Genomic DNA, 212,295 nt, shown 5'->3' on the forward strand with positions numbered 1-212,295 from the left:
GCTGAGCTCCAGGGAGCCTGGCAGCGTGGCGTGAGAGGTTGGCCAGAGGCTGGAGGCATTCAGCTGTGAGTGGGAGCAGGGCAAGGAGTCCAGGCCGTCTGTGCACGGACGTCCGTTGGGAGGGTTTGGTCCACTGGACGGTGGAGGGTGAAAACTGCTGTGGCGTTCTCTTCCCGGGATTCAAATCACAACAGTACCTGGCACCTCTGTGGCCTTCAGAAGCATCGTATCCAGAACACTTGGTGAACCTAGAGGACAGCCTGGAGGCGCCTGGGGGACACGAGGAGAGGCCTCCCTAGCTGCAGGTCTGCCAGACCGGACTCTTCTTCCGGGGCACTTCGTCCCTCCCCTGTCCTCTCCGTCTCTTCTTCCATGTTTGTGGGGAAGAGGGACGGTTCTTGTAAAGAACTTGGTTTCCCAAGTCTTGTAATAAACTTGAGTCTCCAGAAAGATGTATCACAGAGACACTGTTTGCATCCTCCCTGCACAGGATGGGGCTGTGCGTGCTCCAGTGTGAGAAGCGTGCAGTGATGTAGTGCCTGGAGTTAGTCAGAACAACTGAATGGGAAAGTGACTTAGAATTATGATGCTAACTCTCAACAGCAACGAACGTGGTTCTGAAGGGAAAAGGCTGTGAGCCACATTGCAGGGCAGAAAGGCAGAAACTGGGTCCTGACATTACCTAACGTTTTCAGAAGGACCAAGGGAGACTTCTGATCCTGTGGCCTTGATTAACTACAACCAAGAGGTCCGTGGTAGCATAACCAAGTCCCGTGAGCCAGCCTGTGTGGGGCGTCAGAGAAGTGTCACGGGTGGGGGCCCCCAGAGAGGCTTCAGGGTCACTTACAAGTGCAGCTGAGTTTTCTGACTACAGTGCAGGCGTTGGGCCTTTCCACTGTGAGGATTTCTCCTGTTTATGACAGAGGCACAGAGCAGTCCCTCTAAGAGTCCCGCCCGAGGTCTGGGCTGTTCAGCCAGCTCAAGGTTCCAGGGGAGCTCCAGGGGCAGCCAGACATCCTGGGGGTTCCAGAGTGAGGGTTCCTCTATCAGGGCGCTTCTGCATGGGCTCCTAAGAAGCGTGAGGAATGCCCAGGAGGCCCCTGGCTGCTTCTCGCGAGGCTGGGTTGCAGTGTGTGCAGAGTCTTTCAACGTGCTCACGAGACTGCCCAGGGTCGGTCCCAGCATCTGGCCAGTCAGAGAAGATTTTCCTTCTCCCTCTGAGAGCAGGGCCAGGGGAAGTAAGAAGAGGGCTGGGGACGGGCTGGGAGTCTTGTCACTCCCCCTTCATGTCCCCCGTTTTGGTTTTCTTGACACTAAACAGCCCGATGTGTGGTCAACCAGTGTCGCTCTCCTTGAAATCTGTGCATGGCTCTCATTCCCTTCAGGGCAAGTCCCAGTTCCTTAGTGGGCTTTCGGCACACTCTGTGACCTGTCCCCCTGCGGACCTTCTCACTACCACTCCTTCCTTGCACTTTACTCACACTGAATTGTTCAGTCTCCCACAGACACTCTGCCCATGAGGTTACTCTCTGGGAAGCCCTCATGCCGGGCACTTGGCCAAACTCCATCGGGCTCCCCGAGATGAATCAGACATAGATCCCGGCCGAAGAGCACGGTCCAGCTGGAAGACAAGACAGGGACCTAACCGTAGTGCAGTCACCTGTTCACAGGTAGAAAGGAAGGACATTCACAGCACAGCACACGCTCCCCTGCTGCTGGTGGTATCAGGACAGCGTCTTTGAGGGAGGTGGCGTCTAGCGGGCCCGATGCGTGGCTCTGACCGCAAGAAATGGAGAGGAGGCATTCCAGACTGGAGGAAGCTGGGGCGTTAGGCACATACAAGAGAAAGGTGGGGGGCAAGGCTGGGGAGTGGGGTCTTGGACCAGCACCCCTTGTTCTAGGACCACTTCCCACTGGTGCATTTAACATTTTAAATATCCTCCACCTCACGGCCTGGAAAGCAGTCAGCTCCGGTAATAGAACCCTCTGCTAACGAGACTTTCTCCTCCTCTTGTGTGAGCTTTGGCCCTTGGCTGGCTGGACCAGCGGCTGCCTCTGATCTCCCTCGTTAGCCCACACTCAGTTCCACGGGAAGGGCTGTGGGTTTGGTTCTAAGGAGCAGGGGATCCAGGGGCAGGGGAGTGACATGATCGACTTCCATTGGGGAAGACGCTTCTGGCTGCTCGTGCACAGTGGGCTCTGGGAGGGAGAGACCCTCAGAGTTGGTAATGGAGTCCCACCAGCGATCTGCTAGCAAACATGATGAGAAGCAACCACCGGCCCATGATTTTCAGCTGGTTCCTGAAGTATGAATTACTTAATGCAGTTTGTCTGATGGACCATTTTTCATAAAACTTGAACTCAGGGGAGTGGTCGGGTGGAGGGAGGGAACATTAAAAGGGGTGTGGCAGAGAGGTCCAGGCGGCTCGCAGTAGCAGTGTCCACTTCTCAGAGCAGCCGAACAGCTGACTTTTAGCTGGACATGTGGCCACTCAAGACTACAGAGCTCCCAGCCTCCTCTGCAGTCCGGCTGGGAGTGTAATGGAGCTCTCCCTCCAGGCCGGGAAGGGAAGCAATTTGTGCGGCTTCTAGATATTTCCTAGGAGAGAGCAGCAGGCCCCTCCTTCTGCTTCTCCCTCTGTCCTGCTGCTGGGAACACGAGCTCTGAGGCTGGAGCTCCATTCTGACCCACGTGGACGAGGGCAACTCCCCTGGGGTGACAGGGCAGCAGGGAGAGGAGCCTCCTGGAGCAGCCCTGCCGGACCGGCCCCAGACCGTCTGCCTCCAGACTGAGCGTGGAGGCGAGGCCACCTTCTCTTGGCCACCCTCCTGTGCGGGCCCTCTGTTACAGCGGCTGAACCTGATCCTGACCAGGACAGCAGGCTTGGGGGGGACTGTCTGTGGGGTTCCCTTGGGTCAGGCTGCTCCCAGGGCCACAGCTATCTGAAACTTTCAGCCCTTCTTCCCATGGGGTGACAGCCAAGCTCAGCTCCATCCCGCACCCCTCTCCGGGCGCTTCTCTGGAAATGTCATGAGTGAAGGTCGATGCCCCCGAGTAGACAGTCAGGAGCTGGTATCTCCCAGGGCGTCCTCTCATTCTGTCCTCCCACACCGTGCACCCCCCACGCTCTCCCAGAGATGCACCTTCTTCTGAAATAGGCTGGGCTGACTCTTTCCTGGTTAATATCTCTGGAGTCTCCTTAAATAACTCAGGGAACAGGCCATCTCACGCATGGTGTAACTTGATTATTGCTAGAAAGAAGAGTTTGGAACTGACAAGCTCCTTGCTACGCTGACAAGTTTAAAAGCTGAATTTGAAAAAGCAATTTCCAGTCACCGTGTGAGGGCAGAGACAGATATTTAGGACTTCGAAGGGGTCTGGTCTTGTCCGTGTAATTTCTGATATGCCATCCGGTGGAGCCTGCTAAGTTTCCGGGGACCTTGACCAAAACCCAGCTGCAGACTAGTGCAGCAGGGACACTGCTGCTGTGGTGGTGCCTGCAAGTGTGTGACGCGGGAGGCGGGACTCAGCACGAGGAGCTCTGAAGACAAACTTCTACTGCAGAGATAAAGGGGCAACCCAGAAATCACAAGGGGAGAAAGAAAGACGGGGCAGTGGGAGGGACCTGTAGATTAAAAGCTCATTTTACCCAATTGCAATGTGTGAATATTACTTGGATCCTGATTCTTAAAACACTAACGGTGAAAAAAATCACGACCTCTGTGAGACAGTTGGAAATTTGAACTCTGACTGGATGTTTTATGACTGAGGAATTGCTGTTAATGTTTTAGATGTGATAATAGTATTGTGGGTACAGCGTTTATACAGATGGGTTCTTATGTTTTAGAGAGACACACTGAAATGCAGATGAAATGATAGGATGTCTGGGATTGTGTCAGAATTATAGGGGCGGGTGAGGTTGGCTGAAGAAGGAGCAGGACTGGCCGTGGATTGTGGTCACGGGACTGGATGGTCATGGGGCTTCATTATACCCTTCTGCCTGCCATTGGGAATGTTTGAGATTCTCCACTGGAAAATTTTAAAAAACATTTGTTACAAAAGATGGTGGATAGGCTCTAATATGACAACATCCCTCTAGGAAAAAGTTATTTGCTTTTGAAATTCTGTCTCAACCCTTATCGGCTCCAAGAGAAAGGCTTAGGTTGGGTCAGTGGTGTCTTTGAATATTGTCTGGGGCTCGGTCATCTCCCAGTTGAACGTGAGAGCAGGCCCTGTGGGCTCTGAGCCTCTGGTGGGAAACAGTGTCTACTTGTAACTTGATGGCATCCCTTTGTTTCATTGTAGTTATTTTTTGGCTACTTACTTCTATTTTGGCAACTGATGCTGGTTTTTTATTTACAGAAGGGACAAAGCTTTCTTCTTAAGTAAATATATGTAAACATCTTGATTTAAGGACAAATAGGAAATAGTACGTGTGGTATTTAGATATTGTAAGATTTTTTTAGGGTGGTAGGAAATGACAGAAGTTTGGGAGGCACTGATACAAGTCACAGGCAACATTTTCTTATCTCATTTTATCCATCAGATAGACAACCGTCTCACACACATCTGGGGTCCCTTCCATCCCTGAGGTTCTGTGTCCAGGGCAAGACGGTCTGCTCAGGCCATCACCACCATCTCCCTGAATTTCAGATAAAGCACTTGACACCCAGAGAGGGGGGCACAATGGGAGGTAGTGGAGACAGACCACACAGGGAAGGTGGGGAGGCCCACGTGGCCCCCGGGCTGGGTCCCAGACACCATCCATTACCAGGTTCATAGGCCACTGAAATGGGGGAGGGGGACAAGTTTAAGGATAACATAAAGCAGAAAATCTTAAATGGGAAACTGTTTTCTCCATCACTTTGTTTCCCATTGGTTCTCTTCTGCTAGCGAAATTTCCTGACTGCTTTAAATTACAGGTGTCAGCAAGCTGTGTCCACCCAGATTATTTTGTTAGGCCTCTTTGTATGTTTGCTTTTTTGTTTGTATAATTAAACTTTTCTTTTTTTTTTTTAGATAATTATAGATTCACGTGCAGTTGTAAGAGGTAATACACAGGGATCCCATGCACACTTTTCTCAGTTTCCCCCAGTGGTACATCTTGCAAAACCAGAGGACAGTATCACAGCCAGGACACTGACATTGATAGAGACAAGATACAGAACACTCCCTTCCCCACAAGGATTCTCATGTTGTCTTTTTATAGCCACATCACCCCCCACCCCACCCGGCCCAGCCCTCACCCCTGGCAATCACTCACCGGCTCTCCATTTCTATAATTTTGCCATTTCAAGAACGTTAGATGAATGGAATCATGTAGTATGTAAGCTTTGGGGACTGGCTTTTTCCACTCAGCATACTTCCCTGGAGAGTCATCTGAGTGGTTGCGTGTATCAGTTTGTTCCTTTGTTGCCAAGTCGTATTCCATGGTTTAACCATCACCCATGGAAGGACCTCTATGCTATTTCCCCTTTTGGGTTATTGTGAATAAAGCTGCTGTGAACATTTTATGTACAGGTTTCTGAACATAAGCTTTCATTTATCTGGGATAAATGTCCAAGAGTGTGTATGTGTGTTTTTAATGAACAACTTGCATTCAACTACAATCAAGATGTTTCACCTACAAATCCATGTTACTGATTTTTCCTCAGTCATCAGAAGATCTGGAAAGATGGGGCCATAGGACTCATGATCCTAATGGGCCAGAGTGCTTCAGTCCCTAATACCCTGCCCAGTCCCTTTGACTTATTTACCTGCCGGGCAAGGCTCCTGGTTTGCCAATTTAAGTGGGCAGAATTGGAGCATGATGAGGTATCATTTAAAAAAATACACAGACATTTTTGTTTGTGTATGCATACAGTTTCTCTGGAAGTATACTCAAGCAGAAAACACAGTCGTCTGTGGGGAAGGGCACTGGGTGACGGGGCAGTAAGAGGGAATCACTTTTAGTACGAGCCCTTTTGAGCTTCCTTAAACTATCTGGATTAACTACTCAAAATTTCCTCACAGATACCCCCTCTGGGGCTGCTTTTTCCATGTAACGCTTCTCTTTCTTCAGAGAAGAGAACCCGTGGGAATGTCCCCTCCCAGAGCTCCTGGTTCCACACAGGGAAGACCCCCATCCCAGTTCTGAGATGTCTAGAGATTTCCCCTAATGCACACATTCCCTGATCTGGGGCCTTCCGGGTTTGAGGGTGACCCCAAAACACTGCCCATCACCATCCAAAACCAGATGACTCCTGAGGGGCAGGCTCAGACCCATCTGGGTCTCTCTGAAGCCCAGTCAGGTGTCTCTGCCCAGCCCAGGGACCACCTCCTCCAAGAAGCCTTCCTCAGCCTGATTGAAATTCAGCTTCTCCCTCCTTGTCAGGCAGTGGCATCAATGTGTGCCTTCCTGATTACAAGTCAGTGCACACTTCCTGGACCCCTTCCACAAGCAGGCCTGTGCGCCCTCACCCCGCCCTTTCCGGACCTCCCGCTAGGCTGGGCCCTCCCTTCCACAGATGAACATTCTAACAGCACTGTGCACATGGTGCTCACTGAACCCACCCTCATGCCATTCATGACAAAGACAACTACACACCGTAGAGCACAACGTGTCCTTGAGTTCAAGCACCACAGGTAGCTTTCTGCGTGCAAATGAATTCAGTGATGCTGACTGTTCTCTCTATCTTGGGGCGGCAGGGGTAGTAGAGCGTGCTCTGGCAGTGTTGGGGCCCTGAATGTGCACTTGTGGTAACCTCCCTGCGGCTTCCGGCAGACAGTGGGTGCAGCACAGAGAACACGGGCTTTGGGATCAGAGATCTTGGCTGAGTGATCATCGGCCGACTCAACCTCTGTTTCCTCTGGGAGAAATGGGGGTCAAAGCACCTCCCCGGAAGATGTGAGGAGGTTGAGGGGGAGGAAGCAGCCACAGGCCCCTCGGGGCTTCAGCAGGTCGCTTCCCCTTGCTGAACCCGGGTTCCCTCTTCCGGAAAGCATGGGCCAGCACTCCGCATCCCAGATTTCCCGGGTGCCTGTCCCTCTGCGTGGTGACGGTCGGCCTCTCAGATGGAGTTCATGGTCCCAGGAGCCTGGTGGCCTCCTCTGCGCTGGGCCCTGGCCGGGCTCAACCGCCAGAGGCGCCGAGCACGGCCGAATGAATGACCTGGGGGGTGCTGGGAGGTTCCACATTACCGCTGGAGAGTTTGAAACCACGGGGTAGAGCGTGGAGGCCAGAAAACCGCGTAGGGCTTCCCGCCAGGTCAAGGGGTGCCCCGCAGGCTCACGCGTGTTCAAGCTTTCCCTACGCGGGCGCGCGCCCCATGCCTCGTCCCCACCTACGGCGGCTGGGGCACACGCCCATCCCCCCCATGCCCCCCGTGTCCTAGGGCGCGCGTCTGAGCTCACGGTCCCGCACTGCGTGGTCCGGCGCGCGCGCCGCAGTCCCTCCCTCCGCCCCACTTGGCCGGGGGTGGGGTTCCCGCGCTCGGGCCCCGCCGGGGCCCAGGAAGTGGCCCGAGGCCGCGGCCCTCGCCCCGCCCCCTCCCTCCCGCGCTGATCACCTGCTGGCCCGGCGCGCAGGCGGGGACAGAGGGCGCGAGGGGGAGCGCGCGGGCGGCCAGGCGCCGGGGCACCAGAGGTGAAGCACGGCGAGGATGGCGGCGCGGGGCCGGGGGGTGACGCCGCTACTGCTCGCGCTCTCGGCGCTGCTGGCGCTGGGCCCCAGCGCTGCGGCGGCCAAGCTCAACATCCCCAAAGTGCTGCTGCCCTTCACGCGGGCCACGCGCGTGAACTTCACGCTGGAGGCCTCCGAGGGCTGCTACCGCTGGTGAGGCGTGCGGCCGGGCCAGGCCGACGAGGGAGGGCCCTGGGGCGCTGGGAGGCCGGGCGGGCGCGCAGCAGGTGCACGGCGTGGGGGGGACGGCCGCGGCCCCGGGGGCGGCCCCGGCAGGGCCTGCGGGCGCGCGGCCCCGGCCCGGGCTGCGCCGGGATGCCGGCTGGGCGGCCGGGCGCTCCGCCCGCAGGTCCGCGCGCAGCGGGAGCGCCGGCGGCCACGGCCGGAGCGGCTGGGCGCGCGTGACCTGGCGGCGTGCGCGCCGGTCGCCGTCACCGCGCATGGTGCCGCCGGGGGCCGCCGCGCTGCTCACGCAGAAGCAGAGCCCGCCTGGGCCCGCGCGGCCGTGACCTATGTGTTTGTGGCCTTGCGGGAGGAGGGGGGCCCCCCCGGAGTCGGCCCGACTCGATGGGGGGCGTGCAGTGCTGCGGAGGGCCCCGCGAAGGTCTGCCCTGGGAATGGGATCTTCAGGTTGTAGGGAGAGGAGTGCACCCGAGCTGGTGGGCGAGGGATGGGGAGTCCATGCGGTGTTAAGTTCCCCTTCTTGTCCAGGACTCCGGGATAGGTGGTCAGGGCCCTACAAAGCCCTAGTCTGGAGACGCAGGTCTCTTGAGTTTATCTAGTGACGGGGGACTCGTCCCTAGCGCCTGAGCGGCGTGGGAATTGCGTTTGTAGGGAAATGTGGAAGGCGTGTGTGGGAATGGAATCATATCCGTTCAGCGTGTTTTGCAGGAACATAAACCTTTGATGAAAGGTCTTGAGGAGGAAACCTTAGGGATCCGTTTTACAGATGAGACGTGAGACGCAAAGGACTGGTTAGTAATCCACCCCCCCCCCCCCCCCCCCCGGGTTGGCCTTGATGCTCAAACTCAGCCGTTTTTGACATCTCCCCTCCTGGCTTCCTGGGGGAACTCAAGAATTCTACCCTCATCGTGGGGGTGTGATCTGGGAAACCCCAGGAACTAGTGAAACTAGAGGCCCTTGTCTGCCCCCATTGCTCCTCGCACACACGTGGTCGGGGAGACTTGGCTGGGCCCCTGGCTGGGCGAGGTGATGTGGTCTAGACCTGCCATCCTGCAGACGAGAAGAACGTGGCTTCTGCTTGCAGAGTGGAGACAGCGCCGGTGTGATGGAGGCCTGGCCCAGCCTCCCAGTGCAGACCTTGGTAGAGGTGAAAAGAGGGAGGTGGTTCCTGCCTCCCCACCCCCCCAGGATGTACCTTTGCTCTTCTGTTTTTTCCGTTTCAAGACTGGCTCAGTGTTGAAGCTTAACAAGGTGTGAGCACGTTCAGAGAACCCGCTGTGCGTGTGTGTAAGTTTTAAGTCTGTCTGAATGTCAGTCTGTGTGTATGTGCAAGTATGGGGCACGGAGCTCAGACCAGCATCTTCCTCCTTTGCCTCTTTGCAGCTATTCATTTCCCGGAAGTCTGCCTCCTGAGAACACGGCTTGCTCTGTCAGCCGATCGCATTTTGGGTTTAGTGCCTTCTGTGCCTGGAGGGTCTCATTTCTGGCTAGACATCAGAGGTTGATCTTTACCTTTCAGTTTTCCATATTCCTGTCTCGGGCCTTGTCTTGTGTGGGAAGATCAGTTGTTAGTCGGTACTCTGCAGGAGATACACGCTCATTCTCTGGTTGAAGTTGTCTATTTCTTGATATATGGGCAAAAAAGAGGAAACTGGTTATTAAAAACAGGTGGCTTCAAATGAATCCCTTTGGATGTTTTCTGTGCCACTTCCTCTGGGATTCTGTAGCTGTACTTGTTTTTCTGAAGTAACAACCATTTTTTTCCCCTAACTGCGTGTTCTTTTCTGAGAGGAGCTGACGGACTCCGGGGATATTAATTTACTTGTTTAGCTTCTTAGGAGGAAGGGAAAAACCTCTCCTCGTCTCGGATGCCTCAGGGAAGTGCTAAGTGCCTTATAACTCAGGTTGCATCTGATCCATAGTTTTTACTGAATGTGGGACTGCTTATCTTCAGTCTGCTCCGTGGTGTTTGCTGGTTGTGACTTCCTCTTCACTTGACAGGAAAGTCTGCTGTCACTCAAGTACTGAAAACATTTTCTTTGTTTTTAGTAGCGCCGTTGCCAGTTAAGTCAGCTGTTGCTTTAGTTTCTGAAGACCCTCCTCTGGAGACTTTAAGAGTTGGCTTGCAGACAGGCTATATATCCACAGTCCCCTAAACCTGGGAGGAAATTATCCTCTTCATCCAAGTTCGTTGTTAAGTCTCTGAGATGAAAAACAAAGAAAGTAAAAACGCTCCTGAAGCTTGGGGGAATTTTTGCTCGTCCTTTGAATTTGTGGCCAAACTCCAAGTTTACTGAAATCACCGTATGCCTGCGCCAGTGGCCTTAAGTTTATTTTTCCTGTTTCTTGATTTTATGGCACCAAATAATTGGACAATTTTAGAGCCAGAGGACCCGTAGAGATCCTCTGGTCTAAACTGCCCGCGTGTCAGTCTGAGCCTCAGGGAGGGGAGATTTCCCTGCGATGTCCTGTGGGCAGTGGAAGTCTCAAGTTGAGCAAGAGCCCGCGGGTCACCTCCTGTCCCTCCCCGTCAGGGCCCTTCAGCCTCTGGTTCATTTGCCAGACTCTCATTGAATCCCTCCCGTTGCACCCAGCATTGCTGGTTGTGTGACAAGCTCCTGATTCTTTTCTGATATTTTGTGTTATTGAAAGTGCTCCATAAAGTCTATTTCATTAGGTCCTTTTTAAGGTATTCTTTACATAGAAAATGACGTTATCTAGAAAATTGGTAAAGTAGAGAAAAAGAAATAGACCATAATCCTTCAGCTGTAACACAACCAGTCACCATTTGGGTTTCCTTTGAGTCACTTGTTTTCCCCTGGAAGCTCAGACCTGGTATTGGGGCCACCGGGTAACCTCCTTCTCCTCCAGCTACCAGCTAACATTAAAGCCCAAGGATTTTTCTGTGCTGCTTCAGAGTCTTCCTAAGTTCTCAGTGTCTGAGCAGCACTCTGGGGAGAGATGTTGCACCGTCTGTGTATTTTCCCTGCTGTTGAAGCCCCAGGCTGTTCGATTCTCCAGTGGGCTGCCTGATCTTGGAGAAAGTGAGTGTCTTGGGTTGCTTTCCTGGAAGTGGAGCCTGAGACAAGGATTTGGTTGCAGTGGTTTATTGAGAGGGTGCTCTGCTGGGAAGGGGGATAGGGCAGGGGAGATGAGCCAGGGCTGATCCACGTGACCCTCTGGAGTTGTATCACTGTGCAGGTTGTCCTCTGTTGAGACAAGGGGGAGACCAAGCTTTTGAGCTTTTTGACCCACTCTCAGTCAGCCGTTGGCTGCCCCGGGGAAGGGGGTGTTGTGCAACCTCCCAGGCCTCTGGGCGAAGCACCCCTGCTGGCCCAGGGTGTTTGCCTGGGAAGGTTGTAGGTGGAGGCTGTGTAAACTGTGAGCTACAGTGCTCCCCCCAGCTGCGTGGGGGCCGGGGTGGGCCTGCCTCGTAAACAGCATCTGGCGGAGCGTCCGCTGCGCACACTCAGTGGAGCTGCCCAGACTTCTCCTCCTCCCTGTGCCTGGAAGTCTCCCCAGGGCACCTCGGAGCTGCCTGATGTGTTTGCCAGGTGTGGTCCTGAGCCAGGTGCACCCTCCCACCATGGCCCAGGCACTTCTCAGCCACAGGGGTGAGGATTCCTCAGAGGCAGGTGAGACCCCTTTCTCCTTCATGGGCCCCCTGCACAGGGGGGCTTGTCCTTGGAGCGGGCTGTGACCCAGGCAGCTCACATGAGTCTGTGGGCAGAAAGACCCCACAGTCCCTCTGTCCCTGCTGACCAGTGACTGTGGGAGGTCAGAGGCCGGCACCTTCCTGGGATATGTCGCAGGGTCCCTCTGCCTGCCCCCAGCAGGGGTAAGCAGCAGCCAGTCACCCTGTAGCCCTTGGCAGGTGCAGTTGGGGGGAGACGTGGGGTGCAGGGTTTCCTCTGGCTCCTCCAGGAAGCCCTCCAATACTGAGCCGAGTTGGAAGATCATCCAGCCCTGCTGCCTTCTGCTGGCTCACGGACTCAGCCTGTAGGACAGAGGCAGTTCTCGGGCTGGAAGCTGGACAGGGGGGGCGACAGGACCTGAGGGAAACTGGAGAATTGGGCTCTGAAGTCAAAAGAAACATTTACCCTGTGGAAGCTTAACCACAGGGGTGGGTTTACTTCAACCAGAGGCCCCCCCCGTTTGCAACTCTGCCCCCCATTCGTTGGGCCTTCTCTGACCCTGTCGCTGCAGTTCTGTCCCCCAGTCAAGAGTGTTTTTCCAGTGACACCCCACTCGTGGGCCCTGTTCATCCACACACACCGAGGCCACCTCTCTTGCCTCCTTCCTTCTGCCAGGAGTCTTAGACCCGTAGGCCTGGGTCGTGTGTTCTCACCTGGAGGCTGTATGTGGTGTTCTTTCTGGCAGTTACAGGGTGCTGGGAAGGACCATCCTGCGCGAGTGCCCCAGGGGACGAGCACGGGTTGACAACCGTGTGTCCCAGACGAGGCCTGGGGGTTCACCTCACAGACAGGTGATGACTACTGGTGACTCTTCTGTGAGCCAGGCGCCGTTCCAGGCCCTGGGGCCCGTGACCGTGAACAAGCAGGTGAGGCCCTGCTGTCGGGGAGCTTGGTTGTGGGAGTGAAGGTGAAATGAGTGGCTGCATTTTGCGTGGTGCTAAGTCTGTGAGGACGTAAACAGCAGGCTGGGATAACGGCTGTAGGAGATGGGCTGCGTTTCTGGATAGGGTGGGCGGGAGAAGCTTCCTTGGAGCTGAACTGGGGCCTGAGCAGGGAGCGGCGACAGGGAACAGCAAGTGCAGAGGCCCAGAGGAGGACTGAGCTCCTTGGAAGAGCACAAATAAGACGTGATTGGTGAGGGGAGGGGTCAGGAGGTGAGGTTAGAGAGGGGCAGGGGCGGGGCCCCGGCTGGGGCTGTGGTCAGGAGACAGGAAGGGGTTGCCGGGGTCAGGAGTGGGTGGCGTTAGCTGGGACGGGTTCTCTGGGCCCTGCTCTTCCCTCCGCACCTTTGGTTCCCACGGGCCTGGGGGGCCTTGCTCAGCTCCCCTCACCAGGCCACGGGGAGCTGGGGGAAGTGTGTGTTGACTCGAGTTGGCCTGGTTCCCCGGGCTGTTTTCTCCCTGCTCCCCTTGTGGGTCCCCTCTCTGCCTGGGCCCCTGCAGCCCCTGCCTCTGCCCAGGGGGGCTGGACCCTGCAGGTGGGTGGAGGGTGGACTGCGTCTCCACTGCCACCATCCTCCCCGCTCTTTGCACAGCTCTCACTCCTCCTTCCTTTACTGCGGCTTTTGGGCCTGGCCCTCCCGACTCCTTGGGTTCCCCCCTCTCCTGCCCAGCTCCCGCTACTGGGCTGTGAAGAGTGGGGACCGGCTCCCTCCGAAGCGGTGCCTCCCGGGCCGCCGGACACCTCTGTGTGTCAGCGGGCCTTGTGTGGGACATGGGGAGTGGGAAGGGTTGACCCTTTCAGAATTCACCGTCAGTCCCTTAGAGTTCCTCAAAATGAAAGTTTATTTCTGGTGCCAATATGTTGTTTACATTTTTTCTGTTAAAAAAAATGTGGTAAAATATACATATGAAATTGACCACCTTAACCTTTTTAAGCGTATAGGTCAGTGGCATCAAGTACATTCCTGTTGTTGTAGCCGTCACCACCATCCGTCTCCAGAGCTTTTCCATCTTTCCCAACTGAAGCTCTGTCCCCAGGAGACACCAGCTCCCCCGGCCCCGCCCCGCCCCTGCCCTGACAGCTTTTCCTGTCTGCCTGTCTCCCCAGAGAGCAGGCAGGTGGGCTGGAACCTCTGCAGGCCACAGCATCCCCACGGACTCGAGTAACGCTGGTTTGATTCGTCTTGGTTCTTACGGTTACCTCACGTGTACAGCAAATGATCTGGGCGTTCTGTTGACATTAGTGATGTCAGGTTTCCTTTTAAACTACTTTTTTCATAAGAATCAATTTAAAAGAAAAACTATGTGAAAGGATACAAGGGTTACCTGGATGTGACTGGACCCGGGAGGGCAGCATAGGGAGGGGGCCGGGAGGTGAGGAAGGGCTGGCGGAGGTGCGGGTGTCCAGCAGCTGCCCTGGCGGCCAAAGATGCCCGTCCAGAAGCAGGGGCTTCGAGTGTTGCAGGGGAGTGTGTGGCAGAGAGAACCAAAATATCAGAACTAGTTTTCCCGCTAATCCCTTTGCATATTATTTCCCACTTAATCCTGAAAACAAATCCTAACCCTAATCCTTTCTGGTAGGAATGACTACGCCCTGCACAGAGGGGGAGCCGGAGACAGGAGCCTCACGGCAGTGAGTGGCAGAGCCACGTTCAGACCGGGTCACTGGCTAGAGCCAGCTCAGTCCTGGGGTGCGCCGGGAAGTGTGCCAGCAGCTCTCAGCCAGGGGTTGGTTTACCCAGGCCCTTCACTGGGGTTTTAGAAAAGTCAGTGACACTTTAAAAAGCAGTGTTAGGGGTACATGTGGGGTAGTGGGGTGATTGCAGAGGAGGTCCGGGCCACCTTCTGCTGGTGGGAGGCCTTGGGTCTTGTCTTGAACAGCCCATGTGCAGTGTCCAGACCAGGAGTCTGGAGCCAGGCTGGACGGAGGTGTTTTTCTAGAAGTATGACCTCGGACAGGTCATTTCACGTTCGTGCAGAGGTTTCCTCTTGTATCAAATGGAGATTTTAATAGGATTGTTGGGAGGCAAATGAAATATTTGTGTTGTATTTTGCTCTGTGCCTGACATATAATATATGAAAGCCTTTTTTCTTTTTCTTTTTTCTTTTTAAAAAAATATAGTACCGGTAGAGTGAATGAAATAGGGCAGCAAGCCTTAAAGAATTCAGTCAGGGGATTTCATTTGTCTAGACTCTTCTGACTGTCTGTGACAGGAAACTCAAACCGAAATAGTTTAAATAAAACAAAGGAATATTTTAGCTCTTGAAACCGAGAGCCCTGGCAGGATTTGTGTCGTGCTCCTGTGTTACAGGGGCGCATACAGTGTCAGCAGGACCTGGTTTCTCAGTGGCAGTCTGGGCTTTGGCTCGGTGCTCCCCTGGGGTGGCAAGATGACAGTTCCAGCCCTGCAGCCCCCAGGGTCAAGTCTGTGGGGCACGTGCTCGGGTCTGAACGCCCCTCCAGCAGGGGGATCACACGGCTGATTGGCCAGGCCCCAGTCATCTGCCTCCCAGTGTCCCAAGAGCCTGAGTGCTCCGGAGCCTCATGGGCTGAGAGTGGAGAGCAGGCGGCACCTGCAGAAAAGCGGGGTGCTGTTGCTGAAAGAGGTGGATGGAGCCTAGGCAGCCAGACCCCGCACAGGTCCTGCAGGAGTGACAGTCACGTGTGTGTGTGCCTTCCTGGCCTGTCCACTGAGCTGTTTCGAGGTGTGTGTCGGAGGATACAACCCGGGCTTGCCTGGGGTCCTTGAGGGCAGCTGCTGTGATCTGGAAGGAGGTCACACTGGGATGTGAGTGAGGACGTCGAGAGGAAACGAGGCTACACGGCTGTGTGGCCCGCACTGAGCCTCAGTGTCCCCAGCTGTCAGGTGGGCGCCCTGGACCCGCCTCCTGTGCAGGACTTGGGGATGATTCTGAAAACACCTGGAAAGGCGCAGAGGTCTCGCCACCTTCAGTTCCGTTTAGGACGTTTGGTAAAATTAAGTTTATGATTACAAACCTTCTCATAAAGAAAACTCCAAGCCCAGATGGCCTCGCCTGTAAATTCTGTGCAACATTTAAGGAAGAACTAGTACAAGTTCTCTATAAACTCTTTCAGGAAAGAGAGACGGAACAATCATTTCCTAGCTCATTTTTGAGGCCAACGTTACACTGATTGCAACCCAGAAAAAATCATTACAAGAAAAAGAAATCCACAGACCCAAAGCACAAAATGCCTTAATAAAATACTAGCAAATCCAGTCCAGAAAAATATCCAGAAAAAAAGGGTAATGTACCCCGACTGGGGTGGATCCTGGGAATGCAAGGTTGGTTTAACATTAGCAAAAGAATCAGTGTAAGTCACCACATCAACGGAATGAAGAAGAAAAGCCGTATAGTCATCTCTATAGGTGCAGAGCATTCAATGCCCGTTCATGATAGAAATTTGAAGCAAATTGGGAGTAGAAGAGACTCCATACCTGATACGGGACATGTACAGAAACTCGTGTCAGAGTCTTATGCTAGAGCAAGGGAGGGAAGAAGTGAACAAGCCATAGGCTCTGCCCTCATGCTCAGGCTCTGGGGAAAGTTGGACGGGAAAGGGATCACTGCCAAGCCCTTGTCTTGGGGCCTTTGCCCTTTTGCCCTGAAGTCTCCTCCCGGACTCCAAAGACCCAGGCCTCCTCTCCTCAGAGATGTGTGGGTCTCTGCCCACACGGCCCCCTCAGTGAGGCTTCCTCTCACCGTCCTGCTGAAAGCTGCAGCCTCCCCGTCCCTGCTTTGTGTTTGTCCGTCGCCCTGTTGTCTGAGATCCCACATTCACTCGCTCATTTTGTTTATTCTTGCTCTCCTCCCACTGAGATGTGAGCTCTGTGAAGGGAGGACTGATGTACGTCGTGTACCTTGTTGTATCCCTGGCCCTTAGAACGGTACGTGGCACGTTGCACCCAGTGTACCTAACCCAATCAATATGGATTCAGTGAACGGATGAGTGACTGCACATGCGTTAGGGACCCTAGGAGGCCCAGTGGTGCTGTGGCAGCTGAGAGGAGGCTCAGGGATGGGTCCATGGAAGAGGTACCATTTGCTCTGAGCCACGAAGGCTGGGCCGCGTGAGAGCTGGTGAGAAGGGCACGTGAAGTGGAGGGAACAGCATAAGCAAAGGAACGGAGGCAGGGAAGAGGGGAGATGCTTCTGAGAGCAGAAGTTAGGCTTGAAGTCAGGTGGCTCGGGATCTTGCCAGCCATGCGACCTTGGGCCAGTAACCCGGTCCTGGACCTGCGTCTTTGCTCATGGCCCTGAGGATATCTGCTGTAGAGGCCCTCACCACAGGGACCCGGGCAGGCTTCATGCAGGGAAGAGGATGGACAGGGGGAAGCATAAGTGATCACAATATGGAAGGACCTGCATTTTCTTCCTTTCTTTAAAAAGCAAAGTTCTTGTGGTCAGAATCTCAGCAAACACTGCAGCTTCCTGTGCGCGAGGCCCTGTGATAAGAGCTTTATGTGTATTTATTGTGCACCCCAGCTCTTTGCAGCAGGAACTATGTTTATTCCCATTGTGTAGATGAGGAGACGGAGGCCCAGAGAGGTTAAATCGTTTGCTCAAGGTCACACAGCTGGTGAGTGGCAGCCCCTGGTGTCTCACCACATCCCCTTGCAGCAGACACCAACAGGAGAGGACTGAGTGCGGCCATGTTGCCGTTAGCACGTGCTACGTATCACACGGCGCCAGGGCCCCAGGGGCACCTTGGAGTCTGTGCTGTGGACCTTGCGGAGTGCTGGTGAGTGGGGAGGGTGGGGCAGGCATACTGACCAGCTGCTAGATGTGTGGAAGAACTGGTCTGTGCGTGGAGCAAAACTCACCATTTCTGAGGAGTAGCAGTTAATTTAAACTGCGGGCAGAGGCCAGCTCTTCAGAAAAGCCACATAAGCCGAATGTGATCTGTATCCAAGTGGACTGGGCTTTTGGAGCAGGGGCCCTGGCTGCGGTGGGTGGCAGGTGACAGTGTGGGTGTGTGAGCTGTCAGCCCGGTGTGCAGACACTGCTGCTCTGCTTGGTTAGTGCCCGCCTGTCTCTTGGCCCTGCTCCGCCACCGTCCTGCCCGAGGGTCTGAGGAGCTGCTGCGTGGAGGTGTGCGGCCCTGAGCCTGGATGGCTCGGCGCCGTGTCCGCTCTTGTGGCACACGGTGCATTTTTCATCATTTCCTCCGTTCCTCACGGTGGGTCCTCTCAACCAGCCAGGGGACTGTCCGGTTTTTAGGGCTCCCGATATCAGTGCAACAGGCTGCTTTGTCCTTGCTTTTCCGGAAACATTGGAAAATGGCAGCTGCTAGACAGACTCAGCCCAGAGCAGGCGTGGCCCATGTGGTGGGGCTCAGTCTGTCTCCCTTGACCCCACACTCCCCACACTGTCACGTGAATGCTGTTTCCTTCCCAAACTGCGGTCAGCTCATGACACTGTCAGAGCTTTGCCTTTTTAAATGTACTGTCTATACTAGGATTTACTTACTGTTTTCTTCAAAACAACTCACATTTGTGAACATTGATATTATCTTAACATTTTTGAGCTTGTGACTTTGATGTATTTGTTTTTCCTAAAACACTTTAAAATAAATGTATAATAATTAAAAGACAGAGTCAATTAAAAAATAGTTCATCTGTGCATCACTCCCCTCTGGTGTGGTGTGTATCACACTTTGGGGAAAACACTCATGTGGTGGGAGAAGTATCTGACCTGGAGTCACACAGACCTTGCTGTGATCCCTGCTCTGCCACTTAGAGCTGTGTGGCTTTGGGGAAATTACTCAACCTCTCTGAGCCTCAGTTTGATGTTCGCAGATAGGCTTGCTGGAAGATTCAGTAATCTGATGGATATAAGTATTTAGCTCTGGGCTTAACACATGGTGGACACTCTTCTCAGTTCCCTTCTTCATTTTCTACACCCTCACTATGTGGGGGATCTCCAGAGAAACAGAACCAATAGGAGATTAGGTAGGTAGGTAGACAGACAGACAGACAGACAGACAGATAGATAGAGACGAGATTTGTTATAAGGAATTGCCACATGCGATTATGGAGGCTGACAAGTCCCAAGATCTGCAGGGTGGGTTGAAAGGCTGGAGACCCAGGGGAGCCAGTGGATATAGTTCCTATCTGAAGGCTGGCTGACTCAAGACCCGGGAAGTGCTGATGTTTCAGTTCAAATTTGAAGGCAGGCGGGCAGGAGGAATTCTCTCTTACTTGGAGAAAATTAAGTCTTTTTGTTCTATTCAGGCCTTCAACTAATTGGTTGGGGCCCGCCCACATTGGAGAGGGCAATCTGCTTTACTCAGTCTACTAGTTGAAATGTTAATCTCATCCAAAAACACCCTCACAGAAACACCCGGAATAATGTTTGAACAAAACAGCTGGGTGCCCCATGACCCAGCCAAGTTGACATAAACTCTCCTCCAGCACACTCTTATTTTTTAATAAAACATAGTCCCTGGATATCTCCATGCTTGCCAGACATGAGGTGCCTCTGCCTGTCATTGCCTCTCATCTCCTCCTGCACCCGTCGTCTCTGTCTGCCCAACTCGGTAGAATTAACCACCGTGTCTGTGAAGAATTACCCATCCCCCCTTGCATAGAAGGCGATTCTTCTCGTGCCAGATCCTGGAAGCAGGAACATTCCAGAATTGCAGCGTGTGGCCAGCTCTTCTATTCCCAGCCCAGGGAAAGGCCAGGCTGAAGCTCCAGGGGCATCTGTAGGGTTTTTTTGAGGCCCACGCTGGAGGGCTGTGAGATGTGGAGACAGCACGTCTGTGTAGCCAAGAGGTGACTTGAATAGCAGAAGACGTCAAGCTTGGGCTTGGAACTCCTGTGTCCTGGCCCTTCAACCAGTCCCCTCTTCCTTCTGAGCCTCAGTTTACTTCCCTGTAAAATGAGGCACAGCAGTAGCTCTCTAAGTTGCATCCAGTGTTAGGGGGAAAATACTTTTATTTCGATGTTAGAATGATACAGACGAGAACAGAGAATAATATAGGAATACCCATATTGCTACCATCAGAATTAGCCGTTAACAATTTACTTTTGTTCCCAGTCTGCTGTTTTGGTAAGAAATCAAACCTCACAGGTAAAGCGGAAGTCCCCTGTGCTGCCCCCTCCCAGTGCCGTGTCCCCCGCCTCCAGCGTCTCCGTTCTGAGTCCTGTGTATCCTTCCCTGTGGAATTCCCGACAAACTATTTCAAATGTGCTTTTTCACCCCAAATTCCACTCGAACCTCACCATGATGGGGACACTGTCAAAGATTGCTAGATTCTGTGATTCTTCTGTGCCTCTGAAAGGTCCCACTAAGGCAGAAGGGCCTCAGCATGTCCTGGAAGGCGTCAGGTGACTGGAGAGAACGCTCTGCTCGTAGCGGAAACACCGCCTAGACTGTCAAACCCTCCTGAGGTGGTCGGAAGGAGCCCTTCCAGCTGCAGATGCAGCGTCCTGGAGCATCCTAGAGCCGGGAGAAGACGCCCACATGAAACGGGGCGGGGGATGTGGCCCGGCCTATTCACGCCTGGCTGTCTGCAGCCTCTGCTGCTGGGGTTTCTCAGCACTTGCGCGTTTGTCCTGAAGTGCTTTCCAGGGCTCCTGCGACCCTGTGAGGAGGAGTCTCCCTCCCATTGCACAGAGCTTATCGGGGTGGTGGGTGCAGGGATTCAAGCCCGCTCCAGGCCGGTGATGGGGGCTGATGCCCCTCCGTAGGATCCTGCTGTCTCCGGGCTGCAGGCCTGAGGGTGGTGAGGGCGCCTCCTTGCCGGGCAGCTGCAAGGTCAGGCTTTGTCGCATCTCCAGGCTGCACTTACTGCTGCTGTGTCAGCCCTCAGTGCGACGACGAGGGACTGACGGTGCTCGGCATCTGCCAGCTCCCGAGCCAGCCCCGGGCAGGGATTAGATGTCCACAGCGCGAGTGGTGAATTCAGAGGACTGCTTGCCCACCTGGCTCTCCACCTGAAGGCCAGCCCCGCCCCCACGCCCCCCCGCGGCTATGGGCGCTTGAAATGCAGCCGGGGCTACGTGCTGGCGTGATGACACGTGGGCGCTGTTGGGTTAAGTAGTCTGTAGTGTTAAATTAATTTCACCTGTTACTTTAAATATGGGTTTTTATTAGAGACTTTAAAAAATAGGGAAGAATTGGCAAAGCACAGAGGACTTTTAGGGCAGTGAAACCACTCTGTGATACTACAGTGTCACTATAAATTTGTCCAAATCCACAGAATGTACAGCCCCAAGGTGAACCGTCGTGTAAACCATGAACTCTGGGTGATGACCTGGTGTCAGTGTAGCTTCTTCACTTGTAACGTGCACCACCCTCTGGGGATGTTCGTGTGTGGCGGCAGAGGGGATATGAGAAATCTCTCTACTTTCCCCCCTCAACTTTGCTGTGAACCTAAAACTGCTCTAAAAAACAAAGTATTAAATTAATTTCACCTGTTACTTTTCAAAAATAAGGCAGGTAGAAAATTTTGTGATTCGAGTTATGTTTCAGTTGGAGACGGCTGCTTTAGGGCCTGTATCGGTGTTTAACGTAACCCTGCACCTCAGTGGGCACAGAATACGAGGTGCCGTGTTTCCAGCCGGCTCGGAAAGCTGCCAGGCCATCGCAGCGGCCGTCCGCAGAAGGACTGGGGGACGCGGGAGGGTCCATTGTGCATTCTCTGGGTTTGGACAGATGTCCTGTATGATGTGTGTTATCGTTACAGTGTCACACAGTCTCACTGCCCTAAAAATCCTCTGTGCTCTGCCTGCTCGTTCCTCCAATCCCCCCTTTTTTTCTTTAGTTTTTAATTTTGGAAAAATTTGAGATTTACAGGGAAGTTGCACAGATAACACAGAGAGTTCCTGTATGCCCTTCACCCAGCTTCCTCTGAAGTTAACATCTTACATAACTAGTACATTTGTCCAGATGAAGAAGTTGACCTTGGTACCTGACTGTTCCCTACTCTCTAGGCTGCCTGGATCTCACCAGTTTTCCCACCAAGTTTCCTTTTCTGTTCCTGGATCCAAGCCAGGACCCCACACTGCAATTCTTTGTCCTGCCTCCTTGGTCGGTGTGATCTGAGTTTTCTCATTTGTTCTTGTGTCCACAGTGAGTGTGTGTGTGCATGCATGTGGGTGTGTGGGAGGGGAGGGTTAATGCCCTTTGAAAACCATCCTGGAGTCTCAGAGCTGCTGCCTTAAAAGGAGTCTGTGTCTCGCTTGGTGTGGGGCGTGTTGCCATGGGCCCCTTCTCTCACCCTCTTGTCTGGGTGTGTGCTCCTGTCCGCTTGGTTGTCTTCCCGTAGTCTCTGAAAAGCTCTTTTCTCAGAAGAGCTCTCTCCATGAGGAGACCACAGAGGTCTCTCCTCTGTCCTTAGCAGAGGGTGAGGCTGGTTTCCGTGCACTTGCAGTGGAGGCACTGGCCCATCGCCGGGTGCCTGCCAGGGCACCTCCATCTCCTTGACCTCAGAACCTGCTGTCTCCTTGACCTCAGCACCTCCATGTCCGTGAGCTCAGCACCTCCATGTCCGTGACCTCAGCACCTCCATGTCCGTGACCTCAGCACCTCCATCTCCTTGAGCTCAGCACCTTCGTCTCCTTGAGTCCCAGGGCTCAGATCGCACTGGCCTTTCTGTTCTTGGAGCACACCCAGCTGCTTCCTACCTGGGGGCTCTGCCTGAAACACCAGATCTTCTCATGCTGTTCATGGAGAGGCCGCCCTGAGCGCCATCTGCAGATCCCACTGGCGGCACACACTCTCCTCCTGCTTTCCATGCAGAACCCGCTCTGCTCGTGCCCGCTCGCTCCACTCTCTCCTCGACCCAGGAACCCGGCCCTCCGTCCTGTTTTAAGGCCTGTCTCGCCGTGGGAAGTCATGTCATAGATTTTACTGATCATTTGTCTGTGTGTTCATCTGCCTTTCTCCCCACTTCAGCGTAATGTCAGCTCCGTGCACACGGGGACCGTGACTGTGGTCGTCGTTCCAGTTGGTCATCCCCAGCTTTTGTAGACCTATTCGGGGAGGGAAGCTAGCGTCTGGGAGCCTGCTGTGTGCCAGCCTGGCTCGGGGGCAGCAGGGAGACACGGCGTCTCCTCACCAGACTCCATAGCGGTGTCCCCGCTGATAGGGAATTATTTCCAGATCCACAGGATAGTCTTGTAAGGCGACTGTCCACTGAGCGCTGAGGTTGTTTCCCAGTGTTCAGACTCTGTTTGGTTTGCTCAGTGGGGGGTGTGTGGCGGTCCCCACCCTCAGGTCGTCGTGCTCCTGTTAGAGGGGCCTCGCTGGGCCCCATCTCTCCTCCGGGTCTGAAGGTGGTGGAGACTGCCCGCCTCGACTCTGTGCGTCTGGGACAGAGCCTGGGTGAGGAGCCGCAGCTTTGGCTTCTGGTCCCAGCTCTGCCTCTTGGGGTGGCTCCAGAGAGTAAGTTCTCGTCTTCTCCCTGCAGGTCCTCGACCCGGCCGGAGGTGGCCAGCGTTGAGCCGCTGGGCCCGGACGAGCAGCAGTGCTCCCAGAAGGCGGTGGTGCAGGCCCGCCCGTCCCAGCCCGCCCGCCTGACGAGCATCGTCTTCGCAGAGGACATCAGTAAGGGCTTCAAGTGCCGTGTGACCCCTGGCGGGGACGAGAGATGGGAAATACCCCCTTGAGACCTCCGCCCACAGGCCTGCCCAAGCCCGTGGCAGTGCTTTCTCTGTCTCTTGTTGGGTTGGAGGCCGCCCAGGCGGGGGGTGGGGGCGCCGAGCAAGCAGCACCCTCCCTGGTCCCTCCTGCCAGCACTTTGTGCTGGTTTCCCTCCCACGGAGGCTGGCTTTCACGTCTAAATTACTGTTTATCACCCAAAACACTCTTTAGTGGGTAGCCAATCAAAATGAAGGTGGTTGTTGCAATCCTTTCACTTCCCCACATTAATTTGCCATATTGTGGTTGTAAAATGCTTAAGAAACAGTGAAGAAAATTTCTCATCATGCTTTTCCCCACTAACATATTTGAAAAATTTTCCATTTCATCATGGAATTATTATTATTATTATTATTATTGTTTTTGTGTGTGAGGACGATTAGCCCTGAGTTAACATCCGTTGCCAATCCTCCTCTTTTTGCTGAGGAAGATTGGCCCTGGGCTAATATCTGTGCCCATCTTCCTCTACTTTATATGTGGGATGCTGCCACAGCATGGCTTGATAAGTGTGGTTGGTCTCCGCCCAGAATGCGAACCCACAAACCCCGGGCCGCCAAAGCAGAATGCGTGAACTTAACCACTGTGTCACCACGCCAGCCCCATCATCGTGGAATTATTTTTAGTGGCTGAATACTCGTCTTCACAGCAGGTTGTCCTTGAAGCATTCTCTTATATGGGCATTTAGAGTGTTTTCAGATGTTTGTTTCAGTGTTCTATGAAAAATAAATATTTTTATAGAGAAGAATTTGGGTTTTTTTAGGTTATGTCCTGCCAAAGAAGGATCCCAGTTTTACTGGGTCACAGCATATGAATATTTTTCAGGCTTTTGACAAATGGGGCTGCATTGCTCTCTAACAAAATCCCATTAACAGTGCACAGGTAGTTTTATGTGGGGCCTGGAGAGTGGTCAGAATGATTTTGTGTCACATGCTGTTACTTTTACACTAGAGAATCCTCCAGATGATGTATCCATTTATGTATCTTCTTTATGGAGCGAGTGAAGGCTCTGGGCGCATGCCCTTCTGTTCTGTAGTATGGTTGACAGTCTTGTGTGGAAACTCCAGTGAGAACAAGCTCCAGCTGTAGTTCCTGATCTCGGTGTCGGGACAGGCTTCAGAACAGTGTTACCTGTTTGGATGCTAACTCGTCACACTGGAGCCCTCGTCATTTAACTCAGTGGTTACCCCCTGAACAAAATTAGATTTTCCGGGAGGAGTGTTTTGCACACAGCTGTAAATGCTGCTGCTCACGTCGGAAAAGTACAAGATGGGCAGCGACCTTGCCTCCGAAGCCCCTGCTTTCCAGAAGTCCGGCTCACCTGCAGAAGGGCCGTGCGTGACCAGCGGCTTGGCTCCTGGGTTAATTGGGCTCTTCCCGCCCCGTTTTGGGGGTTCTGTTGATCACTCTAGTCTTTGCCAGAGTGTAAGACAGCCTGGCCTGTGAGGCCCTGGAGGTGGGGTGGCAGTCGGGGGCCGCCCTCCATGCTGACCCCTCCATTCCCGTCCCTCCAGCCACCGGCCAGGTCCTGCGCTGTGACGCCATCGTCGACGTCATCCATGGCATTCAGATCGTCTCCACCACCCGCGAACTCTACCTGGAGGACTCTCCGCTGGAGCTGAAGGTCCGGGCTCTGGACGCTGAAGGTGGGATGTCCACCTGGCAGTCTCTGTTTCTCTCTCCCCTCGTGTCTGGCCCTGCTGTTCTCCACGGAGGGCTGCGTCAGCCAGGATGGTGCAGTTGGTGCCAGGGGCGGGAGACGTAGATGAGGTCGAGACCACCTCTGAGGTGGACCCGCGGCCCTCCATGGCAGCAAGGCCGTGGCCACTTCTCGGGTGCACTGGCCTCTGCGGCAGGGCCTGCGTGTTGCGAGCGTTAACAGCCCCTGGAGGCCAGCTCCGTGCCTGTGCACAGGGCTCTGCGTGGTCAAACACGTCTTTGAGAAGCCAACATCTGGGTGTCTGGGCAGTGACAGGACGCTGGGAGGGGCTCACTGGGTCACACGCTGTAACAGTGAGAGGCATTCTCCTTGCTCGGCGTTGAGGGCTGGTGTTGGCTTCCGGATCCAGACTGCAGAGTGTGTGGGGGTGGGGTGGGGCAGGGGGACGACATGTCTGGGTCCCTTGCACCATCCCTCACTTCTCCACCAGAGTCGAATGTCAGCTTCTTCAGGCTGGGATTCTTAGAAACCTGTTCTGATGGTAGGCAGTATCTTGGCTGTAGCCTGACCTGTTGGTAATGGAACAAAGGGAAAGTGTGTAGGTTAAGATTCTTGTTGAAGAAAGTAAGTCAGGCAAAAGACGTCTTTCAGACAAGGGATCTTCCAAAACTTTGAGTCCACTCCTTGTCTTTGAAATCTTCCCTGACCTTTCCAGGCCCAACCCACTTTTAAAAGAAGATTTTTTGAATCAGGGTTTCTTAGCCTAGGTAGTATGTGAATTTGGGGCCAGATAATTCTCTGTGGTAGGCTGCCACAGGTAAGGCTGCCACTATGGTACGGGATGTTTCGCAGCATCCCTGGCCTCTACCCACTAGATGCCAGTGGAACTCCCCAAGTCGTGACAACCAAAAATATCTGCAGCCACTGCCAATGTCCCTCGGGGGCAAAATCACTGTTGTGGAGCGTTTGTCGGATCCTTTCTTCCTCTGTGTATTCGTTCATCAGAGAAGCTGCCTGACTCTCGGAACCATTTTCTGATCTGTGAAATTCAGACAGTGATGCTTACCTGAGAGTTGTGAGGATTTGGTGATAAGTGTGTAGAGGCTTTTATACTGTGTGGCCCATGGTGGGTGCACAGAAAGCCGGGTCACGTTTGAGCACTTTCTACCTCCTGGGCGTCTGCCCGGTCCGGGGGGTGCTGCAGGGGAAGGAAGGGCCTGGCCTCTGCCCCCAGAATCTCAGGCAGTGGAGGAGGTCCACTGCATGTGACTCAGTAGATGCCGTTCGTAATCAAATGGGATGCAAAGTGTGAAGGGACCGCAGAGTTGGGGGGAGACAGCCCCCGGGAAGGTTGGCAGTGGGGTGTGGAGGACAGAGGTCAGGACAGTTTCTCGGGAGACGTGATGTTTGACTGAGGCTTGAGTCGTGGGGTTTGCCAGGCAGGGAAGGCGTTTTATTCTGCAGGAGACTGAAGCTTGGAGACGGGGTGAGATGCGGGCTGTCAAGGGCCTTGTGTGTCCCATGTGGGATCTGCACTTGGTCTGAAAGCAGAGGGAGCTGAGGAAGGGGTTTGTGCACTGGGGTGATGGGGGCTCCCCTGCAGGACTCTGGGGAGATCGCTTGCTGTTCTTGGGAGCAAGAGACCAAAGTCTGAGGCCACACTGGTGCCAGGCACTCCTTACGTGTTCTGACTCATTTCATGCCAGACGATGAGACTGAGGCACAGGGAGTGTGCACCCACACAGACGCGCGCGTGTGGGAAAAGACATGTAGTTAGTATACAGCAGGGCTGGAACCCGAGCTCCAGCTGGTCCCAGAGTTCCCCCTCTTGGCCAGGGGTCGGCAAACTTTTTCTGTGAAGGGTCAGATAGTAAATATCCTGGGCTTTGCTGGCTCCACAGTCTCTGCTGCACCTACCCAGCTCTGCCCTTGTCGCTCTAAAGCAGAGGAAATGAATGCGAGTGGCTGTGTCCTAATGAAACTTTATTTACAAAAACAGGTGGTGGGTCAGACATGGCCGGGGGCTGTAGTCTGCCAGCCCCTGCTCTCGATCTCTCTGTTCTACAGTTTCCACCTTAAGTCACATTTTAAAACAGATTACTTTATCAAGATTTACAGACCATGAAATTTACCCGTTTAAAGTGTACATTTCAGTGGTTTTTAGTATATTCACAAAGTTGTGCCACCATTACAGAAATCTTCGTCATTACTAAAAGAAACCCAATACCCCTTAGCAGTCACTTTCCATTCCCTGCTGCCTCTAGCTCCTGGCAGTCACTCATCTACTTTCTGTGTCTCGATATGCCTAGTGTGGACGTTTCGTATAAATGGAATCACACGATAACGTCTTCTGTGACTGGCTGTTACTGGGCACCGTGTTCTCAAGGTTCGTCCACGTGGCAGCATGTATCAGTACTTCGTTCCTTGTCCTGATCAGATAACATTCCATTGTGCGAGTACATCCCGTTTTGTTATCCGTTCATCCATCGGTAGACACCTGAGTTGTTCCCCCTTTTGGCTGTTGTGAATAATGCTGCTGTGAACACTCTCGTACAAGTGTTTGTGTGGATGTAGGTGCTCGTTTCTCTTGGGTACACCCCTAGGAATGGAATTTCTGGGTCACAGGTAACTCTACATTTAGTTTTTTTGAGGAACTTGCAGACTGTTTTCCACAGCGGCTGTGTTATTTTACTTCTCACCAGCAGTGCATGAAGGTTCCAGTTTCTCCACATCCTTACCAGGGTTGTCCATCTTTTCTGTTACAGTTAAGTCATTTTTAAGTCACTTGTTTTTCACCTGGGTGCGTGTCCTTTTCCTAAGGCGGTTGGTGGAGATGTCAGGAGTGGGAACATGGCTGCTCCGGGCTTCCTGTGCAGGAGAGATGCTCAGTGGCCCTTGACATGCCCCTGGGCATCCACTTTTCACCCTGCTCCCACTCCTCGGTTTCGATGGCACATGCGGCCCATTCCAGAGCAGGAGGTCGAGGTTGACCGGCTGGCCTGCACCCCCTGGGTCATCACGAACAGCCCCATCGAGACCCCACCTTTGCAGCAAGCAGGTGGTGGCTCCCTTCCTCCTTGTTCGCTGTGAGGGTAGCGTACTTTCTGCTTGGTCTTCCCTGCCAGACATACTTGGGCTAGTACCTTAGTTATCCCTTCTTCTTTCTGAGCCTGTGTCTTCTTTAGTGGTCAGACTCTCCTTTGCGGAGACGAACTTGACCCTTGTAACCTCTGAGGACCTTGCCATCTCAGAAGGGACATACCTTATCTAGATGGGTGGGTGGTTGTCCAAAAAGAGTCTGCTTGTGGCTCAGCAGACATTGATCGGTGCCCTGTGTGGGCCAGGCCTTTTCCAAGTGCAGTCTTTACCCCTCATTGTGTAGGCAAGCAAGCTAAGGCCCAGAGAGCTTAGGTAACTTGCCCAAGGTCACACAGCTCGTGGGTGGGAGAGCAGGGCCGGATCTCAGGGTGTGGGACTCTGCTGCCTGAGCTCTTGTCCGCTAGGCCACACTGCCTGTCCCGTGCTGCTGCGTTTTTCCTGGGCGTTGGGGGCCCTCTGCGTGGGGGCTGGGGTTGACCTTTTTGGCCTGAGGCCGTCTGCAGAGTGCCTCCCTGCAGTTACTGTGTTCACAGTTATCTCCCAGCCCGCACAGGTGCTTTGTGCATTCGTAGAACTGGGCTGGCTCGGGGTCACCAAAGATGCTCCCTCCTCCCCTTTCCTTGTGCCCCGTGTCCTGCTCAGAGCACCTTCCACCTTCCCTTCCCGTCTCTGCTTTCAGAAGCCCTGGTCCTCTGGGCACTCCCTCTCAGATGTCTCTCCTCCAGGGACGTCACCTGACTACCCAGGGTGAAGTTCGTTCCTCTCTTCTGAAATCAGCAGCAATTCACTGGGTACGGGGCATTTTCACGCTGTGTTGTCAAGTTCAGCACTTGGAGGGCAGAATTGGGGTCACTTCATTCGTGAGGATTCTTCCCTGTTTGACACTGGACCTTGGGCCCAGTTGAATTGCTTCCTGTTCTTCTGCTGCCCTCCTGGGCCTAGGACAGGGGAGATGCACCCTCCAGAGACTAGACCCCTGGCTTTTCCTTTTTTTTTGTGAGGAAGATCAGCCCTGAGCTAACATCCATGCCAATCCTCCTCTTTTTGCTGAGGAAGACCAGCCCTGAGGTAACGTCTATTGCCAATCCTCCTCCTCCCCGCCATCACCCAAGCCCCAGTAGGTCGTTGTATGTCGTAGTTGCACATCCTGCTAGTTGCTGTATGTGGGACGCCACCTCAGCGTGGACGGAGAAGCAGTGCGTCGGTGCGCGCCCAGGATCCGAACCCGGGCCGCCAGTAGGGGAGCGTGTGCACCCAACCGCTAAGCCACAGGGCCGGCCCCCCCCCCCCCCGGCTTTTCCTCGTTAATGTTAGCACTTGGCTGTGAGGCTTCAAGGTGAGGGCTCTGTCTGACGCACATAGTAGGTCCTAATAGCTACTTTTTGAATGGAAAAAGCAAAGTTTTAGATAGAAGTTTCTTGAAAACATTCCCCTCCAGCCCTGCAGATTGCTGCTGAAGTGTCCGTCTTGGAGCCTGGTGTTGCCTGGGAGGTACCTTCCTCACTCACCCTCCGCCCTGGCTGGTGCTGGGGTCACAGTGACAGTCTCCTGTGGTTTTATTTTGTCACCTTGTAGTCGGTCCCTTCTTCCTGCGCACAGAGCCAGCTTCACACAGGGCCTCCTGCTCAGAAGGGCCCAGGCTTGGTTTAGTGCTCTGCAGGCAGCTCCTGCTGGAAATTAATAATTTCATTTGTGTTTTGTGAATGGCGTCCAGTGGGACAGAGGAGCATGCACTGGGGACTTGGAGCCTTGGTAATTTGAGGTCCTGTTCCTTGTCACCTCCCTGCTTCCTGGGATGGGTTCTCAGCCACCTGCTGCTCCCTGTACCCTGATGTCCTAGGTCCTGCCCAGCCTCTCCCTCCCCATCCTTGCTCTGTGACTACTGCCACCTGGCATCCCCGGTGGGGTCTGGGTGGGGACGGCTGGGTGCGTGTGCCCCAGGGACGTTGGGGTGGAGTGTGGTGGTGGCTGTCCCTGCCCCGGGCTGGCGGCGCCAGGGCACGTCTGGTCTGGAGGCTGCGTATTGGCCAGAGTGAGCCTCTCACCCACCCTCATCCAGGTACCCAGCCCATCCTGGTGCACAGGCTTAAAGGGACTGAGTAAGGGATCAGCAGGCCGTGGGAAGGAGAGATGCCTCACTCAGTTTCCCCAGAGCCTGCGTCAGCTGGGACGTGGCGTGTTGGTCCAGTAGCTGGCAGGAGGGGATCCCAGTGGCTGGCAGCCCCAAATTTGGTCCAAATTGCAGGACAGGGCCTCTGGGTGCCTTTAAGGATCTGCACTCACCCTGGCATGTCCCTGCACCCCAAGGGAGCACTCCCTCAGGCCAGCTCCGTACCTGGGGCCCTCCTCTGTCTCCTTCCAAGCTTCTGAGTCTGACTTGCCTTCCTCGGGCACTTTCTCCTGCCTTTTAACGAGAGGCCCCGCGTTTTCATTGTGCGGAGCCCTGCAAATGATGCAGCTAGTCTTGCAAGTTGGTGCAACTTATGGAAGCCCAAGGACGCTTCCTGCTCTTGGAATTACACACATTCGTCTGTTCTTCCGCACTTGAACGTGGTGGGCTTCCAGGGGAGACGGGGCAGGGGGCAGCAAAGATGCTGGGCAGCAGAGCTCCACGCGTGGCCCCTGAGATGGAGGAGGACGGGGCTCCCATCGCGCTTTCCACGTGGAGAGACCCGAGCAGGCTCCCCCGCCTCAGAGTCCGTGTCCTCAGAAGGCCGCAGGGGACAGTACTTGCTCCCTGGGGCTGGCCAGCACGTTCCAGGCGCCTCCCTGGGGGTGCTTTCTTGTTCGATCTCCCCGACGACCATGTGGGTGGTTGTTTTCATTCCCATTTTACAGAAGAGAAGAGTGGTGCGTGGAGATGACCGAGGCGGAAACACCCGGGCTAGGTGTTCAGCACGCGTTCGTGGTGTTTGAATGGACGTGTGGTAGAGAGCGGACTGTCTGATGGGCTTTCGTGTTGAATTTCTCTCCATCCTTTCCCAGTCCTCCTTGACAGCAGGGAGATCCATCGTTGTCCTAACTGAGCACACTGTGGAGTCAGCGCGTGTGGCTCTGCCGCCGGGAGGTGGGGGTTTGGGCCGGCTTTGCTTGTGCGCCCATTTCAGCTGGATGGGCAGAAGAAGGTCCTCAGGGTCAGAGGTGTTAAAACAGAGGAACGGGCTGTGTTTGGAGGTGGTGAGCTGCTCGTCACTGGACTGGGTGAGAAAGGTGTGGGCCCTCATGCAGTGGACGCAGGAGGGAGTGGTTCCCTGGGGTTGGACTAGAGGATTCTCGCGTCTCTTGCGGCCGACCTGCTTCGCTGGCGTGGGTTTTACTATCTGCCTTCTTACCTAATGCCCCGGTGTTGGGAAGACAGGTTACTTCAGTTAGAACGCTTTGAGGTTTAAGAAACCGCAGGCCTTTTGTTTGCTCAGAATCATTTATTGAGCACCTACTGTGTGTGTCAAGCACTGCTGAGCACCACAGAGGACTTGGAGATAAATGGGGTAGTCCGTGTCCTCTGGCGTCCCCAGCGAGTGACAGCTGAGCATGCTGTATGCAGTGGGAGCACTGTGCCTGGGCCCTGTGAGCGTGGCCCACCTGCCCGCTGGGCCGGGGTGCTTGCGGGCTCGGATTTGTAGAGGAGAGGCCACGGGGTCCCTGCGGCTGCCTCCCCCAGTTTCTGCCTTGTCCTGTCCCCCTTTGCACCCTCTGTGTTGCTCACTGTCCACCGAGGAGGGACCTGGGTGAGTTCTGTCAGCAGATGGGTGTCCTGGGTGCTCCCTCGGACCTCTGAGAAAAAAATCTCTCAGCCTCTGTCCATAGTAGGCAGGGTTTGTCTTCCCTTCTCCTGATCAGTTGCCCAAGTGGATGGAAAGACATCTAGGGAACTGTAAGGAGTGGCCTCTCTTCATAATAGATACCCTAAAAAGTAATGGCCAAGACAGCCCAATTTTCTGGAGCATTTGCTAAGCACTGTTTCATTCGGCCTCTGAGATCTCACAGATGGGGTGGGGCAGGATCCCAGGCCCATCTGACTCTAAATGCCTTGCCCTTTGCACTGTAGAAGAGCTTTTCTAGGCCCCCGATGCTCTGTTTTGGGAGCTGGCCAGGCAGGGAATGTAGATGACGGAGGTGGTGTGGGTGTGGAACAATAGGGTGTGGTGGAGAGTGCGCCAAAACGGAGACCATGATCCTTCCTAGAGAGGCTGAGCCAGCCGTTGGTCAGCAGAGGGAATAGGACCCACGTGGCTAGATCTTCAGACTTTTCAAGAGAAATTGGAAGTTGGATTTATATGTTGCATTTCTTAATTTGACACGATGGGAACGAATTCAGAAATGTAAAAGCAGCGCTGCCTAGGTAGTGTGCAAACCAAGAAAGCCATAGCGTCCAGCAGAACAGGCCTTTGAGCCACCAGTTTTCATCTCCCGCCCTGTTCCAGGGCGTCCACGTGGAAGCAGGCCTTGGACTTACACTAAGAAGGTCTTGACCGAGCCTTTAAGACCCGCTCTGAGTCCTGCTCCTCCAAGAATCGTTGCCCAGTCGCCGCTAGGCTCCCTGGTTCTGACGTCCCGGTGAAAGGCATGGACAGCAAGCCAGCACTTCAGAGCCCAGCTCCTGTGCGTGGCTTCCCGTCTCCTGCCCCTGGGACCCCGGGAGTCTCAGCGTCAGGGCGAAGAGGCGGGAATGGTCACATGGAACCAGGTGGTGGGGGTCTGCCCCCCCGGGTGTCCTCGCCTGCACGGGGAGGTGGTGAGGAGGAGCGAACGACTCAGGTGTTGGGAGTCCCGGCTTGAACGATCAGGTCTTGTGACGGGAGAGTGATGGTGAGGCAGCACGCTGGGCCCGGCGTGAGCAGCCAGGGCAGGAGGTACCGAGGGACGGACGCCAGCTTCACCCGAGGCGGGCCTGGTTCACCTCCCGGCTCAGCCCCTCACGGTCACATGACCCTGATCCTTGAAGCCTTGGTTTCCCTTCCCGAGTGGAGGCTCGCTGCCCGCTTTGCAGGGGCGGCAGTGAGCGCATTCCCCTTCCCAGGCGCGCTGGGGAGTTAACGCCAGGGCATTCCTGCCCGCATCTGCTCTTTCAGGGAACACCTTCAGCACTCTGGCCGGGCTGGTCTTCGACTGGACGATCGTGAAGGACTCGGAGGCCGGCGGGTTCTCAGACTCCCACAACGCGCTGCGGTGAGAGGCGCCTCGCCTTGAAGGGAAGCGGGAAGGGGTCGTCGTTTGGCTCTGTGGGCCGGGGGCTGTCATTGTCGCCTCCGTCGTCATCGCCGTCAGCGAGGAGCCAGGTCGATTCCCAGGGTGGGGCCGGCGTTCCCCTGGACTGCTGAGGGAGAGGGTTTCGGCTCGCACAGTTGTATGGGAACCGTGCTGCTTCTGCAGCCCACCGGGGTGTGTGCAGTGGGAGATGGTCGAGGAGGCTGGGATGTCCAGCTGCAGAAGAGAAAACATCCCAGATGATGGAGGGGGTCATGGGGTGCAGGGGAAGGGTTGTGTGTGGCCCCAGGGGGCAGCCCTCCCGTTGGGGTACATTGAAGGGGAGACAGGTTTCAGCTGAGAGCTGTTCTAGCGGTGACAGCCCTTCACAGACGCAGGAGGCTGTGCTCCCCAGCACGGGGGACGCGGATGGCCTCCTCCTGAGGTGGAACCGTTACCTGTCTTGATGCGTTTCAATTCTCCCCACGGCCGTGCTGGCTTGCATACCCCTGTTTTCTCTGCTTTTCTGATGTAGAAGCAGGTTTAAGCCACCTGTCTCAGGTTGGTAAGTGGAGGAGCTGGGATTTGAACTCAGATTTATAGAAATCTTCACTATCCAATGTGGTAGCCACCAACCCCATCCTGGCTACTTAAATTTAAATTAGGTAACATGAAACGTTCAGTTCCTCAGATGCACGAGCTGCATTTCAAGGTGTCGTCGGCTCTGTGGTTGGTGGTTACTACGTATTGGACAGAGCAGAGGTGGAGCAGCTCCATCGTTGCAGCAAGTTCTGTTGGCCGGTGCTGGTGCACATGCCAGTCTGGGCTTCTATCTGTGCTGTACTGCATTGCCTCCTGCTTTATTAAATAAAATTTTAAGAGTATAGTCCCTTTTGGGAGAGGAAGACTTAATTTTTAAAAAAATTTTGTAGCAGTTTTCAGCCTACAGAAAAGTTGAAAGTACAATGCAAAAAGTGGTTTCCCTGAACCATTTGAGAGCAAGTTGTCAACCTGACACTCTGTCACCCCCACTTATTTTGATATGCATTTACGACCACTAAGGACATCTTCCTGCATGTCCACAAGACAGTCATCAGGATTAGGAAATTAACACTGATGCCTACGGTCATCAGACCTCGTTCGAGTTTTGCCAATTTTTCCCATTTTATCTTTTGTAGCAGAAAACCCAGCCCAGAGTCACCTGCTGCGTGTTGTCCTCTCGCTTTTAGTCTCCATCAGCCTGGGACAGGTTCTTGGTCTTTCTTTGACTTTCAGGACCTTGACCCTTGTGAAGAGTATAGTCCAGTTGTTTCGTAGGATGTCCCTCATTTCAGGTTTATCTGATGTTCCCAGCTGTGAGACTCAGAGCTTTGTATCTTTGGCGGGAACATCACAGAGGTGCAATTCTTATGGTTCTGATTGCACTTACCGCGCCTTCGCCTGTCACTGATGACGTCACTGTCACCACTTGGGTGAGGTGGCGTCCGCCAGGGTGCCCCACTGTGAAGTCACCCTCTTACCTCCTTTGCGATCAGTAAGTATTTCGTGTGGAGTTGAGAGTCTGGTCTTTTATTTACGCCTTCGAAAGTCCCGCCCGGGGCTCTGGGAAACATCCAGGCTTAGCTCACGGCCGTCTGCACGGCAGACGTCCTCAGGCCCTGACTGCGAGCCGGTTGCCCTCCTGGGTCAGAGCTCTTTTGGGGCTGGGACCGTCAGCCTCTGCCTTCTGGACAGGCTCTGGAATTGCTGGTATCTCACGCAGCCGGGAATAGGGCCTTTCCAGTCAGAGACCTGGATTCCGGTCCTGGCCTCAGTCACGGCAGGTAACCCTTCTGAGCATCAGCTTCCTCCTCTTTCAGACGGAGGAGACCATTGATAGTGCTGGCCTCGGAAGGCGGCCGTGTGGGTTCACACACCGACGGGGGCCTGGCGCACGTGAGATGTTCAGGGAACGCTGCTTCCCTGCCCCTTTCTGCACCACCAAGCCCATCTCCTGCCGTGCCAGCCCCCTAAGCTTCCAAGCACTTGGTGTGTGAGCTGAACGTTAACCAAAATCCAAGGCGCTGGGCGTGTAGGAACCAGAGTGTCCTGGATTTTTGTTAAATTCAGCATGTGACACCTAGTAAAACGGGCAAGGGACTAAATCATGGCATAGTGCCGTGCCCCACAGATCTCAGGGAGAGTGAAAACATGTCCAGTGGATTGCCCTTGTTTGGGCGGAACCATGGGTTTATTTGTACATCGCAAGCTGCAGGTGAGAGACTGTACCAAGGGGGTCCCTTGAGCCAGCCCTGCTTACCAGCCCACGCTCTGGGGAGGGTCCACCGCATCCCGACTTCGCTCCCCACCTGGGCTTCTCCCCGCATCCTGACCCCAGGGAGATAAGATGGGACGTGATCCACTCTTCCTGATGTCTGAGGGGGGTCATTGAGAATCATTTCCCAGAGGCAGGAGCTAGCCCAGAGGGGTAGGCTGGGGAGCTAATGGGCATTGCTCATGCCACCCTGGCTGGGTCTGTGGTCTCGGGCTGCTTCTTAGGTTCCATGGGCCTCACCATCCGCATCTGTGAGACTGAAGCATTTCAGCTGAGCAGGCGGTCTTCAAATTTCAGTACCTGTATTTTACCATAATCACTTCTGGGTTTTGATAAAATGCGGATTCCTAGGTTTCGTGCAGACAGGCCTGGGCCAGGGGCCAGGAATCTGCATTTTTCACAAGGACGTTGGTGATTCTGATGTGGGGAGTTTCAGGGACACATTTCTAGGGCAACACCACTTATTTGCGCATCTGGCGCCTAGTAGGAGGTGCTGGTAGACGGTGACCGTGTTAGGTTCTTTGGTTCCACTTGTCAGGTGTGACGATATGTTCCTTTTCCAGAATCCTCCCGTTCTTGGAGTCTACGTACATACCTCCTTCCTACATCTCAGAGATGGAGAAAGCGGCCAAGCAGGGGGACACCGTCTTGGTGTCCGGGATGAGGACCGGGAGCTCCAAGCTCAAGGCTCGCCTCCAGGAGGCCGTCTACAAGGTGGGCCCTGGGGCTCGGGAGATGCTGGGCTTCCGGGGGTGGAATGAGGTTGACTGTCTTGCTCATACCCGTGTATACATTTCGTAGTGGAAATGGGGTGCCCTGTCTTGAGGGTTTCCCTGTTGGTGGAGTGGAAACTTCTGCGGGTGACTCCAGATTTTTGTTGGTTTGGTTTGTTGTTTGGGGCCATGACTTGAGAGAGACGGTTGGGGCACTGGAGTGCACCATCTCTAAAGTCACAAAGCATTTGCTCCGTTCTCAGTTTCAGGAGAGGTCCAGGAGCAGGGGGGTTTTCATTAACTAGCCCGTTTTCAGCAAGCTGCCCCTGTCCTGCTATAGGGACCCGCCCGGGCATCTGGGGCTCTGTGCAGACACCTGGGGGCTCCTCAGCATCCTCCATGCCGCCTCTCCCTGCGCCCCCACTTGAGCCCCGAGGCAGGTGGTCCCATTTGAGGAGGCTGGGGCTCCTCACCCGCCCCCCGCCACAGCACCCCGGCCTCGCTAGCGCCTGCTTCTCCATTGACGACCCGTTATGAAGTGGGCACAGAGGGAAGCAGGGTGAGAAGCGGGTTTAGCCACGGTCCTGGCTCCTTCTCAGTTCTTGTGGGTGACGGTCCCTCCTGCCCGTGCCTCCTTTTGAACTGCAGACCTGAGAGCTTCCTTTTCTTTGCCTCTTTCCTGGGTCCGGGCGGGAAGGTCGTGGACCTCCAGCTGTCATTTCGCTTCTAAAGTGACGGTTGAGAGAAATCCTCCTCTGGTCCGCACTCTGTAGTGGTTTACCAGTAGTGTGGGAGTCCTGTAGGGTTTTGGAAACGTGGGACATCCGTGTCACAGGCGCAAGCCCACAGCACTCTGCAGTTAGTACTGGAGACAGTTTGCTCTCTTTATCCTGGGCCCCCGGGTGGTGCACAGACTGGGCGGGGCCAGGCCCACCATGAACTTGTCCTGCTCGCGGTTGGTCGGTGGGTTCCCTGCCGGCTGCGCTGGAAGCACCTGCCCACCCAGAGCCTGGGCTCTGAATGGTTTTCTTTCTTTTTTAATGTGTCAGAGATGTTATTTAACTTCCTGTTAAGTGAGGAAACCTGTAGCAAGGGGTTCAAAGGAGAATCCAAAGAATTCACGAGTAGATGCAGAACTAGTCGATACCCACAGGACGGTGATTGACTGTACCTCCACCAGAGAAAATTCTGTGGACAAGAACCATCTGCTTTGCCAAGAGCTTTCTTCGACTTGCAGAGTTGCCGGACCACTCAAAGTCCGCGGAAGGTGCGGGTCCCTCGGGAGTCTCCTGACCCGAGGGTGCACTGGACGGGACACGTGTGGTCTTCCTCCCATTTCAGCCTCTCACGGGTTTCCTGCTGGGAGGTGGGGTGCGAGGTGGGCGGGGAGGGGCCGAGGAGCAGGGCTGAGCACTCGTCAGAGACGCACGCCTCTCCCCCTTCCAGGCTGGTCTGCGGCTTCCCAACCTCCCTGGAGTTTAGGGCTTTTGTGGGGAGAGACCCCGAGCCCCTGCTGGCCACAGTGTGCAGGGATAGCACTCCTGGCTCCTCACCTTTCTTCCTCTTTAATTACTCTTGTAAATTGAGCTGCAACATGCATAACGTGAATGACGTGCTCAGGACATTTTGGCGACGACCTCTGAACGTGTGCCTGCCACACACACGGGATCCCCTGGGGTTTGGGGGATCCCCTGGGGTTTGAGGGATCCCCTGGGGTTTGGGGGATCCCCTGGGGTTTGGGGGATCCCCTGGGGTTTGGGGGATCCCCTGGGGTTTGGGGGATCTCCAGGTGTTGCCTTGTTTATCACCCCAAGCTTCCCTGTCCCGGCATGAACATCCTGAGAAGTTCTCAAGATTCTCTTTCTTCTGCCCACATCCCTTCCTTCCCCGACCCACCTCGCCTTTTCTACCCTCTTCCTCATGTCAAGAACGTACGCCCTGCCGAGGTCACGCTGCTGATTTTGGAGAACATCCTTCTGAACCCAGCTCATGACGTCTACGTGATGGTGGGGACCTCCCTTCGCTACAAGGTGCAGAAGATCAGGCGAGGGAAGATCACAGGTGGGCCGCTGCCTCAGTTTGGTCACCATGGCCGAGGCTCCCCCTCTTTTTCTGGTGAAATACACTTACTAACATAAAATTTACCGTCTTAACTATTTTTAAGTGTGCAATTTTAGTGATATTGGGTACATTTACATTGTTTTGCAACCATCACCACCATCCATCTCCATAGCTCTTTTCATCTTGCAAAACTGAAACTCTGTACCCATTAAACAGTAACTCCCCATTTCCCCTCCTCCCAGCCCCTGACAGCCCCCGTTCTACCCTCTGTCTCTATGGATTTGACCACTCTAGGGACCTCATGTAAATAGAATCATCTGGTATTTGTCCTTTTGGCCCTTTTCATGTAGTATGTCCTCAGGGTTCATCCATGTTGTAGCAGGTGTCAGAATTTCCTTCCTTGTTAAGGCGGAATCATATTCCACTGACTGTATAGACCACATTTTGTCTATCCATTCACCTGTCGATGGACACTTGGGTTGCCTCCACCTCTCGACTGCTGTGAGTAATGCTGCTATGAGCATGGGTGTGCAAATATGTCTTCGACACCCTGCTTTCAATCCTTGTGGGTGTAGATCCCTTTGTTTTAAGAATGTCAGAGGCTGTGAGCTTCACATTGGACTGGGCTTTGCCCCTGGTCTGCCACTGACTGCTGGGAGACCTTGGTGAGACAGCACCCTGCTGTGGGGCTCCGTTTCTCCGCTGGAGCCCTGAGGTCTTTCTCCCTGCGCTGTGAGGGCAAAGTGAATTAGCAGACATGGATTCGCTCTGGGAATTCTCAAGTGCTGTGTACTTGTGATGCATTTGACGTGGTGAGTGTTCATGCAGCATCAGTCCTCCCAAGAATTAGTATTGTGATCATTTTGTTTAAAGTTGGCACGTTTCATGGTCAGATCACAGGGCGTCGAGGGTCTCGGGTACCAGAGTGTAGCACTCGAGGCCCGTCCATCGAGGGTTGGGCACATGTCCGAGCAGGAGCCTACCCCAGCGTGGAGGGCCACCCCGCCTGTGACGCAGGGTATTGTTTAAGAAGCGTGTAGATGCTGCATCATCCAGGCGACTTAGGTTTTGTTCCTAGATGGGGTCCTGAAAGACACTGCCTCTACTGAGAGCCGTGGGTCTAGTCAGTCATTACTGTGTGGCAGAGCGCTGTGTCCCTCGGAAGGCCACAGAGGCCGAGACAGGCCCTCCTGCCTCTGGGCCCTGTTCTTGTCCACATGGGGTGTGCTGGTTGGAGGGCAGCACACTGGTGGGTCCTGCGTGTCCCCGTGTGCTGGGCAGGCAGCGTCTGGCTCTTCTGCACGTGTCAACACAGAGGTGGGGAGGATGTTTCAGAGCAGGATGGGTAGGGAGCCGGGCTGGGGGTCCCGGCCAGTGCCTGGTGTTTACGCCAGACTTAAGGGAAATGGGTTCTGGAAGCACAGGGACGGTCCTGGGTGTGGCTTTCTGAGACTCTAAATGTGAAGTAGCTCAGAGGTGCAGTTCTCAGGACGCTGATCCCGGGTCCTAACAAGGAACACAGTGGGGTCCGTGTTGAAAGACCAGAGGTTTCTCGGAAATGAAAACTTACACCCTAACGCTGACAAGAAGTAGTGTTGCGACCTGAAAGAAGGCGGTATGGAAAGGCCAGTCGTTGCTGACAACATCTGACCATGACTGAGAATCTTCTAAGTGTTGATATTGTCATATTATAACCTGATGACTCTATGAGGTGGATTCATTAACGCCCCATTTTACAGGTGAGGAAACTGAGGCAAAGAATGTCTGAAGGTCACAGAGCTGTTGGGCTCCTTGGCCTGAATCACCCCTGCAGGATCAAGTGGTCCTGTCCCCCCGAGGGAAAATAAGAACAGCTGCTGAGGATGACAAATAGGGCTTTACCTTCTCCCGGGCAAGGTGGGGATGGTCCCTTGCTTAGGGCAGATGAGGGCTGAGAGCTGCTCCCCACCCAGGGAGGACAGAGCCAGTGTGGTTACGGGGGGTGATTTAGTGAAGAGTCTTAGGAGCTCACCCTAAATTAGTTCAGGTGTCATGGCCCACAGGAATATGTCCCAGGGTACCCAGAAAACCTGTGGGTTTCGTCGCTGACCTACCATAGAAGTCGAAGAATGAGAGCCCAGCAGAGATACCCCCAGACAGCAGATAGGCAAGTTGCCTCCCTTTGATCCATGAGATGGAAAATTCTTCCAAAAATAAGCACATCTGTGCGATTGGTGGTACTGGGTGCCACGGCCCTGGAGTGGCTTCCAGATGGATGCTCTGGGAGAACTGAGGGGGGTGAGCCGGCCAAGGTCCTCCACGAACAAGACACACAAATGGAAACTCACTGTCCACTAGTTTCAGATGGACTGGGGTTTTTTCCTAAATTGAGATATAATTCACATCACTGTCATTTTTAACAGGTTTACTAGACAGGACAGTCAGAGGAAGGATGTCATTTCAGGGGACATGAGTGTCAGTCAGCAAATCCCTGCCTTGCGCAGCGTCCTGCAAAGGCTCAGAGCATAAGAGGCAGAGGGACACTTAGAGGGACTTGTTAACATGCAGATCCTTATGACCCAAATTAATTCTTTACATTTTCTTTTCTTTCAGCTTTTCTTTCCTAAAAGTGTAATTTTTCTTCTTTCCTTCCATATGTTTATTTCCCTTTGTCTGCCTGCCTTCCTTTATGTGGCAGCTTGCTTTCTTTCAGGCGCCTTTATTGAGCACCTGCTCTGCACTGGCACTCTGCTGGTGTGCGTGTGCAGTGGTCAGCAGGGCCACCCAGGCCCCTGCCCTCCTGGAGCACGTGGCCAGGGCAGGAGGAGAGCAGGCAATCCAATGATGACCCTGCCACATCTCTGCAAGTGGGGGCAGCCAGAGGGGGGCAGCAGCTCTTGGAGCCTAGAGCAGGGGTGTCTGTGTCGCCTAGGGCGGGGTTTCTAGTGGGGGCCCTGGGTCTCTCTCCTTCATCCTCAGTCCTGTTCGTGTTTAAATTGCTTACAGATGTGATGGGCACAGTAACCAAATTATTAGACAGAACGAAATGTGGGAAGGACATGCTGGCTGAGGGAATCAGTATCTGGAAAGAACTGGAGTGATTGGAATGGTGGACCTCAGTGAGATGAAAGGCGCTGAGGTTTGGAAAACCAACTGTGTGGACAGACGTTGGGCTGAGTTCGTGTATCAAAGCCTCAGGCGTTGAAGGGGCTTGGAGCCCAGCACGCCCTTGAGCCATGGCTGCCCAGAACTATGCACACTGGGCTGCGTGAGCAGGGGCTGGAGTCAGAGGCAGGGGAGTGAGCTCCCTGTCATTCTGGGCTCAGATCCACCTCCCCAGGAGCTCCATGGTCATCCTGGAGCCTACATGAGGTGAGGGGTCGGGGGACTCTGACAATTAGAAGCACATCTGGAGGGTCAGTCAGGGTTGAAAGGGGTCAGAGACCGTGTCTCCTAGAAGAATGTGGGTCTGCTGGCCTACAGAAGGGCAGCCTCGGGGATGGCCGTTTGCCCTCTGCAGATGGTAGCAAGGCTGGTCTGGGGCCCTAGGAGCAGTCTTCCTCTGTTTGTGGACAGACGGTGACCTGAACACCTGCAAAGCCGACCATATTCAGTGCCTGTTAGAAGCAGTGAGTTCTGCGTTCCAAGAGACGTTTAAGGAGTCCATCAAACCACCTCCTCATTTTCATTGTCTTACGGTTTTGTAAATATGCTTGCACCTGCGTTGTGCAAGATTCTTCAAGAGTCAGTGTATTCATTTCCCAGAGGGCCTTACTCATTGGAGAATTTTAAACAAGGGAGGAAGATAGTGGTTCATAAAGCAGTGTGAAGTGATACTGCTTGGTTGAGCATTGGCGTTTTATTATTTTATTATGATGTGTGTCCTCGATGCACTGCTGCCGTACTCTGAGTGCTGGGCGTGTCATCTGCAGGAACCACAGCCCAACTTGGCTGGGCTTCCCCAAGTGAGAGACAAGGAAATGGGCTGTGTATGCCCTAAGGGATTCTTGCTGCTGGCGTCCATCAGAATCACCTGACGGCCTGTTCAAACACAGGGTGTGGGGCCCACCCCAGATTTTGATTCAGCAGGTCTGGGGTGGGGCCAGTTGTTTGCAGTTCCTAGGTGATGCTTGTGGTCCAGGGACCACACTTCGAGAACCCTCTGCTCCAGGGCAAATTCTTGAGAACTTACTGGAACACACAAAAGATACCCCAGGACAGGAAATAGGCAAGTCACCCCCCTTTCAGAATTCTCATCAGAATTCCTGGGAATTCTGAAGATGCTCCAGCTGAAACTCCTCTGGGACTGTTGCCCTCGCAGGCCCTGAGCTGGGCCAGTGGTGAGCGGGGAACCATCTGCGGTTCCCGCATCCTTCTCCCTCTCCCGTGCTGGGGGGTGGAACACAGCCACACTTACAGGCTAGGTGAGTGGGTCACCTGATAGGAAATTCTAGACTCCGGAGAGGGCATGTAAAATTGATCATGCTCTCTTTGGTTTGAATCCCAGCTCGGCCAGCTCTACTAACCACCAAGGGACCACTAGCAAGCTTCTTATCTTGATTTCCACGGTTACCCCATCTCCAAGATGTGGGCATCAGTAGTGCCTGTTTCAAGGGTTGTTGTGGGATAAAATGGGGGAATGTGCACATAAAACAGCAGCACAGTCCTGGCCCATCTTGATTTCTCAATCAGCTGTGGTTATTTATATCAAAGTGCTTGTGGTCTCTACCTACGGGGTGCGGAAGGACTGACATAGAGGTGGCGGGGTTTATAGAGTCTGTTCTTTCTGGGGAAATTGTTTTTCATCCTGGCCCAGGGTGGGCGCGTTCTCTTCTAGAGCTTGCCACAGCAGGGAGACACTGATGGATGGTCAGGATAGCAGCAGAGAAAATTCTTTGCAAATTATTGACTCAGCGTCCAAAACCCAGTGGGAGACCACGGACCAGCGGCTTTTTGGAAGGCCCAGAGGATGCACAGGTCCAGTGAGGCCACCCTGGACCCGTCGACGCGGAGGCAGAGAGCTCACTTCTGCGATGAACAGAAAAGGGTCTCATGTTGGTATTCTGCAAGCAGTCAGCAATTTGAGTCAGAGGCTGTGGTTAATTTAAAAAAACAAAAAACGGCTTACGGCAGTCAGGAGAAAACTGATTGCCTCTGAAAATTCATGGAGAGTGTCAGCGTCGTCCACAGGCATGGAGAACAGTGCTAAAATTTAAAGTGTTGAAAAAATTTAAGCACAAAACCCCCAAAATCAAGCAGCTGTACTGACAACAGGCCCCAGGGATTTGGGGTGGGGTTGACACATTGGCTCCTAACATTTCCTGTCTTTGCTGTCTCTCTCTCCTGCTTTGTTCTTGTTTGTTTCTGGGTGGCCAGAACTGTCAATGCCTTCCGACCAGTACGAGCTGCAGCTTCGGAACGACATCTGGGGCCCCGAGGGAGACCCGGGCCGGCCCGTGGCTGTCTTGGCCCAGGACACGTCGACCGTCACTGCAATGCAGCTGGGACAGAGCAACCTGGTCCTCGGCCACAGGAGTATCCTCTTCCCGGGCTAGCGTGCACACGCGCACATGTCCTGCACGCAGGAGATCTGCTGTTTGGAAGTCAATTCATTTTTCTCCCTGACAGTTGAGCTAGGCTAAAAATAGCCCTGTTTTCCCCAGAGGTCTGAAAATCAGAAAGAACGGAAGTAGCGACAGGGCTGCGTGGAGTCGCTCACTTCTGTGGGTGACTCACTGAGAGGCTCCCCGGGGTGGGAGGTGGCGGGAGCGGAGCTGTACCCTTCTCTTCCAGAATCTTCTGTGATGCTTGCAGCCTCGTCCAAGGGACCTGGCCGAGGCTGTTTCCACACTGGCATGTGGTTGTCCCTGTCCCAGACTCGTTCACGTGCCCTGTGTGGTGTCCAGTGTCCCTTGCAGAGATCCCCTGTGCTGTTGTGGGAAGCGCAGCGTGGCCCCTGATCCTGGAAGAGGGTTCTGCTCTGCTTGGCCTCAGGCGGGGACATTTTCACCCCTCTTCTGTCCGTGTGACGTCGTGACGATGATCCAGCCTTCCTAGCTGAGCTGGAACCACCAGCTGCCTTACTTGCTGTCTTCTGTTTTGTTCCTTAATTAAGAATCCAGGTATCCGCATGCAGGGTGCGTCGAGGTTACCCAACAGCACCATCTACGTGGTCGAACCCGGGTACCTGGGTGAGTGCGGGCATCCTGGGTCCTCCTGGGTGCTGCTCGGTGGTGATTACAGGAGCTAAAAAAATAAAATAAAAGCAACAGCTTCTCAGAAAGTGCTTTACTCTGGCCAGCACTGCCAGCTGGGAGGCCTGCACACATCGGCACCTGTGCCCCTCGCCAGGTGCTCCCCCGTCCTTCCCTGTGGGTGCACAGAACAAGCGGAGGGTGGAACGAGGGCATGTGGGTGGCCGGCTCTGAGCGAGAGGAATGGGAGGGGGCAGAGTCAGGGAGGGCTTTGTCTCCTGGTTTTTATACCAGGGCTCTGTCCAGACCTGACCGTGGCTGTGGCTGTCTGGAGGTTGGGGACCCAGAGGTCAGCTCAGTTATGGAGGGGTCCCCAGTGGTCAGCTCAGTTACAGAGGGGCCCTGAGGTGAGGTGACAGTTGGTAGATGTCTCGGTCGGGAGGAAGGGGAGGCATTTGCCCCAGAGGTGGGGGAGGAATCCGCAGCCTTGGAGGACCCCGAGGAGCACAGCCAGGGCCCGGGAGCTGCTGTAATAGATGACCCGGAGAGATGTCCGGAACACAGTGTCCCCGCAGGTTACCGAGGCATCACTTCCTTTGATCTGAGCTAAATCACGTGTTGAGTGCACTGAAGTGGTTCAGGCAAGAGAGTATCTGACTGATGTGCAGCAAACCCCAGGGTCCCCTTGTTCGCTGCTACGTGGGACGGCAGCTTGCAGACACCAGGCAGGGAAACCCTGTGTGTCTCAGGAGCTGCATTCACTCAGAAATGTTTTCCTGGTACCTTCTGTCTGTCTGGCCTGTGCTGGGCACCGGAGTTCCAGGGGAAGGAAGATGAGGTCCTTGTGCTTGGTTTTGTGGGGAGGGACCAGTGAAAACAGGCGGTGATGGGACAGTGGGGAAGAGCTAGTAAATGTGATGCAGGAGAAAGGCTTGTGGGAGATGATATTTGAGGCAGATGTTTCTCAGAAGCTGGTCTTGTGGGAAGATCGTCCTGGCGGAGGGAACGGCTTGGGCAGTGTGTGGGGGTGAGAAGTCACACGGCATCACGGGGGTCAGGGAGCAGCTGGCGTGGCATCATGTGGGGACCGAGGGAGAGGCCTGGGAGGGCAGGGCCAATCGCACCGGGGGGCGCTCAGTGCCAGGCTTCAGAGCGCAGACTCACTGGATTCAGAGTGTAAACCTGCTGTGGATTCGGGGATAGGCTCACTGGACCCAGAGGGTAGACCTGCTGTGGGTTCAGGTGTAGACTTAGCGTGGATTCACTGTAAACCTGCTGTGGGTTTAGGGCGTAGACATGTTGTGGATTCAGAGTGTAGACTGGAGTCAGAGTAGACCTACTGTGGACAGGTCAGGTTAGAGTGAGCCCTGGAGCAGTCAGTGCAGTGCATGTTCAGGTTTGGTCCTGAGGAGTCGGAGAGATCAGCTCAGGTTCTGCAGGCATCAGGTCTCATTGTCCTTATCAGCCGGTCACTTTCCATGAGGAGTGCAGGAGAGCAGTTGTGGGCCCTCCAGGAGAGCAGTTATGGGCCCTCCAGGTGAGCAGTTGTGGGGCCCTCCAGGAGAGCAGTTATGGGCCCTCCAGGAGAGCAGTTGTGGGGCCCTCCAGGTGAGCAGTTGTGGGGTCCTCCAGGTGAGCAGTTGGGGTCCTCCAGGTGAGCAGTTGTGGGGGCTGCCAGGTGAGCAGTTGTAGGCCCTCCAGGTGAGCAGTTGTGGGGTCCTCCAGGTGAGCAGTTGGGGTCCTCCAGGTGAGCAGTTGTGGGGGCTGCCAGGTGAGCAGTTGTAGGCCCTCCAGGTGAGCAGTTGTGGGCCCTCCAGGAGAGCAGTTGTGGGCCCTCCAGGAGAGCAGTTGTGGGGCCCTCCAGGTGAGCAGTTGTGGGGTCCTCCAGGTGAGCAGTTGGGGTCCTCCAGGTGAGCAGTTGTGGGGGCTGCCAGGTGAGCAGTTGTAGGCCCTCCAGGTGAGCAGTTGTGGGGCCCTCCAGGAGAGCAGTTGTGGGCCCTCCAGGAGAGCAGTTGTGGGGCCCTCCAGGTGAGCAGTTGTGGGGTCCTCCAGGTGAGCAGTTGGGGTCCTCCAGGTGAGCAGTTGTGGGGGCTGCCAGGTGAGCAGTTGTAGGCCCTCCAGGTGAGCAGTTGTGGGGTCCTCCAGGTGAGCAGTTGGGGTCCTCCAGGTGAGCAGTTGTGGGGGCTGCCAGGTGAGCAGTTGTAGGCCCTCCAGGTGAGCAGTTGTAGGTCCTCCAGGAGAGCAGTTGTGGGCCCTCCAGGTGAGCAGTTGTGGGGGCTGCCAGGTGAGCAGTTGTAGGCCCTCCAGGTGAGCAGTTGTAGGCCCTCCAGGAGAGCAGTTGTGGGGCCCTCCAGGTGAGCAGTTGTGGGGTCCTCCAGGTGAGCAGTTGGGGTCCTCCAGGTGAGCAGTTGTGGGGGCTGCCAGGTAAGCAGTTGTAGGCCCTCCAGGTGAGCGGTTGTGGGTCCTCCAGGTGAGCAGTTGTGGGGCCCTCCAGGTGAGCACTGGTGGGTCGTCCAGGTGAGCGGTTGTGGGTCCTCCAGGTGAGCAGTTGCGGGTCGCAGTGCTGATGGTGCTTGGTCCCATTCTCTTCCTCAGCTGCGTGCCCCTGTGTCCTGAGTGGTCAGGCTCTGCCATTTGCTTGTTTTCTAGGGTTCACAGTCCATCCTGGTGGCAGGTGGGTACTCGAGACTGGCCGCCTGTACGAAATTACCATTGAAGTGCTTGACAAGTCTGGCAACAAGGTCTACCTGTCAGACGTGAGTGCTCGCCCCTGGCCCTGGTCGGGTGGTGAGGTGGGGGGTGTCTGCTGGAGCAGCTGCCTGGTGAGCAGCCCCAAAGCACCAGGGGCCCCCCACAGGCAGGCCGAGTTCGGGTGCTCCCCAGTAGTGCTGCTGTGTCCACGGGAGTCACTGTTGTGGGATCCCTGGGGACGTCGTAAGCCTGTGAGTCTACACACCATGGCCCTGATTCCTGTAGGGCAGGGGCAGGGAGAGGAGGCTTTGGGCAGCAGGGTTCAAGGGGGCGGTGATGGCGAGGTGGCATCTGCCAGCTGTCCTCCTGCTCTCCTCTCACTGGCCTGGGGATCTCACAGCTCTGCGAATCCATCTTTTCCTGCTCTGCAGAGGATCAGGGAGCACTTCCCGAACTCCCTGGGGCCAGTTATAGGGCCAGGAATACCTGTAACTGTCGAGAAGTCCTGCGTGGCGAGGCCAACCTCAGTTAGCTCTCTGGCTCTGGAGAGGAGCGTCAGACGGGCAGATGGAGAGGAGTCTCAGCGGTGGTTGGCTCCTTTGTGAGAAATTCTCAGGGTCATCAGTTAGGACATCCAGGACCTTCCTCAGGTGTCTGAGGGTTCAGAAGGAGGAGGCACCGTTCCCCCTTCAGCTTCTTCTCAGAAGTCATCACTTGCTCATGCCATTAAACAAAGACTCAGTCGGTCACCTCTCTTTTTGGAAGACGGCTCTAAGGGATTTTGATGTTCTTTTTGTGTATTTGGTGGTGTCCTTGTTGGGACCTCAGGGCCTGAGAAAGCTGACAGTAGGCTTCAAACCCCCCTGAGCACCACACAGGTGACTCAGACAGGAGCACGGGGTCATCGGGTCATGCAGGGACGGTGGCTTGGGAGGGGTCAAAGGCCAGAGTGGTCAGAGCCCAGTTCCAGGCCGTCCAGCCTGTCAGCCGGCTTCGAGGCCTCTGAGCCTCAGAGGGCCCCTTGGCCTTGCCTGGCTGCTGTTTTGGGGTCATGTTGCTTCTTTCCTGCATTCTGACTTCTCTGAGTTGTCGAGAAGCACCTCCCTCACCCATCCTGCCTTGCCTTCCAGAACATCCGAATTGAAACCGTGCTTCCTCCTGAGTTCTTTGAGGTGCTCTCTTCTTCCCAGAATGGGTCATACCATCACGTCAGGACAATAAAGAGGGGCCAAACAGCCATCGAGGCGGCCCTCACCTCCGTGGTGGACCAGGCAAGTGGGCGCCTCCGTCATCTTCCCCGTCCCTCCGTGGGCAGAAATGTTGACCCAGGCTGGACGCAAGCCCTTGGGGAGTCGGAGGCCCCGGGCTCAGCCTCTGTGCTGCTCTCATGGTGCCGTGGGGGTCCCTCCCTCTGTGGGCTCACGGGGTGTCTGGGGACAGGGACTTGGGGTTTTCCCTGTCCACACACTGGGACCCCCCTCTTCCTCTGCCCTTTGCTGGCTCCTGTAAAAGTGAGCCTGCCTCTCTGGGACCAGGGCTAGGAACCCTCACTGAGGAACAGAGTTGGGCCCCTGTGTGCAGCTGGGCACCAGCCAGGAGCCATGAGCATCCTTGGGCTCTTTTGGCTGCTCGGGTTGTCAGAGTCTTTTCATGTTCCCCCCGTATTTAAAAGGCTGATCAGTTTGTGGGAGCACTTTTTCACCAATTGGAAGATTGACACATGTTCCCATCTTTCTACCCTGCACAAAACCTCTCCCATACCTGTGAGAGGCAGTAGGATGTGGCAGAAGGAAAGGGCCTGTGCACCAGGCAGCGATTCCTGCCGCTATCCACCACTTCAGCTCTGGGGTCTTTGGGCAAGTTGCTTTAGTGCTCTCTGCCTCAGTTTCCCCATCTGAAAGTGGGTTTGACCACGTCCACCCTGTTGGGTGCCGTGAGGATGAAGTCAAGCAGCGTTTACTTGAGTGGCTGTTACAGAGCCGTGGAAAGCCGTCTCCATGGAGACAGGAAGGCTGCGGGGTATCTGGTGTCTTCCTTCCTCCTCCTTGACAATCACAAAGTCTACCTTTGTGACCCAATCCCCAGGAAGGGGCGGGGGTCTGCCTGACTGGGAAAACGGCTGAAGACCTGGTAGTCATGGTGACATGCGGGGACCTCACCCCCTTGTAGGATGGAGGGGTCCACATGTTACAGGTGCCTGTGTGGAACCAGCAGGAGGTGGAAATTCACGTCCCCATCACCCTCTATCCCAGCATCTTGACGTTTCCGTGGCAACCAAAGATGGGTGCCTATCAGTACACAATAAAGGTAACTGGGAGACCCCTTGTCTGGGTGCGTTCCTTTGGGTGTTGCCATGGGATTGGGGCTTTTGATCCATTCTCTTCCTTTTAATATTACCTTCTAGTAGTCAGAGAGAATTTAAAGTGACAGTCTGTGCTTTCTGTATTTTCTCAGCTTTCTATCACAGCAGTGTATTTTGGTAATCAGAAAACAAAACTGGAAAACAAAAAAGAAAGCACAATAAAAATTTAAAAATTTGGAACACAGATTTAACTTCCACATGCATTTTTTTGTGAATGAATATTGTTTTCAGAAAGCAGTGTAAATATCCTTAGAGAAAAGTGTGAAGTTGAGCGGAAGATGTCCCAGCCCTGTCACATACCAGGTGCTCTTGGTCTTTGATGCTCACGTGCCCACCTGGCGTCAGTCGGCGGGGACTGAGTCCCCTCGGGGCTCGAGCACTGTGGCCACACAGGCCCCGTTGGTCCCTGCTGTCTCGGTGGCAGTGATGGCAGGCGTCCTGTGTGTGCACTGGGACCCGCTGCCCAGTTTCTCAGGTGTGTCACCTTCCTGGTCCCTCTCGGGTCCTGGGGTGGTGGCCTCTGCCCTGAGAAGCCGCTGGACGGTCATTTACTTCGTGGCAGAGGACTCGGAGCAGGCACTCTTGTGTCCCGGGAGGGAACATGGTGTCTGCGCAGGGAAGCAGCGTCCTGCACCTGGCTCCGTGGCAAGGACATTCCACTCCAGCCTGAGCTCTGGGAGATGCCCCTGGGTGGTGGGGCCGCTGTCCTGGGCGTGTGCGTACATGTGTGTGTCGGCCACAAGGTCCCCAGAACACGAGGACCATAAACAAGCCAAGGCAGAGGGAACGAGGGGCAGAGGCAGCCTCCAGCCAGATGTTGGCTGATGCCCCGTTTTTCTGTGCGGTGAGGGGATGCTGACCGTGAGTGTGAGGGGGTGTGTGTGAGTGTGTGAAACAGAGAGAGAGAGGCAGGGCGGTGGGCTGATCCGATGATGCTTTTCCTCCCCAGGCCCACGGCGGGAGTGGGAACTTCAGCTGGTCTTCCTCAAGCTACATGGTTGCCACGGTCACTGTCAAGGGCGTGATGACCACAGGCAGTGACACTGGACTCAGTGTGATCCAGGCTCGTGACGTGCAGAACCCGCTACATTTTGGGGAGATGAAGGTGAGACCTGGGGCCAGGACAGCCCGGGGGGGGAGGCTCGCATGGTGGTCTCTATCCGCCCCTCTTAACCAGCCCTCAGGCTTCATTCAGAAACACCCTGTAGCCCTTGGTGTTGGTGCTGGCGTTTGCGGGCGAGGGGGTGGGGGTCTGGCCCCAGCCTGGCCCCTGAGGAGCTCACGGCCACATCAGGAGATGGACGTGACATCCCACACCAGGCCGGGGCTGGGGCCACCGAGTGCTGGGTTGTCAATTCACGGTGAAAGGGAAGCCCCCAGACTCCAGGAGCCCCGGCCCCGACTCCCTTCCTCTAACTCCTGTTCAGATGGCACGTCCGGAGTTCCCTGCCCGGGCCCCACACCTGGCTTTTGACCCTCAGTGATGTGGGACCAACTTCCTTAGCAGAGGCGTGGGTGGGAGTGGTCACCTGCCGCTGAGCCTCTGCAGCCCCGCTTGGGGGCCTCCTGGCCCTGACCTCACCCGTCTGTTACTTCGTTCAGGGCAGAGACGGAAGCTCCGTACGTAGTGTGTCCAGTCCCGACCTTCTCTCACAGCTTTTGGGCGTCCATGGACAGGTTGTTCTAGTCTTTCATTGCAGTCCGCATAGACACACACTGCCCTAGCTAAAGATGAATCTGATTCTCATATAAGGAGGGTCGTAGCCGAGACCCTTTAGCTACAGCATAATTGTCAAATATTCGGATAAACTGTGACCACCTGGCCCCTCCCCCTCCCAAGCTTCTTCGTGCCGCCTTTCACGGCTGCTCAGCCCAAAGCCTGAGGACAGTCCCTCGAGGGGCAGTGTGTGTGGCGGTAAGAACCTGGTTTCTGGGGCCGGACTGCCTGGTCCAGACTCCACCGTCTCCAGCTCAGGCGAGTTCCTTACCCCCTCGGGTCGGGGTCTCCGTCAGGTAACGAGGTTGGTAGTAGAGCCTTCTGAACAAGGAGGCTGAGAGGGTTGAGTGAGTTAGCGATGTTCTTAGAACAAGACGTGGAGTGTGGCGTTTTGTTTTATGTAAGTGTTAGCTGTTGTTGACAGTGCCTGTCTCTCACCCCGAACGCTGGCCTTCTTTGTAGTGCCCCAACATTGCCGGTACGTGCCTCAGGACCTTGGCATGGACCATCTCTTCTTCCCAGAGTGTTTTTCTCTCAGACCTTTGTGTGGCTGCCTTCGACATGGCTCTCAGGTCTGAGCTGCTGTGTCACTTTCTCAGAGAGGCTTTCCCTGACAGTGCTGTCCCTGATGGTCACCCCAGTCCGCAGCACACACTGTCATACCCCCAAGCTCAGTCTTCCCGTGACACGTCCTTAGCGCCCCGCAAGCAGCAGCTCTTAGTAACTCCGAGCAGCGGACCCTTCTTCTCCCCTGGAGGCCGATGACCCCGCCCTCCCCTGTTTTCCAGGTGTACGTGATCGAGCCCCGCAGCATGGAGTTTGCCCCGTGCCGGGTGGAGGCACGAGTGGGCCAGGCCTTGGAGCTGCCCCTGAGGATCGACGGCCTCATGCCCGGCGGGGCGGGCGAGGCGGTCACCCTGAGCGACTGCTCCCACTTCGACTTGGTGGTTGAGGTGGAGACCCAGGGTGTGTTCCAGCCGCTCCCAGGTAAACCAGCCCTGATGAGCGCGCGCCAGTCAGCAGGACCAGGGCTGGGCTGCCTGGTTCTCAGCCCGGGCGCCCCAGATTCCTGAATGGAGGGCTGGAGGCAGCAGGGGTCACAGCAGAGGAACGGCGTTTGTCCCCTTGTCCACCATCAGCCGCGGTCTGGTCTGGATCTTACCTTCCGTGTGACCTTTGGCAAATCACTTGGGTCCGTGAGCCTCAGTCTTCATGTCTCTAAAATGGGTGTCATCCATAGACTACATGTCACAGTGCCCATTGCGATGCAGGAGTGCAGTGGGTGCTCCAAATACGTCGTCAGTGTGGGTTGTGGCTAGTGACAGGATTGTGCCACCTCTGTGACGTGCAAGGCCCACCCATCCTGAGGCACTGGAGACGTGCCCATTATCTTTTCTCGTCAGCACCCTTGCAGGTTTTGGTGGTGATGTCGGTGGTGATGGTGGTAGTTGGTTTATCGAGTGTCACCCCTGCCAGGTGTAGGCGAAGCTCTTTGTGTGTGTGACCTCACTGCATGTCACCACCGGGGGAGGAGGAGCTGTGGTTGGCCACGCGTCAGGCGAAGAGACCGAGGCTGCGTAGCTGCCCAAAGCCACGCAAGGGCACAGGGCGGGCTGGGATGCAGATCTGGGTGTGTCTGACCCTGACCCTGGGGCCTCAGTCCCGTGAGAAGTGGGGCCAGCCAGGGGAGTCGGCCCAGGGCCAGCGGGGGAATTCATCTCCAATTTGCAGATGAAGAAACCTGAGGACTGAGGAGTCACTGAGGGAGGAGTAAGGTTCGGGCGGGGGTTGGAAGCACAGGGACCGGCACTCAGTGGGCGGGGGCTCCTGGACCGGGGCCTGGAGGGGCACGTCCGGGGGTGTGGGCACACACGGTGGGCCCGGAACGGCGGAACCTGTTGAACCGTGAGTTGTGGATGCTTCGGGGGGCTTGGACGTCCAGTGTCCAGGCAGTGGGGAGCGCTGACGGTTTTGGAGCAGAGGAGTGGCGACATGAACCTGGCGGGGTTTGGGAAGCCTGGTTGGCGGAGGTGTTCGTAGGATCGCCCGTAGTGCCAGCGTTTCCACACCACCACTGGCGTCGTGTTACTCGTGGAGCTGTTTGAGCGTGAACTGCACAGGGGAGGGAAGGGACATCTCTGAAACGTCACCAAGCAAACTGCATCCACGTCCCTTCTTTGAGGGCACTGCTGTGTCCTCTGACCGTCCAGGAGAAACTGAGCTTTTGAGATCTTAAGTGTAGCAGCAAGGCAACCATTACGGATGGAGGAAGACGAACGCAAGGGAGAGAGAGGCCTGCTGGTGGCAGGAGAGGAGCCCGCTCCCCATGCACCGCCCCCACATGTGTCCTGGGGAGTCTGCAGCCTAGGCACCGGTCAGCGTCCAGGAGGTCCCGGGAATAGAGGACAGGGTTTGGAATTCCACCGTCGTGGGTCTGAGCACTGCTTCCTCCATGTATTGGCTGTGTGATGTCGGGCAGGTTGCCCAACCTCTCTGAGCCTGGGCTTGTCCATGTATAAAATGAGGATACCAGCTGCTCGCCAGCTGTGTGGGCTACAAACGAATGTCCCTTGGCCCAGTGCATGGTCATTTTTCAAGGCGTTTGGTTCTGAAAAAGCAGCCAAGACAGATGTCTCGTGGCACCAAAATTTCCCTTGGAAAGCTCCTTAAATGACCCCCAGTGCGGAGTGTATGTGGCTTTGTGAAGGCTGTGTGCAGGGCCCAGGCTGTATGAACAATCTGTATCTTCCGGCCTGCAGCCTGGTCAGGGTAGAGAGACACTGGCTCATGGAAATCCCTGGAGTGAGACCAGGCGGGGTCAGCAGACTGCGTGCCACCTGCCCTGGTGGGGCACAGGAGGCGCGCGAGCAGACACATGGGGCAGGTGCGCTCCCCACCTTAGGCTGACAGTCCCGTCTCCCCCGAGCGCGTGCCTGAGCTTGCCCGAGGTGGGAGCACACGGGATGGGACTCGGGGCCCGGTCCCTGGGCGGGAGCTGCGCCGGGGCCCTCCCCCAGCACCCTCTGGGCAGTGGGGGCTCCACCCTCTTCCTGCTGGACGTGGCTGCTGGGCTCACGTTCCTGCCTCCTCCTCACCACGGAAACCCCCTTGAAAGCCCCTCGGCATGTAAGCGTGAGCGGGAACCCCTCCATGGAGCCCGCAGCGTTCAGACTTGGCCAGACTGCCCGCCCGGAGGGCGGCCACACCTCAGCTCTTGCTTCGCCCTGGCCCTTTCTCCGCGTGCCGCCCCGACTGGTTTTCCGCAGCCTGTTCACTGAGCGCCTGCTAAGTGCCGTGCTCCGCGGGTTCCCTGGTAGACACGAGACGTGGTCTCACCATCACGCCCCTTACAGCCTGGCAAGACAGGCGGTTCAACAGGAGTTACGGGGTCTGGGCCGGAACGCACCAGCGGGTAAGCGCAGGGACCCTGGTACAGTTCCTCTCCTGGGTGTGTGCCCAGCAGACATGCCCAACCGTGTTCCCCAGAAGAAATGTACAGAAGTCAGGTGTCCAAGCCAGCTTGGGGGTATCTGGGAAGGCTGCTCAGAGGAGGTGATAGCTGAGACATGAAGGATGAGATGGGGAGAACATGGGGGAAGAGTGTTCCGAGGAGCGGGAGGAGTGTGTCAGAGCCTGGCGACGAGAAAGGGTGTGGCTTGCTTGAAGTTCTGGCCCGGGTCAGTGCCGGTGAGCCTGCCCTCCCCAGGAAGGGCCTGGTGGTGGGAGAGCCTGGTAGGCGGGGAGCTCTGAGTCTTCACGCCAGGCAGGCGTGTGGCAGGGGATGGCTTCGTGCTTCAGGAAGCTTCTCTGTGGTGCCCTCAGAGCCAGAGTGAGCACCACGGGCGCCAGCTCTCCAGCACCTCTTCCCGGCTGCGCAGAGGGCCCGGCTCCCTGTCTCGTGGTTCAGGGCCGTGTCCAGGAAAGCGTTTGCACTGGCTCTGTTCCCGGCTGGAAGCCAGCAGGGTCCATAGTCAGGCCTCACGTGTCCCTCTTCTTGTTTCTGTCACTGTGGACACAAACAGGCCTGTTTGGCAGAGTGGCAGTTCTCAGGAGCTCCTGGGCTCTGCCCTGGACGCTGTGGCCACCCTTCCTGGAGGCCGTTGGCAGAAGAGCGTGCGCCAAGGTGTGTCCTGAGTCAGAGTGGAACGCGGGCTGTGCGTGGGGGGGTTGTCCACGAACGTCCACAGCGGCCGTCACTGGCCGCCCCGACCTGGAGCCGACCCAGGTGCCGTCCGCTGGAGAGTGGATGAACCAGCGGTGCGCCCGCGTGTGGCATCCTTCTCAGTAACAAGGCGCTGGCTACTGATCTTGCAACAGCAGAGACGAATTTCCAAACCTGCCGCGTGGAACAGGCCAGACACAGTGCGCTTTGTGATGTGAAGTGGGAGCCAAACAGATCGGCGCTGAGAGAGGGCGTGGAGTGGTGGCGGTCGGGGCCTGGGAGTAGGGGGATAGTGAGCCATCCTGGACGCAGGGCTTCTTTCTGGGGGGTGAAATGTTCTAAAATCAGCTGCCGGGGCCTGGGGGCGGGGTGAGGGTGCGGAGTGAGGGGTCCTGGACACAGGGCTTCTTTCTGGAGGATGAAATGTTCTAAAATCAGCGGTCATAGTTGTGGTTGCACAACTCTGTGAATATGTTAAAAACCACGGAATTCTGTGTGTACTTTAAATGGGTGATGCTGTGGTATGTGAGTTATGTTTCAATAGAAGTATTATTTTAAAAAAAAACTGAACACTGGTGGAAAAAGTCAGAATGCCATAGTGATGCCTCCCGGGCAGGGTGGGTGGGGCCTGGCTGGGAAGGAGCTGGCGGCTAACTGTGAGGGGCGGGTTGGTTCTGCCTCTTGGTAGGCGCTTGGGTTTCACAGGTGGATGCCTTTGTTGTACCTCGTGGTGGGGTCCGCTTAAGATCTGTGCATTTCACTGTGTGTAAATTTGACCTTCAGAAAAAAAGAGCCATAAAGAAACATTGAACTATGGATAATTATGCGTATGCTAAAACATTTCAAATGAAGTGTACTGATGCTTGCAACTTACTTTTAGTTGCATTAAAAAACATTGATGGCACCGCTATGTTCATTGCAGCATTATTCACCATAGCCAAGAAGTGGAAGCAACCTAAGTGTCCCTCGACTGATGATTGGATTAAGAAAATTTGGTATATATATACAATGGAATACTACTCAGCCATAAAAAAAAGACAAAATCGTCCCATTTGCAACAACAGGGATAGACCTGGGGGGTATTATGTTAAGTGAAATAAGCCAGAAAGAGAAAGACAAACACTGTATGCTCTCACTCATATGTGGAATATAAACCAACACATGGACAGAGAAAACTGTAGTGTGGTTACCAGGGGCAGTGGGGGTGGGAGGTGGGAAAGGGGTGAAGGGAGTCATATATATGGTGATGGACAAACAAAAATGCACAACCGAAATTTCACAATGTTGAAAACCATTAAAACATCAATTAAAAAAAACAAAAACATTGATGGATGGATGGGTGGGGGGATGGACAGATAATGCAGTGAGAGAAACAGAGCAAAATGTTAATTATCAAATCTTGGGGATGGGAATGTGGGATTTCGCAGTATATTTTTTCTAAATGTTTGGAAAGAAAACAATAAAATTCCGCCACACTGCCACTAGAATGGCTTTTTTAAAAAAGGCGGAAAATACCAAGTATTGGCAGGCTGCAGCACGGCCGCTGCCGGCTGTGTAACCGGATGCACCCATTTTGGGAAGAATATCCGACAGTAATGACGAGAGCTGAGCGTGCGCACGCTGCTCCCAGTACGGACTGGAGGTGAGCATGCTCTCCTGGGGTACAGCCGACAGGAGGCCCCAAGATGTGTCCCCCAGAGGAAGCGCACAAGGGTTCATAGCAGTGTGTGCGTCAGAGCTCCGTGCTGGAAACTGCCCCGTGTTCGCAGTCGCCTGAAGAATTCAACTGCTGTCTGTGCACACGGCGAAGTAGATACGCAAGTGTCGATAAAAGATGTACAATGTGCGAAAACTAAGGAGGGATCTCACCACCAGTGTTGAGCTGAAGGGGGCATGACACACAGGGTTTATGCTGAACGATGGCCTTCGTGTGAAATACGGCAGCAGCAGAATGGAGCTGTGCTGTTAGAAGGAAGCTGACAGTGGTTTTCCCTCGCAGGGCGGGGGACTGATGTCGGAAAGGGTCCAAGGGAGGTTCGAGGGTGCACATCATACTGTTTTTTGATCCCAGTCCTGGATACAGGGTGTGTTCAGTTTGTGGAAAAAAACATCATTGTGAATTGTGTACTGTTTATGGGAATTAAAATTTTTAAGTCAAAAAAAATTAGGTTGCATGTCAAGCCCAGGATGAAAGGGGCTGTCAGCCTGTCCCGTCGTCCCCGGCAGAGTCAAGTTCTGGTGACTGTCTGGTTCTCCTCTTCCTGCAGGGCGGCTGCAGCCGGGCCCTGAGCACTGCAGTGGGGTCAGAGTGCGAGCTGAGGCCCAGGGGTACACGGCGCTCCTTGTGAGCTACACGCACGGCCACGTCCACCTGAGCGCCCGCATCACCATCGCTGCCTACCTGCCCCTCAAGGTGAGCCGGGGGCCCCCGCCCTCCCGCCCCTTTCCTGATGCGAATTACTCCTTTGCTCCCGCAAATTTATTTGCTCCAGCAAACTTAAAACCCTGGTTGTTCAAAATAGCTTTTGGAACAGCTCCGTCTCCCTGTGCTTTCAGAGCTGAAATCAGGAGATCTGTAGAAGGAGCAGAGCTTCCCTGATGGCGCACATCCGTGTGGAGGGAGTGCTCTCCACAGGGAACAGGACATTAGCTGAGCTAATGAATGAAAGGGGCTGAGAACAGAGCCTGGAGGTAGTGCGTGCTCAGTAAGGGTTAGTTATGAAAATACGAATAAAGCAGAGCTGGGTGGTTGCGAAGGCTCCCCACACGGGCTGCCTCGCAGCAGGAGGGTGAATCCAATTATTATTTGCTCTCTTGAGCCCTGCCCCTCACACAGGAGGCCTGGAGACGGTAAGTCAGCTCCTCCTTCAGGGGAGGTGGGAGGGCTGTCCTGGGGGAGGCAGGGCCCGTCCACACCTGCAGTTCCTGGACGCCAGCATCAATCTCCAGGACGGCTCTGCTCCCCTGGTGCGTCACAGCGTGCTTCCTTCTCCCTCCCACCATCAGAGGCGAGCCCGGTGACTGTAGGATATTTCCTCTCTGAACCCCTAGCCCTGGGCGTAGGGCCTGATGCAGAGCAGACAACAACTAAGGGTGGTTTTGCTTTTTCTATTGAGGTATAATTGACATACAACATTATATTAGTTTCTGGTGTGCAACATAATGATTTGATATTTGTATATAGTGCAAAATGATCACCACAGTAAGTCTGATGAACACCTATCACCATACACAGTTACAATTTTTTTCTCTTGCGATGAGAACTTTTAAGATCTACTCTCTTAGCAACTTTCAAATATACAATACAGTATTATTAACTATAGCCACCGTGCTGTACATTACATCCCCAGGGCTTGTTTATTCTATAACTGGAAGTTTGCGCCTTTTGACTCTCTTCACCAATTTTCCCTACTCCCCACCCCCCGCCTCTGACAACCACCAATCTGTGCTCTGTATCTATGAGTTTATGTTTTTTTAGATTCTCCGTATGAGTGAGATCGTGCAGTATTTGTCTTTCTCTGTCCAACTTATTTCACTTGGCATAATGTCTTCAAGATTCATCCATGTTGTAAATGGCAGGATTCCTTCTTTTTTGTGGCTAAATAGTATTCCATTGTGTGTGTGTGTGTCTAGCACATTTTCTTTATCCATTCATCTGTTGATGCACACTTAGGATGTTTCTATGTCTCGGCTGTTGTAAATAACGCTGTCATGAGCATGGGGGTGCAGATATCTTTTTGAGTTAGTGCTTTCATTTCCTTTGGATAAATACCCAGAAGTGGAATTGCTGGATCATATGGTAATTCTGTTTTTAATTTTTGAGAAGGGTGGTTTTATTTAGAATGAATGAGTGGGGAAATGCACCCAGGGTTACCAAGCCAGGACTGAAACCTGGCCCCCCAGACCAAAATATATATGAATACATACTCGGTGCCAGTCCCTACTCTAAATCTTAGGGACACAGTAGTGCAAAAACACCTAGAAACCCTTGTCCTCATGAGCTGATGTTGTGGCAGAGACAGAGGTAGAGACAGACAGTCAATAAACCAGTCAGTAGTGTGTTTTGTATTTGCATGCCACGTCCAGAGTGAGGTGTGAAAGGGGGATGTGGGGGGAGGGTAGCAGTTTAAAACTAGGAGGAGAGAGGGCTCAGGGAGCAGAGTTAGGGAGAACTGAAATCCCTAAGCTGGCAGCAGTTGTTCTTGAGGAAGCCCTGCCACAGCCTTCCACGAGGTGGAGCGTTTCACCAGGACCCTGGGAGGAGGTTCTCCAGGGCCCTTCCTGGCTGCTTGCTCTGGATGACCAGACGGCCTGATTATCTGGGTGTCTGGCTGGAGCATCAGCCAGCTCACTGTCCCACGGTGGGGTTAAGGGTGAAGATAAAGTGGGCGTGTCCCCCATCAAGGTAGCTTCCTGACTGGACAAATTATAGAAAAAGGATATGGATCTCTTCTCCTTTTATCTTTCTTCTGCGTCGAGATCAGTTAACATCAGGTTTCTTTGCAAGAAATAAAACCCAAAATTACAGTGGTTTAACCAGTAGAGAGTTTATTTCTCTTTCACACGAGAGGTCTCACACACGGCCAATCTGGCAGCTCCATAGTCATCAGAGATCCAGGTTTCTGTCTTTCCACTTCATCATGCTAGAAGACGGCTTTCATCTTTGAGGTTGCCTCGTGGTCTAAAATGCCTGCTGAAGCTCCAGCCATTACATCTGCATTCTGCATAGCCAGGAGGGGCAAGAGCTCACCTCTCAGCTGAGTTAGTTTCCTGTAGTAGCCTTGTCAGCAATTTCCACTTGCATCTCGTTGGCCAGAACTTAATCCGTTGGTCATAGCTAGCTGCAAGAGAGGCTGGGAAGTATTTTAGCTGGACAATTTACCACCCTAATAAAATGAGGGTTCTTTCTCTAAGGAAGAGGGGAGTGTGGAAACTGGAAAGGCAGCTAACGGGCGTTGCTATGACCTGTGTTTGCTGGTCTGTCCGTCAGTTCACTCTGCAGACAGTCCCTGGGCACTTGGTTGGTACCGGGCCCCAGCTGGGGAGACAGAGATTTGGGGAGAAATCCCGCACTGCCCTGGGAGGCGGCTGGTCCAGGGATGGCAGACACTCCAAGGCAGTGAGCATGGTGGAGGGAATGAAGACCCCAAGGGCGACAGTCACCCATGAGCACAGAAATTGGAGGAGGGCATGGAGGCAGGAAGGCAGGCTGGAAGTAGAGTGGTGTATCTCGGGTGGGATCCGAGGCCGTGGTCAGATCACAGAGGGTTGTGAGTGCCGGGTGGGGAGCTGGCTGTGCCCGTCTAGCAGTGGGCAGCTGGTGAAGGTCAGCGGAACCACAAAGTCAGCTCCACACATGAGACCACGGCTGCTGGTGGGGGCAGGGGGAGCAGGCGTGTCCTGGAAGCACGAGAGCAGGACGCCCCCCATTCTGTGGAAAAAGACCTCTCCAGATCTTGCAGGCGCTGCTCGACCTGCCCCCGACTTACATGTGACCTCTGTCTGCCGGGACTGTGAGGGCTCTGCTTGCTGGTTACCCAGCTCCCTCCGCAGTCAACACCCCAGTTACCCGTCGGCCTTTTCCTGCTGCGGGAACTTGGAGTGCCTTGTCCCACCTCCTCTCTGGGAGCCCTCAGCACCTGAGTCTGAGGACCCCACCTGGTTCCTTCACTCCGGCCATGTCAGCACAGGCTGCGCTCTTTGACTGTGGAGCCTCCGGGCCAGCCAGGCGCGTTGGGGCCTTAGCCTCCCACCACCCGCCCCCACCTTCTCTCTTGACCCCGACCAAGTGCGAGCCTCCCTGTGCAGAGGGGCGTGGATTCCGTCTCCTAGAAAGTAGGCTGCCAGCGCCAAGGCCTCTTGATGAGCAGAGCCACCCTCCTGTTTTGCGGACTGGGAAACTGAGGCCCAGAGAGGAGAAGGTCTCGTCGGAGGTGCGTGGGCCCTCTCCTCTCTGGGCTTTGTCTGTTCGAGTGTCTGCGCTTCGACACCCAGTGAGGAGCCTGTGCGATTTATGAGCGTCCTTTGTTAGCTGTGTTGATTATTAACCTACGTCCCTGGCACAGGATTCTGTGACACTTTTATGCCCGAATGGGAAGAGAACCACACGTGAAGATGGTAATTCACAGTTCTCCAGCTGTTAATCATAGGACGTGCAGTGCCTTCCAACAATCTCTCCCTTGGGCGGGTCGTGAAAAAGTCCTCTGGCAAGGTTTACAGGGACCTGCTTTGCCTGTACCGGAGTTTTGGGGTTGTGGCATTGAGACGTGGGTAGGAACAGGGTGTCGGGAGTCAGAACAGACATGGGCCCAGCAGCTGGGTAAACTTGGACCAATTGCTTCGCTCTGCTGGGCTTCATGCTTCCCATCTATAAAATGGGGCTCACAGTTAATAATAATGACAGTTGATAACAGCAAGGGCCATTGAGTGAGCCTGTGCTAGATGCGTGCTCAGGCCTCGTTCACGCTCCTTTGAATCCCTACAGTAACCTCATGAGGCAGGGGTTCTCGTTACACCCATTTCACAGGATGGGGAGACTGAGCCTTGTAGAGGTTAACCTGCTTCAGGTCACACAGCTAGCGAGTGACGGCTTCGTTCTAGTTGCGGGACAGAGAAGCACATGCACAGACGAGCACACAGAGAGTGACGGCAGGCAGTGAGAAGGGTGGTCAAGCCGGGAAAGGAGGCAACAAGTGGTGGGGGTCCTGCCTCAGAGCGGGTCAGAGAAGGCCTCTGAGGAGGTGGCGTTTGAGCAGAGGCCTGGGTGGAGCACAGGAGCAGGCGCACGACTGTCTTGAGGAGGGGCCGTCCGGGGAGGAGAAACCAAAGCCTGTGCAGCAGTCCCTGTGCGGGACAGGGCCCTTTTGATGGTTTGAAAACCTGGGCGTGTAGCAGGGGAGAGTGGGGTGGGCTGCAGTGGGGGACCCAGGCCCCTTGGAGGGGTGTGTGTGTGTGTGTGTGTGTGTGTGTGTGTACACACCTGTGTACATCGTGGGGGCGGGATGCCTGGAGAGTTGATAACCAAGAGCAAGTTCAGAAAAGTGTTCATGTTGCAAAAACGAAGTCAAAAAGACAGAATCCTTGTTTGAAAAGTGATGCCCTTTCTTTGCTAAGGGTTTAGTGTGAGTACTCAGCCAGGAGGACCTGAGCCCCATAGGCCTCAGCGGCTCGTGACCTTGCCCCCCATCCTTGAGGGTGAGTGCACCCTGAGGCTGCCCCTCAGGTGAGAGTCCGTCTCCGGATTGGGGTGGCAGCCAGCTCCGGGGCCAGGACTGCGGGTGACAGCTCAGTGGTTATCAGTCTGTACCTGCGAGGACTTGAGGCTGTTGGCAGTTGGGGGCTTAGCATCCAGCCCCCGTGGTCGAGGGTGTGGAGGGAGCCCAGGGAAGGCCCGAGGCCCTGATGAGTGGGTCAGGGTAGACCTCAGTGCCAGTGACAGGCTGGGTGACAGGCTGGCGTCCCACAGTGGAAGTCACACCCCTTGGGCCAAAATGGAGGGAGCAGGAGGAGGCCGGCACTCGCTGGGTGTGGGGAAGCTTTGGCTCAGCCCAGGCTCACGACATCCTGGCGACACGTTCCAGTCTCTCCCCGCAGAGGGCCTGAGACTGGACGCTTTGCCCAGAGCAGCGTGAACGCTCAGGGCTCTCAGGATTCCCAGTGACTAAGGCTTGGGAACGCGGGGCCTGGAAGTAACTGTCAAGTGCTCTGGGTGTTCTGGGGCTAAACTCCAAGGGCTCGCCTGATGTGTGGGTTTTTTTTTTTTTTTTGTGAGGAAGATCAGCCCTGAGCTAACATCCATGCTAATCCTCCTCTTTTTGCTGAGGAAGACTGGCCCTGAGCTAACATCTATTGCCAATCCTCCTCCTTTTTTTTCCCCCCAGAGCCCCAGTAGGTAGTTGTATGTCACAGCTGCACATCCTTCTAGTTGCTGTATGTGGGACGCGGCCTCAGCATGGCCGGACAAGCGGTGTGTCGGTGCGCGCCCGGGATCTGAACCCGGGCTGCCAGTAGCAGAGCGTGCGCACTTAACCGCTAAGCCGTGGGGCCGGCCCACCAAGCTTTTGCTCTTAAAAGTAATGCTGCGGTGCGTAGCTTTGTCCTGTGTTTTATATATTCGTGGAGGGGTGTCTTCAGAGTCCGTTCCTTGAAGAAATATTGCTTGGACAATGGGTAGATATGTAATTTTAGTAGATAGTACCAACTTCCCTCCACTGAGGTTACACCATTTTTCAGTCTCACAGCGCATAGAAGAGAACGCATTTCTCAATAATACGGTGTTGTATATTTGGAAGTTGCTAAGAGAGAACAACTTACAAGTTCTCGTCACAAGAAAAACACATCTGTAGCTGTGTGAGGTGGTGGATGTTGACTAGACTTATTGTGGTGATCTTTAGCAATACGCACAAACATTGACTCACTATGTTGCACACCTGAAACTAGTACAATGTTATATGTCAATTGTATCTCAAGAAATAAACTAATTTAATTAATTGATTAACTTAAGAAAGAGTACACATTTCTCTACAGACTCACTAGGAGTGTGTGTGCTCAGACCTTTGGATTTTTGCTCATCAGATGGCTGAGAAATAATATCAGTGTAGTTGTAATTTCCTCTGTCTTCCTTTTTGAGCTTTTTTATTTTTTCTGTATGGTGGTCGTTTCTCATTTGGTGAGATCGTGCTGCCGATACAGAGGGAAACGACACCCACCCCCCCGCCCCTTAACGAGCCCGTAGGCCCATCAGGGAGACAGGCGTCAAGACAAGTCCAAGTCGTGTCCTTGCTGTACGAGTATGTACTGCGAAGTGGAGACCAGAGAAGGAGTCACCCGTCCTGCAGGACGGGGGGCAGATTGGGTGTCACCGGTGAGGGAGGACTCGAGGGCTTCTTGGGGGAAGGGGGGTGGGGACAGGGCAGCAGAGCAGCCTCGGTGAGGGCCTGGACAGGAGAGAGTGGCGCTGGAGGAGGGGCCGCTGTCTGCACGTGGGACTGGGCAGAGATCAGCTGGCGGGGGCCAGGTTGGGGGAGCGCAACCCCAGGGTAGAATGCAGCTGAGCCTTTCCTCCGAGGGCGGCAGCACCACGGGGTAGTTGAATGCGGGGCCACAGTCACATCTGGGTTTTAGGAAGGGCATCTGGCAGCTCGTGGAGGGTGAAGTGGAGAGCCTGATGGGGAGGTAGGTTGACAAGTCAGGACTTGGTGGTAAGCTCAGAGGACCTTCGGAGGGGGAGGTCAGCCAAGCCTGGGAGGGAGCCGGGGAGCCGGGCTGCAGGACCCCTCAGAGGGGCCCCCTTCTTTGCCCTCCACTGTGTCTGTGGAGGGAGGTGTCCTCTTATGGAGCAAATCACATCTCCCTGGAGGTGCCGCTGCCCCCCCCGCCCCCGCTGGGTGGGAATGACGCCCTTTCCACAGACCCTAAGCACTGCTGTTGTGCACCAGGGGAGGCCCTGGGACCCTCAGCGCAGTGGTCACCCTGGGCCAAGAGAGCTCCCTGTAAAAAGTGATTTCAATTCATTCTTTGTTTATTGGGTACGTTCAGGACTGAATATTCACTCGTTCGTTCGACAAGTGATGATCGAGCCCCTGCTCTGAGCCAGGCCCTGTTCTAGGGCCTGGGACACACGGGCAGAAAGGCTCGCCCTGGAGTTTGTGCCACCGCAGAGGGTGCGGGAGATGCGGGGCGTAAACGGTGAGGGAGAGGGCCCGGCAGTTACGGCCGCCAGGACACCTGTCTGTGCAGCCGTGGGTCATCTGGTGTAGTTCTTTTTAGGATCGTTTTATGCTTTTTAAAACAACATGGCTGTGGGGGCCAGCCCCGTGGCCGAGTGGTTAAAGTGCTGCGGGCTCCGCTTTGGCAGCCCAGGTTTGCGGGTTTGGATCCCAGGTGTGGACCTTCACCGCTCGTCAGCCATGCAGTGGAAGCGTCCCACATACACAGTGGAGAAGGACTGGCACGGATGTTAGCTCAGGGACGGTCTTCCTCAGCAAACAAACGTGGTTGTGATCAAACTCTACAGTCAGTTTTGTACCCAGCTCTTTGTAAATCCTGCTTTAGGGACCCGCGTCAGGTCCCACGTACGGATGCACCGTGTTTCCCTGACCAGCCTGTGGGGTGGATGTCAGGTTGTTGCCGGTGATTTGCTGTGATAAATAGTAGTGTGATGAACAGCCTCCTGTGCACAGACGCGTTTCTCTCCTTTCTAATCGGATCCTCAGGCCCGATTCCAGGTGGGGAGTCCCGAGTTCAGGGGCTGCGGGTCTTCTCAGGGCTTTCTCCAGACTGTCCTACAAGAGGCAGCTCAGCTTACACACCCCAGCAGTGTGTCAGAGAGCAGGGGCACGATTCTCCCCAGAGCGCTCGCACGCTGTGGATCTTGACGACAGCTTGGGGGGTTGCAGGTGGGCAGCCGGAGTTCCCAAGGGGCACGGGGCTTGCCTGTCCTCCGAGGGGCTGCTCCCCAGTGGGCGAGGCCCTGGCACGCGTCTCCCAGAGGAACGCTGACTCTTTTTTCCCCCACAGCCTGTGGACCCCTCCTCTGTCGCCTTGGTTACCCTGGGCTCCTCAAAGGAGATGCTGTTCGAAGGAGGTCCTGGACCCTGGGTCCTCGAGCCTTCCAAGTTCTTCCGGAACGTCACCTCCGAGGACATGGACAGCATCAGTCTGGCTCTCTTGGGGCCCCCTGCCTCCCGGAATTACCAGCGACACGGGATCCTTGTGACCTGCCGGGCCTTGGGCGAGCAGGTAAGAGGGTGGCCACCCTTAGCTCCACCTTGCCCGGAGGGCCGGGTGGAAAGTCTCGTTCCCCGAGTACCCTGCTGTGCCCGCAGCACCATTTTATGTAATCTTCAGAGTAACCCTGAGAGGTGGCTGCTGCTGTTGTGCCCGCCTCACAGACAGGCAGACAGGCTCGGCGAGGTGGGATGGCTGAGTGAGTATAGCAGGCTGACAGCGCAGCGGTTGGGACCCCTGTACGCGCTGCTTCGGTAGAGCTCGCCAGTCCTGGCTCCCTTCCACTCCGGTGCCCTCTTCTCTCTCCAGGCTTCGGCATTCCCCACTACCAGGTCGGGGGTGGGACGGGGTCCGGGTCACAGAGTCAGGTGCCTCCAGGGTCAGGCGAGTGTCCTAAGTGAGGGAGACCCCAGGCCCAGGTTTGGCAGATCTTTTTGGTGTTTCAGGATAAGCTGGGAATCCCAATATTGTTTTCTGTGAAGTCTCTTGATTTTTGTTTTTTTCAATGCTGAAAACCAAAAAAATTAGGAGACAGTGGACCAAACAAAACGTGTGTGTGACCTGGAGGCCCGCAGGGCTGGAGTCTGCTGCAGAGCAGCGACTTGCCTTCAGGTCCCCGTGCCCGGCTCTCCTGAGGCTCGGGGTTGAGCGCTCCTGTCACCTGTGGCAGGGATATGGCCCTCCGCCCCCAGGGTGCCCCGGGGCGGGGAAACAAAACGCAAGGTGGGAGGACAGCAGGCGTCAAGAGAGAGGAGAGCACTGTTCCTTTGGGGAAGTGGAGAGTATCGTCGTGTGTGCAGAGAATGGCCACTGATCTTGAGACGTGCACGCCCGCCACCCGGGCGCCCTTTGGAAGCTGGCCACACCAAGATTGTCTCGACCTGAGCAGAAAAGATGCACAGTGACAGGCCCGCTGCCCACTGGCTTTGTGTTTTTTAAAACAATTAAAGAATAAGAACAATAAATATATACTAGTAAACAATACCACAGTGAGAATAAACGTAGGAATGCAGTTAGAGACGTTTCTTCCCCCTGGCTTGTCTCGGTCGTCTGTGTCCCTCCATGGGCTGGAGGAGCCGGACCCCCAGCAGGGTCCCCTCCAGGGTGCCTCGCTTCCCCAGGGCGTCGGGTGGAGGCAGAGAGCCTGCAGGTCAGTGAGGCAACTGCCCCTTCTCCTGCCTCGTGGTCAGGAGGGGTGGGGGTCTCCTGGACTGGACCCTTCTGTCCTACAGAAGGTGGGTGTCATTGAGGGGCCTGGGGGCACTCCCTCAGGACGGGCCATGAGCCGCGGTGCTCATAAAATGAGGGGCCGGACTTGCTTTCTGAGGTCCCAGCTCTACAAACCAATGTCAATTTCCCTCTTGCTTCTCGCACCTTTAATTTCCGTCTCTGCAGCAGAGAGCCAGGTGAGTGGGGGCCGGCGCCCAGGCCATGGCTCCAGCACGTCACCTCAGGCCTCGCCCTCCGTGGTCCCTTCCCTGGCCCATCCCCACCGGTCTCAGGCCATTAGCGCACACTCTCCCACACCTGCGCCTCATCGTGAGGCATGTTTCCAAGTCAGTGTAATTCCTCATTTAAAAACCCACAGGCTTGGGGCCGGCCGGTGGCGCAGCAGTTAAGTGCGCGCGCTCCGCTTTGGCAGCTCAGGTTTCGCAGGTTCGGATCCCAGGTGCCCACCGACGCACTGCTTGTTAAGCCATGCTGCGGCAGCATCCCATATAGAGGAAGATGGATACGGATGTTAGCCCAGGGCCAGTCTTCCTCAGGATAAAAACGGCAGGATTGGCATCGAATGTTAGCTCAGGGCTAGTCCTCCTCACACACACAAAAAAAAAAACAACCCACAGAATTGTGAATTTGCCGATGCAACCGTGGGGTTTCCGTAGGTCCCAGGAGGCCACAGGGCATCACCTGATCCGCCTCTTCCCTGGGCCAAGGAGCAGGTGGTGGTTCTGGCTGATGTTTTTAGAGGGTACCAGGGGCTCCCCTTGGATGGTCTCTTGTATGTTGAGAGAGCCCTGTACCACGTATATGTCACAGGACCTCTGTAACCCCCTTGTGATGTGGAGATCATCATCATTCCCGTTCTACAGAAGAGCAAACTGAGTCCCAGGGAGCCAGGTGGCGAGGCTCAGCTCACGGTAGAGCAGGGCCTCAAACTCGGGGTGTCTGACTGCCCCTTCTGCTCCGCCAGGTCATCACCCTCTTGGTGGGGAACAAGCCCAGCATCACCAACCCCTTCCCCGCGCTGGAGCCCTCCGTGGTGAAGTTCGCCTGTGCCCCGCCCTCCAGGCTCACCCTCACGCCCGTCTTCGCCAGCCCCCAGCCGGACCTGTCGTGCCCACTGCTGCAGCAGAACAAGCAGGTGGGGAGCAGGGGGCTCTCGGGGAGGGTGGCGGGAGTGTGGTGATGGCGACCTCTCTCTGCTGTGCCACCTTGATCTGCACCCTCAGCCAGCCCTGCACATGGGTGCTTTTGTCCAAGTTTTACATACAGGGGCCCAAGACCCCCCATGGAGAGGTGAGGAGACTCGCCAGAGTCACAGCTGCTGGTGGCAGCACCCAGGGAAAGCAGAGCCTCCCCGACCCCGGACTCGGCTGCCTGTCTCTGTGTGGCACTTGGCAGTTTGTAAACATCTCGTCGTTTTCTTCTGTGGTTCGGGGATGATGAGATGGGGGCTTGTTGTCTGTGGACTGTGTGTGGTCAGAGCAGGCACTGCTGAGGAGAGGCGAGCGCTGCAGCATCCTCCACGGCTGTTTCAAACATAAATGTGGGGAGAGGAGGAAGGTCACTTGGGGGTTACTCTGCCGGCAGAATGCAGGTGGAACCCACAGGTCTGGTGCCCTGGGCTGGTGGCCAGTCCAGCCCTCCGCCCCTAAGACACTCGGAGACCACACGACTGAACGTGGAGGATTTGGAAGCCCTCCTGTGCAGGGTCGGGGTTATGAACACGCTTCCAGCCGGCCCAGCCCCTTCTCAGAGCGGGACACAAGAATTTTTCAGTCCTTCTCCAGCATGTGTTGCTGAGCACCGCCTCTGTGCCGGGCACAGCTCTAGTTTCAGGAACACAGCACTCAGGACAGGTGATGAGGTGACGGGAGACCAGGAGGCCCACAGATAGACAAGGTGTGTCAGAGTGTTGCCAGAAATACCGGGACCTTGTCACCGTAGCCAAATCAGTGAACACGACGACAAGGGATTGAGAAAAAGAAAGTAATTTTTTAAATTTTGCTAGCAAGGTGAGGACGTGAGAGGCCAGCGCCTCAAAACCCAGTGTCCTGCTGAAGTGCTGGTCCTAGGGTTCTTAAAAGGGGAATCCGTGGGAAAGAATGTGTTGTCAGGCATCTGGTGGGCAATTACCTGAGGGTCCCAGACATTCTGGCGCTGGGCCGGCTGTGTCTCTTTCTGTAGAGAAGGTCCAGCGTTCTGTTGATCAGTTTTCCGGCACCACCCGAAGTTGGCCCTGGGGAGAGGAAGGAAGCTGCTGCCAATTAACCATTCCCAACGTCACAGGGCTCTGATGGGGAGGGAGCTGTGGCTTTGCAGGGCGGTGCCCTCCCGCAGCCTGCGTGTGGCTGAGGTGAGGGAAGCTGCGGGTGGGTGTCCCTGGTTGTCTGCCTCCGTGAGGAATGGGGAGCTGTGGCTTTGCAGGGCGGTGCCCTCCCGCAGCCTGCGTGTGGCTGAGGTGAGGGAAGCTGCGGGTGGGTGTCCCTGGTTGTCTGCCTCCGTGAGGAATGGGGAGCTGTGGCTTTGCAGGGCGGTGCCCTCCCGCAGCCTGCGTGTGGCTGAGGTGAGGGAAGCTGCGGGTGGGTGTCCCTGGTTGTCTGCCTCCGTGAGGAATGGGGAGTTCAGCAGCAGGAAGCCAAGGAGCCGGGGAAGCTGCAGCTTCTTGATAGTTTCTGGACATCGTTTCCTGTAGCAAAGCTTCAGAGGACTGTAACTAGGCCGACTTCACTGTGAGCCCAGCGTGAGGCCGCCGGGGCTTTAACAATTCATAACCTCCCTTTGCCTTGTGAAATTCAGGGGTACAAAGGTCAAAAAAACTGAGATTTACATGTGAATGTAACTTGGAGAAGCAGGGAAAGGAGATGAGCGCTTTTGGCTTTAACCCCATATGTGCTGGGTTTAACACAGGGGAACTGATGCTAGGGCCAGCGGCATCCAGAGGGTGGGCAGTGCCCTGGAGGAAGAGAAACAGGGTGGAGACACTACCGGTGGAGGCCACTTCAGGTGGAGCCCGGAAGGGCCTCTGTGAGGAGGGCACATTCCACTTCAGGCCCCGTGGTCAGGAGATGCCCGCTGAGAGGAGCTGAGGTGAGAGTGCCCCAGGCAGGAAGAACAGCAAGTGCAAAGGCCCCGAGGCCAGACCGGGTCCCTGCGTCCCTGCTGCCCACCCAGTAGTCAGAAGAGTTGTGTGTGCCAGGAACTTCACCTGTGTGCCTCGTTCCCGTGTCACCGCGACCGTCTGCAAGGCCAGGGTCGTTTCACCCATTCGCAGGCTTGCCCATGAGGCTCAGAGGTGGGCAGGCTCCCAAAGGCATAACCTGGATCTGCCCAGCTCCAAGTGCATGCCTTCTCGGTTCTCCCAGCCCTGTAGTCAGCCCCCAGGCATGTCCAGCTGCTCTCCATCTTGGTGGCCAGCAGGGGTCCCTCACATCTCTGAGCCATCTCTAGGGTGAGCCTTCTTACCTTTCCATGGTTCACCCCACAATGGCTCAGTGATGGAACCTTTCTGAAGATGTTTCTGCGGCAGCCTCCCCAACCTGGGGCAAGGAGATGTGGGTGTTGGCGCCCCACTGGGTGAAGGAGGAGAGCTTTGTGGTTAGTGAAATGCATCTCTTTGAGGCTCTAGGGGAGACGCCAGACTCTACTGTCTGGGTTTCGGAACAATTGCGCATCCAGTGTGTGACTCTCGGCCTCCTGGTATGTCCCCTGCAAGTTTAGTTTGCCTTTTCCTCCCGCCGCCTTGGCGATCGATGGGGACCCTGTCTTCTCACTGGCTTTGCTGGTCTCTCAGCTCTGAGACGGACGGGCCTGTGAGCCCCTCCACTGCCCCGACGCTGGTCGCATAGGGTTGGGGCCTCTAGGGCGTCGTCAGCCTCGGAGCACTCTCCCACTTACCCGGCAGGGACGGGTAAGGAGTCGCCACCTTTGCTCCCTCCTGACAGGGGAGGAGACCCAAAGCTCAGAGCCTGAGCCCCTCGGGGGGCTCGTCACTGGGGAGCCGCATTCCCCCGAGCTCAGGCCTGGGGTCTGTGGCGGGGAGCAGATGACCGCCTTTGCCAAGCCAAATCTATGTGTGTTCAAGAAAAGCCTTTTTTCCCCTGACTTTGGAGGCTGTTGCGATGAATGTCCTGAAAGTTTTACATTTTAAATCACTTTTATGTATTTAGCAAATTATCCCTTGTAGAAGGAGTTAAATTGTGCTAGTCTGGAGTCTTCTGATAAACCTGGCCTGCTGGGTCCACCCTGTGTGAGTCTGGGAGCCGGAGAGCCGTTCCCGTGCCCTCGCGTCCGTAGGCCGCGTGTTGGGGACTGACGGCCGGGCTTGAATCTCGCCTGCTGTGCTGGCTGGCCTCCTTCGAGGGACAATGGCTTCCTAGAATTGTTGCCGAGGATAAATGTGATTGGACGTAGGGTGTTCAGGCTGGTAACTGTTAGGCTTTTTACATTATTCTCTGCTTAAACCCTGCCAGCAGTTCCCGTTCACCCAGAGTAAAAGCCTCGGCCCCTTCTGACCTGCAGGGCCTGGGTCCCTCCCGCCTGCTCCCTCCGTGCTGCGAAGCCCTTCCTCCAGGAGCACGCCCCACCGCGCCTGCGTGGATCTCTGACTTGCTGCTGCCTCTGGCTGGAATTCTCCCCTCCCGCAGCCCTCGACCTCTGTCTTTTGCCTCTTTCATTTCTTTATTCAGATGTTCCTTTCTTGGTGGGGCCTCTCCCAGCCCTTAGACCTCATCTGAGGTTTCACCCCCTCGATATTCCATGTTCCAGGTCCCTTCTCCCCCCTGACCCTGCCCCCAAGCACTTAACATCATCTCAGGACAGAATTTACATATTTATTCTCTTCCCTGTGAGTCTCTAGGACACAACCCCGCTCATGGTAGGAGCTCAGTCAATGTGATGGATGAATGAGCATGCGAACGAGCTTACTGGGCCTGTGTCCCTGTCTTCTGCCCTTGACTCTGGCAGGCTCAAATGCCTGGAGAAGCTGAGGGGGGCACTGCTGAAGAAAGGTGGGGTGCAGACCTGGAGAGCAGGTGCCCCTCCAGACTCAGCTCCGGCCCATTTGACCCCAGGCTAGCCAAACCGTCTCATTTTCAGAGAAGAAAAACAATGGGATCTGTGTGCATCTCCCCTGTCCTTAAATGCTGGCTGCTCCTGAGCGAGCCGCGGCCAGCCGTCTGTCGGCTGTGGCCTCTAGATCTGCCCAGGGTGTCTCTGGACTGAGAGAAGATGGTCAGGCAGCGGAGCGCGGCTGTGAGTTGGCTTGTGTGTGTTGTAGGTCTCGCTCACCAGGAAATGATGGACCTGGAACACAGAACTGCCCTGTGATCCATCAGTCCTGGGGTTCTGGAGCCGTCAGCTGACCAGGCATGGCCCCTGCGATTTATGGTCTCACTGGGGGCCCTTGAGAGAGAGATATCCCTGCCATGCACCCTGCAGCAGAATCAATTTAATTTTACACCTCTCCAAAGCCTGAGGCCACCCAAGACATATTTGCAGAGTAAATTATTGGTGAGGCCAGACGCCAGAGTGGAGCTGACCGGTCGGAGTGACAAAGTGGACCCACACTCCAGCCTGAGCCCGCTCCTCCGAGCAGGCCATCTGACGTCCAGCTCGTTGTGGTTGGGCACCAGTTGCGCCAGGAGATTGATCAGCCCGAGCTTGGAGCTCCACCCGACCCGTGCACTGGGGAGAGGCTGCACAGTGTCCGGGAGGCCTGCGGGCTCTAAAATCAGACCAGCAGAGTTCCACCCCTAAACCTGTGTGACTGTGGGCAAGTTACTTAACGTCTCTGAGCCTAGCCTCCCCATTTGTAAATTGGGGGTAATGTTATTGCCTCAGATGGCCGTGGGGAGGATCCAGTAAGCTTGTGAGCATGCTTGATGCACAGTGTTAATGTCCTTCCCTGGGAGAGCAGAAGGAAGGGAAGAGCGTTGGTTTTCCACCCAGGGTTGCATCTGGGGGAAACAGTGGGGCGTCCAGAATACACCCTTTGCTGACCCTGCCCAAAGTTACAGCTCCCCAACTTGTGTCCAGAATAATTATAAAATCCTTTGCATCTCTAGGTGATTGTGCTGACCTGCATTTAGAGTTTGCAACATGCTTTGGTCCAGTGTTCTCGGAGGCCAGCGAGCTAGAAGGACTTGGGGAGGAGCCCTCGTGGTGGAGGCGGGAGTTGGGTGACTGCATCAGTCAGGGCAGCCGAAGCGAGGCTGCAGTAGCAAACAGTCCCGAGGCCCGGTGGCTTCACAGAGCACAGCTTCACTTCTTGCTAACGCCGCATGTGCATCGAGCGTGGGCTGGGGACCCTGCTTCGTGTCATTCTCATCTTCCTCCAAGACCAGATGATGGAGCAGCTGCCAAGTTGAGCGTGGCCAGGTGCCACAGTGGAGAGAAGGCAAGCACGGCGGGTCGTGTTCTGACGGTTAAAGCTTCCCTTGGGATTCTCTCAAGTCACCTGTCACATTTCACTGGCCAGTGCAAGTGACATGGTCACTCCTAACCTCAAGGGCCAGAGAAGTACGGTCGTTCCTTCTGGACCCAGGCCTGATAGAGAACTGGACACGTCTGTGGACGTTGCTGACGACTGCCCGTTTCCCTGCTTGTGTATTAATTACAATGACCCAGGCTCTTTCCCTGATATGAAACAGAGTCCTGGGAGGTGGGTTCTGTTGTGATTCCCCCTTCACAGAGGGAGAAACTGAGGCTCCAGGAAGTCAGAGGCTTGCCTGGCTGGTAAGAGGCGGTGCTGGAGTCGAGCCCAGGCTGCGGGACACGGATGTCTTTGCACTTAGGGTTCCTGCTTCGCTGCCCACCCCACCTGCCCCGTGCCGTGCGGGCAGGGAGGGAAGGGGATGAGCCAGCGCCTGGAGGAGTGAGGCTGAGGTGGCACGGGCTCTAAGGGGGCGTTGCTCAGGGAGCGGGAGGTGAGGGAAGAGAAGCGGGAATTCAGGGTTTGGAGCTGAGTCCTGGTGGTGCGCCGCTGGGCCACTGCCCAGTTGGCTTAGGTTCATTCCTTCCCTTCCCTGGGACTCTGCTTCCTCACCCCAATATGTGGTGACAGCTCGCATGTCACCACGGTGTTTGAGGATTAGGTGAGAACTCGGCTCTGAAAGGAGCTTTGCAAACCGAGTGGCTCTGGGACATGTTAGGGGTTGTAACTGACATTCCTGGTAAACCACTTGAGGGAATGTCCTGGAGGGGCTGCAGTGGGTGGGGGGCAGGGAGGAGGTGGTAAGGATCTGGAAAGGTGGGTGCAGAGAGGAGGGAGAGCGCCTGGCTGGGGGGCAGCTCTAGGACAGAGTCTCGTGACCTCGGCCCTGTTGACATTTGGGGCCGGATCCTACCTCCTTCTGGGGCCATCCTGTGCATTGTAGGGTGTCCAGCGTACCCCTGACCTCTACCCACTGGATGTCAGTTGTACCCCCTGCAGTTGTGACAACCAAAAATGCTTCCAGACGTCACCAAAGCAAACCACACGTTGGGCCACCTGCTGATAGACCCACACAGGGGAATGCACGGAAAGCGTGTTCTTGTTCTTTCTTTCTGTCCTTCAGAAGGACCGTTTTGCACATTGTAGACGTGTCCCCGGCTGAGGACCGCAGGCTGGAGTAAGAGGCCGTGTTAGACAGGGCTGTGGGGCGCCTTGACGGCTGGGCAGTAGTGGGATCCGTTAGTGACTCACCCCCGCTCCCTCAACAGGACCCCGTGAGCCCACAAGGCAGCCGGCCGGGTTCGGGATGCACCGTGTGGTCAGGGTGTCCATGCCCAGTCCTGAGCGTGGCCACAGCGTCTCACTTTGGCTTCTTGCAGGTTCCAGTCTCCAGCCACCGCAACCCTCGGCTGGACCTGGCCGCCTATGACCAGGAGGGCCGCAGATTCGACAACTTTAGCTCTCTGAGCGTCCAGTGGGAATCCACCCGGCCGTTGCTGGCCAGCATCACGCTTGACCTGCCCATGCAGCTGGTGTCCCAGGATGACGGGAGTGGCCAGAAGAAGCTACACGGTGAGCTGGGGTGGCGAGCCCCCGGCCCAGGGCAGGGGGCCGGAGAGTAGTGACACCCAGACAGGCGGGAGGCGTGCTGAGGGGGCGGCGGCTGTTGGGGGCTGCTGTCCGGGACTCCCCTCTACCCAGGACTGAAACAGGGAGCATCGTGAGCTCGCCACACTCCTTTATGCTGCAGACACAGCCCGGGAGGGGGGAACTGGGATCTCTGTTTGCAGATGGGGAAGAGGCTCAGGCCCATCGCAGGTGCGTCTCAGTTCCCAGGTTGCACAGAGATCCACCTGGCTCTGAGACCTGGGCCCCTCTGAGCCATGCTGCCATCACACGCCCCTCGACAGCCAAGGGCGTCTCCTCCAGCTCATCTAAGCCACTCCGTGGAACCTTGCTCACGGCCGTGTAACTTATGGTGCATGCAGTTCAAACAGACTCAGTTATCTATTTGTAGGACAGAGAGATTTAAAACCGCAAATCAGACAGAGGGAGGGACTGCTTCACAGGGGCCAGTGGGGCAAAAATCCAACATGGGTGTCTCTTCTTGGACTCAGGTTTGCAGGCCATTTCGGTTCATGAGGCATCGGGAGCCGCGGCTGTCTCTGCCACGGCGACTGGCTACCAGCAGTCCCACCTCAGCGCTGCCAGAGTGAAGCAGCCGGTATCTCCCAGGGCCCACCGATGGCGGGGCCTCCTGCTTCTGCCCGCATTCTGCCCAGGTCCCCGTGTCCTGACCCTCGCTCAGCCGCACCCCTCAGTTCACCCCACTCCCTGAGTTGGGTGTGGTGGGCTCACCTGAATTGGCGTGCCTCCTCACGGGCCTCCCTGCCTCCAGTCTCCCCTACCCCACACACCCTGCACTCGGCTGATGGGAGGGATGCAGCTAAGAGGCCACGGGTCCTGCCGCCTCTCGGTGCCGGCACACACCTTCGGGAGCCCTCAGACCTTCACGCTGAAGTGTCCTCGTTGTCAGCCAGGGCTCGCCCATCTGGATCTTCTCCCCCACGGCCCTGACTTACAGACCCCCCGGGCATGCCCTGGTGCAGGCTGCCCCTTTGAACCCGCAGTTCCCACTGCCCAGAATGCCGTCCCTTCGCTCTGTCCCACCCTGTGGCCTCCTGTCTTTTTAGCCCCAGCTGCAGTGTCGGCCCCTCTGTGGAGCATGCCCTGAACCTGGGCACAGAGCAGCGGCTTCTCCCCAGGGCTCAGAGCCCCTTGTGCTCCCTGCTCTCATGGCGCAGACCCCACGTACACGCTTGTCCGTATACACGTAGACCACTGCCTGCTGGACCGTGCCTCCCCACCCAGCATCTCCCAGGGGCCCCAGGCAGAGGCACTATAGTGGGGGGCAGACGGATGCATCTAAGCTGGGCATGGGGAGGGTTCCCCAAGAATGGTCCTGCCCGGATGACACCCACCCCGTCGTCGGGGGGGGGCATTCAGCGTATGTTTTGGGTGGGGTGGAGGCAGCAGATAACGGCTGGAAAGGGAAGGTGGGGCCGCATTCCCAGGGACCCTACGTGGCAGGAGCAGGAACTTGAATTGTCTCCGGGTAGTGGGGAGCGGGGGAAGCTTTTGAAGAGGGTGTGACCTCCCCCTGGGAGCAGCACCGGGGGGGCTGGCTTGCAGTGGGTGCCGCTGAAGGAGGCATCATCCCTGTCCCTGATGACCGAGGCCCTCAGTAGTCCCGCTGGCACCAGGGATCCCCTGGCTGTGGGGGCCTCTCGGGCCGCCTCGCTGGGACGCGAACACCCCAGCAGCTCCCCGTCAGGGCCTCTGCACCATGCTCTCTGCCCGGTGGGCTTTTGTCTGCCTGTTGACGCTGCGCCTTCCCCTCCTTGAGTCCCTGCTCGCCTGAGAGGCCTCCTGAGAGCCACTGTCCCTCGCACACCTTTGTCCCCTTCCTAACCCACACTCGCGCTCTGCCTTCTTTCGTCGTTCTGTCCTTTTCCTTTCTAACCCTGCATTAGATTAAGTTTGTATCACCTCCCTGAGGGCACTTGCTGTCCCCAGGGCCTCGCAGGGTGCAGGGCACAGAGTCAGTGCTCGGACATATCAATGTCTGGGGGTCAGAGCCCAGGCGGGTCAAGTGGTCTCCCTCCTCCCACGTTGGCAGGAAACAGGTACTCAAAATCCTGTGCAAGGAGTGAGGGCCGCGCTCACTCTGCTGTGAGCCCCCGTGACATGGCTCCTGCAGCCCCTACACCAGGCTGGTCAGGGCCTCCGTCCCTGCAGCTGGCACTACAGCTCGTTTGCCTTGTGCCCCCACATTCCCGGGGTGTGTGTGCATCGTGCAGCATGTGGGGCCTGGCAGGTGAGGTGGTGGCACCCACTTGGGGGGGATTACAGGACGCTGCAAAGGGCCGTGTCCTCTCAGCTGGGCTTGAAGCCCGACAGTTTCGTTGGGCTGTGTCCCCGATATGAGGGTGCCCTGCAGCAGTGCCAAGAGCTGGGGCCTCCGTCCTGCTCTTCCCCAGGGAGGCCCACGGGCTGGCCTGGGGTCGGCCCCACGCCTCCTGGGTCTGATGGCGCTCGCCTTGCCCTGCAGCACGACCCTCTCATGCCTGTGTCGGCCTCCATAGAGCTCATCCTGGTGCAGGACGTGCGGGTGAGTCCGGAAGAGGTGACCATCTACAACCACCCTGCTGTGCAGGTATAGCTCTTTCTCTGCCACCACGCCGCCCGGGCATGACCCATGGGGTTTGGGGCCCTCGCCTCTGACACCCAGCTGGCCCCTTCTCGCAGGTGGAGCTGCACATCAGAGAAGGCTCCGGCTACTTCTTCCTCAACACCAGCACTGCAGACATCGTCCAGGTGGCCTACCAGGAGGCCAGGAGCATCGCCACGGTGAGTGTGGGCCCCGCCCCACCGTCCTCCTAGTTTCTGATCAGGGCGGCTGTGGGGTTCACGGACTGATTATTTCAAAAGCTGGCACTTAATCACATCAGGTGCAATTAGCAAGGTCTTGAGATTGTCTAATTCATTGTTTGTGACCCTTTTGTCGTTTGCATGCTACCTTTGTGATTTTTATTCCATCTCCAGAAACTACCCACACTATTAGTTAGCTAATGGTTGCCTTTCAATGGATCTTTTAATTAAGATTAAAATATTACTACAGGGCCGGCCCCGTGGCTTAGCGGTTAAGTGCACGCGCTTCGCTGCTGGCACCCTGGGTTCGGATCCCGGGCGCGCACCGATGCACCGCTTCTCCTGCGATGGTGAGGCCGCGTCCCACATACAGCAACTAGAAGGATGTGCAGCTATGACATACAACTATCTACTGGGGCTGGGGGAGGGGGAAATAAATAAAATCTTTAAAAAAAATATTACTACATAAGCACCACTATAACAACCATGAAGAAGATGGCTTTTATAAGATACATCAGCTCTGTTTTTCCCTGTTCCTTTCTTGACACTCTCCCTATTCTTGCAAATAGGAGCTTAGCTGTGCCCATGTGGGGAAGACTTTAGCATTCTACTTTTTTCAATGATTTTATCCTAAGTTTTTTTTCCCTGTGTTGCTGTGTAGGCTGGCTGGTTATTTTTATTCAGTCATTTGTACCTCGCCATTCTCTCCTTGCAGAGTGTTTGGGTGTAAATCTTTTTGTTTTTTAAAAATAGCGCTATAGTGATAGTGAAGAGTACAAACACCAGTGTCCTAAGTGTCAGCTTATCTGCACGGTGAGTAATTAGGCGATCAAGAAAACAGAACGTGCTTTAGAAGGAAACTCTTACTGCTGACTGTGCCACACCCCTGCCCTGAGTCATGAGTGCAGGCAGCTGAAGACAGAGATCGGTGCACGAGCAGTGTCCAGGAGTTGCAGCCGCGCTGTTGCCTCTGGACTGCTCTGAGCCCAGGACCTGCTCTCCTTTTGTTAAAAGGGTGGTTGCCAAGTGTTCAAGGAGCGTTACAGTCGTCCCGGCCCAAATGAGACTTTCTCCCGGACTCCGAAGAGCCCGGCTCCATTCAGTGCTTGGCGTGTGGTGGGCACTCAGAGGGTGCAGCGAGGGGGGCAGGGTAGGGCCTCACCCTGCCGGTGCACTGTCCTGCATTCCTGATGGCCGCCTTCGCTCTCAGCACTGCCTGGTTTGTGCAGGGGAGCCCTTGTGGGCTAGAACGGCAGGAAGCAGACTTCCCCATTCCAGGGAAGGCTAAGATCAGACTTAACCTTCACAGAAACCTAGTCCTCAAGTCTCCTTTCGGAAGTACCGCCAGGTGCCTTGCTCAGGGTTGTGCAGTGAGTTTGTGGCGTAGCCGGAAATCAAGAGCATGTCACCTCACTCTCAAGAGCATGTTAGGGCTTTCACATCCGTAACGCCCTAAGGTCCGTTTCTCTGACTTTGTGTGTCCACTGACTGTCTTGACACAAGGGTCACAAATCAGTTGCCTCTGGGATGGGACAGGTGTAAAGTAAGTGGGGGAAAAAGCAGACCATGGGGGCATACCTGGAAGTGCTGTGCTAAACAGCACCTGACGCTTAGCTTCAGCATCGGGGAGTAATAGGGAGTGGTGGGAACTGTGGCAAAGTGGAGAGCAGAGACTTGTAGGGGCAGCTGCTGTGCACCTCTAGCTCTAGCTGACTTCTGTTATTTATGTTTTTGTGAGGAAGATCAGCCCTGAGCTAACCTCTGATGCCAATCCTCTTTTTGCTGAGGAAGATTGGCCCTGGGCTAACATCCGTGCCCAACTTCCTCTACTTTATAGGGGACGCCGCCACAGCATGGCTTGACAAGCAGTGCGTCAGTCCACGCCCGGGATCCAAACCTGCGAACCCCTGGCCACCAAAGTGGAGCGGGAAAACTTAACCACTAGGCCACCGGGCTGGCCCCTGACTTATGTTATTTTTAATAACAGCTTTATTGGGGTATAATTCACATACTACAGAATTCACTCATTTAAAGTGTACAATTCAGTGGTTTTTAGTATGTTCATAGATATGTGCAACCATCACCACAGTCAGTCTTAGAGTATTTTCATCACCACCAAAAGAAACCCCATACACTTTAGCTATCCTAATAAGGATAAGCTAATAGAGGTCTAGCCTCCTCCCTAATCTTACAGACACACACACACACACACACACACACGCACACGCACACGCACACGCAAGGGTATTGGATTTTGTCAAATGCTTTTTCTGTGTTTCTTGAAGTAATCATGATTTTTTTGTTTTTTATTCTATTGATATGATGTATTACATTAATTGACTTTCAGATGTTAAACCAACCCTGCATTCCTGGGATAAGTGTTACTTGGTCCTGATATGTAATTCTTTTTGCGTGTAACCAGATTCAGTTTGCTAGGATTCTGTTGAGTTGATGTTTATATTCACAGTAGATATTGTTCTCTGGTTTTCTTTTCTGTGATGCCTTTGTCTGGTTTGAGTATCAGGGTAATATCAGCCTCATGGAATCACTGAGAAGTATTCCCTCTTCTAATTTTTGGAAGAGTTTGTGTAGAATTGATGATAATTACTCCTAAATGTTTGGTATAATTAACCAGTGGAGCCATCTGGACATGGGCTTTTCTTCATGGGTAGTTTTTGATTACTAATTCACTCTCTTCACCTGTTGCAGGTCCATTCAGATTGTTTCTTTTTGAGTCAATTTTGGTAGCATACGTCTTTCTAGGGCAACTCGGTTTTTTTATTTTGTGTTTTTTAACATTTTTTTACATTCCTCCGTGATTGACCTTGCTCTGTGGCTGTCTTGTGAAGAGGATGCTTTCTCACAGTGCAGTCCCTCGGTGAAGGATGAAGAAGCATGTCGTAATATCCCTGTTTTTCTCAGAGGCAGAATCACAGGTGGCAGGACCTCTTAGGTGTATTGCCATAAATCAGAGCAAAAAACCCCATCTCTCAGCACCTGGGAGCAAATGTGCGTTGTTAGAGGAAGCTTGAGGGTTGCTAGAAGCCTGAGGTTGTAGGAAGCTGTACCGTAAGCATTTTTATTTCCTTTGTAAAACAAAGAATACCTCCCGGGCCATTCTTCCTGCCATGTAACTGAGTGTTCACTGTCAAATCTTTCACATTAAAAGGAAAACCTCAAATCATAAACAATTCCAACTGTTTAAAGTATGCCTTGCTTTGCTTTACTTCTAGAGATTAAAAATAACTCCCCTGTTATCAATAAGAGGAAAATTTCAAGTTAGAAAAAATGTGTACAGTGCCAACAAAACTTGGGAACCCTTTCCCTCACATTTGTCTCGCACCACACATTTTGAATGAGCCCTGTGGGTGGACCTCTGGACAGAGAGAGACCTTTCCTCCAAGAACAAGAGCTTCTGAGAGACCGTGATGGACTAGGCTGCCTCTACAGGTAGCGAGCACCCCATCCCTGGAGGCATTCAAGCAGAAGCTAGGACACTTGTCTGAAAGACTCAAGATGAAATTCTAGCATCAGAGCCCAATTTCCCCAGAAGACCTGTGAGCCCCTGTTCAGTCCTCCAGTGCTGCAGTTCTAGGATTACCCCTTGCAGTCCCTGTCAGCAGCAGGTTCTGGGATTCTCCTAGTCAAGACTAGTATTGATGCCCCTATTTTACAGACGGTCCCAGCAGAGCTGTAGCAGTCCTGTCTCCGGGTTCTGGTCTGGCCTTTGCTCATGGGTCTCATCCCTTTCATGGCTCTTCTGGAGTGGGACTGAGTGCCCCGTTGCAGGCACAGCCCCCAGGACACGTCCAGCACTGTGGGACGTGCCAGTCACACCCCACGTGGCAGGCCCCACAAGGACTGCTTTTGCCCCGGAAGGTATCCTGGTGGCACCTTGACTCTGTGGTCTCCACTTGCCCTCATCTTGGGCCTGGGCAGAGACCCTCGCAGCTCCAGGGGGGAGTCGTGTGCTGCTTCTGCCTCTTCTGTAACTTGCAGGAGGAGTTTTTCGTGGAGTGTTGACAGTCGGTGACAGGTGCTAGCAGCTTCTCTGATGGTGGTTTCTGAAGGACGTTTACCCGTTTCTTTGCTGTCTTCCAGCTGCTAATTAGCAGCGTTCTCATTTCCCTTAATCACAGAGACAAGAAAGCCCACAGCAGTTCTTCAGGTAGCTCATAGAAAATGTTTCTTTCTGTCCTATTGATATACATTCGGGATGCAGGAAGGCTCGTGGGTGTGTTTTGGCTTCCGAGTGTCTCCGGGAGGGAGCATGGAGCTCATGCATCAGGGCCATTGTGAAGGTTGTTATGCGCACACAATACACCAAGGGCTGTGCAGGGCTGTGCTTCATTCTGCTCACACAGCCCCAAAAACTCGCTGCAAGGGGCCTTTATTACATTTTTGGCTGGCTTGCATGTAGGAGTGTTTACCTGATTTAAACTTAGGGTTTCTTTCTTCTCAACAATTATTTACGTTTCAAAATAAGTCCTCCAAGCAGAACTCGTGTGGTTATGAGAGTAAGAGGAAGGAGCCTACTGTGCGCCGAGCACTTCACACCTTTCGTTAATGCATTCCTTCAGCGAAGATGGGTGCCTGTCGTGTGCCAGGCGCTGGTCCAGGCACTGGGGATTTGGTGGTGAACAGGTCAGCTGCAGGCTCTGTTCTCAGCAGCCCAGGTCTTGCTCTCCATCTCCTTGGTCCTGTGGCGCATAGCCAGTCATGGTGATATCGTGCATCTGAGGAGGCACGTTAGGAAGGGCGTCCGCCTCCTTGAGATGAGGCAGGAAGTGGGTGGCAGCCACAGAGCTTGAACTCATGTGTGTCCTGCTTTTCCCCTGAGAACGACCTCTGGGCAGAGGTACCTGTCCCCAGCCCTGGCCCTGGGGGAGGTCTCGGGGCTGCTGGGGTCCCTGGATGAAGTTTTGTCCAGTGTTCAAGTCAGGACCCTGCCCAGTGCCTGTGCCTGTGATCGTCGCGTGATCTTGGTCATTCCCCACAGCCTTGAGGGTCTAGTTGGGGGCACGGATCCTGACACTCTTGCGTGGCGTGGCCCAGCCCACTGTGCAACATTGGCAGGCACGCTTTAGGAAACAGAAGCTGATGGCTCCAGTGATGTTTGGAAACATTTGTAGGGTCCTTACTCTTCTGCAAATGCCACCCATCAAGGGACAAGTCTGAAGTGTTATGGGGCCAAGGGAAGGGAGAAGCCAAGATGATGCAGGCAGAACCTCGGGGCCTGGAGGATGCACGTGGACGTCACAATGTCAGCCCGCTTGTGAGCAGAGCTGCCTCTGGCTCCACGTACAGCGTCGTAATGAGTAATAATGCATTCATCGCCTCTGAATTGATGACAGGGCTTTCCCCCAGCTCAGCGTGCGCTGGCGTTCTCAGGAGGCAGCACGAAGAAGTGAGAATTCACCCTGGACGTAGATTCCCCACCCGCCCTCCCGCGCACACATTCTCTTGTATGTCGGTCAGGAAGCAAGGGGTTGGAAGTCTGGAGAAGCAGGCCGCTGTGACAGACGCGCACAGTCTAGAGTTAGGAGTGGGGCAGTCCCCACTTGGCCACCCGCTGTCCCCTCACTTCCCCGAGTGCACTGTCTTTGTCTCCAAAGCAGCCGAGTGAGCTCTGGCGTAGAGCGTTGTTCAGGTGGGCGTGAAGTGAGCTGGTGACCGGGCGGGCCAGGCCTGCAGCCTCTGCTCTCCGTGGATGGCAGCGTGACGCCATCCTCCGCTTCTGTCATCTGACGGGGGCTGGACGGCCAGCCTCTGGGAAATCAAGCAGAAGAGGAGTTGATTTCCCCACCGCCATTTTATGTCTTTGCTTAAAATGTGCAAAGTGGTCTTCTCAAAGGAGAGAAAAACAGAAAAAGAAAAAGCCCTCCGTACCTTCGCCTCGTGAGTCTATCAGCAGTCGGTACATGTGGCTTCTTCGTGCTGTGAAGGGCGCCTCAGCTCCTGGCGGCGGTAACTTTTGCAGGAGGAGCAGATCGGAGCCTCGAATTGTGTTCTCAAAGAAAGCTCTCATTGTTCTCTGTAATTTTTATGTGAGTACTCTCTGGGGAAAATGTAACAAGCCAGGGTGAACTCTGCTCAACGAGAGACCTGGTGGCTCCCAAACCCCACTCCTCAGCCCACATTTAATACCAGGCTGGCATGGCGATGGCTCAAATTACATAGCCATCGTTTCGGAGCATAAATGTGATCTCCACTCTGGGATCTTGATCAATTGACTTAAAGTCATTGTGGGAAATAGCCCAGGCGCACGTCGTCTGTGTGGATGGCCTGAGCTCAGGAGTATGGCAGAGTTCTCAGCCCGGCCAGCTTGCTAATTCTCACTGCCCCCAGCTCACGGGGGGCCTGGGGCCCGTCTGGGCTCTGGCCTTTCCCTGCGGTCCTCTTTCTGTCCTGGTCACTGGAGGCGTCTGGCTCTGGGAGTGGCCAAGGACGGTAGAAGGAGCCCTAAACTGGAGCGTGAGTGCCTGGGGCCCCCCATGCTGCCCTTTGAGGGCTACATTCCCAGCCTGCGTGGGCCTCAGTTTCCCCATATGTACATTGAGGAGTTGGACCAGAATCAGCACTCCCAAATAGATGTGGGGACAAGGGGTTTGCAGGCTTTTTTTTTTTTTTTTTTTTGGAATGTCCAAGTATCAACAATTGGGCTGAAGCACCAGATTCCTTTACTGGGACCAGAGTGACCCAGCCGTGACCCGAATCTTGATTTAATCAAGATGTGTTTATTGGGGGCGAGTCTGTGCCAGATGCTGGGCTCAGTCCTGAGGCTGCAGTAGGGGAGAAGACGGCCTGGAGAAGAAGGAGGGACACTGAACGATGGTCTACGTCAGGACCAAAGGACAAGCGGCGTAGCTGTCCTGGGAGAACTGAGCAGAGGGGCGAGGGAGCCTGCCCTGTCTGGGGTCAAGGGAAGGCTTTCCCCAGGGAGGCCGCTCAAACAGGGGCCTGAAGGGGGAGTGGGAGCCAGCAGGTGAGACGGGAGGAAGGGAGCCCCAGATCTTGAAGATGGGTTGTGCGGCCCTGGGGCAGGCAGGCAGGCAGGCGCTGGCAGCTTTGAGGAGTGGAGAGGAGTGTGGCTGGAGCGTGACAGCGGTGGGGCGTGTGTTTGCAGAGAAGTTAGAGCTGTGGGCGGGCCGGACGATGCCACGTTCTCACAGGACACATTGGGGTTTGGCCTCCATCCCTGGGCAGCCTTTGAAGGGTTTTAACCTGGGTGCCATGTCATCGTATTTGGTTGTCTCCTTAAGGTCAGAAACCTGATGTGTTTTCACAGTTTCCTTTTTTGTTCCAGTATTATTGAGTTATACACATACAGCACTGTATAAGTTTAAGGTGTATGGCACGATGACCTGACTTACATGTACGGTGAAATAACTACCACAACAAGTTAACATCCATCATCTCCAATAGACTAAAAAAAGAAAAGAAAAATGTTTTTTTTCCTTGTGATGAGAACTCTTAGGATCTACTCTCTTAACTTTCAAATATACCAAAAACATGTTAACTACAGTTACCGTGCTGTACATTATGTTCCCAGTACTTATTCATCTCATAACCAGAAGTCTGTATGTTTTGTGCCTTTGGACAACTTTCACCCAAATTGCCCCACCACCAAATTTATGGGTAACCATAAATCTGATCTCTTTTTCTATGAGTTTGTTTTTTGTCTGGCTTTTTTTTAGATTCCACATGTAAGAGACATCATACGGTATTTGTCTTTCTCTGTCTGGCTTGGTCACTGAGCATAATGCCCTCGAGGTACATCCATGTTGTTGCAAATGGCTGGATTTTCTTATTTTTTTTATGGCTGAATAATATTCCATTGTGTACATATACCACAACTTCTTTATCCGTCGATGGGCACTTAGGTTGCTCCTGTGTCTCGGCTGTTGTGAATAATGCTGTGATGAACATAGGGGTGCAGACATCTCTTCAGCATAGTGTTTTCATTTCCTTCGAAGATAGTCCCAGAAGTGGAATTGCTCGATCATATAGTAGTTTTTAAAAAATTTTTTGAGGAACCTCCGTGCTGTTTTCCGTAGTGGCTGCACCAATTTACATTCCCACCAACAGTGCACAAGGGTTCCCTTATCTCCACATCTTTGCACACTTGTTATCTCTTATCGTTTTGATGACAGCCATTCTAACAGGTGTGAGGTGATATCTCATTGTGGTTTTGATTTGCATTTCCCTGATGATTAGTGATAACTGAGCATCTTTTCATGTACCTGTTGCCCATTTTTATGTCTTCTTTGGAAAAATGTATTCAGGTCCTTGGTCCATTTTTTAATTGGATTGTTTTTTTGCTATTGAGTTGTATGTGTTCTTTATGTATTTTGGATATTAACTGCTTATCAGATATATGGTTTGCAAATATTTTTTGTTTCCATAGGTTGTCTTTCGTTTAATTGACAGTTTCCACAGGTTCTTGATATTGAAATTCTAGCTTTGCAAACACTGAACTGCTCACTGTACACATCTCCTCCGCAAAATGAATGTAAGACCACACACCACAGGCAACAAAGCCAAGGTCAGCTAGAGGTGGGAGGCAGCCCGCCGGGCTCACCCGCTAGCTCCGTGACTTGCCCCCACCTGTCCGGCCCCTCAGACACCCCCTTTAAATACACACCGAGCAGTATAAATTGCTTCAAGCCCACCTTCAGCAGAGGCATGTTAAAAGACAGCTGCCAAGTGTGTGAATGCCCACCCCCTGCAGCAGGTGGGAGTGGTCCTGATGCAGTTTGTCAAGGGAGAGAGTCTCCGGAAGGCGAGATCCCTGGAAGTGGGTGGAGAGAAGAGAAGCCTTGGAAGGCGCTCGTTGGCACTACAAGACTGGGAAACGGTAGCTCAGATGTGTCCCTTCACTCAGAACACTTTATGAGTCTCGACTTCCAACAGCTGGGGTTGCAGAGGTGAACGAGACTCAGAGAGTTCACACTGAAGAGCCTAGCGGCCCCTACGGTCTGCTCCCAGGTCCTATGATTCTGTGAGCAGACTGGAACTTCTGCGTGAGGGCTCCCTTTGGAAAGCAGCTGTCTCCTGCTCTGCCCGCCCCTGACTTGTGGGGTGCTCTTCTGTTCCGGGAGCTGCAGGGGCAAGTGGCCTGGATGGGAGATGCGGAATGCGGGTTTGAATCCTCCCTCTGCCTCCAAGTGGCTGTGTGCCCCAGGCTCTTTGAGCAGCTTCCATTTCCTTCTCTTTGTAAGTTGTACAAAGTTGAAATAAACTCTCTCTGAGATTATCCCAGCACCAGCATTTTGCAACCCGAGCCTGTCCCCTGGCGGTGGGGGCTCATGATGAGGGGTGGGCAGGGTGATATTTGGGTTAGGATTTTCCTTGTCCACTCCTCGAGCCCTGGCCCGGAGGTCTGTGGAGGTGGCGTCCTGTGGGTGATAGGCTGATGCCGTGAGCAGCTACGTAACCGAGTCCACCTCTGCCCTCGCAGGTGCACCCTCTGCGCCCGGGCACGTCGACCATCATGATCCATGACCTGTGCCTAGCCTTCCCGGCCCCGGCCAAGGCTGCCGTTCACGTCTCAGACATTCGGGAGCTGTATGTCCGCGTAGTGGACAAGGTCGGTGCCAGCTTGCTGACGTGGCTCCCGCTCTGCTGATTTGTAGAAACCGGGAACCCGGTGCGGCTGTGCGAAGTGTCTGCCCCCTGTCCTCTGCTTTTTCCCCTGGTTTCTGCGTCACTCCACCCCCCTTCCAGGTTGCCGCGAGCTTGCGCCGCTGTCTCTCGCCTCTGTTGTTGTGTGTGCACAGTGCAGAGTAACCCCTGAGGCTGTGCTTCTTCATTCCAGTTGACATCAGTAAAGCTCGGCTGCAAATCCCCCTTGAAGCTGGCTCCACGTTAGCCCTGACTTGGGAATTCCTGTCCTCCTGCTGGCGCGGGTTACTAACCAGCCAGGCGCATACCTTGCTGAACAGGAATTTTTCTCCCCAGTATGTATGTTTTGGATTCTCCGGAATTTCAGTGGCAAATCAGTAAAACTCACTAGTGCCAAATGCTTTTGCAAAACGAATATGTGATAGATCTAGACATTTCTTTAATGTAAATAGGCAATTTTTATTACTCCAAGTACCTGAAGTAACTGCAGCGAGGCCTGCAGAGTGCTGCTGTCAGGTTCCTGTGTTCCTGAGTGGAGAGAATGGGCACGACTTAAAAAGCCAGCATTCTCTCACACAGCCTCGAATATTCCCCCTATGACCTTATTTCCACTGATTACGTGCGGACCAGACTTCTGTGTCTTCACTAAGCGTTTCTGACTCTCGTTTCCTACAAGAGTCTTACTGTGTGTATTGTATGCTGCCAGGTGTGAGCTCGTGCGTCACTGTGCGCTTATTGAACTCCTGCTGTATGCCTGCTGCCGTTCTAAGCTGTGGCTTATCTCTTTTACTAGATTCTTCTTTAAGAGTGGGGAGTGTGATGTATGCATCTGAGTATCCCCAAGGCCCTTGTGTACAGTAAGCACTTAACTGTCATTTGTTGATGGGCTGATAGTCTGGAGGTCGACTCGGGTGGCCTATGCCCGATTCCCAGGGCGTGGGTTTGAGGTTGGTAACACTTTTTCAGAACGTCACAGGGTGCCAACACTGGTGGAATTGGCCATTCAGTGGCGACCCCTGAGTCTCTGTCCCCCACGATGTAGGTGGAGATTGGGAAGACGGTCAAGGCATACGTCCGCGTGCTGGACTTTCACAAGAAGCCTTTCCTGGCCAAATACTTTGCCTTCATGGACCTGAAGCTCCGAGCAGCCTCCCAGATCGTCACGTTGGTGTGAGTCCTCCCAGGGGGCAGAGGAGGGCATCTCGGGGACAGCACCGACCAGTCTGTCCGGGTGGAGAAGTCCCAGCCCTTCCTTCTCTTCCAGGGCCCTTGACGAGGCCCTCGACCACTACACTGCCACGTTCCGCGTCCATGGCGTGGCCATTGGCCAGACCAGTCTCACTGCAACCGTGACTGATAAAGCCGGACAGAGAATCAGCGCGGCCCCACAACAGATCGAGGTAGAGCTGCTCGTCTTCAGGCTGCACGGGGTCAGCGCAGCCCCTGCCGCATGCACGGGAGGAGCGGGGAGTATGTCTTTTTTGTGATAGGCGGGGAGTTTTAGAGCCAGTCCGGGAAGCCACCGTGGAGAGGCCAAATGAAAAGCCTACAGTGCCGTACAGCGTCCTCTGATTGAAAGGGAGCCTTTACTAGTCCCATCTGGGGGGATCTGGGGGGCAGCGCCGGAGGGAGGGGCTGAGTTCATCCCCCTCTGAGACATAGGGGACATGATGCAGCTCAGAGAAGGGGTACGACTTGTCACACGGCAAGGGAATGGCAGGACGTTCTTTAAACCCTTGCAGTGCCGGCAAGTGATGGCTGGGTAGAAGCTGCAGGCAAATTTGGGCTCGTGTGTGGACACACAGTCTGAACTTTAGAACGGGCCCTTGGAAGTGATGGGCTTCCGTCACAGGAGCTCCTGGAGCAAGCAGTTCCTGCATGAGGGAGCTCTCTCGTCCCCCGGCATCGTCTCAGTGTGTAACGTGGGGCTGTCTCGTGGTGTTAGGTTTTGACAGGAGCCCCACAGTCGCCAGGGCCCAAGGCAGCCGTGGCCAGGAGATCGTGTCCAAGCGTATCCTTCCGCAGCAGCACTAAACTGTGGGGCTCCTGCCGTGGGTCTCGGCCACACAGGGGCCGGTGGTCTTTATGTTAATCTGTGTTGTAAAGCCGGTGAATGCCATCGTGCCTGCAGATGGAAGCGCCCCTTTCTTCTCCCGGCACACAGGAGTTCACTCTGCCCATAAGCAGCGCGGCCCTGCAGAGACTAGTCCTCAGGCACAAAGCAGCCCCTTGGCCGAGCAGCGCGTTTGCTCACCCTACAAGCTCTTCCACCGCTCCTGCCAGGCGAGGGCCTGGGGCTGCGGAAGGAGGGTGTTGGCACTCTGCCCTGCTGCAGAGACGGGGCATCCTCGACCCTGCCCCCCGAGCCCTGCTCTCCTCATCTGAAAAGTTTCTAGGGCATTGAAGTAGAGAACTATTCTAAGGTAATTTGTCAGTAGAAGTTTGGAGAAATTTGGTGAAAGAGGCAACCTTCCAAAGAGGTGTTGGGGAAATGTGGAAGACAGTGGATTGGAAACTTGGACATATATCGGAGTCCCCCGGAGGACTTGGTAGAGCGCAGGACCCCACCTGGTTCCGCAGGTCTGGGTGGGCTGGAGAGTGCACATTTCTCGAGGTTCCCACGTGGCATTCACACAGTGGAACATGCCCCCCACCACCGCCACCGAGAACGTGGATCATTGGGCCGGGGGTGGGATGAGATCCTGTGGGAACCGCTCAGGCTCCACCAGAGTTGGCCCGAACCCAGACCCTCGCCAGTCAGTCTCCACAGAGGAGTGATGTCCACACAGCATGTTTCTCGCTCCCTGAAGACATGAGGTGTGGATTTCGCCCCACTGCGTGAGCTTGGAACACAACAATCCCCTTTCTGTCTTGTGTCTCCACACCCAGGTCTTTCCCCCGTTTAGGTTGATGCCCAGGAAGGTGACGCTGATCACTGGGGCCATGATGCAGGTAGGAGCCAAACACCACATCCTTGCCCCAGCCCCACCTGCGGCCAACCATCAGCAATGCCATCAGCAATGCGGGCTGCCGCCTAACCCCGCCCTGGCTCTAGGCATGCCTGCCCACCCTGGGCATCAGAAACGGCTAAGGTGGAATGCTCCAGGGCGTTGGCGCCCTCGCCCTCTGAGGACAAGGTGTGGGCTGGCCGGGAGAACGGGGGCTGACGGGCACTGCTGTGTCTCCCCGTTCCAGATCACCTCCGAGGGCGGCCCTCAGCCTCAGTCCAACATCCTCTTCTCCATCAGCAATGAGAGCGTTGCGGTGGTGAACGGCGCCGGGCTGGTGCGGGGGCTTGCCATCGGCAACGGCACCGTGTCAGGGGTCGTGCAGGCCGTGGACGCTGAGACCGGCAAGCTCGTCACCGTGTCTCAGGTAACGGGCGTGGGCTCCATCGCGGACACGGGGCCCTCTAGTGATGGGGCACACTGGCGAGTTGGCCAGCTGTGACGGGGAGGACGCCCTGTTTACGGGGTTTGGGCTCTGCTCCTGAGGCCCACCCCTCTCTGAGGGTCCTGTTTCTGCCCTCTAAGTCCACAGCCCCTGTCTGTCACCCCTGCCTGGGATGGCCCTGCCAGCTGGGGGCACCTGGACCGCCAAGGCTGCTTTTCTCCAGACTGAGTCTCCCCAGCTGCTCCTTAAGGGACAGGTCTCCAAGCGCCTGCCCTGGGGACATCCAGTGCATGAAGGTGGCAGCGGTTGTGATAGTGGACTGTGCACTCGCCTCCTCTAGTCCTCAGCATCCTCGTGCATTTTGCTGCTGTCTCTGTTTGCAGATGAGGGGCCTAAGGAGCCAGCTAGTGGCCCACGGCCGCTGCATAGGGGTTCCAGGACTTCATCCGGGACGGCTGACGTCAGAGCTCTCAGCCTTTTGTCCGTTCATTTCAGGCAGAGCCTGGGGATGTTCTGATGGAAGAGGAGGGATGCTGTTGGCTCTGACACACTTGGTGGATTGCAGTGTGGGTTTTCAGATGCATGTGCTGGCTTAGCTGCTGTAAGCGTGGATAGTTGAACACCAATAGTGTTTCAGACCTGGATTTGTATTTCCAGGAGAAAAAGCAAACCTGGGTCATCCAGTAATATCTTTTGCTCCACTGGAGGTGCAGTTCTCTCCCCAGTCCCTTCAGCCCACGGAGGGATACTCACTAATTGCTTTCGTGGGTCAGCAGAGATGCTAGAAGGCTGAGTTAGGGGAGTCCTCTCCCCAGGAGGGCCTTCCTGCCCCGCGTTGGTGGCACTGACTCTGAGCAGGTGAGAGTTAGTGTCTCCAAGTCTGATGGTTTCCCTTCCTTCCCAGGGGTGGGTCCGTCTTTGGGCCTCTAGAATGGAGATGGAGATGGTTTCCACCTCCTGAGAAGGGCGCAGGGTGCTTGGATTCTCCTGACATCCTTTGCCTGTGGTGACTTGCATCAGGGGGGCTGCTTTGTGGGGCCGGCACCTGGGCTCTAGGAACAGCGTTTGTTTTGTGTGACATGATTGTGGACAAGAACCTTTTCAGAAGCCAGTCATCCCTTTCCTTGTCGGGAATTGGGCCCCCTGAAAGCAGTCCGCGAGCCCCCCGAGTTTGACTCATCTAAACACGGCACCCAGGGGGCTGGTGTGGGTGCCGCCCCGGAGCAGGGGAGGCTGACGTGCCCTCGTTCCCCGAGGCTGCCTGTGATCCGACGTTGAGCTCCTTGACTTACTCCCTTTCCCACAGTTTCAGTGTCTCTCCTCATACCCCAGTTAAACCACAGAGTCCCTCTGCATCACGGGGTGGATGCCCTGGTGCTGCCTACCGATTTTCTAAAGACAAGGCATTGGAATGAAAATCTGTCCTGTGGCAAACAGCAGGGTTCAGGCAGACGTCTTGGAGAGTAAGACGAAGGAGCAGGGAGGCCCTGCATTTTCTCTCTTTAAAGAAAGGATTGGCTTTAGGAACTGGCTCCTTTTTCTTCTCCTGGGGGCCCAGGTGGCTGAAACAGCAGCTGGCTGGAGATTCAGCTTGAGGGGCCCCCAGCTGTGTGTTTCCCCCTGGCCAGCACTCCTCTCTGAGGTCTGCCCTTGCGGGCCACCTCCCTCTCTGCAGCCCCGTCTGGCAGGTCGGGAGGGGAGCTGGGGGAAGGTCCTGGTGCCCCTTGGCAGATGGAGAGGCTGTGCCACCAGCTCCATCTGAAAGGCGTCTCCTTGAGCCCAGGTAGGCAGCGGCTCAGCCTGAAGCCCGCGTGTCCACGGAGGATGTGTGATTCTGGTCAGAAGCTTCTAGTTCCGTCTGTCCAAGAATCAGCACCCAAGGCTGAGGGAGGGGCCAGGACTGGCAGGAGGAGACTGAGCAGTGGGAAGGACCAAGGGAAGGAAAGGAATGAGTGTTTATTGAGCCTACTGGTTGCTAGGTGTTAGCCCAGATCACAAAGCACAAGAATTGGGCTCAGCATGAGCACGTGTAAAAAGGGTCTAGTAGCCTGGATTCAGCATGATTCAAGAGTACTATGAATAAGCCAATCAAGTTAGCCTTTGGCCAGATTAATAGGAATACAGAGTTCAGAATGAAGGAGGGTATAAGGTCTGCTTTATTCATACTCTGCCTGCCTCCTGCATTCATCCCTGTACTCTGCTCAGAGAGCTCGACAAGCTGGATTTGGGGTTGGCAGGGTCTGGAGACCTGTCCTGTGAGGGCTGCCCAGCCTAGAGAAGAACAGTCCCCAGTCACTGCCCCCAAGTCTCTGCAGCGCTCACCTGGAGCATCTGGATCAGACAGGTCTATCGGCTCAGAAGACCAGGCGGGGACCCCCCAAGGGGATGGGAGGGCAGTGGCCAGATCCATGTGGGGTGAGCCACCCACAAAGCCAGGTAGCCTGAGGCAGAGAAGCCTCGTGCTGGACACCCTGTGGGTGCCTTCTAGCTACGTGACCCTGAGCTGGCCGTGACAGGAGCCCCCTTCATTGGCGAGTCCCCTCCCGAAACACCGCCCCTCGCACACCGCCCCTACCCCGGCCAGCCTGAGCCCCAGGGCCCTTTTCCTAGGATCTCGTGGAGGTGGAGGTGCTGCTTCTCCAGGCGGTGAGGATCCGCGCCCCCATCACTCGGATGAGGACGGGGACCCAGGTGAGGCGGGGACCCTCCTGTCTGTGCTGTCTGAGCAGCCTCTTGCCGGGTCTGAGGCTCTGGGTTCTGGGTCCGGAAGAGCTTGGGGGAGCCCCTGCTGGGACACTGTGCCTTCTCCATGCCCTTCACCTGCTCACCCTGGGGACCTGCGGGCTCCGCTTCACTGTCCAAAGGGACCTGCCCCGCGGTCTCCTGCTCCAGGACGCGGCGCCTCTCACAGCACGAAGCCCCTGTTCGCTTCGTGCCTGTGTCCTCGCCTGCTCTGGGGGGCGGTCCTGAGCGATGCCCCCGTCTCCCCGCGCCTGGGGCGGCACCGGCACGTGACAGGAGCCGGCGGTTGTGTGGCGTGCCCCTGCCGAGAGCTTTCTGTGCATTGGGTCACTGGCTGTTCCTGCCCACCCCGTGAGGTAGCTGCCGGTGCCGTTTCCGTGTCACGGGCGGGGAAGGGAGCACGAGAAAGCTTGAGGCGGCTGTCCCGGCCATGCCGCTGTCAGCGACGGAACCGGGAGGCCACGCGGGCGGCCGGGCTCCGAGTCTGTCTGCCCTTGGGCTGCGTCGCCTCCCCGTGCCGTCTGGTAGGCGCTGGGTCAGCGTGGGGAGGAAGACCGTGAGTCCCACCCGCGCCCATCCCCCGTGAGCGGGGAGCCCCTGCTATGCTAGCTGGAGGGAGAGGCGCGGAGCAGGGGCTGCGGGGCGGGGCGAGCCGTGCTGCCAGGGCTGCAGGCGTCTGAGAGCTCCCGGGGTCGCTTCAGGAGCGGGGCTCTGGGCCCCGGGACGACAGGGTGGGGAGGGGCTCGTTCCGTCTCGCGTTTCACGCTTTGTTCTTTCATCGGACCCTGCCGAGTCCGTCTCTGGTTAGGGAAGAGCCGGGCGCGGCTCCCCTTGCACGAAGGAGACGGGGAGGTGCCCGGGCAGTGGAGAGGCCGTGCGGGCGGTGCCCCCGGGCTTCGGGGCCCTCCCGGCGGTGGGACCCTGGTGGTCACGGGGCCTGGCCTCTTCCCTATAGATGCCGGTTTACATCACCGGGATCACCAACGACCAGAACCCTTTCTCCTTCGGCGATGCCATGCCAGGCCTGACCTTCCACTGGTCGGCCACCAAGCGGGACATCGTGGACATCCGGGGGCGGCACCACGAGGTAACCACCCACCCCGAGCACCACCCTCCATCCCAGGCCAGTGTCTCTGCACACGAGGTCTGCACCTTCACGCCCAGGCGGGCCCTGGTCCCTCGCTGCCCCTCTCGAGGCTCATCAGGACTCTTTCTCCCAAATGCTGCCGCCACGTTTTTCATACCCCTGCATCCTTCCTTGACTCTCACGCCTGCTGGGGTCCAGAAATATGGGCTCCCAGCGATCCCTCTCGCAGTACCCAGGCCTGTCCACAGCGCTTTTCATTTCCAGCACGTTCTTGCTGACCATTACAGAGGCCCTCAGTGGGTAAGCCTCCTGACAGAAGGCAGCAAAATGACGGCCTTGCAGGGAAGTCACGAAAGTGCCAGAATGTCACAGGGTCTTGGTCAGGGTCCCTGGTCTCCAGCCTCTGACCCCTTTTTGAGACAACGCTTGGCAGCTGGGGGTTTTCTCCAGGTTTATCCCAGAGGCTGCCCTCCCCTCCGCTTAGCCCTCTGTTGGTGGGACTTAGCCCTTTCTCAGATCTCAGAGGTGGAATGTGCTGGAGAGAACCGACTAACCCTCCAGTGGTAACCAAGCCCAGCCATGGGAAGGGGATCCCCGGGTCGCCCAGCGAGCCAGTGGGGAAACGGCACTGGTGCCAGCCCTGGGGACTCTAGGCTGCAGCCCCAGGTCACGCGGGACCCGAGTGGGGGTGGTTCTGGGAGGTTTCTTCTTGCCTTATCTGTGGACAGTGGGGGGGTGCTGGGGAGGGCGCCAGGCACGGGCATGGGGTTGCCTAGAGGCTGCCCGAAGCTCCTCTAGTGTAGGACGAGTGCCTGCCAGCCTACCTGGTGGGGCCAGGGTCCTGTCTCCACTGCCGGGGGCATCCCCAGACTGCTCGCGTGGTACCTGGGCAGTGTGACCTATTCACAGACACCCCAAACCAGGGGGCCCTCCGGGGGAGCACCGCCAAGCCTCGCGTCCCTCTTAGTGATTCATAACCCACTCCTACACGCTAAAGGCTCTAAGAGGTCCTGCCGTAGAATGCTGGCTTGTGTGGGGTGGCCCAGCCTCTTCCACGAGCACCTGTGAACGTGGTGAAACTGAGCTGGGGCGTGCTGCGCTGGTGCTGGGCCGACTGTGGGCTGCCGCCCCGGGGTTAGCAGGCCCTGAGCAGTGCAGGAAGGCAGCAGCCTCTGAGATCAGGAAGGCAGCTGTCAGGGAATCTGGGAATCCTGCACGGCTCTGCCCTTGGGAGGGTGCTGGGGCCCTGGGGCTCTCCCTGAAGACGTGTTTGTCTGTCCCAGGCATCGCTCCGGCTCCCGTCACAGTACAACTTTGCCATGAACGTGCACAGCCGGGTGAAAGGCCGGACCGGGCTGAGAGTGGTGGTCAAGGCCCTGGACCCCACAGCTGGGCAGCTGCATGGCCTCGCCAGAGAACTCTCTGATGAGATCCAAATCCAGGTAAAGGACAGGTGTGCAGAAGCCACCCTTAGAGGGAGGGTAAGTGCCGACCCCGCAGCCCGTCTCCTCCTCTCAGGGGCCGTGTGGGCACACTGCGGGTGGGTGCAGGGCTGGGGGCCCTGCCCCCGAGGAGTGCTCTTTCTGCAGGGGTCTGGGGTCGGGGGTGGATGAGGTGCTCTGGGGGCTCACAGGCGGGCTGACGGGCTCCACAGAGGAGTGACGTTGCAGGATGGGCGGGGTCGGCCAGCAGGCCCAGAGGAGGGAATGGCCCCTGCAGAGTCCTGGAGGTCCGAAATAGCTTGACAGAATAGCTTGACATGTTCCAAAAATAGCAAACGGTTCTGAGCTTGGCATCTGGGGTGCCTTCTCGAGAGGAAGAGGCTGGAAAATCGTGTGAGCTGGGCATGCATTTAACTGTATTTATTTCACAAACACTCACAGAGCACTTGCCAGAGGCAGCCGTGCTTTCCCACTGCTCAGCGCCGCTCACCCGGGGCTCCCGTGAAGCCTGCGGGGCAGGAGCTGCGGGTGCCGCTGCTTGACGATGAGCCTGTGGCCCCAGGGGGCGGAGCAGCCCTCGCCAGGTTCCAGCAAGTGGGCAGGGGCCCCCGAAAGGCCTTGAGGGCTGTGCCGTGTGGGCAGCCCGTTGGTTGACAGATGGAAACCGAGCCTCAGAGAGGGAGCTGGCCTGTGCAGAGCCCCAGAGGGTGCAGGGAGGCTGAGTCAGGTCCCAGAGCCCAGCGTCCTTCTCCGGCTCAGGGCTTGGCCCCCAGTCTCTCTCCAGCCTCCCTCCTACTTCCCCCGCCCCCTGGGCCCCTCTGTAAAACCGGGAGGGGACAAGTTGCCTCTGAAGAACATTTCTAGCTTCAAGGGCCCCAATCTGCTAGTCTGGGACTCAGGAACCCCCGGGACCCCTAAATTGCAAAGAAAAACTGAGAGTGAGAAATATGAGAAAAGAAACAGGTTCCAGCGCCCTCTTCAAGAAAAAATAAACCATTTCTAATGCAGGCACATGCCCAATCAGGGAAAGAAGCAGATTTTCAAAGAAAGAAATGCCTGTTTACCCATCTCCTCACCCCTGCCTGCACGTGCACACACATACACACACAAACACACACAGACATGTAAACACATACAGACATCCTCTTCCTGGCTAAAAGTAAAATTAAGTTCTGGCACCTCTCATGGAATTAAAGACAGGGGTTTGCACTTCCAAATTCTGTGGCCCCAGTTGGGTCACTTAACAGCTCTGTGCCTCAGTTTCCCTAGCTGACAGCAGAAGGAGTTTGAGTACCTCAGAAACTTAGAGAAGCTGGATCTGGCCCAGAGACGTATTTGGTCTCAGTGCTTCGAAACAGCTTTTATTTGTTGCCAACGTTTAAAAACAGGATGACTTTGTATAAAAATCGAATATGCTACTTGTCCTGAAGACATGGCGTTTTGCCACATGGCAAAATCAGCAGGAGATGGGAAGCAGCCTCCCCTTGACAGAGCTGTTCTCTCCCGTTGGCCACAGGCCCCACCGCTCCCTGCTGTCTCTCTGACAGGCTGAAGATCAGTTGCCATTTACCATGATGCTTGTGCTGTTGCTTTTCTGACAGTTAACGGAGAGGGAGATATCTCTTGTACCTTCACCTGCATCTAAAGAGGGATGACAGAGAATACCTGTTTCCTTAGGAAAAATAGGAGGGAACGTATTTGTACATGCATTTCCTGCACAGTCTGTGTGTCCAAGGTGAAGTTAACGAGGCTGCGTCACTCCGGACGCTGCCTGCCTGGCAGAAGGACTCGCCTGACACAGAACCCCGTCCAGCTCCCAGGGCCGTTTGTCAGTCACCGTTTAGGAAGTGCTGCCGCTCAGTGTGTCACACACGTCCCACAGCTCTTCGAGACAGGCATGGCAAGGATTATTCGTTTTAGACCCATTTTACAGACAAGGAAATCTAGGCTTAAATGTATGCTCAGAACACAGCGGTGCTGGGAGGTGGGGAGTCAGGCCAGTTTCCTCTTGGAAGATCACCCGTCAGTTCAGACGATCTCAGGCACTGGCCCTTAGGAGAATGCAGCTGGTCTGATCAGATCAGAAGCCGGGGGTGGAGGGGCTCAAAGCAGTACTCGGCATCCAGGCTCGAGGGTCCTCAGAGAAGGGGCCTTAGAAGGGTGTCGGGCGCATGAGGATGCGTGCAGAGAGGGGTCTGGAGTTCTGGGGTAGGTGCTGCCGCCGGGGGCTCTGGAGCCATCCAGGGCCTCGGGGCCCCTGGGGAGCGACAGGATCAGATTCCATCCGACATTATCAGGTTTATCATCTGCTGGCCTGAGTTCACCGAGGCCCCACACGCGCTCTCTGCAGATCCTGCGAGAGCGTGGCAGGACAGGGGAGCGAGATAAGGGCCAAGCGGTGGAATGGGGCATGTTCTGAGCTGGTCACCACGAGGAGCAGGCTGTCTTGCTGAGAGAAAGGAGCCTTTAGATGGAACTTTCTCCAGGCTCAGACCTGGCAGAGTTACAGCCGAGCAGACCCTGGGCCCTATAATTCCACATGCTGCCTCGCGTGTACACATCCCGGCAAACCAAGTCTCCTCCCCGGGAACTGGGGGAGAGGCCCCTGCTTCCGGCTCCGGGAGGCAGCTGCCATCAGGGCACACGCTTGCCTGCCTGCTTCTCGTCATGCCCTTGGCCTCTCCTAAAGGTCAGCCCTCACTGGCACGTCACCAGCCACCTGGCAGGTGCTTGCAAGAGCATGTCTCATCCCTGGGCCCCCTGGGCTCTCCCTGCGGGGGGAGACACAGAATCCTGGACAGGATTCCAGTCTATCGCAGGAACTACGACGTGCCCTCTGTCGCAGGTGTATGAAGAGCTGCTGCTGCTGAACCCTGAAGTAGAAGCAGAGCAAATCCTGATGTCGCCCAACTCCTGTATAAAGCTTCAGACAAACAGGTGCGTGACTCAGCGCTTGCTGTCAGCAAGACGGCCGTGCTGCGCTCACGCCCGCCGACTCCTTTGGGTTGTCAGCAGCCGAGGATGCTTCCAGCCAACTGTGCACCTTCTCGGTGTTGTGTTTGAAACGGGCAGCTTCTGCCTTCCTCGTCCTCTTCGCCGTGGACTTGCCCTCCCCTTCTACTCTTCTCTTCCCTGGAGCCTAGGAGCCTTTTAATGCCTGCTGCTGAAATCTGGTCCTTCAAAGGGGTAAAAGGACCGACTTGAGAGTGTTCAATTTTCAGACCCCCTGTGTCTTCAAGACTTGCCGCTCAGAGCGCAGTCCGTGGAGCAGCAGCGTGGGCGTCACCCGGGAGCATGTTGAAATGCACATCCCGGGCACCCCCCGGACCTGCAGAGTGAGGATCTGCACGGTCACAAGGTCCCCGGGCGACGGGGCTGCACGCTCACGTCTGGGAAGCGCAGTTTTAAAGCGTGCCTGCAAACATCACCCTACCTCGGTTTCAGAGGGGACGCCTTTGATGCCAGTGACTTGCGTGTGAACTGCAGCTGCCAAGTGGGGGACTGTAAGGACCATAAGCACTGACGTGTTCATGACATACACACGTGGTGTTAGTTCAGCCAAAAGCGTCTAAACGCCAGGCTCTGTGTTAGGCTCCGGAACAGAGATGGATGCCAGCTGGTGCCCTTGAGGGGTCTGGTGGGGAAGAGAGGAGTTCAGTGTGAGAAGAGCTACAAGGAAATGAGGTGTAATGTTCAAGCTGTAGCCCAAGGAAGGGCCTTCCATACGACGATTTAGGGGAGGCATGTCACGGATGCAGATGCTTCAGCTGGGTCTTGAAGGATGCATAGAAGTTCTGCAGGTTAAGAGAAGGGAGTTGACGAGGGGATGAAAGTTATGGCAGAGGCAATGATATTTGCTTAAAGTCACCTGAGGAGGGTCTCTGGGGCTGGGGTATAAAGAGAGAGTCAAGAGGGGGCCAGCCCTGGGAGCTAGAGGCCTTTGCTTCCCATATAGTATATTAATGAATATGTAAAAGAGCCTAAAATACGGCATAATTTGTCTTCTACCCAGTGCACATTATCAGCAGTTTTGCAAACCACTTTCTGAGCAACTTGCCCATTTTTACCTCGTTACCAGCCCTTGGAAATAGATTGCTCTATTTTCACAGTTGAGGAAGCCAAGGCCGAGAGGGGACGCCATGTGCCTGCAGGCACACGGCTGTTCGTGGGGGCCCTGGGACTGCCTTCGGGTTCTGTCTCCCTCAAAGCTCTGCCTCTTTCCACCACGCCAGGCTGCCTTATCTAGTAAGCTGAAAACAATTGGCCTCAGAAACAATCTCTCCGGCAAATGTCCCATGAAACTCCACCCTCCCCCTGACCACCTGTGGTGCGCGCTGCTCCCAAGAGCGGGAAGCGATGCTCTCCTGGGAACCATGGGTTTTCCAAATTAGGTTCCTGTTGGTGACGGACGAGTCTGCAGACGGGGTGCCAGCACGTGGTCCTGATGCACAGCGGGGCCACGATTGGGCCTTTTCTTCTCCTAGGAGCAGTTGGGAACCCCGGGCCCCGTGCTGTGAGCCACTCCTGCTGCCACTGTCTGTCAGAACGGGTCTGTTTTGTTTTCCAAAGGGACGGCGCAGCATCTCTGAGCTACCGTGTCCTGGATGGGCCCGAGAAGGTTCCCCTGGTGCACATTGACGAGAAAGGCTTCCTTGCGTCGGGGTCTGCGATCGGGAGGTCCACAATCGAAGTGACCGCCCAAGAGCCTTTCGGGGCCAACCAAACCATCACCATTGCTGTAAAGGTAGGATCATGGTTTCCCTGCTTTTTAGAGTAATGAAATCAACAGTGCCGAGGTACTATTTTCCCTTTGTGGGTGTAAAAGTGAACGTATATACCTTCCAGCTGAGAAATTGTGTGTCAGAACTTACTTAAGAATAACTCGGGGGCAAAGGTCCTAGGTGAAGAGCCACGTCGTCTTCTGGCTGTCAGAGCCCAGATCCTGGAGATGACTGATTGTGACGACCTCGTTTCGGAGACGGGGAAGTTGAGGCCCAGCGAGGTCTGTGATTTGCTGAAACCGGCACCCCGGGTCTGACCGGCCAGCCGGTGCCTGGAACATGGCAGGCGCCTAAAAGCAGCGGAGTCGTGTGCTAGATACCTGACCCAGAAGTCAGTTCATTACGTACATGGCAGCCTGGAGAGCTAGGGGACCTGTTTTACAGGCAAGGAAGCGGCCTCCGAGTGGGAATGACGTGCGCGAGCTGGCCCGTGATTGAGCTGAGTCTGGGCTCTCAGCCGCGCTGGGCCAGCTGGGGTTGTGGTCCTTGGGCCACATCACAGTGCTTCCCGGCTCCCTCTGCCGTCCTGTGCTCCTTAGCGACGGGGACTTTCTCCGTGGGCATCCTTGGGTTGGGTCCTGGGTTTATCTTGATCGGAATTTTCTTTCCTGGGGCCGGCCCCATGGCGCAAGTGGTTAAGTGCTCGTGCTCAGCTGCGGCGGCCCGGGGTTCGCCGGTTCACATCCTGGGTGGGAACCGACGCACCGCTTCTCAGGCCATGCTGTGGCAGCATCCCATATAAAGTGGAGGAAGATGGGCATGGACGTTAGCCCACGGCCAGTTTTCCTCAGCAGAGAAAGGAGGATTGGCAGATATTAGCTCAGGGCCAATCTTCCTCACACACACACAAAAAAAAAAGGATTTTCTTTCCATAGCTCATCACAGCCACTTTCTGAATCCTAATAACAAAATACATGACCACTTTCATGTTTAGATTTGGCCTGGCTCACAGACGTGTTTCCTTAATCAGTGTCTCTCTGTTTCAAGGTGAATGGCTGGCAGGGAACCCTCCACCCTAGTTTTTGAGTGTGTGCAAGTGTGGGCTCGTCCTGTTTATACTGAGCAGCACCAGCTGTGTCCCCGTCACTGCACCACTGAATTTGGGGGCCAGCTTTCTGGCCAGAATGGATTTTACCTGGAGTCAGAGAACCAAGGTTGATCTTTATGGAGCTCGGGTTCGTGGGCTCCAGAAACCCGTCGTTCCCTCCCTTTCCCATCTCTCCTTTCCCTGGAGCACCTGCAGGCATGCAGTGTCTCCCAGTTGGGCTGCCTCTGCGATCCACGGCATTGTTTCTGCTTTAAATGCCCGGAGAGCCAGGTCCACTAGCGAATCTGACTGGTCAAGCCCAGGGGACATTTTTGCAACATGAATAACGACCTAATTTTTCAGAGTCGTGGGTTTGGACTCTTGTGGGTTGGGTGGGCTCGCTGTGTGTGTGTGTGGGGGGGTGGGAACCTTATCATGAGCTTACACTGCTCTGGGGAGTGAGGCCTTTCCTCTTTCCATGATTCTAGGTGGGTCCATCTCAGTCCTTCCTGAGATGGGGACCAGCCAGGGCAAGTGTCTCCTCCCTGGGGGTGTTACCGAACCAAGTGGGCTCGCCTCCTGGTGAGTTAAATAAGACTCTACACCGGTGGAAGTTGTCTCACGAAGTAAAATGTATTTGTAGTAAACAGGAGACCGTGAGGAATCATTTCCAAAGTCATGGTGTCCCTGAACAAAGGGAAGCAGGAACTTTTATTTGGTTGGGGAGTGAATATTCAAAAGGGAGAGGCAGGTATCCGCTTGCACGGGCTCAGTTGGAGAACATGCTCCCATGTAATGAGGCCTAAGCTCCTCCTGCAGAGATCTTTGTGTTAAAAATAAGGCAAAGGTCATGGGCATGGCTCTTGTGGTGAGGCTTGGTCAGTTTCAGGATGGCTGGTGGTTACATCTCCTTAACATACAAAAGGAAAAGAAACAACTTGGAAAAACAGTTAATGGCTTCCAAACCCACCTTTGAGTTTCTCCAGGCGCCCAGTCGGTGACAGGAGGGGTTTTCAGCGAGGCTGGTTCCTGGCACGGTGGTCGCCATACCTGCTCGTTGTCCCGTAGGTGTCTCCCGTCTCTTACCTGAGGATCTCCATGAGCCCCACCCTGCACACCCAGAACAAGGAGGCGCTGGCAGCGCTGCCTCTGGGAATGACCGTGACCTTCACTGTCCACTTCCACGACAACTCTGGCGACATCTTCCACGCTCACAATTCAGTCCTCAACTTTGCAACCAACAGGTAGGGTGTGTGTAATGCCCGTTTCTCGCCGAGGCCATGTCTCACTTGTACCCGGGTTTAATTTCTGGAGGTGACGATGACGACACAGAGAGCCTGATGCCATTGAAAGAAAAGTTGTGTTTCCTTCCCGTTTCCAGGAGGAGGGGCTGTGCCACACTCGTAGGGCCACAGGGGATGCTCCAGGCTCAGTCAGGAGGCGGGAGCGAGGGACACCATGGCTGAGAACCTGTTACTTCACAGCAGGAAGTTCTTCAGTGGGAACGTCCCCCAAGGGGCAGGAAGCGAAGCACAGACGTTGGGATTTGTGGTTGGAGGATTTGTAATAAGGTTTTTGTGCACCTGCGAAAGCCGGACTGCAGGGGAGATACAAACAACCCTGGCCGTTGGTCTGGCCATGTGATCTGTAATGCAAATCATCAGTGACACACACACTCCACCAAGTTGATCAGACAGGCACACACCTTCCAATGCTTGGGCGCTAGTGAGGAGGGAGTCTGACGTTCACTAAGCCTCTGCTCTATGCAGGCCCTTCTGCGTGGCATCTTGCTGACTCCTCACTGTAGCCCATTTGTAGAGGCCCAGAGAGGTCAAGCCACTTGTCAAGGGCCACACAGCCAGGAAGTGGGGTTTGAACACCAGGTCCCATCTGGCTCCAAGTGCAGTTCTTTTTGACTGACTCTTTTGAAATATAGCTGCAGCCTCAGACCTAATGTGGAGGGGGGTGGTCTCTAGAGCGAGGGAAAGAGCCGTGGCCTCAGTCTGGGCCTGCTGAAACTTCTGAGTCTGCTGGAGCAGTGGTTCTCAAAGTGTGGTCCCCAGGCCAGCATCGTCAGCACCACCTGGGAACTCTCGGAGAGGCACTTTCACAGGGCCCAACAGTCTGTTACAACAAGGGCTGCAGGTGATTCTGAGGGGCCTGCAGAGTGAGCTCAGAGGAGGAGGGGAAAGCCTCAGACCGGGAGGGAGTGGGAGGGCTTGGGGAGAGGCTCCAGAGAGTCCTCCCGGGGGCAGAAGGTTGTGTCCAGTGCTGGTGACCATTGCAATTTGGCTTCCCCACGGGCCTCGCAATAGATGTGTGCCCTGCTGCTGAACACACCGGGGCCAGGCGTTGGGGGTGGGCCGTGTGGAAGAACCAGGGTTTGGAGGTGGACCTGGTTTGAGCCCCAGCTCTGCCCTTTGTGGGGCTGTGAGCGTGGGAAGGCGGGTCACCTCCCCAGGCCCCTGGTCTCCACACCCATCCCATGGGGAACATGGCCTCGCCCCAGGGCCATCAACTGAGGCCATGGTCGGGGGACCTCTGGCAAACTGGAGCCCTGTGCACACAACACGGGCCATCAGTCAGTCTGGGATGTAGGCTGCCCTGGAGGAAATGGGGCCAGACTGTCCCAGCCTCTCAGCTACCCTGCAGAAGTCGCGCCGGCCTTTTGTGTGGAAGCATCTCTCTCCAAGGGACAGTCAGGGCTCAGGAGTCAGAAAGCATAGCGGAGGGAAGTGATGAAGCCGGAGACCCCAGCCCTCACCCCGCCCCCCACCCTCGTCCAAGCCTTCCCACCGGACGACACTGGCCCATGTGGACTGAGCCTCACTGTGTGCTGGGTGCCCATCCAAGCACTTCCAGGGGCCGACCCAGTGTGACGCTCACGGCCCGCTGTGACGCTTCTCCGCGCTGCACAGCGAGGGAGTGGGCGGAGGCTCTGTGACTCACTCAGGTTGTGCCCCAGAGAGCAGCTGTGCCTCCCCGGAATGTCCTAGCTCCTGCTGGGAAGGACTGGAGAGCACTTTGTAGATCGCTTTCCTCTCTGGGCCTCAGTTTTCCCTGCTGTAATACGGGGGTCCCCCACTGGGACCGTTCCCCACTGAGGGCCGTGGTTCCTCCCAGGGTGACGAGATGCGTGGGGTCTGTGCGGCCTGTGGTGGTCCCTTATCTGGAGCAGCTGCTCAGTAAACGGGAGCTGGAGTGACATCTGGGGCCACGGTCAGTGAACAGAGGACTCACGCTGCATTTCTCCCTCCGGAGCTGGGAGCTCTTGCCCGAGACTGAGAGCCCGCATCTCCCTCCTGTGCCTAGAGATGAGTTTGTGCAAATCGGGAAGGGCGCCGCCAACAACACCTGCGTCGTCCGCACCGTCAGCGTGGGCCTGACGCTGCTCAGCGTGTGGGACACGGAGCACGTGGGCCTCTCCGACTTCGTCCCGTTGCCCGTCCTGCAGGCCCTCTCCCCGGAGCTGTCCGGAGCGGTGGTGGTGGGAGACGTCCTCTGTCTGGCCACTGTCCTGGTCAGCCTGGAAGGTAAGAGAGGTCCTGGCCGCGGGGCCCTTCCGGGTCTAAGCTGTCGGTGCTTAGAGGGGCACACAGTGAGTGCTCCAAGACGGGAGTGGGCTCCGGGGAGGTGCTCAGCTCCCCGTCGTGGAGGTGTGCAAGTAGAACGCGGAGGCTGTTGTAGAGCAGGAGTCAGGAAATGGCTGCTCAAGGGCCAGACCCAGCCTGCTGCCTCTGCTTGCAAATTAGATTTGCTTGGAGCTCAGCCTCACCTGTTCATCTGTGTGTCATCAGTGGCTCTTTTCCTCCTACAGCTGCCAGGGTGAGTGGCGGCGTCAGAGACCTTTGGGCCCGCATGGCCCAGAATGTTTACTGTCTGGCCCTGTACAGAGCAAGTGTGCCGACCCTGCTCTAGAATAGGGCTGTCTGCCGTTGTGGAAACGTCCTGTGTCTACACTGACACAGTAACCGCTTGTAACTAAACACTTGAAATGTGACTAGTGCAGCAGGAGAACTGAAGGTTCGTTTTAGTTAATTTGGTGGCTAGTGGCACCCTATTGGACGGCATGCCTCTAGAAGGAAACTCAAGCAAAGAATAGCTACTGGGCCAGTTCAGTGACTTCCAAATTTCAGTCATTCCCATGCCACCTGTACGTACATCCAGCGACTACAGGTACAATTATTGACTTAATTTCTGTTTTCGGTTGGCTCCTTATTTTTTTTACCTGATTAAATTCATTTTAAAAGGAAGTTAAACACTGCCTTTAAAGTAAAGCAAACATAACTTGCCATAAATAGAATGTGGTTGTTGAGTTCTTTTATCGTATTTGTTATATAATGTGATTGGCTTTTAGCTAAGATGCCGTCTAGTGACAGCTCTGAGCCTGACACTGGGTTTGTTTGCTAAAAAGGGATTGTTAAACCCTCAGGGGTCGGGGTGGGCAGGGTCAGTGCTGTGGGGAGAGCGGGGCCCAGCACCCAGGTCCTCCCAGGACAGGGGAATGATCAGGAGGTTCCAAGCAGGGAGCACTGGAGGTGGGAGGGGCCAGGGGTTCTGGACAGGCCACAGCCGTGCAGAGGGCAGGTGCCGCAGGAGAACTGCAGGTGGCTCCAGGTGGCACAGCCAGGAGCGGGGGTGTGGCCAGCACCAGGCTGCAGAGGCGGGCAGTGTGCATTCTCTCCTGGGGGTGATGAGTGAGCTCCCCGGACAGCGATGTGGGGCGTGGGAGTGGGCATGGGGAGGCTGACACCGTCATCAGGTGAGACGGGGTTTGGCTGGAGTGTGCGACATGGGAAAGACAGGTGACATCAGGGCTTCCTGTCTCAGGCCTCCCCGGAACCTGGAGCTCCTCAGCCAACAGCATCCTCCACGTCGACCCCAAGACGGGCGTGGCCGTGGCCCGGGATGCAGGATCCGTGACGGTTTACTACGAGGTCGCTGGGCACCTGAGGACCTACAAGGAGGTGGGGCTTCAGGACACACGTGGCTCAGTGGCCCAGGGGACATGGCTGAGCCTCTCGGGGTGAAACTTGCAGTTCTCAATACTGAGTGATTCCCTTCCCTTTAGGAAGAAGCACCAGCACCTCACAGGGCAGTTGGGGTCTGGGAGTCATGAGTCCGGGGTCTGCACCCACCGCCTGTGAGAGCGGGACCCTTTCCCTCCTCTCCCCAGTCCCCGCCTCCCCATGTGCAAAATGGCATGATGACGAGAGGTGGTCTCCTAGGGGCGATCCCAGCTCCCCCGAGCTCCACTCTCGCCGCCAAATCCGGAAGGGCAGGAGTGTCCGGGTGGGCAGGCCACGCAGCGATGGGCGTCACCGACAAAGTTAAACCCCCCCCGCAAGTCATCTTTGGAGTTTTTCTGGAGGGGAACCAAATGGCTCTCTCCTATTTATCTCCAGCCGAGAGTGAATCAATGAGCAGAGTCTGGCTGCGTCGCAGATGCGTCTCATTCTTAGAGCCAGCATGTGCTCTGTCGAATCCAGCAGTTGAACCTAAGTGCTCGCGTGGTTAGTGCTGAGACGGCGGTCTGGGTGAGCCGGCTGCAGGTAGAGGCACCTTGTGCTAACAAGCTGTGCTTTCCCGGAAATAGCTGCCGAGAGTGGCCGGGGCAGGCCTGGGGGTGGGGCGCCGGCAGAGGAGAGCAGGGCATGGGCCAAGGTGTCTATGGTTCAGGAGCCGAGCCCTGGGGGCTGGAACGTAGGGTGTGGGGGCAGCAGAGGCAGGCTTTATGATCAGATAGGAAACACTTGGATTCCAGGTAGCTTCATGGAGTGGTTAAGCATGTGGGCTCTGGGTTCAAATCCCAGCTTGGTTGCTGAGAGGCTGTGTGACCTTGGGTAAGTTATAAGTTATTTAGCCTCTCTGTGCCTCAATTTTCTTGTCTGTAAGATGGGGATAATATTGTTTTGAGGATGAGTCAACATGTGCGAGGCATTCAGAGTGGTACCCAGCACGTAGCCAGAGTTCAGGAGGTATTAGCTGCTCCTGTGAGTCTGCCAGGGCGGAGGGGCTGAAGCTGGTGCGAGATGTGGTAGGGATTCATCAGGGACTTTTTTTAGGCCAAGAGTGATGTAGATCAGAGATGTGTTTTGGAAAGATCGTCCGGGGCCTGGTGGAGTCTAAGAGCCCGAGAGAGGGGAGTAGCTGCAGGGAGACCAGCCAGGGGGCCAAGGATGGGCCCTCAGCTGGCACTGCTGGGTGGGCAGAAACTGAGGGTGGGTTTGCGAGATTCCAGAGGAAGGGTCATCAGAGTCTGGTGCCCATTTAGAAGTGGGGCTGAGGGAGGAGGCCTTGGGATGACACCTGGGGTCTGGCTTGGGTGACAATATAGATGTTGGTCCTTTGCTCTGAGAGGGGAGCACAGAAGGAGGGGGCCGGTGCGGGGGGAGATGCTGAGTGAGTTTGAGGTGCTTGTAGCTCCTCCAGGAGAGGCTGGCGGTGACACAGCTGGGCAGGTGTGTCTGGTGGTCCAGGGCAGAGAGCTGGGTTGGAGGAGGGGGTGTACAGCACAGGGGTGGTTCTTGAAGACCTGGGAGTGGGCGGGAACATGCAGGGCATACCAGAGCAAGAGGGGCGTGGGGTCAAGGGCCGGGTCCTCTCTCCAGGGTGTGGAGGAGGAGGAGCAGGGAGCAGGAGAAGACTGCAGAGCGGCAGTCAGGAGCAGAAGGGAGCACGGGGGACGGAGGGCAGTACTAGTGCAGGCGTGCAGTACGCAGCCTCGGTCAGCCTTCGAGGACAGCAAGTGACCGCTGGGAGGAGGTGGCGCCTGGGCAGCAGGAGCCCACAGGTCAGTCTGGAGGTCGATGGGCCCAGCCTCCAGGCCTGCCTGTGACTCCCCGTCAGGCCCTGGGAGCTGCAGGGGCTTCGGGGCCAGAGGAGACCTCGTCCCTGCTCTCTAGGAGATGACGTTCTGGAAACAGATAGAAATGTAGAGATAGAATAGATGGGAGTCCTGGGGGAGGGGGGAAGTGCTCAGTGCCTGCCTGCCCGGGGGGGGCGTGCACGGCCTTCCAGCTGGAGGTGGCGGCACGGAGCTGGGCCTGCAGGGGAGACAGGGTTGCGCTCTGCAGAGGAGGGTGAAGGGCTCTCCCGGCTTAAGAAAGCTGGTCCTGCCTCAGGAGGGCGTGTGGCCAGCGGTTTGGGTGCTGCCGGTTGCAGGGTAGGCGGGTGGACGAGCAGGGAGAAGTCTGGGAAGACTGGCTCCTGGGGGCCTTCAAGGCTGTGAAGGGTTTGCGTCTTGGTCGGGTCCGTTTATTGTGCGTAAATGACAGTAAAGTAGAATGGATCCTTCTCTCTGCTGAAAGATTGATTAACCAAATTGATGAGCAGAGAAAGGATCGTCATTGCCACAGGAGCCAGAATTCACAGCCCACCCCAGGCTGAGAAATGAATTCAGGCCTGCTGTTCGGCTCCCTGCCCTCCTGCTGGAAGAGGTGCTTGTTCAGGGGCAGAGCACTGGGAGAGCACTGGGCTGCAGAGTCTGAGCAGCCTGGGATCAGCTCTGCCGCAGTCCAGCAAGTCGTTTAGGCTGTGAGCCTCCGTTTCGTCCCCTGTGGAATGGGCAGTACTGCATCCCGGGCCACAGGGCGAGTCACCAAAGTGCCCAGCGTGGGCCCTGCGCACCGTCGGCGCTCAGTGGAGTTGCCTTGGCTCCCTCCCCAGATAGTGGTCAGCGTCCCTCAGAGGATTGTGGCCCATCACGTCCGCCCTGTCCAGACCAGCTTGCAGGAGGCGGCAGCCTCCACCGTGGTGGTCACCGTGGGAGACCGGAGCTCTAACCTGCGAGGTACAAGGCAAGGGGCTCGGCGGTCAGGCGGGGGCCCTGCTGGGCGTGGGGCGTGGGGAGGGGGCTCCTGTGCCCCTCCAATGGGGTTTTGTCGGCTTTTCCTGCTCAAACTCACGCCACCTCTGGAGAGTGCATTTGGCCCCAGCTGGCCCGCTCCTTCCGGCTTCTTAGAATTCCGGGTCCTCCACAAGCTGAGGCCAAGGAAGGAATCTTCCTAGTGAGCCCAGCACCCAAAAATTGTCTGTTTCTGAACTGGAAATGCAACTTCCACCCCAGGGCCCCTGAGGAAGGCAAGCCATGGTTTGCCCCCATTAATCCCAGCGAGTGTTGACTTCACAGCCTCGCCGCTGGTTTTGATTTTTGTAGTTACCTCTTCCAAATCACGCATAGAACATTCGAGCCCATCTTCTGCCCACAACAGCCCTGGACAGCAGCTGCCAGAGAAATAGATCATTACAGGCTGTTTTTTTAAACAACCGCTTAACTGGTAGCGTTTGGCACCCCTGTTCTCAGCCTGATGAGCGAGGCGGCTTTACTGCTTCACGCTGGCCGCTCTCTTCCCGCCTCAGCGCAAGTGGACGACGCTGCGCTGCTGCCGAGCGGTGCTCAGTAGATCGGTGGGGAGCTCTTACCCTCCCGACGTCGAGAAATAAGTCGCCCATTTTTCCCTGCTGGCGGGAACAGACGATGTGCATTAGTGGCCGCCCCATCTGCTGTGCCCCTGATGTGAGCTCCAGAGCAAGTGCTGAGATTCCAATCTGAAAGCGCCCGCGGTTCACAGTGACCCCCTCCTGTGCATAATTTGTCCTCAGCTGTTATAAACCATGGCGCCATCACGAAGCTCTGGGCAGCCCTGGGGGCCCCGTGTGGAAGCTGCCGTTTCATGGCCCGGCCGGCCTCTGTGTAGCCTGCGCCTGCTCCCCCATTTTGGGGCTCTGCCGGCAGGCGCAGAGGCCTTGCTGGGCCTAGGTGTGGTGGCCAGCAGGGCTGACCCGCGTCCCTCTCTCCCCTCTCTGTCCCTAGGTGAGTGCTCCCCTGTGCAGATGGAAGTCATGGAGACCCTGCACCCGGAATCCCTCATCAGCTGCCAGCTCCAGTTCAAGCCAGACATCTTGGACTTCCCAGAACATGATGTTTTCACCGTGGAACCGGGGTTTGATGCTGCTCTGGGTGAGTCTGCAGGGGGTTGCAAGTGGAAATTGACTTGCACGGAGGACTGGCCTTCAGTGCGTTGGGCTCCGGACAGCCATCTCTCCGGAGGGGAGGTGTGTCAGGAGCCTGGGGTGGACACGTCACTCGGGCCTCTGCGGTTCAGTACGGCCCCAGGAGGGGTTGGCGTTTCCGTGCTGGGTCACACCACTCTCACAACCACCTCCCCCAGCAGAAAGGACATGATGCAGAGTCGGAACATCTGGGTTCGATCCTTCTCCTGCTCTTCCTAGCTCAGAGCCTACAGTCTTGAGGCTGCTTCCCTCCGTGAAATGGGGTGGGGGGGTGCCTTGCTCTGGTTGCATGACAGAGTCCTGAGAGGAGCCGGGGAGAGAGGGGTGGAGGGTCCTATGAATTAGTCCAGGGCCAGACAGTGTGTTGGAGTGTCTGTAACCAGAGCCGCAGAACTGAAGGCTAGTGCCATGGGCTGGAGACCACCTGGGGCCACGGCTTCTGGCCGTGTGACACCAAGCATCCCCAGCTCTCTCTAAGAGGAGGGGTGCCCTCATAGGGTGCCGTGAGGGTGCAGTAGGGTCATTCCTGTGGCCTATTTAGCACAGTGCCCGCTCATCCTCACACCAAGTCCTCAGTGGTAGCGGCCGGTGTTGTTATGATGCTTGTTGATGGGCACTGGGGGCTTTTTTCAGTTCTAAGACTGTGCAGCCCAGTCTTAACTGGGAGAAGTTGGCAACAGCACGATGCCGGCCCCTCAGCCCAGTCTGCTGCTCCCAGGGCCCTGGTGGAGGCTCTCCTCTCCCGTGCTCACTCTGCCTCTGTGTCCCTCTGGCAGCAGCACCAAAGCATCTTCCACACCGAGGCCGCTATCTGAGATACGGGAGATGCATTCTGTGGGCACACTGTGTGCAGGGCCCAAGCACTCGGTGGTCCCGTGCCCTATTTATTCAGTAGTGGGGCCCCATGAGGGGTGCGACAGTATCCCCACTTGACCAAGGGAAATAAGGCCGCCAAGGAAGCCGACTCGCCCAGGGGCGCTTGGCCAGCGTGGGCTCAGGGACCTTTCCAAGGCACTGCTCAACAGTGTTCGTTTAACTCCCTTATCCCCTCTGGGCCAGGCACCAAATTAGTCCCGCCGCACACCTTCACAGAACGTCCTGCTGCACCTGGGGCCGCAGGCCGTTCCGGAGGCCAGCCCAGCTCCACCTGCGGCCCAGCGCTGGGTCAGGGTGTCTGTTCACCATTTACCCTCCCTCATTCTGAGCCAGGCTGACTTGGCCCTGAGATGCAGAGCTGAGCCAGATGTCCCTGCCCCAGACCGCGTCAGTCCAGTGGGGATTTGGTAAATGGAGGATTCTGAGACAGTGAGGGAGTGTGCTGGTCCAGAAAGGGTGTCCAAGGTGGGCCGGGGGCACCGAAAAAGGATTTCCCAGGAGGCCCCTGGAGGAGGCAATGCCCCACCTGGGCTCTGAAGGATGACTGGGAGTTCTCCAGTTAGAAAAGCAAGGAGAAGGAGTAGCTTCAGGGCGTGGGTGGGAGAGGGGACAAAGTGGCCCCCTTGTCTGCACAGGCGGGTACCTCTGCTCCGTCGTGACGCACAGGCTGACGGACAAGCAGCTGAGGCACCTCAGCACGAAGACGACGGCGCTGGTGGTCACTGCCTCCATCCCGGGCAGCGCCTTCTCCGGAGAGCAGGTCGGGGCCGAGGTGCCCCTCAGCCCAGGACTTTATGCCGACCAGGCTGGAATCCTTTTGAGCAACCAGCACACCAGCTCTGAGGTCAAGGTCTTTGGTGCCGTGGAGATTCTGGAGAACCTGGAGGTGAGTGGTGTCTGTGCACCGCAGGGGCTTCGGAAAGGGCCCGGAGGCAGGGAGGACCAGGTGGAATGTGGAAATCCTGGACCACCTCTCCTTAGAATTAAAAATTAGAAGTAAAAACTTTTAAAAACGTAAATGCCCTGACCCTTCCTTTTTTCCGCAGTACCATTGCCATCTATTAGCGATGATGGCAAATACATCTATATGATTGCACTAGTCATTATGACTTCTGTGGGTCATCCCCGACTGGAAGTTCCGTGAGCAAGGGCGGCACTTAGAACAGGGCCTGCCTGACACAGGGCACGTGCTCAGGGGACACTCAGTGTGTCACAGGAATGAATTCAGTGCGGGAGCACACGCTGACATGGGGCAGGAAGAAAAGCTCTGATCCCTAACCTATCGCTGGGTCCCCACGGCTGGGGGCCGGTGCCCTTCCTGGGCCTCAGTGTCCCTGTCTGCTGAATGGCAGGTGAACGATGCCATAGGTCATGGAGTGCGGCGAGCTGGGAGGAGGTCTGGGGTGATGCGGCGAGGGGCTTCATTGGCCTCTCTGCCTGCTCCTCCTCTTGTCTCGCTGCAGCAAACGTGGCTGAACGTTCTTGCAGCGAGACAGGGATGAATTCATTGTTGGTGGTGGAGGGTCCGCCAGGCCCCAGGGTTGGGCTGCTGGCGATCGGCCGTTAACAGAGCTCCAGGCTGCTCCCTTGGAAAGTTAGTGTTTGGTGGAAGTTCATGTCAGTGTGGCGTTTTTTTTAAAGAGCACTTGATTAGAATTTCGTGATACCGATTTGTCCCTTCCTTGCACACACCCGAGTACAGGCCGTGTGCTCCTGCCCTGGCTTGGCAGATCGCACGCTGTCAGCTAGAAGTGCCCAGGCATCACCCCCTGCCTAGAAAGTGGGGCCTGGGCAGGGGTCCCCACCCCTAGCCTTGGGCTCGGGAGGGAAGCCCGGCCTGTCAGGCAGAGTGGGGGTGCTCCTCTCCAGCCCTGACGTCTCTCCCAGGTGAAATCGGGGTCCCCGGCTGTGCTGGCCTTCGTGAAGGAGAAGTCTTTGGGGCTTCCCAGCTTCCTCACCTACACAGTCAGTGTCTCGGACCCCACAACCGGCAGCCAGGGGCCTCTGTCCACCGCCCTGACCTTCTCCAGCCCCACGACTAACCAAGCCCTCACCATCCCGGTCACCGTGGCCTTTGTGATGGATCGCCGAGGGCCCAGGCCTTGTGAGTCACGGGACGGGACACCAGCTGGGACGCACCTGGGCAGGGAGGGCTGGGCTGAGCCGTCCTGGCTGTCAGTGGAAACCTGGGAGTCTGGGACCCGGAGGAGTCAGAAATGCAGGCCATCCCACAAGGTGCAAGTCGCTCATCTGGGCAGTCGTGCACGCTCTGCTTCCCAGTGTGTTCTCAGCACTGCAGCCAGAGGATCCTGTTAAATGTGACTACATCGAGCCCGTCCTCCCTCAACGCTCTGCCATGGCTCCCACCCACCTTGGGAGGTGAAGCCCCAGTCCCTCCAGCGTCCCAGAAGGCCCGCGTGATCTGCCCTCCTGAGCCTTTATGACTTGTTCCCCCTGGCACACCCTGCTCCAGCCATGCTGGCCTCCTTCCTACTTGTGGAACGTGTGCAGCCCCAACTCGAGCCCTGGGCATTCGCTGTTCCCTCTGCCTGGAATGCTGTTCCCCTAGTTGGCCCCTTGGCCAGCACCCTGCTGTCCATCTGACCTTCCTCCATCACTGCCTTCTCACATAACGTGAGCACTCCGGCCTCACTCCCGCACACTCCTGCCCTGCTGTTCCACAGCACTGTTGTCAGCTGTCGGCCTGTAGGCTAACTAATATGATTGCTTATCGTGATTTCTGCTGGGCCCCAGCTAGCAGTTAAGTATGTGAGGACAGCACTTAGAACAGGGCCTGCCTAGTATACAGTAGGTGCTCAGTAATGAATGAATCCATTTATTCTGTAGTCGCGGATGAGCGCCTGTTGTGTGCCAAACTCTGTGCTGGGCAGATGCCTGAGAAGGCCCCCCTCAAATAGAGAGGGCCCGGAATTACAGACGCAGTCAGAAAGGGAGGGTTTAAAGATGCGGCTGAGGAGGGGGGCTCGCAGAGGGGGTAGTTTCACCTCTGCCGAGAGGCGGGTGCAGGTCAAGGGGCTCCTTCAGCCAGGTCTGGAAGGACGAGCAGGCGGTGGGTGACGTGCAGGGTGAGGGGCTGGGCCGTGAGGAGCCTTGAACACTGGGCCAGGGGCTCAGGCTTTCTCCTGAGAGCAGGGAAGTGACCTGGTCAGGTCTGTTGGGAGTGGAGTGAAGGGCTGGGCCCAACGTCAGGGGCACCTGCAGAGGCCACCCCTTCCTCCTGCTGAGTGGGGCTGTGTGCCGACTCAGGACAGCCCCGCGAGGTGGAGGGGGCGAGGAGGAGCCAGGACCGGGGCCGTCCCTGAGGACGGGGGGCCCCCAGGGAGGAGCGGCTTTGGGGCAGAGGGTGCTGGGCTCTGGGTGCAATTCCACGAGGAGAGCATTTCCTCCGAGGAAGCAGGGCCCCGGGTGGAACGGGGTCGGGTCACGTGGCCTGAGGTGGGAGGGGATGGAGCGCGGGGGTGGCAGCCCCTCGGGCCTGGACGCTGCCCGGGCCTCAAGCAGGCTGCCTCGCCCTCTGGCTGTGCACACAGACTCCACGAGGTGGTTTGGTCACTCCTCTTCCCGATGCTTGCAGACGGAGCCAGCCTCTTCCAGCACTTCCTGGATTCGTACCAGGTCATGTTCTTCACGCTTTTTGCGCTGCTGGCTGGGACCGCTGTCGTGATCATAGGTGAGGCAGGCTGCATGGCGTCCCCTGGTTTGCTCCCCCCACCCCGCTCTAACCAGCCACGTGTCTTGCAGCCTACCACACGGTCTGTGCGCCCCGTGAGCTTGCCACACCTCCAGCCCTCTCCCCCCGAGCCAGCCCTCGGCAGAGCCCCTACTGTGAGTAGCTCCCCTGCAGACAAGAGGAGGGCTCCTGGGGGAGGAGGGGGGCCCAGGCCCTGAACCCCAACTCAGAAGGCCTGGCCTTGGGTAGAAGCTGCAGCTGTGGCGTGAGGTGCAGAGGGCAGGTCTGGGAGCCTGTGGGGGGGAGCCGGACAAGGAGAGCTTTCCCCAGGCAGAGCCAAGCAGGGCGGAGGGGCTGGTGCAGGGAGCTCGGTCTCGGCAGGTGTGCACACTGGACCTGGGATCCTACCTGCCAGGGCTGCTGCAGCGGGCTCTGAGCTGGGTTTGGACTGGCTGACTCCAAGATGAGGATTCTGGGCAGTCCTGATGAGGGATTTCCCAGTTGGAGAAGAATCACAAGGCCTATTCCTCTTAATAGTCCAGTTGTCTCTGGTGGCCCTGAGGCCTCTGTCTGTTAGTGTTGTCCCCTGAAAGTGTGCAGTGCCCAGCCTGCACATGGAGCCCTTATATCTCCTGACTCCTACTTGAGATTCTCTCTCCTACACAAAGAATGCTTGAGCTGTGGGCATGACCAGGCTTCAAGGAGTCAGTGAATTTTTTGGAAGAGGATGCAGTTTTGTATATAGATGCATTTTTCCGGTAACAAGGTGCCACGTGCATCCTGGACCTCTAGAATCCTAGTCTTCTACCAGGCTGCCTCTCAGGCCTGGGAAGCAACGCCAGGGAAGGCCTTGCAACTCTGATATGTTATCCAGCTGTCCTTGCAGTGGGCGCTCACCCTGTCTAACTCATCTCCCCACACACCCTTCCCTGTGCTGCCAGGCCACACCGGGGCTTTCCGTTGTCTCCCGAACACTCCAGACCCTCTGCTCAAGCTGGAGTCCTTGTTCACGCAGCTTTCTCTGCCCAAGAGGCCATGCCCACCCAGATAGCCGGGCCTTTTCCCCGTGTGCCCCATGGACTGGACGCTTCCGTGCAATCCTGAGACCTGCTCCTTGTATTCCCCAGCAGGCTGTGCACTCTGGGAGGTCAGGGGTCAGGCTCCCTGCCCCTGCATGTCCAGCCTTCACCCTTTCCCTATTAGGGCCAGCGCAGCAAGCCCCCTGTGGATTCCCTCGCTGGCCCAGGAATGCCTGGGGGCAGCGTTAGGAAGGCGTCCTGGGCCTGCTGCGGGCACTTCGGCAGTGTTTGCTCTGACACATCTGAGGAGCGTTGAGCCCTCCCTTTTGCTCTGTTGCTCACCTCTTCTCTTTCCACCCTAGATTTTGCTGCCTCGTCGCCGACGCCTTTCAGTGCACTGCCTCCTGCGCGCAGAGCCAGTCCTCCCTCGGGGCTGTGGAGCCCTGCGTACACCTCACACTAGTCAGCACGCGGGGCTGGGCCGGCGGCTGCCCGCACAGACACCCTGGTGCTGCTGGGCCTCCGCAGCAGGGACAGTCGCGCTCCTGCTCCTGCGGCCTGGAGCGAGCCCCGAGCCCGGCCCCGGCCGATGTCGCCGCCGCCTCTGTTCTCACAGACCGCAGTCTAGGCCGTGCCCGTTAGCTTATTCTTGTACATAGGACTTGAAGTTTCTTGTTTGTTTTTACTTCCGAGTCTTGCAAAGGCTAAGACTTCTGGCTCATTCCCGTATGCCTGCCTGTCCAGGGCTTCTGCACAATGTGCGCTCGTGCTCTTATTGTCCTCGAGTCTCTCAAATCGAGACTTCGAGTGGACAGAAGCGCTGTTAGTTGTCTGGATGACGTTACTGCAGTGGTCTCAGGGAAGGGACTTCTTAACTACTTGTTTATTTCTGTGGGCTTTTTCCCCGTGGAAACCTGAGTTTTCCCGAGTCTGCTCCCGCTAGGAAGCGAGGGGAATGAGCAGCCGTGAGCGTCCAGGGCAGCCCCGATGCTGCACAGGAGCCCAGGACCGCAGCCACCAGCCCCGCTGGCTCTGCCCCGGGAGACAGGGAGATGCTGCAGAGCCGAGAGCCCAGAGAGCCGCTGCTCCCGGCCCCGCGCACCACTGTGAATCGACTTTCTTTGTTTCCTAAGCTGTGGAAACGCCTCCTGGGCTCAGCCTCGGCCCTGTGGGGACATCCCGTGGAGTCCGGCTCGTTCTCCTTGTCCCGGCTCCTGCGTCAGCACAGGGACATCAGGATCATAGTTAGGAAGCGTCCCTGAGCTGGAGACAGGGACCTTTCTGTTTGTCCATGGGGAGGAGCCGCCGTGTCCTGCCCAAGCACAAAGACCCAGGCTTATCTGTTCCTCCTTTTGTGCAGCGGTCTCGCACCGCAGCGATCTGAGCCTCTGTCCCGCCCGGGCGGGGATGGCCTCCCCGGCGGTCAGCTCGCTGGGCCCACGCCCTCCAGGCAGCGCCCCTGAGGGCCACAGGGCCTGTCCTCCAGGAAGGGGCTGGGAAGGAGAAGACAGAAATCTCCCTCCTTCTCGGCTCCCCGGTCCGTCAGCCCCAGAGGCCTCCAGAAGGCGGCCCCTGCCCTGGGCCCAGGCCCGCCGCACTCAGGAAGTCTGGAGGCGCACCCAGAGCCCGTCTTGCGTGGACACTGTGTCTGGAGTCCCGTGGAACTCTGAGCCGCAGGTGTGAATCCAGTCCCGTCCTTTGGGCTGGGCCTCGTGATTTATTTTCCTAAAGCTGAGACAGGAAGAATGGTGCCTTGATATCACTTGAGCTCAAACTGACGACTTGGATGTAAATAGGTGCGTTTCTACTTGGCTTATTTTAATAAAGCTTCATATAATTTCTTAAGAGGAGCGTGATCATTGCCGGAATGGCCTGTGTCCTGCCTGGAAGTGACCCAGGCCTTGGTGACTATGCTTCTGGTTGCAAGGATTTGGGGAGCAGGTGTGCTGCCCCTCCGAGCCTTCCGCACCTCACTTCCCTTCTCTGGCTGGCCTCCGAGGCCTCCCTCCCACCTCCAAGACCAGGTGGCCAGGGCAGGTGGCTGTGGTGTCCTCCCACCGCTGCCAGCCCGGGGACCCCATGGCTGCCTTCCCTGTAGAAGGACATGGCAGCCCTGCACACACATTCACATCACTGGGTGTCACCTTGGCCATCTGTTGCTCCCTGCCGCTCTGGCTTCCACCCCACTCTCCTCTGAAGCTGATGTCCCAGGGTCACGAGCACCTCGGCTCATTCACTCCTCCACAGCCTGGACCCCCGTCCTCCTCAGTGAACTCGCCCTGCCTCGCTGCCCCGCCCCTCGCCTCCCCAGCCCCTCACCCTCTGCCTGTCCCAGTGCTCACGCCCCTCGGGGTGGTCCTCGCCCGGCCCTCCCCGGCCCCTAGTGCCCCGCCTGCTGCCTTCACAGAGCGCCCACACAGACGTCCCGAGTGCCCCGTGAGGCAGTTTCTCCTGGTGTCCTCGTCGCAGGTGTGGGAACAGATGCCGAAAGAAACTAGGCAGCCGCCCGAAGGCGCCTCTGGCGGAGACCAGTTGTCCCCGACGTCTCTCTGCCTTCTTCCTCGGCATCCGAGCCCTGACGTGGAGCTGGGCAAAGAGCAGCCAGGATACGCACTACGTTTCCCAGCCCCTCTTGCTGCTAGAAGCCAACGTGCGACTATGTTCTGGGCAAAGAACGTGAGCGCGGTGTCCGGGCAGCTCGTGAAGCCGTCTCCTGAAGGGAGGGGCCCTCCTCGCGGCGTCCTTCCCTGGCTGAGCAGACCCCGTGGGGTCCGCCCGGCAAGGCCGGTAGGGCCACCAGAGTCGCTGGCCAGCCACCTCCTGCCCAGAGCGCTCCTCTGGCCCCCAGGGACGCACTTGCTCCTGCACGACCGAGGTCCCCTGCTCGGGGCCCCCTCACCCCATTCCCTACGCCTGCCAGTCCCCCAGTTCCCGTGAATCCGTCCCCTCTTGTCTCATGTCTCCGGCCTCCCCCTGGCCCTCTTCTCCACCCAGGGAGCCTCCGCCCTGGATGAGGTCCCTGCCTCCCCGCCCCAGCCTCTCCTCCTCTCAGCTGCCCCCTCCCTGCCCTGCCTCTCCTCCTCTCAGCTGCCCCGTGCCCACTCTGCTGCTCGCAGATCTGCCTGGGCGCCCCCTGCCTAAACTCACCGCAGCCCCGCCCGCCCCTGGGGTGAGTGCAGCCCTGTGAACACAGGCAGTTTCCCAACAGGCTCTGCTCGCTCCCCTCCCCTCTTTGTCCTCCATGGAAACGGCCCCCGTCCTCTACCCCCACCCCGGGCTTTGAGATCAGGCAGAGCTGGGTCGGTCCCGGGTCCACCCTCCCGCCTGTCTGCGCCTGCTCCGGTCTCTTCCCCTCTGGGCTTCAGGGTTCTCCTCCGCACAACGGGCACAGCGGTGCCTACAAAGTTATCGTAACTCTCTCAAAGGGGGAGACGGGGGAGAGCGTGAGGAGGAGGCCTCAACTCTGTCCACAGGGCTCTGGGGGCAGAGACGAGGCCGGATCCAGCGCAGAGGGCCCTGGGGAATGGAGGTAACTGGGCACAGAAGTGCTTGGGCACAGGTGACAACTTTAGGACACGCAAGCCCTGTTGTGGCCTGCTCACCCTGAGAAGCTAAATGCAAAAGCTAAAAATCCCATCGCCGCCATCACTGCCCTGGTCCTGGTTTCCCTGACCACAAAATGGGGAGGACGCTCCTCATGAGAGTGTCCTATGAGGACAGGAGGGTCCGATGAGGACAGAATGAGCTGATGGCAGAAGGCGCTGTGTCCACATATGCTGCTGTCACTGTGGTTGGGGAGCTGGCACGGGGCCCTGAGGAGCCCAGATGGAGAAAGAGCGTTTGTCCGCAGAATGAGGAGCTGGAGGAACAGCAGGTGAACGGCAAGGAGGTGCTCCCCCAGCCCCCTAGGCCTCTGTTGTCATTCCTCGTGCTGTGTGGCCATCGTGGGCCCCCATGACCCCTCCCCAGCTGGGACCTCCTGGAGGGTGGGAACAGGCCTACTTCTACCGTGTCCCCAGGACCTGGTACACAGGAAGACCTAGAAGGCATTCAACCGACGCAGCATATGTTCAGCACAGGGGCCTGCCTGGCACACAATAAATGTCAGCATTGCCCTCAGGCAGGCCCCCTCAGTGACACAAGATGGCTGCCAGGATCCAGGCATCATATCACATCCAGACATGGCAGCATCTGGAAGAAGAGGAGCAGGGAAACAAGCTCTCCCTGTCTCCTTCTAAAGACTAAAGCCGCCTTTCCTGGAAGGCACCTCAGCAGACAGCTCCCACAGTATCCATAGCTGCGGGGCGGGGTGGGGGGGTTTCATGGCCATTCCTAGCCCATGGCTGGGAGGGCAACGAGGTGATCATGTCCATGCGTGGTAATCCTTCAGGGCTGACTGCATGTCAGGATGTCGACCCCTCAACTTCTTCCAGAGAAAAAGAGAAAGGTCTCAGCACCGGCCAGCTGGCTTCCTCTGTGATGACGTTGTCTCCCCGTCTCGGGGACTCTGGGGCTTGCAGAGCTGCCGAGAGGACCAGACGCCCAGGGGAGAGCTCCGGGCTTGCTTCTCCCCGGGGACTACCATCGTTTAAGCACGTGCGGGGATGGCAGATGCACGTGCTGGGGCAGCAGCCAGACCTGCCAGAAGAGAGTGCACGGACGAAACCAGCGACACGCAGCACCCTTCAGCTTTCTGTCCCCAAACTAACCCAGCAACTTTCACTCTCTAAAGGGTGCCAAAAAACGCTTTTAGCACCATTTAGCGCTAAAAATATAACCATATAGTTTTTTTCCTCCAGAATTCCTAAGTTTGGCCAAAAATTAACTCTCTCTATGCTTGTCTCTCCCTGTTTGTGTGTGTGTGTCTTGGGCATTCTGGAAATGTTACATCTCAAGGTCTGACTCGCCGGCTAGAGAGCCCAGAACCCGGGGCATCCAGGACGGGTGGCACAGGGCTGGTCTGGTGGGCCAGGTATGAAGCTTAGAGAGCAGGTGGCCAGGAGTGCAGGCCCACCTTCTGGGGCTGGCGATAGATCCTCTGACCTCTCTGCAAAGTGGCATCCTGACATCTCCCGTTCCCGGCCCAGGGTGGCTCCCAGCGGGGAGAGGGCCACCATCATCCCGGCCCTCCCCTCCCGCCGGCACACCCTTCCCCACAGGACTCTGTGAGCCTCCCGCTGGGAGCTGAGTGTATTTCCACCCCCCCCCAGGCGGCTGCGGTCACGTGACTCGCTGCGACCAATAGAATGTGGCTGGAAGTGAAGGCGCATCGGGGCTGAAGGAGGCCCCGTGGGTTTCCAGTCGCCCTTGTTGTGCTTCTGCCACTGACATAGTCACAGGGAGGCCCCGGGAGCTGCTGGTCCGAGGAGGAGGAGGGACACTAAGAGAGACCTGAAGTGAATATGCCCGTCCCACGTCAACTGACCCGCAGACCCACGACCACGAGAAGCAACAATGGCTGTGAAAACCCCTGACTCAGGGATGGCTTGTCAGGCAGCCTTCCTGCGGCAGGAGGTGGCTGATGCCAAGCACGATATGGGTTCCCTTCTGGCTGAAAACCCATCGAAGGCAAGTTTTCTGCCACTTGTCACAGCGTCTGACTGGCAGAGCTGGGCCCCAAGGGGCCCCCCTTCAGTCTCCTCTCCTGGCCTGCCTGGTGCTGCCGGCTCGCCCCTCCTGCTGGCACAGGGTTTCCTGGGCAGCCGGGGCCAGGCGCTCAGGCAGGAGCGCTCTGAGGACAAGGGCACAGGAAGGCTGGCCAATGCAGGGCCTTCCCCTCCTGAGCTGGGCTGACCTCCTTCTTGGGAGCAGCCCGGTCAGCCACCCCCTCCCCACTCGAGGCTGCTGTGAGGGCTGATGGAGACGTGGCCCTGAAGGGCTCCTCGCTCCATCGATGTGGGTCCTGTACCCAAACTAAAACCATCCCCACCCCTGCCTCACCCTCCGTTGCGCACCTCGTGCTGGGGACCACACAGGGAAGGATGTTCTCAGGGTGGTTTGTTGAATGAGTGCAAGTGAGTCCCCGTGAAGGAATAAGTGATTGTGGGTTTTCCTCCACCGTGGGGCAGTAGTTTTCCGGGACACCCCGAGCTGCAGACCAGTGGGGAGAGGAGCAGGGCCAAGGGAGGCAGGTGGCAGCTGAAGCTCTAAAGTCTGTTTCACCCAAAGGCCCCTGGGGCAGGGGCGGCTGTCCCAGCCTCCCCCAAACCACTCCCCCAGCAGCCTGGAAGCCACTCGGACCAGGGCCACACAAAAGCAGCTTGTCAGAGTAGTCGCCGCCTCCAGCAGTCGCCCGTGAGCGCTGGGGGCCGTTGGGAGAGGCTGCGGGGCAGGGTGCACAGTCGAGCAGCCGACATTGACTGCACTCCGCCTACCAGGCACATGCAAGCACTCTCCCATCTCTAGTTCGCTTCCTCCTCGCCTCAGCCCTATGACGTAGGTACGACTATTTACAGATGGGGAAACTGAGGTACGCCAGGTGAAGCCACCCTTCTGGCGTCACACAACTGGCAAGTGGCAGAACCGGGATTCAAATCCAGACAGACTGCCATCAGGGTTTGCTGTCCACACCCGTTCTTGCCTCTGCCCACCTGGACCAGGCGGCTGGGGGTCCACCCTGGATGGGGGATGCTGTGCGGGCAGGGAGTCAGGGCCCGCACCCACTCCCCTCAGAGCAGCTCGGCTTCGGGCTGTCTCGTGGTCATTTTATTTTCCATAAGAAAATTTTAGGAGGAAGTCAAGATGGCGGCATAGGCGGACTCAACTCACCTCCTCCCGCGGACACAGCCAGTTTACAACTTCTCTTGGAAAAATTACCCCTGAGAGGGAATTGAAAACTGGATAAGAGGAACTCCTGCAACAAAGGACAATCCTAATTGAGGTGGAAGAGGCAGAAACTCCCTTCTGGAGAGAAAAATGCCACCTTCACAAGCCGCCAGCTTCACAGCCACCCGGGAGCAGCTCAAAGGTCTGCAGCCTCCCTGGAGGAGCGGGTCCCTGAGCCGGGGAGCACCCCTGCTGTGGGCATTCTGTGGACCCAGCACAATCAAGACAAGTGGCATAATATCTGACTTTGCCTGCTACTAAAACATTGGGGAGTACCCCCAGAAAAGCTGATTCACAGAGAAATTAAAACCGGCTCTTAAAGGGCCCACGCACAAATTCACCTGTTTCAGAAAGCAACCTAAAATCACTAGAAAGAAAGGTGCACAGTGCTTTGGTGAAAAGAGACTCACCTGATAGGCTCTGAGTACATCTCAGTGAAAGGTGAGACCTCTCGAAGGACTGGGACGTTGGCAGCTGCCATTGTTGTTGCCTGGTGTGGGCATGCTGACACAGATGCTAGCACAGACGCCATTGGAGTTCTTCCTGAGGCCTGCTAGCCCAGGGTCTGCCCCACCCACTAGAGCACCGATTTAATCCAGCTCAGCCAGGGCAGGCAGCCCACCCTAGAGACTGGCCCCAGCCAACAAGAAGTCCTTAGGCAACTTGTGGGCCTGCATAGATTGGTAACTGGATTCTCTGCAGCCTGGCAACTAGCCCACTTCAGTGAGGCAGGGCATGCACAAGGAGCTGTTGGGGAGTGTGGAGCGGTGGTGGAGTGTGTGGGGCTCCCACTGTGGAGAGACTGGGTCCACTTCAGGAGGTCGGGGCATACACACGGGGCAGGACTGTGTTGACTGTGTGTGTGGACCTGTGGGCGGCGGGGCGGCAACAGACTTGTGCTTCTCAAAGACCCACATAGGGGGTTTGCCCCACCTTCCAAAGCCTGAAACAATTGCGTGCTCCTGTGCCTGAGGCCAGACCCACCCAGCTGCAATCCTCAGAGAACTGACAAGAGACCTAAAGGCTGGAGGCTTATAGCAATTGTAAGCCCCTGAGCCTAACAACCTGCCATGCTGGGGGCCTACTCTCTTCATAGAAATATGGCAATAGGAATGTGCTATTAGACCTTGCAGCCCACTGTGCTGGGGCTCCCCACACCCAATAAAGAGACTGAAGGGCCCACAACAACTACAAGCAGCTGAGCATTACAACAGCTGGCCAGGAGCACAACTCAGCCTCCCTGGGTGCCTACAGGGAGAGCAAACACGCCACAACACAAGGACACACGTAGCCCGCATAGGGGTCACTCCTGGAACATTCAGAACTGAGGGAAGCACACTGCAGGCCTCCTAAGGTATCACTTATATAAGGTCACCTATCCAAGAGCAGGAGACGTAGCTGACCTACCTAATATGTAGACACAAGCACAGGGAAAGAGGCAAAATGAGGAGGCAAAGGAACACATTCCAAGTAGGGGAACAGGACAAAACCCCAGAAAAGGAACTAAGTGAAACAGAAATGAGCAACCTACCCGACAGAGAGTTCAAACTAAGAGTGTTAAGGATGCTCACTGATCTTGGGAGAAGAATAGATGAACTCAGTGAGAACGTCAACAAAGAAACGGAAGATATAAAAAAGAACCAATCAGAAATGAAGAATACAATACTGGAAATGAAAAATTCACTAGAGGGACTCAAAAGCAGAGTAGAGGATACAGAAGAATGGATCTGCGAGCTGGAAGAAAGACTAGAAGAAATTACCCAAGCTGAACAGGTAAAAGAAAAAAGAATTAAAAAGAGTGAGGACAGTCTAAGGGACCTCTGGGACAACATCAAGTACACTAACATCCGTGTTATAGGTGTCCCAGAAGGAGATGAGAGAGACAAAGGGGCAGAGAATCTATTTCAAGAAATAATAGATGAAAACTTCCCTAACCTAAGGAAGGAAACAGACATCCAGCTACAGGAAGCACAGAGAGCACCAAACAAGATAAACCCAAAGAGGCCCACACCAAGACACATCATAATCAAAATGTCCAGAATTAAAGATAAAGAGAGAATCCTAAAAGCCAGAAGAGAAAGACAAGTTACATACAAAGGAAACCCCATAACGCTATCAGCTGACTTCTCAGCAGAAAGCTTACAGGCTGGAAGAGAATGGCACAATATATTTAAAGTGCTAAAAGGAAAAAACTTACAGCCAAGAATACTCTACCTGGCAAGGTTATCATTCAGAATGGAAGGAGAGATAAAAAGTGTCCCAGACAAGCAAAAATTAAAGGAGTTTGTCAGCAAGAAACCAGTACTACAAGAAAGGCTAAAGGGACTTATTTAAGGGGAAAAGAGAAGACCAAAAATAGGAAAAATCATCTATTTCCATGATAAGAGGGTAATGGATACAAATGCACAAAAAAGAGGTTAGATATGATATCAAAAACATAAAATGTGGGAGGAAGGGAGTTAAAGAGTAGAGCATTCAGACAGAGGTCAAACTAAAGAGGTCATCAATTCTGTATATGGACCCCATGGTAATCACAAACCAGAAACCTACAATAAATACACAAAAAACTAAGAGAAAGGAACCCAAACATAATAGTAAAGAAAGCCATCAAACCACAAGGGAAGAAAGCAAGAGAAGAAGAAAGGAACAGAGAAGGACTACTAAAACACTGAGAAAAAAAAAAAGTTACAAAATGGCAGTAAGTACATACTTATCAACAGCTACTTTAAACGTCGGTGGACTAAATGTTCCAATTAAAAGGCATAGGGTGGCTGATTGGATAAAACAACAAGACCCATATATATGCTGCATACAAGAGACACACTTCAGACCTAAAGACATTCACAAACTGAAAGTGAAGGGATAGAAAAAGATACTCCACGCAAATGGCAATGAAAAGAAAGCTGGGGTAGCAGTACTCAGATCAGACAAAATAGACTTTAAAACAAAAACTGTAACAAGAGACAAAGAAGGGCACTACATAATGATCAAGGGAACAATCCAACAAGAGGATGTAACACTTGTAAACATCTATGCACCCAACGCAGGAGCACCTAAATATATAAAACAATTATTAACAGACATAAAAAGAGAAATAATAACACAATAATAGTACGGGATTTTAACACCCCACTTACACCAACGGATGGATCATCCAAACAGAAGATCAATAGGAAATATTGGTCTTAAATGACACACTAGAACAGATGGACTTCGTAGATATATACAGAACATTCCATCCAAAAACTGAAGAATACATGTTCTTTTTAAATACACATGGAACATTCTCCAGGACGGATCACATATTAGGCCACAAAACAAGTCAACATAAATTTAAGAAGACTGAAATAATACCGAGCATCTTTTCTGACCACAATGGTATGAAACTAGAAATCAACTATAGGAAGAACATCAGAAAAGCCACAAATATGTGGAGATTAAAGAAAATGCTACTGAACAACGATTGGGTCAATGAAGAAATCAAAGGAGAAATCAAAAAATACCTGGAGACAAATGAAAATGAAAATACGACATGGCAGAATTTATGGGATACAGCAAAAGTGGTTCTAAGAGGGAAGTTTATGGCAATACAGGCCTATCTCAACAAACAAGAAAAATCTCAAATAAACAATCTAACAATGCACCTAAAGGAACTGGAAAAAGAAGAACAAACAAAGCCCAAAATCAGCAGAAGAAGGAAAATAATAAAAATCAGAGCAGAAACAAATGAAATAGAGACTAAAAAAACAATAGAAAAAATTAATAAAACCAAGAGCTGGTTCTTTGAAAAGATAAACAAAATTGACAAACCTTTAGCTAGACTCACCAAGAAAAAAAGAGAGAAGGCACAAATAAGTAAAATCAGAAATGAAAGAGGAGAAATAACGACACCTCAGAAATACAAAAGATTATAAGAGAATACTGTGAAAAGCTATATGCCAACAAATTCGACAATCTAGAAGAAATGGATAAATTCTTAGAATCATACAACCTTCCAAAACTAGATCAATAAGAAATAGAGAATTTGAATAGACCAATCACCAGTAAGGAGATCGAAAAGTAATCAAAAACCTCCCCAAAAATAAAAGTCCAGGACCAGACGGCTTCCCTGCTGAATTCTACCAAACATTCAAAGAAGACTTAATATCTATCCTTCTCAAACTCTTCCAAAAAATGTCCCTAACTCATTCTACGAAGCTGACATTACCCTGATACCAAAACCAGACAAGGACAACACAAAAAAAGAAAATTACAGGCCAATATCACTGATGAACATTGATGCAAAAATCCTCAACAAAATACTAGCAAATCGCATACGACAATACATTAAACAGATTATACACCATGATCAAGTGGGATTTATTCCAGGAATGCAGGGATGGTTCAACATTCGCAAATCAATCAACGTAATACACCACATTAATGAAGTGAAGAATTAAAATGACATGATCATCTCAATAGAGGCAGAGAAAGCATTTGACAAGATGCAGCATCCATTTATGATAAAAACTCTGAATAAAATGGGTATAGAAGGAAAGTACCTCAACATAATAAAGGCCCTATATGACAAACCCACAGCTAATATCATCCTCAATGGTGAAAAACTGAAACCTATCCCTCTAAGAAGAGAAACCAGACAAGGATGCCCACTCTCACCACTCCTATTTAACATAGTACTGGAAGTCCTAGCCAGAGCAATCAGGCAAGAAAAAGAAATAAAAGGGATCCAAATTGGAAAGGAAGAAGTGAAATTGTCACTATTTGCAAATGACATGATTTTATATATAGAAAACCCTAAAGAATCCACCAGAAAACTTTTAGAAGTAATAAAGGAATACAGTAAAGTTGCAGGATACAAAATCAACATACAAAAATCAGTTGCATTTCTATACACTAACAACAAAGTAGCAGGAAGAGAAATTAAGGATACAATCCCATTTACAATTGCAACAAAAAGAATAAAATACCTAGGAATAAACTTAACCAAAGAGGTGAAAGATCTGTACACCAAAAACTATAAAACATTGCTGAAAGAAATTGAAGAAGACACAAAGATATGGAAAGATATTCTGTGCTCTTGGATTGGAAGAATTAACATAGTTAGGATGTCCATACTTCCTAAGGCAATCTATAGATTCAATGCAATCCCTGTCAAAGTTCCAACAACGTTTTTCACAGAAATAGAACAAAGAATCCTAAAATTTATATGGAACAACAAAAGACCCCGAATAGCTAAAGGAATCCTGAGAAAAAAGAACAAAGCTGGAGGTATCATACTCCCTGATTTCAAAATATACTACAAAGCTACAGTAACCAAAACAGCATGGTACTGGCACAAAAACAGACACACAGATCAATGGAATAGAATTGAAAGCCCAGAAATAAACCCACACATCTATGGACAGCTAATCTTTGACAAAGGAGCCAAGAACATACAATGGAGAAAAGAAAGTCTCTTCAACAAATAGTGTTGGGAAAACTGGATAGCCACGTGCAAAAAAATGAAAGTAGACCCTTACCTTACACCATACACAAAAATTAACTCCAAATGGATTAAAGACTTGAATGTAAGACCTGAAACTATGAAACTTCTAGAAGAAAACATAGGCAGTGCGCTCTTCGACATCAGTCTTACCAACATATTTTCAAGCAACATGTCTGACTGGGCAAGACAAACAATAGAAAAAATAAACAAATGGGACTACATCAAACTAAAAAGCTTCTTCACAGCAAAGGAAACCATCAACAAAACGAAAAGACAACCTAACAATTGGGAGAAGATATTTGCAAACCATACATCTGATAAGGGCTTAATCTCCAAACTATATAAAGAACTCATGCATCTCAACAACAAAAAAACTACCAACCCAATTAAAAAATGGGCAAAAGACCTGAACAGACATTTCTCCAAAGAAGATATACAGATGGCCAACAGACACATGAAAAGATGTTCAAAATCATTAACTATCAGGGAAATGCAAATCAAAACTACAATGAGATATCACCTCACGCCCGTCAGAATGGCTATAATTAACAAGACAGGAATCAACATATGTTGGAGAGGATGTGGAGAGAAGGGAACTCTCACAACTGCTGGTGGGAGTGCAAACTGGTGCAGCCACTATGGAGGACAGTATGGAGATTCCTCAAAAATCAAGGATAGAACTACCATATGATCCAGCTATTCCACTGCTGGGTATTTATCCAAAGAACTTGAAAACACCAATGCATAAAGATACATGCACCCCTGTGTTCATTGCAGCGTTATTCACAATAGCCAAGACTTGGAAGCAACCTAAGTGCCCATCAAGGGACCAATGGATAAAGAAGCTGTGGTATATATACACAATGGAATACTACTCAGCCATAAGAAACGATGAAATCCAGCCATTTGTGACAAGATGGATGCAAATTGAGAGTATTATGCAAAGTGAAATAAGTCAGAGGGTGAAGGTCAAATACCGTATGATCTCACTCATTAAGTAGTAGATAACAACAACAACAAACAAACACATAGAGACAGAGATTGGATTGGTGGTTACCAGAGGGGAAGGGGGGAAGGAGGAGGGTGAAAGGGATAATTAGGTACATGTGTGTGGTGATGGATTGTAATTAGTATTTGGGAGGTGAACATGAGAACATGATGTAATCCATGCAGAAATAGAAGTATAATGATGTACACCTGAAATTTATACAACGTTATATAAACCAACATTACTGCAATAAAAAATTTAAAAAAATTAAAATTAAAATTAAAAAAAAAGAAAAAATTTTAATATGGAAAAGTACAAAGAGTGATACAACAGCGCTCCTCTGCCTTCCACACGGTGCGGGCAACTGTTAGTATGGTCTTACGGGCTTCCACCGCGGTGGTGGAGGTGTTTTAAAAAACAGACAAATGAAAAAACTACAAATATGACTTAAGTTTCCTTTAACCTCTGCCTTCTATCCCTTCCCTCTATCCCTTCTCGGAGGCAGCTACTTTCACAAATCTGCAGCATATCCTTCCAAAGCGACTTTCACTGTTAATAATAAGCATCAGTAAATAAAACACAACTGTTCTGTATTTTATACTTTTACATAACTGTGGTCATACTTTGTCACTTGCTTTCTTCCCTTAGATGTCACGTACTATTCCCTCAAATAACTTCATTTCACTTTAATTCTTCATTCCCCTGTTGCTGGACAAAAAGGTTGTTTCCAATTTTTGCTGTACTGAACAGCATGGCAGTGAGCACTCCTGCACAAGGCTCACGGGCCTGGGGGCCGGAAGTGCTCCAGGGTGGGTGGCAAGGAATGGAGTTGCTGGGTGCCCATTATCCATCTGACTGGATGCTGCTAAATTTATTTCCGGGCATCATACCAATTTTCACACCCCCCAGCTGGATATGAGAGATTCTGTTCCCCCTTCCTTGCCAGCACACAGTATTGTCATCCGTGTATATTTATTTTTGCTGGTTTGGTGGGGGACAATGGTATTTTATAAGTTTAATTCCAATTCTTTGACTACTAGTGAAGACGAACTTTTTTGTTTGTTTATTGGCCATTCATATTTTCCTCTGTGAATTGTCTGTCCTCCACCCATTTAATTTGTTTTTCTTATTTCGTTGTCACTCCAAAAGAGAGACATAAAATACCTATTCATATGCCCAATTTTGTGTTCCAAGTATCCGTTAGCATTGCTGTGTAACAAACTCCCCTCATCTCAGTGACGTACATCAGCTGACGGTGCTTCTTGCACACGAGCCTGGGCGTCAGCTGATGGGGCTGGCTCAGCTGGGAGCAGCTCTGCTCCACATGTCTCTCCTCCTCCTCCCAGGACCACCGGGCCAGGTGAGACAGGGCCTTCCCATGGTGACAGCCTAGGGGCAAGAGGGCAAGTGGACACACGTGACAGCTGCTCCAGGGCCAGGCTGGGCCCAGCAAGCGGTCACTCGCTCTTCATTCTACTGGACAGAACAAGGCACGTGTCTGAACCTGGAGTCAGTGCTGGGGAGACGGCCTCTGCCTTTGCTGGGAGGAGCCGCAGAGTCTCGGGGCACCGAGTGTGTGTGGAGGGGCCAACAGAAGGCGGTCGAGGTTCTGTGGGAGCAGTCTGAGTGCCCCAGGACCCCAGGCTGAGGCGTGCTGTGGAGAGGTGCCCAGGGCGATGGCCCTGCTGAGCTCCAGAGTGTGAGGGAGCTGTCAGGGATGGCCAGCCCGGGCCAGCCTCTAAATCACCAGTCGCAGCTGCCATCTGACACAGCAGCATGAGACCCCCAGTGAGAAGCACCCAACTGATCCCCTTCCCCAATTCCTGACTCACAAAATTGAGAGCAAAGTTTAAATGGTTGTTTTAATCTGCTAAATTTTAGGGCAATTTGTTACTTAGCCACAGCAACTGGAACATCACCTCAGGGCCTCCGCAAAGGCTGTTCTTCCGCCTCCTCCTCCCCCAGATACCTGCATAGCTCCTCCTCACCTGATTCACATCTCTGCTCAGGTGTCACCTCCTCCTCCCTGAGGTCTGCCCCACCACCCTCGTTATATGCAATACACACACACTTCCCATCCCTTCATCCTGCTTTATTTTCTTCATAGCACCATTTATCACCTGTCGTGATCTTATATATTTATTCCTACTTTCTGTGCCCTCCCCCATCTATAATGTAAACTCCATAAGGGCAGAGAGCGTATCTGTCTTGCTCTTTCCACTGGAGCCTCAGCACAGGTGGGTATTCAATATCTATTGAATGAATGAATGAGTGAATAAATGCATGTGAGGCCCTAAGAGAGGGCAGAGGCTGCAGAGGGTGTCTTCTCAGGGAGGCTACTGAGGCCCTGGGCCTCTGGAGAGGCATATTCATCCTCCCACCCCAAGACCCAACACTGGGACGCCGCCATGGGCCTCAGGGACCAGGTCTCCAGGGACTTTCCTGGACATGGATGGGCTGAGATGTTGTTCTCAACTTTGGCCACCAGGTGGCAGCCCAGGAGGCCAACACTCCAGCCCTAAGGAGGCCAGGGGCTGGGACCCCTTACAGAGAATGCGCCGGGGAAGGCTCAGGAAGGCAGGTGTAGACAAGATTTGGGGCCGGCTGGGGTGTAGATGACCCGGAATCCCTGGGTCCTGGGCCCAGAGCAGCAGTAGCCCTGCCCACGGGCCAGTCCAGGAGTGAGCTAGATGCTCCCCAAGGCTCTCTGTCCAGGTCACGTGGAAACCCACAATAAGGAGCTTCTGGTTTTATGTGTGGGCTGGGTTTCTTACCCCTCTGCCATTTGACACCTATCATCACCATTTGGAGGCATACTTTTAAGTCAGCAGAACTATTATTTACTTAATATTCTTCCTTAAATAGACCTTTAAAATCTAAATAAATGTAACAGGAATGAATTTTTATATCATCACTGTAACAGAAACCAGTGTCACTAGCCAGAAACAGGCAGTAACTGTAAAAATAATCACTAACATCAAGTACTTAGATGGCACTCACTGAGTGCCAGACGCTGTTCCAAACAGCTCCTGTATCTCATTTAGTTCTTACAACACGATGAGGTGTGTCCTAGCACCATCCCACTGTACAGGAAACGGGGGCACAGAGAGGTTAGGCAACTTTCCTGATCTCACACAGCCGGTAAATGGCACCACCAGGGTTTGGAATCACCAGATTTTTCAAGAGCAGTTAAAAAACTGCAGTTTACCGCAACACCCTTTCCCACATGTTCACATAGCTAAGTGTCGGTTCAAGCGCCCACGCGCACCCAGCACCAGCTGCACCCTCAGGTTCCCTGCTAGCCTGACTTCCGGGCAGCAAGACCCTGGGGTCAGGCCTGGTCCCCCACCCCCACAGGGCTGGCTGGGTGTCTTTATCCTCAAAGGCTGGACTCGGCTCTCATCCCCTCACACACCCAGTCCTCAGCCGGTTCTGAGTGCTCACCTGGAGTCTGGAGCAGTTGTGGGTGACCAGGTGGCACACAAGTGTCCTGATGGCCAGAGGGCGGTGAACTGAGATCTCTCCTCGAGGACGGAGGCTGGCCAGACCCGGCAGGACCTGGAGACTCCTGTGGAAAGCAAGGCTACAGGGCTGCCTCGGGGGGAAGGAAGGGGCGTTCTTAGGCCTGACACTGGGGGTGGGAGTCTGGGGGAGTCATATACAGGGGCTGCTTGCCCGTACCGGCCCTTGGGCCCCTCGCATGAAAGGCAGCAAAAAGACAAGGGCACACCGTGCTCCCCTGGCCCGCGGACCCTCGCTTCTTGGCTTGGGTGGAGGATGGCACCCCAGGGCAAACTGAAGGAGGCGGAGCCTGGCCGGCGACAGGGCTCCCTCCACCCCGCCTCCACCCTTCGCGCCTTGGACAGCCGCCCTGCTTCATCGGTGGGGGGGCGGGAGACGACCCGGCCCGCGGACCTGCCCTCGCCCCCTCCCCAGTCCCCCGCGGGCTGCCCCCCGCGGGCAGGGCCCTCGCACCCCCGCGCCGCGCGGTTGGGACGCGCCGCGGGGCGGGTCCTGGGGCGGGCCGGGCCAGGCCCGGGCGCCCCGCGGCCCCGGCCCCGCCGACTGCAGCCCAGCGGCCGGGCCCAGCATGGGGAGGCGCTGCTGGCGGCGGCGCGTGCTGGCCGCCGCGTGTCTGGGCGCCGCGCTCCTGCTCCTGGGCGCCGCGCCCCGCGCCCTGCGCCCGGGTGAGTGCCCGCCGGGCCCCGGGGGTCGCCCCCCGGCGGCCGGGCCCCTCGACGGGTTGGGGGCACCTGCTCTCCCCTCCTGGGCTGGGGGATAGGGGTGGGTGGGCCCAGAAAGGGGAAAGGCCCTCGTTCATGCCCCTTCACAGCCTGTGCCTGGGACCCCGGGTCAGTGGTGGGTGGCGAGGGCACTGGGCCACCCGCGAAGGCAGCCTCCTTTTCCTCGCCCCCACCCCGCTTAGCGCCCGGAAGCCCCTCCCCTCAAGCGGTACAGGCACGTGGGTGGACAAGCTTGACGCCCCCTGTCCCGAAGGTGGTCCCTCTGTGCCACGGGCGCTGCTTCCTGGAGCGCCTGCTCCTTCCTGAAGTTCACACCTACTTCATGGTCTGGCTGGGGAAACTGAGGCAGCCAGTCATGACTGCTTCGCGGAGCACCTGCTCGGGGCCAGGCATGTGCTGAGTCTTCACTCACATCGCTGCTTCCCCATTTCACAAAGGAGGAAACAGGTCAGGAAGGTGGAGGGACAGGTGTGGATGGCCAGTGTGCTGGCTACGCAGCTTACCCAGGGCTTGAGTGCCCAGTCAGTGGCCTGCTCTCCTGACCTCTGGCTGTTTGCCTCTCCTGGTCTGAGTGTGTGTGTGGGGGGGTCTGCACTCTCCTCCCCCACCCCGTGTGGGCTCTGTGGGAATCCTCCAGGTCCCACTTTTGGTGCCTGAAGACAGTCCCAGGGAGTAAGGAACCACATCCCAGGCTGGGCAGGGACCAAAGGGCAGTGGGGTCGGGTGGCCCAAGAGATGAGGCTGAGGAGACTCTTCTCGGGGTGGCTCTCACCCACCCAGTTGGGCCTCAGTTGGTGAATAAGGGTCATCCCCTGGCTTTACCTGCCGGGTAACCTGCTCCCTCCCCTCTCAGGGCCTCAGAACTCCATCTATAAAATGGGCTGCTCCTGGTCTTCCTGACAGGCTTCTGGGGAGGTGAAGTTATATGAAAGAGCAGACAGAAGGGGCTGGCCCGAGCCTCAGGGTGGCGCAGAGCTCCCTCCCTCCTGGGGCGAGGGCTTCCTTCTCCTGCCCTCCCTCAAGCCCCTCCTGGCTGCCTCTGGGCTGGAGGCCAGGGGTTGGGTCCGGTCCAGGTGAGCTGGGCTTGGGGAGCCTCCTCAGTGCTTAACAGGGCTCTGCCCAGTCCCCCTGCCGCGCACACCGTCCCCTCCATGTCTGGACATAGCCGCCCAGACCTGGACACCTCCCCAAGCCCCCAGGAGGGAGCCGCAGTCACTCTTCCCATCCTCTCTCTGGCCAACTGGCTGAGCTGGCCATCCGGGGGTGGTGCTCCTGGTTCATGGTGGATGCTCCCATGTCTTAGCTGAGCACAGTGTCCCCTGGCACAGTGGTCCTGGTGTCTGTGGCTCTGACAGTCTCTGTCTACCCAGTCATTCATAGACGAATGTTTACCAGGACCTGGGACAGGGCAGGACATGGTGGCTCGCAGCCCCCAAGACTCAGCTCCTGGTGTGGGGGAGAGGAGGGGTGTCTGGGCCCCAGCTCGTGGCGAGTGTGCTCAGGGAGTATCTGTGGAGGAGTGGGCGTGTTTGGGTGACTGCCTGTGAGGTGCATCTGTGTGCCTCCGTGTCGCCCCTGCCTGGACACACGTCTCCTCCACCTCCTCCACCCGGGTTTGAGAGAAGACGAAAATCAACGTATTGCTCTTTCTGCGCTGTGTGCCGTCCGACCTCCCTCTCTCTCCTGCGAAACCCAGGAGAGCAGATGTTAGGGTGACTCGTGTTCCCCTCCCTAGCCTTTGCCCAGGCCGGGCCCCTGCCGCAGGAATACCCTTGGCCATGGCCCTCGGAGCCAGCAGGCTGGCCTCACCGTGTCTGATCTGGCGGATCCTTCCTGACCCCAGCTTCTGCGCCCCCTGGACTGGGATGAGCCTCCTCTCTGAGCTGCCATAGTGCAGCGCCTCCTGCCTCCCACGGTCCCTCCGCCCTGCCAGCCCCTCAGACCTTTCCCCAGGGGCCCCTTCCAGCCACCATGGCTTTGCAGGCTCTTGGAAAAGCAGGAGTTAACTTAGCCAACCTAGCCAGCCCACCCTGCTGGCTCCTCTCCTCGCAAGCCAGTGAGGCTGTGCTAACGTGGGCCTGCAGCACGAGGCTGCGCCTCTCAGGGGAGGCAGCGGGGTGGAAAGCCCTCTCCTGCCGGCTGTCCTGCTGGAGGTGGTTCCTGCTGTCCAGGGCCTCTGGACATGGCCTCCCGCGGCTCCAGCCTCTCCGAGTGTGTCTCGTAGCCGTGGCCTGAGTTGGAAGGGGCTGAACATGTGGGTCATGGCCTCTAGGGGCCTTTGGCCTGGGAATGGGGCTCCAGAGCCCAGGAGGCATTTCAGCCTCTTATCCCAGGTGGGCGGGTCTGACACTGTCCCCTCCTACCCCGAAGCAGAAGGTGTCGCCACAATTGGGCGGGGCCCCGATGGGCTGCCAGCTCAGGCCTGGGGCTCCTGCCGCCCCTTTACTGGTGGGGAGGTCTGGAGGAGCGCACCCTGGTGCCCTTCAGCCCCAGGACTCCACCGACACTGACCTAGTGCCCAGGGCCCTGGGGGTGAAAAAGACGCCGAGGGAAGGTGGCACGGCTCCCAGGCCACTGCCGCCCTCAGCAAGCCCCTGCCCCCAGGGTCCCAGTGGCAGCTCCGCTGTCACACCTGCCCCCTTCCACCCTTTGCTTCCTCTGTGTCCCTGCCTTCTGGGTGACACCACTGACCACAGATTCACTGGGCGCCTGCTCGTGCCAGGCGTCTTACTAGGGCTGGAAACAACACAGACTAATGTCCCCGTCCTTGCCAAGCTGACAGTTTTAATATTAAAAACCCAAGTCTCCAGTCTGCACCCTCTGCCCCCAGAGGCACACCCAGGGAGAGCCACGACGCTGCTACATTAGATCCCCCTGCTGGTCCACAGGGGCCTTAAGTGGGGGTGCTGGCGCCCACACCCACCCATCCTGACCCTCCATTCCCTTCCTGGCTTCACAGGGGCTGAGCATCTCCTGAAGTTGGAAGACACGGGTGTTGCTCCTGGAGCCAGGCTGGGCCTCTGTCCACTGCCAGGGGACGCTGGGGTTGGGGCGGGGACGGGAGCGTGTGGAAGGAGGCCGGTGGCAGAGGTGGGAGGGCCTGTCCCGGCGGAGCCCACCCTCCCTTTCCGGAGTGCTGCCCTCCTCGTCCTCAGGCCACATCCCTTCCCTTAGGGCCCTGCACTTCTGTCCGCGGTCCCAGGGTGACATGTGCTGACAGAGACCTTCTCCCCACATCATCCTTCCTCGAGAGTCTCCAGGGGGAAGGACCCGGGAAGCCCAGGTGGGCCCTGGCCCTCTCTCCCCGTCCCCATCCCTCTCCATCCCCCTCCCCCCTCTGCCACCATTGCAAGCTGAGCACGGGGTCCATGACGGCCATGGCACCCCTGCAGTTGTGCAGCACAGTGGTCTGCAAGCGTCCATCGTTTTTAGTGAAATACCAGTAGTGTGGTCCTATGCAGAATAAATGCAGAAAAGCCCACTGACTAGTGAGGCGGGTTGGTGAGGACCGAGATGGGCCTGGCCTTGGAGCTGCGCAGGGCCCCTCGAGGACTCAGCAGCAGCCCCTCAGTGCAGAGGTCAAGGGCTATTGCAGGGGGCAGCCAGAGGACACAATCTGAGTAGCCAGATTGTTCCCCAGCTGCCCTGTGTCCACTGCCTCCCACTCAGCCCTTGCAGGCCCCTCGTCTGCAGGCCCCTCCAGCGCCCTTGCTCAGTGGGGCCCCAGTGCCTGACTCCACACGTCCTGACTCCTGCCCCGCTTCCAGACCCTGGTCCCTCTCAGGCAAGTGAGGAATCAGAGACTAGGAGCCACCCAGACAACAGTGTCCCAGAAGGATAGCCCAACTCAGACCCACTTAAGCCAGATGTGGCTGCCTTCAGGGATGGATGGATCCAGGAGCTCAAACCATGTCTCCAGCTCTAGGTTTGGCCTTTGATGGCTTCACTCTCAGCTCCCCCAGCAGAAAGGGGTGGCTCCTTTACCAATAGTTGCAGCCAGAGTCCCAAGGATGCATCTCACTGGCCTGGATTGGGTCACATGGTGCCCACCATGGAGCCAGTTGCTGTGGCATACAGGGATGGAATGCTCTGATTGGCCAGGCCTGGTCACATGCCTATCCTCCCAGCAGCTATGGGCAGAGGGCAGCCTGGAACCACATGGACCAAATGGAAGCAGGTTTGCTTCTGGAGGGAAATCAGGTAGGCTAGCAAAAGGAGGGGGAGTGGCTGGTGGGAGCCAAATCAATAGAAGCTCACCATACTGCTGTCCATTCTAAGGTCCTGCCAGAGTGTCCCAAGCTCAGAGGCACCTTCCAAGCCTCCAGAGAGTACTGTGAGAAAAGGCAAGCTGGCAAGATGGATGGCTCGCCAGAGCAGGGATTGGTAATCCCATTTTGCCGAGGAAGAAACTAAGATCAAGAGAAAGGAAGTGGCTTGCTCAAGGTCATCCAGCTAGGAAGTAGGGGGCCAGGATTTAAATCCTACTCTAAATCTCAAACCCTTATGCCTTCTACTCTACAGGGCAGGGTTATTTGAGTTGGGCTTTGAAGGCTGCATAGGAGTTTACCAGGTGGGAAAATGAGCAAAGGGAATTGCAGAGAGAGAGAATGGCACAGAAGAAAGCAGGGAGGAGTGAAATGGCCTGGTGTGTTAAGGGATGTGCCATGGGCAGAGTTCAGAGTTCATGAGAAGGAGTGGTGGGGTGGAAGCCAGAAAGGTACTGTAAGTTGCGGCCCAGTCATAAGTGGCCTTGAATGGCAGGCTAGGAGTTAGGGTGCTCTCCCTATAGCCATCAGTCTTTAAATAAATCTTCACTGATACTAGTGAGGTATAGGGTTTACAAGCAAACAAGATAGTCCCCTTCCTGACAGGGCTGCTCTTGCCGAGGTCAGCCAGACGTCAGCCCCACACAGATTATTTCAGCAGTCATGAGCTCTGTGAATATGTGAAAAGAAGAGGCTGGGAAAGATCCTGGTGTGGACGTTCATTGAAGAGGCCCTCTGTCTGGAGGGGACAATTGAGTTTAGATTTGAACAAAGAGAACTATCTACACCAGAGTGTAAAGGTTCCTGGGGGAGCGCCCTAGGCAGAAGGAACAGTCAGTGCAAAGGCCCTGAGGTGGGAGTGCACCTAACGTGTTCAGTGATCAGCAGGAAGGCAACGTGGCTAAAACCGAGTGAGCGAGCAGGGAAGGGTGGGAGGTGTGCCTGGAAGGCCCTGGGAGGGACCTGGAATTTGTTGTTAGCCAGTGGGGAGCCCACGTGGGTTTTAAGATCACCAAGGTGGAGTGAGTAGATATAGGAAGCCGAGTGAGGAGACGGCTGTGATTGTCCTGGGCAGAGTGGCTGGGGCTTGCCGTGGGCTGGCCACTGTGGAGGAGGAGAGGCGGGGGTTCCTGATCATTCTGGAGGCAGAGCCGATGCGACTATAGCCAAGAATGACCTAGTCAGGTGGTGGTTCCATTCCAGACGGTTTGTGGAGGACGGTGAATAGAATTTGAATTTTAAATACAAGTGGAGAGTGCTCTATTTCCTCAAAAAAAAAAAAGGTGTTATTGCTTTTTACTTGTGAAGGGCTTGTCAACGTGTTCCTCCCTGGGCCTTATCACCAGAGGGAATGTCCCTGACCTGGGGGCACATAGGTCACTCCAGAAGGCCCGGGTCAGGGGACTGAATGCGGCCAGGCCCCCACGCAGGCTGACCGTGATCGGCACTCCCGCCTGCCTGCTCTTGCAACACTGTGCCCAGCTAGAACTTATTAACCAGACGCCGTGCGTAGGCATCTTTGCTCACGGAACAGGGGATCAGCAAACAGTGTTTGCCCTAAATGGTGAGGCCTTAATCACCCACGAATGACCTGTGCCCCTCCCCTGCCAGAGCGCTGAGCCTTTCCTTGGGGGTGGGCATGCCAAGGACGATTTGTCGGGTTTCTCTGTTTTGTTTCCCTGCGTGGTGTTCCACCCACTGGCCTGTGGGTGCCGGGAGAATGGGCGGGGTCGTGTGCAGGGTGAGTGGGTGCTGAGAGGCAGGATGGCAACGCTGCATTAATGCTGTGGCCTGGGGTCAAATCCTGCTTCTGGCCCTTACTTGGTGTGAGGCCTCAGGCACATTTCTTTGCCTCTCTGAGCCTCAGTTTCCCCATCTGTCAAGTAGGGATAATGATGGTTTCTATGCAACAGGAGTAAGTGTGTCAATGTGCACAAAGCACGGAGCACAGTGCCAGGCACTGGGATTCGGGACCTGCCTGTGTGCCAGGCTCTTCCTGCACTGCCCCCGCCAGGCTGAAGCCCCGCCCCCCTTGCTGACTGCCGTGCTCCCTGGAGCTTCCGCCCACAGGCAGTGGGCACCGCAGGGGGTCGGGTTGGTCCTCACGTGGTGCACTGGGCTGGCACGGCGCCTGCCCGCCCGTCTGGGCCCCGGTGGACATGGGCCCTGGGCTCTCCCACACTGCGGGCGGCATCCCCCATCCCTCCCCTCCCCTTCAAACCCAGCTGGTTTGCTTCAAGCTATTTCAAAAGTCCTGCTGCTTCACTGCTGTTGTCTGTCTGTCTCTCCTTCCCCAGGCTCTGTCCCTGTCGTTGTGTGTAGCTCGCTCTCTGTCTCGGTCTGTCTGTGTCTTTGGCACCTCCCAGTCCCTTCCACTCTCCCTTCCACCAGCCTCTCCCCTTCTCTCCCCGTCTCTCCTGCTATTTTTGTTTCCTTTTCCAAAGCAGGACCCCCCCCACCCCCGCCCGCCACGGTTTGGCCTGTGGCTGTGCTCTGCTGGCCCAGCCCCTCCCTGGCTGAGAGAATGGGGCCTGCCCGCCTGGCCCTCCCTGGCCTGTCTGCTCCACAGTGCCCTTGGTAGGGGCCTGGAACCTGGAGCCTACTGGAGGGGCCGGGCTGAGGACACAGGCCACAGGGGCTTGGGGCGATGGAGTGGAGGTTGGAGGACGCCTCAGTGTGGCCTGTTGGGGGCCCGCCCCTGCCCTCACGGCTCCAGCCTCCAGGTGCCCAGAGCAGGGCTGGCCCGGGGATCTTCAAGGCATTCCTCTTCTGACCCTCCTAGACCCATCTGTCCTCCTCCACGGCCAGCCCGCCCAGCCCGCCAGACCGTGGGCTCCTCTGATCCGCGTGGCAGGCAGGGGTGGGGCTGGGTGAGGGCAGCCAGCCCTGTAATCACTGGCCACAGCTATTCTGGGCCTCCCTCTGGTGCCCGCTCCTTCTCGTCCTCTGCCCACTGGCCCCTGGGGTCTGGTATGGGACCTGCTTTCTTGCAGGCTGTGGTCTGGCCAGGAAATAAGAGGCCTTACGCAAGGGCTGGTGTTTCCGGAAGGCTGGGCGCCTCCGAGTCATGGGGCCCTGCGGTAGAGACAGGCCTGGGTTTGCCTCGCTGTCACTGGGGACTCCTCCTCTTGCCCCCCTGGTGGGCACCAGCTCTTCCTCCGTCCCCAGTTGGGGCCCTGAGGGGATCTTGTCACTGGGTGACGCCAGGCCAGAGGTCACACCGCTCAGAGCCTCCACTCTCCCATCTGCAGCATGGTGAGCAGGCTCTGCCCCTCTGCGGCTGTGAGCTGTGCTACCGTGGGGCCAGCAGCTCCTGGCGGCTGCTGCCTCGCTTATGCCAGCAACGCTGGCCAGACCCCCCGGCCCCCAGCCTGGGCCTCCCCACACTTTGAGGGGCCAGCCAACATTGCTGCCCTCTCCTATCAGCTTATTTTCTGATGACAGTGGTGTCCCTGGGACGTGGTCCCAGGGACACCATGTCCAGCCACCAGGAAGGCCACCGTGGGTCCCACAGAGCTCCCTGGGTCCGAGTTTGGAGATAGGGGTTCAAGTCCGGGACCACCGATGAGTCTCTAGCCACAGGCAGGCCCTGAGCCTCCCACGGCCTCAGCCACCTCCATCTGCCCTGGTCTCAGGAGAGCCCGCCCCTGTCTGGGTGACACGAGTAGGGAGGGGGCCAGAAGTGTGGCAGGGGGCCTTGGGTGGGGCTTCAGGTGCACACAGGGGGTTTGGAGGCCAGGGCAAGGCAGTCTGGCTGCCGTTGGTTCATTCACTCATTGAACCAACCACTATTCCTGGAGCACATGCCCTGTGCACACTGTTCTACCTGCCAGGCATTGGTCTGGTGCGGCCGTTCTCAAAGCGTGCTCCCCGCCAGCAGGCCAGCATCATCCGGGACTGCTGGAAATGCCGATTCTCTGGCCCCACTCCAGACCTCCTGGGCCAGAACCTCTGGGTGTGAGGCCGGGCAATCCATGATTTGAGAGGCTCCCAGCATGCTCAAGTTTGAGAAGCACTGTTCACTGTCAATTTGCCGACAAATCAGTTCTTCAAATTTTCCAAGTTTATTTTCTTGCCAAAAACTTATCTTAAGGAAAACTCTTGAATCTTTTCATGAATATATTCTTTTGGGCAGAATTTTAAAGACTCTTCATTTTGTTGAAAGCCAAGGGTCATGGAAAAATTCATTCTTCTTATGAATATATTCATTTCGCATATGTTCCTGAATTGTTGAAGATTCTTATGAATATTCAATATTAGTATGAATTCAAGAATATATTAAACTAGTTATTGGATATATGCAAATTTGTAAACTAGATTTGTATAAAATGTTCTTGGATATATTCTTTTTTATATCAATATTTTTATTTGTTTTTATTGAGATATAATTCTCATTCCTTAACATTCACTTTTTAAAAGTGTACAATTCAGTAGTTTTTAGCATATTCAAAAGTTGTGCGAAGTCACCACTATAGAATTCCAAAACATCAGACATTCGCAGTCACTCCCCATCTCCCCTCACCCCTGCACCCTGCCCCCTGCCCCTGGCAATCACTAATCTCCTTTCTGTCTCTATGGATTTGCCTATTGTGGACATTTCACGTAGATGGAATCAAACAATATGTGGCCTTTTGTGTCTGGTTTCTTTCACTTACATAATGTTACAAGGTTCAGTCATGTTGTAGCATGTGTAACTACTTCACTCCTTTTCATGGCTGAATAACATTCCATTGTATGGCTAGATCACATAGTATTTCTCTATTCATCACACAGTATTTATCCAGTTGATGGACATTCGGGTTGTTTCCACCTTTTGGTTATTATAAATAATGCTGATAGGAACATTTGTGCATAAGTTTTTGTGTGAACTTGTTTTTAGTTCTCTTGGGCATATAACGAAGGAATGGAATTGCTTGATCATGTAATTCTATGCTTAACTTTTTTTTCAATTTTTTTATTGTGGTAAAATACACATAACATAAAAGTTACCACATTAACCATTTTTAATTGCATAGTTCAGTAGAAATACATTCATAATGTTGTGCGGCCATCACCACTATCCATCACCATAACTTTTCATCTTGTAAAACTGAAACTCTGTCCCCACTAAACACTATCTCCCCATTCCCCCTCCCCCAGACTTGGCAACCCCCATTCTATTTTTTTTTTTTTTTTGGTTTTAGGATTTTTATTTTATTTATTTATTTATTTTTTGTTTATTGCAGTAACATTGGTAAATAACATTGTATAAATTTCAGGGGTACATCATTGTACTTCTATTTCTGCATAGATTACATCAGGTTCACCACCCAAATACTAATTACAACGCATCACCACACACATGTGCCGAATTATCCCTTTCACCCTCCTCCCTCCCCACTGACCCTCTGGTAACCACCAATCCAATCTCTGTCTCTATGTGTTTGTTTATTGTTGTTATTATCTACTACTTAATGAAGGAAATCATACGTTATTTGACCTTCTCCCTCTGACTTATTTCACTTTGCATAATACCCTCAATGTCCATCCATGTTGTCACAAATGGCTGGATTTCATCGTTTCTTATGGCTGAGTAGTATTCCACTGTGTATATATACCACATCTTCTTTATCCATTCGTCCCTTGATGGGCTGTTACGTTGCTTCCAAGTCTTGGCTATTGTGAATAACGCTGCAATGAACACAAGGGTGCATGTATCTTTACGCATTGGTGTTTTCAAGTTCTTTGGATAAATACCCAGCAGTGGAATAGCTGGATCATATGGTAGTTCTATCCTTGATTTTTGAGGAATCTCCATACTGTCCTCCATAGTGGCTGCACCAGTTTGCACTCCCACCAGCAGTTGTGAGAGTTCCCTTCTCTCCACATCCTCTCCAACATATGTTGATTCCTGTCTTGTTAATTATAGCCATTCTGACGGGCGTGAGGTGATATCTCATTGTAGTTTTGATTTGCATTTCCCTGATAGTTAATGATTTTGAACATCTTTTCATGTGTCTGTTGGCCATCTGTATATCTTCTTTGGAGAAATGTCTGTTCAGGTCTTTTGCCCATTTTTTAATTGGGTTGGTAGTTTTTTTGTTGTCGAGATGCATAAGTTCTTTATATAGTTTGGAGATTAAGCCCTTATCAGATGTATGGTTTGCAAATATCTTCTCCCAATTGTTAGGTTGTCTTTTCGTTTTGTTGATGGTTTCCTTTGCTGTGCAGAAGGTTTTTAATTTGATGTAGTCCCATTTGTTTATTTTTTCTATTGTTTCTCTTGCCTGGTCAGACATGGTGCTTGAAAATATGTTGCTAAGACCAATGTCAAAGAGCGTACTGCCTATGTTTTCTTCTAGAAGTTTCATAGTTTCAGGACTCACATTCAAGTCTTCAATCCATTTGGAGTTAATTTTTGTGTATGGTGTAAGGTAAGGGTCTACTTTCATTTTTTTGCACGTGGCTATCCAGTTTTCCCAACACCATTTGTTGAAGAGACTTTCTTTTCTCCATTGTGTGCTCTTGGCTCCTTTGTCAAAGATTAGGTGTCCATAGATGTGTGGGTTTATTTCTGGGCTTTCGATTCTATTCCATTGATCTGTGTGTCTGTTTTTGTGCCAGTACCATGCTGTTTTGGTTACTGTAGCTTTGTAGTATATTTTGAAATCAGGGAGTGTGATACCTCCAGCTTTGTTCTTTTTTCTCAGGATTCCTTTAGCTATTCGGGGTCTTTTGTTGTTCCATATAAATTTTAGGATTCTTTGTTCTATTTCTGTGAAAAACGTTGTTGGAACTTTGACAGGGATTGCATTGAATCTATAGATTGCTTTAGGAAGTATGGACATCTTAACTATGTTAATTCTTCCAATCCAAGAGCACGGAATATCTTTCCATTTCTTTGTGTCTTCTTCAATTTCTTTCAGCAATGTTTTATAGTTTTCTGTATACACATAGTTCACCTCTTTGGTTAAGTTTATTTCTAGATATTTTATTCTTTTTGTTGCTATTGTAAATGGGATTGTATTCTTAATTTCTCTTTCAGCTACTTTGTTGTTATTGTATAGAAATGCAACTGATTTTTGTATGTTGATTTTGTATCCTGCAACTTTACCGTATTCGTTTATTACTTCTAAAAGTTTTCTGGTGGATTCTTTAGGGTTTTCTATATATAAAATCATGTCATCTGCAAATAGTGACAATTTCACTTCTTCCTTTCCAATTTGGATCCCTTTTATTTCTTTTTCTTGCCTGATTGCTCTGGCTAGGACTTCCAGTACTATGTTAAGTAGGAGTGGTGACAGTGGGCATCCTTGTCTGGTTCCTGTTTCTAGAGGTATAGCTTTCAGTTTTTCACCATTGAGGATGATATTAGCTGTGGGTTTGTCATATAGGGCCTTTATTATGTTGAGGTACTTTCCTTCTATACCCATTTTATTCAGAGTTTTTATCATAAATGGATGCTGCATCTTGTCAAATGCTTTCTCTGCATCTATTGAGATGATCATGTGATTTTTATTCTTCATTTGATTAATGTGGTGTATTATGTTGATTGATTTGTGAATGTTGAACCATCCCTGCATACCTGGAATAAATCGCACTTGATCATGGTGTATAATCTCTTTAATATATTGTCGTATGCAATTTGCTAGTATTTTGTTGAGGATTTTTGCATCGATGTTCATCAGTGATATTGGCCTGTAATTTTCTTTTTTTGTGTTGTCCTTGTCTGGTTTTGGTATCAGGGTAATGTCGGCTTCATAGAATGAGTTAGGGAGCTTCCACTCCTCCTCAATTTTTTGGAAGAGTTTGAGAAGGACAGGTATTAACTCTTCTTTGAATGTTTGGTAGAATTCACCAGGGAAGCCGTCTGGTCCTGGACTTTTATTTTGGGGGAAGTTTTTGATTACTGTTTCGATCTCCTTACTGGTGATTGGTCTATTCAAATTCTCTACTTCTTCTTGATCCAGTTTTGGAAGGTTGTATGATTCTAAGAATTTTTCCATTTCTTCCAGATTGTCGAATTGGTTGGCATATAGCTTTTCATAGTATTCTCTTATAATCTTTTGTATTTCTGAGGTGTCTGTTGTAATTTCTCCTCTTTCATTTCTGATTTTACTTATTTGTGCCTTCTCTCTTTTTTTCTTGGTGAGTCTAGCTAAAGGTTTGTCAATTTTGTTTATCATTTCAAAGAACCAGCTCTTGGTTTTATTAATTTTTTCTATTGTTTTTTTAGTCTCTATTTCATTTATTTCTGCTCAGATTTTTATTATTTCCCTTCTTCTACTGATTTTGTGCTTTGTTTGTTCTTCTTTTTACAGTTCCTTTAGGCACAATGTTAGATTGTTTATTTGAGATTTTTCTTGTTTGTTGAGATAGGCCTGTATTGCTATAAACTTCCCTCTCAGAACTGTTTTTCCTGTATCCCATAAATTCTGCCATGTCGTATTTTCATTTTCATTTGTCTCCAGGTATTTTTTGATTTCTTCTTTCATTTCTTCATTGCCCCAGTCGTTGTTCAGTAGCATTTTGTTTAATCTCCACGTATTTGTGACTTTTCTGATTTTCTTCCTATAGTTGATTTCCAGTTTCATACCGTTGTGGTCAGAAAAGATGCTTGGTATTATTTCAATCTTCTTAAATTTATGGAGACTTGTTTTGTGGCCTAATATGTGATCAATCCTGGACAATGTTCCATGTGCATTTGAAAAGAACGTGTATTCTTCGGTTTTTGGATGGAATGCTCTGTATATATCTACTAGGTCCATCTGTTCTAGTGTGTCATTTAAGGCCAATGTTTCCTTATTGATCTTCTGTTTGGATGATCTATCCATTGGTGTAAGTGAAGTGTTAAAGTCTCCTACTATTATTGTGTTACTGTCTATTTCTGTTTTTATGTCTGTTAATAATTGCTTTATATATTTAGGTGCACCTACATTGGGTGTGTAGATATTTACAAGTGTTATATCCTCTTGATGGATTGTTCCCTTGATCATTATGTAATGCCCTTCTTTGTCTCTTGTTACAGTTTTTGTTTTAAAGTCTATTTTGTCTGATCTGAGTACTGCTACCCCAGCTTTCTTTTCATTGCCATGTACATGGAGTATCTTTTTCCATCCCTTCACTTTCAGTTTGTGATTGTCTTTAGGTCTGAAGAGTGTCTCTTGTATGCAGTATATATATGGGTCTTGTTGTTTTATCCAATCAGCCACCCTATGCCTTTTAATTGGAGCATTTAGTCCACTGACGTTTAAAGTAGCTATTGATAAGTATGTACTTACTGCCATTTTTTAACTTTTATTTTTTTCTCAGTGTTTTAGTAGTCCTTCTCGGTTCCTTTCTTCTTCTATACAGAATGATGGTCTCTTTAGTTTGACCTCTATCTGAAAGCTCTACTCTTTAACTCCCCTCCTCCTCATTTTATGTTTTTGATATCATATCTAACCTCTTTTTTGTGCATTTGTATCCATTACCCTCTTATCATGGAAATAGATAATTTTTCCTATTTGTGGTCTTCTCTTTTCCCCTTAAATCAGTCCCTTTAATATTTCTTGTAGCACTAGTTTTTTGGTGACAAACTCCTTTAATTTTTGCTTGTCTGGGAAATTTTTGATCTATCCTTCCATTTTGAATGATAACCTTGCTGGGTAGAGTATTCTTGGCTGTAAGTTTTTTCCTTCTAGCACTTTAAATATATCGTGCCACTCTCTTCTAGCCTGTAAGGTTTCTGCTGAGAAGTCAGCTGATAGCCTTATGGGGTTTCCTTTGTATGTAACTTGACTTTCTCTTGCAGCTTTTAGGATTCTCTCTTTAATTCTGGACATTTTGAATATGATGTGTCTTGGTGTGGGCCTCTTTGGGTTTACTTTGTGTTGGGCTCTCTGTGCTTCCTGTACCTGGATGTCTGTTTCCTTCCTTAGGTTAGGCATGTTTTCATCTATTATTTCTTGAAATAGATTCTCTGCTCCTTTGTCTCACACTTCTCCTTCCGGGACACCTATAACACGGATGTTAGTGCACTTATGTTGTCCCAGAGGTCCCTTAGACTGTCCTCACTCTTTTTAATTCTTTTCTCTTTTACCTGTTCAGCTTGGGTAATTTCTTCTAGTCTTTCGTCCATATCACAGATCCATTCTTCTGTATCCTCTACTCTGATTTTGAGTCCCTCTAGTGAATTTTTCATTTCCAGTATTGTATTCTTCATTTCTGATTGGTTCTTTTTTATGTCTTCCATTTCTTTGTTGACATTCTCACTGAGTTCATCTATTTTTCTCCCCAGATCAGTGAGCATCCTTGACACTCTTTGTTTGAACTCTCTGTCAGGTAGGTTGCTCATTTCTGTTTCACTTAGTTCCTTTTCTGGGGTTTTGTCCTGTTCCCTTCCTTGGAATGTATTCCTTTGCCTCCTCATTTTGCCTCTTTCCCTGTGCTTGTGTCTACGTATTAGGAGGTCAGCTACACCTCCTGCTCTTGGATAGGTGACCTTATATAAGTGATGCCTTAGGAGGCCTGCAGTGTGCTTCCCTCAGTTCTCCATGTTCCAGGGGTGACCCCTATGTGGGCTACTTGTGTCCTTCTGTTGTGTCCTGTTTCCTCTCCCTGTAGGCACCCAGGGAGGCCGAGTTATGCTCCTGGCCAGCTGTTGTAATGCTCAGCTGCTTGTAGTTGTTGTGGGCCCTTCAATCTCTTTATCAGGTGTGGGGAGCCCCAGCACAGTTGGCTGCAAGTTCTAATACCACATTTGTGTTGCAGTATTTCTTTTAAGTGAGTAGGCCCCCAGCGTGGCAGGTTGTTAGCCTCAGGGGCTTACTGTTGCTGCAAGCCTCCAGCCTTTAAGTCTCTTGTCAGCTCTCTGAGGATTGCAGCTGGGTGGGGCTGGCCTCAGGCACAGGGGCACCCAATTTTTTAAGGCTTTGGAAGGTGGGGCACACCCCCATGTGGGTCTTTGAGAAGCACAAGTCTTCTGCAGCTGACAAGCCCTGCCGCCCACAGGTCCACACACAGTCAACACAGTTTTGCCCCGTGTGTGTGCCCCAACCTCCTAAAGCGGACCCAGTCTCTCCAAGGCGGGAGCCCCACGCACTCCACCACTGCCCCACGCTCTCCACCTGCTCCTTGTGCACACCCTGCCCCACTGAATTCAGCTCAGTTGCCAGGCTGCACAGAGTCCAGTCACCAATCTATGCAGGCCCACAAGTTGCCTGAGGGCTTGTTGTTGGTGGGGCCAGTCTCTAGGGTGGGCTGCCTGCCCTGGCTGAGCTGGATTAAATCGATGCTCTAGTGGGTGGGGCAGACCTGGGTTAGCAGGCCTCAGGGAGAACTCCAATGGCATCTGTGTCAGCTCGCCCACACCAGGGGCACAACAATGGCCGCTGCCAATGTCCCAGTCCCTGGAGAGGTCTCACCTCTCACTGAAATGCATTCAGGGCCTATCAGGTGAGTCTCTTTTCACCAAAGCACTGTGCACCTTTCTTTCTGGTGATTTTAGGTTGCTTTCTGAAATGGGTGGGTTTGCGTGTGGGTCCTTTAAGAGGCGGTTTTAATTTCTTTGTGAACCAGCTTTTCTGGGGGTGCTTCCCAATGTTTTAGTAGCAGGCAAAGTCAGATATTATGCTACTTGTCTCCATTGTGCTGGGTCCACAAAATGCCTACAGCGGGGGCACTACCTGGCTCAGGGCCCTGCTCCTCCAGGTAGGGCTGCGTACCTGTGGGCTGCTCCCGGGTGGCTGTGAGGCACTCCGGCGTGTGAAGGCAGTATTATTCCTCTCCAGAAGGGAGTTTCTGCCTCTTCTACCTCAATTAGGATTGTCCTTTGTTGCAGGAGTTCCTCTTATGCAGTTTTTCAGTTCTGTCTCAGGGGTAATTTTTCCACGAGTAGTTGTAAATTGGCTGTGTCCACGGGAGGAGGTGAGTTCAGGTTCTGCTTATGCCGCCATCTTGACTTTCTCTATGTTTAGTTTTTTACTATTGTTTGTTTTTGGTAGGAAGATTTGCCCTGAGCTAACATCTGTTGCCAATCCTTCCCTTTTTGCTTGAGGAAGATTCACCCTGAGCTAACATCTGTGCCAATCTTCCTCCATTTTATATGTGGGTCACCACCATAGCATGGCTGACAAGTGGTGTATGTCCGAACCCAGGATCTGAACCCATGAACTCGGCCACCAAAACAGAGTGGGCCAAACTTAACCACTAGGCCACAGGGCCAGCCCCTATGTTTAGTTTTTTGAGGAGCCTCCATACTGTTTTCCACAGTAGCCACACCATCTTACATTCCCACCCAAAGTTCACAAGGGTTTCAGTTTCTCCACATCCTCACCAACAGTTGTTGTTTTCTGTTTGTTTGAAAGTAGCCATAATAGTGGGTGTGAGGTAGTATCTCATTGTAGTTTAGATTTGCATTTCCCTAATGATTAGTGATGTTGAGCATCTTTTCATGTGCTTATTGGCCATTTGTATATCTTCTTTGGAGAAATGCCTATTCAAGTTCTTTGCCCATTTTTGAATTGGGGTTTGTTTTTCTGTTGTTGAGTTTTAGGAGTTCTCTCTATATTCCTTATCATATATCTGATATTCAAATATTTTACCCCATTCTGTGGGTTGCCTTTTTACTCTGTGGATAATATCTTTTGATGCACAAATTTTTTAATTTTCACAAAGTCCAATTTATCTATTTTTTCTTTTGTTACCTGTGCCTTTGGTCATATCCAAGAAATCATTGCCAAATCCAATGTCATGAAGCTTTTGTTGCATGTTTTCTCTAAGAGTCTTATTATTTTAGGTATTACATTTAGATCTTTGATCCATTTTGAGTTAATTTTTTGAATATGTTATGAGGTAAGGGTCCAACCTCATCATTTTGCATGTGTGATTATACAGTTTTCCCAGCCCCATTTGTGGAAAAGACTGCCCTTCCCCATTAAATGGTCTTGGCACTATGGTTGAAAATTATTTGACCTTGCATATAAGGGTTTATTTCTGGGGTCTCTATTCTGTTGCATTGGTATCTATGTCTGTCTTTATGCCAGTACCACACTGTTTTGTTTACTGTAGCTTTGTAGTAAGTTTTGAAATCAGGAAGTGTGTCAGTCATCCAGTTTTGGTCTTCTTTTTTTAAGAAGGTTTTGGCTACTTGGGGTCCATTGAGATTCCATATGAATTTGAGGATGGGATTTTCTATTTCTGCAAAATATGTCACTGGGATTTTTGGGAGGGATTCCATTGAATCTGTAGATTGTTTTGAATAGTATTGACATTTTAACAATATTAAGTCTTCCAACCCATTAACATGGAATGTGTTTCCATTTATTTATGTCTTCTTTAATTTCTTTCAGCAATGTTTTGTAGTGTTAATTGTACAAGTCTTTCATCTCCTTGGTTAAGTTACTTCCTAAGTATTTTCTTCTTTTTGATGCTATTGTAAATGGAATTGTTTTTGTAATTTCCTTTTCCAATTGTTCATTGTTAGTATATAGAAATGCAACTGATTTTTGCATGTTGACTTTGTATCCTGCTACTTTGGTGAAATCATTTATTACTTCTAACAGTTTTTTTGTGTGGAATCTTTAGGGTTTTCTACACGTAAGATCATATTATCTGCAAACAGAGATAATTTTACTTCTTCCTTTCCAGTTTGGATGCCTTTTATTTTTCTTGCCTAACTGCTCTGACTAGAATAGAAGTGGTGAGAGTGAGCATTCTTGCTTTGTTCCTGATCTTAGAGGAAAAGCTTTCAGTCTTTCACCATTGAGTATGATGTTCACTGTGGGTTTTTCATAGATGGCTTATATTATGTTGAGGTAGTTTCCTTCTATTCCTTGTTTTTTGAGTGTTTTTATCATGAAATTATGTTGAATTTTGTCACATACTTTTTTGGCATCAACTGAGATGATCATGTGTTTTTCTTCTTTCAGTCTGTTAATGTGGTGTATTACATTGATTTATTTTCATATGTTGAAACATCTTTGCATTCCATGAATAAATCCCACTTGGTCATGGTATATAATCCTTTTAAAATACTGCTGAATTTTGTTTTCTAGAATTTTGTGGAATATTTTTGCATCAGTGTTCATAAGGGATATTGGTCTGTAGTTTTCTTTATTGTAGTGTCTTTCTCTGGCTTTTTAAAATCAGGTTTATGCTGGCCATATAGAATGAGTTCGGCAGTGTTCCCTCCTCTTCGATTTTTGGAAAACTTTAAGAAGGATTGGTGTTAGTTCTTCTTTAAACGTTAGAATTCACAAGTGAAGCCATCAGATCCAGGGCTTTTATTTGTCAGGAGATTTTTGATTACTGATTCAACCTCCTTAATAGTTACAGGTCTATTCAGATTGTCTATGTCTTCGTGATTTAGTCTTGGTAGGTTCTGTGTTTCTAGGAATCTGTCCATTTCATCTAGGTACCCAGTTTGTTGACATACAGTTTTTCACAATACTCTTATAATCTTTTTTATTTTTGTAGAGTCAGTAATAATGTCCCCACTTTCATTTCTGATTTTAGTATTTGAGTCTTCTCCCTTTTTTTCTTAGTCCATCTAGCTACAGTTTGTCAATTTTGTTGATCTTTTTGAAGAACTTTCGGCTTCAGTAATTGTCTCTATTTTTCTGTTCTCTATTTTATTTGTCTATGCTCTAATCTTTATTATTTCCTTCCTTCTGCTAGCTTTGGTTTAGTTTGTTCTTTTTCTAGTTCCTTAAGTTGTAAAGTTAGGTTGTTGATTTGAGATCTTCCTTGTTTTTTTGATGTAAGTGTTTATAGCTGTAAATTTCCCCCTTAGCCTCCACTTTTATTGTATCCCCTAAGTTTTGGTATGTTGTGTTTTTATTGTCATTTATCTCCCAGAATTTGCTAATTTCCCTTGTGATGTGTTCTTTGATCCAGTGGTTGTTTAAAAGTGTGTTAATTTCCACAAATTTTTGAATTTTCTAGTTTTCCTTCTGTTATTGATTTCTAACTTCATCCCACTCGGAGAAGAGATTTTGTATGATATCTATATTTTTAAATCTATTGAGACTTAATTTGTGGCCCAACACACAGTCCATCCTGGAAAGTGTCCCACCTGTAGTAGAGAAGAATGTATACACTGCTGCTGTTGGGTAGCGTTTCTGTATAAGTCTGTTTGATCTAGTTGATCTATTGTTTTGTTTAAGCCCTCTATTTCTTTACTCATCTTCTGTCTGGTTGTTCTCCTCATTATTGTGAGTGGTGTATTGAAGTCTCCAACTATTGTTGTTGAACTTTCTATTTCTCCCTTCCATCCTCTTAGTTTTTGCCTCATATATTTTGACGGTCTGCCATTGTTTTATCTTCTTGCTGTATTGAACCTTTTATTAATATATAATTTTTTTTATCTCTTGTAACCTTTTTGATTTAAAGTCTATTTTGTCTGACATTAGTATAGCCACACTTGCTCTCTTTCGGTTACTATTTGCGTGGAATATCTTTTTCTGTCCTTTCACTTTCAACCAGTTGGTATTGCTGGATCTCAAGGGAGTCTCTTGTAGACAGTAGATAGAGTTGGGTCGTGTGTTTTTATCCATTCTGCCAATTTCTGTCTTTTGATTGGAGAGTTTAATCCATTTAAATTTTAAGTAATTACTGTTAAGGAGGGACTTCTGTCATTATGCTATTTGTTTTCTATATGCCCTAGAGCTCTTTTTGTCCCTCATTTCCTGCATCACTGTCTTCTTTTGTACTTAGTCCCCTTTGTTTTTGTAGTAAAATATTTAACATCATTTCTTATTTCCTTTTGTGTATATTCTATAGCTATTTTCTTTGTAGTTACTGTGGGGATTACATTTAACATCCTAAAATTATAACACTCTAATTCGAATTTATTCAAGTTAACTTCAGTAACATAGAAAAAATCTGCTCTTTTACAGCTGTCCCCACCCCTTTCAGGTTTTGATGTTACATAATTATATCTTTCTACATTGTGTGCCACAACACATAAATTAATAATTCTTTTAAATGCTTTAGTTTCTTAAATTATATATAAAACAAGATTTGGAGTTACAATAATACTAGTTTTTAGACTAATAATTGTTTTTTTCTTTTAAATATATCAGTCTCTTAAATCATACAGAAAACAAAAAGTACAGTTACAAACCATTGTTACAATACTGGTAGCTTTTATAATTGCCCATGTATTTACCTTTATTGAGATCTTTATTTCTCCATATGGCTTTGAGTTACTGTCTAGTTTCCTTTCATTTCACTCTGGAGGAATTCTTGAGCATTTCTTGCAAGGAAAGTGTAATGGTGACAAACTCCCTCAGCTTTTGTTTACTTGGGAATATTTTAATTTCTCCCTCACTTTTGAAGGACAGTTTTGCTGGATAGAGGATTCCTGGTTGACAGTTTTTTTCTTTGAGCACTTTGAATATATCAGTCTACTGTCTTCTGGCCTCCAAAGTTTATGATGAGAAATCTGCTCATAATGTTACTGAGGATCCCTTGTATGTGATGTCACTTTTCTCCTTCTGCTTTCAAGACTCTCTCATTGTCTTTTGAAAGTTTGATTATAATGTGTCTCAGTGTGGGTCTCTTTGAGCTCAATGAACTTGGAGTTCCTTGAGCTTCTTGGATGTTTATATTCACGTCTTTCATCAAATTTAGGAAGTTTTCATCCATTATTTCTTCAAACATTCTCTCTGCCCCTTTCTCTTTCTCTCTCTCTTCTCCTTCTGAGACTCCCACAATGCATATGTTGGTCCACTTGATGCTGTGCCACAGATCCCTTAGGCTCTGTTCACTTTTCTTCAACCTTTTTCTCTCTCTTCCTCAGACTCAATCATTTCCATTGTCCTGTTTTCAAGTTCACTGATTCTTTCTTCTGCCTGCTCAAATTTGCCTTGGAATCCCTCTAGTGAAATTTTCATTTGTTATTATACTTTTCAGCTTTCTTTTTGGTTTCTTAAACTTTCTGTCTCTTTATTGATATTTCCATTTTGTTCATACATTACTTTCTTAACTTTCTCCACATCTCCTTCTAGTTCTAAGATAGTTGTTTTAAAGTCTTTGTCTAGTATATCTGCCATCAGATCTTTTTCAGGGACAGTTTCTGTTGATTTTTTTTCTTTTGAATAATCCATACTTTCCTCTTTCTTTGTATGCTTTGTGACTTTTTTGTTGAACACTTGACATTTGAATCTAATATTGTGGTAACTCTGGAAATCAGATTCATCCCCTTCCCCAGTGATTGCTGTTTTTGCTTCTGTTTTTGTTTTTCTGATCATTGTAGGCTGTCTCTGTGCCGAGAGTCAGCCTGAAGTGTAAATTTAAGGTCTTCTTAGGTCTTTTCTGACCCTTTCCCTGGGCATTCATGGTCATTTTCTAATTTTCCCCATATATGCAGTTGTTATGAATGTTCTGGTCTTTAATGTCTAGCTCCCAGAAGAGGAAAAAGAGAAAAATGAAATGGAGGGGAAGGGTGCCAGCCCTTTAAGTCCCCTGGAAGTCACTTCAGCTGGAGGGGGAGGGGCTTGCAAATATGGGGGCAGGTGCAACAACAATGGCCACTGCCTCTCTGTCTGCACCTCTGTGTTTGGAAGTAGCAGTCAGTGTTCAGAGCACAGATCCCTGATATCTGGAGGACAGGGTCCTTTTTGCCCACCCAGGCTCCCACATACTCTGTGCAAGCTGCTCCAGGAACAGATGTACAGCTGCCTGCCATATGGCTGGGGGTGGGGAATTGGTAGCTGCCACTGTGCTAAGCACTAAAATTGACAGAAATTAACCATAATTTACCATCCAAGCTTTCCCCTGGAAGTTGCAAGCCTTCAATAGTCTACAGAGTTGCAAAATGGTTATATCAGATAGATTCTGCCAGTACAGTTGTTGTCTAGATGGGAGACAGATTCCTGGTGCTTCTCACTCCACCATCTTCCCAGAATCCTCTAGGCTTAGCTTTTAAGGAACTGCCAAATTGTTTTCCATAGCAGCTGCTTTATTTTACATTCCTACCATTAATGTATGAGGATTCCACTTTCTCCACACCCTCACCAACCAATATTGTTATTGTCTGTCTTTTTGATTACAGCCATCCAAGTGGGTGAGAAGTTATACCTCATTGAGGTTCTGGTATGCATTTTCATAATGGCTAGTGATGTTGAGCATCTTTTCATCTGCTACTGGCAATTTGTATATCTTTGGAGAAATGTCTATTCAGATCCTTTGCCCATTTTAAAAGTTGTGTTATGCCTTTTATTGTTCAGTTGTATGTGTTCTTGATATATTCTGGATACTAGTCCCTTATCAGACATATGATCTGAAAATATTTTTCTCGGTTGGTGGGTTGTCTTTTCAACTTCTTGATGGTGTCCTTCAAAGCATAGAAGTTTTTAATGTTGACATAGTCCAATTTATCTATTTTTTTCTTTTGTTGCTTGGCTTTTGGTGTCATATCTAAGAAATCATTGCTGATTCTAAGGTCATGGATATTCGTGTCTATGTTTTCACTAAGAGTCTCCTAGTTTCAGCTCTTACATTTAGGTCTATGATCCATTTTGAGTTAGTTTTTATATATAGTTTGAGGTAGGGGTCCAATTTCATTCTTTTGCATGTGGCTATCCAGTTTTCTTAGTACAACTTATTGTAAAGACAATTTTTTTTCCTATTGAATTGTCTTGGCACCCTAATCAAAAACCAATTGACCATAAATGTAAGGGTTTGTTTCTGAACTCTGAATTCTATTTCATTGATCGACATCTCTCTCCTATCCCAGAACACACAGTCCTGATTGTAGCCTTGTAGTTATGAAGTTATGAAGTTGCAAAGTTTGAGCCCTCCAAGTTTGTTCCCTTTTAAGATTGCTTTAGATATTCCGGTTCCCTTGAATTTCCACATGAATTTAAGGATCAGTTGTCAAGTTCTACTAAAAAGGCAGCTGGGATTTTGATAGGGATTGCATTGAATCTGTATATCAATTTGGGGAATATTGCCACCTTAACAGTATTAAATCTCCCAATCCATGAACATAGGATGTTTTTCTATTCACTTAGGTCTTTCATTTTTTTCAATGATGTCTTGTAGTTTTCCATGACAAGTCTTGCACTTCTTTTGTTAAATTTATTCCTTATTATTTTATTCTTTTTGGTGTTATTTTAAGTGGAGTTGTTTTCTTAATTTCATTTTTGGATTATTCATTACTAATATTGAGAAATACAACTGACTGTTGTATATTGATCTTGAATCTACAAGCTTGCTGAACTCATTTGTTAGCTCTAAGAGTTTGTAGATATATGATCATGTCATCTACAAATAGACATAGTTTTACTTCTTTTTTTCCAACCTGAATGCCTTTTATTTATTTTTCTTGCCCAATTACCCTGGCTAGAACCTCCAGTACATTGTTGAATAGAAGTGGAGAAAATGGGCATCCTTGTTTTGTTCCTGATAGTAGAGGGAAAGCATCCAGTCTTTCACCATTAAATATGTTAGCTGTGGGTTTTTCCTAGATGGCCTTTATCAGTTTGATGAAGTTCCCTTTGATTCCTAGTTTTTTTAGTGTTTTTTTTTTTTCCATGAAAGGGTATTGGCTGTTGTGCAATGCTTTTTCCTGCATCTATTGATGATCATGTGGGGATTTTTTCTTTATTCTATTGATATGATGTATTACCTTGATTGATATTTGTATGTTGAGCCAACCTTGCATTCCTGGAATAAATCTCATTGAGTCATGCTATATAACCCTTTTTCTATGTTGATGGATTTGGTTTGCTAGTATTTTTTTGAGGATTTTGCATCTATCTTCATAAGAGACATTGGTATATAGTTTTTTTTTCTTGTGATGTCTTTGTCTAATTTTGGCATCAAGGTAATACTAGGCTCATATAATAAATTGGGAAGTGTTCTCTCCTCTTCTGATTTTGTTTGTTTGTTTGTTTGTTTTCTGAAGAGTGTGGAAGAGATTGGTATTAAGTCTTCTTTAAATATTTGGTAAAATTCACCAGTGATGCCATCTTATCCTGAGCTTTTCTTTGTGAAAAATTACTAATTTAATCTCTTTACTTGTTACATGCCTGTTGAGATTTTTCTGTTTCTTCTTGAGTCACAATCAGGAATTTGTGCCTTTCTAGGGGTTTGTCCATTTCCTATAGGTTATCTAATTTGCTGTGGTACAGTTGATCATATTATATTCTTATAATCCTTTCTTATTTCTGTAAGGTCCAGTACTAATGTCTCCTTTTTCATTCCCATTTTTAGTAATTTGGGTCTTCATTCTTTTCTTCTTGGTCTAGCTAAAGATTTTCCAATTTTGGTCATCTTCTCAAAGACTGCATTACACTTTATTAGTTTATTAATAAGTATAATAATATTTAAGAAAAATATGATCAAGAAGTATAAGGTCATGAACCTATCCTTACCTATATTGACTATATTACTAAGAATATATTTATATTAATTGAATATTTTTAAGACGTTAAAAGAATAACTTGAAGAAGTTATTTCTTAAAAACACATTTTGAGTAAAAGAATAAACTTAGCAAGTTTATTCTGAGTTTTTGGTGGTTTTAGGAAGATTGTGGAATGTAGCAATGAGACAGACAGATATGTCCCTGCCCTCAGAGGCTTCCAGTCTGGGAGACAGCTAAACCTGCATTTGCCATGAGGCAGCATATGCACTGGCAGGGTAAGTACAGGCTGCTGTAGGAGTCCATGGGGCGGTCCCTGACCTGGTGAGCTGTCACTGGAGAGCCTGCAGCCTGGCTGTGCCACCTCCACTGCTGCCCAGCCCTTTCTGGCTGTCTGTACCAGGATCTGGCGAGGCTGGACAGACAGCTAGGTGAGCCTCTTAGGGCTCCATGGACATGGGACTGGCAGGGGTGGGGCATGAGATGAGGGCACATGGAGGTGGGTAAGGTTGGGTGGTCAGGCCTTTCCCAGATGGCTGTGGGCTGGGTACCACCTTACCTCTCATACCCTCCTGCCTGGTACTCTCCAACTCTGGAGGGCAGGAGTGACATCAAGCACCCTTCCCTGGTGGATTAGGGGCCCTGTTAGTGCCCCTTGTGCTCCACCAAACCCCCTGGAGGCAGGTGGGACGCAGGAGGGAACCTGAGTCCCAGAGGTGGATCAGATGTGCCCTGGGTGAGCTGGCTAAGCTCCCCAGTGCCATAGCCATTCCACCTGGTACAGCAGTGATGCCTCTCTCCTTATGCCCCACAGCATTTGAAAACAGGGCCCTGGAATCCGGCTGGCTTGGTGGGAAGAGGAGGAGTCCCCTGCAGATGCTCTATGACCTTGACCAGGTAGGTGGACAGACTCCTGCTCCAGGAACACCTCCCTCTACTTCCAGCCACAGGAACCCAAGAGCCCCAGTGCAGACCTGCTGTCATGGGACTGGAAGCACACTGGGGCATGGAGAGGCTTCCTCTGCAAATCCAGGTTCTGTCCAGAGAGGAGAGTGCCTGGGGCTGTGACAAGGGCAAATCCTGGGGAAGCTGAGAGACCTGGGGTCTCCACCCACCCATCCACTCATCCATCCTCCCCCCAACAGTAGAAGCTATACTCTGTGCCAGGCACTGTTCTACGCATTACGGATATGAAAGAGAGTACACAGACCCTGTGCCTGCCCTCAGGGAGTTTGGGAGTCTAGTGGGGAGACAGTGATGAAGTGAACCTCCGAATTTTAGTACCGGCTGCGATAGGAAACATGTGGGGAGCCTCCACCTGCACTATTCTCAAGCACACGGATCAGGTGGCTCGCAGGCCCACATACTCTACTTGTGCTGTGGCCCTGCCGGGACCACACACAGCCCCAGATGCACACACAATCGTACCTGATGGAAAGCCACACGCCCCTGACTCACACACACCCCAACAGGCACACTCAGAGGCACCCATTCGGGCAGCATGTATTGAGCACCTACTGTATGCAGGCTGTGCTCAGGATGCTGTGGATCCAGTGGCAAGCAGGTCAATGAGTCCCTGTCCTTGTGAAGCTGACAGTCCCATGGGGGAAGACACTTGATCCCCTCCTGCACTAACCTATGACTGATTCGAGTCTAAACGGGAAGTACCAGGTGTAATGAGAGCTCTAACAGGAGGGTCCTGGGTTAGATGGGGGAGAGAGACCCTCTCTGAGAAAGGGACATTGCAGCTGAGACCTGCAGAGGGAGAGTTAAGAAGCAAACGGTAGGGGCCGTGTGCCTGGCAGTGAGCAGAGGACAGAAGAGGGTGTGTGCAGTGAGCCAGAGGTGGGCAGCAGCCCAGCAATGCCCAGCAGGTGGGGCAAGGGTAGTAGGGAGCCATGGAGAATTTTAATCCAGGGAGAATGATCAGTTAGTCCCGGGAAGGTGGCTGCTCACAGAATCCCTGAGGGCTGAGCCGAAGTGCCCGAGAAGCCCACCTGGTCCACACGCTTGGACTGCAGGTGAGGAGGCCTTGGTTCAGAGAGGGTGACTGGCTTGCCCTGGGCCACACGGCAAGCTGTGGCAGGCCAGACTGTGTTGAAAGGCCCATAGCTGGTGTATTAAATTAAATTAAGACTACGCAGATTATGGTCTGCTGAATGAGGAGGCACAAGCCACCCGCATGGGGTCGGCATGGAGCTCCCTCCGCATCCCAGCTCCCACTTTGGGGAAGTGAAACCCCAGGATCATTCTGATTAAAGGCGCAGTTTCAATCCTCTCACACAAAGGAAGTAAAGTCACAAGATTTATTACTTACAGATCCCAGAAACGGGGGTGGGGCTCAGTGAGCCGCGGGAAGGGCAGTCCTCTGTCCCAGGTCACCAGCAAGCAGGAGATAGACAGCACGGTAGCACATCTGTTACTTATAAGGTGTTTGGGGCAAAGATCACTAATGGGGGCTCATCTCTAAGTGGTTATTTTAAAAGGTGCCCCAGGAAAAGCAAAGCGGGAACTTGTGGGCATCCTAAGCTCAGGTCTCCACCTAACTCTCCAGACTCCAGGTGTGAGCAGGGTGGTTCATGCTGTGAAAGGCCCGGGCAGCAGCTCGCAGAGCTGTCTTCTCATCACACAGGCTCTCATCAGGGCCCCGGTTCCACTAGCTCCACAGCCTTCTGAAGGGCAGATGGGGCTGGCTCAGGCCCTCACAGCCTGAGGATCCAGTGCCCACAGGGCGGCAAGGCCCTGGAAGCGAAGCACCTTGCAGCTAAGACATAAGAACAATAAAAACAATTTCCCAACAAGGGCTAACTGTACCAGGCCCTCTAGTTCTGTCAACCCATTTAGTCCTCATGGCAACCCAATAAGGTGGGGCTGTTGCTATCCCTGTTTACAGATGAGGAAACTGAGGCACAGGGGAGCTAAAGACCCTGAGAAGGTCACAGAAGCCACAGGGACTAGAGCCAGGCTAAGGATCCAGGCAGCTGAGTCCAGCCAGCCTGAGAAGGATGAGGACTGTAGCTGTAGGATTCAGCCCCAGACCAGCGGGCACAGCGCTGGCTTCCAGTCCAGAGGGACCCAGGCTGGAGCCCCACCCTCCTGACTTGAGAGCTGTAGGAAACTCATTTCCTCTGAGGCTCAGTTGTCTCAAGTGTAAAATGGAGATGCACTGACTGTGTTAGTATTCATGGGGCTACAAGCAACAGAAAAGTCGATTGAGGCTACTTTAAGCCATTAGCATAGTCAGTACTTACTTCCCACGATGCTTAGAGACCAGCAGCCCCACTACAGCAGCAACACACTTCCCACCATCATCCTCTGGTTGTTGACTTCTGCCATAGACTTGTTGCCTCATGGCTGCAAGATGACTGCCATGGCTCTGGACATCTCACAGGACAGCATCCCAAGCAGAAAGGGAAGGGGTGGGGCAAAGGGTTTTTCTCCTGGCAGGAGCCCTCTCCTTTTGTCCTGAAGGAAAGTCTTTCCTCGGAGCCATCCAGCATACTTCCTCTTACATCTCCTTGGCCAGAACCAGGCCACATGCCCAGCCCTGGACCTGTTGCTTTAGTGAAGGTGTGTAAGGTTGCCATGACCAGTTCCTCCCTGAGGCTGGGCACATGGCCTAACACAACTGGGGTCTGCTGGCAAGGAAGGAGGGAGACTGACAGGCAGGTGGATGGCCAACAGTCCCTGACACAAGAAATGCGTTGGGTTGTCTGGAAGATGAAAGCAGACCTTGGCTGTGAGGCGCTGGGTACAGCATTCTGACACCCACACAGAGCCAGACTCCTGAGGCCAATCGTGTGAGTCAGTGCCTCAGAGGGTGGGAACAGGAGCCTGTAAGTGCCCTCAGCCCCCACAGCCGTGGCTGCACTTGGCAGGTGAGGTTTTGAAAAAGCAATATGAGCCCCTGCAGGGCAGTCAGCCCTCCCACAGCATCCCATGCAGAGCACCTCTCCTTCCCGCCTGGCCCCAGTTACCCCTGTGCATCCTTCCAGGCAGCGTCTAGGCACGTGTGCCGCATCAACTGCTCTGTCAGGTGCTTATGTTACTTTCTCAAAATCTCACCTACAGGGATGCATGTCCCCTGTCTCTCTGCTTTGACTTTTCATTTTGAAAAAGTCAAACTTATGCAGGAGTAGCGAGAATGGTGGAGTGCACTCTGCGTTGCCGTCACCAGTCTGAGTCTTGTTTCACCGAGACCGCCTCCGAGTCCCACCTGGAATTATTTTGAAGCAAATCCCAGCCTTGTTGATTCTGTGACTATTTCAGTATACATCTCTACAAGAAAGACTCCCCACAACCCTTCCTTTTGGAAACATTTTTAATTTACTTCCCCACCCTTTTTAAACCCAAAGTGTGGGACAACACACCACTTAACACACTTTGAAGTCCTGTTCTGCACTTCAGCCTTTTCACTTAAAGCACCTCAGGTGCCTGTGGGATACTTTCAAAGGCATCAGAAGCACCTGTGCACACACCCTCACGAGCACACACATCATCCAGCCCCCCTCGAATGTTCTGCAGGTGCTGGGTTGGTGTCCCACCATCGCAGACACTGCTCTGGCCTCCTCGAAATGGAAATACTGAAGGCTTCTTCGTTAACTGAGATGTAACTCACATACCATAAAATTCACTCCTTTAAAGCGTACAGTTCAGTGGATTTTAGTATATTTACAAGTTTGCATAACCATCACCACTATCTAATTTTAGAACATTTTCATCACTCCAAAAAGAAACCCAGTACCCATTACAGTCACTCCCCATTCCCCCTCCCCCCAGCCCCTGCCAACCACCAATCTTTCTGTCTCTATAGATCTATTCTGGGCATTTCATATAAATGGAATCATAAATGTGGCCTTTTGTGGCTGGCTTATTTCACTTAGCATAACGTCCTCCAGGTTCTTCTATGTTGTAGCATGTGTCAGAACTTCATTCCATTTCATGGCTGAATAGTATTCCATCATATGAATATACTATATACTATGTATCCACTTATCAGTTGATGGACATTTGAGTTATTTCCACTTTTTGGCTGCTGTGAATAATGCTGCTACGAACATTTGTGTACAAGTTTTTGTGTGATGTGTGTTTTTGGTTATCTTGGGGATATACTTAGGAGTGGAGTTGCTGGATCATATGTTTACTATTTTGAGGAGCTGCCAAACTGCTTTCCACAGCAGCTGCACCATTTTACATTCTCAGGAGCAATGAGTGAAGGTTCCACTTTCTCCACGTCCTCACCAATATTGATTGTGTTTTTTATTATATCCCGAAGGCTTTTAATGCAACTTTGAGAAATTAAAACACTGTTTCCTAAGAACTCTTAGACCAATAACGCCAAGGGGAGGGGTGGGGCACTGGAGGGGTTAGTCTTAGAGGTGGAGGCCCTATTTAGGACAGAAGACTTGAAGAAAGGGAAGGGGGAGCCTGGAGGTGGTGGCCTGGACCTCAGCCCGGCTGAGGCAGGCAGGGAGGGTTGGGCCTGGGTGTCCTCCTAGTATTACCTAACACAAAAAGTTGTACAGTGCATAGCAAGCTGCGCGGCACATAGTAAGTGCTGCATAAATGCTGGCTGTTACCACTTCACAGAGGAGCGACAGGCCCAGAGAGGGCAAGCTTCCTGCCCAAGCACTGAAATTAGAATTTGTTTGGGGGGAAAAAAAGAAATCAAGACCCCAAAGAACATGCCAATTCATAAATAAAGAATTAGCTAATTTTATTATTGAACGAAAAATATCCTGATAGCCTGCAAGTGGCTGCATTTTTCAACTCTACTGATATGGAACTAAAGCTACTGTTCTTACACACTATCCTACTTCTAGTAAACACTGAGGAGATATTTAACTTGCCCCACAGGTTAGCGCTCCGAAGTCATGCTTCTTTATCAGGCCTCCTCTGACCTTGTCATATTCATTATCAGGACCTCCTCTGTCCTGAATGCCCAACAGGTGATTAGTCACATCCTTCCACATGCCTCAGCAAGGTTAGATTCATTTCCCCCCAAATCCAGGTCCAGGACACATCCCTGCGCCCCAAGTCACACAGTGAGCGGTGGCAGCGCAGGGGCTCGGGTCCAGGTCTCCCGCCTGCCACCCGACCCTGGCCCTGCCCCTGCCCCGCGTGTCTGGGCGCGCCGCACCGGCCAGCAGCCCTGACCCGTGCCCCTGTCGCCTGCAGGGCCCGCTCTCGGCCCTGGCCGAGGTGCACCGGCAGCGGCGCGACCTGCTGCGCCGCGCCTGCAGCCGCCACACGCGCCGGCAGCACCTGCTGCGGCCAGAGGACCTGCGGCACGTGCTGGTGGACGACTCGCACGGCCTGCTCTACTGCTACGTGCCCAAGGTGGCCTGCACCAACTGGAAGCGCGTGCTGCTGGCGCTGAGCGGCCGCGCCCGCGGCGACCCGCGCGCCATCCCCGCGCACGAGGCGCACGCGCTGGGCCGCCTGCCCTCGCTGGCCGACTTCAGCCGCGCCGAGATCAACCGGCGCCTGCGCGCCTACCTGGCCTTCCTCTTCGTGCGCGAGCCCTTCGAGCGCCTGGCGTCGGCCTACCGCAACAAGTTCGCGCGGCCCTACAGCGCGGCCTTCCAGCGGCGCTACGGCACGCGCATCGTGCGGCGCCTGCGGCCGCGCCCGCACCCCGACGCGCTGGCCCGCGGCCACGACGTGCGCTTCGCCGAGTTCCTGGCCTACCTGCTGGACCCGCGCACGCGCCGCGACGAGCCCTTCAACGAGCACTGGGAGCGCGCCCACGCGCTCTGCCACCCGTGCCGCCTGCGCTACGACGTCGTGGGCAAGTTCGAGACGCTGGCCGAGGACGCGGCCTTCGTGCTGCGCCTGGCGGGCGCGCCCGGCCTGCGCTTCCCCGCGCCGCCGCCCAGGGGCACGGCAGCCGCCGCGCGCGCCCAGGCCGCGCGCCTCTTCCGGGACGTCAGCCCCTTCTACCAGCGGCGCCTCTTCGACCTCTACCGGATGGACTTCCTGCTCTTCAACTACTCCACCCCCGCCTACCTGCGGCTGCACTAGCCCCCGACGCCCCGAGCTATGGGGGTGGGCCGGAGAAGGTGCGTTTCTGACGAGCCCCCAAGATGCTGGTGCTGAGGCTCGGGGACTCCACTCTGAGAACCCCTGCACCCTCACTTACGTGCTCGGCCAGCCCCCCTGGGCCTCCATCACACCCCGCGGGGTTTGGGTGCAGCCCACCTCGGGTGGCTGTACATCTGTGTGCCCGCCAATGCCAGTTGCTAGATGCTTGCTTCGTCTAACTACTCCAGCTGGCAGGCTCTTCCCCTTGGTGAGTGAGGACTGGATAATAGTTTTTTGGGTTGTGAGAGGCCATTTTTTGGGTCACCTCTGCCCTCTAACCTGTCTGTGGTGCGACCTGTCTTGGTGCAGACTGTGGCCCATCCCAGTGCCCTCCTCACCTCACCCACCCTGGTAAGGACAGCCTGGGCCAAGGAGAGAAGCCCTCTTTTACTGGATTCAGGCTAGAGCCATCCTTGTTGATGGGTGCGGCTCAGGTGCCAGCCATGAGCTGCCTTCTACTCTGCCTGTGACAGAACAGGGCCACCTCTTTCTGTGGCTGCCCCATCCTGACCCCACCCTTGGTCTCAGTCTGGCGAGATGCTTGGTCGTCTGTGCCTGCCTTGAGGAATTCCTCCTTCTCTGGCTGTCCTCTGACCTCTTTTTCTCTCTGGCTGGCACCAGAATATGTCTGTCCTCTTAGATCACAGGCTGACTGCCTGTCCCCCGATGGCAAGGTCCCAACTGGGCCATCAGATGACCTGAGAAAGGGTCTCATGCAAAGAGCTGGACAAGACGTGAGAGTGCCCAGGTGGGCTCTTAATCTGGGACCCCCTTCAGTGATTTTGTATTAAAACCATGCACCAGTTCCTAAAGGGATTTATAAAATGAATAAAGGAAACTTCAACTAAATTGGAGTCAGGAAGGCATGTAGGGGGAGCTCTCATGCCCTGTCACACATCATCAATTACTCCAAACAGGAAGAGGCCTACACTTGCATCTCTGACAGGAAGTACAACTACTTGACTACTAAAGGAAGATTTCTTTCCCCACCCAGCCACAGCCCAGCCAATGGGAAATGCCACAGCTCAGCCAATAAGGAGCCCTTGCCACCTTGAACTGTTACTTTCCCCCAATGGATTTTCCTTTAGAATAGCCCTTCCCTACTCCCCATTTTTCTCTGTAAAAGCAGCTCCCGTTTTTTGTTCTCTGGATTTGCCTATGATTTGCTGTAGCATACATATCCTGAATTGCAATTTTTTTGGCTATTCCCAAATAAACTCATTTTGAGGGTTAAATAACATGCGAATTTGCTTTTTAAGTTGACATATATGGTGTCAGAAGTGGGATCTGAAGGAAGTGGTCCCCCAGAATTGAGCGAGGTACCTGCGCCAAACCCCTTGTGTTCATCGCTTCTGTGAGTTGCTGCCTGCTTTCAGTTTGATGAGTCTCCTCTCAGATTCTGAGCTCTGCTTTCCATGTGTTTTGAGCTCTCCAACTTTATTCAGGTTTGAGAGAGGCTTTGTCCTCTTGTGGGAAGGACCTTGTCCTTCCCAGTTCAAGGCTGTGTCCTTGGGTTCAAGGCATCATCCTTGATGAGTATTCAGTTGTTTTCTGAAGGTAGTGCTGTTCTTTTTGGGACTCAGGCTTGCTGAGAATCCAATTTTCTTTGGTTTTCAGATTCCTTTTGGAATCAGGGCTGGAATCGGGCAAATTTCTTTTTTTAGATTCCTTTGGGGATCAAGGCTAGGACTCTAGCACCTTTCTTGGATTTTTCAGAAGAAATTTCAGAAATGAGGTCCCAGTCATCTAAATCTTCTGAGGGAAACTCTCCTTCAGGGACCCTGGCTGGGTTTATGTTTGAGAATTTGGGGCCCCCTACATGTGCCTTTATAACCAAGAGGGCCAAACTGACCAAGAGTAGTCTGGAATTAGAATGGAAATTATGGGGAACTTTTGATCTCTCCAAACTCATTTTTCTTAAAACCAAATTGGAAAAGACCATGGGTCTTAAATTAAGCAAAATGAATGGTATGTTTTATATTTTTAAAATTATTTTATTGAGGTCATATTAGCTCATAACATTGTATAAATTTCAGGTGTACATTATTATATTTCAGTTTTTGTATAGACTGCATCTTATTCACCACCAATAGTCTATTTTTTATCTATCACTATACATATGTGCCCCTTTACGCCTTTTGCCCTCCTCCCACTCTCTTCTCTGGTAACCACTAATCTGTTCCTCTTGTCTATGTGTTCATCTTCCACATATGAGTGAAATCATATGGTATTTGTTTTTCTCTGTCTCTCTTATTTTGTGGTATGTTTATTTTAATTGGTACCTAGAAGCTTCTAATTGTGCACAAAACTCTAAAATTGCTTCACTACAAGATACCATGTCTAAATTAATGGAAACAACTAAAAAACTGAGGGATAACAAAATGGCTTCTGAAGCCTCATGTCTCCTTCTTCTTCTTTGTCTCAGAAGCCATTTGTTTGTCTTCCCAGACTCTTGTGTCTCAGACTCCACCCCAGCAGCCATCTTGTCCTCAGGCTCTGCCCCCATCGCCATCTTCCTCTTTCCCTTCTGCACCAACCCCACCTTTTCTGTACCTTCTGCTTCGCCACTCTAATCCTCTTGCAGAATTTCCTTTCCCCTCTGAATCTACCCTTGCCCCTTCTTCTTCTGAACCTATCAGAACCTGCCCTTTTAAAGTTAAACTCTCCGAGGATCCAAACAAACCCCAGCTGGACTAAAGCTGAATTGTGAGCCATTGTTGAGGATTTTCCAAAGGCAACCAAGGACCCCCATAGATTAGATGATGAATTTAATTTAGGTGTTCAGACTGACCAGCCGAGGTTTTCAGATTTATATCAGCTAGTTCATATACCTATTGGCAAAAGCTAGGCCCAGCATTGGATGAAACTTGTCCAATGGGAACATCCTGAATGGGATTTAGAAAAACAAACCCCTAAATTTTGGAAAGAGGTTAGAACACTTGCTGGAAAACCCCACCAAGCAATCCCAGGAGCCTTTCCCAAGCCTGTCGATTGGAACAAAATTCAGGCTTGTGTGCAAAAGCCTGATGAACTTGTTCATGATGATTTTAATTAACTTCAAGTCACTTTCAAAGAAAATTCTGGCCTCCCATGGAAGCTAAATCCACTCGGGTAGCTTTTAATTCTGTGTTTGTTAATGGAATGAAGCGGGATTTTTACCTGTTAGTGAAGAGGACCTGGATGGAGTGGGAGACCATGTCCACTCCAGATTTCGTCAGTTTGGCAAATCAGCTCACTCACACCCTAGAGGATTTAACTAGAATAAAGACCACAAAAATCCTAAATTTTCAGCTCTGACAAATGGAGGCCAGTGGACGGAATCAGAAGCTTCCTGGTCTCTGTCATTTCTGTAGAAAACCAGGGCATTGGAGAAAGGACTGCTACAAGCTAAGAAACCCAGGGGTTCTTAGCCCCCCCAACCGACCCTTCCAATGGCCTCCTGATCCCCAATGACGGGGCTCTGAGGAACAGCAGCGGCTCTTCCCAATCCTGTCCCTTGATCAGCATGGGGAAAGCACTCTCCAGACTGGGAACAAATCTTTCCCAGGACTTATTGACACTGGTGCTACACTCTCGGTGCTTAACCCCACTGTGCTCAAACAGCCCCTGCCTCGGAGAACTGAACAGCTCAGACAGTGGGGTCTTAAACAAACCCCAACAGTCCTGTCTCTAAACCGACCCCTTTTGTTTGGACCCTCTAAGGGACACTCACTCTTTTCTCCTAAGTTCCTCTGCTCCCATTCATCTGTTAGGATGAGATTTCCTGGAGAAATACCATGCTGGTGTTTCTTTCTCCCAAAAGGGAGAAATAATTCCAGAATTTGATAGCAGCAGCGATAGCAGCAACCAAAATGTCGAACTTGGTCAATTAAATGACCCTTCAACATCTTTTATTTGCTCCATCTCTGATGATATTAAAACTAATTTTAAGGACAGTAGCCATTCATTCCTATGGAATCAGCTGCCACCCTCCTTATGGGCAAAGTCCACAACGGATATCAGCGGAATCCAGATTGCATGTCTCAAATAGATCCTTCAAAGCCTCTCCCTAAAATTAATCAACACCCTATATGGTATTTATTTATAAATAAAGAAGCCCTCTAGGGCGTTTGGCCAATAATAGAGGATTATAAGGCTCAAGGCCTCATTATTTCCTGTACCAGTCCCTGTAATACTCCTATTTTACCCATAAAAACACCCAATGGTGGAGGATGGAGATTCGTCCAGGACCTCGAGTGATAAATAACATTGTCATCCCCTGGCACCCAGCTGTTCCTAACCCTCATAGGCTGCTGGCATCTATCCCAACGGAAAGCACATTCTTTACTGTGATAGGTCCGTGCAGCGCCTTCTAGGTGTCCCAGGTGATGAGGACAGCCAGCATCTCTCTGCCTTATCTTGGGAAGGAAAACAATTCACCTGGACAGTGACGCCTCAGGGTTTTACTGAAAGTCCTTCTTCCTTTTCACAAACCCTGGAGGCTGATCAGATGATGCAGTTTCCTAGTTTCTGCTTTGTTGCAGTGTGTAGACAATGTGCTTCCCTGCTCTCCCTCTCAGCCTCCTCCCAGAAGACAGCATCCACTTATGAAGGTTGTTAGCCCTGAAGGGACACAAGGTCCCCAAGGAGAAACTGCAGTTTATCCAGACCCAGGTTTGGTGTTTGGGGCACCTGATATCAGAACAAGGGCTACCCCTCGATCCAGACAGGCTTCCTGGTGTCCTGAGCTTCCCCAAACCCCAAACTAAGCGGCAGCTATGAGGTTTTCTCAGGCTGGCTGGCTACTGCCGAAATGGAATTCCAAATTTTTCTCTTATGGCCAAACCCTTGTATTTCTTACTAAAAACCATTAACCCTGACCCGATCTCGTGGGGAGAACAGGACGACGGCCTTTAAGGCCTTAAAGGAGAGCTTCATACGGCCCCTTGCCCCTGAGCATCCAAACTACCAGCCTCCCTTTCTCCTTTTTGTGTATGAGAAGGGAGCGCCCTCAGAGTACTCACACAAAACACCAGGATCACCATCGACCCAGAGGGTACTATAGTCAGCAACTGGACCCTGTAGTGCAACGATACCCTCCCAGCCTTAGAGCCGTACCTGTCACTGCCCTTTTAGTAAAGGCCACTGAGGAAATAGTTGTGGGATCCCTTTTAACAGTTTTTGTACCCCATGCAGTGGAAGCTCTCCTAGATTCTCACCACACACACCTTTCAGCCAACCTTCTCACCTCTTATGAGATCCTCTTACTAAATGCACCTCACATAACTCATTCTTTCTGCAGTGATCTTAACCCTGCCACCCTTCTCCCCTTCACTACCAGTGAAGTTCCCCATGACTGTTTAACACTGGCAGACCACCTCCTGACCCCACATGACGACCTATAAGATACTCCTCTGAGTAACGCTGAGGACTCATGGGTCACTGATGGGTCCTATTTAAAGAGTGACAATGGTAAATATTGTGCTGGATATGCAATATCAATACCTTTTGATGTAATCAAAGTGGCACCTTTGCCCTTGGCTACTCTGGCCCCAAAAAACAAATTGAATGCACTTATGTGGGCCTGTACCCTAGCCAAGGGCAAGACTGCCAACATTTAGACTGATAACAGGTATGCTTTCGGAGCAGCCCTTGACTTTGAGATGTTGTGGAAGCAACGTAGTTTCCTTATGTCCAGTGGAGATAAAATAAAAAATGGTCATTATGTTCAGGAACTATTGGTGAGACTCTCACCTGCTCCTTTAGTTATTATTAAGATCCCAGGGCATTCTAAACTTGACTCTCTGGGAGCTAAAGGAAATCACCCTGCTGACACTTCTACAAAGAATGCTGCTCTTTGAGGAGCAAATAGTAGCCAAACCTCTGTCATGGCCCAAAGGGATGCTTCTACAAATGATAGCCTAGAAAAACTGGCTAGAGAAGCCCAACAATTGGCCTCAGAAAAGGAAAAACAAGATTGGATATTCAACAATTGTTGGTTTGACCAAAAAAAAAGGAAATGTCACTGGTGTGTGCCCTAAGCAGCTTGAAGGAAGGTTAAAGGTGCTTACCACTCCCTCAGGGTTGTTGTTCAGAGCTATGTTGGGAAAAGAGCCCAGCATCAACCAGCCTGAACCAGACGGAGCCCCACTGCAAGGCAGCGCTTGCACAGACGGCCCGGGAGATGGCCTAAAGTTGCACTTTGGTTCATTTTAATACTAAGATCTCTGCCCCAGGAGGAGCTTAGGCCTTGTTAGCATAACATGAAATGTACGTGAGGGCATGTTTTCAGACTGCACCTGTGCCAGGTAATACCCACCTGTACACGTGATGATAAAACTTCCCTTTTCAATATTCATTCCCCACCCGAAATAAAAGGGCCTGCTTCCCTTTGTTTGGGGAGCCACAACTTTGAAAATCATTCCATGTGGTCTCCTGTTTGCTGCAAATAAACTCTACTTTGTGTGACAACTACTTTTCATGGAAAGTCTGATTTTAACTCACCAGGAAGCAAACCCACTTTGGTTCAGTAACAGAGGCTCTGGTTTAGGCTGAAGGACAACCAGTCCTACCAGAGACTCTAAAATTCCCATTACTAAGGACTGTACATGCCTAGAATCATTGATCTGCAGATAAAATGGTAACTTTATGCACCAATACTGATGGGGAAATATTAATAAAGTTACAAAAAGTGCCTATTTCACGTGCCCTCCCCCCAAAATGCAATTCAGGAAAACCTGTCTGCATTGCTCCTGGACACTTCAAATTGCCCAACAGACCATTCGAGTTTTGGCAAATGGATTTTATACAGCTCCCTCCATCTCATGGATATAAATATGTCCTGGTCATGGCTTTGTGTTTTCTCACTGGACTGAAGCTTCCCGTTGTAGACAGGCTACTGCTTCTTCTGTGGCTACAGTTGTTAGAAAAGATTATCCCCACCTGGGGAACCCCCCTCGAACTTCATAGCGACCAGGGAGCTCATTTCACAGGTCAAGAACTTCAACAGGTCTATGCCGTTTGGCTGGTTCTGCAGCACTTTCACTGTGCTGATTATCCTCAATCCTCTGGGCTGGTCAAACATACTAAAAGTGTTATTAAGACTCAATTAGTGAAGTTTGTAAACCCTCCAGATACCCTGGCTAAAAGCGCTTTCATTAGTCCTCCTAAATCTCAGGTCCACCCCTTTCAGAACTCGTAAACTCTCACCCTTTGAAATAATCACAAGTTTCCCAGTGTGCTTGGCTCCTGCTTCTCTCAACCCTCAATTGGTAAAGGAAGATGTACTTCAATATTGTAAAGGCCTAATTGCTTCTGTTAAAAATAACCATGCTTTGGTAGAGTAATCTTTTCACAGTGCACTCCCGGGAAACAAAGACCTCAAACCCCACACTTCACAACCTGGATATTTTGTTTACTGGAAAAGGCACCTCCAAAAGGACTCTCTTCAGCCTCGCTGGAAGGGTCCCTACAGATCTGTTAACTAACCCTTGTGCCACCAAACTTCAGAGAGTGGACTCCTGGATCCACGTGTCACACCTAAAGAAGGCCCCTAACCCCAAGTGGACATGCTCTCGCTCCAGTGATCTGAAGATAAAATTCACCAGGATTTGAAGCAGCCAACATCCGAGGCAGACAGCTTTCCCAAGATGACTGGACCAGGCTGTACACCCTTTTCCCACTGTTGCTTCTTACTTTATTTTCTCCCTCTGTTTCCTGGAAAGACAACGCTCTTGTCTGCATCTCCCAATCCCTTGCAAAAGGGGCAGCCTCTCTGATTGAGGGATTTGCCATCAGAAACCTCGGTCTGTCCAAGTCAGTAATGACACCTTAGTTCATCCTATAAGTTATTTCACTGGGATTCCAGAAGCTGTTGTTGGCCTAAATTGCTCTGCTGGCCCCTTTTACCTATTCAGGGTGCTAAACCCATCTAAACTTGTTCCTTGCTTTAATTCGACCCAGACTTGGGGGAGGAAAACAAGATCTTATGAATATTTCTATGAAAAAGTTTGTGGAACCGTCAATGTAAGTAGAATTGTTTGCATATTTCTTCACATGTCCATGTGTTCAGGCAACCTCTCTGTATGTAAAAACATAGTATCTGGGCCTTGGTTATACAATGCTAGTGCCTGTATGCTGATGAACGAGTCTATAGATGATATCACTTATGTGGGGGCTTTATGTGCACCCGCTGGTTATGTCTTCATCTGTGGAGGTTTCAGTAACAGTCCTTATGCCTGGATAACTCATTCCCTTGACAGCTGGAGAATACAAGGACAGTGTGCCCTTGTCCTGTTCACTGTGCTGTTCTCTCCACATAACCAAACAGAGACCTCTCATTCATCTTTCCCGTTGAATCTCCATAGTTGCTTTAAATGAGAACTCCCAGGAAGCATATGTGGCTCTGCATTTCCCTCCATAGCAAGAGCTTGCTTCCCATGGATCAGAGTGAGTGCCAACAAACAAATGATCAGGAATCTCTCCCTGACACTAGAAGAGTTGGCCGACTCCACAGCCAAAGCGGTTTCAGCTCAGCGATGAACCCTTAACTCACTGGCCAGGGTAGTTTTGGATAATCGTATGGTCCTTGATTATCTACTTGCTGAGCAAGGATGTGTCTGTGCAGCAGCAAACACCTCCTGTTGCACATGGACAAATGCCTCTGGGGAAGTAGAAACCCAATTACATAAGATTAGAGAGCAAGCACATTGTCTGCAACAACTTTTGCCTGACAATCCACTGTCTTTTGATTTGTTCAGCTGGTTACCCTCAGGTCTGGGCTCCTGGTTTGGAACCATCCTGCAGACTGGGCTTATAGTATTGCTCTTAATCTTATCCTATACACTTGTTGTGAACTTCTATACCTATTGCCTGTCAAACTTCTGTAAAAATAACATGCCTAACAAGGTGATTCTATGCCAGCACCTCAAGATGATTTCTAACCCTTACAACCTTAGTGAAATACACACTGTAGATGGGAAATCCTGAGAATTCTCCCTCCTAACCTTCCTTGTCACTCAAATGTGGCCTAAAAGGTTTCCAACTGCTGTGGACTTTTCCTCTGACATGGGATATGACAACCAGGAAATGTCCTTCCTGGCACTGAGGAACAAGACCACTACACGCAGAGAACCTGAACGTTGATCAGTGATGGTTTTGGAGAAAGATCTTGATCAAAAGAGGAAAATGTGGAAATTAATAAAAGGAACTTCAACCATATTGGAGTTGGGAAGCCTCCAGAGAGGGCTATCATGCCTTATCACACATTGTCAATTACTCCAAACAAGAAGAGACCTGCACTTGCATCTCTGACAGGAAGCACAACTACTTTACTGGTGAAGGAAGCTTTCTCACCCCACCTGGCAACAGCCCAGCCAATGAGAGCCATTGCCACCCTGAATTGTTATTTTTCCCCAGTGGACGTTCCTTTAGAACAGCCCCTCCCTACTCCCTCTTTTTCTGTCTAAAAACAAGCTCTCCTCCTTTGTTCTCTGGATTTTCCTATGGTTCACCATAGCACGCACATCCTGAATTGCAATTCTTTAAGCTATTCCCAAATAAACTCATTCTGTGAGTAGAACTACTGGCTGATTTGTTTTTTAAGTTGACATACCCAAAGGTGAAGGTTGTTACCTGCTCCACATGCACAAGCACACACAGACGCATCCACACATACCTTCACACCATCCACATGCACACACACATGCACACATACCTTCACACCATCCACATGCACACACACATGCACACATACCTTCACACCATCCACACACACATACACGCACACACACATGCACACACACACATCCATCCACACATACCTTCACACCATCCACATGCACACACACATGCACACACACACACATCCACCCATACCTTCACACCATCCACGTGCACACACACATCCACACACACATCCACACATGCCTTCACACCATCCACATGCACACACACATGCACGCACACACATGCATCCACACATACCTTCACACCATCCACACGCACTCACACATGCACACACACACACATCCACACATACCTTCACACCATCCACACACACACGCACACACATGCACATCCACACACACCTTCACACCATCCACACACGCACATGCACACACACACATGCACACATACCTTCACACCATCCACATGCACTACACATGCACACACACACACATGCACATACACCCCTGCACAAATACTTCCACACACACACATCTATTCACACACATCTGAAGACACGTACATACACCCACATGCACATGCACGCACACTGTTTTCTAATATACACAATATGGTAACATGTTAGACACACTCTTCTGCTGTGCTTTTAATAAAATATCTTAATGTACTTTGTAGATTATTCCAGATCAGTATACAAAGAGCTGCTTCTTCATTTTAATGGCTGCCTAGTATTTCAGGGTGCAGCTGTGGTATAATTTAACAGTCTATGATTAATGGATATTTAGGTGTTTCCAATCTTTTGCTATTTCCTACAGCACTGGAATGAATGTTATTGTCCAAATGTCTTGACCTACATGTGTGACTATATCTTTGGGATCAATAATTGGAAATGACATTCACATTCTTTTTAATCCTCACACCAACCCTCCAAAATTAAACGTCACCTCAGTTTATAGATGAGAAAATTGAGGCTCAGAAATGCAAAGTGATCTGTCTGAGTGGACGGGGGACAGGTATCTATAGAGTTTATTCGTGTGGCATGGTTTCTGAGGCGATGGACAGCGCCTTCAAGGCTCTTCCCCTCAATGCAGTTAACCTCTGCCCAGAAAGACGTTCTCTGCAGCTGCTGCCTGAAGCCCCAAGGGCAAGGTGGCCAAGAGGAAGGCTGCGCAGGGCTGGGTGGTCTGCATGAGTGTGGAGGGCGGCGGCAGCACGCACAGCTGGCTTGGGGAAGCGCTGGCTCAGGAGCTTGAGTTGACAAAGGTTGATCAGTGGGCGCGGCGGTGGTGGGCGGAGGCTGGGCAGTGATGTAAAATCGGGCGCCCCAAGCCTAGAGAAGCCACACAGAGCCCCGTGCTGGCCCTCTGCAGCCCTGCTGGACCAGAGAAGTCAGCCAGAGCCACAACCAAGACTCTGCTCCCAGCCCAGACCTTCCTCGGGCCCCCACACAGAGCCTTTGCTGCCCTCCCAACTGCCATATGCCCAGAAATCCAGCAGGCCCCTGATGCCTAATGTGCCCTGCCCCATATGTGGCCAGGGACCAGGCCTGCCCAGCCACCAAGCTAGCATCACCTGAGTGCCTTCCAGCAGGTGTACTATCTCCAGTGGGTGCACCACCTCCCCACGTGAGACCTCCTGCTTCCCAGGCTTCCATGGCTCCCCAATACCCCTCAGATAAGTGTTGGCATTTAGCACCCTGGGTGGTCTACCCACTGCCTCTTTCCTAACCATCCTGAAAAACAGCACTTCAAATTCCCTAAGTGGGACCTTCTTCTCTCCCACTTCAGGCCATTTGCACAGGCATCCCACTGCCTAGAGCACCTCCTTCTCCGAGGTCCCTGCTTCTCACCTCAGCCCCCACACCCTCCTTTCTCTCCTCCCCATCTACTTTCCACCCTTCTCTGGCCTTTGCTGACCGACGCCCTCTCCTACCCCTCCGATCCTTGTCAGTTCCCCAACAGAAGGGCTGGCAGGAGTTCAGAGGTGGAGAACGGGCTGAGGGCTGCCTCCCACCTGCTCCCCGCTGCTGTGCTGCCTTTGGGAGGGACCCACAGCCTGCTGTGGCTCCCCAACACATCCGCCAACAGCTTGAGTTCCTCCTTCAGGTCTCTGCTCCCAGTGTCACCCCCAGAGCTCTTCCCAGAGCATGCCCTCCCGCCCCGGGTAGGGCTCCACATGGGCCTCGCCCTGACTGGGGCTCCGGGAGTGAGGGAGGGCAGTCCCCCTGGGGCAGGCCTCAGCCTCCCTCTGTGCCCCAGCACTGAAGAACCCGGCCCACGTGCATGGCCCAACTGGCCCCCACAGGACCCCTGGCTTGAGGCTGTTTCTGTTCTGTGGCAGTAGAAGCTGAGACCAAGAGCCATCTGTGCCCTCAGGCCTCAGCCGCAGCAGCTCAGCCCGACCTTTTCAGTTCAGAGGTTTGGAGCAAAAGCCCGCAGCCAAATGAAGCAGGGTGGTGAGACCCAGGACAAAGGCCAGGGCCACGCGGGCAGGGAACGGACGTGCATCTGTGTTTCTGTCTGGGGTGTGTGAGTGTGTGTGCACATGTGTGCGTGTTTACACTGCCTCTTGGGGTCCGTTCAGGGGACTGTGCATGCACCTTTGTGACCTGCCAGAGGTGATACACAGTGATGGAGCCCTGAGCATCGCCATGCAGAACAGACACTGCTCTCAGCCCTGAGGCCCTGCCGTGCTGCCTCCACACTTTATTGGCTGGAGGAGTCTGAGGCAGTTGGAGTGGGGCTGGAGTCCTCTGGATGGAGGCTCTCTACCAACCAGCAGGGAAGCCCTTCAGTCTTTAACGGCTGGGGGCACCAGCTGAGTGACGGCCCAGACTGAAGTCCCGGTTTAGGGCAAGTGTGTGTGTCTGTGCATCTTTCTATTTGCGTGTGTGGGTCTTTCCAAGGGTGTCTGGGTGTTTCACTGTATGTTCCTGTGTGTCTGGTGTGCATGGGTGTGTGTTTGTGTGTAAGTGGTTAGTCCAGGGCTACTCGGCGTGTGGTCCCCTGCCAGCGCCCCCACTCAGAGCAGGCTGCAAGGAGTCCAGAGACTCTGTCTCTCCTTCCACTTTGCCTCGCTGTGTGGAGGGATGTTGGCTGAGCTCCTGCCCCTTAGGCCTGTTTCCCCACGTGTGGACAAGACCCGCTCCAGGTGAGGCCAGGGCCTGCCCCAGGGTCCTGTGCAGCCCCGCCCGGAAGCAGCCTGGCTGTGGGAGGGCCCACTGGACTTGAGCATCTCCTTTCTGGACCTCAGTTTCCTCAGCTTGGAAGCAGAACATGCTGGGAGGATTAGCTAAGCATTTGTGTGCAGACCTGGGGCCGCAGGCCAGGCAGCATGCGTGTGGTCAGTGGGTGGCGGTGACCTCCAGTGTCCTGGGCCTGCGACTTACCCTCTGACTGGGATGGATCTCGTTGGCACCAACATCTTCTGTAGGGGCAGCTGCTTCCGCAGCAAGCTCCTCCTCTCCTCAACTTCCCCGGGCAGCAGGGACTCTGGGTTGGGCTCCGACAGCCAGCACAACCTACAATGGGCATTCGGCATCTGTAGGTGGCCCGCAGCCACCAGGCACGTGAGGTAGCTCTCCTTCATCTGGAACTTCCTATTTGCCAGGATCTGCCCTAAGTGCCTTATCAACATCAACCCATATGTCAACTCACAGCCATGCTATGAGGTAGGTTTATAGATGAGGACGCTTTATAGATGAGGACTCTGAGGCGCAGAAAGGTTAAGTGACTTGCCCAGGTCACATAGCTAGAACGTGGTGGAGCTGGGATATGGGCTGGCAGCTGGCTCCAGCGCCACATGTCAGTCACTGCAGCTAAGGGCTCTGGCCCAGGGTACCCCCAGCTCCTAAGTTTTAGCCTCCCCTTGTGTTAACCCAAGGGCCAGACCCTCTGTGCCGTGTGTATCTGCCACATTGAGCCTCATAGGACAGCTTCTGTGGCCTGGTGACAGAATGGGGGTGCAAGATGAGGACAGGTGTTCAGCCTGGCCTGCCACAGGTGCACAGCATGGAAACCACCATCTCCAGAATGTTCAGCTCAGGGCGGCCGTCAGCTCTCCCTCTGCCGGCTCTGCTCCCGGCTGAAGGTGTGGGAGAAGCGGGTTCAGGTCAGAGGGAGCTCCAGGAGGCTGTGGGGGCAGAGAGGACAGCTGGGCGCTGGGGTCTGGGTAGAGAGGCGGAGTGTCGGAGGCCAGCATTCCCTCCAGGGGCCTCACCTGAGCAGCGGCTCAGCTCAGCGTTCAGACACGGTCCCAGGCCCCAGGGAGCAGACGCCTCACCCCCTGAGGAAGGCAGGCCCAGGGGCCACGGAGCCGCACCGCACTGCCTTGAGGGGTGACCACTGTCTCCACTTCCATTCTAGCGTGGCACATGGTACCCCTGTGAGCGGCACGGCCCCGAGTCCTGGCCTCACCCTGGGTCCCACAGCACCCCCTGCTGGGATGGGATGGGGCAGGGTGTGACCACCAGGAGAGCAACTGCAAGGTCACAGGACGGCAAACGGAGTTCCAGAAGAGATGGGTGCTGCACACCCTGCAGTGCCACGGGGCCATGTGGATCTGCGCCCTGGGCATCGCCGGACGGTCCCTTTTAGCCCATCTGGTAGGTGTGGTCTCCTTTGCATTTCCCGGCGACTACCGAGGCTAGGCACTGCTCTTTGGCCATGTGGCTTTCTTGCTGTGTGAAGCGCCCCTCAAGGCTCTGCCCAGCCCCGTGTCCACCTGTGCTGGTTCCTCTGTGAGCCCTGTCACTCACTTCCCGCTCGTCCCTCCACTCTGTGGCTCTTGTGATGGACGGGAACCTTGGCTTTAATGGAGCCACGGTGCTCAGTCTTCTCTGAGCAGCCAGGGCTTCCACACCACAGCCCTTGGTGAGGGCTCTCAGCCTCCAGCAGGTCCCTCTTCCCCGCCTCTCTCCCTGCCCTCCCTCCGAGCTGCCGTGCAGGAAGTGAGAACCACCTGGTACCCTCCAAAGTTACTGCATTTTATCCAGGACCTTGTTAGACATGCTGATGGTGGGATTCCAGGCCCCAGCCTGGCCGCACAGGACATTTAGTAACCGGCCATCGCAGGCTGAGGCCTCCACCCTACCTGGTCTCAGCTGGCGCCAGACTGCCCCGGGGCTTTACAGACTACCACCCCGCCTACTGCCCCCACCCCGGCTGACCCGGTAGATCCCATCACACCTTCAGCAGGGGCAGGTGTTCGTGAACATGCTTCTCAGTGGGTCAGGTGAGAGGGCCACTGGCCGGGGAGGAAGTGGCTGGCCAAGGCTCTTGGGCACCCGTCTAGAGGCCCTCAGCTCAGGTTGGGATGGGGGCAAAGATGGGGGCAAAGACTATCACGGAGCACAGAGCTACTCAGGGAACTCCCTGTGGACCAGAAACCCCTTCCCAGCTCCAGCCTATGTACCCCCAGAATGTGTCTCTGGGGTGACCGAGGGGAGGCAGGACTTAGCCCCAGGAGTCTGGGGGTCTTGTACCTGTAGGGAACCTTCCTGGCAAACTCCTCATCGCTATCAGGCCTATTCTTCGTATACTGGTGGCCCTTCTTGGGGGCTCTTGTGTCCATCACAGAAGGGGCTTAAGCTGTGGCGTGCCCTTCAGCCATGGCTAGAAGACAAGAGGAGGCCCATCAGAGCCGGGGAGGAGGTGGGGGGAGCTGGTCTGGACCTGGACCAGGCTCATGGCTTCCCCTCTCAGGACCACAGCATCCTCCTCTGCAGAGGGGGCAGGCCAGTGCAGCCTGGGTCATGCCAGCCTGTCACACAGTGCCCAGGCCTCACAGTGCACCAGTTATACACACTCGTAAGCAATTCCATTGCAAGTGCAGCGCCATGTAACCACCACAGGTGAGAGGATTCTCAACTTAACGGCCCTCAGAAGGATTCCTCATGCTACCCCTCCACAGCCACATCCGCCCTCTGCCCCATCCCTAACCCTGGCACCACTAATCTGCTCTTATCACTATAATGATGTGATTTCACCAATGTTATATAGAAGGAATCATGCAGTAGGCATCCTTTTGAGACTGGCTTCTTTCCCCCAGCATAACGTCCTTGAGAACGATCCCAGTTGTTGTGTATATCAACAGTTGGTTCCTTTTTTCAATGCCGAGTAGTATTCTGCAGTGTGGACATACCACAGCATGTTTAACCATCACCTATTGAAGCACATTTGGGTGGTTCCCAGTTTGGGGCTATTATAAATAAAGCTGCTATGAATATTCATGTACAAGTTTCTTCATGAAAGTAAGTCTTCATTTCTCTGGGATATATGTCCAAGAGTGCAATTGCTGGGGCTATGGTAAGTCCATTTTTGGTTTTCAAATGAACTGCCCAATGATTTTTCAGAGTGGCTTGTGCCATTTTGCATACCCACTGGCAGTGTACGAGTAACTGCCTTTTTTAAAACACCCCAGTGAATATGAAGTCAAGTCAGGGTTGAGAACAACTGGTGTTAAGATCTGACCACTGGTGTTTCATTTGCCATCAAATCGCCTGACCCTTGCCTGCCAATGGCTGTGCTAATGTGTCTTCACTGGGGTCTAAACAGCCACTGTGCCATCAACATGTGACCTTAAAGCTTGTTCTGATGGTGCCAACCACTTGCCAGCACCCCGGGTTCCACATTAGGTCCCCTGACCTGACAGGTAAGCCCCGGTGGGGGCTGGCTCCTAGTGTGGGAAGTCCTGTGGAGCAGGCCCCACATGCTGGCTGCAGCCCTGGTTTCAGGCTGGGATTTGTGCAGACGCTGAGTGCCCCATGCACACACCCTGCTCCCACCTCTACCCATGGAGGCCGGGTCTGCGACTCTGCTGAGCGCACTTCTCCAACTGCAGAAACGGGCCAGGTCCCCACACAAGGCATGGCAGGGCCCAGGGAGCTGGTGCCCTTAGAAGCACACTCACCAGCCACAGACAGGAGTTGTGAATACGGCCCCAGCTGCCTTGTCCCTTGGTTGGAAGAGCTCTGAGGTGTGCTCCCCACCGCCACCCAAAGGACACAGCGGGACTGGGCTGAGTCGCCCACCGTGGTGATAACACCCCATGAGTGTCTCCTCCCTGCTCACCTCCCGGGGGAGCAGCTCCTGAATACAGATCTGCACTTGCAGGCTTGTCCCAGGGTCTGCTGCTGGAGAACCCAGACCAACACGGGCCAGTTCCCCAGCAACGGCTGGAAATGCTCCAACTTGCTAAGACCCAGGTTGAGAGGGGAAAACTAATTAGTTGCCCTCCCCGCTTCCCGCCCCTGTACCATGCGTCTCTAACCACACACACACACCCTCCGCAGTGGCCAGCAAGCCGGCTCTGCCCTCTCACCGTGCCCCTGTTGGAGGAGCCTTGGGCCACTGCAGTTCCCAGGCTGAGGCTGCCCGCATCCCTTTTCTATTCACAGCAGGTGGGTTTCCACGATAACCCCCTGCATGATAAAGCATCCAGTGAAATCTAGAGAGAAGCCACAGGGAACAAAGTGCCCTTTCCCAAGTCTGGGGTTCTGGGGTCCCCAGAAGGCCGCTGGACTTCAGGCCAGGCTGCTCCAGTGGGGACTTGGCTCTCCCTCCTGAAGGGAGAGATGGAGAAATGGGCCACGCTGCCCACTACCCCAAGGGGCTACAAGGGCTGCTGTAACGCCTGCTGTGGGCAGAGAGGGGCCTTGCCCTGGGGGAGGAGGGTCAGCTGGGTGCTGCCTGCCCCAGTGTTGTGGGAGACTGGCCCTGGGCCCTGGACGGAGGCTGGACAGCCTCACTGGGCACAGACCACCCCAGCCCAAGGCCAAGGCCACTGGAGAAGGCCAACTTATGAGCCGAGCACACCCCACTTACCTCCTGGCTGCCCCATCTCTGACTCTGGGAGATCAGCTGTCTCCACGGCTGGGGCCCAGGGGGACTCAGCCCTGGCCCAGAAATGCTGGCCCCACCAAGAAGTCTTCCTGACCCTCAGCCCACCTGGCAAAGGGCTTTGTTGAGGGTGCAGCTGTCTGCACCAGCGCTGGCTAGTGGGCCTCCGTGGCCTCCAACGCGCGACCTTGTTATGAGGACACTGGGGTCCCTTCCATGGGCCTGGCCCCACAGCCCTCTACTCTTAGGTAAACCTGGGCAAGTCACTAATGTCTGGTGGTGGCTTTCAGCCCTCCTCGCCCTGAGGAGCCAGGCGAGGGCCCTGGTCCAAGACGGCGGCTGTGTTGCGGGGTGAGGCCCAGGCTCTGGGCCTGGCAAGTGTCTGCTACACTCTGTGCAGGCCCTCGTATACTGCTGTCCAGCGGGTGGAGAACAGGCTACGGCCCGCCCCCGTTTTCAGGGAAGGAAGCTGAGGCTCTGCAAGCTTGAGTGATCTGTCTGTGTGCCCCACCCTCACGGCGAGTGGCGGAAGACATGGGGTCCAGGGTGGGCTTCTAGGCCACACGGCCTCAGACAGTGCTGGAGAGGGCTGGGAGAGGCGGCCACACCAAGGACTGACCTGAAGAAGCGGCAGTGCCACAGAACCCAGGGGTCTGGAGGAGGCAGGGGTGGGACGCCCCTCACACCCACCGCATACCCACCTGCAGACCTGCAAGCCGTGGGTGCAACCTGCTAAGGCTGCTTCCCATGGGGGCGGGAAGGCCACTGCAGGGCCCAGGGCAGCCCGCTGACATCACAGCCATCTGTCCCAACACCATCCCACTGCTGCTTCCCAAGCAGACATAGGACTTTCCTTCGCAGCCACACAGGCTGCCCCCCCCGAATCCTGGCAGTGACAATGAGCAGAGCGTGGATCAGAGCGCCCTGGCACTGCCCCTACCCAGGAAGACACTGGCTGTGAGAGCCACTGCCCCTGGCCCAAGGCTGATCCCAGCAGGGTGAGGACTCATAGAGGCAGGGCCTGGCTACAGGGCTCTCTTGGAAGGCTCAGGGACATGGAGAGGCCCAGGCCCCGGTACCCAGAGCCTCCAGCCAGAAAGGAGGGGCGAGTGACACACCCAAGCTGCAGGCGACTCACCGGCTGGCCTGTGTGATGCCAGAGGGGCAGAAGCTGGCCACTGTCCTGGCTGCCACGCCACCACAGGAGCGCTGGCCCCAGGGCTCCAGCGGCCCAGCCTACAGGCTCATTGTAATATCAGAGGCCCATGAGGTCACAATCAGTGACACTGCAGCTACTGAGCCATGTGGCTCAGAATCTGGCCTGAAGCCCCTTTGGCCCAGGGAGTGGCTGTAGAGGCGGCAGTGTGTGGGCCAGGGCTGGCTGGCATCCCAGGTCCAAGCACACTGGACAGGAGCGTGCACATCTCCATGTTCTACAGCAGGGATCTCACCCCACTCAGATGCTGGAAACAGGAAAGGCCAGAAATAGCTATAATCTCACTTTGGCTGCAGAAAAGCTCCTTTTTCTGACTGACCTTGAGCAGAGTCCCAGTCACGGCCTAGGAACTGTTGGGCGAGGGTTCGAGCCCAGGCGAATGTGGTGGTTTAGGGCTCAGGGCTCCAAAGGCTGACTTCCTGCCTTCTGAGTGGCCTCGGGCTAGTGGCTCAGCCTCTCTGTGCCTGAGTCCCACCTGAAAGGGGATACCATGAGTACTGCCTGTCGAGTGCTCAGAACAATCCTGGTGCCCATGAAGGCCCCACAAGGCTAAGAACCGGCCAAGTCGCAGCTGGCCTGCTGACCTCCATGGTGTGGGGACGCTGGCCTGAACAGCTGGTGGAGAGCCTCGCCGGTCAGGACCACGGCCTCAGACGTGGGGGAAGGAGGAAATGATGTAAAAATGGAGAGCTCATTCTGCCCTGACGTCCTGGGACTTCATTCATGAGTGCGAGTGTAGGAGGGACACAGGACAGTGCAGGGAAGAACCGGGCGAGGACGCAGTCTGCGCTAGACACTGTCCCTGGGGAGCTCTGCTGCGGAGCTGCCCCCAGAGCCGTTCCTGCCCTGAGGCGGGCGGCCTGTTATGCCCTGGGGCTGTCCACTTTGGGCAGCAGGAGGGTGGGGCCCGCGGGTGTCACCTCCATGGTGCAACAGGAGTTATCAGCGTCTCTTACGGCAGCAGGCTGGGCGCACCAGCCTGGTAAAGGGGGGCTGGGCGGGGTGCCAAGCTTGCTGTTAATATAAAGTAGAAACAGCTAGAGAGGGGGACAGTGAGTGAGAGGGAGGGAGAGGCCTGGGGAGACGGCTGTGCTGTCAGGAAACTCAGGAGGTTTTCAAGGGAAGGGATGGGGGGTATTACGGGGCACCTAATCAGGGCTATGCAGGAACTGCAGACTGCCCAAATTCTTAAGCCTAAATTTAGGTTTTCCCTGACTCTTCTCTGGGCAAGAGCATTCTGCCAGCTCCTTGGACAATGGCTTAAAATGAGCAGCAGGAAAGTGTCTGGTGCTATCAGCACTGGTAGGGGCCAAGGGCATTGAGAGTTTGCCCAGGAGACGGGATCCCCTTGAGTTCTTAGTGGGTGGGGCTGTGAAAAGGCTAGACTTGCAATGGGGAGAGGTAGGTGAGAACACTACCTCTGCCCGACTTGCTGTGTGGCCCTGGGCAAACAATGACCCTCTCTGAGCCTCAATTTCCAAATCTCTAAAAGGAAGAGAAAGTCCCTCAGCCAGGTGGCTCTGTGGAATAGAGATGAGGACTTTCCGAAGCTCCTTGCATCACAGTGGCACAATGTCACAGATGCTGACAGGACAAGAGCTTTGCTCCAAGAAGTGGCAAACCTGTGGGGCCAGCTGGGGAGCTCAATTATCTTTGCTTTTTTACACATCTTTCCCTCCCTTTCCAGCCTGATTATCAAACACTAAAGAGCTGACAGGAGGCCTCTGTGTCGAGAGCACAGTGGGGCAAGGTGAGGCTAGAGTGGTGGGTCCCAAGGTCTGACGAGTCAGGTCTTACAGACTGTTCTAGAAGGTCACTGAAGGGCCCAAAGAGAGAAGCAACAAGACTAGATATGTGTTGTGAAAATACTGTTCTGGTGGCAGTGTGGAGAACAAGGTGAATGGGTCCAAGCCTGGGTGCAAGTAGGCCAGGTGACCAGCAAAGAGAGAAACTCAGGTGAGAGATGGTGGTGCCTTGGAATGAGGTGGTGATGGAGCATGGAGGGAGACGGGTGGGTCTGAGGGCTATTTAGGAGATAAAGTTAACAGTGTGGTGAGGGAGGCTATGAAAGGGTCGAAGACAATGCCGCACTTCATTCATTGCCGCTAGATGGGACTGGACAAAGCCTTGGAGGCAGACCATGAGTTCAGTCTCGGTCAGAGTGAGTTTGAGATGCCTTTGAGACATCCAGAAGGAGATGTCCCTCTGCTTAGGCAGGTCCACATCTGGGTCTGACATCCAGGCGAGTGAGTTCTGGGCTTAAAATAATGGTTTGGGTGTCACTGGTGTATCGGCAGTAATTGACTATCTTCAGTGAGTGCAGCAAGGTGAGTACTAAAAAATAAGGGCGAGTCAGCTTCACGCAGAGCTGCTTCTGTGGAGGCACGGCCGGCAGACTGAGGGGTGAGGAACGGGCAGGTGGAGGCGTTGAACCGGAGGTGGTGCGGCAACCTACCTGTGCCACGTGCCCAGAGCCACTCTCCGCTGCGCCCTGCAACCTTGATGAACTCGTGTATTAGCACTGACAGAGTTTTTGTGGATTCTTTAGGGTTTTCTACATATAAGATCATGTCATCTGTACAGATAGTTTTACTTTTTCCCTTCCAGTTTGAATGCCTTTTATTTATTTTTCTTGCCTAAATGCTCTCTCTAGAACTTCCAGTACTATGTTGAATAGCAGTGGGCAAAGCAGGCGTCTTTATCTTGTTCCTAATCTTAGAGAAAAAAGTCTTTCAGTCTTTCAATATTGAGTATGATGCTATCTGTGGATTTTTCATATATGGCTTTATCATGTTGAGGAGTTGAGCATTTTTATTATCATAGGATGTTGGATTTTGTCAAATGCTTTTTCTGCGTCAGTTGAGATAACCATGTGGTTTTTCTCCTTCATTCTATTAATGTGGTATATTACATTGATTAATTTTCTTATTAGGAACCACTCTTGCCTTCTGGGGATAAACCCCACTTGGTCATGTCATATAATCCTTTTAATATGCTGCTCAATTTAGTTTGCTAGTATTTTGTTGAGGATTTTTGCAATTATACTCATGAAGGATATTGACCCGCAGTTTTCTTTTCCTGCAGGATCTTTGTCTGGCTTTGATATCAGGGTAATCTTGGCCTCATAGAATGAATTAGGAAGTGTTTCCTCCTCTTCAATTTCTTTGGAAGAGTTTGAGAAGGAATGGTGTTAATTCTTCTTAAATGTTTGGTAGAATTCACCAGTAAAACAATCTGCTCCTGGGCTTTTCTTTGCTGTTTTTTTTTAAATCGCCTTTATTAAGGTGTAATGTAATACCTTAATGCAAATACAATAAAATGCATTTTAAAAATTGTGATAAAATACACATAACATAAAAATTACCATCTTAACCATTTTTAAGTGTACAGTTTAGTACTACTAAGTACATTCATATTGTTGTGCAACCATCACCATCATCCATCCGCAGAACCCTTTTCATCTTCCCAAACTGACACTCTGTTCCCATTAAACACTTACTCCCTCTTCCCCCTCCCCCAGCCCCTGGCAACCCCCATTTTACCTTCTGTCTCTGAATTTGACTACTCTAGGGACCTCATATCAGTGGAATCATACAGTCTTTGTCCTTTTGTGACTGGCTTATTTCACATGTTGTAGCAGGTGTCAGGATTTCCTTCCTTTTTAAGGCTGAGTAACATTCCATTGTATGGATAGACCATATTTTGTTTAACCATTCGTTCATTAATGGACACTTTGCTTCCACCTTTTAGCTATTATACATAATGCTGCTTTGAACATGAGTGTACAAATATCTCCTTGAGACCTGCTTTCATTTCCTTTGGGTATGTACCCAGAATTGGGTGGAATTGGATCATGTGATAGTTCTATTTTTAATTTGTTAAGTAACTGCCATACTGTTTTCCACAGTACTGCACCACTTTACACTCCCCACAGCGTGTACAAGGGTTCCACAACCTTGCCGACACCTGTTATCTGTTTTTGATAATAACCATTCTAACGAGCATGAAGCAGTATCTTGTAGTGGTTTCAATTTGCATTTCCCTAATGATTAGTGATGTTGAGCATCTTTTCATGTGCTTATTGGTGACTTGTATATCTTCTTTGGACAAATGTCTATTGAAGTTCTTTGCCCATTTTAAAGTCATATTGTTTGTTTTTATGTTGTGTTTTAGGAGTTCTCTCCATATTCTAGATATTATCCTCTTATCAGATATGTGATTTGCAAATATTTTCTCCTATTCTGTGGTTTCCTTTTTACTTTGTAGATAGTGTCCTTGATGCACAAAAGCTTTACATTTTCATGAGGTCTAATTTATCTATTTTTTGTTTTGTTTTCTGTGCTTTTGGTCATATCCAAGTAATCATTGTCAAATCCAATGCCATGAAGCTTTTGCCCTATGTTTTTCTTCAAAGAGTTTTATGGTTTTAGCTCTTACTTTTAGGTCTTTGATCCATTGTAAGTTAGTTATTACATATGGTGTAAGGCAAGGATCTACCTTCATCCTTTTGCATGTGGATATCCGGTTTCCCCAGCACCATTTCTTGACAAAATTGTCCTTTCCCCTTGAATGGTCTTGGCAGCCTTGTAAAAAAATCATTTGACCTTATATGTAAGGCTTTATTTCTAGGCTCTCTATTCTCTTTCGTAGATCTATTTGTCTATCTTCGTGCCAGTACCATGTTGTTTTGATTAATGAAGATTTGTAGCAAATTTTGAAATCAGGAAATACGAGATCTCCAAATTTGTTGTTCTTTTTCAAGATTGTTTTGACTATTCAGGATGCTTTGCGATTCCATATGAACTTTAGGATGGATTTTCCTATTTCTGCAAAAATTGTAGTTGGGATTTTGATAGGGATTGCACTGAATCTGTAGATTGCTTTGGGTAGTATTGACATTTTTAACAATATTAAGTCTTCCAATTCATGAACATGGGATGTGTTTCCATTTATTTAGGTCTTCTTTAATTTATTTCATCAATATTTTGTAGTTTTCATTGTTCAATTCTTTCACCTACTTGGTTAAGTCAATTTCTAAGTTTTCTCTCTCTCTCTCTTTTTTTTTTTGGTGCTATTGTAAATGGAATTGTTTTAATTTCCTTTACAGATTGGTCATTGTTAGTGTATAGAAAGACAAATAATTTTTGTGTGTTGATTCTGTATCTTGCTACTTTGCTGAACTCATTTATTAGTTCTAACGTTTATTACTTTGTGTGTGTGTGTGTGTGTGTTTTCTACACATAATATCATATCATCTGTGAATAGAGATAATTCTACTTCTTTCTTTCCAATTTGGATGATTTTTTTCTTTTTCTTGCCTAATTATTCTGGCTAGAACTTCCAGTACTATGTTGAATAGAAATGACAAAAGCAGGCCTCCCTGCCTTATTCCTGATCCTAGAGGAAAAGCTTTCAGTCTTTCACCATTGAGTTGGATGTTAACTGCGGGATTTTCATATATACGGCTTTTATTACGTTGAGGTAGTTTTCTTCTTTTCCTAGTTTGTTGAATGTTTTTTATCAGAAAAGTGTGTTTAATTTTGTCAAATGCTTTTTTGACATCAATTGAGATGACCTTTTGGTTTTTTCACTTCATTCTGTTAATATGGTGTATCATATTGATCAATTTTCATGTGCTGAACTATCCCTGCATTCCAGACATAAATCTCACTTGGTCGTGCTGTATAATTCTTTTAATATGCTGCTGAATTCAGTTTGCTAGTATTTTGTTGAAGATTTTTGCATCAATATTTATAATGGATATTGGTATGTAGATTTTTTTCTTGTAGTGTCTTTGTCTGGCTTTGGCATCAGGGCAATGCTGGCTTCAGAGAATGAGTTAGGAAGTGTTCCTTCTTCTTCAATTTTTTGGGAAAAGTTTGAAAACGATTAATATTAGTTCCTTAAATGTTTGATAGAACTCGCTGTTGAAGCCATCTTATCCAGGGCTTTTCCTTTTCAAAAGATTTTTGATTATTGAATTAGTCTACTTACTATTTATCGCTCTATTCAGATTTTCTATTTCTTCGTGATCAGTCTTAATAGGTTGTGTGTTTCTAGCAATCTGTCCATTTCATTCAGGTTATTCAATTTGTTGGCATACAATTGTTCATAGTATTCTCTAATAATCCTTTATATTTCTGTATAATAGTAGTAATGTCCCCACTTTCATTTCTGATTTTAGCAATCTAAATCTCCAGTCTTTTTTTCTTAGTCAACCTAGCTGAAGTTTTGCCAGTTTTGTTGATCATCTCAAACATCAACTTTTGGTTTTGTTGATTTTCTATATTATTTTTCTATTCCTTATTTTTTTTTTCTAATCTTTATTATTTTCTTTCTTCTACCAGCTTTGGATTTAGTTTGCTCTGCATGTTCTAGTTCCTTAAGCTGTATAGTTAGATTATTAATTTGGGATCTTTTTTCGTTTGGAAGTAGGCATTTACATCTGTAAATTTCCCTCTTAGCACTGCTTTCACTGCATTCTTTAAGTTTGATATGTGGTATTTTTGTTTTCATTTGTCTTAAGGCATTTTCTAAATTCGCTTGTGATTTCTTCTGTGACCCAGCAGCTGTTTAAGAATGTGTTGTTCAATTGCTACATAATTGTGAATTTCCCAGTTTTCCTTCCATCATTGATTTCTAATTTCATTCCATTGTAGTCAGAAAATATATTTCATATGACTTGGATCCTTTAAAATTTATTAAGTTGATTAAGACTTGTTTTGTGGCCTAATATGTCCTGTAGAACATTCCATGTACTCTTGAGAAGAATGTATTTTCTGCTGTTGTTGGGTGGGATTTTCTGTCTGTCTGTCTGTCAGGTCTAATTGGTTTCGAGTGCTGTTCAAGTGCTCCGTCTCTTCTTGCTCTTCTGTCTGGTTCTATCTATTATGGAAAGTAGAGTATTGACGTCTCCAAGTATTATTGTAGAACTGTCTATTTCTCTCTTCAGTTTGGTTAATTTGGGGGCTCTGTTGTTCACTGTGTATATGTTTATATTATTTATATATTTTTGATTGGATGACTCTTTTATCAATATTTAATACTTTTCTTTGTCTCTTGTAACCTTTTTGACTTAGAGTCTGTTTTATCTGACAATAATATAGCTACCCATCTCTCTTTTGCTTACTATTTTCATGGAATATTTCCTTCTATTCTTTTACTTTCAACCTATATGTGTTTTACATCTAAAGTGATAATTCAACCATCCCCTCCCCCCCCACCTACAAGGCTCCTGGAGGAGCAAGCACAACCTGGTCTTGGGACCTTGAATCCTGTCCAAAATTTGAATCTGAGGCCTGAGAGTCCATTGAAGAGAAAACTCAAACTGCATGTTGTTAAGTACAGAGACCCAGATTCAACTTTGGGGGTAGAACGTTGTGTTTGCAGTCAGAGGGGGGCCGCAGGGGGGTCACATGGGCAGCAGTCTGGGGCCAGTGGGAGAACCCCTCCCAAACTGGGGTCTGACTTGTGACTGCAGGAGTAGGGACGTTTGATATTCTTGACATTTTACCTGTATGAAGTCCTCTTGTGGCCTCAAAACTTGGGTCTGCGTTCACAGTGCTTGGTGCAGCCTGGGCCTGTGGTGGGAGCTGCATCCCCTGGGGTGGATGGTGGCTCCAAGACCCTGCCTCTTGATCATGGCAGTGATGAGAACCAGGGCCCCGGCTACGGAGACAGCCAGCCATATGTGAAGACAGGAGTCTGACCTCTTTCCCCAAACACACCAGAGTTAGGTGGCCCTTGAAAGGGTTGGGATATGCCCTCGCTTGTTTTCTGAGGCCAGCAGGGACAGTTGGGTCATCCTTGCACTTGGCTTGGTGGTGGTGGTAGTCCAAGATACTAGGCCAGCAAGGGAGGGTACAGAGAGAAGCTATGGATGGCTGAGCAGAATAGCCCGCAGCCAAGACCCCAGTGGTGAAAGCAGTCTGGGGTGATGGAGGCAGGGCTGTGGCTGCCGGTTCTGACTCAGCCTTCTAAGGCAGTGGGCGCGATGGCTGAGTGAGGCCCTGAGGCTAGGCATGCTGGTTGGTGCCTTGCCCCTGTGGAAATTAATCAAAGGAACCTTAACTAAATTGGAGTCGGGAAGGCCTGTAGGGGGAGCTCTCATGCCCGTCACACCTGTCAATTATCCCAAATAGGAAGAGACCTGCACTTGCATCTCCCATAGGAAGTACAACCACTTCACTACTGAGGGAAGAGTTCTTGCCCCACCCAGCAACAGCCCAGCCAATCAGAAACACTGCAGCTCAGCCAATGATAAGCTGTTGCCGCCCTGAACTGTTACTTTCCCCCAATGGACTTTCATTTAGAACAGCCCTGCTCCTCCCCTTTTTTCTACATAAAAGCAGCTCCCCTCCTTTGTTCTCCGGATTTGCCTGTGATTCGCTATAGCGTGGTCGTCCGGAATTGAAATTCTTCTCGCTGTTCTCAAATAAACTCATTTTGAGGGTAAAATAACTAGCAAATTTGTCTTTTAAGTTGACATACATGGTGTCAGAAAAGTGGGATCCAAAGGAGGTGACTCTCAAGAGATGGTGACCCCCCGGAATCGAGTGAAGTACTCACAGAGCCCCTTGTGCTCATGGCTTCTGGGAGTTGCCAGCTGCTTTCGGTTTGGTGAGTCTCCTCTCGGATTCTGAGCTCAGCTCTCTTGGCATTCTGAGCTCTCCAGCTTTATTTGGGATCTGAAGAGGCTTTGTCCTCTCAGGAAAAGGACTTTGTCCCCCGGGTTCAAGGCTGTGTCCTTGGGTTCAAGGTGTCATCCTTGGTGAGTATTCAGTTGTGTTCTGAAGGTAGCGCAGCTCCCTTTGGGGCTTGGGCTTGCTGAGAATCCAGACGTGTGTTGGTTTTCAGATTCCTTTTGGAATCAGGGCTGGAATCTGGCAAATTTCTTTTGTTTTTTGATTCCCTTGGGGATAAGGGTTAGGAGTCTAGCAACTTTCTTGGGTTTTCAGAAGAAATTTCAGAAATGAGATCCCAGTCATCTAAATGTTCTGAGGGAAACCCTCCTTCAGGGACCCCAGCCAGGTTTATGTTTGAGAACTTTGGGCCCCCTACACGTGTATTTTTAACTAAGTGGGCCAGACTGACCAAGAGTGGTCCAGAATTACAATGGCCATTATGGGGAACTTTCTATCTCCCCAAACTAGCTTTTCTTAAAACCAAATTGGAAGACCATGGCTCTAAAATTAAGCAAAATGAATGGTATGTCTATTTTCATTGGCACCTGGAGGCTTCTGGACACACACAAAGCTCTAAAATCACCTCATTATAAGATACCTTGTCCAAACTAACCAAAACAACTAAAAAATGAAGGAGCACAAAATGGCTTCTGAAGCCTCGTGTTCCCCTCGCCCTTCTTCTCTCTCTCTTTTTTTTTTTTGAGGAAGATTGGTCCTGAGCTAACATCTGTTGCCAATCTTCCTCCTTTTTTTTCTTTTTTCTCCCCAAAGCCCCAATACATAGTTGTATATCCTAGTTGTAGGTCCTTCTAGTTCTTCTGCGTGGAACGTCGCCTCAGCACAGTTTGATGAGCGGTGAGTAGGTCCGCACCCAGGATCCGAACCGCCAAACCCTGGGCCACTGAAGCAGGAACGCGCCAATTTAACCGCTCCGCCACCAGGCTGGCCCTGCCTCCTCCTCCTTTGTCTCAGGTGCCACCTTGTTTGTTTTCCCAGACTCCTTTGTCTCCGACTTCACCCCCAGTGCCATCTTCCTCTCTCCCCCTCTGCAAAAACCCGTCGCCTTTAAAATCAGACTCTCTCAGGATTCAAATGCTAAGCCCTTCGTTACTAATTCTAAGTTAACTGGAGCAAGTAAATAACTAGAAGGAAAAATTTAAATAGCAATTACCCTAGACTTTTGATAATAGGCAAAATGACTCCAAAAACAGCTCTACAAGGATCCTTATAGCATGCAAATAAAAATCTTTAGTAAAAGACTTAGGTAATCCTACCTTAGTCCATCTGCCAGAAATACAATTTGGATCCAACTATTCTTTTGAGTTTCATACCTGAAGAATGGTAAAAGTTTTAAAATGAAAGCTGTGAGATCTCTGTGTGCTTCTCTGTATGTTATGTATGTCTATGTATGCATGTTATAGAGATGCAGTAGTTTTCTATCTCTGGATGGTATTGCTAGAATTGATGTGTAAAAGGCTCTATTTAATTGGCTTGAAATTAAGTGCTTATAAATTAAGTATTCTTAAATCTCAGAAATACAACAGAAACTAACTCAAATGCTTTTCAGGTTCACATGACCTGATTAATTAATCTTTAGTAAATAAAAGCTAACTTAAGGTTGTTGAGGTAAATTAAAACATGTATGTCTTCAGAGTTGTTAGTATTGGGTGTAATGGAAATGTGCAACTTTTTCCTTTGCCTGGGTTAACTAGCCAAGTAGGCCCCTGCTGTCTCTGTTGAAAATTTGTCAGCAAGAAAGTAAGATGATGTCGGCTATTTAATGTCTAATCCAAGCATGATTGTTAAAAGCAAGTAATTAAAATAAATGTAAATATGATCAAAGTTTATACTGAGTTAAACTAGATAAGGGATAGTCATCGAATACCTAAATTATTTTCCAAACAAGATAAAATACTAAAACATTGATTATTGAACACAGGTTTATCTACTTTTGGCTTCCAATGCAAAGAAACTAAACATAAATTTGGGTCTGTTGGTAACCATGTCTTGTGTCACATTGAAAGATTGCACTATTCTAAAGGGAATATACTCCTCGAAATTATGAAACGTATTTATAAATATGCCAGTCAACAATTGCTTACTTCTTAGTTTTCACTAGGAATTGGGGATTCCAAGGGTTAAGAATTCTAATATATGTAACTAAACCTACTAGAAACAAAAAGGGAAACATCTCTGTATGCAAGGAAAGCAGGATGCGTGTTTTGGTAAAAGAAGGTAAGAGGAATGGAAATACACTTTGCTGAAGGAAAAGAAAGTAATTTTGTCCTAAAGAGAAGCTAGTTATTTTGTAATGGGAAAAAGAAAAACATAAGACAAAATCTGAATGTAAAAAGTTGTAGAAGGTTTATGGAAAGGAATCTTGGGATAAGAATTCTATGAGCAGTCAGGACTGGCTAAGATTGGACTGAGTAAATTTTAATATCAAAATAAGCTCATGCAAACTTAAAACATGGGTTTTTTTCTGTTAAAAGGACAAGGTTTTCTTGGTCTATTGGTCTGCTGGTGAAACAGATTGTGAAAGTGTTTTATCTTTAAGCAATATGCCTAGAAAAGAGATTTTGTGTCTTGTCAAAATACTTTCCTGTGTTGTTTCTATGAGGTCTTTAAGTACTTAAGAGAACTGAGTCTTCTTAGTATTAAAGGAGTTAAGTTTTGCTTACAAGTATGTAACCTTTCCTTTTTGCTTTTGAAACTTGTTATTGTTACTTCGGTCAAACAGATGCTTAAGTGCCATTTCATAATGATCTGTGATCCTATTTGGTCAAGTGTCCAAAACTTTTGATATTTTTGACAAGCTTCCCAAAATATTCAAATTCTAAATGAAGTCTTTTCAATGTGAATGTAAGTTGGGGACTTTCCAGAGGGCATCTGGGACATCTCAAAAGATTTATTCCCTTTCCTTATGAAAAGAGAGATATTACACTAATTAGGCTTATTTGGTATGTCAAATTACCAATAAGAAGCATGGCCAAATAAGTAATAATAAACCTTCTTAGGTTGTATTGCATGGGTGACTGTTACTAAAAAGTGTTCCAGAGATTGTATAAAATTCATAAAAGTCTGATGTAATGTTATTACCTGTAATTGTAGTTACTATCTAAAATGTATGTCACAAAAGTACCCAAATTTCCTTGTCAATTTCATTTACCCATTGCCTTTTTAAAAAGTCTTTTGTCAGTTCCAGACGGTTATTGTTTTACTCTGATGCTTTTACAAATATGTTTCTTTTTCAAAGAGATTCATGAAAAAGGCTTTGACAAGTACTCTGGAATACAGGTTTTGGTAACTTTAAGATCATAACACTGAACTGGATGGGAATTTCTGGAAGTCAAGTTGAGGACTGATTGCTTTGATGTTTTGTTTTCCACATGTAAAGGACCCCTTTTTCTCATCTCCTTTAAGCTATCTATAACTTACAGCCATTTGGCAAAGTGTATCTTTTCAACAAGGGTTGAAACATTTATCTCTTTCTCTCTACCTGAGCCCTTCAGAATTCAGGAACTCTTAAGTATTCTTTTCATGACAACATATGTATTTGCATAGGTTCAGCAAAGGTCTGTTCTCCTGTAATAGGACACAATTGGAAATATTGGCTACATTACCAAGGCTTTGACTAGAATTTTATATTCAAGAAAGATGTACATAGACTCAGTTATGACCAAACAGCTTTAAGGAACTGCTTGAAAAATCAGCCTAGTACCTTGCTTACAAGTTTCCAGCAAAGCAATCTTAAAAAAGGGCTTGTATGTCAATCACTATTTTTGCTGCATTTATATAACTAACAAGTTAGTTTTACTATGATTAGATTTAATAAAAATGAGGGTTATTGTGAAGACAGAAATTTGCTTAGATATTTGTAGATATTAAATTCTAGTCCTATTAATTGTCTTTAAGGTTTTGTTATACCTGTAAGCTGGACTGGTCCTAAATTCTTCTAGTTTCCTTAAATGTCTGGCTATGACTCTCCAAACTGATGTTTTGAATTTTACTGCCTTTGAAATCTCCTTGGAAGGGACTCTCCATCACTTTGCAAATATTACCAAAGAACTGGACACATGTGGAAGCACAGATTCCAGAGCTCACCCTACAGGGCTTCTTGAACTAAAACACCATCAAGCTGAAGGCTCTCCCCTCCTGTCAATCAGGTGCTGGCAGGAAACACTAGGCACCTGCTCCAGGGGGCTGGGATAGTTCCAGGAGGGGACTACTCATGAAGGTGGTGCAGTTTGGACTGGACCGAGAGGTCACAGTGGGGAGCTATTAGCACTGCAGGGGGCGGGGGGTGGCTGCTGTGGATGAGGTGCAGGCTGAGGGGCCACGGCCCCCACCAACTTGGGGAGTCCTGCGAGGCTCCTAGCCCCTCTAGTTTCTGACATGTCTCCTGCTGGTGCCTCCCAGTGGGTGCACCCAGCCAGAAGCCGAGGCTGGGCTCCTAGTGATGGGGTCCAGAGGTCACCTCCCAGGGCACAGAGCAGGCGGAGAAGGGTCTGGAGGGGCAAACAGAATACTCAGCACATTCATTTTGCTGAGGGACTTGCTTTTCTGGACTCACTCTCAGCAGAAAGGCAGATGTGTTTCACCCTGTGTTCCGTTACACATGTGAGGCGGGGTTCTCCCTGCTGGTCAACTTCAAAATAAAACCCAGACTTCTCTCAGCAGGTCTCCTTGTAGACCATCTCAGGCAACATTCTGCTAAATGCCCCTTGTTCACTGGCTAATGGTGACAGTTGCATCCTTCTCACTGAGAGAATGATTTTCCATGATGCGTGTTTGTGAATCTCAGACTCAGCTCTTGGGTTTCATTGTTTGTATGTGGTGCATTACTCTGTACAAGTAATGCATGCATGTAGTTTAAAGAGTCAAGTAGCCCTCAAAGGCTTACACAAAATACCACAGCTCTCTGCACAACCCTCCCCTTTTCCCCAAGGCCCCTTCCCAGAGCAGCGATTGCTGTCTGGTTTGGCTGTTGCTTCCAGCATGTCTACATCAGCTAAGCCATCTGGGAATGGTGCTCTTTCAGTTCTTCTCTTCAGTGACCATCTATCGGTCAGGACTCAGCTCCCACAAACAGGCTCCCCTCCGCCACCTCTCAGCTCCCCAAAATAGTTCCATGAGAACTTTGGCTTAAATCAATGTTCATTATTTACATTTTGCACCTGAGCAAGTATCATCCTTTCTAATCCCTTGCTTTACCCCAGGGGCAGAATTAGCTTCTCGAGGCCTTTCCTCCCAGCTGCTCAGACTCAGACCTTTTCCAGTCTCCTGGCTGGAGGGTAAAGGCCTGGAGCTGAGCAGCTGAAGAGGGTCTTAGCCTTCATCGCCTAGATCTGGATTTGACTCTCAGTCCCTCCTCAGGGGCTGGTGATCCCCCTGTCCAAAACCCTTTTGTTCTATGCTCTCCAGAGAGCACACATCCGCAGTGGTGGGGACCAGCGGTTAACCATCTAGTGATGCGGGGTGTTGGGGGCTAGCTGAGGGTGTAACTGCTTCTCCACAGCCCTCTCCAAGTGCCCTCCATGCCCAGTCCCTGTCCCAGCATGGCAGTTCCCAAGCCTTTGGGGCCCGTGGTGTCTCCAGCTCTGGCCAGAGAATCCAGAGACCCCTGTACCCCAGGCAGCCGAGTTAGGCACCACTTACCCATTGGTGGTCTCTCCCACAGCAGGGACTGGGCTCTCTGGTCCCCTCCCTGTGAGTCTGTGCTTCAGTAAAGCATCCCTTTACTGCACTCTGAGAGAGCTTTGGGTAGGGGGTATTATTACATTTGTTTTCAATCCACCATCTTAACGCAGACACCCATTTTATTTTTATGCTGTAATATCTTTTCTTTTTAATGTCTTTACTATTATAATTACTTTATAATTAAGGCAAATAAGACTAGCTTCCATTTGTGGTAATAATATGAAGTTTTCTTTTTAAATATATAGACAAGTATATATTTATAAAATGTGAGTTGATTTATAAAGACATTACTAAGTAAATAGTACACATGAAAAGTGACCATGGCAAAAATTGAGTGACAGTTGTAAAAACACAGGGCTTAGTGAATTTTAAGGTTTCTTATATTTTTGAAATTCAATGATTTTGTAATCATTAGGAAAGTAAAAAAGATACCTAACTAAATCTTTAAATTTGTTTGTTTTGAAAAGCCCACATGATCATTTTAATAGACAGAAAAGCATTGACCAAATCCAACACTCTTTAATGATAAAAACTCTCAACAAACTAGGCATAGAAGGAAAATTCCTCAACTCAATAAAAGGCATCAATGAAAAACCTACTGCTAACATAATATTTAATGATGAGAGATAATCATCATTATCATCGTGATAATAATCATCACGAGAGATCTTAGGGGAAAGCATAATATTTAATGCTTTCCCCTAAGACCAGGAACCCAGCAAGGATGTCTGTTCTCACCACCACTGTTCAACATTGTACTAGAGCCAGTGTAATCAGGAAAGGGAAACAAAGAGATCTGGATTGGAAAGGAAGAAGTAAAAACACCTTTATTTGTAGATGACATGATCCTGTATGTAGAAAACTCTAAAGAATTCATTAGAAAAACTACTATAACTAATAAACTAGTTCAGCAAGGTTTCAGGACTCAAGATCAATATATAAAAATCAACTATATTTCTATATACTAGCAATGAACAATCCAAAAATGAAATTAAGAAAACAATTCCATTCACAATAGCATCAATAAGATAAAATATTTGGGACTAAATTTAACAAAAGAAGTACAAGATTTGTACCATTAAAACTACAAAACATTGCTGAGAGAAATTAAAGATCTATATAAATTCCATGTTCATGGATACTAAGACTCTACTGTTAAGATGGAAATACTCTCCAAAGTGATCCACATATTCAATGCAATCTCTATCAAAATCCCAGCAGGCATTATTATTATTATTATTGTTGTTATTATTATTACAGAAACTGATAAGCTGATCCTAAAATCTATATAGAAATACAAAGAATATAAAATAGCCAAAACAATCTTGAAAAAGAAGAACAAAGTTGGAAGACTCACACTTCCCACTTTCAAAACATTGCAAAGCTACAGTAATCAACACAGTGTGCTGATCAACTAATTTACAACAAAGGAGCCAAGAGTGTACCAGGGGAAAGGATAATCTCTTCAAAAAATGGTGCTGGTAAAACTGCATATCGACATTCAAAAGAATGAAACTGGACCACTATCTTACAACATATGCAAAAATCAACTCAAAATGGGTTAAAGACTTGAACATAAAACCTGAAACTATAAAACTCATAGAAGAAAACATAGGCAGTAAGCTCCTTGACATAGGATCTTGGTGATGATTTTTTGGATTTGACACCAAAAGCAAAGGCAACAAAAGCAAAAATAAACAAATGGCAGGGCCGGCCTCGTGGTGTAGTGTTAGGTTTGTGTGCTCCACTTCAGCGGCCCGGGGTTCGCAGGTTTGGATCACAGGCACGGACGTACGCGTGGCCTATCAACCCATGCGGTGGCAGTGTCCCACATATAAAGTAGAGGAAGATGGGCACGGATGTTAGCCCAGGGCCAATCTTCCTCAGAAAAAAGAGGAGGATTGGCAACAGATGTTAGCTCAGAGCTAATATTCCTCACCAAACAAATAAATAAATAAACAAATGGGACTACATCAAACTAAAAATCTTCTGCACAGCAAAGAAAACCATTGACAAAATGAAAAGGCAACCTACGGGATGGGAGAAAATATTTGCAAATCATATATGTGATAATGGGTTAACATCCAAAATATATAAAGAACTCGTATAACTCAATAGAAAAACAAACAATCCAATTTTAAAATGGGCAGAGGATCTGAATAGACATTTTTCCAAAGAAGACGTACTGATGGCCAACACGTGCATGAAAAGGTGCTCAACATCACTTTTGGGAAAGGAAATGCAAAACCCCAATGAGATATCACCTCATACCTTTATAATGGCTATTATCAAGAAGACAAGAGATAACAAGTGTTTGCGAGGATGTGGAGAAAAGGGAGCCCTTGGGCACTGTCGATGGGAATGTAAATTGGTGCAGCCGCTATGGAAAACAGTATGGAGGTTCCTCAAACAATTAAAAATAGATCTGCTATATGATCCGGCAATTCCACTTCTGAGTATTTATCTGAAGGAAACAAAAACACTAACTCAAAAAGATATCTACACCCCCCTGTTCATTGCAGCATTATTTACAATAGCCAAGATATGGAAACAGCCTAATTGTCCATCAACAGGTGAATGGATACAGAAAATGAGAGAGAGAGATATATATATGGCAGGAATGGGTGAAGGGGGTCAAAAGGTATAAACTTCCAGTGATGAGATAAATAAGTCATAGGGATGTAATGTATAGCATGGTGACTATAGTTAACAATACTGTATTGCATATTTGAAAGTTGCTAAGAGATCAGATCTTAAAAGTTCTTGTCACAAGAAAAAGAATTTGTAACTGTGTGGTGATGGATGTTAACTAGTCTTATTGTGGTGATCATTTCACCATATATACAAGTATTGAATCATTATGTTGTACACCTGAAACTAATATAATATTATATGTTAATTATATCTGAAAAAATATAACATTAAAAAAGACGGTGTGTTACTGGCATTAGGATAGATACAGAGCAATGGAACAGAATTGAGAGCCCTTCTGCACTTACATTTATGACCAATTGATTTTTGACAGAGATGCCTTGCAAGTCACTGGGCAAAGGGTAGTCTTTTCAACAAACGGTGCTGGAACAAGCAGACATCCATAGGCAAAAGGATGAATTTGGATGCTTACTTCACAGCATACATCAAAATTAACTAAAAATGGATCATAAACTTAAATATAAGAGCTAAAACTTCTAGAAAAAAAATAGGAGAAAAATCTTCATGATTTGGGGTTAGGCACAGGTTTTAAATAAGATACCAAAATCACCTACCATAAGCAGAAATATTGATAGATTAGACCATCAAAATTACAAATTTTTGTGCTTCCAAAGATACCATTGTGAAAAGATGAGCCACAAACTGGGAAGAAATATTTTCCAACCATATATACGATAAAGGACTTGTACCCAGAATATATAAAGGACTCTTACAATCTAATAATAAGAAAACAAACAACCCAGTTAGAAAATGGACAAAATATTTGAATAGACATTTTCACCAAAGAAGGTATTAGATTGACCAATAAGCACATGAAAAGATTCTCAATATTGTTAGTCATTAGAAAACTATAAATTAAAACTTCAGTGAAATACCACTTTACACCCACTAGATGGCTATAATAAAGAATTGTTGGCAAGGATGAGGAAAGACTGGAAATTTCATACATTGCTAGTGGGAACATAAATTGGTCCAGCCACTTTGGAAAACAGTTTAGCAGTTTCTTAAAAGGTTAAACGTAAACTGGCAATACAACCAAGCAATTCCTCTCCTCATTTCTCGGGAGAGAAATGAAAACACAGGTCCACAAAAAGACTTGTACGTGAATGTTCATAGCAGTTTTATTAGCAATAGCCAAAAGTAGAAACAACCCAATGTCCACCAACTGATGAGTGGATAAATAAAATGTGCTACTAAATATTCCAGACAATGGAATATTACTTAGCCATAAAAAGGAATGAAGTACAGACACATGCTGTAATACAAATGAACCTCGAGGACGTTATGCTAAGTGAAAGAAGCCAAATGCATAAAAACTACATATTATATGATTGCATATTATACATTGCATATTATACCTACATATTATATGACTGCATTTATATGTGATGTCCAGAATAAGCCAAACTTTGTAGACAGAAGACAGATTAGTGGTTGTCTGGGCTGGGGTGGGAACAGGGATTGACTGCCAATGGGTACAAGGGATCTTTTAGGGATGATGAAAAGGTTCTCACACTGGATTGTGGTGATGGTCGCACAACTCTAAATTTCTTTAAAATCATTAAGTTGTACACTGAAAACAAGGTGAATTTCATAGCATGTAAATTATACCTCAATAAAGTTGTTAGAATGTTTGCTTCAGAAACATCAACTTGGATGTGAATTTAACCTTGCCTAGATTAAAAAGTCTATTTGATTATAACAAAGCGTGGACGATTCGTGTGCAGTGCAGGTGTCTCGGGGCTTAGGAGGGAGACTGCGGGACATTTAGGGACGTTGCTGCACCAGGTGGCAGCATACCTCAGCTGAAGGGGAGACTGCAAAACAGGGTTATTAAAACTCTTTTTTCAAGTGACACACGGTCAGTATAGAACTTCGGGATACTATAGAATGTGAGAAATTAAAACATCCCCTAACCCATCACCCTAAGAAAACTAGCTGCACCTGGTCAGGCAGAGAGGTGTGAGGGCCTGGAGTCAACCCTGCTGTGTGGCCTTGCCTTGGACGCGTTCCTGACCTCCTCGTGCCCAGGTGGCTCTCTGTAAAAGCACAGTCAGAGCACACACCCTCACAGCTGCCAGGCCCAGCAGTTGGTGCAGCATCTCAGCACCTCTCGTGGAAGAGGAGGGGGGAGATGGAAGAGGGAGAGGAGGAGGAGTTGTTAGCACAGTGTATTTCTTTATAGCCATTCAATATTAATTCACAGTAGTAGCTCTTGGCTCAGCTCTAGACTGGAGATTGAAATGGGGGAACAAGGGGAGCCATGGCATGGGTGGTGGTCTGGGAAGGGCAGTACAGAGAGGACTGAGGGGTGAGGAGGGGCCAGGGTTGTGGGGGCCCTCCTGTGCTTGTAGGACATTTGGCAGCATCCCTGACCTCTACCGACCCAATGCCAGTGGCAGCTCCCCACTCACCAGTTGTGACAATCAAACTCTCCAGACACTGCCAAGCATCCCCTGGAGGCAAAATCACCCCACCCTCCCCCCAGGTGAGAAGCACTGCTCCAGGCCTTGAGGCCAGCCTGCCACCCACGGGGTGCTCTAGGCTCTCAACCCACCAGCCTCTTAGCTCCATCTTCAGAAGTCAATCTCCAAAGCACCAGTCCACCCACAGCCCCCTCCCACAATCATCAGGCCTGATGCAGCCCTCCACTCTCTCCCACTCCCAACCCCTTAGCTATGAACCAGGACCACCACTCCACAAAGGCAGCCCACACCCCTGTCCTCAGCCTTTTCTTCCAGGTCCTGTCCCTGGTGACCCTGGGAGTGGGCCCTCCCTGCCTGGTCTGGTCAGAGGCAAAAGGCTCTGCATAAAAATTAAACAAAGCACAGTCCAGTTCTGGGGCCCAAAAGGCCTCCCCGTGGGCAGCTGGAGGACTAGATCCGGGCTTGGGCCTGCACGGGGTCTGCTCAGGCTCTGCCACTTACATGCTGTGTGACCTTGAGAAGTCCTTCATCTCCCTGACCTCAGTTTTCTCAAATGGAGATCAGGAACACTCTGTACCACCTTGCAGAGTTGTTGTGAGATTAAAGGAGGCAAGAATGGTTCCCAGCTCAGCGCCTTCTAGCTCAGTCACTCAGCAACACAAGAGAGGGGAGAACACTGCCCTCGCTGGGCCTCAGAGTGTGGGAGGCCGTCCCCAGGAACCCTTGTTCCTGCACTCAGGAGGGTTCCGGAGCCCCTGTGCCTTCAGAAGAGTCCAGCTTGGGGGGTGGGAGCAGGAAATGAGTTGCCGAAAGGGCTCCAGCCCCTGACCACCTTTGCCAGGTGCTCACAGTCTTGTTTCACATTGCTTTCTCTGAGTCCCTTCCTCATAGTCTTAATGAGATTCATACATATCACCTTTACAGGAGAAGGGACTGACCGGAGATAGTGCCTGTGGAAGGCTCTACCACCCCTCCCCACGTCCTGCCCTTCACAGGCCATACCTGGCTACTGAGGCTCTGCTCCCCATCCCGCCTCTGGCTCTCGAGATCACCTGGAATGCTCTTCTTCATCCTCTCCCACTCCCTTAGATGGTGGCATCTCCTGTCCTCCCACAAACAGGGACCAGAGCTAAGGTGGGGAGGGTCCTTGATCAAGGGTTGGCAATGTGGGATCAGAAAACAGACTGCCTGGGTTCAAACCTCAGTTCCACCACTTACTAACTCTGAGCTTTGAGCAAGTTTTAAAAATCTGAATCTGTTTCCTTGTGTGTCTCATGGGATGATAAACAGGGTACCTGCCTTATAGAGTTGTGATGAAGTTAAATGAGATAAACACATAAAGTGTCTGGCATGGAGCTTAATAAATATCAGCTATTATTGTGTCGTTGAATAGGAATTGTCCTAGTGTTTCACCTTAAAATATTGTGATAAGTGTGATCCATTCCTATTTTACCATGATGAGGAAATGCAGGTTGTGTGCTCGTTCAGCAGGTAAGCTAGCAGAGGAGCACTGGCCAGGTCACTTGGGGTAATCCCTGCCACAAGCAGAACAGTGTCTGAGAGAACAGCTCAAAGCCCAGGACTCATGCTTGATGTGTACTGCCTGCTTTCTTCAGAAGGGGAGACCAGGACTCAGAGAAGGGAGGTGAATTACCATGGACACACAGATAGGAAATCAAAGGGCTAAGATTCTGCTATAAAATCCAGTGCTCTGTAAGGAACAATTTATGTAAAATAGGATACTTTTGGCAAATAAATATTTGTTGAACGGAGGAAGTAACAAAAACCACCACTTCTACCCTAACAACAGGAACTATCTGCCTAAGCTACAAAATGATTGTTTGTGTGTTTTTAATGCACCAGAGAGCTGAGAGTGCAAAAGAAATTAACTAAAATAAATTCCAGAAAGTGACAATCCCTTCCTAGGAGAGAAGACTTGAAGCTGCTTTCCCCCAGGTGAAGTGGTGGGACACAGAGGACTCCACCTAGATGAGGGTAAGGAGAAGCCAGCCAAACTCTCAACAGAATTTTAAGGTCACATGGGAGTTGTGTGATGGATTAGAATCCCAGAGAGCCCCAGCCACAGGGCAAGCCTACACCTACCCACTATGAGCCTCCACTGAAGCACAGGGTAGTTATGCCAAAGTCTGCAAGAATCCCTCTGAGACACTCTAGGCCATCACCAAATGTGAAAGCTGGAGGCCACATAGCAGGGTGAAAAAGGTCTCTTAGGGTGTGGAATGACAGAGGCAGGACTGGAGAGGAGGGAGAAGGCCTCAGCAACCCAAAAAGCTAAGAGCCAGTCTGTAAGGCTGAGAGAGCTCTCTTACGGTTCAGAAAGAGGGGATAGGCTGTGAAGTATAAAGAGATCTCTGGAGTCTCACCAGTGCTCAGACCCTAAGCCCTACTAAACGGTTAAGTCCTGATCACACCCTGATCACTTCTGAGGCTGTGAGAATTTAACTAGAGCCACAAGGAAGCCCAGCCCAGCTTGACTACATTTAGATTGACGATGCTTCTCACACTAACAGACAGACAGAAGAGAAGTACTCTTTTCTGAGGTTAAGTATTATTTACTTCAGCCTCTACTGTTCTTTCATACACAATACCCAACCTACACATTTGGAAGACATGCAAAGAAACAACAAAATGTAACCAATCAACATGACATAAAATTCAATCAAAGTAGACACAAAGATGGCTCAGGTGTTAGAAACAGACAGAGGCCTTAAAACTATGGTAAATACGGTAAATGATCTAAAGGAAAAGATGGATGTTATGTGTGAACACATGAAAAATACAATCGTAAACTTAAGAATCCATTCAATGGGCTTAACAGTAGATTGGACACAGCAGAGTAAAGAATCAGTGAACCTGAAGACAAGTCAGTATCCCAACTGAATTATAATGATCTAAACTGAAATACAAGGAGGAAAAAAACTGGGAGTCTGAGATATGTAGGACAATAAAAAGTCTAATGCATCTATAATTGGAATTCGAGGAGAGGAAAGAGAATGGATAGAAGAAATATTTGAAGAGGTAATGGCTGAGAATTTTTCCAAAATTGGTGTAAGAAATATCAACTTAAAAAAGCAAATTTGCTGTTATTTTATCCTCACAATTAGTTTATTTGGTAATATTCAAAAGAATTGTAATTTGAGATGTGCATGCTGTGGCAAACCATAGGCAAATCCAGAAAACACAGGAGGAGAGCTGCTTTTATAAAGAAAAAGAGGGAGTAGGGAGGGGCTGTTCTAAAGGAAAGTCCACTGGGGGAAAGTAACAGTTCAGGGTGGCAATGGCTTCTCATTGGCTGAGCTACAGCATCTCTCATTGGCTGGGCTGTTGCCGGGTGGGGAGAGAAATCTTCCTTTAGTAGTAAAGTGGTTGTACTTCCTGTCCAACACATAAGCCTCCCTCTCTTCCTGTTTGGTGTAATTGACTATGTAAGACAGGGTGTGAGGCCTCCCCCACAGGCCTTCCTGACTCAAGTTTAGTTAAGGTTTCTTTTATTAATTTCCACATTTCCCCTTTTGATCAAGATCTTTCTCTGAAAGTATCGCTGATTAAGATTCAGGTTCTCTGCATGTAATGGTTTTGTCCCTCGGTGCCAGGATGGACCTCTCCTGGTTGTCATGTCCCTTGTTGGAGGGAAAGTACATAGCAGTTGGAAACCATTTAGGCCACATGTGAGTAACAAGAAAGGTTCAGAGGGAGAATTCTCAGGCATTTGCCATCTAAAGTCTACATCCAAGATCATAGGCTTTGGAGATCATTTCAAACTTTTGAGTCAATGCTACCTTATTAGGTACTTCATTTTTACAGAAGTTTGACAGGCGATAGATACAGAACTTCACCACAAGTATACAGTGTAAGATTAAGAGCAATACTATAAGCCAAACCTGCAGGATGGTTCTAAACCAGAAGCCCAGACCTGAAAGTAACCAGCTGAATAAATGAAAAGACAGTAGATTGTGAGATGCAATTTGTTATAGCCAATGTGCTTGCCCTCTAATCTTATGTAATTGGGTTTCTACTTCCCCAGAGGCATTTATCCACGTGCAACAGGAGGTGTTGCTGCTGCACAGACACCTCCTTGTTCAGCAGGTAGATAATCAAGGGCCGTACAATTATCCAAAACTACCCTGGCCAGTGAGTTAAGGAATCGTTGCTGAGCTGAAACTGCTTTGGCTGTGGAGTCAGCTAACTCTTCTAGTATCAGGGAGAGATTCCTGATCATTTGTTTGTTGGCACTCACTCTGATCCATGGGAAGAAAGCTCTTCCCACAGAGGCAAATTCAGAGTCACATACACCTCCTGGAGTTCTCATTTAGGGCAACTATGGAGAGTCAATGGGAGACCAATGACAGGTTTCTGTTTGGTTATGCAGAGAGCACAGGACAGTGAATACAGCAAGGGCATACCGTCCCTGTATTCTCCAGCTGTCAAGGCAATGAGTTGCCCAAGCATAAAGGCCATTACTGAAACCTCCACAGATGAAGATGTAACCATGGGGTGCACATAAGGCTCCCACATAAGTGATATCATCTATAGACTCATTCATTGGCAAAGAGTTGTTAGCATTATGTAACCAAGGCTCAGACACTATGTTGTTACATACTGAGAGGTTGCCTAAATACATGAGTATATCAGGAAATTTACAGATGTCCAGGGTTGCATTGGTGGCCCCACAGCGATTTTTCATATAAATATTCAGAAGGTCTTGTTTTCCTCTCCCAAGTCGGGGTCAAATTAAAGCAAGGAATGAGTTTAGGCAGGCTTAGCATCCTGAGTCAGTAAAAGGGGCCAGCAGATCAATTTAGACAAACAACAGCTTCTGGAATCCCAGTGAAGTTACTTATAGGGTGAACTAAGGGGTCATCATTGTCTTGGACAGACCAACATTTCTGATGGCAAATCCAGCAATCAGAGAGTTTCCCCCTTTTGTGAGGGGTTGGGAAATGCAGACAAGAGCACTGCCCTTCCAGGAAAGGGAGGGAGAAGGTAACGTAAGAAACAACAGTGGAAAGAGGGTGTACAGCCTGGTCCAGACATCCCTGGAAAGCTGTCTGCCTCAGATGTTGGCTGCTTCTCTTCCTGGTCACTGTGATTTGACGCCTCCAGTGTTTGTTCAGGACCAGACGTCAGGTGCAGCCTTCTTCAGCTGTGACATATGTACCCAAGGCTTGAGTCCCTGAAGTTTGGCTGCCATCTGGGTAGTGAGGAGGACCTGATATAGTCCCTTCCAAGGAGATTTCAAGGGCAGTAAAAGTAGAAATGTCAGTTTGGAGTACTGTAACCAGACATTTAAGGAAAGTAGAAGAATTTAGTACAGCTTGCAGGTATAACAAAACCTTACAGACAATTAATAGGACTAGAATTCAGTATCTACAAAGGTGCAAGCACAATATCTCTTTCCACAATAACCTCCATGTTTATTAAAGATAATCCTAGAAAAACTAATTTGTTTGTATTAAACTTAGCCTGATTATTTATATAAATGCAGCAAGAATAGTGATTGATCACGTAAGCTCTTTTTTAAGGTTGCTTTGCTGGAACCTTGTAAGCAAGGTACTAGGCTGATTTTTCAAGCAGTTACAGCTGTCTGGTCATTTCTGAGTCTACATACATCTTTCTTAAATATGACATTCTAATCAAAGCCTTGGGAATGTAGCCCGTGTTTCCAACTGTGTCCTCTTTAAGGAGAACAGACATTCACTGAACCCATGCAAATACATACATTGTCATAAAAAAATACTTGGGATATTCCAAATTCTGGAGAGATAAGGTAGAGAGAAAAAGATACAAGAGGAGAAAAAGGGGTCTTTTACATCTGGAAAACAAAACATCAAAGCAATCAATTCCCACCCAATTCTTCAAAATTCAAATAAAGACATTTATAGGTAGACAAAAACTGAGGAAATTAGTCTCTAGAAGACCTGTGAGAAGTGCTAAAAGAAGCTCCAAGACAGATAAAACTGAGTCAGATTTTTTTTCACTTGCAACACAAATGGAAAATGGCTTCACTTCCTAGAAATCAGAATATGTAAATGTGGGCCCCAGAGCCTAGTTTGGAGGTGTGTGGCCTTCCCCTAGGAGAGGTGTGGAGAGGAGAGGTGGCCCAGAGAGCCAGGCAGAGAGCAGCAGGGGAGCAATTTGAGGTCCAGGAGTTCCCAAGAGAGACAGATAGAGTCAAATAGTTGCCTGCGGCATGAAATGGCTCAAGAGCAGATGAGACAAAGCTGTTTTCCCAAAGAAGCTGTGTTTACCCTACTGGGGAACAGCTGGGCTGGTGTGGATGGCCGCGAGCACCCTGACGGCCGGCCGAGCAACTGCAGCTGAGGGTTTTGTCTGAACTGCTTGAAAACCACAGCATGGTCTCTGATCACCCTGAGATGCTACCATTTGCATCAGCAGAAGAAATTCTAAGTGAGGATGAGTCTTTTTGAATTTGCATACTTTTCAAACTTAAGTATTTATTTTTCATGGCAATTTTAATGAGTGGAAGATAGTAGACAAATTATGCCCCTCCCTGTAAAAAAGGTAAAATTTCCTGTTCATACTACACATAAGCAGAGCCCTAATCTGTGAATTTATTAACATTCTTTCCTGCTGCTTTGATGCAGTGGAAAAAGAGTATGTTTGGAGTCATGCTTAGATGTGAAACCTGGCTCCACTGGCTGCTCTCCCTGTGGACAGGTTTCCTTGTCTGTCCTTTGTAGTGTTACTGAGACGATTACATTAGGTAAATGTATGAACCACGCATAACTCTGGTTTATTGTAGAACTTAATAGTCATTCCCTTCCCTGTAGATGACAAAAATAATTTGTACAGTTGACTATTACCTGTGTCTGGTATCTCCACTCGATTGTAAACTCTTTGGAGACCACGTCTAAGCCCTTGCAACGCTGGGTCAAAGCCACAACGTGCCCCACCCGCGGCTGAACAAACAAGGGTGATGTAACAACACTGTAGTAGTTACACAGATCACCTAACCTCGCAAGTCCATGGGACTAGCTGACGGTTGTCAATAGCAGTAAATTAATTCTCTGGCTTTGAGTTTAAGTTGAAAGAGTCGTATGCATACCACCGTATAAAGTCATCACAGGCTTCTGAAGGGTGTTAGCCTTACAAGGAGAAGAAGGCAAGTTAAACACTGCAGAAAATTTTTCCACCTAGTATAATCAGCCAGCCTCCAGGGAAGAGCTGACTCAATAGTCTATGGTCATTAATATCACACAGAGGAAACCTACTGAGGAAACAGTTGTGTTTTAAGAAGGCAATTTGGGGCAATAGAGTCGCAGCATGTTTGCCATGAGTGGGTGCACTAAGTGCATTTGCCCACTCCAACTGCACAGCATCACTAACATCCAGCAGTGATTTCACCTCAAGATTTACATCACTGAGCAAACAAGTACAAAACTGTCATCTTGCATTCACCTCTGAGGTAGAAACTCCTTCTTGATAAAGCCACAATAAATTTAATTTTTTTTCCACTTACTTGGCAGGTGGCCTGACAAAAGAGAAGTGAAACAAATTTCATTGCTCCCTGAATTGTGACAATCGCATATCACTTTTGAATTTGGGGGGAAGTGGAAGGAAGTAAGTAATCTGGGTGACCTGGTTTAGTCCATAGGAGCTCAAAGCAGGTGGTGCAAACAGCAGAAATAAAGCCGCCACTAGAGCTGGGTGCTAATCCCACACGTCTTTCCTAGATGCTGTTCACAGGGGCGAGTGTCACACTGGGACTGAAGAGTTAAACCCCAGGCAGGCTGTCTGTACTAATGCCACACAATATTGACTAATCAGGGGAGTTCATAAAACTACCAGTCTACTAATGGGCAAATTCTGAGCACAGATGCCAACTCAGGATCACACACACACACACATACCCCTCAGACCTGCCCCTCTTCCTGGATTCTTATCATCCTTCATTCATCCTCTTTTCAGCCACCTTAGCTAGAAACATTCAAGACATCCTTGGTCCCTCTTGCTATATGTATTTTTCTCACCCAGCCAGTGCCTATCATTTAGTA

At 52.1% G+C, this 212,295-nt stretch overlaps 3 protein-coding genes across 10 annotated transcripts; 2 read left to right on the forward strand and 1 right to left on the reverse strand.

Moving 5' to 3' along the window:
• Positions 1-7,594: 7,594 nt before the first annotated feature.
• LOC131420539 (nuclear pore membrane glycoprotein 210-like) lies at positions 7,595-117,426 on the forward strand. Of its 8 annotated transcripts, none has more exons than XM_058566653.1 (40): positions 7,596-7,814; positions 22,919-23,055; positions 24,660-24,791; positions 32,977-33,073; positions 35,969-36,119; positions 38,047-38,179; positions 43,535-43,693; positions 44,281-44,349; positions 47,002-47,108; positions 48,174-48,314; positions 49,213-49,350; positions 50,355-50,510; positions 51,911-52,109; positions 57,552-57,697; positions 65,803-66,024; positions 68,207-68,377; positions 75,049-75,241; positions 75,787-75,893; positions 77,781-77,885; positions 77,978-78,079; positions 87,561-87,689; positions 88,767-88,894; positions 88,989-89,124; positions 90,614-90,676; positions 90,920-91,099; positions 93,728-93,808; positions 94,815-95,003; positions 96,230-96,388; positions 99,234-99,325; positions 100,958-101,132; positions 103,265-103,440; positions 105,509-105,729; positions 107,027-107,163; positions 109,865-109,988; positions 111,012-111,158; positions 112,723-112,973; positions 113,975-114,191; positions 115,683-115,778; positions 115,850-115,933; positions 117,160-117,426. In XM_058566653.1, exons 1-40 carry the CDS (start codon positions 7,642-7,644, stop codon positions 117,258-117,260), a joined length of 5,724 nt encoding a protein of 1,907 aa, XP_058422636.1. In that variant the 5' UTR covers positions 7,596-7,641; the 3' UTR covers positions 117,261-117,426. The 8 variants fall into 8 exon arrangements, 7 of the variants coding, with proteins under 7 accessions (XP_058422652.1, XP_058422661.1, XP_058422676.1 ...); XM_058566661.1 differs by having other exon boundaries at positions 7,597-7,814; positions 94,815-94,946; XM_058566669.1 differs by lacking the exons at positions 115,683-115,778; positions 115,850-115,933 and having other exon boundaries at positions 7,595-7,814.
• A 16,701-nt stretch (positions 117,427-134,127) lies between these two features.
• Positions 134,128-167,240, forward strand: CHST13 (carbohydrate sulfotransferase 13). The gene is made up of 3 exons (XM_058566720.1): positions 134,128-134,282; positions 159,749-159,831; positions 165,112-167,240. Exons 1-3 carry the CDS (start codon positions 134,186-134,188, stop codon positions 165,955-165,957), a joined length of 1,026 nt encoding a protein of 341 aa, XP_058422703.1. The 5' UTR covers positions 134,128-134,185; the 3' UTR covers positions 165,958-167,240.
• Positions 167,241-176,774: 9,534 nt separating this feature from the next.
• On the reverse strand, positions 176,775-181,254 carry C2H3orf22 (chromosome 2 C3orf22 homolog). Its single transcript, XM_058568113.1, has 4 exons — positions 181,166-181,254; positions 179,072-179,203; positions 176,902-177,013; positions 176,775-176,813 (listed from the first exon to the last, which is right to left on the reverse strand). The coding sequence occupies exons 1-4, from the start codon at positions 181,252-181,254 to the stop codon at positions 176,775-176,777; spliced, it is 372 nt and encodes a 123-aa protein (XP_058424096.1).
• Positions 181,255-212,295: the final 31,041 nt, after the last annotated feature.

Source organism: Diceros bicornis, chromosome 2 (assembly GCF_020826845.1).
Source record: "Diceros bicornis minor isolate mBicDic1 chromosome 2, mDicBic1.mat.cur, whole genome shotgun sequence".
Lineage (NCBI taxonomy): Eukaryota > Metazoa > Chordata > Mammalia > Perissodactyla > Rhinocerotidae > Diceros > Diceros bicornis.

What these genes read in the sequence shown, in the direction of transcription:
- LOC131420539 (XM_058566653.1), top strand. Translation starts at nt 7,642, where the DNA reads ATGGCGGCGCGGGGCCGGGGGGTGACGCCGCTACTGCTCGCGCTCTCG. An exon ending in ACAAGGTCTACCTGTCAGAC is followed by an intron (nt 47,109 to 48,173) that starts GTGAGTGCTCGC and finishes CTTGCCTTCCAG; the next exon opens with AACATCCGAATTGAAACCGT. An exon ending in TCACCTCCGTGGTGGACCAG is followed by an intron (nt 48,315 to 49,212) that starts GCAAGTGGGCGC and finishes ACCCCCTTGTAG; the next exon opens with GATGGAGGGGTCCACATGTT.
- CHST13 (XM_058566720.1), top strand. Translation starts at nt 134,186, where the DNA reads ATGGGGAGGCGCTGCTGGCGGCGGCGCGTGCTGGCCGCCGCGTGTCTG. An exon ending in GCCCCGCGCCCTGCGCCCGG is followed by an intron (nt 134,283 to 159,748) that starts GTGAGTGCCCGC and finishes TATGCCCCACAG; the next exon opens with CATTTGAAAACAGGGCCCTG. An exon ending in TGCTCTATGACCTTGACCAG is followed by an intron (nt 159,832 to 165,111) that starts GTAGGTGGACAG and finishes TGTCGCCTGCAG; the next exon opens with GGCCCGCTCTCGGCCCTGGC.
- C2H3orf22 (XM_058568113.1), bottom strand. Translation starts at nt 181,254, where the DNA reads ATGGACACAAGAGCCCCCAAGAAGGGCCACCAGTATACGAAGAATAGG. An exon ending in GCCAGGAAGGTTCCCTACAG is followed by an intron (nt 179,204 to 181,165) that starts GTACAAGACCCC and finishes TGCCCATTGTAG; the next exon opens with GTTGTGCTGGCTGTCGGAGC. An exon ending in AGCGCTTCCCCAAGCCAGCT is followed by an intron (nt 176,814 to 176,901) that starts GTGCGTGCTGCC and finishes TTGGGGCTTCAG; the next exon opens with GCAGCAGCTGCAGAGAACGT.